Source organism: Natator depressus, chromosome 3, assembly GCF_965152275.1.
Source record: "Natator depressus isolate rNatDep1 chromosome 3, rNatDep2.hap1, whole genome shotgun sequence".
In the NCBI taxonomy this organism is placed as follows: Eukaryota; Metazoa; Chordata; order Testudines; family Cheloniidae; genus Natator; species Natator depressus.
Window position 1 is genome coordinate 72,402,752 of NC_134236.1, and position 288,358 is coordinate 72,691,109.

At 39.9% G+C, this 288,358-nt stretch overlaps 1 protein-coding gene across 2 annotated transcripts; it reads right to left on the reverse strand.

Annotated features, from left to right (window-relative positions):
* Nucleotides 1-18,856: 18,856 nt before the first annotated feature.
* Nucleotides 18,857-195,417, reverse strand: EPHA7 (EPH receptor A7). 2 transcript variants are annotated; one of them, XM_074948122.1, is made up of 17 exons: nt 195,125-195,417; nt 190,354-190,418; nt 185,204-185,873; nt 127,240-127,395; nt 126,014-126,349; nt 56,503-56,627; nt 53,271-53,439; nt 47,398-47,506; nt 46,610-46,665; nt 42,114-42,227; nt 38,986-39,171; nt 38,363-38,424; nt 37,175-37,384; nt 36,109-36,258; nt 30,998-31,191; nt 26,970-27,125; nt 18,857-23,003 (listed from the first exon to the last, which is right to left on the reverse strand). In XM_074948122.1, the coding sequence occupies exons 1-17, from the start codon at nt 195,219-195,221 to the stop codon at nt 22,889-22,891; spliced, it is 2,970 nt and encodes a 989-aa protein (XP_074804223.1). In that variant the 5' UTR covers nt 195,222-195,417; the 3' UTR covers nt 18,857-22,888. The 2 variants fall into 2 exon arrangements, with proteins under 2 accessions (XP_074804223.1, XP_074804222.1); XM_074948121.1 differs by having other exon boundaries at nt 42,114-42,239.
* Nucleotides 195,418-288,358: the final 92,941 nt, after the last annotated feature.

Below are 288,358 nucleotides of genomic sequence, written 5' to 3' on the forward strand. Positions count from 1 at the left end.
CCATGAATTTATCCAGTTCTCTTTTAAACCCTGTTATAGTCCTAGCCTTCACAACCTCCTCAGGCAAGGAGTTCCACAGGTTGACTGTGCACTGAGTGAAGAAGAACTTCCTTTTATTTGTTTTAAATCTGCTACCCATTAATTTCATTATGTGGCCCTTAGTTGTTATACTATGGGAACAAGTAAATAACTTTCTCCACACCACTCCTGATTTTATATACCTCTATCATATCCCCCCTTAGTCTCCTCTTTTCCAAGCTGAAAAGTCCTAGCCTCTTTAATCTTTCCTCATATGGGACCCGTTCCAAACCCCTAATAATTTTAGTTGCCCTTTTCTGAACCTTTTCTAATGCCAGTATATCTTTTTTGAGATGAGGGGATCACATCTGTATGCGGTATTCAAGATGTGGGAGTACCATGCATTTATATAAGGGCAATAAGATATTCTCTGTCTTACTCTCTATCCCATTTTTAATGATTCCTAACATCCCGTTTGCTTTTTTGACTCCCCCTGCACACTGCGTGGATGTCTTCAGAGAACTATCCACGATGACTCCAAGATCTTTCTCCTGATTTGTTGTAGCTAAATTAGCCTCCATCATATTGTATGTAGAGTTGGGGTTATTTTTTCCAATGTGCATTACTTTACATTTATCCACATTAAGTTTCATTTGCCATTTTGTTGCCCAATCACTTAGTTTTGTGAGATCTTTTTGAAGTTCTTCACAGTCTGCTTTGGTCTTAACTATCTTGAGCAGTTTAGTAACGTCTGCAGACTTTGCCACCTCACTGTTTACCCCTTTCTCCAGATCATTTATGAATAAGTTGAATAGAATTGGTCCTAGGACTGACCCTTGGGGAACACCACTAGTTACCCCCTCTCCATTTTGAAAATTTACCATTTATTCCTACCCTTTGTTCCCTGCCTTTTAACCAGTTCTCAATCCATGAAAAGATCTTCCCTCTTATCCCATGACAACTTAATTTACATACGAGCCTTTGGTGCAGGACCTTGTCAAAGGCTTTCTGGAAATCTAAGTACAATCTAAGTACAAAGATGGACTACAAGCCGTCAGGTACAGTATCCCCGATAATGTCATGGCAAACCTGGTGGCTGAACTTTGTGACTTTGTCCTCACCCATAACTATTTCATATTTGGGGACAATGTATACCTTCAAATTAGTGGCACTGGTATGGGTACCCGCATGGCCCCACAGTATGCCAACATTTTTATGGCTGACTGAGAAAAACGCTTCCTCAGCTCTCGTCCCCTAATGCCCCTACTCTACTTGCGCTACATTGATGACATCTTCATCATCTGGACCCATGGAAAAGAAGCCCTTGAGGAATTCCACCATGAATTCAACAATTTCCATCCCACCATCAACCTCAGCCTGGACCAGTCCACACAAGAGATCCATTTCCTGGACACTACGGTGCTAATAAGCGATGGTCACATAAACACCACCCAATACCGGAAATCTACTGACCGCTATACTTACCTACATGCCTCCAGCTTTCATCCAGACCACACCACATGATCCATTGTCTACAGCCAAGCTCTACGATACAATCACATTTGCTCCAACCCCTCAGACAGAGACAAACACCTACAAGATCTCTATCAAACGTTCTTACAACTACAATACCCACATGCTGAAGTGAAGAAACAGATTGACAAAGCCAGAAGAGTACCCAGAAGTTACCTACTACAGGACAGGCCCAACAAAGAAAATAACAGAACGCCACTAGCCGTCACCTTCAGCCCCCAACTAAAACCTCTCCAGCGCATCATCAAGGATCTACAACCTATCCTGAAGGACGACCCATCACTCTCACAGATCTTGGGAGACAGGCCAGTCCTTGCTTACAGACAGCCCCCCCAACCTGAAGCAAATACTCACCAGCAACCACACACCACACAACAAAAAACACTAACCTAGGAACCTATCCTTGCAACAAAGCCTGTTGCCAACTCTGTCCACATATCTATTCAGGGAACACCATCATAGGGCCTAATCACATCAGCCACACTATCAGAGGCTCGTTCACCTGCACATCTACCAATGTGATTTATGCTATCATGTGGCAGCAATGCCCCTCTGCCATGTACATTGGTCAAACTGGACAGTCGCTACGTAAAAGAATAAATGGACACAAATCAGACATCAAGAATTATAACATTCAAAAACCAGTCAGAGAACACTTCAATCTCTCTGGTCACTCGATTACAGACCTAAAAGTGGCAATTCTTCAACAAAAAAACTTCAAAAACAGACTCCAACGAGAGACTGCTGAATTGGAATTAATTTGCAAACTGGATACAATTAACTTAGGCTTGAATAAAGATTGGGAGTGGATGTGTCATTACACAAAGTAAAACTATTTCCCCATGTTTATTCCCCCCCACACACAGACACACACACTGTTCCTCACACGTTCTTGTCAACTGCTGGAAATGGCCCACCTTGATTATCACTACAAAAGGTTTTACCCTCCCCTCACTCCCACCCCCCGCTCTCCTGCTGGTAATAGCTCACCTTACCTGATCACTCTTGTTACAGTGTGTATGGTAACACCCATTGTTTCATGTTCTCTGTGTATATAAATCTCCCCACTGTATTTTCCACTGCATGCATCCGATGAAGTGAGCTGTAGCTCACAAAAGCTTATACTCAAATAAATTTGTTAGTCTCTAAGGTGCCACAAGTACTCCTTTTCTTTTTGCGGATACAGACTAACATGGCTGCTACTCTTAAATCTAGTCACTGTACCTTTTAATTTGTGTTTAACTAACCTCCTCATTTTTGCATAGTTCCCCTTTCTGAAATTAAATGCCACAGTGTTGGGCTGTTCAGGTGTTCTTCCCACCACAGGAATGTTAAATGTTATTATATTATGGTCACTATTTCCAAGCGGTCCTGTTATAGTTACCTCTTGGACCAGATCCTGCGCTCCACTCAGGACTAGATGGAGAGTTGCCTCTCTCCTTGTGGGTTCCTGTACCAGCTGCTCCATGAAGCAGTCATTTAAAGTGTCAAGAAATTTTGTCTCTGCATTTCATACTGAGGTGACATGTACCCAGTCAATATGGGGATAATTGAAATCCCCCACTATTATTGAGTTTTTTGTTTTGATAGCCTCTCTAATCTCCCTTAGCATTTCATCGTCACCATCACTGTCCTGGTCAGGTGGTCAATAATAGATCCTTACTGTTATATTCTTATTAGAGCATGTCTGCCTTCATGTGATGTAATTGAATGGAACTCTTTTTTCATTTGACTGTTTCTCTTCAGTTCCTACCTGTACTTTATCAACGTATCTTCTCTCCTATTTATTAGGATTTAAAGAATCCTCATTAATAAATCCTTCCCTATGGGATGTCTCTGTCCAAACCATGTGTTCCTCTGCATGTTTAGGCTTTCTTCCAGCCCTTAATTTAATTTTTTTTCTATGATCTTTTTAATTTTACATGCCAGCAATCTGGTTCTGTTTTGATTTAGGTGGAGCTCATCCTTCCTGTTTAGGCTCCTTCCCCCCTGCCCCCCCAAAGGTTTCCCACTTCTTAATAAACTGAAACCCCTCCTCCCTAAACTATTGTCTCATCCACTCATTGAAACCCTGCAGTTCTGCATGCCTTTCTGTCTATACATGTGGAACTGGAAGCACTTCAGAAAATGCTACCATGGAGGTCCTGGACTTTAATCTTACCTAACAACCTAAATTTGGCCTCCAGGACCTCTCTCCTACCTTTTCCTATGTCATTGATACCTACATGTGCCACGACCGCCAGCTCTTCCCCAGCTCCTCCCCAGTCTGTCTCGATGTCTTGAGGGGTCTGCAACCTTTGCACCCAGCAGGCAATTCACAATGCAGTTCTCCCACTTATCATAAACCCAACTATCTGTGTTTCTATTACTATTACCTGTCTCTTCCTAATAACAAGGATTCCCTTCTACAGAGAGGTATCCTCAGTGTCAGAAGAAACCATGACATCATCTGGAAGGAGGCTCCCAACTATGGGATCATTTTCCTCTGCTCCAGTTAGATGTTCTCCTTCCCTGAGACTTTCATCCTCCTCAATAGCATAGGCACTGTAAGACTGGGGGTGGGACTGCTCTGTATCCCAGAAAGTTTCATCTATGTATCTCTGTCTCCCTTAGCTCCTCCAGTTCATCACTGTGGTCTCAAGAGCCTGTACTTGGTCTCTGAGGGCCATGAACTCCTTGCACCGAATGCACACATTCACCACCTGCCCACAAGGCAGGTAATCGTGCATGCTGCATTGAGTGCAATAAACTGGATAGTCCCCTCTGCTGCTGGATGTCTGTCAGCATTATTTTTTACTCCTCTGCCTTTTTTGGTGTTTTTTCTTTTTTGGGGAGGAGGGGGAAAGAGCGGTTATTGGCCTACTTTTAGAGAATGTGTATTAGGTGTACCTAGTTCTCATGTTCCCCCTCTAAACTCCCCTGTTTGCTAGCTCCTCTAGTTACTTAGGGAGTGGCTTTTTAAAACCCTATTCTCCCTGAATAGCCCCCACCCCTTGGTTAACAGTTAATGGTTCTTAAAGGACTTAGGGGTCAAAGCCTCATTAAGAAGCTCTCAGCTTTGCCAGCAGGCTGCTAGACTCGTGCCCCCCTCCCCCCTCCGCCCCCCAAACAGACCACAGTGTATACCATAGACAAGCAGCAAGCACACAACAGACAACAAACTCACCACAGTCAAATCACCATTGAATCAAAATATTTCAATATAGCAACAAAATGTTTCAATAAGGTCATTTTGGTGTTTCCAAAATGAAATATTTCAGAATTACAGCAAATTTCACAGTATGTTTCAAAATTTCACCTTTTCAATCTGATTTTGAAGGAAAGGAAATTTTGAAATGTTAGAATCTTCCTCAGAGCAGATTCTGTTTTCCAGCGAGCTCTATTTGCTACTAATCCCAGTGACTTCACTCACACTGTTTGCATGATTAAGATAAGTAGAATGTCACCTACATGTTTGCTAGCAGAAGCAGCAGCAGAGCATGAATCCTTGTTAGTCAGAGTCCAGCTTTCTGCCCACCAGTTCATGTGGGAGCTGCCTGGAAACACTAATTCAGCAGTCTCCCCTTTCCCTCCCAATTCTTAACCAATGTGAAGGGAGTAACTAAGTGGAATGAGTTCCAGTAACAGCCTTAAAAACCCAGTTCGTTGCATCTTTTTCCCCTGTCATCAGCAGGAGATCACACCTTTGTTGTCCTAATGGAATCCTCAAAGTCTTCAAACTTCTACGTTGACTCTTGGCATATTTCACAATGACTGGTTGGTCAATTGTGTGGTCTCGCTTCTCCACCACCCATCAATGTTAACTACATTTTCCCCCCAGCTGCCAATCTGATCCTCCTTGTCCTCTGTGCTCCGCTCCATCCTTCTTTTCCTCATCTCCTCCCTCATCTTCCTTTGCCAACCATTTATTTCCCAACTTTCTGTTCCTCCCTTCACACCCTTCTTCTACTTGCCTTTTGATCTCAATCATCCCCTTTAATACATAACCTGTATGCTTGAAACACACCCCCAGACATTCACTGAGCCTCCAAAGAAAGCTTATGATCTTATGTTTGTAAATCTTGTTCTGTTGCCCCTTAGCTGCTTTCCTTGCCATCATCTTCTGGCATCATGTTATCTCTATTTAGACTGTTAACTCCTCGGGAAATGGATCTGTGTGCATGTTTTGCAATGCACCTGGCATGGTTTTGGGTGCTGTCAAACAAACAAATAATAATAGATATGAAACTGGCAGCCTGGCAGAATATTGATATCAGGAAGAAGTAGGGGCAAATTACATTATTTCTGCTATTCTGTGTACATATTGCCACTCACCAACTTTGATAAATAAACCAAAATTTCATTAAAAGTTCTCATTGATTCACTGGATAAATATTGATAGAAACCAAAGATCCCCAAATAATTGACCCTAACTGGTATATTGTAAGGATTTCCGTTGTGTATCTTGAGTTAGACTTTAATGACTAAAATGGCTGAAATCTCACATGACACTTTGAATATTTGAAGTGAAGGATATCTATGAGGTTAGGAATGTTTTTCAGACATGTATTTCATAAAAAAAATGGGGAAATGTCTGCCTATTTACTGTGTAGTAACTAGGCTAGATCACACTTTAAAACACACACACTATTGGCATTTAGCAGTGCATATTTATCAAAAGGGCAACATATCAATTTTCTTGAAGATGTGATCAGAAACTCCCAGTATCACTGAAGAGTGCTATCAAAAACCTTAGCCGACTGACTTGTCTCATCACTACATTATATCAGACAGTCTACGATCTTTTTAAACTGCTTACGTTGCCAAAAGAAACAAAAACCAAGAAAAGAAGCTGATTTTATTCTGCTTCTAGTGACAGGCCAGCCAAACATCTTTGAAACAATATAGCTCAAGAAGTGATGGATTCAGGCCAGGACTTAATAAAAAAAAAAACAAAACCCATACATATGGTTAGCAATCCCCTAACTAAATTATTTGCAAATTCCTGAGAGAAAAGCAATTTATTACAGACTTTGAGACGAGCCAATGTAACACTAATACTAAAGAAAAATAAACTGGCAAAGGAATGTCCTCCACTTCCCCCTTCATCAGCCCAACCAATATGCTTAGGATTGTTTCCAAAGTATTGGTTGTCATTCTGGCTCACAGATTAGAAGATTATTTAACGGTGTGAATCAAAGGGAAGATCTTCATTCAAAAAAAGAAAAGAACATTATTAATATTCTATAACATGCTATACATCTCAATCACCAGATTGGACAAAAGAAAGCAGATGTTTCATTAGAAGTTCAGAAGAGAATTAATAGCCAAACATGTTTGAGGTTCAGCAACAGCCGTAGGAAGTGATCTGATGAAGAGAGAACTTTTATGTACCCAGGTGCCATAATTTCAATTAATTGTACATTAGAAGGCTGTAGCTAAGATAAATCCCTCTTCTATTGTTTTGCACCGGCCCTTGAAATACTGGTAATATAGAAAATGAATTGGAGAAAAGTGTGGCAAAGAAATCACAAACACAACATTGCCCCTGACAGTGAGAACTTTCTCTTTAGTTTGAAGGCAAACGAGTTACTCCTTGAATTAGTAAAGATGACTGATGTATGCATTTATTCATATAAAATGAGGCACTCAGATAGCATAGTAGTGGCCACAGGTATCAGAACAAAATAGAAAAAGTCGTACTACTTTCTTTGAAACAAATGGAAACCACAGTTTGGAAAATATCAAAGGAAATGTAAAGATGTACAAAAGAGATGAACTAGGGGAACAGCTGTATAGGATATTATTTTTCTCATATATAACTCTATTCTTCAGCTGTTGTGGGGATATTTGCATTTGAATAAATTTGCCCTCCGTGAGAGTCCCGTTTCTCCTTCTGTTTGTTACTTCATTACCCTCCTGAATTTGTAACACCAAGGTCTATTTACTTGGAAATAGCTGATAACACATGCAGAGAATGATGACTTCACTGCAAGAGCAGAAATTTGTCTAAGAAAATAATTCTGATTATAAGCAAAATTGAGGGGTGGAGGGGCAGGAATTAAAACAAGTGAGAAAGTAGATGTATTTGGTCAGTCTGATACATGGAAACGTTTCTTTCAGTGAGAAAGACCCTCTTTAATGAACCCATACTTACACAATTAAAACTGTCTTTTGTCTGGGTGCAGACATATCACCATGGCAGAGCTGTTACATCACACATGATCCCGTTAAAGTTACACTAACAGAGGGAAGTTTGGAAACTACATTTCTTGAGTCCGTGCTGTACTAGCAGAGCAACCAAAGAGGAAATAAGCTGCAAGTCCAAGTGATGCTGAAGAATTCTTCTAATTTATACACTCTATACAAAAACAGTCTTTTGCCAGTTCTGAACATATCCCTGATGAACTGGACAAAGAAGATCAACTTCCTTTTTTCTTGGCAGGAAAATTTAATTAAGAAACTCCCTAAAAATTCAGAGTATCTTATATGCTTCTAAGGCACAGTTAAAAACTAAGTCACTTGCAAAACATGTTTAGGTTTAGCTTTTTGATTATGGTTGTATAAAAAGTGTATCAAGGGAAAAATTAACCAGTGTTGAGCTGTTCTGGAAGTGACTGCTGAAGCTAAGTCTCCTGACTCTATGCATTCTGGAACAGCTTGAGGGAATTCTGAATGTCCTTTGTAGTTGGATTTTCAGTGCTGAAGGCATTTTGAAAATCCTATCCTTAATGTCTAACAGGCATCAATATTCTATATGCATTTTGATTTTTTGTAATGATATGGTGGTGCTGTGTTCCCAAAATGGATTAAATAGATGTCATTTTTTCCAGCCTGGCTCAGTCCACCTCTCTGCATAGACACAAGTGTTGGATCCCAAGTGCTTATAACCCCTTGGGCTTGGGCAGTGTGTGGTCATTGTTCTTACCTCTGGATCTCTCAGGCACACTCTCGGTGTCTGACACTTTTCTTGGGCAGCTGGACCCTGAAGTCTGGCTGCCTTAACCTCATACAATCATAGAATTGTCAGGGACTCAAGAGGTCATCTAATCCAGTCCTGTGCACTCATGGCAGGACTAAGTATTATTTAGACCATCCCTGACAGGTGTTTGTCTAACCTGCTCTTAAAAATCTCCAATGACAGAGATTCCACAACCTCTCTGGGCAATTTATTTCAGTGCTTAACTACTCTGACAGTTAGAAAGTTTTTCCTAATGTCCAACCTAAACCTCCTTTGCTACAATTTAAGCCAATTGTATCTTGTCCTATCCTTGGCAGTTTATAAGAACAATTTTTCTCCCTCCTCCTTGTAACAACCTTTTATGTACTTGTAAACTGTTATCATGTCCCCTCTCAGTCTTCTCTTTTCCAGACTAAACAAACCCAATTTTTTTAATCTCTCCTCATAAGTCATGTTTTCTAGACCTTTAATCATTTTTGTTGTTTTGCTCTGGACTTTCTCCAATTTGTCCACATCCTTACCCAGAACTGGACACAATATTCCAGTTGAGGCCTAATCATAGCAGAGTAGAGCAAAAAAAATTCTTCTTGTGTCTTGCTTACAACACTCTTCTAATACATCCCAAAATGGTGTTTGCTTTTTTTGCAACAGTGTTACACTCTTGACTCATATTTAGCTTGTGATCCACTATGACCCCAGATCCCTTTCCACAGTACTCCTTCCTAGGCAGTCATTTCCCATTTTGCATGTGTGCAACTGATTATTCCTTTCTAGGTGGAGAACTTTGCATTTGTCCTTATTGAATGTCATTCAATTTACTTCAGACCATTTTTCCAGTTTGTCCAGATCATTTTGAATTTTAATCCTAACGTCCAAAGCACTTGCAACCTTTCCCAGCTTGGTATCATCTGCACACTTTATAAGTGTACTCTCTATGCCATTATCTAAATCATTGATGAAGACATTGAACAGAAACTGACCCAGAACTGATCCTTGCAGGACCTCACTTGATATGTCCTTTGAGCTTGCCTGTGAACCACTGATGATTACTCTCTGGGAATGGTTTTCCAACTAGTTATGCACCCACCTTATAGTAGCTCCATCTAGGTTGTATTTCCCTAGTTTGTTTATGAGAAGGTCATGTGAGACAGTATCAAAATCCTTACTAAAGTCAAGATATACTACGTCTACCACTTCCCCCCATCCACAGGGCTTGTTAGCCTCTCAAAGAAAGCTATCATGTTGGTCTGCATATTTGTTCTTGACAAATCCATGCTGACTGTTACTTATCACCTTATTATCTTCTAGGTGTTTGCAAATTGATTGCTTAATTATTTGCTCCATTATCTTTCTGGGTACTGAAGTTAAGCTGACTGGTCTATAAATTCCCTGGGTTGCCCTTATTTCCCTTTTTATAGATTGGCACAATATTTGCCCTTTTCCAGTCCTCTGGAATCTTTCTCATCTTCCATGACTTTTTGAAGATCCAGTAATCACCCTAAATACACCAAGAAATCTGTTATCTTCAGTCAGGCACTCAAATACCACAGAGTATGTTCCAAGGATATACACCTCAACACATTTTAAATCACCTTCACAAACAGGGACTTTCCATCAGAGAAGTAGATCACTTCATGGACAGGTCATCCATATATCAAGAGAGAATATTTCACTATAGAAATAAAACCACCTCTGACCACAGACCCCTAATTGCCACCTACCACCCCACACTGAAATCCATGCGGGGTATCACCCAGAGACCACAGCCTGAAAGTAACCTTTACTGACCCCCCCCCCCCCTTCTGGCCTTCAAACAACCCCAACCTCCCCAAGCTTATCAGAACCTCTCTGCAGATCAGGACACACCAACTAAAAATGGCACCAGACCCTGTCAGAACACATGCAAAACCTGCTGATATATCTCCATTGCTATGATGATCACCACACCCCACAACACACCTTTCAAGATACATGGGTTTTACACATGCCTGTCACAACATGTGGTTTACCTCATTCAGTGCACTAATTGCCCCAATAGCAACTATGTGGGTGAAACGACACAATAATTATGCTCTCAGATGAACTCACACAGAAATATGATACAAGACAAAAACACCATATCATCTTTGGTGAACAATATAAAGTCATCACTCTATATATGATCTCTCAGTCCTCATCCTCAAAGGAAACCTGCATAACATCTTCAAAAGACAAGATTTGGAGCTCAACTTCATAACTTTGCTAGACGCTAAAAATCATGGACTGAATAGAGACGCTGGATTCATGCCTTATTACAACAATATGTAACCCATGAACCAATGCCCCCACCAGTTTTTATTTTCCTTCTTTCCCTACTATGACTGGCGAAGTATTAGCAGGCCACTTCACCTTGAATGGTTCCTAGAAATGTGTTAACTACTTATGTTAAGCAATGTGTTCTACTTTGTATTTAGCTGTGATACTATGAGTACATTTCCAAAACCTGAAGAACTCTTGTAAGCTCAAAAGCATCTCTCTCTCACCAACAGAACTTGTTCCAATGAAATATATTACCTCATCCTCCTCAGCTCTCCTTTATCTGAAAAGGTTATCTTCCCCCAGTTAAGACAAATTTTATTTATTCTCCATTTATTAATACTACATACTCATAGACCTCAAGGCCAGAAGGGACCATCATGATCATCTTGTCTGACCTCCTGCATTTCTCAGGTCACACAACCTTACCCACTGACTCCTGTAATAGACCCATAACCTCTGGCTGAGTTACTGAAGTCCTCAAATTATTTAAAGACTTCAAGTTTCAGAGAATCTACCATTTAGCCAGCAAGTGGCCCGTGTCCCACTCTGCAAAGGAAGGTGAAAAACCCAAAGGGTCTCTGCCAATCTGACTGGGAAGAAAATTCCTTCCAAACCCCAAATATGGAGATCAGTTGAACCCTGAGCATTTCAGCAAGACCCAACAGCCAGACACTGGGAAAGAATTCTCTGTGCTAAGTCAGTGTCCTCCCCATTTACTGCCTCATTTCTGATCATAGTAGATTTTTGCTACTATTGGTTGCAAATGGACAACATAACATTGTAGGCAGTCTCATCATACCACCCCACACCCCGAAAATGTATCAAGCTCAGTCTTGCAGCCAATTAGCAATTTTTCCCTCACTGCTCCTCTGATTGTTAGAAATCTTCACCTAATTTTCCCTTTACTCCTCTGATTGTTAGAAATCTTCACCTAATTTTAAGCCTAAACTTGCTGATGGCCAATTTATATCTGTTTGTTCTTGTGTCAACATTGGCATTTACTCTCCCTCCCTGGTATTTATCCCTCAGCCTTCGTTTAGTTAGGCTAAACAAGTCAAACTCCTCTTTTGAGGTAGGTTTTCTATTCCTCTATTCCTTCTCTGCATCTATTCCAGTTTGACTTCATCTTTCTTAAACATGTGAGACCAGAATTGCACACAAGATGAGGGCTCACCATTACCTTGTATAATGGTAATATCACTTCCCTATATCTACTGGAAATACCTCACTTGGTGCATCCTAAGATTGCATTAGCCTTTTTCACGGCCAGGTACTGAGTGCAATGGCTTACAGGCAAATACACAAACCCTGAATTATTAAGTGGCTATGACCAAGCTAAATTACCATGTCATCTTATTTGTGCAACCTTGAAACTTATACCCTGTTTTTGTAGTTCCACAATATAGCCTGATCTAGGCAGCAAAGTCAGTGGGGCCTGGCATGGACACAAAGGTTTATGTAGTAGGACCGCAGAGCAGTACTGGGGCCAGAAATGCTGAACTTTGTGGGGCAGGGTGCAATCTTTCTTATGTATGTTCTTGTTATATGTGGGGCCAGAGGCTCTGTTGTTGTACTCTGGTTCTCACACCTAGAACCCCAGGATTCAGCGACTGGGCAGAAGTAACCTTCATGGAATGGCTCCACACTTAGAATGAGAGGGTTCCACTGACCTCAGCCCCTGCACATCTGCTCAGCATGGAGACCAGTGACATGGGCTGGATGTAGGGCTGAGGATTTTGACTCACAAAAGGACAATGAATATTATCTTAAATTATTAAAAAATAATTTAAAAATAAAACAAGTAATAAATCAGGGGGGGAAATAACCAAAAACAGGAGAAGAAAGAGGATTAATACTACCTAATATTAACTTTTTCTCAGGAAGAACATGCTGAGATGGTTTCATGCCAGTCAAGGAATGTTACACAGGTATACATAATGACACAGGACTTCTGCTTTCCTCATATCTGAAGTTAAACACTGTGAGTTTAGAACTTGAAAAATCAGCCTTAAGCATCAGACACACTTTCGAATGTGGAAGAGAAAATATAAAATATCCATCTGCCTAGGATTTTCCATTTAAATTATTTCACAATACCTTAAAAAAATTATCCAGGTTTACATGATCCTATTCCAAAATATTGATATTAAAAGCAGCATTGGATTCTCTGCTGACTTATTTTATAATGATTTGCTCCTACGTTTTGCATAGTTATTAGACGACTTTGATATCCATAGAGTATGGGCCTTTCTATAGATATCTTCATGATAAAAAAATAATTTTAGTGCAAACTGCTTTTTCTTCAGAAAATAATTCAGAAAGAGATAACAGAGGGAGAGAGGTAGTTTCCATACAGTTTTCATTAATCCATCTACATATTCTGAAATGCATAAGCAATAAGTTTGTGATACTAGTGCAGGCCTAGAGAAAAAGAAGGAGAGAGATTTTCCCCCTATTAAATTCAGCTACAAATGTGCTGATCTGCAATGTATAAAAACTAAAGAAAGTTAAATAATCACCCCCACAATGTCTTGCTTTCTTCATTTCAGCCCTAACTGTAGTGAGATTGTTTTGATTGTGTTAAATAGTAACATTTTCAGATGGGGTGGTGGATTTGGGTATTATTTCTAAAGATGTCATATTATCTCATCTTATCAGGGCTCTTGTTCCTCTAAGAGTTCATTTACATTCATTGTTGTTTTAACCACTCAGTATTCAACCTGTTCTTGTCATTGTCTTCTCATGTTTCCAATCTGCTAACTGTTTCTGTTCCTAGTTAGGGCCATGCTATCCTTCCCTCCCCTGACACACACAAACATAGTGTTTGCATGGAATGGATGATGGACAAATATAGGGGGTCCCAGGAGTAATAGTCCTCTTGTCCAGAGTCTATGGACATCCCACTGAAGGAAGCAGTCAGGTCTGGTGTTTTGCAGAGTGGCAGGGAATGGTACAAAACACCAAACTCTCAAAAATATTAACGCTATAGTGAGCAGCAGTATTAACTTCCACTGGGGAATTTCTATTTTCCATTATCCTGGTTCCTATTCCTAGCCCTAGACCACAGGTTCTGTTGGGTAATTAATGCCAGCACTGTCACTCTGGGTAAAAGGAGGACGAGACAGTGGTGCAAAGAGTTTGTTGCCCTCATTATGGAGCCCAACAAAAATTATTTCAAGACCTAGAGGGATCCCAGATTATTGATTCAGCAGGAGAATCATAGAATCATAGAATCCATGGAAGGGACCTCAAAGCAGGACTAATCCCCAACTAAATCATCCCAGCCAGGGCTTTGTCAAGCCTGACCTTAAAAATATCTAAGGAAGGAGATTCCACCACCTCCCTAGGTAACGCATTCCAGTGTTTTACCACCCTCATAGTGAAAAAGTTTTTTCTAATATCCAATCTAAACCTCCCCCACTGCAACTTGAGACCATTACTCCTTGTTCTGTCATCAGCTACCACTGAGAACAGTCTAGATCCATCCTCTTTGGAACCCCCTTTCAGGTAGTTGAAAGCAGCTATCAAATCCCCCCTCCTTCTTCTCTTCCGCAGACTAAACAATCCCAGTTCCCTCAGCCTCTCCTCATAAGTCATGTGTTCCAGTCCCCTAATCATTTTTGTTGCCCTCCACTGGACTCTTTCCAATTTTTCCTCATCCTTCTTGTAGTGTGGGGCCCTACTCAGTTGGATGGCCATGCTCTTTGTCTTTTCCCTTGGAGGGGAACTCAAATTTAAACTCATAGGGCTAACATTCACTCCTCAGTGTGCAGAGTGGTGCAATTTTCATCTCCCTGCACCACCTCTATATGAGGACAGACACTGCAGCTCTTTCACATGCAACCTCAATGGGAGAGCATCTTTAATTTGCAACCATGGCACCAGTCGAATGCCATTGATGAAATCTAGCTGACAAATGAACAGAATCTCTGTGTCTTGTGGGCAACATCTCTCTAAGATAGTTCTATGTGTGCCATCAGTCTAGCATCTGAGTACCGCACAATCTTTAATGTATTTATTTTTATACCACTTCTGTAAGGTAGGGAAGTGATGCAATCCCCATTTCACAGACTGGAAACTTAGGCACAGAGAAGTTAAGTGACTTGCCCAAAACCAGCCAGACAATCAGTAGTACAGCAAGGAACTGAACCCAGCTCTCTCAAGTTGTAAGCTAATGATCTAACCCCTGAAGCTGGGTCCCTGGTTGGCAGTAGTTACTTTCTTGTCGAACCAGGGGTTTGGTACCTTGAGCCAGTGAATCTTGTCTTCACATAGACTTACCTCAAAAGACGGCCTGTAGATAGTCCTGCAGTAAGCCAGTGGAAACCAGCATAATCCTAGGTTGAATAAACACTAGTTTCCTAAGTAACATATTTCCTTGCACAAAATGCTGCTCATTACAATAGTCATGTTTCTTTCTTCCCCTCTGTTTACAGATCTCCTCTCTCCAGGCAAAATCTTGATCCCATTGAAGACAATGGCAAAACTCCTGTTGAGTTCTATAGGAGCCATATTTTGTCCTATGACTTAGGTTGGGTCTCTGGGACCGGGACCCTGCCTTTTAATGTATTAGGTAAAGTCAAATGTATATTTATAACTCTGAATATATTTGATTCAGAGCATTAGTGATTTCTTTAATGTGCTCTTCTCCCCTCCCCCCCCCACTTTGAGTATTTAATTATTTTATTGTTGACTAACCTGTAGCTCACGAAAGCTTATGCTCAAATAAATTGGTTAGTCTCTAAGGTGCCACAAGTACTCCTTTTCGGATATCTCTCTGGCGCACAACTAGACTAAAGCATCTGAGAGCTCTGACATTCTACTTTAATATCAGTGGCACAGGCAGGCCTTTGGCTGTAACAGAGCTAACCACTGGATGTGTTTTCCCTTGTTAACCACATTATTGTAGATGACCCCTAAATTATTGCTTCTTATTCATTACAAACTCTTACCTTTCTACAATCAGGTGCTCAGTTCAATTTAACATGGGCAGTTTGGTCCATAGAGGACTATATTTGCCATTCTTGATTTAGCTTCTCAGGTTTTAGAAATTATGTTCCCTTGTCTTCATCCAATATGCATTTGGCTGACTGGATTAGTCTGGCATGGCTATATCTCGTCTTATTCTATGACTGTGATTGACTCTTCCTTGACTTGGGGTTCTTTCCTGGTCTAATCAAGAGTTCACTTTGCCCAATTTGCATACCATCAGTGCTGAAATCTGCCATCATTATACCAGTCAAAGAAAGCCATTCTAGATTCCTCTGAGAGGAAATATCATCATACTTCACATTTTACTTTCATGCCTTTAATGTAAAAATTTCCTTTCATGTGTTTTTCAAGTCTGCTTCAATGGGCTGTGTATTACCAGTTGCTTTCCCATCTGTCTCAATTTAGTTTCTTTGACAAATTCCAATCTGGCCTTCAGAAAAATCATAGTATTAAAAACACTCCACTCAAGGTTATTAGCCATATTTTATTAACTATGAGACTTTAAAAATAAATTTTGATGCTTCTCGGCCTCCCTGCAAGCTTTGGAAACTTGACATTATAGAACTCCACACCGTTAAGAGTCACACATTCTAAACATCTTCACATTTCCCCCTGTTGTTGCACTCACTTTCTGGTTCCAGTCAAGTGCAGGACAAGGGTTTTGCTTTTTAATTTTTAATGCTTTTCATGATCTTACTGCACATAACCTACAAGGTCTCTTAATCTCATAAATTTCAAATAGTACCCATCACTCTTAAACTGTACACCATTTATCCGTCCTAAATGCCCAAACGCAGTTTCATGGGTATCACACATTCACTGTTGTGGCCCTTAGGTTATGGAAGCCTGTACCTTAACACAGTGGCTCTCAATCTTTCCAGACTACTGTACCCCTTTCAGGAGTCTGATTTGTCTCGCATACCCCCAAGTTTCACCTCACTTAAAAACTACTTGCTTACAAAAATCAGACAAAAATACAAAAGTGTCACAGCACACTATTACTGAAAAATTGCTAACTTTCTCATTTTTACCATATAACTATAAAATAAATCAATTGGAATATAAATATTGTACGTACATTTCAGTGTATGGTATATAGAGCAGTATAAACAAGTCATTGTCTGTATGGAATTTTAGTTTGTACTGACTTCACTACTGCTTTTTATGGACCCTATTTTAAAACTGGGCAAATATGTACCCCCCTGGTTGAGAATTGCTGCCTTAACATGTGTAAGCCACCCAACTTAGCACATTTTAAATATATTCTTTAAAACAAAAGCAAAAACTATCTAGCTTGCTTACTGCTTCCATTCAGCTCTAGGATACAACGCATTTTTATTTCCGTCTTTTAATCTGGTATGTAATATCCTTCAGTAATTATACATGTTCTGCAAAGGACTATATAGAATGCGATACCAATAAGGACAGAAGAACCAAGTAATATTTTGGGTTTCATGACATTTATGGTCTCTTTTTTTGGTCATATTTTTTGTACGTTCACCAACCTCTTATTTTTTCCCCTTCAAACCGCTGTTTTTCAAGGGAAATTTAATTTAAGTCTGTATATTCCTAAGTAGATGGAAGGCTGCACTATGCAAGCAATAAATATTCTTGCTTGAAAGTAATTGTTGGCCAGACTTCTGATTCTTAGGGGAATAATGGGGAAAATATGCTGCTGCCCAGAATTTGAGTTTTACGGGAACTGAAATGATTCTAAAAGAGCTTGGCTTATTTAACTTACTAAAATGATGGCTGAGAAGGAATATGACTGCTCTCTATAAATACATCACAGGGGTAAACAGCAAGGAGGGACGCGAGCTATTTAAGATAAAGTACAATGTTGGCACAAGAACAGGTAAAATCTGGCCACAAATACATTTAGGTTGAAAATTAAAAGAAGGTTTCTAACCATCAGAGGAGTTAGATTTTGGAACAGTCTTCCAATAGCTGTGGGGGCAAAAAATCCAACTAGTTTTTGCCTGAAAAATTTATATACAAGATTTATGACCAGGGTGCCTGTGTTAGCAAGGGACTGGACTTGATGACCTAGGAGGTCCCTTCTGGTCCTATGCGCTACCTCAAAGCTCAGACATTTTGAGTTGTCTCCTAAATCCAGAATCTACCATCTTCAGGTGGCTACCAAATTTGATAAAAACAATTACTCTGTCACACTGTATCGATTTTGTTTAATTCATCTGAGTACACACAATAACTTTCCTGGGCCAATCCCCTGAAACTTGAGTTTGGTATTACTGCAGCCTCAGCTCAGGTGTCAGAGTTATTGTAGGCAAGCATTTGTATCACACATTTCTTATACCGGGATTTCTAACCTGGACCAGGGAACTGGTCTCTTCCCCGTCTTCCATATATGCTCTATTTAAATAAATAATTTTGAAATAGAAAAACAGACATTTGTGAAAAGAGTTATATCATTTTTAACTTCAGAAATGGTATGGTTGGCTTTTAAAAAAAGGTAGGTTTTAACCTCTAACTTTTTGAGTATTCTTTTTTATAAAAGTGAAGTGACAAAAGGACATACTCTTATTTTGGTTCAGTAACATCATACTCCATGCTTACTGCCCATTATCTGCTCCATTCTGTTTCTAAAAGGTAGAATGCCTGCTGAAACTCACCCTGGGCCAATGTACTTCTGCATCACTTCTAATTATGGGCTATGCATAAATGACACAAATCTACCCTAAATTAGTAATATAATTTGTTATACTGTTGTTATATTGCTATATATAAATCCTTTTGGAAGTTAAGGACAAATTCTGCTTTATTTCAACTCTTACCTGACAAATGTAAAGTAAAACTCATTCCCTACATTAAAGTAATGGTTTTTGTAACATTCCAAACACTGGGAAATTATTTTCTGTGAATTATTAGTGGAGAAAAGCAAAATGTAATTTAAAATAATTTCTTTAAACTAACTCAGTGGATGCCAAATGACTCCAGTTTAAACATATCAAAAACTAATTTTAAAATGGTGAATACAAACGGAGCTGAATTATTGAGATATTAAAAACAACATTCACGTTTTAGATACATAAAAACATTTTTTTCCTTCCTGGAGTTTTTTAACATGGCCATGTCAGGGTTTCAGTTAAACATGATTTTATCCAAACAATAACTATCATATATGATCACATAGCCTCTTGAGTGAAGTTATATGTAAATGAACATTCCAATTTATTTTAGATGTTATAGAACTGCAATTTACCAGTGGGCCAGTTGGGTCTTTCACTGGAACATCAACACAATTAGAGCAATAAAGAATTAATATCCTACTTAACAATTGCAGGTAGATGATCCATTGCACATTGTTGGAAGCGACAAGTGTGTTTTAAGAAAATCTGGAAGATATTGGTGATGGAAGAGCTTATTTAGTTATAAAACGAAAATTTGGTTCATTGGGAAAAAATAACTTTCTAGCAGTCAAGCACACACAAGGAAAAATTCTAATCTGATTTACACCCTGTACAACCCCAGTGACTTCAATTTAGTTGGATGGGGTACAAGGCTAGAATTTGACTCGAGTGATTTGTTTCATTTTTGAAATAATTGAAAACTTTTTTTTTAAATTTCCACTTTTTCTTCCAGTGCTCGCCAAATGCTTGAGTCTCAATAGAAGATTCCAACCTTTTTCTGCCATTGTTTTCCTTACCCTGTTCCATCTCTCTTCAAACACAGAGAATTGAAAGCAACATTATAATGTTGATGCTTTGCCAGCTAAAAATTGGATATGTATACATATACTCCTAATTGCAATAATGTTCTAGCCAGAAAGATAGACTAGGTATTTGAATATTGATTGTGCTTTGAAGGTCTGTCCTGCCTCTTTCAAAGGCATACGAATATGTAGCAACTTTAAGGCAGTCAAAAGAGATGATCAATGTTTTATCATCTATTCAAAGCATCTGACTTGGCTATGGCCGTAAAGGGGAAAGATAAGGTAGACATAATCAATATTATGAGCCTCATTTTAAAATTTCTTTGCCTAAAGTTAAGATTTCAAACCTGCATTGATAAGTCCATGCTGCCTAGCAACTCCTAAAGGTGCAGAGTGGCCCTCAACTCTTATTAAAAAGGAATAGCATTGCATCTTGCATGATCGAGCCCCTGAACCCAAAAGTTTTCAAAAGTGGGTGCTTGAAGTTCAACTCCTAAATCCATAGTTAGGTACTTAAGTAAGTGGCTTGATATAGAAAATAATTGATCACCCTACAGCTTCTAGACTATGAGGCCCCAATATAGCAAGGCATTTAATCACATGTTAAGTTAACCCTTATTCAGCAAAGCACTTAAATATCTGCTTAAGGTTAAGCATGTGCCCAAGTCCCATGAAGGGTCTACAAAGTGAACCACATGATATCTTGCTGAGTCAAGGACTGAATCCTGGAGGAGGCTCAACACTTTTGAAAGTCAGACCACTTAGAACTTCTTCTTTCATACGGCTTGGCTAGGTAGCAATGATTACAAATTTGTATCTAGATTTGATAGCCAGCACATTGCCGCAGCAGTGAGCTGGTGAATGTACTTCAGGCCCTTGGTGAAAGAACAAAGGGGACACTCAGATATGATGTGTTTCATCGTTTGTGCCTCTTGAACACAGTCGCATACAGGTGTTTGCCTCATTTTCCATTTAAAGAGGGTTTGTCCACAACTCCCATGAGATGTGTATATTTAGAACTGGGGCTTTCAAAATGGCCTAGTGGAGTTAGGCACCCAAATTCCATTGCAATATGCTGGGATGTGGGCAGCTGACTACATTAGGTCCCTTTGAAAAGTCCAGCCTAGGTTCCTTATTGTAGATTTAGTGTGAAGATTTTCAAAACTGGCTGCCTACAACACAACACAATTGCTAACTTAAGTGCCTGAAGGTTTAGGTGCATTAGACTGAAAATTTGGGCTTGCGGAGCATTTTGTCTTCTAATATTAACAATTTTCTAAAAAAAAATTAACAGTAAAAAAAGCCTGCTGACTTATGTGTATGCAAATAACTTCATTTCTTCTAAGTTGATAATCTAATGGTAAATAAGAATCTTCGCCATTCTTTCTTATAGCCAAACCAGGCCATAAAGTATGCTTCTCAACATGACTGCAAAGGGTTGTGAATTGTATGAACGATCATATATGGACACTGAAAAATAATCCTTGTGAACATTGTGTTATAGTTCCAAAAATATATTTACAGTCTATTACAAAGATTACAAATGGAAGTGTCTATGTAACGGGATTATGCTAATTAAAAGCTTTTTACAGATTTTCTTCAACGAAGGCAGAAGGAGAAGAAAATTGGTATAATCAAACTGATTTTTCTAATCAAACAAATAAATAAAATGGAAAATGTAACACTGTACAGCGATAAAAAAGGGGTGGGGTGGGGTGGAGGAAGGAATGATCCATTTGAGTTTTCTGTAGCTGTCTTTGGTCCTAAATGTGGGAAAACACATTATGTAGCACTGAAAATACATGTTCTTTTGTGATGCTCTGCAAGTAAAATAGAAAAATATAGTGCATTTTCAATGTATTCAGAGCTCACTACACAGAAATGTGTGTACAAAACAAGACAGTATAAATTAAATTTACAAGTTTTACAAAGGAACATTTACAGTTTTTTTGTGGATGCCCACATTATCAAACAAGACCAATTCATGACTGATCCCTGGGATCTTTCTCTATCAAAATCAACGGAAGCAGCCCAATTCTCTTTGGAAGTTCAGCATTTCACTGAAGGGGTAGTTCACAATTTTCATAATTTCTGAAAGCATCTCTCTGATGTGTATACATTCCTGCAATATCTGTAGCCACGCTTTCTTATTGCTTATGGTAGTTTAACATTTTAGTTAAATAAGGTACATATATAAATAAAAATGGTGTAAAAGTTTTTAATTGAGCAAGTACTTTTGCACTCAAGTTCCCAAATGAATGTGTGTGTGTGTGTGTATGGTGTTGGTGTTGAGAGCAATGAAAGCTAGTAAAAATGTGAAAATTCTGAACTGCCCCTTGCCTCATGCTCTACAGTTCTAATATAAAAGGTAAATTCTTATTCTCACAGCTGGACTGCACTCAACTGAAATGCATATAAAATATATGCCAGCCATTTCTCTCAGATTTGCTAATGCAGAGCATTGAAAAAAATGTGATGTGCTCAGATTAAAATAGGTAACACTGGAGAACTGCACCTGACTTCTGAGGCACTCCTATTATCATCCACTCCATAAAATACCTCAGTTGGTTTACAGTTATGGATCTACTCCTTAAAAAATCTCATCTTAAATCTAGTCCATTAAAATCATCTTGCAAACAATTTGTTAAAAGTGCCTAGGACTACTTAGGGGTCATTATTGCTTTTTTTTTTCTTTTTTCCTTTAAAAGATAATATATGTTTAACCTTAAAAAATTCTTTAAAAAATATCAGAGCTCTTAGCAACTTGCATTTTCTTGACTCCCTGCCAGTTAGCAAACCATGTCAATACAGTGTTGATTTAACAGAATAAAATGGCACAAAAAAGGATATCAATGTTTGGACAGATATATGTTGCTCAGTCATGCTTCTTACATTTCTAAAACTTCTAGTAACCTTTCAGAGGTACCCAGTGTAGTAATGTGTCATAGAATTAGCCCTAGAAAGGTCCAGAGATATAAACATCATACTAAAAGAAGGTCTTTATGAAGAATAAACACAAATGATTAAAAAAAGATTCTTAAATCAAGATTTAAGGAAAATATTTTGCTGAATTTAACAATAGTATCATGATTTTATCTGACAAATATATTCTTTTTTAAATTCTTTATGTACATTTTAAAAAGTCTATTAGATAAAAAGGAGGTTAGAGAGCTCAAGGTGTTTGTATGTGTTTCAGGTAGTACTTTGTTTATTGTCACTGCTGTTTTCCTTGCCATCAGTGGTGGATCCCAATTCCCTTTTAGTAACATCTGGTGGCACTTAGGAGTTCAAGTCTGTAGGTGCTTCTTGTAGATCTTCTCTTCACTGCAGGAAGGACCCAGGAGATCAAGTGTCTTCCAGCAGCACTTCATGTATACTGAAGGCCAGTGCTGTTCTCTCAGTCCGTTACCTCCCTCATAAGGGAGAAATGTCTATCACACTTGGATGCCAGTGCCATGTAAATGTAGCATTTGTGCTCTCATAGTCTGAATGCTGCTCATAATTTTCTTTTGATGACCAACCAACGTGATCCCTAAACTCATCACATCACTGGGAAAGAGAAATGTGTACAGTATTAATTATTTGATGTACAGTGCACTTATATGGGATAAAGGAGTCACTTAAAACTGAGTAGTACCCTGGGCACCCATGTTTGAATATACCAAAGCTATACTGGAGCCTCATAACAATATTGTGAATCGTGCCTAAAACCCTACTCGATCTTTTCATCAGAAATGTACACATTTCTCTAGTTTTGGGAGTGAGATAACATTATTTTGCATCACTTATGTGTAAGTGTACCTACGAAGAAAACTCAGTGTAGGAAAACACTCCTACTGGGATGCTTTCAGGATAAAGTCATTGTATAAAAGGAAGATTACTGTGACCACATTGTGCCCTTTAGAGACATGCATGTAGGAAACCTCTGCATAAGGACCTATTGCTGCCATATAGGTGGAAGGTAGGGTGGAGCTGTCTCTATAACACCATCCTCACTACGTTCTGACCTGCAAAGCCTCTCTGGGAAGAGGGTGGAATGGGCAGGGCCTGCGGCTCTGTTCATGAAAGCCAAGAAGACCTCTAAGAGACCACAGAGCCAATATAGAGGCACACTCGACCTCCACCAAACCTTTGTGCCTCATGCTAACCACCTGCTTCCTTTGCAAGGATGCAAATCCCTTTCTCCACAACACAGACAGCATGCAAAAAGGGTACCCACATGGCCCCTTAGTATGCCAACATTTTTATGGCTGACTTAGAACAATGCTTCCTCAGCTCTTGTCCCCTTACACACTTACTCTACTTGTGCTACATTGATGACATCTTCATCATCTGGACCTATGGGAAGGAGGCCCTTGACGAATTCCACCAAGATTTCAACGATTTCCACCCTACCATCAACCTCAGCCTGGACCAGTCCACACAAGAGGTCCACTTCCTAGACACTACAGTTCTAATAAGTCATGGTCACATAAACACCACCCGATACCGGAAACCTACTGACCGCTATACTTACCTACATGCCTCCAGCTTTCGTCCAGACCACATCACACGATCCATTATCTATAGCCAAGCTCTAAGATACAACCACATTTGCTCCGATCCCTCAGACAGAGACAAACACCTACAAGATCTCTATCAAGCATTCTTAAAACTGCAATACCCACCTGGTGACGTGAAGAAACAGACTGACAGAGCCAGAAGGGTACCAAGAAGTCACTTACTACAAGACAGGCCCAACAAAGAAAGTAACAGAACGCCACTAGCCATCACCTACAGCCCCCAACTAAAACCTCTCCAGCGCATCATCAGGGATCTACAACCTATCCTGAAGGACAATCCCTCACTCTCACAGACCTTGGGAGACAGGCCAGTCCTCGTTTATAGACAGCCCCCAAACCTGAAGCAAATACTCACCAGCAACTATATACCACACAACAAAAACATCAAACCCTGCTACAAACCCCGGTGCCAACTCTGTGCACGTATCTATTCAAGGGACACCATCATAGGACCTAACCACATCAGCCACACCATCAAGGGCTCATTCACCTGCACATCTACCAATGTGATATATGCCATCGTGCCAGCAATGCCCCTCTGCCATGTACATTGGCCAAACTGGACACTCTCTACGCAAAAGAACAAATGGACACAAATCTGACATCAGGAATCATAACAGTCAAAAACCAGCAGGAGAACACTTCAGTCTCTCTGGTCACTCAATAACAGACGCAATTCTTCAAGAAAAAACTTCAAAAACAGACTCCGATGTGAAGCTGCAGAACTGGAATTAATTTGAAAACTGGATATCATCAGATTAGGCCTGAATAGAGACTGGGAGTGGTTGCGTCATTACAAAACTTAAACTTAATTTCCCCAATACTAATTTCTACCTACTGTTACTCACACCTTCTTGTCAAATGTCTGTAACGAACAGCTCTCTTACCACTTCAAAAGTTATTTTTCCTCCCTTGGTATCCTGCTGTTAATTGATTTATCTTGTTAGACTGACCTCACACTTGGTAAAGCAACCCCCATCCTTTCATGTATTTATACCTGCTCCTGTATTTTCACTCCATGCATCCGATGAAGTGGGTTCTAACCCACAAAAGCTTATGCCCAAACAAATTTGTTAGTCTAAGGTGCCACAAGGACTCCTTGTTATTTTTTCAAAATCTTCCAGTCCTTGAGATATGCTCGTTAGCAGAGAGTGATCTGGGGGTGGTGGTGGTGAATTATAGAATATCAGGGTTGGAAGGGACCTTAGGAGGTCATCTAGTCCAACCCCCTGCTCAAAGCAGGACCAATCCCCAATCAAATCATCCCAGCCAAGGCTTTGTCAAGCCTGACCTTAAAAACTTCCAAGGAAGGAGATTCTACCACCTCCCTAGGTAACGCATTCCAGTGTTTCACCACCCTCCTAGTGAAAAAGTTTTTCCTAATATCCAACCTAAACCTCCCCCACTGCAACTTGAGACCATTACTCCTTGTCCTGTCCTCTTCTACCACTGAGAATAGTCTAGAACCATCCTCTCTGGAACCACCTCTCAGGTAGTTGAAAGCAGCTATCAAATCCCCCCTCCTTCTTCTCTTCCGCAGACTAAACAATCCCAGTTCCCTCAGCCTCTCCTCATAAGTCATGTGTTCCAGACCCCTAATCATTTTTGTTGCCCTTCGCTGGACTCTCTCCAATTTCTCCACATCCTTCTTGTAGTGTGGGGCCCAAAACTGGACACAGTACTCCAGATGAGGCCTCACCAATGTCGAATAGAGGGGAACGATCACGTCCCTCGATCTGCTGGCTATGCCCCTACTTATACATCCCAAAATGCCATTGGCCTTCTTGGCAACAAGGGCACATTGCTGACTCATATCCAGCTTCTCGTCCACTGTAACCCCTAGGTCCTTTTCCGCAGAACTGCTGCCTAGCCATTTGGTCCCTAGTCTGTAGCTGTGCATTGGGTTCTTCCGTCCTAAGTGCAGGACCCTGCACTTATCCTTATTGAACCTCATCAGGTTTCTTTTGGCCCAATCCTCCAATTTGTCTAGGTCCCTCTGTATCCTATCTCTGCCCTCCAGCGTATCTACCACTCCTCCCAGTTTAGTATCATCCGCAAATTTGCTAAGAGTGCAATCCACACCATCCTCCAGATCATTTTTGAAGATATTGAACAAAACCGGCCCCAGGACCGACCCCTGGGGCACTCCACTTGACACCGGCTGCCAACTAGACATGGAGCCATTGATCACTACCCGTTGAGCCCGACAATCTAGCCAACTTTCTACCCACCTTATAGTACATTCATCCAGCCCATACTTCTTTAACTTGCTGACAAGAATACTGTGGGAGACCGTGTCAAAAGCTTTGCTAAAGTCAAGAAACAATACATCCACTGCTTTCCCTTCATCCACAGAATCAGTAATCTCATCATAGAAGGCGATTAGATTAGTCAGGCATGACCTTCCCTTGGTGAATCCATGCTGATTTTCATATACATTAAAAAATGGGCTACAATCTCTCTGAGAGTCTGGTACATATGTACTACCCAGGTGGCCCAAAAATTCAAACACTGGCCATATCTGGGCAGCTGAGAATTCCCCCTTTTAGCGGGAGCTCTCAGCTGGCATGGCCAGCTTCTAAGCCTCCTGCCTCCTCAGCCCGAGCATAAGGACATGCCAGGGAGGAGAAGGGGGTTGTTCCTGTTCCACTGATGTCCTCTGCCAATTTTATGTTGGCAGACAGTCCTAAAATGACTGTTACTAACTGGAATAGGTTAGAGATGCTGCTGGGCTGCTCTAAACTACACTAATTGCGTAGGGCAGAGAATCAAGAAGCCAGGATCTGCTCCCTGGACTCACTCTCCTGTGCTGAGTAAACCTCAGTGAGGACAGAATCTGGCCTTATGAACTGAGTTTGTACTATTTGGGTCTAGTATTTTGCAGCTTTATATTATTTGGCTTTTACCTAGAAGGTTGCTAAATGTAGGTCAAACATGCCCAGTGCCAACTTACTCAATAGTCATCCTGGCTACTGATTCAAGAGAGTTGTAGCCTGCTGCTGTGAAGTTATCCTTATATCTTTCCATCTTAATAGCTTGTAACCATTCTCCTACAGAGCAGAATGTGGTGAAATCGGGAGTGTTCTGGTCCAGAAGAGGGCTAATTGGTCTAGGCAGAAGAAAACAGTAACATAAATTGTTTCCTAAAATAATAAACCATAACAGAGTATTTGGCAGAGTCAGAGAAGGTGGAGGATAGAAATAGGAATAGAAAATAATAGGGTCAAATATGCAATTTCACCTGTTCTGTTAATTGTTTGCTATGGCTAGCAATCACGTATGTAAGAGTATTTTGCAGCTTTTGGTAACATTCCCCTTAGCATATTGTAATGCATGACGAAAGTTCATTAAGAGTGAAGTCAACCTGATGGGCTACTGTTATCCACTGGAAATCAACATTCTTTTTTATTATCTGTAGGGCTGTCAAGTGATTAACAAAAATAATTGCAATTAATTGCACTGTTAAACAATAGAATACCATTTATTTAAATATTTGTGGATGTTTTCTACATTTTAAAATATATTGATTTCAATTACAACACAGCATACACAGATTACACTGCTCACTTTATATTTGTTTTTGATTACAAGTATTTGGACTGTAAAAAAGAAGAAAATAAATAGTATTTTTCAATTCACTTAATACAAGTACTGTAGTGCAATCTCTTTATCATGAAAGTTGAACTTCCAAAGGTAGAATTATGTACAAAAAAAACTGCATTCAAAAATAAAACAGTGTAAAACTTCAGAGCCTGTAAGTCCACGCAGTCCTACTTGTTCAGCCAATTGCTCAGACAAACAAGTGAGAATAGGTGTTCTCACGGCACTGTTGTAGTCAGCATTGTAAGATATTTATGTGCCAGATGTGCTAAAGATTCATATGTCCCTTCATGCTTCAACACCATTCTAGGGGACATGCGTCCATGCTGACGACAGTTTCTGCTCGATGACCATCCAAAGAAGCGCAGACTGACGCATGTTCATTTTCATTACCTGAGTCAGATGCCATCAGCAGAAAGTTGATTTTCTTTTTTGGTGGTTCAGGTTCAGTAGGTTCTGCATCAGAATGTTACTCTTTTAAGACTTCTGAAAGCATGCTCCACACCTCATCCCTCTCAGATTTTTGGAAGGCACTTCAGATTCTTAAACCTTGGGTTGAGTGCTGTAGCTATCTTTAGAAATCTCACATTAGTACCTTCTTTGCGTTTTGTCAAATCTGAAGTGAAAGTGTTCTTAAAATTTTTACTCCTGGAGGAATTCTGCGTCACTGCGTGTGCGCAGAATTCATGACCCCAGCAGATTTCTTTGCTTTCCCCCCAGAAAAATGACTTCTGACAGGGAAGCAAAAGGAAGCCGCAAGAGTGGTCACACACCCTTTTCCGGAAGCGCAGGCAGGTTGGTTCAGGCACCGGAGCAGCCAATAGAGACGTAAATCACCGCAGTCGCGTGTGTGAGAGAGAGACACACTTTGTCCCTCTCGCTCGTTATTGCAGCATGCTTAGCATGGAAGGGCAGGGCTTCAGAGTGTTTCTAAGGAGGTAGGCGTGGGACAAACACTGTCCTTTCAGGCAGAGCAGAACATAGCAGCCTGCCTGCTTAATGAATTGTTCCCATTCTCTTTGCGAATTCCCCCAGGAGTAAAATAGGTGTAAAAGTTTTAAAGCTCCTTTACTACATTGACAGAGTGGTATAAAGGACAGTATGGCCTTATAAATGCTTATGGTGCTTTAGTGATCAGAATTGGTCTAAATTTTTGGATTAAATTTTGAGTTTGGTTCCTCAGCCCTCACTTGGTCTTCAATTGGCTACGATGCAACACTGAGCATGTGTCTGCATATATCTGTTGACTAATAACTAAAAATAAAGATCAAACCTATGTACATTACTATTAGGCAAGGGGGTTTGGGAATTTTCTCTAATGCTCCCCACCTCAATTCTCTATCCATTTTATAGTAGTTTAAATAAATTACCAAAATAATTGAAACCAGAGTGATTATATTGCATTATTTTGACAAATAAAGAAAGCAAAATTTTATAATATCATGCACCAAATTTTTAAGTTTCTGCTGCAGAATTATTAGTTTTTTGGCGCAGAATTCCCCCATGAGTAGCTATAATATGAAATATATGGCAGAATGCGGGTAAAACAGAGCAGAACACATACAATTCTCCCCCACAGAGTTCAGTCACAAATTTAATTAATGCATTATTTTTTTAATGAGTGTCATCAGCATGGAAGCATTATATCCTGTAAATATAAACAAACTTGTTTGTCTTAGCGATTGGCTGAACAAGAAGTAGGACTGAGTGGACTTGTAGGCTCTGAAGTTTTACATTTGTTTTATTTTTGAGTGCAGTTATGTAACAAAAAAACCCTATTTTGTAAGTTGCACTTTCACGATAAAGAGAGTGCACTACAGTACTTGTATGAGGTGAATTGAAAAATACTATTTCTTTTGTTTATCATTTTTACAGTGCAAATATTTGTAATAAAAAATAATACGAAATATATGGCAGAAAATAATATACACTTTGATTTCAATTAACACTGAATACAATATATAGGAAAATGTAGAAAAATATCCAACATATTTAATAAATTTCAATTTGTATTCTATTAACAGTGCGATTAAAACTGCGATTTTTTTTTTTAAATCACGATTAATTTTTTTGAGTTAATCGTGTGAGTTAACCAATTAATCAACAATCCTAATTATTTGTATTATAGTAGCACCAAACAAGATCAGGGCCCCATTGCCCTGGACCCTGTATAAGAACATCATCAAAAAAAGAGTCCCCACCCCAAATTGCTTGTGATTCAAATAGATAAAACAGACAAAGGATGGAGGGAAACAGAAAGAGAGAAAGATGCAGTGACTTTCCTGAGGTCACACATGAGGTCATTCTCAGAGCTGGGATCTGAACATGGGACTCCTGACTCCTGACACAAGATAACTGTGACTGAGTAACTCATGGGAGCAGGCAAGTTATAAGAAGAAAACATTGAAGTCATACCAAAAAATTAAGTAAGATGAAATGGCTGAATGGAATTAAAAAGAGAGTCGTGAGGGTAAAAAGGAGGAGAGGTCACTCTGCAGCACAGTAAAAAATGGGTGGCTATTTAGACACTGTATTTAAGCTTGGCAGAATTTGATTCTTTTTTATATTTTTGACAGAAAACAATGTTTATTTTTAAGCAATTTTTATTGATTACATTTTCACAGTTCTGGGAAATTTTTTTTTTGGGGGGGGGTGGCTCAGACAATGGTAGGATCGGACAATAATTATTTAATGACAGCCGACATTGAGATTCAAAAAGTTAAAGCTTTTTAACCACTGAAACAAAAATTGTCAACATCACATGTCAAAATAAATATCTTTAAATCAAACCCTAATTAAGTTCTCAAGCAGCCTTCTTCTCACTTTGCATTTGTAAACGTTGATTATTATTGATGGAAATATTTTATCATCGGTTTGCGGGTAAGCACAGTGAAATTGAAGTTTCCCAATAAAAATCAAATTCTTCCGAGCTTAACTGTATTACTACTATTATTTTTATTGCAGCAGTGCATAGAGGCCAGGACCCCATCATGCAATCACAGAGACAATGATGGTCCCTGCCCTGAGGAATTTATAGTCTCAATAGACAAGACATACAAAGGGAGGGGTGTGGAAATGGGATAGAACATACAAGCAGAATGAACAGAGTTCATGGTTTGCCAACAGGAGGAACGTTAGTGGCAAGATTTTTTTTTCTTTTACTTGGTATTTTTGTTTTAGGTAAGTCATTTTTGGGTGGATTTTATTTTTACTGAATGGCATCTAGGGAAGAAATGGGGAGAGAAGGAACAAAAAGGGAAGGAAGAAAGGAGAGTAGCGGGATGAGCAGCTGGAGGGAGCTGTATCCAGCAGCTAATCAGAACACATTCAGAGTCAATATATGTTCAGAGAATTATAAACCCTCACTAGCAGATTTCTTACCTACTGCAGGTTCCAAGAGGGGTTTTCAAACTATTAGGGTTCCGAATCATTTTGTCCAAAATACCAACTATCTGCTCAAACTTTGGCCTTTCACCACGTTCCTTTTGCCAACAGTCCAGCATGAGCTGGTGAAGACCTGCTGGGCAATCCATGGGTGCTGGCAAACGATAGCCTTCTTCAATTGCTTTTATAACCTAATGGCCAGAACAAGAGGATTTCATCAAGGGAGAAATATTTAGAGAATGAATTTTAATAACTGAGAAAAAAATCAAGCAACTAAATTAAACAGTCAAAGCATTATGAAAGCAGAGTCTGTTGTTTTGACACTAGAATTCTTGTTTTCATACAATACCCTTGATTTTTATCTTCTATGATTATTAAACATATTACTCTATGGTGTGCAGAACATAGTTGTATAACCTAGTCAAATCAGCAGCAGGGAGCAACAATTAAATTCACCTAGGGTGCAACAGATAAATGGATAGATAGAGATATTCTAGAAAGCAATATTATTTGCCCAAAGGCCTTTAAGAGAGAGGATGCAGTTGAAGCACTGATTTGTAAATGGATATGAGTCTGTGCATTTACCCACAAAATCCCCAAAGCCCCCAGACTTTAAAAAAAATCAGGAAATATTTAGTGGACAGAAATTATTAGGAAGAAAAAATTGCATATTATGCCAATCCATGTTATTAGAGGCAAACAAGCAATCTGAATACAATGTAATATGGGAAAGTGAGGCCTGGCTGAGTGATATCTTAATGTAACAGTCTAAAGCAAGGTCAGACTTAATATGAGAAGGTGGCACATGCTGATATGAGGGAGGACATAATGTCTGAAGCAAGAATTACACCCACTGTTTGACTTCCTCAGTCAAGTCCATTTGGATTTAAGAGAAAGATAGAAATGATTAAGAAAAAAATCACAGGAAACTGCTATGCACCTTGCAGGCAGGATAAGAAAGCATGTCAGGAAGCAATGCAGATAAGAAAGGCTTGTAAAAAAGGACGAAAAAACTGTTTGTGGGAGATTTCAAGTGCAGTGACATTGACTGACATAATTGTATTAGAATTGCTAAGGAAGGGTGTCGATTCTTGATGGGGAGTACACAGGACTGTTTCCTCTCAGTTTGTAGAAAAACCAAGATCAGGTCTGGGCTTAGCCCTATGAAATAAATCTGCCATGATAAATAAAAGTTGGTGAATATCCAAGGTTTAGTCAATACAATAACTTCATCTATAAAATACTCCATAGGATGTGTGAGAAAGTGCAAGAGCACTGGATTGCAAACTAAAGGCAACTGCAAAGAATGCAGAATGAACTTCAGAAAGTTGGTTGGAATCAATGGTTGTATCAGAATCTTTTACAGAGGGAGAGTGAAGCCCCAGGAAACATGGTCTAGTGCAGTGGTTCTCAAAGCCAGTCCGCCGCTTGTTCAGGAAAAGCCCCTGGCGCGCCGGGCCAGTTTGTTTACCTGCTGCGTCCGCAGGTTTGGCCGATGGCGGCTCCCACTGGCCGCGGTTCTCCGCTCCAGACCAATGGGGGCTGCGGGAAGCAGCGCAGGCCAAGGGACGTGCTGGCCGCCTTTCCGCAGCCCCCATTGGCCTGTAGCGGCGAACCGTGGCCAGTGGGAGCCGCAATCGACCGAAACTGCGAGTGCGGCAGGTAAACAAACCGGTCCGGCGCGCAAGGGGCTTTCCCTGAACAAGCGGCGGACTGGCTTTCAGAACCAGTGGTCTAGTTGAAATGGCTCTCATCAGAGACGGGTTCAATACCCTGCTCTGCCACAGATTTCCTTTCTGACATTGGACAAGACACCTAGCCTCAGTGTGCCTGCGTACTCTATCTGTAAAATAAAGAGTAGCACTTCCCTACCACACAAGGGTGTTGTGAGAATAAATACATTAAAAACTGTGAAGTTCTCAGCCCCTTCAGTAATGGGGGCTATATAAATACCTAAGATGGACAGTGACCAAGAATACTCAGAGATAGTACAAGTGCCACTCAGATAACAGGAGGGTGAGGGGACAAATAATGGATACTGTATACACACAGGGAAAATATTTTAAAGAGTAAGAGATAAGATCCATTAGCAAGATTTATGGGGAAAACCCTCACATTTAAAAGAAACAATGATTCAAAATGAAAAAAACAAGTGCTATTCTGATATGCTAAAGAATGAATACAGGAATTACAGACAGAAGAAAAACACACATCAAAATCCTTTTTTGTATCTCTCATTATAAAAATATCAGTTTTAGGTCAGGCTTGTAGAGACAATCAGTGAATAATAAAAATGCATCCAGACAACACCACCACAGCCATTAAAAGGTTAAAGGGATTTAAAAATGACAAGATTCCTAGGAATGACAACATACATTCAAAAGCTTTAGAGGAAGTGGCAAATGAAATGAGAGGCACATTAGCAAGTATTTTTACATGCTCACTGTGTTCTGGAGAGATCCCAGAAGATAGATAGGAAGTGACTATGATAATGACATTATTTTTAGAAAGGCCTTAGGGATGCAGCAGGACCAGTTTCTTTGACATCTGGTGTGAGCAAACAAGTCTGAAGGATCAAATTGGGAAACAAAAAAGAACGGATTTGGCTATAGCCAGAATGGTGGGAGTAGGAAGAAGGTGATTTCCAAAAGATTAAAAATGTAGTCTATGCGTGTTCAAGATTCAAAGAACTAAATTGACGGTTAATAGCTAAAATTTTTGGTGGCTTTAAAATATTACTATTATGTAAAGGGAAAAACAGTTCTAAACTAGATAACAAGCAGTAAATAAAAATGAATGAAGGGATTTTTTCTATAAACTATAATCATATAGTTTATAGGAACAAATATAGCTAATCAAATACAGCAAGGATTCATGCTAATAGCACAGATTCGTATCATTTACATTTGCCTCAATTCTCTGTTCCTCCATTTCTGTGCTTGGCCCATTGTTTCTTTTAGACACCTTTGTGCTTCCCAAATTTCCAGGCTGCCTGAGGACCTGCCTAGTCCAGGCTTCAGATAAGGAGCTACCAGCTTTGAGGATAGAGCTGTGTTAATTGGGTACTGTGATGCTTTGTTTGTTGTAACAGGTCACTGCCAGGGACGCTCCTTTTTTAAAATGCCACAACAGAAAACAGTTGAGTAACTGAAGGAAAATCATCATTTGCATGGCTACATCCTGCCCTATGAGGAACACAAATATGGAGAAAAGGGAATGTAGTGAACTCCTCCTTCCACGTAAGTATGGGTACCAGTAGCCCTGTACAGGACACACACCAAAGCTCTAATGGGTACCAGAGAAGAGTTATGCACAGTAGTTGAGCAAGTTAGTGACTACTGTTCACTAGTTTTGGCAGTGAGGGTTAGGAACGCATAAGCACTGTGCCTGCAGAAAGGCAGTGAGCAGGGTTCTGTGCCACTCACCCTGAGCCATCCTGCTGTGCAATTGCAGGATTGCTCTTGGGTTGAATGCTCAGCTAGTACTTCTCAGCGCTGTATGGATATATCCACTGAGTACAGGAATGTGCTTAGACGGTCATGATTGCGTTGCTACGCACAAATCTATCCAAAGGCACCAAAACTGTTAGTATAGGATAAAACAGTATAGTAGAGAATAAAAAAAAAACAACCTTCAAACTCAGAAAACTCAATGAGGCATATTTTTAAAGGAACAACAGCATGGCCTGTAATTCTGCATCCACACTCAATTGTAGGCACAAATGATGCTTTTAAGTGAACAAACAGCTGACAGCATCTGCAAATCTGGTAAAGACACATTTTAAGTGTTGTCATTTCTGTCTGTGGTTCGTTGTAACTGTAATTCATTGTGGGTAATTAGAGGCAGTTTTTAAAATGTTGCCACACGGGTGAGTCTCCAGGGTTAGTTGGTGTGCGTGTGCGCAGTGTGTGCACATTTTAGGGCACACCTGCATATCACAATACACATCAGTGTTTGAAATTATTTTACTAGGAATTTATAAATCCTTAATGTACATGCTAATTGGGATATAACTTGTCATTTCATTTCTTTTGTCATTGTAAGGATTTGAGATTAGTGTTTTTATGAACAAGGATAATTTACATGATTCCCTCAACTGTTTACAATACAAGGAAATAAATTAAAAAAAAATCAAAAATTCAGCAAGAAGATACTGGATTTTTTTTTTCAGTTTTAAAGTTTTTCTTTACTCTTCCCTGAAAGATAGGTAAGCTTTGCCTTTGAGGCATCTTATATTCCTGTCAGACCCCTTTTATGTTTGACTCGAGTACAGAAGGAAGGTGTCAAAAGAAATGAAACTCTACTGGGCATCTAGGGAATGTAAATATTTCTTTTTCTTTGCCCCAAGGACTTGTTTGCCCATATTTTGACAGTCCATGAAATCTTTGACACTGAGACCTGTCAAATATTAACAACTTTGCACTCTGCCAAACTGACTCATCATTTACACTTTCATATGCTTTTTTTTTTAAACTCTGATGTCGAGCATTCAATAAAAAAAAAAAAAAAAAAGAACAACTCGGAATGAGAATCATTCTGGCATATGTTTATGTATACAATCGGTGTGAACAGATATCCTTGTAAGAAAGTCAAGATTAATATTATTCTGTGCTATTACTGATAACCTACTGCTTTAGGTCACATCTTATACAAACAAGAATATTGTTAAAATATAGTGAAATTGCTAGAGTATGTCATTAACTGTTAACTTGGACTTTGGACAACTTTTTCCACTGGACTAACCATAATTATGAGTTCAAGAAACTAAGAATTCTTGTTTGAATGAAAACATGTCATTCTTGCTAAGCTTAATGTAATAAAATAAGAAGTACTTCTCTGTCTTATCATTTCTGGAGCCCCAATCCTGTTTCAGTCTTGTGATATAAACCTAAAATCCATACTTGTGTCAAAGAAGATGACAGTTTTAATGTTGTTGGCTAGATAATCATATATTTATTTTTTCACTATATAAAAATCCTAGAATATTTTTACAAAAATTATTATGAGTTAAAACAAGTTGTGTGTGTAGAAAGAAAAAATTGATATGAACATTTATTTATATGTACTCATGTATGCAATCATACAAATATAGCAAATGTATAGCTTACATCTTGATTTGACATGTCCCAGTAAGGCCGCTCTCCATAAGACATTACTTCCCACATAACTATTCCATAACTCCATACGTCACTTGCTGATGTAAATTTACGATATTGGATGGCTTCTGGAGCTGTCCATCGTACTGGAATTTTCCCACCCTATTTTAAAAAAAAAGATTTGCTTATAAATAAAATGTCCATAGTGTTTTTCTTAGTGGCATTTTTACAATTATTTCCATTAACCCTAGCACCAAAATTATGCCATTCTCAAACGTTGATCGATGTTGGAATTTTCAGAGGAGTTTCAAATGAGTCTGACTCTCAGGGAATTAGGCATTCAACTCCCACTGAAATTTCTTAAGGCTCCTTCAAAATCTATGTCTGATCATGTCAGTGATCAACTTTAGCATCCTGTATGTTCTCTCTGGATTGCAGTTCCAGTGAGGCATCAGGGATCAGCTCCATGAGGCAGCTATTATCTACACCATAAGTGAGCAGGGTTGAAGGTAGGGAGGAATGGGAAGTGGAGCTAGCTAGACAAAAGAATAGAGGAGTAAGCTGTGTCCTATGAACAGCTATGGCAAAGTGATCCCAACTAGGAATAAGGGAAGATCCAGGGGGGGAATTGTTACACCTTATATGGGAGTAGCAGCAATGTTTCAGTCATGCCTTACATTAGTTAGCTTTCAGGTGAGATTAATTCTCACTTCTGAAAAAGTAGTACCCCTGGATTTCCATGTAAATACTTTTACTGAGCTCAAATAGGAGATAAACAGTTTTATAAACCAAACTTCCATATCCATTCATTCAGAAAATTATAAAGATATGAATGAGACACTAAAACCAGTAAAACCTTCCAAGAATTCTCCTCACTAGAGGATTATGTTATTAGACATTTACTGAAAGTTATTTAAAGCCAGGTTTCTGAAGACGACTTGTAACTCCCTTGGACTACTTAGCACCTCTCTGGCCATTAATGTATTTCCCTCAACCATATCTTCAAGAGGCTATTGCCTGGTTTGTAATAAGATCTCCTGACCCCTAAGAAATATTGTCAAATGGCTGTGTTTCTTACTGTAGTGGTGTAGACAGCTTCTGGATCATCTTCTATAACTCTGGACAGGCCAAAGTCTGACACTTTACAAACAAGGTTGCTGTTGACAAGAATATTGCGTGCTGCTAGGTCCCTGTGTACATATCCCATATCAGCCAAATATCTCATTCCGGCAGCAATTCCTCTCAACATTCCCACTAGCTGAATGACTGTAAATTGCCCATCATGTTTCTGAAGGGAAGACAGGAGCAGCACACTTGTTAATGCACTTGAGGGGGAAAAAGAAAATCAGCTTTGCAAACGTTCTTCACTCTAGTCACTTCTTACCCCAAAGGCAATGCATCTCGGGGCAAAGCAATCCATTTTAAACAAAACTGTATGTAGCCACAAAGCAGGACACATGGTTGAGAAAGGCCTGAATAGCTAAACTCTTAAAAGTAATGGAACCTGTTGAAAGTTATAAAAGCCTAATTAACCTGTGACATGATAGGTTCTTTTTTTTTTAAACTACTTCATATAGCATTGTTTGTAACTCACTTCCATGTTCTTCACCTTTTACAATGATCAATATATATAAAAAATAAACTGTATTACACTTTTGGGATCAAAGCCTCTGTTTATCCTAAATACTGATGATTTATTTACAGCACAGAATTTATCAAGGAAACATCATTATCTTTCTGCTTTCTCTACCATTTTGCAAGTCGTTCTACATTTTATGGCTTGTACATGTGGAATGCTAAAATGGTGAAGACATTGCTTGGCAGTTCTGAGCACTCACTCAGCAAATGCTAAATTGTCACAAAGTAGTTTTTCTTTTCCCTTCATTCTTCTCTGAAGTACTACTGTACTTCCTTTAGGGATTCCTGTGCAGGGACTTCGACCGTTCTAAAAAAAATAAATTATTCCTCTAAACAAATGCGTTAATATCATGACAGGGCTTCAGGTATCATGGTATTAACCTCAATCTACGATGGTAATCAAAACCATGATTTCTGTACCACATTGGATCACTTAAATGCCAAGAAATGTATCAGTTTGATCCTGCCTGGTCTTCTGATTTCTAATCTGATTTTGCTGGGACAATTTAAAGATCTATTGGTGTTTGCCATGTTCACATTTCAGACTGAGAAAATGTTTTATTATGCTAAATTGGTAACATACATAATATATTTTGAATTACTGTAGATATTTCCCTTAGGTACTCACCCTAAGAAATGCATCTAGGGCCCCATTCTCCATGTATTCTATTACAATCATGACTGGTTTCCCTAAAGGAAAAGAAGGGACATTTTGTTTGAAAAACCATAATCTGAACTGAGTGCCTTTTTCTGATAAAACACATGTTGCTCCTATAAAAGGGCTGAATAGTTGAGACCAACATTCTTGAAGCCTCCAGCACTGTTACTGAGCTCTAAGTCCCTAAATGTCTGCATGGAGCATGGTCATGATTCGCAAAATTAAACTGTACAAATCAAAATGTCAGCGTGTTCTCCTGACTCCTGCTGTGTGACGAGGACTCTGAGAAAATGACACTTCAGATAATATGAAAAGACATAAGAAACCTTATCTTCCGGCATGGTCTTTTAGGCTAATTGAAAGTAGAAAAATAGTGTATTTCAAAGTACTCCATCTTTTAATCATGTGTGCATCTTAATTTTTTCCTCAGGTTGTAGCATAAAGTGAGTATTGTTTTAGTTAGTTATGCCTCAGGAGAAAATCCATTAAGAGTATGCAGTTCATTTCTAATTTGAATCTCTGACCGTGGACATATTATAGCAATTACTGCCAGTTAGCTTATTATCTGACTGAAACATCCAGCCACTACTTACCTCTGGTAACTACCCCTTCTAAATGAACAACATTGGGATGGTCAAATTGTCCCATGATGCTTGCTTCACACAGGAAATCTCTCCTTTGTTTTTCTGTATAGCCAACTTTCAGGGTTTTGATGGCTACTGAAACATCTCGCTTGCCTGGAAGTTTCAGACGCCCACTGCACACTTCACCAAACTCTCCTAAAATAAAGCAGATTGACTACGAATGACATTTCATTTATATAATATCCTCTCTGGGGCCCTCATTCAACATGGCACTTAAGTACATGTCTAACTTTAATCCCATGAATAGTCACATTGATTTTAACTGAACTACTCAAGAGCTTAAAGTTAGGTACGTGCTTTGAGTTCTTTGAGGAATTGGGCCTAAACAGCAAACATTTTATGTCAGTCCCTCCCCCCGCCCTGATATTTATGTCTTTATAAAATATCAGTAATATTTTCTATAAATATGTAAAATAAAATAGTTTTGTAAAGGATGATGGATTTCCTTGCTTTTTTTAGCCCTGATTCTTAACTCACACCTATTTTCGAGTTACTTCTAATTTATACTGGTATGAGGTCAGAATCAGACTGTAAAGGACTGTCAAAAATAGAATAATCACACTGAAGTTTATGAAATGGAAGATATTAATTAATTAATCAATGAAATGGGTAAATTTTCGCTCCCATGCCCCAACATCAAAACCTTTCTAATGAAAGTTTCATAAAACCCAAAATGTTCTGTTTGATTACATGATGAAAGTGCATATTTGTTCCAAACAGCTCTACCAGTCAGCACAACAGGAACACACGCACACATAATAAAACAGCATGGGCTGGCAAAGTCCAAACGCCTTCACAAACACTGCTTGTCCAACCATAATGACTGCTAAAGTTGGTCATCTGGCATAGGCATTCAAGGCCATGCCCATAGATGGCCCCAGAAGATATGTCACAGAGTGTGTAATACTCACAGCCAAGCATCCACTGGCTCAGCATGTCACCAGGGAACTGGGTAGAAACAAAAGGCTATAGTGTAGAACAAAGACTCACCACAGTGGCACCAACTCCTGCATATAACAGGTGGCATCAGCAGGACGGCAATGACAAAGTTAGCAAGAAAAATCCCATAACCCTTGTGAAAATCAACAAACACATGCTCACAGAGCACTCATCCAAGACAGGCTCAGTATTCTATCCTACCATAATAATTGAGGCACACTCAGAATTCTATGCTGCTTTTCTGAATATCCCTAGCAGACGTTCTATAGTCGTTTTTGCTGTGTAGTATAGCAGTTCCTTTGTGTCTCTGTCAGCCTGCTGGAAGAGGTATACCTTCCCTTTCAATCTTGCTAGCTAATCGCATCCACTGATTTGGACCATAGCTAAACACAGCAAAAACGACACTTGCACCGCAACGCTGCTTCTAATTTACATGCTCCAGAAAGCCCATTTTACACACTGAAAACAAACTCCTCTTGCTTATGTGTGTGCAAATCCAGAGTAACTCCAGGGATGCCAACAGTTATTCTGGATTTAACCTGTTGTAAGTGACAGCAGAACTGGATTTCTGTGTTAAATTCCACCTCGTTTACATGCGCTGTTTTTCAAGATTTCGCTCAAAGTGACTTGACAAATAGCATTTCAGCCTAATCAAAGGAGGAGCACAAGAGCCTTTTACTCTAAACTGTTGATGTGGTAGTCTCTCATCTCAAACAATGGATTAGCACACCAGCAAAGACCACGTTTACTGATTGTACTGTACCAATCTTGAATTTTAAACAGGCAGCATAAAGAGTAATGCTGTATTGAAAGAGATACTGCTGCTCTAGTATCATGCTAAATGCCACTTACTTAGGGCTAGTCCACACTAGAAGCGCCACATCGGCGCAGCTGCACATAAATCCACAAGGGGCAGTAGCTCTGTTGGCAGGAGAAGCCCTCCTGCTGACATAGTGCTGTCCACACTCGTGCTTAGGTCGGTGTAACTTACGTCACTTGGGGGGCGGCAGGGGAGGGCAGCTTATTCACAGCCCTGAGCGACATAAGTTATACTGAAGAAAGTGGTAGTGTAGACCCAGTCTAAGAACCTGATTTGGATGCCTTTACTCATTTTGAGTAGCAGCTTTCTGCGTAAGAAGTTCTATTAGTTTCAGTGGGGCTACACCTGAAGTAAGGTAACATTCATCATGTGTAAGGGTACCTAAGGAACGTGATTCTGAAAGTGGAATATCAGCTAATTCTAAGTGCTGTCATTCCTTTTTATAGCCTAAAACTTAATAATTTGTAGATTTTTTTTTTAAATAGCAATGCTACACATAATATACAGTGCTTGACAAACCATAGTAGGGTGATTTATAAAGTATTCGAACAATACTTGATAAAAAGAACAGGAAGGCAATGGAATGTTTCTTCCAGGAATCCAAAGTATTTGATATTTTTCCTACCCATGGAAACTTAATTTCACTACATCGACTAGTGCAATAAAAATGTCACATATCTCATTAATGCAAACAAATGAAATTGCTTTTTTAGAGTATGAACACCACACTACTTAAGTAGGTGGTAGACAGTTCAAGAGGAAGAAAAACAATGTAATGCCAGTACAATTACAATCCAGCATGAGAGGTAAAACAAGAACTTTTTTGTACTAATAAAATATATTTATTTATTTTTTAAAAAAGTAGAATGGTTACAACAAAAAGTTTTAAAAGAGGATTCTGTTCTATTAAAAAGACCTCATTAGACCATACATTACAGGCTGTATCCTGCCTTCTTAATGCATAGACGTCAAGGGAACTACTTATGTGAGTAAAGCGAGCAGGATTTACACTAACATCCAACCTCTTTACTCCGACAATGAACAGGTAAAAAAATTACTTAAAAAAATGTTGTTTGCAATTGTTTTAAATGGCTCTGGAATTAGAAGCATACAAGCTTTTAATCCCACACAAGCCTCTTTATTTTTCTATAATTATTTTTTACATTTTATAAGCAAATGCAGCTTCATTGCTCTGTCCGCTCTGGTAAATGCAAAAAGTTCTATACTTGAGATATAATTATTTGCCTGTCATTATGATGTATGAGCTTTGATCCCAGCTAAATGGAACAGTTGAATACAGAAGCCACAGCAGCCTTACCTGCACCAATCACACGCTCAATTTTAATACAGGAGGCATCTAGCTCCTTGGCGAATTGATGGACAGCTCTATTTGGGTCCTCGTAGGTTTCAGGGTCAATGTAGGTTTTGGTGCCTGGAAATTTAACTGTAATGATGTAAGAAAGCATGACTGTGATGAAGCAAAGCACTTATTGTGCAGTCAGCCCAGGAATTTCATTATGCAGAATGCTCCTTGGAACAGTGAACCTGCTTCCATGCCACCGGAATCAGAGCAGCTTTAAGAGACAACTTTAGTCTGAGGCATCATCTGTAAGCTTCCTCACACAAGGGCATGATCCTTTGTCATTAGCAACTATATCTGTGGCTGGAAGTGTGAAGTCTTTCATAAAAGTAATGAATATTAAATAGTTTTCAATGGGTAAAATGTAATCAGGAATTAAAGTAAGAGGGAACTGGGAGGAAGGAAGGGACAGTTCCCCCCCCAAAAAGTAGAGGGGACCACCACCTCCTGTCCTGGCCAGGGTAAGCAGCACTCTCCCACAACTACCCCTTGTCGTTGGATTGGAGATGAGAGCTCCCGCTCCTTTTTCAATATACTTTAACAGAATTTAACAGTGTTTACAGGCTATGGTTACAGAAGCTAACCATCATTTCATAGGCCACATTAGAAGGCTGGCTACACTCCTGAGCTGGTGTGCAAGGGGACAGCAGGAACGTCCTTACTCTCTGTGGGCTACCCACATCAATGGACGAAACACAGGATGGGAGGGCAGATTCTATGGGACAAATACTTCCCTTCCCAAGCAAGGGAGGAAGTGGGTGGAACCTTGGCTCCTCCCCCCACCCCCTTATGCACCAACTATCTCAGCTGAGGAAGTAGGGGGCACCAGTTATATGGCTGATGCAGTTTGCTTCCTTCCTGGAGCAGAGGGGTAACCAAGGGACAATCAGTTTCTGCTTTGCTCCTGGGGCAACACAACTACACGCTGCCCTTTGTTCAGGACTTGTGGTAAAGCCAAACTAAGTTTGAGGGTCCATACTAAAAGTCTGTTAACTAAATTATTGTTATGGAAGAAGTTTGGATCCCAACTATTACAATCATGGGCTGCAATCAAATCAGCATATTTAAAAAGATATAATAATTGTTCTCTATATGAAAATAAGAAAGAATGTTCTTATTTTAACAATACTGAATTGCTGAATTATTGAGATGTAGGAATTGGATCAGAAGTCAATACAAAACAGATAACTTAAGGGTGCCATGCAACCTCTTAGTTATATGTGAATCTATTGCATATTTTGAAATGTAATTAATAATAGCTCAGTTAGTGGTATGCGTTAATATGTTTCAAATAAAATAATTGGAAAAAAAATCATAACGGAAAACAGGCAAAACCAGAGATAGGAAGTTTGAAGAGCCAAATGAATATACCAAATTCCTGTAGAAATAATTTAAGATTTCATCTAGAAGTTAATTTTTGCTATAATCTGTATTTTGACAGATTTATTTCTAATCTTAATTACATTTCAAGTTTCTGAGCAGATAAACATTTATTTGTCATTTAAATGAAACAAGAAGATCAGAGAAAGAAAGAAGAAAACAATAGGTTAACCTCCTATATTGTGCTTTCAGGCAGGCAGATGGAGAATAAGCCATCCTCTTGAGTCTGTGATAAGGGCCTGGATTGGAGGTAACCTTGTGAATCTCAAATGGGGCTCTGATGGTTCTTTATTCAAGCTGTCATAAAACATTTTGACAGGCCAAAGCTATCTTGGCATACCAACCTGAAATAGTGCTGCTGTGGATTCGAACGCATTGTTAAAAGAAATGGTAGGAGGAAACAAAATGTAAATTGGAATTGCTTGACAAAACTCCTCCATTGTGCTTATATCTTTAAATGTAGCACTTGGGGCCATGGAAAGTTGAGGAGGACTGAAATAAAAGATTGGACATTCCATTAAATGCAGTGGTCTAAAAACTAGTTAAATGGTTGCTTTCAAGTTACTGTGAAAATTGAATCTGTGTCTTAGAACATAAGAAAATTGTCTGGATACTAAAGGAACAAAAGGACAACAAATTGTAAATAGCTGGTGACCACAGTGTTGTGTTTCATCTTACTGGGGATTTAGTCATCAAATCAAATTAAATACCAAACTTTCCATCAAAAACATTAAAAAGTAGCTTGGTAAAAAAAGTATTTTTTAATATTTCATGCTACAGTATTAATAAAGGCAGTGTATGTTAACTGTTCTGACATATTTTCTAGTTATTGAATATTAGATAACTAGATTTCTAGAAAGAAAGAAAGAAAGAAAGAAAGAAAGAAAGAAAGAAAGAAAGAAAGAAAGAAAGAAAGAAAGAAAGAAAGAAAGAAAGAAAGAATTTCCTGACCAGCTGCTGAATATTAAGCACTGGCTTCCTCATCAACCTATTCACATTTTCACTGAAACTTAGAATCTGAAAATGATCATTCATAATTTAGACTGGGGAAAGGAATTCTTTAGCTGGTATATTCTTTTGCCTTTACAGGCAAATAAAAGAAAATGCAATTGATTTCTCTCCTCCCAGATAAAACAGAAGTGGATCTTTTGGAGATGTATAAAGCCTATATTGTAAACGAAAAGAGGCAATTTTCAAATCTGTAACCATCTAGAGTAGCTACAGTTAAATAGCATCAGATTTCTGATGCAGTTTTTTAAAATAAGCTAGAGTGCAGGCTATGTGATAATTAATCCTTCTCCCATTTCTATTTTCCAATTTTTATCTACAATATAATAGGTTGTCTGACTAAGGCGGTAATGATGTCACCATTTGATTTAATACACCCTGCACATAAATGAAGTGACTTAAGGCAGTGACACATCCAGAACTCAGGGAGTCCAGGCTGACCAAATATTGTGAGGCTAGAAAGGTCAGACAGAAATCTTGACACAACTTTGACCTCAGTCTTTAGCTAGCCTTACTAGAAAGTAAGGTTTGTGGCTAGTAACTGCCTCATCCACTATGTGATACCAGACCCTGATAAACTACTGACACAGTAACTTTAACACAAAGCAATACAAGATTAAAAAATGTATTTTTGTTGGCAGTCATTTGTAAGAATTAACCTATGGCTGCAGTGACAGTAAGTGATAAAGATAATTGGTGGCATGGTAAGAATCAACAGTGTATTCTATTGATATTTAATTATAAGGTATGAGAGGATACTGGCATAGTCAGAACATTATTTTGTATCACAACTTAAAATTAGAGCTGGATAGGAAATGGTTTTTGCGTCCTGTGAAAAAATTTGAGATTTAAAAAAAAAAAAAAAAAATCCTGTCCTAGATTGTAACAAAAGGACAATCTTAAAAAAAAGAAATTGTGAAATGAAAATAATATCATAAAACAATGCTGTTTGCATCAGTTGTAACATTTTCTTCCAATTCTGATCATTTTTAAAGTTTTTGAATTTATTTCTACTACAATTAGCTTATGTTTTTAAAATAAAAAGTCAATTCCAAAACTGGAATTTTTTGTTTAGAAAATGCTGAAACAAAACATTTGGACAATTTCAAAACTTCTTCAGATTTTTTGAGTTGAGACATTTGTTAGAACCATCTATGAAAAGTTTTGGTTTTGATAAACTGGCATTTTCCGATGGAAAAAAAAATTGTCAGAAGATTCCTGAAGGTGCTACTGAAAAGCAATTATGCTGTATTTCATGATTTTATGTTACCTGTTTGAACTGATACAGATGGTCAAACTATTTTTGCACAGTTCTAATAAGTCTTATAATAATCTGCCTAATGACAAGTATGAGAAATGGGCAAAGAAACAAAATGTACTGAATATCTATTACCCTTCTTGTTGTCTTGACAGCATTCCTTAATACTGGGTGAACAGGTATTAGGCCAATCTTTCACCACTGATTGCAGTGGGAGCAGTTTTTAGTGCTATTTTTGCAACTCAATGCAGAGAATGGGAATTACAGAGATGAGCCTTTTCTCACATCATTTTATTTTATTTTCTATTAATATTATGATCTACAAATGTTGGTGATGCAAAGTTCACAGTAGCAGAAAACAATTCTTGACCAGAACAGTTTCACTATTGGGGTGACACAGTGACCCTTACTTTCTTAATCAGAAGCTTGCCTGAGGGAAAGCTCACACAGCCACTTGGCCAAGGACCTATCAATTTACAGCATCTCCAGGGGGATCATTAGGATGGTGTGAAACAATTATTCAAAAAGAAAAATTCAGAATGGGAACAACAGTATGTCGCACAAATGTACAGAAATAAAATGCATGGCATGAACAATGTTGATAATCTGTCTCCTTTTTTGTGTAGGTCATATATTTTTATGGTTTTTAACTTCACACTTGCTGTTTACACAGCATTTCAGATTTATTATAGCCCTTTCTTTATAGGAATGTGGTTTTGGTATTGTCTATATTCCAATACTGCCAGTCCAAATGTCTTATAATTGGGTTGGGAATTCCTGAGAGGTGGGGGGGAAGCAAAACACTTACAATGAAAGTAAAGTTCTTCATCCCCTTCTTGATCAGCTTTGCTATACCCACAGTGCCTGAAAAAAATAAAATAAAAACAAGTCAGTTTTACAGGAAAATAATGATTTACTGCCTTATATTTAAAGTTCTACTAGATTGGAATTTTTGGAAGTTAGCAGCCTAACTCCACCAGGCATTTAAAAAATATCCCAGCTGTAATTCTTTCAATAACAGGTTTTAAAACAAAACACGAACAGTTCCAATCAAAAGGCTTTTGTATCTAATAATTGCTGGGAAGAGTCCTAAAGGCTTAAACAACAAAATTGCAGTCCTCATTAGAAACTTTCTGTGATGCTATGAGCAAAATAGCCTGAAGATTAAAGAGTCTGAAGGAGTGACAAGGCTGGCATTTTTGACATGATGCTGCTCTTAAATTTACTTCTCTGGCTCTTGTCCCCAAATGCAAGTGTTATTTGAATGGCTGAATAGGTAAAATGTCAAGCTTCTCCATGTGTGAACAATTCAACAGAAATAGCACACTTCAAGGAAAAAGATCAGAGAAGCTACAAATATTTAGAAGACACCTACTATAAGACACAAAGCATTTCTTAAGCTAACAGAGTCCTTCCAAATGTAAAATAAGTGGGCTAATTTGTCATCCTATAATGACATTTACATCTAAATTGTCCATATTAGATTATACATTGCTTTTGTTTCCATTTACAGATTCTAAGATACAGGCTGGTATAATTCCAAGGAATCTACAACAGTGGGGCCAGAAATGCCAACAGCTACACAATGTACAGTACCTTCGTCCAATGATGAATCCGAACACCATGAAGACCAGAATGATGGTGCCTGCCACAGCAACCACAGCTATGATAATGACAGGATTCTGCTCACTGGAAACGGCTGTGGCTACAAACAGAGCAAAGAGCTAAAGATTAACTCAAAATATACTGTAGAAAGGAACTGCAAAGGTTAAATAAACCCTCATAAATCACAGACAGATAGTTTACCTCTTCTGTAACCTGAAACTTTGTACAGACATTAAATGTTACGATAATGTTGGTCTAAAAGAAAGGCATCTATCCTAAGTTCATCAGAAATGTTGGGTGAGTTAATGAGTATCCAAGGGGAACAGGACTTTAGAAGTGAGGTGTTTTAGTTGAAAGCATACAATAACTATTTTCTAGGACTGGATCCAACCTAAAGGAGCCCTATGTGCATCAATTTCTGAATCATCACGTTTTTCTCCCATCTTGATCATTTTCATCACTATAATTATTGTTACTATTATTTATCATTTGTTTCCAGATGCACCCACCGTACTAGGTGCTTTCCAAATGCAAGAGAAAACACAATTCTTGCTTCGAAGGACTTACATTCCAAGAAATCTGCACATTATTCCATTATTTTTTTACGCAGTGACTCTACTATTGTTAATATATATGTCACATTAATGTAAACTGAGGATATAAGCACTCTACTTGAGGAACCTCTCTTTGAAATGTATGTAGCTTGCTCGCCATATATTGAGAGGGCCACATGCTCAGAAAGGGTAAATCAACAGAGCTCTACTGAAGTCAATGGAGTTGTGCTGATTTACACCACTGATGATCTGGCCCATGAACTTTAGACTCAAGTAACAGATGTCAGGCAACATTGTTGAAAAATAATTCTGGAAGTGAGTCATTTGGAGGCAGTGGAGGGATAAGAGCAAGAAAGTGTGGCACTGGCTTATTAAATACATCTGAGGTGGTATTTTTATATGATTAAGACTTTGTATTGTTAACTAAAAAAGAATGGCTGGAGTCAGGGCCTTGTGAGTTCCACAGATCTGGGGCCACTGAAATAACCTCAAAATCAGGTTCCTGTTCCAGAATTCCCATGGAAACAAAACTCACATATTCTTTGCTCTGTTTGGCAGCAGGCGAGCCGAACAGCATGATTCCTCTGCTTCTTACAGTGGTCAGTACTAGTTGCTTCAAAAGAAGGTGCAAGAAACCACTCAGTAGGCAGTTATGGAATAAACTGCCAATAAGGGAACTTTCTTCCTAACCCTCTTAAGTTTGGAGAATGTTTATTCCCCAAACAATGAGGATACAAACCCCTTCCGAACTATATTTTTCAAACTTCCTATCTCATCTAACTGTGGAAGATCTCATTATTTGTATACATGTCCACTCTTTAATGAAATACTCACATGAAATATCTGTTGCACAGTGCATAACTTTTAAAGAGAGGAAATGACTCCTCATGTTGGGAGCACTGCTCTGGAACTGAGGAAACCTGGGTTCATAGAATATCAGGGTTGGAAGGGACCTCAGGAGGTCATCTAGTCCAACCCCCTGCTCAAAGCAGGACCAATCCCCAACTAAATCATCCCAGCCAGGGCTTTGTCAAGCCTGACCTTAAAAATATCTAAGGAAGGAGATTCTACCACCTCCCTAGGTAACGCATTCCAGTGTTTCACCACCCTCCTAGTGAAAAAGTTTTTCCTAATATCCAACCTAAACCTCCCCCACTGCAACTTGAGACCATTACTCTTTGTTCTGTCATCAGCTACCACTGAGAACAGTCTAGATCCATCCTCTTTGGAACCCCCTTTCAGGTAGTTGAAAGCAGCTATCAAATCCCCCCTCCTTCTTCTCTTCTGCAGACTAAACAATCCCAGTTCCCTCAGCCTCTCCTCATAAGTCATGTGTTCCAGTCCCCTAATCATTTTTGTTGCCCTCCGCTGGACGCTTTCCAATTTTTCCACATCCTTCTTGTAGTGTGGGGCCCAAAACTGGACACAGTACTCCAGATGAGGCCTCACCAATGTCGAATAGAGGGGAACGATCATGTCCCTCGATCTGCTGGCAATGCCCCTACTTATACTGCCCAAAATGCCATTGGCCTTCTTGGCAACAAGGGCACACTGTTGACTCATATCCAGCTTCTCGTCCACTGTAACCCCTAGGTCCTTTTCTGCAGAACTGCTGCCGAGCCATTCGGTCCCTAGTCTGTCGCGGTGCATGGGATTCTTCCGTCCTAAGGGCAGGACTCTGCACTTGTCCTTGTTGAACCTCATCAGATTTCTTTTGGCCCAATCCTCTAATTTGTCTAGGGCCCTCTGTATCCTATCCCTACCCTCCAGCGTATCTACCTCTTCTCCCAGTTTAGTGTTCTATTCCTGGCTCTACCCCTGCCCTGTTGGGAGACCTTGAGCAAGTCATTTCAACTTTCTGGGTTTCCCTTTCCCCACCTGTAAAATGGGGATAATGACACTAACCTGCTTTGTAAAGCACTTTCAGATCTACTGAGAAAAAGCGCTAAATAAGGATGAGATGTTATTAAAGGTAGTCATGGGTAACTATGATTTGGGTAAGCTTTGACAAGCCAAAGGGTTGAAAAGTTATGGAGATGCCTGATGGACTACCCCTGTAGTGGATAACAGGAATATATGGAGATGGACTTAAACTTCTAACTGCCAATTATGGAGTAGTTATTTGCATTAACCACTCCTTGATGGCCACAGTAATGGCAGATGATAGAGTTTCCTATCAAAGCCCATAATTTTGAAATGCTTATTCTAGACCAAATATATTCCACTTTGCATGCTTGTGAAATAGGTAACTCATTCCAAACTACATTTGGATCACTGGAATATTAAATAATTGATTCTGATCCCAGTTCATCCCCCCCTTTCTCCCCACACACAGTGGAATCGTGTTTAAGAAGGGTTAAAACAGGCTCCCCGCAAAATCTTTCTTTGATACTGAAGTCTTCAAGTGTGTATATCCCCCTCTAAGAGCAGACATCCCTGTCTAATGCTCTATCTGTGGTGAAAGATCCCTCAAACAGTGTGTGGTCTGATAAAAGCAGGAAGGTTGTAGCTCTACTTCACAGATGTCTGCATACTTTCACAAATATTTTGTTTCTTTTTTTCCTATCAAAATTTTGATAAAAATACCAATATATCCAGTTTTTCAACCAGCTCACTACATACTTCTGTTTGAATTCAAGAGTACAATTCAGGAGCACAATATAGTCCATATACTTATTGGAATAAATAGTGCACATGAACCTCTTCAGATCCGCTGGCTGTAATTGATTTAAACCATCTTCAAATAAATCCAATAAATCAAAAGACAAAATGATAATTTGAGGGACATCGTGTAGATTTATAATGCTCCCCTGAGGACTTGTATCTCTACAAACCAATGAATAATGATTCATACACTTTGATCTGTGACATGCAGAATACACATATCTTGCTTTACAGATAATCTTAAACTTTTTTTATACAAATATGTACAGCATAAAAATTTGTGTGTGTTTACTATATAAAGAGTCTCCTTCTCCCAGCACTGAAATGCTGCCATCCAGAAGGGAAGATAATATCTGTTTTAGTGAGTACAGCACCACTGCTCACACAACAGTTTGGGATAATAAGTGAAAACACTTTTGAAACTTGATAGAAAATTTAGGCGGGCAAAATATATTTATCTGAATGTGGATGCTGAACACCAGGGTTATCATCATCACTATTTCAAAAATGTCATTCACGGGATCTGATCTCTTCAGCCAGATCTAAGAACCAGCTCCAGAAATCATGTGGAAGACAGCACCTCCAGCATTAGAGTGGCTAGGGTGACCAGATAGGAAGTGTAAAAAATCAGGGACACTTTTTTTTCGAGAAGAGGGTATAGTTGCCTATACAGGAAAAAGCCCCTAATATTGGGAAGTCCAGTCACCCTGACAGTGGTCCACCACCACTACTACAGAACACTGGTGTGCTTCTCGCTTTGATGGGAGTCACATACAAAATTATCTACTCAGCTCCCTGAAGCATTGTGAATTTTCTTGGAGGTCTCCCTTCTAAATGCTGCCAAAGCCTCAATTAGATTAAATTATGAAATAGAGTCAGAGTTTAAAGCCAGAAGGGACCACAAGAATATGTCTGCCCTTCTGTACATCACAGGCCACCAACTTCACCCAGCACCCGCACACTAAACCCAACAACAGAAGCGAAACCGAAGTGCTACAACCCACAGGAGACTAGACTTTTCTGTCCATAGGCAGAGAACAGGAGGGACCGAGGGGCACGATGCCCAAGGCCCCAGCACTGGCAGGGAAATGATAAAGTAAGATATACTCAGATAATACTTGAAAGTGACCCATACCCACATGCTGCAGAGGAAGGCAACCCCTACTCACCAAGGTCACTGTTAATCTAACCTGGGGAAAATTCCTTCCAGAACCCACATATGGCAAACGGTCAGACCCTGATCATGTGAACAAGAACCTGCCAGCTAAGCACCTGATAGAAAGAATGCTCAATGCCACTTCAGAACCCTGGCCCACCCCACCCAATGTCCCATGTTCACACATGGCTATCCCTGATGCTTCAGAGAAAGGACATAAATAAACCCTAAATGTATTGGGGGAGAAAAAATCCGTCTCAAAGTGAAATTTTTTTTAAATTGAGGAATTGAGGTCTACAACATGGACTATAAACATGGAGAACCTCTTCTTGATTGGTCAACCAAAATGAAACAGATTACAGACACTAAATTAGAGACATTGATAATTAGAACTTAAATACCAAGGTGATGGGTGCCTAAAACAGAGAGAATCATAAATAAGGACTAAACATTGAATTTATTTGCCAAAAATATATTCAAAGCAAAGTCTATCAACAGACTGGCTAAAATGGAAAGAATATGATGTGTTATAATTTGCACTGAACTTCATTTTCACAGTCTTCCATTTTTTCAAACAAATAAAGGTCAGCGGCAAGACCTAACTATAAACTTCTCATGGTTGTAATACCTAAATACAATTAAAGTCAGGCACTGAATGTGTATCTTGGTACAGAAATTCTGCAAAGCATAAAGAAATACCACACTTAACATACTAAATCCATGGCTTTTTCACCTTGCAAGCAATGGCAGGCTACATATTCTGGCTCCATGAGGCTGACCTGTTTGGCAGAAAGGTCCACCTGAAGCAGATGACCCAAAACAGGGAAACCTTTGCTTTAGAGGCAGCAGAGTTGTGGAGCTGTCAGGTAGGTAGTTTGTGTAAGGGATCTCACTGTTTCTAGAGCTCAGTGACTAACATTCTCAGGCTCCTCACTCTTCTGCTTCCTCTCCCATCTGGTCCCACAAAAAGTGCAAGAATTGCTGTAGTCCTGCAGTCCTCATTATATGTAGCTATGTGGTGGTGAGGGGTTAGGAGGAAAAGAAGGCTATGTACTTCTTAGAAAAAATTAAATGATCTGGCAAAGTGTGAGTAGAGACACACTCCCTATTATTGGAAAGTCCTGTGGGGTCCTCCCTCTTTCCACCGATCTCCTTTTATGTGGGGAGAGCAAAGGGTAGTATTTGGGCCAAACATCCCTTCTCTCTATAGAATGGGGCCATCAGACAGAGGTAACCCAATAACTTACAATTCTTCCCTGGCTATCTATAGCACTATAATTACTAGTATTATGGTAAAACACAATAGGCAGCTCATCACCCATACCAAAATACAATGGTAGTAATTCATATCTTCCCAAAATATAAGATTTCATCCACAAAAAAATGCTACGTTAGCACAAACTCCATCCTTTCTAGTTCAGATAACACTATAGTATATCATTTTTTCCTACTAAAAATGTTAATTGCCTTCAAACGTGAATACATTTTACCTGTGGCTTCCTCTAATGTGGCAACATCTAGTCTGGGACTATAATTTCCATAACCAGCAGCAGTAAAAGCACGAATCTGGAAAACGTACACTGTTCCTGGTTTCAAATTATTAATGGAAGCTGAAGTGGACTTGGTTTTTACTGTTGAATAAGTCCTCTCTCTTTGATCCTAGAAACAATAAGACAAAGGATGAAGTTATATTTCCAGGTCAGATTTCATTATTGTTGCACACAAGCAACTGACAACTGGTCCTGGCAGTTTATTTCAACTTGCTGTGGTTTTTTCCCCCCTTATAAAGAATGTAGCACACTCTGTGGAGCATTACAACACTGTCATTTCATTCAGGGGTTCTTAAAATGACATAAAATTTAAATGGGAAGCACATGCTGTTAGTCATAAAAATCCAGAGATAAAATGATTGCCTTTGTGCCTCATTTCCTCAGATTCTGAGGAACAGTTTGATCATCAGTAAACTCCAAAGAAGTTCTCTGTTGGTTGAGGAACAACATTAAAATGGTATCTTCACAACTCAGCTCCTACATTTAATGAAAACAATTTCTCGTATTGTTCCACAGTAAATAGTTTTTATCCTGAACCCCTTATTCAGACAACTCTGACTGTCCTCAAAAGAGATAGGAAGCGCTCTATTTTCACCAGAGCAGTGCTACTTGCTTTCTTTTCTACAGCTTTCTACATCTATTTTAGTGCCAATAGCGATCTACCAGATACTGGACCAAACATGGAGGTCCTTGACTATTAACGCAGATTTCACTCAGGCAAATTGACATTGATTCCATTCCATAACGTAAAACAGATTAAAAACGGAATAAGGAGTTCAGGATTTGGCCCAGAAAAAAATAAAAATAGCAATATCTATACATAATTATTCATTTTTTAAATGCTACACAAGCTGTATCAGAAACTATAAAATAATTCAGATAGCAACCCATACAAGGCATTTGCTGGGCCAAATTCTCTTTCCGTGTAGATGTGGGCAACTCCGTTGATTTCAATGGCATTTTGCCCAACTATACCAGTGGAGAATTCTGTCCACTGTATTTCAGTATAACAACAAAGCCCTTGTGTTGAAATATAGCTTTTCATATGATGTGTCAGATTTCTTGTACAAGATGTGATAATGCCTTCTCCCATGGTTTGTCCACCCTGTCTTTTGAGTGAACATGTCAGATAGTGTAGAAATATTTTTTCATATCTTCCCCAAGAGGAAATCAATCTATAAGCATGGTTAGGGATGGTGAAATGTGTGTGTATGTGGGGGGAAGGAGAGGAAAGGGGATGCGGAAGGAGAAAGAAGCAGAAATACCAGGAAATGGTGAATAGTACTGTAAACATCAGTAGAACTTCAGAAGTTCAGAGTTTGGGTTCAAATACATAAACTAAGCTTATTTGAACTTTGAAAACCTCTTGAATTTGGGGGAAAAAGTGGGCTAGAAATCTCACAAGAACAGGCTTACTTGTGAGATTTCTGGCACTTCCAGTTCCAGCCCTAGCCAGAAATCAGACACGAAGAAACACTTATCAGAACATGTCAGAACCTTTGAAACTTTTGTTTGGTTCTAAAACAAGGTGAAAGTTCAGGAAATTATATAACTGTGTGACTCTTCCTGTAAGCAAGAGTCAGACACACATTTCAAATTAAAATACATTTGCTTGTACATGCATGTGAGCAGTCCCACTGAATTCAAAAGACTACTCCCAGCTGCAAAGTTTAGTTTCTGAGTGAATATTTGCAAGATCAGATCCTTAGTCTTGAATTCTCATTAATTAATTTAATTTTAATTTATGACTGGCAGATATTTCCCTTATAGCAATGATTTAATACATTTATTGCCAATCTCCTGTTTGCACAACTCACTAAAACAACACAAATATATTGAATAAATTATAAAAATCATATTCTCATGAGTCCTATTCACAAAAAGCTAAATGTTTTGTGATTTCATCGAGCATTTTCAGTGTTTTACGAAGACCAATGATGATTTTTACAGGCAAGAAACTATTTAGGATATGTAAAAAATAACACTGTTTAGTCACTGGTAAACATTTGAAGACTTGGAATTTATCCAAGATAGAATTTCACTGTTGTGGGTCTGTGAAAAAATGATTTAACTTGTAGAAACAGTAAAATTTCTATTGCAAGCTATAAAAATTGAGGTATGCAGCTCTCTGACAAGTGTTGTAATAAGAGTAATTAAACCAAGTAACTCAGAGTTATGATCATTAAACTGTCTACCTTTTTACTCTCCTTTCTAACCCATGTAAAAATAATCAGATAAGTATATTTGTGTTATTCAGCACAGAAAACTAGATGAGACATTTGATATTGGATACAATCTGGTCTCAATTTAATTGTATGTTACCTAGAAACTTGACATACTCAGCTCTGAAATAAATATAATGATTAGCTTAGATATGGAGTTAAAATACATCCTCAACAGTGATCACAAAAGAGCTCCTTCCTTTATTATATCTTAATTCAGCCTTTTTTTAGAAGCTTTTCAGCATTAATTAATATCTTGCATGTATAGAGCATTTTTTTAACAGAGATTATGGATAAAATCCTGGCCTCAGTGATGTCAATGGCAAAGCAACCCTCATCTTCACTGGGCCCAGGAGTTCACGCTACATATACAAGGATAACTTCACCCATCATGGAAATGCAACCACTTTCTACCAACACATTATTGAGAGCTTTTAGGGGAGCAAGTGAAAAATAATTCATCCAGCTGACATTTCAGGGAAAATGGATGAAGATTTGAGACATCAGGTCTAACATGCCCAACTCTGCAAAAGTGCCATAGGTTATTTTATTACCAAAAATGATCTGGAGCTTTGTTTTATGTCTGATCTCAACAGCACATTTCCAACAGCCTAGAAGTATTAAAAAAAAAGGGAGAAGAGACAGAAAAGTCACAAGTCTCTTGCAAAAACATTCACAGTCCTGCTTACTGTAATCATATAAAAACAAGCAAGATAAGCATGCTATCGAGTGGATGTTTTCATTTGTGTAATATACAAATACAATATACAGAACCTATCATAATAATAAATTAATGGGATAGGAAGACAGTTATTAAAAATCAACTACAACCTGAAATGACACCAACAGATAATAGCTGGTATAATTACCATGGCATTAAAATTTGCCCATGGAAGAGTGGGATGACATGATGCAAACAGCAAATTGTTGTGCATTTCACATGCACTTACTTTCTCGTAATACTTGATTTCATATTCAGTGATGACTCCATTAGGATGTTCTGGTTCCTGCCAGGAAAGCTCCACGCTCCTCTGCAGCACTCGCTCTTTCATTACTTCGCTAACTTGCGAGGGAGCTGTTTGGACGAGATGTGTCAATAAACCATGAGCAAATTTGCTGGATGTCTCAAATCAAATGTCACTACCGATCAGTCCCATGCTGTGCCACTTTCATTAAGGTAAAGAAAAGCACCTTTTCATAGCTCACAATTCAAAAGTTAATGAATATTCAAGCAGAACCTTATTACTGTTCATAAACCATAATAGAAATCTAAATTAAAGTGCAAACAGCAACAAGATAGCATTGTTCAAGCTAGTGCAAAACTGGAATTGATAGGATCAGAATGACAATTAAGCAAATGAATTCTAATTAAGCCAGGGAAGTAGGTTTTCAGATTAATCTCCTGTGGTAAATTAAGAGTCCAAATATTTATTACATGTGTTTTGACAACACTTATAAAAAAAAGAAAAGAAAAATTAAGAGAAAGAAACAAAAAGACTATCATATTCAGGCTGATTTCAAAAGGCTGCTTCCAGATCCAGTTCAAACAATTACCAACAATGTTCTTTCATGACTGAATTTGCTTGGTAGTGAAAACTACATAGTAAACATCACAAACCTGTTTCAATTATAATCCTTTGTTTTCACTCATTCAAAACATTCTGAAACATTCTTCCTTTTGGGGTGAAATTTTCAAGGCTTGATCTCAGTGCTTTATGAACGTTTGACAAATTAATTAATACAGTATGTTCTTGTGGAGTGAAGAGGTAAAACAAAACAAAAATGAACCAAAACCCGCCAAACAAGCAAACCAAAAAACCCCCAAGCCCCTATACTCTATGTTTTTTCTACTGCATCATTCTTTCGATAAACATACTACAAAAACCAGGTGAATTTTGGAACTTGAAGCATGGTGTGCAAATAGTGTGACACCACAGTCTCATTTGAAAATATATTAGTCAGGTAATAAAGTGATAATTAAGTTATAAGTGATTGAAAAGGTTTTTGCCCAAGTCATTTTGATTTCTCTTACAACAGATCCAAGTTCTGGGTAAAAATAATGTATGGGTAATCCTGTCTAATGATACTGAAAGGTGGCAGATTTTCTTATTTATTATTAAATGGATCTAGTGACAGAAGTGAGCTGTAGCTCACGAAAGCTTATGCTCAAATAAATCTGTTAGTCTCTAAGGTGCCACAAGTACTCCTTTCCTTCATCTCACTAATGGGTACTTCCAAACGTGTGGAGACAAAAAATTACAATGTGGAACAGAAAACTACCCAAATATGACCACTTTGCAAATGTCAGTTGTATGACATTTTAGCCCTGTTTGATGTTACCTCTTGTCCTTACAACATTCCCATGGTATACCAAGCACAATCAGAGTTGGATCCTACTACCGTTCAAGTCAATGGAAAGGCTCCCATTAACTCTAATGGTGCAGGATCAAGTTCATGTAGAGTAAGTTTATTAAGAGGGTCTAATCCTCCTCCCACTGAAATCAACGGTGAGATTCCCACTGTTGTTCATGAGAGTTGGAGCAGATCCAGAAAATCTATTCAGAGTAATGGATCCATACATTATAGAAGAAATCAAAATTAGAAATAAAATTGATTTTACCTTTGTCAGACACAGGATCCACTGCTCTGGTCAGATGTCATAATTCATGAGAAGTGACCAACTATATATGGAAAGTAATAAAATAGCAAACACCCACAAAAATAATCACTACCAACAAAGGTAACAGGTGGCTCTGGGGCACAGAAAAAGAATCACTTAGTAACGCTTTCAGAAGATGGAAATAGTCTGACATTTAAAAGATGCAGCAAAGACTATTCAAGTAGTTCTGAAACTAAAAAAAATATTGTTTCCCAGAAGAATCCCTGCCCCTGCTTTTTTATGCATAAAATTACATAATATGTAAATTTCATTCCTTCTTTAAATATCACAAATTTTCAACTTGAAATCAAGGCACTTAGAAAAGACTGAAGGATCTGACATCTAGTATTTGCATCCAAAGAAACTAGCAACTCAGTTTTGCCATTGTTAGAAAAAGCATATATTGACAACCAGGCTTAAAATGTTACCCATCCAAGATGTCGCATATGCCTGTCAGAATAAGCCTCAAATGGGAGTTTAAAATAACTTTGTGAAAGAAGATAAGAATGAGGAAGATGTAGTTAGTATGCTAACAGGCAGGAGGAATTCCTAATTCCTAAAAAAAGGAATTCTACTTCCATTCATTTGAGCTGGACAGGAATACCCATGAATTATGTCACTCCTTTGGAAGAGTGTCAACAAAGGAGAAAATCCTTTCTGAGCATGCTCCTTGGCATCTTAGTTTTTTTTTTAAGAAGATCCCAATGAAACCCACACCTTTTATGATATCATAAAGTTTCTCTTCTATTATAGGAGAAGGGGCTGCTGCACAGGGGAAATGGTAAAATTCTCACAGAAATGCACAAAACTCAAGCCTTAAAAAATGACTGCTTAATATCAGCAACAGGAGAAAATCATCAGTGAAAAAAAATATTGTGGATCCCATGATTTTTAGGAGTTTTCCACAAGTTCTCCTGAATTCTCTAAGATTCTGAAAGTCATAACCTGTTAGTCAGGGAAAAAAAAGTTAGTTTAGTTTTCAGGCATGCAGATAGTGCATCATTTCACACTATGATGGCTGTATCTCTAGCCAACTAATGGGCCTGATCCTACTGATGTCATTGGATTCAGACTCTATCCATAAGGAACCCAGGGAAGATCTGGGGCCTTTTGCTGCAGCAAATGGGCGAACTCTGCTTTCCTTCACCCAAAGCCTAATTTGAACCGCTTCCATTCCAATATTAAGCATGGGCATTTTTCTTCTCTTAATTTAAAGAATACGCAAGTTAAACTCTAACATTTATGTTAATTCAAAATTAAATGTTGTATAAATATAACGAAAAAGTCAAAATATCCGCAGCATGGCCAAGTTAATGTTGCTCTAGGAAACTCAATTCCTGCATTTCCTAATCTCTTTTTATTTTTATTGTGCATTAGTATACCTTTTAAAATGTAACCTATTTATGTTTCATTAAAGGGCTCAGAGAACCCAGGGAAACAAAGGATTCAAAGCATGCCTGATAATTTTCATTATAACCTATTATGTCATTAGTCAATATAATCAAAGTTGAAGTCCCTTAACATAGGCTGCTGAACTGATAAAATCTTATAACTGTATCACACAAACTTCATGGTTTAGTAGAAGCATTCCAAATCTTTCTCTCTCTCTCTCGATAACTGCATGCTTGGAGTATTTTCACTCTAATTAGTGGCATATACTCCTTTGGTAGCTAAGTCTCTGGAATGCAGCAAACCAATTTACTCTGTCTAATTTTCTTTGTGATGATTAACTAGTTGTCTTCTTTGTCTAAATGAGTAGCAACAGCATACTGGCTGAATTTCAGAGGGATCCTTGTGTTCCATGTATCATATTCTATTTCATCCAGTAAAATGTTTTCAGGCTGTTAATTTAACATTTTAGATGTCCAAAATTGTTAATGTTCATACTTATTCTAATACAATTATACAGTACTGAGGTCATCTGAAATTGTTCCCAATGTTCACTCCCTTTGGTTTTATCTGATTTAATTTTTTCATTCCATTGGTCATCCTATTTATTTTTCTTTTAACCAAGGAAGCAATATGAACTACCCCCTTTGGGATTAGTTAACCTTGCTTATCTGGGGATATTGGGAAAGTAGTGTGTGCCATGCACGGCTCCCACTTAACCTCTGGATAAAGCGTACAACAAAAAAGGGATTATTTCATCTTTTCCTTTAGAGAAAACAAATTAAGAGGAGGAAAATTAGATTATTTTGCAAACCTTCCAAGTTATATTGTAGGTGTGCAAAAGTAGTTTGAGTTGGGAACCTTATTTCCTGTTAACTGGCAGCCCTATTTTCTCCTAAGACAGATCTGATTTAAAAGCAAAATAAAATATGTTTTTTTCCTAGTTAAAGGGAAGACTGTGTTGTGTACTAAGGCTAAAAAAAGCCACAATCAGTAATTCCCTTGGTGCAAAGTGGTTCCCAGATTGGTGTAGGCGGCCCGAAGACACATTGTAGCTCTGCCTGAAGCCCCTGACATAGAGCAGGGGGAGGTGGGAGGGATGTTGGTAAGGGACTGACTAATCAGAGTGTTCTACCCTGGCTATTCTGGGCTGGCAGAGCAGTTCACTGGTGCCTCTAGGAAACCACTATGAGTTAGAGCAACAACGTGGGCTGCTCCAACTTTGTCTGGGTGCTGGTCCCAAAATTCAACAGGCACAGAGGTGACTATAAGCCACCTTTACCTGGCCTCTTGGGCTGCATTTTCTGAGCTCCTTGTGAGAGGTGCAGCTCAGAATCAGGGCCTCTGTATTTTTTTTTCCCATTACAATTTTTCTCTCTTGTTCTCTATGGTCATTTTCCCCATAGTCTCTCTCTTTTAATACTATCTGTTTTGTATTCAAGTTTTCATTGATTCCCCCCCACCACCTCTTTCTGGCTTCTTTCTGATCCTTAAACCCATACCCAGACACCTCCTCACAGTCTCTCCTGCAGGATGTGAACATTCATTAACAAACCAATAGAATTTTTTAATCCACATTTCTGTGAGTTGAAAATTTGTCAAAGCATGTTAATCCATCCCTGACAGCACTCCCAGTCAGTTAGGAACCTGATGGTAGGATGGTGTGCTGTGCACTCTTCAACTCCCCGTGCACCATTGCTCCCAAGAGTCACCATTTCTCAGAATCCAACTAATTATTTCGATGATGTGCTCCATCGGGGAACCCATGCTCTTCAGAACACGGTCTGCTACCAACTTTCTTTCTGACATTCCTCACCTCCCGTTTCCTTCCTTTGTGCTGACACAACAACCAGTACATCAAACTCTCACAGCCTACCAGGGCTGACAGGTGGATGTCCCTACACATGCTGCAGAAGAAAGCACTGCTAGCATGACAGGCACTCAGCACACCCCTTCACCATTTTTTAAGTGCTTTAAATACACCATTCAGAACAAGAAAAAATTGATTTTTCACTGGTTTTCAACATCTTAGCCATAGAGAAATATAACTTTGCTGGGCTTTGCTGATAAAGCCTTCCAGTTATATGGATTTCAAGCTGGTCATCATTTTCAGATCAGGTTGTAGAAAAAATTAAAACTGAAGTGTCAAAAGGAGCAGGATATTCCAGGGAAATACTCTGCTATGGAGAGAACATTGCATTCGGTAGGGCAACGTGTTACAATCATCTCCCTAAACCAACCACGTGACACATTATTAATAATATATATGAATACTTCTAGATCGACAACTGCAACAACAGTGTTAGAAACTAATCCTTTACACCCAACTTTTTTTAACACTTTTTTTTAAAACATGCTACTTGCCCAGGCCTTTACCCTACATCCTGAGCTAAATAAATGTACTTAGTCTCTACAGTTCTCAGTCCTAGAATTTTCCTCAATACAATGTGATAACATTTCCAAAGCACAGTGACTGATGTGAAATGAAATGCTTTCCTCTTTATATTAACCTGAAACCAGAATAATAAAAAAAAAAACAACCAAAACAATGTCAGCTGAAAAACTGAAAGTATGGGAAGTTGGAGCTTGCTGTGTATCAGCAAGTAAGGTATTGCATGAGCACTTTTAGCACAAAATCAACTGAAATGCAGCTTTCATAAAAATACTTTGCAAAAGACAGCTACTCAGCCATTTCTCCAAGATTTGTTAGACTTCAAGTCCCGTACATCAATGCACTGCAATTACACCCAGCAACATCAGTCACGGAAACTTTTCATTTGATGTGCTTTGTGAGAAATCTGTCTTGAAATAACATTTCCAGGCAACAAATATACATGTAGAAGTGGAGTTTGCATTAAACAAAATTGCTCAAATCCTTAAGGAAAGAGGGGTTCAATTCTGCAGCTATGGATTATGTGAAGAAGTCCTGTTGAATTGATGACAATAAATACTGCAAAACTGGGGGATCCCTATTACAAAACGATAGTGGAACTATGGATGCAACTGGGCTTTCCTTATCAGTGTTGCCACAATAAGTAAGTGAACAGAGTTGACTGTTTGTAATATATCCCTTTATTTTATGACAAAAATAAGACACTTAGGACAATCAGGGCTTGATGCTAGACTCATTGAGGTCAGTCACAAAACTCCTATTTGCTTTAATGGTACAGCATCCTAACAGAATTTCTTGTGTGGCTTTTGGCCTTGTCCTTTTTTGCATCCCCAATGTATGCTGCAATTATTCAGAAATGGTAGATTTTTCATAATGCAGTATTCAGATCTGCTTTTATATCACTGCAAAGATTTATTTTAGGCTACAATAAAATTACATGAAATATTAACAACACTTTTCTATAAGGGCATGTTGTACCAACTGATGAAGCATTCAGTATTCAGGTATCAGTCCTAAAAATGCAAATCATAAATGGAAGTACCAATCATACCATTACCGATAATATATTTATTTAAATAATGTCTCTTTCAAATATATATTACCTATCTGTTTTCTGTGCAGATTATTGTAGACTGGAATTGCTCTGAATTTATACCCGTTTTATCTGAGCTCGGTATGTGGCCCATTCTATACAGTGCATGCAAAGGTCTACGTAGAAAGAAACTGAAATAGGAAAATATTAGGATAGGACTAGATTAGTGGCTCTCAGCCTTTTCAGACTACTGGACCCCTTTCAGGAATCTGATTTGTCTTGCATACCCCCAAGTTTCACCTCACTGAAAAGTTACTTGCTTACGACATCAGACATAAAAATACAAAAGTGCCACAGCACACTGCTACTGAAAAATTGCTTTCTTTCACATTTTTACCATATAATTATAAAATAAATCAATTGGAATATAAATATTGTACTTACATTTCATTATATAGAGAAGTACAAACAAGTCATTGTCTGTATGAAATTTTGGTTTGTATTGACTTCACTGGTGCTTTTAATGTAGCCTGTTGTAAAACTAGGCATGTATCTAGATGAGTTGATGTACCCCCTGGAAGACCTCTGTGTGCGCCCAGTTGAGAACCACTGGACTAGATTATTGTTAGCCCTTTTGTGGCTGTTCAAGGAGGGAATAAAAATCTCCCCATTTCTCCATTATTAGTCCTGTGTAAGGACTGTAGCAAATTACTGTCCCCCCCAATGCAACTAGGTAATTTTGGAAGATGGTGCAGCTCCACACCATATCTTATGCTAGACTGTAGCTAAATGCCACAATTTAACCCAGGGAAGATATGCCGGCACTGACTTCGCAGTCTCTCTGGGTTTACACAGTCATAGCTAAAATCAAATCTTGCCCCATGTCTGCGTGCATTGTATAATTTTATTGGTGTAAGTATTTCCCTTATTTGTTTATTAAATTTCCCACAAACATGCAAAGCATTTTCAGGAACAAAGCAAACCTAGCCCATGCTCCAGTATGGCACTGATGCTCAGCTTCGGACAGTGATCTGGTCTACCTCTCTTCCTAAGGATGTTTGGCTGTTTTGAAACATTTGTGTATATTCGTCTTCGTGTTTGTGCTAATGTGCCAAAATCACACAGTAATACATACAAAAGTGGCAGCAGAAACCATGGCAGCTCTTAAACTGAATATTTTTAAATAGTCAAAAATTTACAGCACTCTCACTTTTGTTACAGCGTATATCTCTGGCCCTCGGTTAAGTCTCCACATGACAAAGCAGCCTGTGATAAAAGGTTATTGAGTACCACTGTATTATGCCATTAGTACCTATTGCTCTGAATCAATGACAGAGAAATTCCCCACTGTGTTTACAAGCTGCAGCATACAGAAACATATCCAAATAAATCAGTTATTTTACACTAACAACATCCTACAGAGAAGCCACTTTAACTTCTCCTCAGACACACTTTGCTTTCTGGCTCATAAATATAACACTGTGTGCTTACAATGCTCTGTAAGCTGTGGGCAGAGAGGCAACCAGCTCATTGAACCACTTGGGGATTTTTAAGTAGTAGATGCTAAAAGGCAACAAACTCAAGTAATAGCTGACTGCACTACTCCATTACAGCTTTTTCTCATTGTTTTTGTGGTTGAAAAGCTCCTAAATTACCTGCTGATCTATGGGGAGCAACAGTAAGAATGGCTGTTTGAATATATCTGCAAATCAATTAAGGAAAAGCTAGGAGTCAGAAATAGATTAAAAGGAATCTACATTCCGATTGAATGGCTTTAATTCCCCTTCCACCTCACATATTAGCTAAATATGATCATATTCACACCGTTCTTACTAAAATTATGCAGTTTAAAATTTGCAAGAAATGCCCTTATTTAGTATTGGATGTGCAATAATTTAGTAAATTCCCATCCGTTTGTTATTGCTGATGTATTCAGAATAATTAAAGAGGTTCAATGCTAATTCCTATTATCAAACTCTGTAAGTCAGCCCTGGGATCAGTTATGTGTGCTGTCTACAGTGACAAAATTGTGGGATAGAAACCAATAAGGACAAAAGAACAAACAAAACAAAAACTCCAACTTGCAAAAAGACATAAAACAAACAAACAAACAAAAACAGTTTATGAAGATAAGAACTGAATGTTTGTCAAGTATTTCTGGCCAGAATCTGCTCCAAGACCTGTTGTATGAACTTCCCTGTTTCTTTTGCCTAACATCTGGTACAAATACTACTGGCATCTGTGTGTCCCGTTTTTTTCAAAACTGCTGACATGGGTATCAATCAGCACCAAACTGATGCTGACTTGTGTAACAAGTGACAATATCAATTCCCAAGACATCCACAACTTTTGCTTCCCGAATGAGTTTTGACGTGTCGGGAACAAAGTGGATTCTTACAAATGCGTTAGAATAATAAACTAGCCTTACAACTAACACAAAGAGGCTTTTGTTCTTTAGCAGTGTTTGTTTTCTTCCACAGAAGAAATATTTTTCTATTAATTAGGTTTTTTATTTTTGTTCTGTCTTTTTTTGAGATTCAGCTATTATACTGACTCTTCAAAAGCAAAACATCTGCCTCTGGATTAAAACCCTGACCCAAAGGTCCTGCAATTTATAAAAGTCTCCCAAACACAGAGACGTTGTTTTCCCAGTGGGCTACTCATCTACTTTATGTTTTCTTTCTCTTGCTATTCATCTCTAGTGACAAGTGTCAATTATGGACAAAAGATTGATGGGATGAAAAAATAAAGCACAATTTACAAATCACTTCCTGTGGAAGTGGATAGGTGTAATGACAGAGACTGTTTGCTGTAATTGAATTCCTTGCTGCTCTCTACTCAGTCACCAGAAGATGTCAACTTCAAGGATGTTAGTCCTGGAAAAATATCTTAATATATGTTGACTTTTACTGTATAGTTGGTAATACCATTCAAGCTTAACTTGTCCACAAACAAGAATAATATTTCTGTAGGGAAATATGATGCCTGACGAATAAAACAATGGTTTCAGAGGCCTGCACACTGGTATGATTATGTTTATTAGAGTAGGATGTCCAAGCGATACTTGAATACATTCCAATTTCAGAAAAAACATTTTGTTTCAGACACAGCCAACAAAACCCTGGAGATGAGTGCCATTAAAAAAAAAATCACTGATCAAATATTAACTGCAAAATGTATAAATATTCCATAAAGATGTCAATGGAAAACAATAATTAGTACCGTGCCACATTCAAGGACATAATTGTATGCCTGGAGAAAAAAAAAGTTTTCTTTGCTAGCACTCCTAAAATGTGTACAATTTCTGTTTCATCTTTCCAAATTCATTTGAAATGCATTATAATAGCACTGCTAACAGTGAGTACATTTATGCAAGCAAAGCAGGTGCCAGTCCCAGAGATTGCAGTGAGAGTTCCTGGAACAGAGGGCTTGCAAGTACACACTATGGACCTGATTCTCTTCTCCTTTATAAATCAGAAGTAACTCTGCTGAACTTAATGAAGCTACACAGCTATAAAACTGGTGTAAATGAAGCCAGACTGTGAACTCCTTACCAACAAAGATGCAAAGTTAATCACAACAGTAGTCCCATTAATGCAAGTGAGATTACCGTTCTGAGTAATTGCTCTCTAGTGTGAATAAGGTGATCAGCATCTGGCCTTATGTCTATGAATGTACAAACATCCTGACCATTGATAGAAATTCCATTTGATACAATGTTACTTTGATGTATCCTTAAAACAAAATGTTAAATGAAAGTCATTTCAAGCATGAGAATCTTTTTTTCCGTAAACTATTCCATAAATTAGATCTGGCAAACTGAAACAGAGAAAATGCATTCAATCTTAAAAAGGAATCTCTATTTATAAACAGAATAATAGATATTTCAAAGAGAGAATATATGTATTCCTTTAATAAAGTCATGCCCAAAAGATATGCAAATACTTGAAGTTTATTATACTGTCTCGGTTTCCTACAAATCATGTTCAACCAATTATACTGATAAAAATAACACATTTCCCGGGTTTATGTAACTTTACAAAGGGCTAGTTTATACATTTTATACATATATACAGTGGTGTAATGCACACTACGGTGGGGAAGGAGGGGACTTATAAAATATACTAATGTGTTGTGCATTAATTGATCTGTGTAGACATTGCTAGTGAGCACAAAGACTACATCTATACTACGAGATAGGGGTGTGATCCCAGTCTGCATACACATACTCTCACCAGTCCTCATTGCCTGAGGACCAACAGCAGTGTAGGCAAGGTTGTACTGGCAAGGGCAGCATAGCTTAGCTGTGCTGAGTATGTACCCACTGGTTTCAGGTAGGTTTGCACTTGCCACAGCTTGGCTACAGTACTATTTATTCTTAAGCTGGTTGTATGAGAGTTAGTGCGAGTATGTGCACATAAGCTGGGAATCACAACCCTACCTCACCCCTAGTTTCAAACAGCCCTACATTGAAGTGCTCTAGGGAACCTTCAGTGCACACGAGAAGGGTCTACATGGGTCAGTTAGTGCATTTTAGAAATCATACTACAGTAATGTGCATTGCTGCGCTGTGTAGACAAGCCCTAAGAATTTATCTAGCATACTTTTAAAAGATACTCTTACTATCAGTGTATCCGACCTTCCTCTTGCATAGACAATACACTACTACTATCTTCAAAAATTCTTAGGTCTCATTGACTTTCAATGGCTCCTGAGTCACTTAGGTGCTTTTGAAAACGTTACCCTATATCATTTCAGTGTACACAGAAGTCTGTTCCCTTTCCCATTTCTGCTTATAACAGAAGTTTACACATGCACTTGCATGACGTAAAAGCATGTACGATTGGGCAGAAATCAGTCATTCCATGAAAGACTTAACTAAATGATTTTAGGGTACTAGAAAATTTAAAATTGTTACACACCTCTTATTGGTTACATTTTCCTATGCACTACTGTAGTCTATCATGGATCTGAGAGGAAGATAAGCTTACTGCCCAAAGGGTAAGTATTTTCTGCAGTTACTCCCCATCAAAGTTGCTGTTGATATACATTACAAAATGTCAGTTGTGCAAATTATAAATCATTTTTCTTTTTTGATTAGTTCCACTCTTAGCAGAGACAGATTCTGATCTCACCTCGATTATAGACTAGTTCAGTTGCATTGATTTCAATTGAGTTACTCTTCATTTACACCACTGTAAACAAGATCAGATTCAGGCCCCAGAAGTGAAATGACGCTTTATTGCATGAGTTGCATTTTTTAAAATGAATGAAATATGAAGCATTTCCATGCCATTAAAAATTTAATTATTGCCACTGATCATGAACCTAGATGCATCACTAATTAGCTAGTCTCTCATTTTTCACAACCAGATTAAAATGTCCTTGTGAATTCTGTCAAGGTATGATTATGTTATTATTCTGTAAGTAGTTTTGTCTACAACCTTCACCTATTATCTAGGATTCCCTGCCCTCCTTCAGTACAGAAGATGTTTTTCTGTGTAGACTGTATAGGGACAACAGCTTTCCAGTTACCAACTTTTCACAGAGAGGCCCCAAGTTTACAAAACAGTAATATGTCTAAAGATACAAAAAAATATGTCACAAAAAGTTTGTGTTTACCAGTCATATCAACCAAATAATATTTAATGCTTCCATAATTCTCATCCACAGATTTCAATACGCTTTATGTGGGTGGGCATAACAAACATTATTGTCCACATTTAACAGAACTAGAAGCCAGAAAGGTTAAGTGTCTTTTTCAAGGTCACACTGTAACTCACAGAAGAGTCAGAAACAGAACCCATGTTGTCTGACTGCTAATCCTATGCTCTGTCTATGTGACCACACTTCAATGGAATTCCTTTTTTTCACACCTATGTAAGTGAGATCAGGCCCTATAGCATAACAAATGCACACACGTGGGTAGACTTAAAGTTGCATGGTCAACTATAACTTTTATTTCCTGAATTTGAAATTAAAGTATCAAACTTAATGTTTTCACTGCTGCTCTTTGTATAAAATGGAAAAATGAATTATGATTCCCAATGCAACACAGACTGGCAATAAATATAGTAAGTATAGTTTTTACATATGTAAAAACCCTGCTTAGAATGTTGCTATGCCAAAACACTTCTCTGGCTACTCAGTGATTAAAATGTTCATTGACTCATTACCTCAGGGTGCAGTTTTCTACTGAGGCCATCTCTAGCTTTTGCATGAGTCCTACTGGATTCAGAATTAGAGAAACAGTTATTCAACCACTCATTGAAAGCTTCACTGCATTCAAGGATCGGAAATAATAAAAGAAGCAAAAGAATTCACCTTCTGTTCCAATTAACCATCAGTGGCTCAATTAATCATAAAATATAACTGGTGAGGATAAGGACAAATCTTATTTTAAATCACTTCGAGGGTTTTTTTTTTTTTACCCTGTATCCATCCTTTCCTAGGCGAATTAAGGGTTTTGTGAAAAGGTGCCTCTGGAGTCCGATAATATTGGAGCATGAAGTACTTTGTTCAAAAATAAAACAGGTACCTCCTGGGTAACAACAAAGAGAGCTTCTTACAAATAGGATGTGGGTACACTACCTGAGGTTGAAATATCTGCAGAACTTCCTTTCAGCTTTGGGAAGTTGAGGCACAGCCCAATGTGGCCACAGAATATCTGGGAACCCAGTGGGGAATGGGAGGGAGGCAGCAAACTAAAGTGCTGGTACCTCCTTGTGGCAGATGTCCAGGGCAGGTAATTGTTATGGAAGGGATACGATTATTGGAGAAAATGGATTGGAAAAGAATTTAAAAGAAAACATTCCTTAAGGGAGCTTACAAAGTGTGGTTCTGGGCTCCCACCTCTGGTACAGCACGGAGCCATCCCCTGTCCTTTTCTAGCCCTCTTAACCTCCTATGAGGGAAGGGCGGCTGGTGCCAAGCCATGGGATGGCTGGGACCAGGTTGGGGATTGTGTGGAAATGATTAAGGACATGATAACCATCTGCACTGTCCAATTTATTGCAAGATACGCCCAGCTATTTTAAGTGAATTATGTTGTGGCCCAATTAAACCACATCTATTGCCTCCTGCCTGTCTTCCGGCATAGATGGACAATGTCACTTTATTCATTCTGCCTTCACTCAAGCCTCTACCTTGATTTTTTCTCTCTGAGGTCTGTGGAAACAATTCTCATCCCTTATACACTAAAACACCCAAAGCCCTGAAAACCCTTTCCATAGGATTTTTAAAAATATATGTGCCATAGTATTGTGATAACTGCAGCTTTGTGAGATGTAATGCAAAAAAGCCAAATAATCAGCATAACTAGAGCACATTATCAATTAATATACGTTAGACTGCAGAAACTCTCCTTACCCATATAGTGCTGATATTTATCAGAGGAACCTTGCCTATGACTCAAGTGTTAACAAGTCAAATCGTGCACAAACATGATCAATAAAGGACTTCTTTAAAGCTCTAATATTATATAATGGAAATTTCTTTTGAAGAGCTGGCTGTATATGTCCATGGAGGGTTAGCAAACTGTCCCTGCAGGCACTGGTAACATTCAGCAGCATGTAATACAGTATTTCACTCAAAGCAGATCTGACTCATTCTATTGGCACAAACATCACATGTTTAGCATTAACAATTTTTACAATCTATTTTATAAATACTATGTTTTGTTTTCCTTTCCAGAGCTGTCTTCTCCTTCCCTTTGTTGTGAACATTTTGCTTGTCATCTAGTCTGTGACAGTTTGATGGTTATTACCGTAAGACACTGCAGGTGTTTTTTAGTGCTTTTCAGGGACCAATCTAATTACCTAAAGCATTTAACACATTAACAGAGAGTTAATTTCCAAGGTTAACCACAAAGGAATAAAGTCCCCAGGGTGAAAACGTCAATAAAAACAAATGGCATACTAGTGTATTTAAAATTCTTTTTAAATTGCAGTAATATAATTTTTAAAAACATGAAATAAAGAATAATTTAATCAATAGAACTTTAAAACTATGGTATTGTAACAAAGAAATAAATGGAACAAACTGAGAGTCTATTTATTACTGAAATGACAGGTGGATCAACTGTGTTACCATTTCCTTGCAGTCCAGATTGCCCGGCTGTCACTAATTATCCATGCAGTGGCATAATTTCAGGAATGCTGTTTATGACTAGAGCGGCACCCTTTGCTCCACTCATTCTTGTTAAAAGAGTAAATCTCTTTTTCTCTTTTCCCTCTCTGATTAATTTCAAATAAGAACCAACTTCATAGCTTCAAGATTAAAATGTCACTAAGGGCCTGACGCTGGACACTGAGAGTTAGTCCACTGACTTCCACTGGTGTTGTATGAGGATGTTCATCTTTCCCCCTCCCCAGAAAAATGAGAACAAGATGGAAGAAGATATTGACATAGCTCCTACTCTCTCTCTCTCCTCCCTTTCCTGTGACTCTCTAATAGGATGCTTCTGGATTCCTTGCAACTCTATAAGTCCATCCTTGATCCCTCCCCTGTTTACTTTTCCTTTACTGAATTGCATGTATTATTTTTAGCCACCTCTGTGTGGTTCTTGACCCAGTGACCACCTGAGTATGTGAAATTTAAGTTGTCTGCATGTTGCACTCTGAGATTTAACAGCAGAGAGCATGGAATTTCAATTAGGTGACAGAAGGGCCCAGCTGAGAGGTTGAATCCCAGCGATGCCATTATATGAAGTGAGAAGAAAGATCCTGTTGAGGAATTGTCAAGGGGGGGGGGTAGCAGGGTGGACACCCGCTCGGGCCCAGAAAGGCAGAGGGGCTGATTGGGGAAACAGCCTCAACTGGGGGCCACGCCGCAATCAGGGCCCAGCAGGCTCTATAAAAGCTGTGAGCCAGAAGCCCAGAGAAAGTCTCTCTCTCCCTTGAGAGAGAGAAGGGCCTGGCTGCAGGGGCTTAACCAAGGATCTGGAGGGAAGCAGGGCTGGGGATAGGCCAAGGGAGCTGGGGAGCTCTGGCCTAGGAAAGCCCCAGGCTGCGGGCCTGGTAAGGCCTATTAGATATGGGGGTTGCAGGGGCAGCCATGGGTAGGCAGAGGCAGCAGGTCCAAACCTTGCCTGTGATGAGTGGCTCATACTGCAGTCTGCCCCAGAGCGCGGGGTCTAGCTGGTGACTGGCAGGAGCCTACGACTGAGGCGAGGTAGGGATAGTGGGTGGGGGGGTTCCCCTGGGAGGGGGAGACCCAGAACTGTGGGGTACTGCCAGGGAGCAGCACCCAGGTCCTGGGAGGGACACGGGAGCCAGCAGCAAGGCGAGACACAGGCCTGAAGAGGGCGCTCCGGAGGCTGGAACGCTAATTCCCTGAGACGACCAGCAGGAGGCACCACCGGTGCGTCTGCACCCGGTTACAGTGGTGAAAGAGAGTCATGAGTCCCTGCTCATCCTGCTTTATCAAGGTAACTCTAGAGAGAAAAGGAGGCCTTTGCCCTAAGCCACACTGACTGCAAGAAGGGGAAGAGGAGGCCCAAGTTACAGTATCAAACAGAGAAGTGGAAAAGTATAGTCCTGGTTCTCCTCCAGTCCCACTGCAGAAGAGAAAGGCAATGAGCCTATCCCCTGGAAGTGAGAGAAGAGTGCAGAAGTCAAGTCAAATGAGAACAGGCAGCCAGCGCTGCTGGGCAAGTCATTGCAGAGAGGGTTTCCAAAAGGGACTAATTCACAGGGCCTCCATCCAGACTGAACTGTATCATTGTTTTTCACCTGCTCTCACTTGAACTCATCATTTCCATTTAAAATCTCACTGCACTCCTCAAAGCCTGGGAACCATCTTTTCAGTAACTGCAATATCATTCTGAGCCTAGCCACTCAGAGGTGGTCTAGGGCAGTGTTTCTCAATCTTTTTGATACCAGGGACCGGCTTGCTGCCTTCCCAAACTGTGTCAGGAAGATCTCAGGGACCGGTGCCTGTCCACAGACCAGTCATTGAGAGACACGGGAGATATATGCCAGCATTCCAGAAGGAAAATGAAGATAGTGTGTATTGGTGAAAAGGAGGCAGGCTCTGAGGCAGGAGTCTCTGCCAAGGGCTGAAAAACAAATTCTGGTCTTTTAATCATTGGAATCAGCCAACCCAGCCTTAAACTATCGATTGAAAAGGCTGAATTTTGCATATGGTATGAAATGATAATCCTAAAAAACCTGAATTCTGTATCCCTTCTTGTTTTCCCGTCTGTCCCATCTCTCAGTTTGTTCTATGCTGAATCTCTCTTTTCTTCACGTTTTTTTTTCAGTCTCAAAGGCTTTTGTTTTTTCTGGCAAAAGTAATCACAGCTACTAATGACTTTGTGCTTTGGTGACAAAGAAAATGGTGTAAAACTAATAATCTTTTTAGTCCTTATATCCTTGTTGAAATAATGACAAAATAGTTTATTTGTAAGGGTTGCCTGACATCTCTATTGCCAAGGCTTTGATTTCAGCAATTAACAAGAGAAGATCTGTGGTTCCGACATCCTGGGAAACATCACTAGCTTTCTGAGGTGGAAGATTGTGTGTCTGTTTCACAGTAGGGAAATTTCTTAGGAGAATCCATGATAGGATCTGCCCCCATCCCACTCAGGTAGTGCCAATTGGGTGAACCTGCAGAATATGCTCTACCTGGAGAAGTGGTGCTTAAAAAGGTGAAGCTGGCCACAGAGTGGGGGAGATAGTCCTTAAGAAAGGGCACTCTGGCAAGTGGACCTGAAGAAAACAAACTGTCAGGACTATAATCTGTCATTGACTTCTACAACCTTGTCCCTACAAGTCCATTCAAAATGCAGATGCATCTTTGTGGCTCTTCATCCTGACAGTGACATCCTTCTCTTTGTGTCCCTTCATTGGCTCCCCCTTTTTCAACATATCAAACACAATACTCATCTTTGCCTTGGTGATTAAAGACTCTACTTTACCTTCCTTGACAGTGTCTAAAGAATCTTGTTACTACAAGAAGAAGATAAAGTTAGCCTAGGACCCACTTCGTTATGAACAGAACAATGGTTAATATTAACCATTCAGTTTTTACCCTCAGTCGTCACACAAGGTTATTCTTGTTATTTCCTGTTAAAGACACAATCCTGCTCCCACTGAAGTCACTGGCAGTTTTTCCAAGTGTAGGAAAACAGTGATGAGATATCTCTGATATCTGTGTGGTAACTGTGTAAATAGCATCTGTTGATGGCAACCATTATAATTCCCTGTATTAGTCAAAAAAGAAGGCACTGTCTTTTGATTCCATATGAATTGGATCCCTAGGGAGTAAGGGAAGGTGATCTGGGATGTGGTCTCTGCTACATATCTGCTTATATTAGGATGGCTGGGTTGACTGTGGCCCTTCTTGTACTCTTGCCTTTCCCATTATGCAGACTTAAAGAAAACCTCAGTTGGTGTAAATAGCTCTAGTAAGTATTATACATTAATTTACATATATGTATTCATAATGTGTGTGAAAGACTGATCTATTTTAAGTACAGGAGCCAAATTCTGCTCTGTTATACTAGTGCAACTTTACTGACAGAGTAACTGAGACCAGAATGCTGCTCCACCCCAGACAGATACTGTGATTAAGAGTTTTTTTCTTCATTATAATTTCAATTAGACTACAAAAAAATATCGTTCTAGGTGTCCTTCATCTCTTTGAATTTAATCCAGTTTCTCATCATTAACAATATATGCGATAAATACATATGCTGAAATGTTAAAGTGGTCTTTGAAAGGAGCAGAGCTACATCAATGGATCTGTATTCTTCTATAACCACTAAGAAAAAAGTCAATTGCTAAATAAATTTTTAAAAAGTTACCCAAAAGCTATAAGGACATTATTCTATTTTAGAAGAAAACCATATATTGATAATTAAAGCAAGACAAAAGATAAAACAAGAGTATTATCATAATAAACTTGCATAACACTGAAACTGGCAAATGGGTTAACAAGTGTCAAATCTTTATAAATACTATTTAAATATTTCCTGTTTTAGCCAAAAATAGAGATACAAGCAATGATACCACTGCATTTCTTGTAATAAACTTGTTTGTGGAAAAATTATGAATCATTGTTATGAATATTTATCCGGCAATTATTACTGCTCACTGTATCCAGAAATCTCAAAATAGGTCACCAATCAGAACAGTTAACAGCAGTAACCTTTCTAGAAAAGACAAGTATATTTCTGTGGTCTTGTCTATGATGATGTTATCCTCCAGGCTGGTAAATGCATCAGTTTAAATCCTCCAGAGAAATGACATTTTCGCTTTCCTAGTTCTATGTGGATATGTTAAATCAAACATTTCTGACCCACAATGCTTCACATCACAGATATGTGATATGTGACAAAGTTCCTCCTCTGCCTTGGTGGGTCCTGTGCTTTTTGGCGGATTTGCTCACCTCAGAGGTTCACGGCAGCCCTCAGTTTGGACGCTTCTGGTAGAGGCTCAAACCTGCTGTTCACTCATTTAACCTAATCACTGGCCAGCATGGGGGAAATGGAGAACAATCTCCACAGTCTCTGTTGTCCCACTTAGTGGGTCGGGGACAGGCCAGATCCCTTTCCAAATTAGATGTTCCCTTCTGGTGTTGCTCAAAGACCAGGTCAACTCCTCCTGTGTCCGATCAGGAATTGGAGGGATGGTGGGAACCCTGGCCCACCCTTTACACCAGGTTCCAGCTCAGGGCCCTGTGAATAGCAGCTGTCTACATCTCCTGTATCAGCTGCATGACAGCTACAGCTACAACTCCCTGGGCTACTTCCCCATGGCCTCTCCCACAACACCTTCTTTATCCTCACCTTAGGATCTTCCTCCTGAAGCCTGATCAAGCTTGTACTCCTCAGTCCTCCAGCAGCACGCCTTCTCACTCCCTGCTCCTTACACGCCCTCCACTAACTGATGGGAGGTCCTTTTTTAAACGAGGTGTCCTGATTAGTCTGCCTGCCATAATTGATTCTAGTATGTTCTTAATTGGCTCCAGGTGTCTTAATTAGTTTGCCTGTCTTAACTGGTTCTAGCAGGTTACTGATTGCTCTAGTGCAGCCCCTGCTCTGGTCACTCAGGGAACAGAAAACTATTCATCCAGTGGCCAGCATATTTACTTTCTACCAGACTCCTGTACCCCACTGGTCTGGGTCTGTCACAGATATAGGTGATCAAGGCTGGTTCAACTAACTCAGTGACTACCTGGAAAGCCATTTGATTTGGACTCCCTGCAGTAAGGCCTAAAATTTGTTGTGACACCTTCTCAATCTCACCGACTCCAATTTCTCTGCTGTATATGCTGAAGGGAATCAGTACCATGGAAAAGGATAAAGGAGGCAATATGTACTTAACTATGGGATGGAGATTTCCTTTTAAAATGTTGGAAGGAAAAATGGGGAACTTATGATGTGTCCCAGACAGTGCCATAACAGAGGGACATATCCTAATTACTCAGGGAACTCAAGAAATAAGAAGCATAAAGCTCATCTTCCCCATGCAGCATGAGCAGTAAATAAGACACTCGCACTTCAACATGTCCGTGGTGAGGGATGGCACTGTTACTTAGTCTTACTATCTTTGGGTCAGATATCTTTTTATTATTATTATGTTGCTTATATGTCTACACAATGCCTGGCATAATGAGGTCTGGAACCCGACAGAAGTCTCAACAACACAAGCAACATATATCCAATAACTAATAATGAAGGATGCCTAATCATGAACTTGGATTCTCCCTCTACGCAAGACTGGCAGCATGGTCTGATTTGGCCTTGCAGACGTGTGATATTTTCATTGGCACTTCAAATGCAAGGTGAAGAAGTTACTTTGCAAACCACATTTCCATGGATTTAAAGAGGCACATTCAAAGCAGAGTAAGTAACAGACTTAAATAAATCTATTTATTTTTACCAGTTTTGGACTACTCTTCTTCCCACTTAGTCAATTTATCAAGGATATCTGTGCTGAAACAAGACAGTCTACATCTCTTCCCATCTTTTTTTAGCAGGACTTGAGCCTGCAGTGCAATCTCTATCCTGATTTGTGATATTACATTAATTTTCATAGCAAGAGACCACCATGAAAACTTGATTCTGACTATCTTGAAGGATCAGTAAGTAGGAGATGGGTTGTGGGAGGAAAAGTACTTATTCAAACAAAAATACCTGAAATAAATGTAAATAGAGTGGAGAAAAGGACAATTATTAGTCAGTTGAAATGGGTTCCAATACAAGTGTGCTTTTCTAAATTTTACACCCCTATGAAAGATTCTTTAAACTGTTATGCCTTTGGGATAAATCTGCCATATGTTTGCTTTTGGTATAAATAGGCAAAACAGCTGTGTAACAGACTCTACTAGTATACTTTCCTATCTTACTCTACCATCAGCAAAAACAGGTGTCCAACAACATAGGTGGTAACCTAGAGCCAAATATTGGTCTGATTATTATTAATAATGGTTATTTGTTTCTAGTAGATCCTACGTGCTATGCATTGTACAAACAAAAAAGAAGGTAAGGTCCCACCACATGTGTACTATTTATTACTATTTACAACTCTATGTATGCCAGAGTCCATGAATGTCAACATAAGCGGTGAATAAAGTAGGGCTCCACAAAAGGTATTCCACATGAATTACATGGAGTTTACAAAGGTTCATGACTCTGCCAAATCAAAGAAAAATGTCACCAAAATAATCATGGATATGTCACCTTAGTCATGGTTATTTTCCAGACCAATTTCAACTTTCTATCACCAAGTAATTGTGGTGCCAGAGCTATTCAAATAATATTGCAAGATTATTATTTTAACGCGGAAGAGTATATTTTTCCTCACCCACTCTTTTTATACCTCCAAATAGCTGAAACATTTTCCCTTAAACAGTCAGCTCCCTTCTTTCTTAAAGGAACAAACAAATAAAAACTTACCTTTGGTCAGAGACCTGGTCTGGAAATTACAGCCGTAAAAGTTTATTGAGGAAAATTATTAATTTTAATTATTACATACATATAAACAATAACACTGTAAATAAACAATGTATGTTTCCTTTTCATTTTAGTGTAAACAGACTGTAGTGACAGAAATCCCTAGCAATATGCACTCAAAGAAATGCTTCAAGATCTTTGAAACCAAACCGTTTGACTGGAGAATGCAGTTGCACCCAGGACTATGTCGCGGCCCACCTTTGGGCTAAATCCCACAATTTGCCCTGAAACCAAACACGTTTCAGACAGGTGTGGCTTTATACAGTCGTTTCAGTTGTTGTTTATGATCAGCTTAGTTATGAGTCTACATTTTGGGGTCTGATCCTGCAGCACTTACTCAAAGCTTGTCCCATTGACTTCATCTGAGTCATGGCTGGATTAGGCCTCTATTTTTTATTATATTCCTTTTATTACTTTATTTTATTCCTTCTGTACTAAATAACTAGATTTCTTATTGGCTATTAATCAAATGACAAAAGTGTCTAAAAATTATGGGTTTCTTAGTTGACGAGCTTTATTTGTTAATATGAAAGGTCACTGAAAGGAAGGGGTTAAAGTAAAACAGGAGCCATCCACACACTGCAAGGCAAAATAACCAATCTTAAAAACACAGAGCATTTCTTGTAAAAATGAATGATTCTCTTCATGATAGTATGGGGAGATTTCAATTTTAGGCACAGCCCTGAGCAGGGGGGTACTGTGTAAATGCAGGCCTCAAGAAGTAGACCTATGAGGCACTGTTACTCAGACAAATCCCTCTGAGTCACAACTTCTCTCCTGCTTTCTCCTAGCTCAGAGGTGGAGGTTGTAAGATTTACTTCTGGCCCACACAAACAATAAATTACTAACCACACTGGTGTGATCTTAGGCACACTATATTCATACCCTACACCCTGCTGCAATAATATTTGTGCAAAATATGCCTTGTGGGGTATATGAACAATAACACCACACTGGTTATTAATATCCTTGTAAAATGTATGTGTTAACATTATATGTGAAGTTTTGAATTCCGTCTCTATGATGTTTATGTTTAAGAACAGCCTAGCCTAGGTAAAGGTGATGAACAGGTCTGTCCTAGTCAAAGGAATAGTAGTTTACCCCAATTTACATATTAGCCATAAATAAAGCCATCAAGCTAACCTGGCAAGTGTTATTCTGATCCTCAACTGGAGAAACAGAGAATTACCATGGCTCCTGCACCCCAGAGAGACACAGGAGACTGAGTCCCCAGGAGGCCTTCCTGACCTGTAAGACAAAGAATATAAGGAACACAGAGAATCTCCAGCTTGCTCCTTTACCTTGTGAGACAAAGGAACCAAGTGACTTGGTCTCTGTGATGTGTCAAGGCCAGGCTGGTTAGCAAATGCTGGGAAAGACTGTGGATGAGAGAAACCCTCTTGAACGAACTGTATCTTGCTAGATTAAGGCTTAGTCTTTTAGATGCATTTTCGCTTTGATTTGCTTGTAACCATTTCTATCTTTGTCCCCTTTACTTGGTGTAATTAATTCATGTTCTTTTGTTAATGAACTTGTTTTGCTTTCATTATAAATCATCATCACTGTGTAAGTTCAGTAAAGTGTGAGCTTCAGAAAGCTGACAGCATGGCGAGTTATACTGTCTTTGTAAAGGCAGCGAACCTAATATTTTCTTTGTGAGGGTCCAGTGAGAGGGACAGGTCCTTGCAGTAGGATGATTTTGGGATGAATTTGGGGCAGGAAGTGTACTAAAGTCAGCTGCAAGGAGTAACCAGATTGGGCAAAGCCAAGGTGAGGCTTATGAGGCACTGGGGTCAGAGATCTGGCCTGAAGGTGCACAGCCCCAAGACACCCAAGGTTACAAGGCAGATGGTGACCAAACCCCTTACTGGCCTGCGTGAACCCCAAACATCACAGTTGTTCCCACCTGCAACTACCCTGCTTTGGCCCAGCAGCATGGGGCAGTGAGTGGAGTGGGGTGGAGTAAAGAGTAGAGGCTCCTCCCATTCCCTGCCCTACTGCACCCACCTGTCCCAGGAAGGGCATAAGTAAGCGTGTGGCCTAAATGCCCAAGACACAAATAGCCTGTATAGGAGGCCTAAAATGCATGGTTCTTCCCTCTTACTCTCTGGCCTGGGCATGTCATGTAAGTCACAATATACCCTTAAAAATACAGCGGGCTATAACTCAGCAAAAGCATTCTCCTGTTTTCACTTCATTCACACACATGAATTGTTTTACATTTTCATTATTTCTCCTAGCCCTCCATAATACAAACAGTACTGTAAGGGAGGGGAGTCTGATGCAATGTACATTTTCAGCATGGAATAATAACTAAAAAATACTGAAACACATTATGTCCATCTTCTGTTTATTCTGTGCTCCTCCCATGGGATCACACTAACCAACTTGAGCAAATAGTGCACAATTATGATTTAGGCTGACTCCTGTAAAAATATATCCACAGTGTTGACTAGTTTTATGGTGCCTGTCTTCAATGAGATCATAATTTCTATCCTGTTGATTTATATACTTTGAGATGAAGGGAATGAAAGAGGATTTGAAAAGAGGGAGAGGACACTATTCTCAGGAAAATACTGAAACCCTCTCCTTAGCTCTTGAATTTCAATATTACTTTCTTATGAATATGGACTTTTTGGTAGGCTCTCATACCATGGAATATAAAAGGACAGAGTGAGACAGAAGCCTTCTAATTGCATTGTTTTAAAAGACAGATGAGAAAACAAGATCGGTGGCACAGTAAAAACTGAAGGGGTCCTAGTAAGACAATGTATTCTTTCTGTCTTGTGAACTGGTTACTGTTTGGAAACCTTTGAGCCTTAATCACTATTGAGTGATGTGCTACTTGATAACTCAAAGCTCCATCTCAGGCTCTAACCAAACCGAACCTTTATTGCTTCTGAAAACTACAACATATTTCTCAATGGCTCGCTGAACTGAGCTCACATAGTTCCTTCATCACCTGCTCTGGCAAGTGCAAGAGGTTTCAATAAACCCAACGAAAGACCTGTCAAAGGATTGCCCTTTATTAGCAGCGTGCTTTCGAAAGAAAAATGTGGCTTCCAATCCCCCTCCAAACTAAATCAAAACTAATCTGCCTTTAAAAAATAAAAAAGCTGCAGCAAAACTCACAGCTGGTGGAATGCTGGGCTATGGATTAATCGAGCCTAATCTGCAATTAATTCAGGATGTGATCCACTCCGACCTCATCAATGAAATCAGTTTGAATACTACTTTATAAATCAGTCATTCTTTAACAGGATGAACGTTTGGCAAGATCCTTTCCCTCCCTTCCTCCTGGAAGAGATTACATTTAGAAAAAACTATAATTTCTGAAATTCCTCAATATGCTAAAATGCCGGCTGCTCAGAAAAGCAGCTTTAGCTCTGCATTTCAACAAATGAAGTGAGAGTAGGAGAACATACAGAGAGGATGACATTTACACTCACTGTCTCTCCCAGAAAACACTATTTTATGCACAAACGTTCTCTTATTTTTATTGAAATGCTAATTCTGAAACAAAAATAATTAAAAAATCATAAAAGTAATACTAAAGTATTACTACTTAAAGCAATGATACTTTCTATCTGCAGCACACTTGGCCAAATTCATCTCTGGTAGAACTCTGAGATGCACTAGGAATGACTTTGGACCTGGTGTCTACACAAACAATTTACCTGTACAAAATAACTAGTCAAGAGCAAGTGCTATTATTATTTTGGTTCACTTCTGTAAAATATTCAGATGACAATTCAACAGTTAGTTTTCCAACACTAATCTTATCTCATTCTCCTTGCTAATTCTGAAAGAGTTCCATCTGTTTTTCAGGACATGGGTGTGAAGGAGAAAATGCATTTTCAGAAAGTGGCTAGGATTAAATACACATAATGACCCTGATTCAGCCAGGTAAGCATGTGCTTAACTTAGCTTAGGTGCTTTGCTAAAGGGCTAAAATAAATGTTTTACATTTAATTACCTATTTCAAATTCTTCCCATCAAAATCCCAAACTCTTGATAATTAAAAGAATTGCCACAAAAATTATGTGGCAGGCAGAAGACAAATGGTCAGGTGTATATTCAGACAAACTGCACTGACTTTTTTATCTTTGTTTTATCCATATGCAGTTATGATGAGCCAAATTATACTCAGTCAAATCCTTAGTGGAGTTAATCTGGATCTATATGTGTATCTCCAGTATATTGGGCACCCAAAATTAATGGATATTTTTTATCTTAATCTCTATCTAAAGATGCAGATACGCACCTAATGGAGTTTTCAAACGTCCTTAAGCACCTAATTTCTATGAGTTTTTGAAAATCCCTATCTACATCTTTAGGTGCCTAAATACTTTTAAAAATCTGGCTCTCTGCACTATAATGTCCCATCTGTAAAATGTGGATAATAAAACCATTTCACGTAACAGGGATGTTGAGAAAATAAATTAATTTACATCTGTAAAAAAAACAAAGACACCACCAGGATTGAACTGGTGAGGCTCCATGAACACTTCAAATGTCCAGTTATCAAACAAACAAAGAAAGAAAAAGAAAACCCAGAACCTTACTCATAGCAAAATGTTTGACATAATGCAAACATTCTGAAAAGAAATCATGAGGTTCCATCCCTTAAATCACTGTATTTGTACAGGAATGAGAGACAAATGAGGTTCAAAGCAAACTTGTTTGATTATGACTGCAGCCCTCTGGTATTTCTGAATGACATTCAGGATATTATTACATGTCAAATTAGTTTGCAATGATACTTAATGGTAAAAAAATACATATTAACTAAATGTGCTTTAAAAGCAGAAAAGCAGCAGGATGCACAGAAAAAGTCTGTTAAATACCTTACACTGATGCTGAAATCAAATATTTATTTAAGACTTCCCTTCAATTTTTAATTGTTTTTATTAATTATAGTTTGGTTTGGTACACAGAAAATAGATTTTAACATATCTATTCCTTTCATATATCAATTTTCTGTTCTGAGTCACATTTGATGCCCAGCATTCATACCTCTGGTGGCTTTATTACTTCTGTCACAAATGTATATAAAATATGTATTTTCATGTTTTTGAATAGTTTTTGTTTTGATGTTTGATATATCTGTTTTTTTACAAGAACTAAAATAGCATTAATCTAATTGGAAGCAGGGATCACTTTGCGAAATTCTATGGCCTGTGCACAAGTCAAATGAAATCATCATATTGTTTCCTTCTATGAACGTTACTGTTATCAGTGAACAGGTTAAATTTAGGAACCTACTATGGCCTTTGATGTTAAGAAACTTCTTATACATTTAGGATATGAGATGATCAGAGAAACAGTGACTCCTCTTTGGTCAATTTGAATGCTTTAAAACAAAAACATAGAAAGTGCTTTAAACAGGACCCTAAATATTATATTCTTCTTCTAGCGGGGAAGATGCTACAGAATTGGGTTCCAGAATTTAAGATTTCATTTTCAAAACAATTGTTATTTAGTCCTGGTGGCAAAGGAAAATGTTCAAATATGAAAAACATGCAAATCAATGCAGTGGTGTCTTCTTGCATCTGCAGAAACTCTGAAACTGTAGTTCTAAGATGTGTGAACTTCTTCTATTCATTTCAGTGTACTATTAATTCTGAAACTTTATAACATTTCTTCAAAGTCCACATTATTAATTATTCACAACTAAATATTAAGAAGAAACATCCAACCAATGTGCTTGTAAGGACAGTAGAACTTTCGCCATTGACTTCAATAGGTGCCCATTCAAAGCCCATTATTACATATATTCCACTCTGAAATTACTGTACTTTTGCATGAAACTAATTATTTCCTGAATCTTCCTTGTTATGAGGAATAGTTCTTCTTCTGGCATTTTGACCTTCTGTGGGAGCTAAAGAAACACTCTGCCTTTTGTATTCTACTCCATCATGGTATTGCCAACTTCAAATCTGACCTCCAAAAAAATGCATGAGTCAGGCCACAAAAAATCATGAGATTTAAAAAAATAAAATAAATTTAGGATTGTTTTTCTTCTGATTGCTTAGCCAGCAGGGTGCACCTGCTTTAGGTTTTCAAGCGTTTCTCCATGGCCATGAGGGCTAGAAAATAATGGTTACCTACCTCTTATAACTGTTGTTCTTCAAGATGTGTTGCTCATGTCCATGCCATGATAGCTATGTGTACGCCTATGTAACATGGAATCGACATGAGCAAGAAGAAGAATTACTATTTCTTTTTAAATGAAAAATTAGATTCTCATACAATCTCTTGATTCCAGCAGCTGGGGCTTTAAGGGAAAAAAACCACTAAATATTGTAAGACTCACAGTCATATTGCAAAAGTTGTCAACACTACCATTTTTGAAAGCAAACCCGGTTGTTTTATCTGGCCACTTTATCCAGAGTTTTTCACACTAATCTAGGCCTTGGACGGATTTTTTGCATTTTAACAGCTAGAAATGGGAGGACCTGGTTCCACAATCCATGGATGGAAAGGGAATTTACTGCTAAAAAGTTTTTAAAGTAAATCATGCTATGCTTAACACATTTACTCAAGGTGTCCATCCTCTGCCCTCAGCCTTGTCCTTACCTGCTTGAACAACTATTAGCCTTTCACTTTGAAGAGTCATATATATTGTGTATTACAGCTCAGTGTGCTAACACTACACCACCACAAAAGAAAGTTGTAATTGAAGGCTCAGACTATTATGAAATCACCCCAATATATCACTGTGCGGGGAGGGCGAAATCAGCATTCACTAGCCCAAAGGATATTTCATCACTTGCCAGCAATAAGGTGATTAGGCATCAATATATGGCACAGGGGAACACATTTAAAATCTCTTAAAGGGCTTATTCATTTCATGCAATGTAAAAAACACACACTCCACTTTGTCACTTGTCAGTAGCAACTTTCTTGCTTTCTTCATGATATTTAAAAGGAGAGAAACAAGACTTTTAAAATGGGAGTGGTTTCATTTGGAGAACATAGAGAAGTCAAAGACTAGACCAAAAACTAAAATAAATGCAAACTGCTCAGAAGAAGGGCCAAACTTATTAAAATAACTTAGATTCTGACAGTCTCCCAAACCACACAGCAAAGCATATTATAAACCAGCCACTGGTTTACCTTTATAAGCCAGTGAAAACTGTTAAGGCAGCAGTGTACATTAATCCCAGCCTCCACTTGCCCATCTTTTATGTTCAATAAGGGTAGGATCAGTCTCTAATAGCTTTGAAAAAAAATGGAGGATATAGAAACAACAAGAGTGGTGCCAAGGCTTGATCAATAAGAGAAAAACTGGTGGTTTTTACTGGAGGTACATCTAAAAATTAACTTAGGGTTTTTAGTTTGTAGATCTGTTTCTCTTTTTCCACTCGTACATACATTGGGCCGATCCAGGTATGCTGGATTACTCCCTGGCATTTTGACAATACTCCATAATGGTGGCTGATCATACATACATAAAAGGAAAATAAATCAAGTCAAAAATTTTAGTTAAATTCATAGCATCCTTTGAAATGATGAATTTTATGTAAAGCCCTTCTTTTTTTCTTAGAACATATTTATATTAATTTATTTTAGGGCTGTTGATTAATCGCAGTTAACTGACACGACTAACTAAAAAAAATTAATCGTGATTAAAAAAATTAATTTGCTATTAATTGCAGTTTTAATCACACTGTTAAACAACAGAATACCAATTGAAATGTATTAAATATTTTTGATTTTCTATATTTTCAAATATATTGATTTAAATTACAACACAGAATATAAAGTGTATAGTGTTCACTTTATATTATTATTTTACTAAAAATATTTGCACCATAAAAATGATAAACAAAAGAAATAGTATTTTTCAATTCACCTCATACAAGTCCCATAATGCAATCTCTTTATTGTGAAAGTGCAGCTTAAAAATGTAGATTTTTTTTGTTACATAACTGCACTCAAAAACAAAACTTTAGAACCTACAAGTCCACTCACTTCTTATTCAGCCAATTGCTAAGAGAAACAAGTTTGTTTACATTTACAGGAGATAATGCTGCCCTCTTCTTATTTACAACATTACCTGAAAGTGAAAACAGGCATTCACATGGCACTTTTGTAACTGGCATTGCAAGGTATTTGCATGCCATATATGCTAAACATTTGTATGCCCCTTCATGCTTCGGTCACCATTCCAGAGGACATGCTTCCATGCTGATGACGCTCATTAAAAAAATAACGTGTTAATTTAATTTTGACTGAACTCCTTGGGGGAGAATAGTATGTCTCCTCCTCTGTTTTACCTGCGTTCTGCCATATATTTCATGTTACAGGAGTGTCGGATGATGACTCAGCACGTTGTTCGTGCAGATTTCACTGCAGATATGACAAAATGCAAAGACGGTACCAATGTGAGATTTCTAAAGATAGCTACAGGACTCAACCCAAGGTTTAAGAATCTGAAGTGCCTTCCAAAATCTGAGAGGGATGAGGTGTGGAGCATGCTTTCAGAAGTCTTAAGAGATCAACACTCTGATGCGGAAATTACAGAACCCGAACCACCAAAAAAGAAAACCAACCTTCTGCTGGTGGCATCTGACTCAGATAATGAAAGTAACATGCATCGGTCTGTACTGGTTTGGATCGTTATCAAGCAGAATCTGTCATCAGCATGGATGCATGTCCTCTGAAATGGTGGTTGAAGCATGAAGGGACACATGAATCTTTAGCGCATCTAGCATGTAAATATCTTGCGATGCCAGCTACAACAGTGCCATGTGAACGTCTGTTCTCACTTTCAGGTGACATTGTAAACAAGCAGAGGGCAGCATTGTCTCCTGCAAATGTAAGCAAACTTGTTTGTCTGAGTGACTGGCTGAACAAGTAGGACTGAATGGACTTGTAGGGGCTAAAGTCTGAGATTGTTTTATTTTTGAATGCAGTTATTTTTTGTACCTAATTCTACATTTGTAAGTTCAACTTCCATGATAAAGAGATTGTATTACGGTACCTGAATGAGGTAAGTTGAAAAATACTATTTCTTTTGTTTTTTAGAGCACAAATATTTATAATCAAAAATAAATATAAAGTGAGCACTGTACACTTTGTGTTCTGTGTTGTAACTGAAATCAATATATTTTAAAATGTAGAAAACATCCAAAAATATTTAAATAAATGTTATTCTATTATTGTCTAACAGTGCGATTAATCACGATTAATTTTTTTAATCGCGATTAATTTTTTTAATCGCTTGACAGCCCTAATTTATTTATGTATTGCCAATTAAGTTTTAATCTTCAATTCCTAATAATAACAAATGGATTATGAAGGGCCTTTTATTGTCTCTTTGTTTATAAGGGTCAAACTTTCCACTATGCCAGTCCATTTTTCTTACCTACAATCATGGATTACAAACTATTAAGTGAAATACAGGCTTTGTCCTAATTGGAATAATTCTTCTTATCCTTACTACACACTACACTTTAGCATACTCTTTTTCTTCTGCTCTCTTATAGTAACAGCCAAATCCTACTGACCGTCGCCATGCAAAACTCCCATGAAGAAAGCCAGGCTAGCAAGATCTGGCCCTAAATCTCAACATTTTGTTATATATTTTGACTTCAGTATTCATCACCAGCTGTTAGTGTAAAGCAGCATCTGGATTTAACCCAAGTTCCGTCTGCTGAGTTCAACTTGATGTACGCTGCAAGCTGCCATCAAAATAAAATAAGAGATGCATCCTGAGAGTGGGAAATAAATATTTTTTTCACACCTGCACGCGTTTTTTTGCTCAACACTGGCTTATTAAATGCTTATTTTCATTGGAAAAGAGAAATGAGGGTGTTTTTAACATACCACAGTTTTTAGTGGAAGCGCTTATTGAGCAGACCCATTTGTGCATTTTTTCCTCCTTGAAAAGAGCCTTCTGGAAGGTGAACATTATGTTACTATGATATACAATGTGGCTGGAGACCAGTTATATTGGTTTGCTTTAAAATAACATGACCATTAGGACACACAGTATTTTAGTGCAAGTTTGTTACACAGGGGAGAAACATAACTCTCTTTACTTTATTATGAAACTTACATTGTGGAACATCTAAAGGTGCCATATCTGCAATATATTCTTTCTTCTATTTTCTCAACAAAAAAAATATAATCTGGATACAATTAAGAGTATATTATCAAAACTGAAAAATAAAAATGTGGGATATTCCTTTTCATTTATCCATAATATACTAAATTACATAAGTATTAGTCTAAAATATAATTTGGCCAAGTTCATATTTAAAGCTTGCATATTTGTGCTAATGTTTAGTTGCTCTGGAGCCAGCATGGCCCAACACAATTAGTGAAGCTCAGAGACAACATTAAAAAGCTAAAAGGCAAGATAAGAATAAGCTTACTGGAACTCATGTTACAAAAGAATCTGGATTTCCATTCAGCATAGTCTCATTTTTAAAGGGTTCCACATGTTCCTGAATACAAGTAACTGTGTTCATGTTCTATGGAAAGAGTAGAAGTTTGAATATATTAAACGTAGCCATTGCCTTATAAAATATCATGGCTATTTACATCATAAAGTATTATCTCACCATCATTTGACTTACATAATTATAACTTAACTGTATGGAATTGCCCAGTACTGTTGGAGGAGTGTGTCTGATGCATAGTCCTTAAAAGGGACACTGTCAGTTTGAATTATTTGAATCTAATTTTTAAAAATTTCTAGTACAGAAATAGAATTACTTAACCTTTTCAGTTTTTAAATGTTCATAAGGGCTTTCCTACTGCCCTGTAGATATTTTTTATAAAGGACTTTTCAACAACAGAGAATCAAAGGCCCCAAATCCTTCACATGCTTAACTTTTTAAGAAATGGGAAATGGGGCTGTCAAGGTGGCTTTAAGCCACCACTGCACCCTCCCATTCCTAGACTATTCCAGGGGCTAGAGAGGGCCCAAGTGTAACTTTGACAGCTCTGGGGGTCTAAGTTATAGCAGCCTCCCAGGTCTGGCCTATGAACTGCAGTGCTGTCTGGAATCTCCCCAGAGCTGTGTGCTGCAACCTGCCCTTCTCCCCCAGCATGCCCCCCACACTCGGGCTTCCAAGCAGTCCTCAGAGGGCAGAACAGTGCCTGCACTGGGGCTTTTAGGACTCCTTTTTTATTCTGCTCTGGCCCTTTCCCAGTATAAAGGGCCCAGAGGATCTCACCATGCTTTTTATGTTAACTTATCTCAATGACAATAATGAAAGGCCAAGTCTTGGCAGCCCCAGCTCTGCTACCTTTGTACCAAATATATAAAATAATCAGCTCCTGGTTTTCAGATTTTTTGTTGTTTTGTTATTGAGGGCACCATCACATTTTAATGTCACATCCATGACACAGAAAGTTTACTCATCACCAAAGAGGGAACAAGCATCGGTGTGCAGTGAGTAGGAGTAATTTAGTGCTATGGTTCAGGTTGAGAGAGCAGAACTGTCTCAACTCAGTCATCTATAATGTTGCCACTTCAGATGGCCAGAGAGACACTTGTCTCTGCTACTTGTGCTACTGGCAACAAGTAAAGTAGTATATTCTGGAACTTCTCGTGTAAAAAAAAAAAAAAAGGAAATTAGCACTGCAGTCTACAGGATGGAAGGATAAGAGGAACAGATCTCAATTGCAATACATAACTCCTTAGACATAGAAATTATAAGGAATTGTCCTGTACAAAATAGCACTATGTAATACAATCCTGTACCATTTTAACATTCTGGAATATTGTATCTAATAGAGACCAGGAAAACTAATGCACCTGTCAGAACTTTCTTATGTTTGCAGAGGACCCAAAGGAAAAGAAACAGCACAGAAAGAATAATTGTGTCTGGAAGAAAGAAAGTATGATTGATCTGGTCATTCTGAGTACAGTATTATTCCTGTAATACTGCCAAAGTCAGTGGTCCAAATTTGGATTAATAGATGGGCGTAACTTTGGCTTGACCAGTTCTAGCCATATTTGCACCTGGTTTGGATTTAGCCCGGGGTACATAAACTTAATTTTTCTGTCACTTGTATGTCTTAAATTTGACTTAGGAGCTTTCAGTTGTATACACAATTTGTAAGTAAGTTTTCAATTCATGTATCTGTCCTCTTTATTTAGATTATAAACTCTTTGGGACAATGGAGCACCAATTGTGGTTGAGGCCTTTAAGCACTATTGTCTTACTACTAATAATGATACTAATTTATTTGCAATTGTTCAGTTCCTATTCCTCTCTGGTCATGCATCCCTTCTTAAGCTCCATCTAAATACTCTGCTGTATAATAAGATATCATACATATTCTGTATTCTGCATGCAGAACATACATGATCATTAAACATTTGCAGATGCATGTTATTCGTTACTTAAGCCTTCAATTTCAGTGTACCTAAGGTTACGATCTGAATGTCCCCAGCTACTTATTAAAATATAGTTAGAGTATCTAAATATTTTATTTGATATATTTTTCTATTTTATTTTTAAATTTAAAACTTCTCCAGATTGAAACTATTCCTCTGAGGCTGGAGCGCTGAAAATTAAAGAATTTTACTCCTAACTGATCAAATAAAGTATCATCTCAGCTTCCAATCACTGCTGCATTTTAGCTTCTTTTAGCTTGATGTCAGTTTTGGATACAGCTAAATGCCAGCTACCCTGATAAACATGTACACTACCAGCTGTAGCTCCATCTGCTACGCTAAACATTTTCACACCAAATCTGCTGGGGGAAAAAAAAAATACACTGGTTTTGGAGTTAGTTTGTAACAACGAAATATTAAAATCTTCACTCCAGGTGGCTCTTCAGTTTTCTGTTCTTCCGATGAATATATTTAGCAAAAGCAACAAGCTATTTATGTAGCAATAACAGCCAGCCTTAAACTATCAAAATTCAAGGAACTATATGGGGAGAAGCTTGGTGCAAGTATGAGCGGATGTGCAAATCTAGAACTCTAGAGCTGATGAAATCTTTTTCAGGCTGTCTCTTCTTAGGCCTCAAGCCTATATATACACATTTGCTTAACTTTATTATCATGAAAAATCCCACTGACTTTAATAGGGCAAATCTCAGTAGTCATATTAACCATGTGCATAAGTGTTTGAAGGATTAGGGTCTAAATCACTAGTCCTAGTATTCATTCTTTTGGCATTTTTACTTTATATTTTACTGTGCAAAGAAATTCACCGATAAAAATGTCCATTTTTCCTTTTTCCCTTGACAAACTAATTTCTTGTTTTCAAGTTCCTGAAAGCTCAGAACCATGAACTTGGCTTCAGTTTGTTTGAATACTGAAAGTTATGTGATCAAGCAAAGCCCCACCACAATAATGAGGGCTCCCTTAGAGCCATAGTTGTGCATATTTTGGAGTGACAAAGTCGGTTAACCATGTGTTAGCAGGAGCTAACACCTAACTTGTACCAGCTAGTACCCATGACTTTCTATTCAGCTGTGCACGCACTAACCCACCATTAAGGTATGTAACAGCCCAAATGACCACATCACACCTGAAGCCGGGGGCTATTGTCCGGGCTTCTGGAGGAAGGGTAGCAGTTATGGGTAGTGTGTGTGTCGGGGGGGGGGGGGGGGAGGAAAGGAGGTCAGAAGCTGCTGCAAAAAGGTGGGTGGGGGTCAGTGTGGTGCTGCTGACTCATCCCCTGGGAATGTAAGTGCAGAAGGCTTTAAAAGGGGCACGCCTGGGCATTAGAAACCCCTTCTCCATGCAGCAGGCAAAGCAGCATCCACCCTCCCTCCCCCTGAGATGGCAAATATCATGTTTGGCAAGGACCTGCTGTGGGCATTGAGCTGGGTTGCTGGGAAGGAATTTTCCCCTCTCCACCAGATTGGCCTAGGTGGAGTGGGTTCTCTTTATTTATTTATTTATTTATTTATGTTTGTTTGTTTGTTTACCTTCCCCACAGTGGGTTTCAGGGAGGACCTATTCTGTTGAGGAGGAAAGAGGGTTAGGCTATGTGTCACAACTCATTATGTAAGTGTGGCGAGGATGTCCAGTGCAGATTCTCCATAGAGAAGGCATCCGGTGATTGGATAAATGGCCTGGTAAAGGACTTAAAAAGCAGGTGTTGTTTCAAGGAACGGAATGGGGTGGGGGCTGCTATGATTGGTACAGCAGAGAGCCAACCCCCCTTTCTTATAGCTCACCTTAACCCTCTTACGAGGTGGGCGAGATGGATGGTAAGGTCCCAGCCATGGGTTGGCTGAAGCACCTGGATGGAAAATGAAAGGGGGGACTGGTGGCAGCCTCTGGGCCATTACTGAATGACGATGGTGTTGCCTGCACTGTATACTTTTATCCGCTGGGTAGTCCCAGACATCTAATAATAAATTAGTGGCCTGATTATCAAGTGGCTCCTGTCCTTCTTTCAGTATTGTCGGACAACTCCTCCATAGGTTGGAGTGTACTAACTGAATGTGAGACAGGTAGCAACACTGCAATGGACCAGGCAGAAAGGAAAGCAGAGTATAGTCACAATAAGATGATGAAATATTTCTCTTGGTAAACACACCAGTGCTCGGGAACCAGTACATTAAATCCTTAAATTTACTTTGCCTGAAAACTGACATGATCTCTGATTTTAATGGAGAGTAAACTGAGAACAATGGTTGACTGAGTGATCCACATTGAAATTCATTTGTAACTGAGAAAAAAAAAAAACCAGGGCCAGGAATGTATGGGGTGATTTTCTAATACAAACAGTAGTATAAAGTAGTGATTCTCAATCAGAGGTCTGGGGCCCCCTAGGGGGCCTCGAGGAGGTTCCGGAGGGGTCTCCAACAGGGCCAGCATTAGACTCACTGGGGACCAGGGCACAAAGCCAAAGCCCCACTGCTTGGAGCTGAAGCCCAGGTCCCTGAGCCCCACCACCCGGGGCTGAAGCCTGAGCCATGTAGCTTCATGGGGGCCCCTGTGGCATGGGGCCCCAGACAACTGCCCTGCTTCTTACCCTCTAACGCTGACTCTGGCTTTTATACGCAGAAAACCAGTTATTGTGGCACAGGTGGGCTGTGGAGTTTTTATAGCCTGTTGGCGGGGGAGGGGAGCTCAGAAAGAAAAAGGGTGAGAGCCTCTGACAAAGTAGTATAACGGCAGGGCAGAGATGCAGGTGTATTCCGGATCAAAACACAATTACATCCTGATGGAACCCTAGAAAAATAAAGGGTTGGCTGCTTCTGTGACTTACACTACTGCAAATTAAGAGTCATTCTACTGAAAGAGTAATTCTACACTTGAAAATCAGTGCAAGAGAGATCAGGCCCACAGATACAAGAAGTACTGATGGCATGAAAATAACTGTTAAAAATGCTATTAAGTTGCATTAAGTATTTTGGAAATTTTGATTTTCCCCTCACCAAACAAACATTTCTCTTATAAAATTGGGGGGGGGGGGGTTGCATGGGCTCCGATGTAGTCGTTTTTCCCAATATTTCCATATTGCCAAAAGATATAAGGAAATTATCTACAAATAGGCTTTATGCAATAATGGATAAGATGCTTGGATACGCAATTAAAAGGGTGGCTGCTTATTCAGATGTACCTGAACCTCTTTAGTGTGTCTCTTAGGAGATAGATTTTTTTTAAATGTTTCCTTCACTTCTTGGTTCCTACCAAGTATAAAATCCAGACAGAAAAGTCTTTCAGAATGCAGAGATTAAAAAAAAAAAACCAAAAAACAAAAACAAAACAAAACACCTCAGGGCTTGTCACATGCAGCAATGTGCACCACAAGGGGGTAAACTGCAGCGTGTTCTAAAATGCTGCACTCTCCCTGCCCCATGAAAACCTTGGTGACATGCTCTACACAAGGTACCAGGATGACATCAAAGTGTACTAGGTACTTTATAGAATGTGTCAGCAGGGTCTGCACAGGGCAATTAAAGTGCTCTACAATTTACACACCTCTGGTGAGTGCCAGATACAGAAGTCCTCGGAGCTTTTTAGATCACCAAAACGGGAGCAGAGTTCTGCTCGAAGGTTTGTGTATATTTTATCCTATCTGACTCAGCCAACTCTAATTTGTATGCCCAGACTAGAACAAATTTAATAACGTGATAGACAGAAAATGGACCTTGGGCTAGAATATTATCCTACGAGATCAACTTGATTAATTCTAGCATCTTCTAAAAAAGTTGTTAATGTCAGACACACTAGGATTAAATTCTTATTGCTGTAATGTTTACTAGTTTAAAGATGTTAATTTCAGATTTTGAGTTTTAATCCAAGTAGAGAAGATCCAATAGACTCCCGCAGCAAAAGTGCACAAATTGAATCATGTATCTTCAGTAACAGATAAACCGAAGAAAAATATCAGGAATAGTATCTATAGGCAGAATTGACTGTACAGAGATTGGTTTTCAAACTCTTCCCTGAGAACCCAATATCTCTGCAACAGCAATATGACTAATACTAGGTAAAAATTATTGAATGTCACAATGTTTATTATTTTGGTATTTAATTTCAATGTAAATATTGTGTTATTTATGTTCATGAATACTGGCACAACTAAAGATAGTTTAGCAACTTCTTTAGAAAAGAAGCTTATGAGCCATCTAATCCAACCAGGTTTTATAATATAGGTTTATAGACTTGATCTTCATCCGTTATAATTCAGCATAGTTTCAATGAAGACCTTTGAGAGCTGCGCCAGTTCACACTAGCTGAGGATCTTAACCCCTACAGGATTCTCACCCAGGAAGATCCAAATTCAATTCTATTCTGTATAGGTTCTTAGACCACACTCATCACCAGAATGTCTGAGTGCCTGTCCACAGTTTTAGGCAGTTTAGGCCCAGGTCACAGAGCACGCTGAAATTAGGGCCAAGACCTTGAACTTAATTCAATAGTGTATGGAAAGCCAGCATAGAAACAGAAGGACAGGTCTGATGTGCTTGTGGTTGTTTATGTTGCTGAGGAGACATGCTGCAGTGTTCTGTACTAGCTGGAATTTCCTAAGCACTACAGTCTTTATGTGAAGGTACACTGCATTGCGTAGTCCATCTGAGAAGAGACAAAGCTGTGAATAACTGAGGCCAGGTCAACATCTGCCAGGGTGGGATACAGTCTCCAGCTGGAGAAGACAGAAAGCATTATTCATGGGCTGAATCAACCAACTGTGGATGTGAACTTTCAATCAAAAGAGACTGCACCATGACTGCAAATTCTTTTCTCTGTCCACCAACATCACCTTTAACTTGCTTGGCTTCAGCTTCAGCCAGCTGTACCTCATCCGTGAGTTGATCACGTCTAAGCATTGTGCAGGCTTGGTGGAGTAGGGTGGTCATGTGTGGTGAGGAATACGTAGAGCTGGATGTCATCTGCATGTTTCTGCCACTTGAGTCCATGACATCCGACCAGTTCATCTACCCGGTGAATGTAGATGTTGAAAAGGACCAGAGAGAAAATTGTGGGATTCAACAAGTGAGGGGTCTGGTAGTGGAGGTGCAGTTTCTCAATATTACTTGCTGGATGCATCCTTCCAAATAGGACTCAAACCATTTTAGCATATTTCCCTGAACCCCGCCACCTCTCTCAGGTGAGACAGCAGAATCTCATGGTTGACAGTACTGAATGCTGCAGAGAGGTCCCGGAAGATGACAATGGATGTCTTTGTCTTTCCTCTATCCACTGACAGGAGGAGATCATCCATCAGTACCAATAAAGAAGTTTCAGTTCCACGTCCTGGCCTAGATACAGATTGTGCAAAGACTAGAATATTAACTTCAATTTCTTGAGCTTGTAGTTGGCTTCTGGAAAGCTTCTCTATGAACTTGCAAGGATCTTCACAATTACTTTGTGTGTGTATGGGGAAAGATTGAGAGACAGAGAAAGATCACTTCAGTCAGATCTCAGGTGAAATGTGCAAACAGCTAAAGAGCACCTAGAAGATGGAAATACTTCACAAGCGTTTGGGACAGGAATTAATAGCTTATCCAATTGAATTTACAGGTATGCTAGACATAACTATTCAAACTAGAATTTGTTTATGACACTGGGCTTAACACCTGTAACCCTGAAAAGAATGCCAAGGCTACATTTGACAGGACTTTGGTTTTGTCTCTCATCTGAAAGGCAGCAACTCCAATGGCACAATTCCTTTTCTCATGATGGGCTATGGGTTCAGTCAGTATGATACACAGATAAAGTAGTATCTGCTGAATCACCAACTTCTTTCAATACTCCGATTCTCACTGCAAGTATTCTATTCAGTATGAGATATGGGGAGATAATAACTAGGGTGCTGTATCTACAGACCATGCAACATTCAAACTTTTCCATAATTTAGTCAGAAAAGCATCTCTCTTGACTATACCAAAAGCAGTATTTTGCAGCCTACCATAGATATTGATCTGAACACTGAAATATGTATTGGATAGATGCTGGTTAGTTAAGTAAGATCTCGTCTACACTGAGAAGTTAATTTGGATTAAGGTAGGATATGAATTTAAAGCAGAATAGCTAGTTTTTATTAACTCCCTATACAATTGCTTTTATTCCAGAATAAGAGTGTCTTATTCCAAATTAGTTTAATCCGCTTCTGAAGTAGATTAAGCTAATGTGGAAGCAGAGGGTCCACACAAGGAGTTGATCAGGAATAGCTATTCCAGAACAAAACCCCATATAGATTAGCCTTTATTCTAAATAAGGGTAGAAAACAGAAGAATGAAAATTAAACTGGCATGTTACAAAAATTCATAAAAACACAACAAATAAAACAATTTAAAAAGGTTTAAAAGCTGTACAATGTTATAGCCACCTCTTGGCAGATAAGCTAAGATTTTGCTGATCTTGACAACATTACAAGGCAGTTAAAGGATATATTATTCTTGAAAACTGCAACAAGATGTTACTAATCACCAAAGATTTCATAATCATGGGGGAAAAAAACCAAGAGAAATCCATTCTCCTTTTCTGTTTAAGTTGCCGAATGATAATATACAATAATAATAAAGATAATAAAGTGTAAGGGATATGGACTGAAGCCCAAGTTCTCAAATGTGGCCTCTAAGTTTGGATGCCTCAATTTCTGTGCCTCAAAGCCTGATTTTCAGAGATGCTGATCACCTACAACTTCAGTTCTAATCACTGATGAAAATCAGGCCCTAGGTATCAATAGCGGGGCACTCAAAAATGGATGCACCCAAATTTACAGGCCAAATTTTAAACCCTTAGCCTAGATACTTTATTCTGTATCATATGATACAATTCTGCTAGGCAGGATCTTCAAGATCCACAGCTTTTTGGATCTTCCCCCGGGAGTTCAGTGCCATAGAACAACAATGATCTGCTGCTCTAGTAACTTTCTTACAATGGGATTAAAAACTTCCTCATTTTAACACCTGACTATCCCAGTATACTTTAAGACCCCACCCAGTGCTGAGCCATTAGCAGCACAGCATCTGAATAAAGCAGCTTTTCAGTTATCAGATATGGAAACATTAGCAGCACCAGTATACACACGCTCCCTTTAAAAGGCATTAGACCTGGACACCACTATTGGTATTTATACCAAGAAGTTCTAACACCAAGTAGTTCCTGTGCACTACACAGTTAGGCCAACCCTTAAAACACATTAATAAGACACACTCAACATTCAGGCTCGTAAAGTTCTCTTATATGATTTATATGATTAAAGGGAAGGACTCATAAATGGCTTAATGCAACCCTTAAAGAAAGTTCAAAAATAAAGTCATCTAACTCTTCCCTAGATGTGAAGTAATGTTTTCTGGATATTTCTTTTTACTGAGTCTAATATAATCCAAGCACTTTTCTTCCCACATACTGTAAAAAAAATCTGCTCAGGAAAAAGGATGAAGTCAGAATAGAGCCTGATGTATATTTGGTATCAATAATGCAGAATTTACAAATCTTTAAAGGTTAACGAATGTAACATTCATTAATAAAAAACAAACTGGTAAAAAATCTTTGTTCTGGTTCTGAATTTGTATTGGAATTTGTAAATACTATACAAACCACAAATATTTTAGGCTATTATAGGTTTTGACATCCATATTAAAACAGCAACATAAACTGTCAACATTGTTTATACATAAGTTTTCAACGTTCTTAATGTGCACAATATCGTTCTTGTCTCTATTTCATAATACCCTGTTCACATGGAGCTCTAGGAAACCTACACAGTCTCAGCTAGAGAGTTCTCTTCTCTATGTTCATCCTTTTAAAATAGATGGTCTCTAACAGCACATGCCCCATCTTTCTAAGTTACTGGAAAATAGCACCATCGTATTATAGGGAGTATATATCTGTGAAATTGGAGAATGGTAACAAGAGAGCTTTTCACAAATTTGCAGTGGTTAAAAGTTGTTGCCACCTGCTGGATATCCAGTGAGCTTTGAAATATGAGAGGAATATGGAATGAGGACAATGCAATGAGGGGACAAATGGTCTAGTAGTTAAAGCACTAGCTTGGGACCTGGGTTCAAGTTTCTGCTCTGCCCCAGACTTCCTGTGTGACTTCGGACAAGTCACCTAGTCACTATGCCTCAGTTCTCCATCTGTTAAATGAGGATAATAGCACTTCCCTACCTCACGAGGGTTTTATGAGAAGAAATACACTAGAAATTGTGAGGAGCTCAGATACTGCTGTAATAGGAGCCATAGAAGCATGATAGACAGACGGTCAGCTGGGCTGGTGTACACAAAAGGACTATTACAACTAGTACCCTGACTTGTCTCAGCAGACAGGCCCAGCATAGAGTGTGCTTCAGGGATTAAGTATTTTAGGTTTCCACCAAACTGTGATGGAATCACACGGGTGAAACAGCAAAGAGAAGCTTGTGTTGGTGCCCCTATTGTCTTAATTCTGCATATAAACACACGGTTTAATTCTTCAGGGCTGTCAATCTTGTACTTGTCAGAAGAAATATTTTTACCTTTATAAATACCCCAAAACATAAGCGTTAGTAGGTCTCATGTATCAAACTGAGGTGCAGTATTATTGACATTAATGATAAAACCATTATTATGTCCGTAGTCTCAAAATATCCTTCAATACTTTTTAAAAAGACTAGCCCCAAACAACAAACAACAACATCTAATGTCACAAAATTGTGGAACATTTCATCAAATTCATATAAGAGTCAGCCTCTTCTATGTTCTTTTTATCACTGCTAATCTTGACAAATATTAAACTATATTAAATTTACACCAACACTTTATTTATTTTTGAGCTCTACTGGAATATATATGTTCACAACAGACAGTAAACAGATGTTTTGTGTGCTGAGAACGTTCGAGCGGCTGTGGTTTAAGGCACAATCTGTTACCACAGACCAGTTACTTCCAAAATGTGCTGCAAGAGATTCGTCTGTCTATGCCTCACATTTCTAATCACCTACATAAAAACTAAATATTTCATCCACTGTAACACTTACCGTTAAATTACTTTGGCTTAGTAAAATGGACTTGTAATTACTAATGCATTTGCTATAAATGGTTAACACTGTAATATGGCAAGAGTTTAAATAAATTAAAAATTGTATGTTTAAGCACTTCTACTGTGCAATTACTTTTGCTGATCCTCAATGTACTAATCTATAATTTTGCATAGAAAACTTACGACTAGATTTTCAAACTCTAGCCTGCATTTCAGTGCAATTTGTGGGTCCAAGCAACTGTAGGCAGTTTTATGTCCACAATTTAGTGAGTACAATCAAATAATTAATAATCTAACTGGCAGAGTATGCACCTGCAAAATCATGAGCACAAAAATGAAGACCTGCTAAGGCTGACCTGAAAATGTGTCCCTTAATGGGTTCCCTTGAAAAACTAAGATAAACATTCTCTGGAATTTTTAGTATCTTCAATTGCTTGTATATGCACTAACAAATCATATTGATAACACTATCAAATAGAACAGACTAAGGAACCTTTTGTGTAGTTGAATATATTTTGGTGGAAGGTTTTTTTTTTAATTAAAAAAACCCTATCACCTGATCACAACCTACCAGTTTCAAGGTTGAAAGAGTAACGCAAATTAACATAGCTCCCCAATGATTGAGGCAGAATTTACATATTTTTACCTTCACTAACAACACTGCTTTGGTATCACATACATTGTTCTGCACTGTCATGATACATGACTTGTATTTAGAAATCTGACAGTTTAAGAATGGATCATACCATTACATTAAGTTGAATATATTTCTGTGCTGCAGAGGAGAAGATAAAGAGGTCTCTCTTAAAAAATAATGTTTTTGCTCCATCTTCTCACTTGGCTTGTAAAACTGGTATAAAACTGTTGTACTTACCACACTGATAAAATTCTGTTTCCTTTGTTTCAAATACCAGGAGGAAAATTTCACTTTTTATTTAATATATACTTTAACTGCTTTCATATGCTATACTGAATACAATAGTTGGGTATAGCTCTACTGTATAAGCTTTAAGGCCTGCCCACAAGTGGGGTCAGACAAGTACTGGAATTCTTTCAAATTTGATTTGTAATCAGACTGATGTATTGGTCAGCCTTTGGAAGCTATTAATAAAGTTGAGGAACTTTAAAAATAATCTGTAGCGTGGGAGAAACACTATGCAGAAGACCACCATCAGAAAGGCCTGGGAGAACTAGCAGTTTGGTGAAGGGGGGAAAAAAGCAAAGACTAGAACTGGTCACAACCACTCCTGGGTCCCAAGGTGGTGTGATAGTAAAAGGTTCGTTGTGAGCAAAAGGCTACACAGCAGATGCTCGTATTAAAGGGTTTAACATATTTTGGAATAAACATTTGGGAGAATAAGGCACAGTGTAACCCATTGTACATTGTGCACATTTGATAGCAAATTAGCCAAAATGCTTGCAATTAATTCTTGCCCATTTTCCTTTGCAGTGGCAAAGAAATAATGGGGACTTTGGGAACAGGTTTTTTATTATTCCCTCCCCTCCCATCCAACCCAGTGCTACATATTTTCCTTTCCTTTCAATCTCAGAGAAGCAGAGTCTACAATTTTGAGAAAGTTTGGAGTGAAAAATCTGATCAATGAGAAGCTAGCTTATGGTCAGGTCATTAACTTGACGTTCATTATGCCTTAATTAGTGTCTTTTTAGTCTTCATACTGAGAAAGCCAGATTTTTCTTCATCCACTCAGTGCTTATGGTAGGGTCTCTGAATAAAGAGGTTTGAAAAGCTATACTCTTATTGAAACTGCAAAGCAATTTAGCATTTGCTCCCTCACACTCTCTTTCACTCTCATCCCTCCCCTCCTCATTTTTGGATTTACTGTCTAAAATCAAGGGACAAGATGTATGCAATAAAGAATTAGGTTTTTTTTCTTTATACTGCACACCTTTTTAATATAGTGTTCCATGATTTCTTAAGCAAAACTCAATGATTTTGTAAACATAATGGTCAGCTATATATTTACAGCCTGATTTTGCCACATCTGTTTTATGAAGCTGTAATTCACTTTAATGAGACTTACAGCAAAAATGAAAGTTATAAAATTGAGCTCAAAATCTGCAATCATTTTAGCTGCTATTTTACAACCTGCCTCATCTTATAACAGCAGTAGATGTAACGTTGCCTCACCTCATACCAGCTCAGATACAGGCTATCGATCATATATACTCATATGCTTGAAAAACCTCTTGAGCTTTTTAATTACTTGGCAAATCAGCAGGAAGGTGACAGACGTGATATCTGAGTTTTAGGGACATCTATGGTATATAACATCCTAAGGCCTTTTCATACAAAAGATAAACAGCAGTGATTCTACATCAAGCCAAATTATTTGCCTACTGGAGGGGGGGGGAGAGGAAGCAAGGGAGTGAAACGTGCAAGATCACTTTAATGTGACTGATGATGTTATTTTAGTACATTAGGTGAACCATTAACCACAACAAAAGAGGGCCCTAAATAAAGTGCCTACAAGGAGTAGTGGAGTACATCAATGCCTCGATTTTAAATCCACAATTCCAAGACTCACTTTTCTCCCATGGGAGACTGACCTAGAACAGTACAGAAAGAATCACAAGGACCAGGTTGCCAAAAAAAAGGTGTCAAAATGATTAATGATTAAAAACAAAGTTCCAGAAACCGTACACTATTTTAAAAAAGTCACAATCACAAGATTTTTTGGTAAGTGAACATATTTAAAAAAACAAAAACAAAGCACCACCTTAGGGCTAAATCGCGTTATCTGTGCAGAGCATGAAAGAATGGACTGCGTGCAGAGGAGTTATTTCAGGGTCGGACGGGGAGAGGCATGTGTAGGGGGAAGTAGGCTAGTCCTCTTTCCAGGCTTCAGTCAGTAGCTAAGCTACTCTGTGCATTCTACCACAGTCCTCAGGCTTCAGTAGACACTGATAATCACTAAGACTTCCCCACATAATTGTGGCGATATTCACCCAACCCTGCTCTACAACTCTGCACACTAGAACTCAGGGTACCTCTATGGAGCTCTACTCTGCAGCAGGTAGGGGCTGCATTCAGGACCTTCTGGGGCTTTAGGGAGAGAGCAAGGGCGGCGGGGGGGGGGAGAAGGGAGGTGGTCTATGCAAGGCAGGATTTGCCTGTTATTGAATAGGGGAGGCCAAAAGCTGCAACTTAGGGAAAAAAACACAAATGCTCAATTTTAGTTTACGTTTTATAAACAACAAATTTGCAGAATTTCAGTCTCTCAAAGTACTTATATGGCCCCCCACACCTGAGTATTGAGCTCCACACAATCAATACTGGAGTTTTCTTTACAACTCCCCTTTGATGTAGGAAGGTTCTATTACCCCCATTCTTCACATGGAGAATGGCAGTGCAGAGAGATTAAATGACTTACCCAAAGTAACACAGAAAGTCTGTGGGACTGACTAATTTTTCACAGATCTCATTGAGTCTCAGTCCAATGCTTTAATCAGAAAACCATTTAGCTTCAGAGGCCGCAATAAAGGGACCAGATTGCCTCCAAAGAGGTGCAGAGACAGTAGATAGCGAGAAAATCCTCATGCTACGCACAGGTTCAAAATCCTTCACAGCCCAACCTGTCAGTGGGCCCTTCCCAGACTTTATTCTAAGTCTGCCTACTTCATACACGGTGCTTTTGAAAACAGGTAATATGTTGGAGATACAGAAAAATGAGAGTGCATGTACAAAAATTTGTTCACTCAAGATTAAATGTAACATTAAAATGATCAGTTTGTCACTAACCATAGTTGCTAAGAGAGATGGTAATTAAAGGGGGGGAAATTAAGAGCACTGAGAAAGCTATAACTATTTTTAGTTTTTCCTTGTTATGTTCAGTTAAGTGAACTGGTTTGGTTTTAGTGATTCACTAAGCAATGACTACAAGCTGTAGGAAATGTGTTTAAATGTTAGCTAACTGGACAGTAGTACATTTTAATTCTGTGTATCAACCATGTAATTCTCTCTATCAGTGAGAATTAGAGACACTAGGGTGTGATGTGGGTTAAACAATCGAAAGACCAGTTTTATCCCTTCACCCCCCAAAATTGGATCCAGTTAAATTTTTTCAGACTTTAGATACTGAAGTTACATTTTCTGTATGTAAACAATGTATTTTCAATAAGATTTCTGTGTACGGGGAACTCTTGATAAAATGAAAAAAGATTTTTTCAAATAAAATAAGACTATTCTGATTGAAGAGACAATCTGATTTCTATTAAAAAAAGTCTTGAAACCAAAATTTAGAATATTTATTCTAAAAGTTTAATGGGGCGCGGGGGGGGGGGGGGGGGAAGCATTACAAGTTCCATTGCATCTCTGTTAAACTCCCTATATGTTTTTAGGGGATTATGCTAAAGTTATTAAAACCGCCTGCTACAACTAATTTAAAAACTGCCACTAAGAACTGGTCTTTGACTTCAGAAATGTTGATACTTCCCAAATGCAGTTCTAAAACACAGTCCAAAACCTTGAGCCTTCTGGCCTTAAACTCTATGACTATGACCCCCTGGAAACCTTGAACTCTGGGGAAGATTGGAACTGGATATGAGCTAAGGAGCTTGGGTCACTCTAGTTAAAATATGAGCAACTAGAATTGGATTCCTTTTAATTAAAACTCAGATCAAATAATTTTCTTTTTCAAGATGGAAAAATAAACAGTTTTAGAAGCACTAAGAAGTTTTTCATAAGACGGATATAGAATTTCCCCCATTAAAGTAGACACCTAACTACAAGGTTTTAATTGTGCTCTTTTATTTATTCATTTTTACCCTGAAAGACTGTATTTTCTCCACAGCTTCCCACATTCTGTATGTCTCTCGCACCTGAGTCCTTAGCTACTATTTCTAGGTAGCAATTAATAAGATATAAGAATAACCATCCCGACAAAAAATGTACATTAATCTGCTGGTTCAGGGCACAATGTTTCTTAAAACTCTATTTTTCACCCCACAGAGCAGTGAAACTCAAAATTACACACAACTGCAATTCCTAATCTCATAGTGGTAGGAGGAATACTAATATGACTTCTGAATGCACCAATTACAAAGTAGACCTTTGGCTATGCTATGAACTCAGTAAATTATTCAAGGACCAAAATATATTTTTTTATACCTAGTTTCACTGCCTGCTGACTACTACTTCAAAGAGTGCATGGCTCTTGGGATTCTGCTATTTTAATCATTTGTGCTTCAGTCAGTATCTGCTACAGAGTTTAACTTCTGTAAACTCTAAAAGGCTTGATAGCATCAACCACAGCAATGAGCTACAGCAGTCCACAGAAAAGGAAAAATCTTACTGGATAAATTGTAAAGAAAATTTGGAGCACCCAAAATAGTGTTTCATGGCCTGTTTGGTTTAACAACAGGCCCAATGCCCATTCAAGCACACATAATTTAGAAGGTCTGCCTGCCTGCAATAAAGGCCGAAATTGGATACTTGGCGAGATTAATTACCTAGATAGGGCATGATAATGCAAGTCAAATGGGAATGTAATTAAAGTGCACCTTCCATGAAAATTATTCATTGCTAATGGATCAGGTGACAGAAAAATCAAAAGGCATTTTTAAAAAAGAGCTACAGGTTAACTTGAGGCAGCCTTTCCTCTTTAGAAGCTACAGTAACTGCAGACATTGAATTCAATTCACGCTGTCTTGCTCTCATCATAGTACTGTAAGACAAAAGAATAGATTGTAATGTAACCTCAAAGAAAGAGAAACCAATAGAAAAGTTATCAGGATTGTACCTGCAAACAAAAGGTCAACTAGAGTGGAACCAGTTGGCTGGCAGCTTTCAGATTAGTATATCTCTCTACTTTTGTGCCATAATAGGAGACTGCAACCATAAAAGAAGGCAAGTGATGAATTAATACGTTGACTAGTCCCTTGGGTACAATCTTTACAGATGAAAGACATGCTGTCGTAATCAAACAGGGTTATAAATTAGGTAAATCAAGTGGCACAAGTAGTATCTCACGTTATTGCTATTTAATAAAGTCTTCTGAAATTTGTCGTTAACTCTTTAACATCAATACATGTATTTACAGTCCAGAAACAACAACAGTAAAAGAAATAATGTTTTACAATAACAGGGCAGATGATATTTCCCAATGGGATATTAATTCTAAAGAAGATCACTGCCTTTTACTTTTTACAGCCATAAAAATCCACTGTGGACTCCTGGCATGCCAAAAGCTCCTCTTGAGACATACTGAGGAAGGAGGATACATTGAAGTAAATGGATTTTTGAATGCAGAAGGAATACAAGATTTGGCCCTCATTTGGCCAGATTCTGCAAATCCATATATATTCATAAAGTCCTTGACTCAAACAGGACTACTGACATGAATAAAGGTTTCCAAGATCTGTTTCTTTGTATAGACATTTAGAAAGAAAAACAGCAGGCTGATTTTAGATTTAGTATCTGATGGTCAAAGAGTACTGGAACATGTAGCCCAGTTGTTAACAGCAATTCCTCAGACTTATAAAAATGTATTTTCCTATTGATTGGTGTTGCACATTTACTTTATTTTACATTGTCTGTAAGATTAATATAATCCCACCATTAAATGCTGTCACCACAATGAGATTACTCACATGAGTAAAGTGAATAGGACTGTGGCCCATTATACGTAACTTTTATAATAAAATAAATAATAGCAACCACCACCACCACCATCATTTTACGGGGCTTGATCCAAAGCCCATGGAAAGCAATGGAAAGATTCCCATTGCCTTTAATGGGTTTTATAGCAAGACAATGTTCCTGAAACAGCAAGCTATTACATTACTTTTACAAAAAGTATATTCAAGATTTTCACAGACTTCCAGAAAGCATTATTGTATATTTAACAAATAGGTATTCTCTGTTCTAAAGGAGAACTCTGGGCCTTTTTAAAAAACAAAAAATTCACACGTTATCCTTTATTTCCCCTTCTCATATAAAATTGAGAGATTAAAAAAAAGAATGCAACTTTTGGCAATAGATGAATATTTTGTTCATGTTACATGGTGCAACAGAAAGTTCAAATTCACCTGAAATTTAGTTTACTCGATCCCAAATTCAGCTTTTTAACTATAACACACTATCTGAGCTTGTCAAAAAGTTTTGAAATTGCAGGAGAGAAAGCAATACAAATAAGTCCAATCATTTGGGTGCTTTTTTTTAAAAAAAACTTTGAAATCATTTTTGGTTCAATAAAGCAATGTACCAAAATATATCTGTTATGGGGTTACTGATTAGGTATGCAATATCGTATGTAGTTCTATTTTCTTAATGGTTATTGATTACATTAAAAACACAAACACTTGACCCATTCTAATGAGAGATTGTTTTTTACCTCTGCCGACATGTTTTCACTTATAACTAGATCCCAACCAAGCTCTGAAGCAAAAACGTTTCTGTATATCAGATTACCAAGCGCCCATTTAGAGAACTGTCTGATATTTAGCCACCAGGACACTGCAATTAAGATTCATTCGTCCATTTCATCCCTGGCTCTGAGAAAATAATGAAACATCAGTGAAACAAGACAGCAGTTCACAGAAGGTGATTTAGCACCTTTCCAGTTGGAACACCTGTATCTGCTTTGTATTTTCCTATCTGTGTTGCAGATTAACTAACCATCAGTTTCCTACTCTGTTTAAATGACACTATTTCTGACATTAGAACTATCAAGAGTGAGAAACTGAACCAAGGAGAAGGGCCTGATACCATTCCCATTGAAGGCAACGGGCATTTTGCCAATGTCTTCAGTGGAAGCAGGATTAGGCCTAAAAGAGTCATGCAACAAACATACTAATATGAAATGATTCTGTTAACCATTAAATGGAAAAACTCAATTGTCAAGCTGTGTTGCAGTGGCTCAAGAGCATGAGTACCAACCTCAGGCTAGACTGTTAAGAACCAGGGCATACACCTCAAATTGGCTGTGAGTTCTATACTCAATTTCACCAACCAATTATCAAGTATAAACTCCACAGGCATTATACCAGCCTTAACACAGAGTCACAGACAGTCACCTTGGGAATTCTGTCTTGCCACCCAGGTAAGCCTACCTTTGTGATACATGGCCCCTTACCTGAATAGTGTTGTTACTCCCAATCCCAAAGGACCAGTCACTTATCCCAGGTCAATTGCACCTTATATCTCACACCAAAGACAAAGCTTGTATCCAAACCTATAATAAACCTATCTAAAGATTTATAACATAGGAAAAGGAAATAAGAGTTATTTACATGGTTAAAGCATGCACACATATATGCCCACAAGTTCCAATCTTAAATTTCAAAAAGTAACAGAAGATTCTGTAATAAGCAAGCTCTATATGTCTTTTAGGGCTAACCAAGGCTAAGCACCATGGACCTTTTGCTTATGTCTAGTCATCCTTGCCTGCTCCCCTCCCCCAAGTCCCAGCTGCATGAAGATACAGTTCCCCCTTGTTAGGAGTTATTTCCTTCTCCCATTCTGCTTTGAGCTGCAAACTCAGCCGATGAGAGGGATTCACTTCATGTGGGGAGAGCAGGACAGAGTAAAACAAAGTATTTTTTCCTCTTTAATGTTGCACTATAGCCTGTCTGGTGTCAATGGGCCTTTCTTTTCAAGCAGGACATAACACCTTCTGAAGACCAGCATTTCACTCCAATGAATGTGTCTCTCCTGTCTGGTGATCTACACAGTAACAGAGATTTACAATGTATACTCTGGGGAAATTCTGCACCATTGCACATGTAAAGAATTTATGTCTCCCACCGATTTCTTTGCTTCACCACAGAAAAATGACTTTCTGATGGGGAAGCAAAGGAAAGCAACAAGACCAGGTATTTGACAAATAAAATTTGCAGAATTTTGCAGAATTTTAAAATACCGTGCACAGAATTTTTTGGCACAAAATGCCCTCAGGAGTAAATGCTCAAATATTACCTTACAATATGAGATACAGATGTTACAACTCAGGCTAATGCATGAAGCAACTCACAAGCATTCAATGAAGTCTAAACATTAAACGCATTCTTATAACTCTAATACTTACCTTTACAATCCTAACACACGGGTGAGCCAGACTGGCTCCAGTTATGTATATGTCATTGGAGACATGGCGCCTTATCATGAGCTAGCACCTGGTCTGCCAATGTCACACTAATATTTAACAGGACTTTATTTGTTTCTGGAGGAAAGATAAGAAGGCATCCCAGTCTTGCCTGTGTTACTCTTCATGGGACATCAGATGCAAGAGTTGCTGAAAGTATTCAGTTTTCAGTTAAGATATGGTATGTGGAATATCAAGAGTTAAAAGAATGCACACAAAACAGATGTTTCATATTGAAAAATAAATGCTATTGTTCTAAGATGTCCCTCTGTCAAAGCTGTTTGCTTTCTTTGAGGGAGCTTCTCCCCATCACGGACACAACAAGCGGTGGGGGGGGGGGGGTGAGGAATAACGGATCCGCAAAAAGAAGTTAGAAAAAATATTCCTAGGCTTAAAATAATTTGAAAAATCATAATTTTCACTATAAATGATTATCTAGTTAAGACAAAACAGCCAGATAGGACTTGGCCATTAATAGTTGAAAATCAATTTCCTTTGCTGTCTCCTGACTTATTGCTGAGTGACTTGACATATTCCTAACTTGAAAATTTGCAAAGTACCTTAGGACAGCTCAACAGAAAGGCAACCTTATAATACAGAATTTTACTAAGGGACTAAGCCTATAGAATAATCAGGGATACAAAATTATCACCTTCTATATAGGTCTTTAAAAGACTTCAAAATGTCCTAGAATTTCAACTTCACTTGGGGTTTGTCCACACTGCCCCTCAGTTCATACTACAGTGATGTCAACAACATTGTGCACCAAAGTGCTGCACTATAACCTCCATGTAGATGCTGCATGTGCAAACTAAAGGTTCCTAGAATGCATTAACACAGTCCTCTTCAAACCAGACTACATTAATGCAAACTAGGAACACTGCATTACAGTGTAGCATTTTGGTGCACCCTTCTATTCACATGCCTGTAGTCCTAACTGCAGAGCAGTGTAGATACAGCCTTAAAGATTATACAAAACAATTGCATATTAAAATTAAGATTAATTGTTTGCATCAAGATGGTAAATGTATGCTACGATCTGTAGTTGTGATGGTTGCCTCTGTATATTAAAGAAAGCTGGACTCTGAGCACCCCTGTTAATCGCTATTGTTAGAATTTTATTTTGTTGTTAATTCACATAGTGAAATTTGCTCTCTCTTTTAGGCGCTGATCCTGCTGCTGCTTGTGTTTAAAACTGAGGCCCCAGGGTCCAATCCTGCAAGATCTGAGTCTCATAATCCTTTTCCATTCAAGTAATCCCACTGACTTCATTAAGGATTAGTCTGCCTCATGTGAGTAAGGGTTTGCAAGATCAAGCTCTTAATTGTCATGGCAGCTTCACAAGAGGCAGAAATCTTTTTAGTGGCACCTAACATGGCTACAGTCTTTCTTAGCTGAAAGGCAGAATACAGACTTTCTCCAACTAAGGATACAAAATTCCAACTGTACACAAATGAGGTGCTTCTTTTTAAAAAACTAGAAGCAGCCCACTCACAACTTTAAAATATCTAATGCTTATGGTCAGTATTTTTGCTCATACATGTCTATGCTGATATTATTAGACCAATCAGCCGCCTTCAATACCATTTATCACAAAGTGGTGTTGTCTCATCTGCAGACCTCAGAGGGAGATGATTGGGCTGCTTCCAGAGGCTTCATTCTTTTCTCTTGGAGAGATCTCAGTGGGCAGTTGTGGACAAAAACTCCTCTTCCTGAAGAGCAATCAAATGCCGCAGGGTGTCATTCTGTCACCCCTCATTCAAAGCATATATGGGGTCACTAGGAGTCTTTGCAAGGAGTCATGGGGTGCAGTCTTATCAATATGCTGAGGACACCCAACTGTATGTCTCTATCTCATACAATTTGGGCAATGTGGTTCAGGGCCTCAGTCAATATCTAGTTGAGGCTGGGGACTCGATCAGAGGCAGCTGGTTGAAGCTCAGATCACACAAGATCAAAGTGATAATGGTGGGTTGGGGAAGCAAACAATTGCTGGCAGAGGTACTATCAGACCCTTTAATTTAGGGAATGTGTCAGACATTGGTCACCACAGTTCCCAGCCAAGGGATGATTCTAGACCTCCTGCTGCTGTTAGATAAGCACATTACAGCAGGAGCCAGATCAGCTTTGTACCATCTGTTCCTTGCCTGGAGGTTGCCATATTTTATTTTTAGATGGGGAACTTTCCAGCATTATCCATTCTTTTCTCCCTCAAGATTAGACTATTACAATGTACTCTAGAGACCAAAGTTAGAGCAGAATGTAGCAGCACTCCTACCGAGCAGGGCCTCTCTCTGGGAATACTTGACACTAGTGCTCTGGATCCCTGCCTACTGGTGCCATCAGGTGTTGGTTTTGACTTATAAAGCCCTAAATTGGCTGAGACCTGGCTTCCTGAGAGACCACCTGAAAGGTGCTCAGAATGGATTGCCCCCATTTAAAACAAAGAAGGCCACCAAACAAAATTCTTGGTGAGGGCCCCAGGCCTTCAGAACTTGCTCCCCATCTTGGTTCAAGGTAGCCTGAACTTGACAACTTCTGGGCAAGCAGGAAGAAAGCTGAGCCTATGTTCCTGAAGAAGGGAGAAGGGGGAAGGGGAGAGGGAGGGTTCTGTTGCTCTGATTGAACGGCTAGCTACAATTATCTGTATATATTTAATACTACTGGCTGTCTTTATGAATATGTATTGCAGATGGATAATCATTAGTGTTGGTCTCATTAATCATTAGGGCACCTAGAGTTTTATCTACTGCATCTTTTTATTGTTGCTTATATCTAAAGAAAAAAATGAATAAAACAAATATTTTATACTCTTATTCACATTTTAACCATTCATATATCATATCTATTTATATAAAACTAAATATTTAAATACTCAAGTTAATTATCCTTATTTTAAAGACATCCCTACATATGCATATACTGAATAAAATGTCCCTTTGTTCAGTTAGTAGTAAATATCTTAAAAACCATGTACTATTATGATTAAATAAATAGCCTTTTAGGGCATTTTAAAACACTGATTATGTGTCATTAACTTTCTTGTCTACTTATCTCTTTTTTTAGTACTTTCTCAAAAATTAATGAAACCTTAGCAAAGGCTCAAAAGATATTAAATATATAACCTACAATTAATTAATTAATATGTTATGGTTGTGACGGGAATAGAGATAAAGGTCCACAAACCAACTTGGAATGCCACACATAGAAGGGCAGAATGTAGCCCTAAAACGCTTTACTTGATTTATCCCACGGGCCTCTATGGATATGTCTACACTACAATTAAAACACCTGCAGCTCACCCATGTCGGCTGACACAGGTTTGCGGGGCTTGGGCTGCAGATCTGTAAAACTGCAGTCTACATATTTGGGCTTCAGCTAAAGCCTGAGCTCCAGGACCCCACAAGGAGGGAAAAGTGAGACAGCTCAGACTCCAGCCCAAGCCCAAAAATCTACATCCCAGTTTTACAGTCCAAGCCCTGTGAATGTTTAATTGCACTGTACACATACCCTGTACAATACAAAAGAGTACAATATTCCCTCTTTCTTGCTAATCAGATCGCAACTAAAGAAACTTAGTTACACCAGTGACTGTCCGGAGCAATTCGACTGAAGGCTTCTGGAAAAAGAAGTAATTTCAGTACATTGGCTCTGAAATGCTATCACTCAGTTCTTTATTTCATATACATAATTCTGTCCAAGTCTACAAATATTTACACACCAGTGGGTATATGGAACTTGCTGGGTCAACAGTGTGCAACAAAAGACCTCATATATGTGTAAGGGTTTGGAGGATATGGCGCTAAGAAAGAGAAATGGAAAACAGAAAATTATAGTTATAGGGCTATATCCTGGGAGGTCTGCCACGGACTTCAACAGAACTGAAAAATTTGTCCTACAGAGACCAGGAAATATAGTCTGAGCCCAGGAGAAAACGAGAGCAGAAAATACTTTAAAATGTTGGTTGTGTGTGTGTTTCAGAGAGAGAGAGAGAGAGAGAGAGAGATGGGATGAAGAAGGGGGGCATCCCCAAACTGTGGTTCTATAAGGATTTTTCATCAATTTTTTAATTAATAAACTATTTGGATTTGCATGTAATTAGCTCATAACCATGCCTTTAAAAATCTGTTAATACTGAAGTGACTTGAGATAAGTGGCCAGCGTAGTTTGTGGTATGCTTTGACAAGAATACTTAACAGTTTAAGGACAAACAGGCAGTGCATTGTAGAGAGAGCTTTAAGTTACAAATTTCATTTAAGCCGGCTTTGTTTTGTGGGTTGATATCTCAGTTTTAACAGCTTACCATAAAGGGACATAAAATGTAGTTTATTGTACATTACAACTTAGTGCATTTGAATCAGTCACACAATAGCAGGATTTCTATGCTGTTATCATCAGCATGATTTAGTTGACTTGTGTTCACATGCGGGTGCAGTTATGTAACGCTTAGCTCAGACAAATGTCTCTGCTCTTGCTCTTCTCTAGTCTGCTGTAGTTAATGACCAAATATTGTTAAAAATTGGGACACTAATTATCTGCTGTCGACATGCTATGGATAATTAAGAATTGCTCACACTGAAGCCATGCTAATTGTTTTTCACAGGTCTCCTTCTTCTGTCCTTGTGTCCTCAAAAAGGCAAGCAGCTACAGGTTTGTACAAACATCTCTTGTCACGTACGTTGTCACAGAACATACATCATTCTTTCTGGCTCATCCCCAATTAATTTTGCTGGCTTGCCGCAATTATCTCTCCCTTTGTGACTGACCTCCTGGTAAATGGAGTGCAGGATGGCTGAATAATTTTTTCCTGTGGATTTTACTACTCCGCTGAACCTTGTTGGCCGCCCACAATAGAATACAATGAACTTAAGTCATGAAGTATTTGAAATTGAAACAATGTAGAAACTGTATTTTAGCAATTGTAATTGACAGCTCTAAAAAGTCAAGTCTTGATTATGTTCTCTCATTTACCCTATTACTTGGATCAGTTATTTAAAGCTGCTAATGATCCTCCTGGATCAATGTCTTTTGCTTGTAGCTATAATTTACTGCATTGGTGGATTAGTACAGATGTTTTCATAGATGGCTCTGCATCATTCCACCAGATTGCTTGTCTGCATCAAATTTGCTTCCATTCATCACTAATGAAGCAAAGAAGATAATCAGCATCTAGTATCTTAAAATTAAATACTGAATACAGGATAACAGTTTTATTGTTCTCAATTTGCAGCTTCCCACCGTGGCTTTCTCAGATTGCTCACAGATTTTGCCCTAGAACTAGATCCAATTATATATTTTGACTTTACCAGTGAGAATTTATAATAGAAATGCATATTTATACAAAAATAGTTCAACCAATAAAAGAACCACCAATATCACTGCACTATCCAATAAAGAATGTGTATTGAGTCTGATAGCTTGGAGAAAAGCACTGGGAGAAAACTGTCCATGCTAGGTCTTGAACACCTGCTTTTTGGATCCAAAAGCAGCAGATTTATTTAATCTTAATATATCTTTTTTTTCCTATAATACTCATCACTCAGCGCTCATGAAAGCAGAGGATGAAGAAATGATGATATAGCCCCTCTGCCTTCCAGAAAACATTGACTCTCTCGCTCAACATGGACTCATGCATTTTCACTTCTGGATCCCTTGCCAAAACATTTTTTTCTATGAAGTTGCACCTCTGCTGCCACTTAAGCCAAGAAGAGTTTAACTTTAAGCAGCGACAGCGCTATTATTATTACTATTATGAATCATTTATAATATGGTATGGCTAATCAGGACTAAACCTTATTGAGCTAAGTGTTAGATAAACACACTTGGATCTGCTTTTTAAGAACTAGATGATGGGACGGAACATCCTCACGAGAGTTGTCTGAACATCACCTTAACAAAGCACTCTACCCAAAGCACTCTCAAACCATTGCCTCATTGCACATTTGGCCTACAAACCATGCCCGCTGTGACAAATTCATCACAGCGGGCACCCATTAAATAGGCATCAATGTGAGGAATCTATCCCTCCTAGAACTTGTAGACTTAGTGTTCTCCCAGAACTCGACAAGGTGTTCTGCATAAGCTGAGCAGAAAAGGTCTCAGAAGGTATCCCAGCACACAGATACTCTCTCATTTAAGCTTAATGTAAAAACTCCTTATCCCTCTGTGAACCATCTTCTTTTCTTTACTTACAGACTTCCATAGAGACCATTACAGTACACTGCCTCTATCATCACATTGTTTATTATGTAGATATGTTACATTTAAAGAAATTTTAATTCACTACATAGAAGCTCAATTATGCTTTCAGATACGAGAGCGCTTATGCATTTGCAATAGTATATTTCAGCAGTAGTGTTCTTTTGCTTATATAAGAGTGACTGTGAGCTTTTACTATTAAAAAAAAACTACAACCCCCCCCCACCACCACCACCATACCAAGGATGTGATATAAACCTACAAAACTCAGGAAATTCTGGGTCAAAAAACATTTCACATCATCTTTAACCACAATTATAATCAAACACTGCTCTTAAAACTCTGTTTTTACTAGGCAAAAAACATGAGTGAAACATTTTAATTCTAAATTTTCCAGTACTTCAGTCAGCTCTTTGAAATCATGTTAACATAGTATCTTGAGTTTAGTATAATTCGAACACAGTAAACCAAAATATTTATATATTATATTATATTGATAATACTTTAAGTTCCCATTGTTTTTTCCACTAGTAAATTTCAAAATACCTTGCAAATCCTGAGACGTAAATCCTTAAAACGAAGGATAGGCTAAGTATTATTATTTCTATTTTACAGATGAGGATACTGAGGCAAAAGAACTAAATGTATATACTCAGGCCACACAGAAAGTCTGCTGCGGAACCCAGAATACAACCCAAATCTCTAGTTTCCCAGCCCTCTATTTTCTCCACTATACTATTTTTCCTCAATAATTAGGTATAAATATATCCACTACAAAGCTTTAACTAATATGACACAGGTCCTATAGAACTTCAACATTTCAGAATAAGTACTTCTATACAGCTCATGATCATTGATATATAATTTATTTACATAATGATGCAGGTACACACATGTGTAAAACATTCCAAGCAAGTAAGAGTCATCGCTTGAGCCCCTGACTTATTCTATGGCCTTAGGCACCTACTTGGACTGCTCCATCCCCGCGTCCCCAGTGGCTCATTATATCCTAAGTGAGACAGGCAGAAAAGGAGGTGGGGTCATGACTTTACTATCCCAGAAACATTAGCCTATGGAACTGCTACCTTCTTACAAAGGAAACAGTAAGCTGCACTTCATAAAAATAAGCTGCACTGGCATGTGGTCACTGATTCTGTATTTAATGAGCCTGCCTTGGTTTTGCACATTTCACTGTGGTGAGATAGACTTCTACAGAACTCAGAGTTAATGTGAGATGCTGGTGAATTTACCAACCACCTGATTGAAAGGGATAATCTGATTTGCTCCAGCAACAGTTAGGAGACCACATACACGCACACAAATCCATCAGATCCATAAGTCTCTGAGGCTGAGAGAAAAAAAAAAGAATGACTGTGGCGCTGAAGTAGACATGGAATAGTGTCTCTGTATTGAAATGGAGGAACTCATGTAAGGCCCAACAACATCAGTAGCTGAGTATCTGTAATTTAATAAGTATCTGCAACAATCAATAATGCACAGACTCCAAACAGCAGCACTAATATCAACTCAGGCATGTTCTCTCTTATATAACCAAATAGTCTATATGTCAACAAAGCTAGACACATTTTGGTCCTGCCCAAGGAACACAAAAAATGGCCAGATACTTAAATAAGCTCATTTCCACAGCTAGCCACTTTGTGCATTAAAAGAAGGCTGAAAATAACATAGCTACTTCCTAAATCAGTAGGTAAATCATGGATTAACTAGATGGAACCACCCAAAATTATGCTAAAATTGGGTCTACAGCATCATCCAAGCAGAACTTAGTGGTACATGCCAGCTGCCTCCAATACTCACCTGTTAATTTTTCAAACAAGCACCTTCATGCTTTCTCCTAGGCTCACATTTGGGAAGAATATGCACAAAACTAATCCATTATCCTCCTTCAAAACCCTCCTGAAAACACTCCTTTTTCCACAAGACCTACAAAAAATTTGACAACAGGCTTCTGGCTTGGAGAGACCACTGTCTATCAGGCTGACCGATAATGTCTCATTGTTTCCTTGTACTTCCCCATCTCCAGCTATTTGTCTCATCTTATACTTAGATTGTCAGCTCTTTGGGGCAGGGACTATCTTTTTGTTCTGTGTTTGTACAGCACCTGGCACAATGGAGTCCTTGTGTATGCTTAATATAAACAGTAAATAATTATTGATATGTGTGTGACACTCCATGGCAGAGTGATGATTAATGCTCTCTTTGTCCACAACAGAGCTGGTGTTATTCAGCCAAGAAGTTTGATTTCATGTTCCACTTTTGTTCCCACTTTGGAACTTTCTCAAAGGGAGCTAAGGGGATTCACTGAAGATGTGCCAAGTCTTACCTCCCTTACGGAGAGTCATCGGCCTTGTCTACACTACAGGGGGAGATGGATCTAAGTTACACAACTTCAGCTATGTGAATAACGTAGCTGAAGTCAACTTATTTAGATCTACTTACTGCGGGATCCACACTACATTACGTCGACGGAAGATGCTCTTCCATCACTACCCTTGCGCTTCTCGTTCATGTGGAATACAGGAGTCAACGGGAGCCCAATCTGTGATCAATTTAGTGGGTCTTCACTAGACCTGCTAAATCAACTGCCAATGCATCAATCGCCATTCCTCGATACCCCGCTAAGTGTAGATAAGCGCATCGTAACATATCTTCAGATATCCTACTTACACTCCCTTCGCAAGCCAATTCACCCATCTCATAATCTCTCCATACAGAATCATCTTCTACCCACACTAACGGAAGATAACATGTAGTAAAAAGACAAAGCAAAAAATGCTTGAGGCATGGGAAATCTGACTGCCCAACAGTCAAATTCACGTAAGTCAAGGTTGAGGACAAAGCCATTTTTCAGCATGAAATCACTGCTCAGTATTAGCACTGCATAGTCCATCAGCAAGCCAATGTTCTTTGACACATGCTGCTTCTGTGTGTCCTATACACCATTTTATGACATTAGTTAAGAAATTTGGGGAGGGAGGAGGAATGAAGGCACAAAGTAAGTGAAAAGTAGCTTCAGTGCACAAGACTGAACATTTAACAGTCACACTGCCAGGTCTGATTATCTCTATTTCACATTGCTTTTTGATTGTGTAACTGGCAACATAGAATTCAGCTGCACATTTATAAGCCAATCTCCTACTTCCCATAAATTGGTTAAAGTAGCCCATTATTATTATTAATGTTAATATAAATTTCATATATGCTATGCCACAGATACTTACTGTATTACTTTAAATGACTGTGACACCCTACTCTAGAAAACTGTCAGGTGTACAGCTGGTCAAAATATGGGAAACATTTTTGAACAAAAAAAATGCAAAAAAAAAGCCAATATTTCATCAAAATATCTAATTTTGACAAAAAATACTGAAGTTTAGAAAACTTTAAACAGCTGTAGTCAGCAATAAGTAGTAAGATTTGATATAAAGTGAGTTTTCTATTCTATTCTATTCCTTATCTCTTACCCAACATTATAGTATCAGTGCCTTCTAGCCAGTGCATTAAGGCTCAGATCTGTCTCTCACTGAAGCGAATTGCAGAACTTCCTTCAGTGGTGCAGGATCAGACCCTAAGTGACATGACTAACATCTGCCCCTGTGTTTCTTTTCTACCTCTTAGTTGGGAATATCTACCTAAAACAAATTTAAATCCCATGCTCTGTGGCAAGTTTTCAAGAACATAATCTTTGCCCTTTCAGGCTTTTTTGATTTCTAACCTATCAAAACAGCCTGGAAATCACATATTTTGACCACTGTAGTTTACTGCGACTAAAATCTCAGTGGATTGATTACTATGCTTCAGATGGTTTAAAACTCTTAGTATAATATTTAGGGTTGATTCTATAATAATGCCCTAGCTAGCATTTTTAAGTATCTCTTTAATCTTGTGGATCTTTCACTAAAATGCTACACTGACTGACATAATCAGTCAATGAACAAACTCCTTCCCCAGATCTGGTGGTCTTTGTTTCAGACAGAGGAATTTTTTTATTGTCTTTATCCATAAGCTTCATTCAGGCATAAAACTAGCTACAACCTCCTGTAAAATACATGTAATATTAATCTGACAAAGTGATTTAGATCAATTGTATTTATTTCAGTGGAAATAACCTGATCTATTTCTTACAATTTTAAAAATGTACAGAAAAGGCATAATAGCAATTGGAGAAAAAATGACTAAAATGAGCCAATATATTTTTTTACAGTGTTACTTGTACACAAGTGAAGACACAGACTGTACAAAGTTCCTAAAGAACTATCCTGTCCACCCTTTGGCTTAGAGGGGTGTATGCAAGGTTGAAGAAAATGCAAAATAAACAAAAGACATTAGGATACACCTTGGACATTATTTTAATAAACAGAAGTAGCAGTGGTTTTCTAACTCTTATTACAAAAAACAAACACAATGGTAGCCCAAAGTATAATCATCAGTACGTGTACCCTTCTGATCCCTACAGCTTCAACAGAACTGTTTTATTAATGTTACCCTGCACACAATCTGGGGCTTTATTAAAAAAAGTCATATTTTTAGTGATAATGGGCCCAATCCTGAAAACACTTATGTACATCTTAACTTTAAACATGTGAAGCATTTGGGAACACAGCTGCACACTAAGATATGTATGAATTCCATTCCAAAGCTTAATAGCTTGGAAACGAGGAATGGGAAGAGGTGGAGAAAGGACATGCTGGGTTTTGTCAATTTTTTCCTTAAAATAGTTAGTAGATCGGGTTGCTGTTAAAAACAAATAAAAAAACCCACAAAATTTGTGGGTTTTTAAAAAAAAATTGAAACAAGTCAAAAAACTTTGATTATTGAAAAATTTCCACCAGGTCTGTAGCTGGACATTTTTTTGAAAAAAATATTTAGCTGTTCTTTAGATGAAATTTTGTTGACAAAACAGTTTGCCCAAAAGCTTAACATTTGGAAAAATTTGAGCACCTCTAGTAGTTAGCAAAATCTGGGCTTACAGTGCTACGGAGGATACAGACTTGAGGAAGATGTTGAAAGACATTAGATGTGGTGGGGTTTGAAAGTTCTGAACACAATGAGAGAGGAGAAACAGTGTTAAAATAGGGAAAAAAATAAATGTATAGGGGAGAAAGTCTGAATACTTCCTGGATTTCCTCCAGAGGTGTTCAGAGGCACATAAGCAGAGCTGAGGAAGAGGATGTGAAGTGCGGGCTAGGGCAGGAGTTTGTGGTAAGAGAGAGGGACAAAGGAATCAACAGTGGGAGAAAGAACAGAGTTGACCAAGCAATCCACAGTGCAGAGGGAGGGAAAGAGTGGATAAAAGGCAGCAGAGAATTTAGGGATGTTCATGGATTAAAGCATGGAAGGCTAAGGGGTTGGGGATTACTGCACAATACTGAGAGATCAGAGAGTGGTCAGAGAAAAGGAACTGGGAACAGATGTAGAAAAGGAACAGCGTTGCATGAAGAAAAAGTCCAGAGAGTGGCCATTTTAATTGTGGGAGAACTAATCCAGGCTGAAAAGATACATGAAGAAGTAAGCTCCAACAAGTTGGAAGTTGAGGTGTCAGACAGGATATCCGGGTGAGAGCTGAAGTCACAGAAGGTGTGGATGGGAAATTGAGGGACGAATGTAAATGTTAAGGACTGAATATATGAAGCCATTTGCAGTACATAACCAAGCGAACATTGTTAGGGAGGAAGGCAGAAAGGGAGTCACAGGGAAGGAGGCAACAGACAGGAGTGGGAGAGCAAGAGACCAATAGCTCTTCTAGTGCACCTTTTCTTGCTTACTGCCTCTTCTGTGAAACAGCTCATTTTGAAGAAGGAGAGTCATATTTCAGTGAGAATGAGGAGAAGGAGGACAAAAACAGGATGTGGATAGTGGTGAGATAGTTATACCTGGAGCAGACATTCCAAAGTGAGCAGAAGAAAGGTTGAAGGGGATGAGACAGGATGGATGGTGGAAAGGGAGGGGAAAAGGTATGGGCAACAATTCTGGGAAGTGTCAGGAGAAGCAAGGAGAGAAAAGGATGGGAAGCAGCAATAGGCAGTGAAGGACAATGCAGAGGCTCAGATACCCATAATGAGAGAGACTACAGAAGTACCTAAGAACGCTAGAAACAGTTCATGTCACACAACCTTACAAGAGGGATATTTTAGAACCAGTTTAATTGTTTTATCCGTTTGTTCATTTCTTGTTATCTTATGTCAAATAGCCAACTCTCATGGTTGTATTGTGAGTCATGATATTTTTTGTTTTTCTTAAAGCCCCAGCTCTTAGAATCATATAATTACATCAGAAACTCAGCTTTCATTTAAAATGGGGGGGGGGGAGTTCTAGCCCTAATGATTGCAGAGAAAAGCTTGAAAACATCAATCCTGAAAGCACAAACATTGAAAGGCAAATAAAAAGAGCCTGAGTTTGTTATTTTAAAAAATTTCATGAGTTTTAAGTTAATCTTTTTTAGGGGAGGGGGGCTTAACTCGTGGATTTTTAAATGCTTTGGGCTGGCCACATGGAAACCGCTTGGAACAAAACTACTGGGTGACTTTCACTTGCTGAGACAGAGCAAGCACTTGGCAGGTAATTCCTGACATGGGCAAGGAGCCTGTGCAAGGAGGGGGAAGGCCACTAAAATTCCAACATCTTATTTATTGCTTCTGCTTGTCACTTAAAATGTAGAGTGATCCATCAGTGTTTATTGGGTAAGAAAGAATGCAGAATAAGGCAATTTTAAAACACACTGGTAATGATACACATTGGTAAAAAATGTGATGACTGCTTAAATATATAATTCCCTTAAATGACAACTCCAATTAAATGGGATAGAATTATCAGTGATGTAAATATTGGGGTCTAAGTGCCAAAGTAGCCTAAGTTGCACACCTGATAAATATCAAGTTTGCACAAAAGGAGTCTAACTCCTTGTAGTCTTGTGGATGCTAGGTGGGGAGAGTAGGAAATCGGGGGGTGGGGGAGGGGGATCTGACTGATCGGAGTTGTGATCAGTCAGAAAGAAGATATTCCAGGTGTGCAAAAAAGGTGAATTTCTCACTAACGCAAGACCAACTGTGGTCCAGGAAGTCATAAAGGGACTAAGAGGATGGTGTAAAACAAAGAAGCTCACCAACCCTACTGAAACTTACATCTGAACAAATGCATTCCCAAGTGCACTCACAAAGCCCTCAGTGGCACCATGCTGTTGAATGCAAGTCTCCCCCTGGATCCAAACAGCGTTTCAACAGTGAAAAGAGGGCTGTATGGGTTTCAGTGGGATTGTCTGCAGGAATCAGGCAACTAAATTTTGGTCCAATATTCTGTATCAGTATCAATTCTAGTTAACTGGCATACATTAACACATAAAAAAATTAATTATTGATGTATTTTGCAAAAGAAATTGAGGGCTATATGCAAATTACCAATACATAGTTACCAAATTACCAATAGGTCATATATTTGACCTATTATAAACGCTTTTGATTTTGTAACATTTTCAATCTTATATACAACTATACTGTATATTACTGTAATTACTCATAGGCCATTCATTTAGGACCTACAGTGGTTCTCCATAAGGGTTCTTTTGTGGGATGACCCAAAAAGCTACAATAGTTGCTTCTTCTCTCAACTCCTCTGGTCTCCCTGTGTTCCGTGCTGAATCAAGTTGAAATGTGCCTGCGTGCAGACAGATGACATGAGATCCAGGCACCATTTAAGCCCCATTTTGAGGATTTAATGGAGTCTTAAATGGTGCATAAGCCTTGTGTGGCCCTTATGAAAAACATAGATGAATTTCACCCTCCATGAACAACTTTCTTACAGGCCCCACAAGGTGGGTAGTGCACCACTCCTTTGCCTCCCTCGCCAATGCACTCATCCACTGTGTCTGGGGCTTATACAGGAGTATAATCTACAAGATCCTACAAGACTGGTGGCTGCTGGGGTCTGCATAGATCAACTTGCAGGATCAGAGTTTATTTTGCACATTTCATACCAGTAAACCTCAATTTAGATTCATGTTCTTTGGAAATTGCTAGCTCATACCTGCGGGCTCACATAATTGTTGCATTTCCACTTCTGACTATGTTCTTTTTTTGTTTTTGTAAAGTAGGCTGCATGGCTGTGGATACAGCCTATAACGACGTCACATAGCATCTGCTGTTATCCACCACACAGCTTTTAAACACAAGATCCAACAACTGTGCGTCACACATACACATTGCGAGCACTGTGACGCTGCCATTTATCCACTTACATACCTCCTCCACTAATATTTATTTCACAAAAACAAATAATTTGATCTTAAACATCTAGCCAACTTGGCATCCCCCTCCCTGACATGATCTCTTTGTCCGATTAGGATCCTGTTATACGTGGGAGAATAAAAGCCGATTAATGAGCAGAAAGTATTCTGTAACCCCATTCTTGTATAAATAATGTCACATTATCATTACACAATTATCTGAATTTTGGGAAGATAGCCCCAGGGATCCAGTCACAAAAAAGGCAAATCTTACTGCAAGTTTCCATGCATGTGGTATGCCCAGTTATTACATATAGCCACCTAACGTGACAACACAATAGAAAGTTCAAAGGGTTTAGTCATACACACATTTACACAAACAAAAACCAATACAGGCATACAAAAAGAATAATTTTTGCAAGTAGTATAGAAGAGTCACAGTCACAAATGAGAGCTGCATGAATTCTAGTTTACTTGGCTATAAATAAATCTAACATTTGTCTTCTCTCCATGGTAAAAATAAAACAGGAGCACAGATGCATTACACTCTCCTTTGTGTAACCAGTCTCTCCATTTTCAGTTATAATAATCAATCTGTTCCATATAAAATATTCCCCCCTCACTGAACCAAAGAAATCAGCATTATGCAGCAAAACATTTTGCTATAAAATAACGTAAATGAGAATATTCCTTTTTTGTGTGAATATAATTGTCCTTGAAAAATGTACGAAGGAAGCTAGTCTTTTCTTTAAAAGGTTTTCTGTAGTTGAAACAAAAAACATACTTTACATTTATTTATCACTTTTAATCAGAAGATCTCAAAGTGATTTTTAAAAGATGGGCATGTATTGTTTCCATTTTACAGATAGGGCAACTGCAGTGCAGAGGCTGAACACGAAATTTTCAAAACCAGACCCATGATGTGTCACTATTTGATTGCCCAACCAGAGATATCTAGCTCCTGATTTTCAGAAGTGATTAGCATCCAAAACTTCATTGAAATCAGGCTCTTTGTGCCATAATTTGAGCTTTCAAAATTAGCGGGCACTTGAAAATGTCGGCCTAAGTGACTTGCTCAAGATCACACAACAAGCCACAGAGAGCAAGCATGCTAAAAACAGAATCCAGGACTCTCGACTCCTGAGCTCTTAAAAAATTTACCTAGAGACATGGTGGATTTTCTGCTACTTACATGCTTTAAAATTAAGACCGGATGTCTTTCTGGATGAGCTACAGAATTTATCATAGAAGTTATGGGCTCGATGCAGGAATCACTTGGAGTAATTCTATAGCCTGTGTTACATAGGATATCAGACTAGATCATCATAATGATCCCCTCTGGCCTTAAAATCTATAAATCCATGACTATGAAAATACTACAAAATGTACTAGGAACAATCCTATGTTGGCAGACAGATAGAACAGATGACCTAATAGGTCTTTTCCATCTCAGCTATGAATTCAGCCACTGGACCACACTTCCTCTTATATATTTGGTGTGCGACTGGATCACCAAGATACATATAATGGAAGTCCATTTGGCCAGCTAAATACCAGAGGATTCTAATTCTCTTCACCATAGGATAGCTCAGAATAGATGTATATCCAGTCCTGAACACCGTCCATCTGTTTGCTTGAAATGAGACAGCCATTTAATTAAATTGGTGGCAACTTAAAAAAAACATAAGCAAGTGATTTAAAGGCAGCAAAGTCAGGTAACTTTTGGACAGTAATTAGTCTACATTCGTAATCCCAACTGAAAGGCCAAAGGCTGAAGAATCATGGAAACAGAGACTTCCTATAGGCAAGAATTTAGGTATATTGGCAGATCAGTGTGGAGATACCTGAACCTGACAAAGCCTAAATTTGAGGACTGTGATCCACAGAACCTAGAAATGTCACAATCTCAGCATTAGAAAAAAGGATAGCCCCTTTTTATTGAAAAGATAGTAATCATTTTACATTTTCAAGGCTGTTTTTCTTACTTATCGCCACAGACCACCCCCTCTCTCCCCCCCCACACACAGCCTTTGAATTCAATTCACTATGGAGACCAAAGTGGGTAGACTATGATTAAATGCACTGGTATAGTGAATGCTTCCACAGAAAAGAATAAATATCTGCATTAAAAAAATCCAGATTATGATGATCAATAAAAAGTGCTAAAAAGACATATAAATTACGAGAAATACTTTAAAACATTACTTAACAATATTTCTTAAACCAGTCTATACACATTCATTTCCTATTTGCCACTTAGAATTCCTTCAGAAACCCAGCAAATGTAATTACTGCATGGGTTAAGACTTCTGCTTAAACCTCAGGTGGTTAGTTTCCTAGCAGGGTTACTACACTCTCCCAAGATCATGCCACAAAGCAAAATACAGTAGAGTCATAAGACCATTTTTTTATCAACAAGCAATTTACCATTTCACTATCCTGATATGAGATTTCCAAGTTTTTTTCACTCCACATGCAGAAAACTGAAACGTTTTCCCACTATGGGCGATATGTTAGTTTGATTTTATTTTCCCTGACATTTCACCTGTCAGATTATGATAAATATAAGAAACAAAGAATAATTGTCACATTCTCGCTGAATTTAATCATCAAATATCTGGACACATTAAATAAATTGGAAGTGTAATCCTGAGGGAAGAAGACATGAATGCTGAAAACAGTGTCAGATACCCAAGTCATCTTCCAGGCACCCAACATCCAGGTTTAAAATACTCAGAAAGGGAGCCTGTACAGAAGAAACTTCACACTGTATTTTTTCTTCAGCTCCTTGTAGCACCAATGCCGTAGTAAGTAGGAGACAGAATTTTTGTACAGACCCAAGAGAACCTATATAAAAGGATGAAGATAAATACATTCTGTGAAACTCTATTTGCCAAAAACAATTATCATGCCAAGAAAAGGTAGCAGGTTATCATGATATAGTATAAACATATGCTAATTAGGTGGCAAAACAAAAAGATTCATGAGACAGAATCCATCAAACATAAACCTGAAAAACTGCATCCGCACTTTGCAGGTTCACAGTCTGTCTTGCTCTCACAGTGAGTCATAAAAACTTACCTGCTTGACCAGTGGTAATACTGACAGCTGCAAAGAGCCTCTGGGAACGGCTCAAGTCAGATACGCCATTTACCGCTTCCACTTCAAAAGTGTAATTAGCATGAGCCAGGAGGTCCAGGACAGTAACGTAGTTTTCTACTAATCCAGTTTGCTGGGGCATATATCCAATGTTACTCCCACAGGGAACACATTCACCCTGCTCCCAGCTGCACCTCTTGCACAAAATTCGGTAGGTCACATCATTTCTTCCCCCATTGTCGGCAGGAGGGCTCCATTCCAAACTCACAGTAGTCTGGTTGATATTGAAGATGAGGTTCTGTGGTGCAGATGGAGGTCCTTTGTAAAACACACAAAAAGGACAATGTAAATACATGAAATCAGTGAGGAACATTTACCTAGTGTTTTAATTACTGAAGCTCAAACTAGATGAAGCATTTTTCTTCACATAAACATTTCATTATATTTACTACAAGCTACATAAAAGCCTCCTTGACCTCACTTGGCAAGAAGCTTTATTTATTTCCCATTAAGGAATCAGGATAACAATTGTCTGTTGTATTTACTGTAACTGACTTTAGCAGTTTTTCTTCTGTGCAATTAAAAGGATCAGTTAACACACCTCAGACTTTTACTCTTACAACATTTTTAGTATGGGGATTTTTTTTCCCTTTTAAACAAACAGCACAGAATGCATTTAGACAGTCCTTAATCAGATCTGATATGATTTACAACAGTATTTGGGTACAGCTTTGGATTTTGGAGACTTTCATTACTTGAACCACCAACCTGTGTAGGTTAGTCTATTTGCAGATGGAATGTTAAGCTAGATCCCATTACATTTCAATCAAAGTCCAAATCCACACAGGTTACTTTTCATTTTGCATTCAATTCATTTTTGTGTAGTATCATATTAGGCATACAGCCTGTGACAATTTTAAGACTATAGGAAAACCATGCTTGCATTCTTTCTGTTATGTCTATTTATGTATTTACCCTGTAACTTCTCTTTCCCAAGGTTACATCGGGCAAACCTGAAATTATATTTATGTTGATTCTATATTCAGTGTACATTTTCCCATTGCAGTTCAATTTAATTTATCAGTTTCATTTATTACTTTGCAAACATACTGAAGACCAATAGTAAGGACTAGTGAGAACAAACTACAAATGGCTGTACCCAGCTGGTTAAGCAACGTCCTTCACGATTAAATTCATGACTGACTCACTTGTGCACGCAACATATGGTGGATCAGAAGGCGCTCTATAATAGCTATCATCACAATCACATCGGGAAGATCCTTCCTTGTCAGAGAAACTGTGAGTAGGACAGCGAGAGCACTGTAGATCTTGGGAAGATGATTTGTAGAATCCTCGGCCACATGCTAAGGGAGAAGAAGAAAAACTAAGATATACATTTGCATGTGCATCTGGCCTGCTTTCTTTTCCATTTCAGTTATATGTAGAGTGTATACTTCCACAGCAAATTACTTCAGCAAAAGCAAGGCATTGTGCTCAACTCCATCATGATAAATATATATTATTCTTCATTGTGTGCTATTAACTTGATTTTATGGCATACGCTGCAATGCAAACATACACTACAATTGGACCAGCAGCTGGCGGCAAAGTATTTTGACTGTGAAGACGAAAGAAATATGACAGCTAGGACCCAATTCTCCACTCAGACACACAGAAATCAATGAGAACTGGACCAGAACCTCAGCTGGTATAATCAGCACAGCTCCAGCTAAGCATCTGGCCTCAGAAGTGCATATCTAAAGGCATGATGATCCCCTGGGTAAGTTAACTCAGCAAAAGTCAAAATACATTGAAAGTCTTAATAGAATAGAATGAAAATCACAGCTGCAACCAGTACCAGTACTTGTGTTATAGGTACACTGTGGTCCATTTGGTGGTATTTAGCTATACCCCTCAAGGAGAGGCACAATCTCTCCCAGGGTTTCCTAGTACACAGAGAAAATGTGCATTCTACCCCATTCTTTTGGATTAAGCAGTCTGCTTTCACCAGGGTGCCCAAAAAGCACCTTACGCCAGTAAGAAACGGATCCTGGTCCTTCTGGCTTTCCCTTCCCACACCTTCCACTCTATCTGGGCAAGCAGCTCAGGGAGCACTCGAAAGGAGCATTCCCCCTCATGTGCAGTCTGTGACTGTCCTGGACAATTGTTCCAGGGATACAAAGAGTGGGGAATGGCTCATTGGATCCCCACTCCCACCTGTGTGCACCCACTAAAGGGCTATGGACAAACTAGCCCATTGTGAAGTTACGTTTGTTTGCTTGCTTGCTTATTGTACTAGCTATTAAACTATGATTTTTAAACACATTTTCAATCACCACCATTTATTTGCTATTAAACAAACCACACTGTGTTTTCTGGCTTACAGAGCAAAATGTTTATAAACCTACCTGAATGTGATTAATGGATATATTTTTAATCTTTACTTCAGTTAACTACTGGGGGGAATCAACCTGCACAAGTTATTAAACAGATTATTTTCTAAGTAATCCTTCTTGCTCCCAAACCTGATGGAATGTTCCAAATGGAGGATGGCTGCATCATACTAAACAAAGGGAAATGCCACCAATGGTAAACAGATTATGACCCCATTCCACCTTAAGTGAAGAAGGTTACAGGGGCACACTTGCTAATATAGCAACCATGGTCAACAGAAAACATGCAAGAGTACAGAATTCCCCTGGACGCTTCTAATGAAACTCAGGCTCTTTCAATTGCACAGCTTCATTCAAGTTCTGTTCTCCAATAAATCAGGCAACCACAGCACAGACAATTTAACCTCTAAGGCCCTGCTTATGTGTGTGAAAAATCTATTGTGGGTGAAGCTGAATATCAGGTGTTAAAATCTTCACAGGGAAAAGCTAGTTAAATAGTCCTTATAAATCCACAGAGAAAGCATTTGCTCTGGTAACATTCACATTGATTGGGGAGGTTGTCTCACAGCAGATATTGAGTTACTGATACTTAAAATATTTACATGTAGTTTTGGAGATCAGATACCACAGTGATGGGCACAGTCTAAAAACACTGGGCCTCATTCAAAACCCATTAGAATCAATGAAAAAAAGAGTCAGATGAACTTCAGTGGGCTTTATATCGGGTGCATTGTAGTGTAGTAGCCATACTATTCCACTTAATATATATGAGCACTATGCAACCCTGCTATAAATTATACAGGTCAAATTTTCCTCATTCGGACTGATAAAATCCACTCTTGATTTAGTTCATTACAGAGGAAACAAATGAAAAATTCTCTGAAGAGTTACTTCTGATTTTTTTTAATTTTCTAAAGAAAAAGCAAGTCCAAAAGACAATAATCATAATGACATTTTGGAGTTTGTCCTGTTTAAATGTAGGGGTTCTAAGCCAAATGATCGGCTTGCCTTCAATAAAATTGCATTAATTTACCTCAGAAGAGAATTTAGCCCTATGTTTTGAAAATATATGTTCTCTTTCATTGATTGTATCACTGCAGGGTAACACATGATTATGCCAAATATAGCACCACTAAAAAACAAACATCTAACGAGAACGCCTTAGTATGCATTCATCAGAGCATTCTGGAACAAACATGACTTCTTGAGTTTTCAGATGATGCTAGGAGTTCAAATTTAATGCGGAATTAGTCTTTTTCATCCTCTTTCAAGATTATTCTAAGATTTCCAGGTCAAGGGTGAAGAGCACTGACGCTAAACTGTTTTGTAAACATGAACTATAAATAAATATTAATGCATTAAACGTGCGTCTATTATTCCAGCACACTCAATTAAGATCCAGCCACCTGACCAAATAATAAGTTTCCTGTCTTGTCTTAGCTAGTCAAGTTCCTCAGAAGATGAGGAAAGCACTGGACAAACACACTGCATCTCCCAGCATGCCGCCCTCTGCAGAGCAAAGAGCAACTTGAAAGGCACAGATGCCTACTGTGAATCCAGTCTGTCCCTCTCGGCAGGGAACATTTCAAAGCAAAGATGCCAAAAGAAAATAGAGATTTCAGACAGAAACAACAAAACAAACAGAAAACCCCTTTACATTTTTTTTCCTGATGGCTTGATCTAGACATTTATATGCTCAGTCACTTGTTATTTAAAGTAAGTGTGCATTTCTTATTATAGTTCAAAGGATTTGAATGTCTGCTACTAGTCTAAGTGAAATCTCTATTCTTCTGCAGTGCATACCAGAGGCAGCAGGATCAGACACTCATTGTATCATACTAATATCTCCATCATCTTTAGTTCTAATAAGAGGCCCATGTGATGGCATTTAATTACTTAATTATTCCTTCGACTTAAGCACCCCATAAATATAGAGCAACATTATTCCTGCAATGCATTCCTTAACAGCCTTAAAAAGGTGCTTTCAACTGATTCTACCACAAAGTCTTAATAGCAAATTGTCACCAATATCACACACAAAAAGGTTTTAAGAAATTTAAAAAGGGATACATTCAAGGTATCATACGTTATATTAAAAAGGGCAATGCTCCTCTTTTTCTGGTGGAATTAAAGAAACAAATTAGCTTATTGTTATTTTTTCCTTTCTAAATTTTATTTTATTTTTAAGTCGGAGATAGTTTCTGTTCTTTTAAGCTAAGACAGGAAATTTTCTATTGATTGTTTTTCCCCTTGGCCCAATCTCTCAGAATTGTCAACATTTACTTTTTTTAATTATAAATAATTAAAAATATATTTTTTGATCTAATGGAGAAAAAATGACTAATATCTCTAGATGGTATTTTAAAGGTCTGTGGAGCTGGAAATCTTACCTTTTTCAGCACCAAAAGTTGGTCCACTAAGAGATATTGCCTCACCCAACTTGTCTCTCATTAATTGTAAATAACCATTTGCCAAAGAAATGCTAATGCTATCCGTAAACCTGTATATATAGTATTATCCTTTTGTAACAGCTACACTGTAGCTAAGGTTGAGGTGGTGATTTCAGTTTAACCTCCAGTTTGCTTTTGATCCTATATCTCTCAATATTTTGATACTTTGCCTCGGTAGCAAGTAGCTTTGTTTTAAAATTTCAGATTTCGCATGTGTGGTGGTCCTAAATGGGAAAAAGACAATTTGCCATGTTTGAAAAAATAACATGAGTCACATTTCAATGATGGTGGTGGTGAATGATAAGCAAAACAACAAAATTATTGTTCATGCCACATGAGCACTTAGAGGCCCCACATAAGCTCAGGGCCCCATTGTGCTAGGCACTGTACAAATATGTAGGAAAAGACAGCCTGTCTCCTGAAGAGAAATAATAGAAAAAAGCCTGAAAGGGGGAAACAAAGGCACACAGAATGAATGCAGATTGCCCAAGGTCAAACAGTTCATCAGAGCTGAGAACAGAACTGATGTCTCCAGAGGCCCTGTCCAATGTACCATACTGCAGTAACTCCGGGTATTTCCTAGTACACATATGGTTGCACAGGTTGAATTCTCTAGTCCAGCACTCTTGAGACCTGACCAATGCTGAACCAGAGAATTTACCAAACCACGGGAGGTCAATGCAGAGTCCAGCAGGACTCCATTGGCGCGGGAAGCAGGGATGCGGGGGGCTGTTGCAGCACCCCCAGGCTTTGAACCCGGCCACCGGCCCCAGGTCCCAGTCGCCGGCACCTCTGCTGTCACCTGGGGTCCTAGCCACTGACCGCAGGGCTCCGCAGATGCCCCCATCCCGGGGCTCCGCAGATGCCCCCACCTGTTGTCTGAGTCTCATCCCTCTCTGAGCACCTCACTGCCCCGGGCTGAGACCACTGCTGGGGGCAGCTGCAGAGCCCAGGGCTGGGGCCGGGAGTGAAGCCCAGCGGCCCGGACCCTGGGCAGCAGCAGAGCCCCTGCGGCCGGCAGCTAGGACCCCGGGCGATAGCAGAGGGGCGGTGGCTGGGACCTGGGGCCAGCAGCTGGGACCCTGGGCTGCAGCAGAGCGGCCAGCGGTTGGGACCCCGGGCGAGGGGCCAGCATTGGAGCCCCCGGTCGGGGGGCCGGCGTCCGGGACCCCAGGCAGCAGCAGGGACCACAGGCAGGGTGCCACGCTGGGCCCCCTACTTCCTGTGCCTATGGATCAATTGTTATTTTTATCTCACCGCTGAGGTGAATAAACTGAACTATGCTTGCAATGCTGCCTAGCCAAGGCTTACCGGCTCGCGTCAGAACAAAGCATTAGTGTTGTTACCCAATTTTACTGTATTGGCACAAGGAAATAAGTAGATAAAGCATAAAGAATAAAATAATATGAAAAATAAATAGATAATAATACAGGCAAATCTATCATTTGCTCATCTAAAATGATCTCTGAATTCCACTTCCAAAGTGAAGTGACAATAACTGCTAACTAAAGTTACATCTGGGGTCTCAGCTGTAGGTATATCCGGGTTAGATGAGGGGAGGCAACAGGACTTCCGACTGTAGAGTGCTGCTCCCCGCTCCTCTTCACCACCTTTAACCAATCTTCCAGCTGGGCTTGTCTCATGTATTTTGGTTTTTCTTTAAAGAGGTTTTCTTGTATCATGTAGAGAGACATGATCTCTTGCTCAGAAATGAAACGTCTTTGCTCCAGTCCTTCTATTAAATTTGTTGCCAACTGTATGCATTTTTCGATAGAAATTTTTTCTGCGATGTACTCATCATCATCTTCATCACCATCAATGGCTTCCTCGTTATCTTTGTTTTTCCCCTGCTGTACCATTTGCACAATTTCTTCATCCGTCATTTGATTAGCAATTGGTGCATCTTTGTCAACTTCCATCCAGTCTAATAAATTTTCCTCTCCCAAATCCTTGGCCAGCTCAAGCACTACAGGATGGGACATACCGCTGGCATACTCCATTAACTCTATAACAATTTGTTGGTTTTCAGACACTTCAAATCCAGTGAACTCGGACTCGTCATTGACGGCAGGACTGTCCTCGAACATTAGGGCTGGTCACAATTTGTGCCATCCATTCTTCAGAGTAGATGAGTTACTCTTTCCCAGGTTCTAGCTAGTGTCCAAATCATATCCTTGAGGTTAAATCCTTTCCTAAATATTGTCAAACTGTTCCCATCATTAAGAAATACTAGCAAGTGGTGCATAAACTTGGACCTGTCCATACACTTCAGGGATCATAAGATAGCCTGATCACAAGGCTGAATCTGTGAGGTACAGTTTGGGGGTAAATACAATCCCACCACATTATCTTTGACAAGCAGCTCTGCTTTAGCGTGGACAGAGCAATTGTCGAGAATCAGCACAATTTTGCACCTCAGATCCAGACCTACCGTGGTGCAATGGGCTCTTGCCTCTGGTATGAACTATTTCTCAAACCAGTCGAGACATAGATTAGCCATTTTCCATCCCTTTTTTGTTGCCATGGTATATCACCGGGAATATTTTCACCCCTTTGAATGTCCTTGGATTCACACTTTTCCCAATAACCATGAGCTTGCATTTTCGCATGCCTGAAGCGTCGCTACAACCAAGGACAATAACCCTGTCCTTCGACTCCTTCATACCAGATGATGGCTCCTTTGCATCACGAGCCAACGTTTGTTGTAGGCATACAATCCCAAGAGAGAGCAGTTTCATCGGCATTGTATACCTGCTCTGGGGATAACTTCTCATTTGCAACTAACTGTGCAAATTTATCAACGTACTTAGCGGCAGCTTCCGTAGCTGCACTTCTTTTTTCACTGCACATGCGATGTAGACTAATGCCATGTCTGTTTTTAAATTTCTGAAGCCATCCTTGCAAATTAGTCACACTCAAGCTGCAGGTTAAGTTCTCTGTGGAATATCTTTGCTTGTGCCATCACCATCTCGCCTGAAATTCGAACACCTTTGTTCCTACAAAGCTTGAACCAATGTATAAGCGCGCTATCTAAATCACTGCTTTTCCCCTCCTTCAATGTCTTACAAACACTCATACTTTTTTTACTGTCACTTTTGGCAAAAACTTAAGGATATGCTTCTTTTGATTCTTCAAATAGATGACCTTACATGGTTAAACTCACACAAGGCATGTACTGATGTGCCCTTTTCCAATTTCTGCAACACTTCCACCTTTTGCTGTATTGATATTGACACATGCTTACCATTAGCAGCATTACCAACACTGCCACTGCTTGCTGGTGTCTTAGAAGACATATTTAGGGGTAAACTGGAGGTAAATACAGCACAGTACACTGAGAGCCAGGACTGGCAGGACTTTGCCTGACCACAGGAAACTTGGGCCCACCCCTGATAAGCGGACATCTGGCTAACTAAAAATCATGCTTAGGCACCGACCCCTCATCTTGCGGGGGGGTCGACCCCCTCCCTTCGCTCCAGGCCCAGTCCCCACTCCACCCCTTCCCCCGAGCCTCCGCCCTGCCTCTTCCCACCCCTGCTCCACCCCCGCCCTGCCTCCTCCCCCAAGCACGCCCTGTCCCTGCTTCTCCCCCTCACTCCCAGAGCTTGAACGCCACGAATCAGCTGATTCATGGCACTCTGGAAGCGTTGGAGGGAGGAGTTGGTAAGCACAGGGCCGCCGGTGCATGAGAGGCACGGGGAGGCTGCGGGAGCGTGGTGCCAGTGGATCACCACACCCACTAATTTTTCCCCGTAGGTGCTCCAGCCCTGGAGCACTCACAAAGTCGGCGCCTATGCTGGACCACGGATGTGCCAGACCATGGAGTGCCGGATTAGAGAGGTTCAACCCATAGCCATTAGTAATTCTCACTGAATTTATAACTGGGAAGATTGGGACAGTCAAAGGGTGAGGTAAAGACTTGGAGACTTTCCTAAGCAAGCTCACCCTCTAAAGAACACTGCGGGAGAGCACTGCTCAGCAACACTGTTCACCTAAGATAAAACCCCTAGTGCACATTTCAGCCTGTAGCCATTAAATCAAATGGTAACACAAATGCAAATAGTGATGTTAAAGATGCATAACAGTGCATCTTGGGATGAATAATATATAAAAGCCACAGTACATTTTAACTGAAGGGGCAGCACTGTGATGTTTGAAGCCATTGCACTCCTCGTCTGAGCTCGTTTAACTTTAAAAGCAAAGCGAAGTACGGTCCAGTGGGGGTTCTGTTATGAGGTCATCCAGGGCACTGCCCATTCAGAAAGGTGTGAAAAACAAGAAAACAGTGAAACAAATTGACCTTCACTCAATTCTGTGTGTTATGCACAGCCGTTAATTGAACAGAATAGCTCTTCCCCAGATGAAGGGTCTGTTTTGTTCAGGCAGCTGCTCCAGAGCCCAGTCTGTAATAGCTAGTAAGTGCACATTACAAGAAGGGGGCTCCAACCCAACAGCAGCAAGATCACTTTGCTGAACAGCACAGAGGCTACAGCAAGCCTCCAAATGGTACTTTCAAAAGTACCCTAAAAATGATGAATACATGAAGATTATTGTGCTTATTATTGAAATAGTTATATTACCAAATCAGGGCTTCATTGTGTAACACGCAACAAATACAGAGAGGAATTCAGAGTCCAGCCAAGTCACAGCTCCTCATTTAAAATCTGTCTCACCCTCACCAGTATTTGGGCCTAGCATCCTAGGCTTATGTCTAGGATAGCCTTGCCTGCTCTTAAGAGCAAATCCTCCCACATCCTCCATAAGTGAAAAAAATCATCCTGCAAAGGACCTGGTGTCGTTCTGCTATGCAGGGAAGAATCCACCCAGGAGACAGCCAATCCTTGTCCTGCATAGCTGAGGTCTGTAATTGAATAGGGTTCTGATTATATATATTTAAACTGCTCCTATTCTGATAACCTTACATGTGCTGTAACATTCGGTAGTCCATCCATATGTGGAGTCCTCATATAATGAAAGACCCTGATGTACACATGCTAAAGCCAGTGAAGGTTGCTTAAGTAACTGTTTCTGGCCTGGCATTAGTAACTTTATTTCTTTCTTGCATACCTGGCGTACACAACCTGAAAGCTTATGTTTTGCGTTCGTATGGTAGGGTGCATGGAATGGAAAGGCAACCTTGACAAAATATGGTGTTCTCTCTCACATATACATAATGCGTGACAGTATGGCCAGGCATGTTTCAAAGACGATGTCTTTGGGGACCTTTCAGAGCTTGCTGTATGGAAATATTAATGCTGGAAACCCCTCCAATAATTTGAAGGGTGTTAACCCAAGGCATTGTGAATTCCACTCCCACATCTGGTGTTCAATTCTGCATTGGCAGTGATAACCTGGGATGCTGGTTATGGTTGTATATGTACAAAAATGTCAGCTCCTCTGCAGTGAGCTCTGCACAAGCTTCAGCCACCCGAGGGCCAATGGTGATCAAATAATTTCTTCTCTTTTTATTTCTTTGTATATATGAGGAAGAGTTTTCCAAGAAATTCCACGAGAGGGAAAGGAGCAGATGTGGAAAGCAGTATATGGCATTTTGGAGTCCCACTTGTGGGAGACAAAGAAAGGTGTTAACATAAGTAATATAAATTTTTTGACGCACCTTTAAAAACTTTTCAGCGTAAAAGCTGTGGAAAGCGAGACGTGGTTTTTTGTGCTAGAACAGCTTGGTTTGGATTTAAATTTGGAGAATATGGGAAAGAAAGATAGATTAGTAATAAATCTTGTTCAGATAATAGGAGGAAAGATGGCAAATAGGACTGACGTTAATAATACATTCATTCAGGAGAATTATTGTTATGAAGAAATGTGGAGAGATTAGGGAGAGCAGTTAGATTAGAGAATCAAAGGGCATACAACCACGCTTTCTACCATTTTTGGCATGGTGGACGCTTGAATGAACATGATTTTTTGATCATAACTTCTCAGTCTGCATGAAAAATAACAAAAACTTAATATGTTGCATGTGATGATTGGAACTTTAATTACTGTTTGTCACCAATATATAATATTGGAATAATCAGTGTAAGGAAATGAATAAATATACACTGTGTTATCAGAATAATAGAGCTCATTCATTAATGCTTGATATGTCATGTTTAATTGACCCTGCCATCATATGCATATCATACCGGCACAAATACCATAATTTTATACATAGTGAAGATTAAAGTAATGTTAAAAAAACAGTAGCCTAAAGTTAATAATCCAATAGTGTCAAAAAAGCGGACCTTGGTGAAGATGAGGGTTAAACTGCTAATAATTTACTTATGAATGTGTGGAGAAATCCTGGCCCCACTGAAGTCAATGGCAAGACTCCTATGACTTAAATGGGGCCAGGTTTTTCACCCTTACTCCTCTCCTCCTGTAAATTTTGAATAAAAATTGATTTGATCAACAGGGATTCCCATTTACCTTTTAGTTTTGCTCTGTTGTGTGATGATTATTATCTGTTCTGTGATAATTCTAGGCAATGGCTAGAATTTTTGTTTTGTTTTGATGTGGACATACTGAACATATACATCCGTTCTTCAGATAATGCAGACCAAATCACAAGACCACTTTCTAAGCTGGTAGACATTAAGGGTAATTCAGCTAAACCCTTCTTGTAGAAATTATTTATATGCTAGGAGTTTGTGCAGATGTTTCCTGGCTGAAGTTATGCAGCTGCAAGGAGCTTATTAATTATAAAACATAAAATGGATTGTTCTGTAATTGTAACTCTCTGGGGTTCTGATACATTTTAAAATTAACATACATATCTACTCAGGACTGGGATTGATATTGCTAGATTATTTATTACAGATGGACACTTCAGCTAACGCAGAAAAAGGCTGGCGTTTCTACATTGGAGCTGTCGAATATTTGTATCATATTAATATCTATGGTTCTATCATTCAGAACTGAAAGCACAGCTTACAGAAAGACTACTCCCACTGCTAGTGTTGCTGACCTCATCTAGGATGGACAGGTCCAGAATCTTTATTTTAATCCTATTGACAGTGCCTCAGTGGGAGTAATTACAACAGTCAGCCTCAAATGCAGACCTCCTGTCACTGATCTATAATGATTTTTCACAATGAAAATGAACAGCAGACTGGGAGGATGAAAACAACATGGTGTAATGATTATATTAAGATTTGTGAGACCCCTTCTGCATTATCCTGCTGCAAACACATGACAATTTGGCACAGGACATATAAGATTTGTAATCACCTGGGCAGTCAATATGGTTATAAACAGAAGTTTTTAAAAGAAAAAGTTTCACACTTTTACAACACAGACTTGACTAACAGATAATAACATTAAGCACTGGTAGTTTTAGAGTCAGTCTATTTGCAACGTTTAGGTAAGTGAAAGCAGATCAGCCTATAATAACTCTCAAATGCACAGTTCAGTGCAAAGGGGGACTGGGAAGACATCCAGCAGCAAAGGGAGACTTTATAATCCCAGATCCCCTTTTCCAATAATTCATGTGCGTGTTCCAGTCATGACTAAGTTAGACAGTGTAAATTACTTTTATAGCCAGAGACGGCATCTGTTATGCCTTCTATGGCACCTAATATATAGTGTTTTATAAGGATCCAAGACTGTAGTATTTCATTTATCTAACTACTATACAGTGATAAATGTCTAGCTGAAAAAAGATGTTTATTTTATCTTGCAAATTTTTTTAACTGCAATAGTGTCTAAAGATTATGTATGTTTCAATCAAAGAATTATGTTGTATGATTTAGCCAGAGTAAACACAAGCCTTTTAATGGTGCATCAGCAATAGTGTGAATGACATATCTAAACAGGACTGTCCTGTGACTGCATACCATCACTAGCAGAATGTTTGCTGTTGCCTGTCAAGAATCTCTCTGACTTCATATTCACCTCCCAAACCTAATAAAGCCTTGTTGTCCAAAGCCTTCCTGTCTTCCCTGAGATGTTCGCATATTGCTGTTTGCACAAATAAACTTTGTTCAGTTTTTGAACATTTAAATAATACTATAAAGCTTTTTTTTAAGATTAAATGAAAATTCCTCCTTCCTACAAATCCTCTTAAATATCAGAAGTTCCTTCTAATACATTTAAGTTTCAAACAGTGTAGCAAGATGCCAGATCATTTATTTAGCTTCTCTAGGTGCAAAGAAATCCAATAGTTATAGAGCAATACTCTCAAATGTTTTGCTGGCTTATACTTAAACAATTACGGAATATAAAGCTTTTTTTCTTGAGTGAGCAAGTCAGAGAATACACAGTTTCACTGCAGTGCAACAACAGAACTACTCAGAGCCTAAATACCTATGAATGAACAGGCTATAATAAAGAATGCATTTAAATGGCAATTACAGTGACACTAGTGCAGTCTTGAACAAAATTAAGTGCTTGGACATATTTTACTGTTGCATAGTACCTAATGCTTACCCCCTACATTTTCAAAGTATGTAAAGATTTAGATATGTGACCTCACATTAACCTTCATGTGAATGGCACCGCTAAATCACCACGAACAGCTTTGAAAATTTAACGTGTGAAACTCACAAAAAAAGGAAAATGAAGGAAGGCTGAAACTCTGTTAATGATGACCTGCGAAGTGTGGATGGAAAAAGAGGAAAATAGATTAGTTCTTTCCATTTTTGTTTTTTTATGAAAATATAAGGATCAAACCTTCAAGATGCTCACTCTAATGTTTGAAGTTCATCACACACACTAAGTGCTTTGCTTGATCGGGGCCACAGAACTCAAGCACCTTGCAGAATCATACCCATAAAAAAATGCCTAAAAGTTCAGGGATTTTCCAATTCCTCACAGAAATGTATTTTTCCCTGCTGGAGTCCACTGAAGATTCTATGTTAAACTGGAGAATTAATGGTATTATGACATTATGACAAGTATGGAAGAAAAATATGATTAATTGAGATGGAAAATGTGGGGTTTTTTTTTACTTAGTTAAGTAAAAACCCTGGTATAAAAATGACTCTTGTTGATTATTTAACATGCCTATTCTTTCAAAAGGTTGAGCTGGTAAAAATGTTCTGAATTTAGATTCTTTTCAAAACTATTTTTGGACTCAATTAGAAATTCTAATCACAAAAAGTATATTTTTTGAATGTTAACATTTCAACAAGAAAATTTGGTCAAAATTTCTTAAAAAGAGGACACATTTTTCATCATCAAGACTTTTGTAAATAATTTTACTTGTTCTTGGCCAGCTCTAATAACAGCTGAGAAAACTCCCACTATATGTTTCTGAGTCATGAATGAAGTACACCAACAAAAATAGGGAAAACAAGACTTGACATTTCTGATATTCCAGGGGGGAGGGTGGGAGAGAGAGAGAGTGGGGGAAGGTAAAAAAACCAAACAAACAAAAAAATAATCTTTCCAGATAGCCTGTGTACACAACACTCACTTTGGGTTTGTGTGGACTAGGATAAACAGTTTTTTTAATAGAAAATGTTAGCTAGCACATTGTAACCAACAGCTTCTAAAACTCTAATACAGATGAGCCACATTTTACCTTAGTATGTGCTGCTAAATACAACTTGTTGTATGCTAGAATTTTAGAATCGATTAGTTAAACATGCTCGCTAACATGTTCTAATAACAACCCTTTATCCTGTGGGTGAAATTCATCACACCTGGGATACGAGCTCTAGGCAGGTAGTGTGTGGAGGGGTTGGGAAAGTGAAATGCATCCCCCAACCCAACATCGGGGTAGAGAAATACATCCCCAGCCCCGCCAAAGAAGGAAGTGGATTCCCCCTACCAGAACCTGAGCCATTCATTTGGAGACTGTGTACCTCCACACTTGCTCAGAGGGCTTATCCATGGAGAAGTCTGAATGACTAGAGGGAATGATGTACTAAGACTCTCCCCTCCTAACTTTGTCTTGGCCCTCCCATTTCAGCTACTGGACCATCCTTCTCCTTGCTGAAGGCTCTTCAAAGGGATTCAGAGCAGCATGTATGGTTCCTCCATGAGAGAAGGGCAACAGCCACCATCAGAGGACCTCAGGGGAACAATCAGCCCCTAGATTATTATGCTCTCACAGTGAAGTTTTATGACTGTATAACACAAACACTGACAGATCATTTAGCCATGCTGGTTTTAGTCACTAAACATTGTTATAATGAAATAAAACTAGCTATACAAACTCAAACTTTCAATACAAATACAGCAACATTTTCTAAATAGACTCATGAAATGTTTATGCTGAAAAAAGGTCACAGACTTGTTTTAGTGTATTATTCTGAGATTGCAGAAGAAATAGCTCCAAAAGCAAACAAAAAGGCAACAAAATTACCAGTGAGGAAATCAATAAAATAGATTATTTTCATCAACTATTCCTTTGATCGTAGCTTGGATAAACAAAGTTGCTTGAAGCATCCCAATGAGAATGATCCACAAGCCAGCTACATTTTGTGCTCTCCTTTTTTCAAACTCCACTGCAATTAAACTCCAACTCCACCAAAATCAGTGTGGGTCTTCGCAGGCACAAGTGTCTGTCCACGCACAGGGGTCTGTCCATGAGCAAAGCACAATCAGGGCCTTAGATATCAAGCAGCTTAGGCAAAGAACTGTCTTCTTTTATGTCCTACATAGCACCAAGATTACTGCCAAAGCTCAATAAATAGTATATAGTAAGTAATAATACAATTCAATTTTCTGAAAAAATGAAAAAAACAGTCAAAGCTGACAATTGTTGTATTTGTCTGAAGGCTTTATAATGAACTACAAAAGATCCATAGATTTCAAGGCCCGAAAGGACCACTATGATCCTCTTGTCTGACCTGCATAAGATATGACACAGAATTTCACCCAGGATGGCTTTAAAATATTTCTATTTAAGGAAGAAAGTTCAGCTAGAAATACATAGCAAGAGCTGAAACTATAGGTTACCAGGTGGTAAATTCTGGTCAGCAGTTGTTGCCCTGTATAATTTGGGGTCTGCCAGCACTAGAGGTCTATGTGTTCAGATGCCCTGTGCCTCCTTCCTACCTGTCCACTGCAGCTCTCCTCTGATTAGTACATCTCTGTCAGAGCCAGATTGACACTGGGCTTCCCCAAAGGGCAGCAACCCCTTGAACAACTTGCAAAGGGAGGCTCCACTACTCAGACGAGCGCTTTCAAGAATTAATGCACCCTCAGGTATAAACTTCTGAGCACATTTCCCCATAGTTGAGGGGGAAGGACATTATGAACACTCCCATTCCTCCCCAAATTTGGCCCCATTCTTTTCAGTCCTGGATTCCCATCCCCACAAAGAGTTCTCTGCAGGATCTGAGCATTGTGTCTCAGAGCTGTTGACCTCCTTATTCCACATGCAAAGGACAACATGCATTATAGGTGCTGGAACTAGAAGTGCCACACCCCCTGGCTTGAAGTGGTTTCCATTATATATAGAGTTTACAGCTTGATTTAATGGTTCTCAGCACCTCCACTATACAAATTGTTCCAGCATCCCTGACATACATGTACAGATCTCCAGAGGACAATCTCAAAATTCTGCTTCACTGCATGAAATCTGTCACAGATTGAATTACAGGGATTTTCTTGAGAAAACTAAGGTAGCATGTTTCAGGATAAACTATTTTGTTTAATTTAAAAAAAAAAAAGCAGTAAGCGTAGATTTTAAAAAAATGCTTTTACACAATCTATTTGAATTAAATTTTTAATTTAATTGTAATAATGCTTAATGATGAACCAGCAAGAAATAGATCCGGAGGGCTTGTTCATAATGTAAAACAGCAGCAGACATCTCTATAGGCTTTCCGATTGAAATGTAATTAAAATAATTTAATATCATATTTTTGTTTCCTTTCGATAGTGTGTGACCTACTGTTAAAGTTCTAGACCTTTATCCAGCAGAACATATCTGGGGGATTCCAGGCTGTCCCCCATAACTATACAGCAGGCCAGCCTAGCCAAGAGAAAGGTCAGTCTCTTGTGACGAGGAAAAGCAAAACAGATCATTCTCTGCCTCTCGGGGCTGGGGAATGGAGGACCTGATTTAGGCCCCAATCCTGCAAATATTTATTGATGTGCTTAACTTTAAGCAGTAGGTAATCTTACTGACTTCAGTGGGAACAGTCACATGGCTATAGTTAAGGAAGCGCATAAGCATTTGTAGGACTGCTGTTTTATGGTGGAAAACGTATGTAAACGAGCTCCCTGTACTCCACAACTAGGTCTGGTTGGGCAGGGGGACTAGAAGGCTTGGGAAAGGAAATAAAAACATTTAAACTTTTTCAAAATATGGACCCACTCCAAATCCCATTGAAGCCAATGGAACTTTTGCCACTGAATTCAGGAGGAGCTTCATCGGGCCCTACGTTTCTAATATTATAATCAAAAAATTAAGTTAGATTAGGATTTATTAATAATCTAAAGAAATAGGCAACAGTTTATGAAGAGATAAAAACAAATCTAACACCCCCATTTTAAAGAAATTCAGGAAGAAAGACATCATGGCAATGTACTAGTACGAAATGGAGTTAGAATAAAATGTGAACAGATTTCTTTTTCTGGGTTTGCTTCAGTAAGGCTGTGGCAATAGAAAGGGTGATAACCCTATGATAGATTTATTTGCTGAAAGTTTTCATGAGGGAAACGTCCCAGAATCTCGTAACTCTTCAGATCCAAATAGTAAAGCAAGAGGCACAATACTGTGAAATGAAGCTGTCTCTACTAATTGCACACCCTGATCACAACTGTATCTTATAGCTGATAATGTATCAAATCTGCCTGGCTGATCCTGAGGATATGGAAATGTCACTTCACACTAAGCAGCTCAGAGAAAATAGGGAGGTGTAGTAAGGCAGTTCAAAGACAGCACCCATCTGAAATGATAAAAAGCATGCAGAGGAAAAGCAGACGACAGATTGTGAAAACAGAACAATTACAGATGGAGGCCAGGTGGGTGGGTCAAACAAGGTTTTTTTTAAAAATGGTTTATTTTCATACTTAAACAGCTCCCTGTGTGTAAATGTTCAACAAAGAACTGATAAGAAAATGTATTTGTAAATGCGTTTGAACAAACAAAATGTCTTCTAGTCAAGAGGGGCTTAGTTGTATATAATTAAGGGATAATGTAATGTGCATGGTTGAAGAGTATGAAGCAACACATGGCTTCTGCAAGTGATTAAACACCAATACAAAGTGGAGGAGTTGGATGCCTGAAAACACATTTTAGTGCCAGCATGGCATCCTCTGAAGCAACAGACTTTATTCCTGTTATACAAGACAAAAGAATATTCACTGAACCCACACAAAAGAATATTTTTCTTGGATTGGAAAGTGCTACACTGCTACTTAATCAAGCTTTTTAACTACGTCACTCTCCGGGAAAGACTACAGGAAGTAATCTTTCCAAGGGCAACCCTAAAAAAAGAAAAAAGAGGGTGGAAAAGTAAAGTAAGAAAAAATTGCAAACCAATTTAGGGATTTCAGGGGAATTCATTTTTGAGGGTAACTTAATATTCTTCTTCTCTGAAATTAACTGCAAGCTTTCTTCTGACATCATTAGCCATTTACTATGACTGTAGCTTTGACTGTACTCTTCTGAAAGATTAAAAAACGCTTCATTGCACACTCATTCACTACACTGTATTTAAGGGTCGAATCCCTCAAATACTGCAGAACATGGATAACCCTATGCACATGAGCAGTTCAACTGAGTTACGACAATTCACTGGTTGTGTATCTACACGTCTGGAGCCTCAGATGGGACTACTCACATGAGTAAAGTACGTTGGGCCCTAAAGACCTGATCTAAGCCCACAGAAGTCAATGGGAGTCTGACTTTAGTGGGCTTTGGATTGAGACCTGTGATAGTGTATCCAAAGGGCTATTTATTCGAATGCCATGTATAGATTTTACTTGATAATTGCCACTATAAACACACAATCTACATTGTATGGTGTGCTGTGGAAAGCTTTCCTTTAAAAAGATCCAATGTATTTATCATATTTTAGTATCAGTCTTAAAATTCTGAAAGCTCTGATTTTTGTATATGTTGTGCCTTCCGCTTCAAGCTGGCATCAGAAAAGTATGGAAAAAGCATTCTAAAGACGCTGCAATGAGGTAAAGAAATGAGAGTTCTGAATTTGGGGAAGGGCCCTTTATGTTGTCATGCTACATCTATTAGTTTTGATTGCCAAGCCAAGTTTATCTAACACATGTGACCATGACTCAGAGCCCTGTTTATGAATAATCTTCCCCCCACATAAGTTCCTTTTAGGAGTAATCATTCAGCTAGCTACTCCATGTCACTGGTTTCAGACAAGAACTCTTACCAGCTTTGATTTCTTAGGTCACAATAAGACTTTGTTTGGTTCACAGTCTGCTTGCTAGCTGCTGAGCAGGGAAAAAAACTGAGAGGAACTGGATGGAATTGTCACAAAGAAGCAAAGAAAGCTGATTCACAAAGTAAAAAATTGTTGTTGTTTTTTAAAGGCAGGTACACAAAGCTCTCCAACTTGCCTAACTGATAGATGGGGCTAACTTCTGCCCTCATATCACAAAGATGCAATTCCCTAAAGAGTTACTCTTGTGTTATGGAAGTTCCCTAGCAGCTCCATAATTAAGGCTGAACTTAGTTTTATCTCTTAAATCTTTCAGTCCGGGGGGACAATCCATAGGAATCATTCTCAAATGTGGGCTGCCTCAAGGAAGAGGCTAGAACACATCCTAAGGAAGCAGCGATGGGCATGGCTGGAAGTGCGTGAACAGGATGCAACGTGCAGACTTCGGCAGAAGGCATTCCGCGCTGCCTCTCTGGACTCCACCATACATCTGTCTCCAGTCCTACTACACAGTCCAGTGTCCTGGCCCCAGTGGGAAGTCTGACTCTCTAGGTTCATCCTCCCTCTCCCCCAGTGGCCTTCATGCCTATTAGTTCCCCTGCCAACATCTATGTTCACTCCCTTCCACCTGACACTCCCTGATGTCTATTACATCTGGCAACAGGAATACAGTCCAATAGACCTGTTCATTTCTGTTTGAATGGGTTTGCCCGCTGGAGAACTACAGGATGCTCAAAGGGAGAGGGTCTCTCCATAACAGATCCGCAACCTCCACTCCTGAGAAACTTGCATCTCAAAATGCTTCTCTTTTTCCTTACCCCTTTATTAACAAGCCTAGGAGATGGAGTGGAATGCCCGCTGGCCACTCCTAGGAAAGCTGGGGGAGAGGGATTGTTGATGGTGAAGCATGGATGGGATGAATAAACACATGCAAGGGAGCTCAGGACCACAGATGCTAACAACAAACTCCATGGTCTGCACTTCAAAGCTGCCTAGAGGTTCTAGACTAGATTCTCAGCTTCTCATGTCAGTTCTAATATACACAGCCAACCACAATACACCCATCCAGTTCCTCAAATCACATTCAAATGCACAACCTCACCCTCAATATTACACTTTTTCATGCACAAATAACACCTTTTTTAAAGTCTACCTGAGCCGCTAGATGAAGAATGGAGATTAAGGACAAATGGACATAGTGGACCAATCTCCTAACAGTGTAAAGCTATCCTGTGAAGATCATATCTTCCCCTGACAAATACCAGAGGGGTCTGTTGTTTTTTTCTCCACACACAGGCTTTGGTAACACTTGTATTGCTCTGTCATGCCAGTCAAATCTCAGTGACTAAAATGAGGCCAACAATCTGTCTACTGTGGAGAACAGATCTTAATCCGTTGAGGTTGGTATGTTTGAGTGTGCATGTGGAGAATTAGTCGCATACGTTGTGGCTGGCTATCTGTTGGAACTGAAAGTGAGTTAGTTATGGAGCTGAATCTTCTGAGAGGATTTTTTTCTCGTTGGGGGGGGTATTAAATTTTTATGGTAAGGCACTAAAACAGAGTTTGGTGTGAATCTGAACATTGGCTTAGCTGGTAATTTTTGATTTTCAGTGACTGTATTGAGTGAACATGCACTTGAGCAACCTTAAAGCTAAATTAAGGATTTTCTGTGTGCGGTTATATTAAGGAAGAATTGAACCTATAGGGAATAACTTATGTGCCACAGCTTAAAATGTGTAGGCTTTTTTGCTTTGCTTTTTCCTTTAATGAGCTTTTGCAATAATTGAAAGTATACATTCTTTGAGAAAGTAAAATGCAGGAACTGAGTAATAAATCACATAGAAGGGGGAAATTAGAGCATATCAAATCCTACTATAGAAAACAGCCAATAGAAAATAACACCATACAGACAACCAAGTATTAAAAGAACTGAGCATCTTTTAGCTAGTGATTATCACAAAGAGTGTAATACAGTGATTTTTGGCATAAAAACAAATTAAACCCTAGAAAGATATTGTCGGAAAGAGAACATCACAAGGTATTGATATTCAGGGAGCAAGGATTTATCAGGGATTTCAACACCTGAATCCTGTTCTTCACTTACAAGAAGTGAGTTCTGTTATTAAACTGTAAAATGAAAAAAGTCTTTGCATTAGTGTTATGTAATGACTTACTATTTTAATTAAATAAAGTTAGTGGAAAGTGATACCAAGGACTGGAAAGACACAGAAGAGAATCTGATGATAAAACTGATAATTTTCTATATGGAGTATAAGTAATTTTAGAGAAAGCAAGAAAAACTGAAATTTTATTTCAGATTTTCTTTGTTTCCAGACCTCACTCATTATTTGATATTTGTTGTGTGATGTTGAGAAAACGATATTAGTTTTACTTATAATAGACATGTTCTGCAAAATAAAAATTGTTGTTTTTTTTTATGTTTGTTCATTTGTGGAATCCACATAATCAATATTAGATCTCCTGAAATTCCCAGAACCAACACTGCTGTGCCATACAATAACTTTCTTAAAAAAGTTTTAGCCACTGGTTTATATTCAAGGTAACAAGCGAAAATAAATGCTGTTCCTATTACGACTTGAACATATGAATAACTTAAAGTACACAAGTTCCATTGACATCAGTGGGACTATTTACATTCCCTTGCATGTGTTCCTAAAGTTAAGGCCGTGCGTGTTTGTAGGATCGGGGCCTTAGCCTTGGCTGACTAGTATTTTCTTTAGAAGTGCTATCATTAGACCCCTTTCTTTTATTTACTATACAATGGTAAAACACATCAGCAATGACAGAGTCTCAAAATGCATTACTATTTTACTTGGTGCTATGCCGCTCTATTCTGGTCTTATTTTTAAACTGGTAAGTGACAGGAACAGGTAAGTAACTGAGATGAAGCCAAGAGCAGTTAAACATTAAAAGCTATTACTGGCCTTGCAAAAGTTCAGGTTTCCAAGGCTTTGTCATTATTCTACTATTACACTTTTAGAAAAGTAAAGCACTCTAATTGGTTTTCCCCATTTTATTTTCCTTTAAGTTTTGAGACATATCAGGCATACGACATCTGTGAAATCTCAGATGCAACAGCAACATATTGGACTCTGCAATCATGCCCACGCGGCACAATAAGCAGGAAACATGGACTAAGGTTCTGAGAATCCCTAATTAACAGCTCACCATCACATTCTGCATGGAAGAGTCTACCAGCTCCTCTGTCCAACCATTAACTCCATTGTTCAAATCACAAAGCATTTTTGTGTTTATTTTTGCTGCCCTTATCCAATAAGGTACCCAAATGGACCAAGCTGAACACTGTTTGACCTGCAGCATTTTTTTTTATATATATAATAGTGAATAACTTTGCCAAGCAACACTTGGCTAGTTGTAACATGGATTAAGATTAAAAAGGAACACAAACTCACCTAAAATCCTCAAGCACACAGAAGAAGGTCTCATCCTGCAAACTCTTACATGCTTGACAACAATGAGACTTTCCACATGAATAACTCTGCGTAAGTGTATTTTCAGGATCAGGCCCAAATACGTACACATATGAGAGAGTTGTTTTCCAGCCAGTTTTAATTCTTAAACAGACTTTAGTCTTGCTCCTGCTCCACAAACTGCCTCCTACCTTTCCACAAGTGCCCAAAGCTCCAAAGGTATGCCTGCTAAAGCCTCCAGCTCTCCCTCCTCGCACTAGTACCCCAGCACACACCACACAATGAGTGTGCATCATCAACAGAAAAATCTGTCACAGAAGTATGAAAATGGGAGGCAGCATAAAATAAATGGAATTTGATGTGAAAATAAGTAACACAAGGGATCCTGTACTCATTGAATCTGTTTTTATATTCAATTCATTGACACAACCATCTTAGAGTTTGACTGAAGCTGCTACAAAATGTCTACAGTCTAGTCTACCATACCAGGGGTATAGTCTAGATTTTTGACCTTCTCCAAGATGAAGTTTCTACAACATCTGTTGGCAGCTTATCCCAATGTCTAATTGATCTTATAATCCCACCCCCCCAAAAAAACAACTAATGTGAATTGTTCCTGCTGGAGTTTAAGTACACAGCATCTTTATTTATACCCACTGGCAGGTGAAAATAAATTATCCCTCTTCTCTTTGTAACACTCCATAACAAGTCAGCAGATTGTAAGACCCTGCAAAAGAATGCAGGGTCCTTGTGTTCTGTCACTCTAGGCTCAGGTACTACAACCCCCATTAAGATTCAGGGGAATTACTGCTGACCCTTGCTGCCAGGTGAGTCCACTTAACTCCCACCACAACTTAAAGGGGGTAGGATATCTCTGTAGGCAGGGAGAAGTAGAGTAGAAGGGCAGGTGGAGGGAAAGCCCAGAGTCAGTCAAGCTCAGGAAGGAAGATGAGGCTGAGGTTTATGTTGCCTTTTAGCTTTTGATTTACGGATAAAGCCAAACTTCAGAAATGGGTCTGTGTGCTCTGCTAAGTACTGGGAAGGAACCTAGCCCATGTACCCACACACCCCTTCCCCTACACACAGATGTTTTTATACTACTGGTACTACTGGTTTTAAACTACCCCTGTTAAATCCAGGAGATAAGAGTACCCTTCTCTTCTACTGAAGATCACACAGCCCATACAGTCTTTTCTGAGCAGACCCATTTACTGTTTGCATCTGTTAAGCTTTCCGAGAGCAGTCTTAATTTCATAAGTTTTAAATTACTCTAAATTATGATACACAGACACTCCAAATATTGTGGTGCAGTGAGGGGTAAGCAACATTATAAATAAAGATAGTATACCTCCTTGATTAACCTAAACATTTCCATTTTCTCCTTAACCACAATTTAACAGCCAGGATTGCAAAGTACATTACAGTTATTGCAGTTATTTTCTTTACTTCTCAGTCTTTGAAGATGTCTAACAAGTCTCTCCAATGAGCTACTGCTGTTGTGTTGAGTGGGTTCTCTCTTGAATACCCTATTTTTTATAAGATGATGACCACAATAATTTGATTTGTCCCCTCCTTGCTTCCCTTTCTATAAGTGGAGCTTCTAGCAAAATCTTTTAAGACTACTTTTGTCTGCCTACTCTTCCTCAGACTGTCCAGCTGGCATTTAGATTCACAGAACTTCTGTTTCAGTTTGCACTGCAAATTCCTTCATGCTGAAGCATGCCTATTATTCCTCCACTGCTCATCATTACCTTCATTCTGGTCTCTATACTGCAAGGTGATGAGTAGCCTCAACTTCTATGGAAGGCAATATAGCTAATCCGAAGCTACATATAGAAGCTGTATCACACCTATCTTAAAAAAAATAGGTTTGGGCTTTCTTACTCTGCCTTGCACCAACTGGCCTTGATGTGAAGAACAGACGTTTAAATGTCACGCAAACAAACAAAAAAGCACAGCAAGTTGTGATACTGATTTTTTCTTTTAAAGATACATATACATCTACTTCTTTAAGCATGCAGGAGCATATTCTCCACCCAGTTTCACTCCCTTTGTGATTCTCAGATAAAGAAGAGAAATCAAAAAGCAAAACGAACAAGCAAAAACAAACACCCAGCCTGGAAGCAGCAGATAATCTGTCCCATGAACAGATGGAAATGTGACTCACTTTTTCGGTTTGACTAATTTTTAATCATTACTAAGGTACCATCTTACCTGGACAAATTGCATATACAAGCAACATTTGTTTCTGTGCAGCACACTGGGCTATGCAGGGCAGCTTTCCAACCTTAAACCTTCTTTTCTTTATTCACTTTCAAGACGCCATTGCTACCTAAATATTACAGGTGTTTGGTAAGTTTTACACGATCTGCTTTTGCACAATAAACTGACTTACTTAGAGACCTGTCCATTTATGCTGATGGCACTAATGCTGACACACCAGATGCTGTGAAAGCTGCTGCCTCATCTGTCACTGTTGTTAATACCACTGTGAGGCAGTAAGATCCAGTGGCCAGGGGACTAGACTGGGAGCTAACAGCTCTGGGTTCTATTCCTAGCTGTGCCACTGAGTTTGCCACTTGCCATCTCATTTTCCTCTTTGTCCTGTCAGTTTACACTGTCAGCTCTTCAGGGCGGAGACTGTCTCTTATTGGTGTATATACAATAGTGAGGAGAGTGAGCCAAGACATTTCTGTAATAACTAAAAACAAAATTTTCTTCAATAAATATACACAGCTCCAGAAAGCACTTTTATTGCTTGAAGGAAAATGTCAGTGGAACAGAGAAACCGTCTTAAGCAGTTGATCCACTGAAAAACTGAGCTACAAAAATAATTCCTATATTTCTTTAAAAGAATAATAATACTTGGATCTTACACAGTGCTTTTCATCAGCAGATCTAAATACTATACCTATATATTTAAAAATAAATATGAAAATGAATCGGAAGCAGCCATATTGTCAGCCTGATGCCATGCATGTAACAAGACAAGAAAATTAGAGCTGTAGTAAAGAGGGAGCTATGGCCACATCTTTTTAGGTAACTGGGGGTGTGCACACGCATGAGCATGTCCACACGAAGGAGGGGCTGATTTTGACTGGTCTGCTTTAATGAAATACTTACATTTCCTACCTACAAAGAGCGTGAAAAATTCCTGCTGGTCCCTGTGGCTTTAAGTATAGTTTTCTGTATCTCTGGCAGCAGCTCTGGTATTCGTGTCTCAACTCATTTCATCAAAAGGCATTGCCTTTTAGAAGTGCCATTAAAATGGCAGCTTCCAGGGACTACACAGATTCCTTGTTCATATACAAGAGGTGAAATAGTTCCAGAAATTTTAAAATACTTATTTGCATTCTGAGGAAACTGAGGCAGAGGGGGTGAAGTGACTTTCCCAAGGTTCTCCAGCAGGCCAATTGCAGAATAGGGAATAGAGTCCAGTCTGCGAGTCCCAGTCAGTGCTCGATCCACTAGGCACTCAACACCTCACAGGGATCAGGCTGTAGTGGAATTTTTTCTTCTGTAATCAAGTACAGCTATAGTAAAAGTCATTGTAGCTTTCCTTTAAAAATTCATAATGGTACCAACAATGGTGACAGAGGTAGCAGGTTTCATAGCATCAGTTGGCACCAAAATCAGTGCCATCAGCATAAACAGATCATGTTTGATACACTTCTCCCACGTGAGTCAATAAGACTCAGCTACTCTGTCCACTGATTGCTGATGGAGGATTCCTTTGAGTTGATGAGTAATGTCTGAAGTTATCTAGCCATATTTTAAATCAAAGCTCATGAATTATTTTCTTCAAATTGCTGTCTGATAAACATACACTGCACTTATTTGGGAACTTTTTGCTAAGGAATACAGTGTACTCAAAATTCTTTACCTATATGGCAATGTAGAAAACTCAACTTAAATATGATTTTGTTCATACAGGCTAAAAAATGATGAATAAAATGTGAATTCTGAATTAGGATCTTCCCACAACCCCCTTTCTAATTTCCAGTATTCAGAGTCACAATGTCAACCAAAGTCAGGAGAAATGGGATTCCAGAAAGCTCTACAGCCATTATTTGGATGCTCTGTTCCAACTACTTATTAGACTCAAATAAATCTTGATGTCTATGTGACTCATTCCAATGAAATTAAATGAGAACAAATAGACAAAATGTATATCTAGAGCTTTTATCTCTAGCTCAGTGAAAGAGTCACTGAAACATTCTGAGGTACAGTAACCAGAAATGAGTTCTGTAACCTTTAGGAATATAATTTTTGTTACTGTTTGCAATTTGCATACTTCATTAATCTTTATAACAGATAAAACCAACCAATGATTGAATTTTTCAGTATTTCCACAGAACAGCCCCACTCTGACACTTTTCAGAGTAACAGCCGTGTTAGTCTGTATTTGCAAAAAGAAAAGGAGTACTTGTGGCACCTTAGAGACTAACCAATTTATGCTCAAATAAATTGGTTAGTCTCTAAGGTGCCACAAATACTCCTTTTCTTTTTACTCTTACACTTACGATTGCCAGCCCTCCAGGATTGTCCTGGAGTCGCCAGGAATTAAAGACTAATTTCTTAAATTAAAAATTATGTCATAATGAAACCTCCAGAAATATGTCCAACCAAAACTGGCAACTCTTCTTACACTTTACCTAAAAGCTTTCCGCCCCCTAAAATACAACATGCAGTTTAATTCTAAATTGTTCAAGGCAGAATTAAAAGCAGCATGGGTAAGCAAGCAAGGAAGACTGATCTTACACAGCTAGCAAGAGTGTTAAAACATGTGGCTCCCCTTTTATAACTGCATGCATTGTAAAAGCACAGAAGCTCTATGTTCACACCAAATCAATCCTCCATTTACCCCAGACATTTTAATCTGTTTCCTTAAAAGGACAGGTGCTGATAAAGATTTGAAACAGAGCCTGAATTAAGAAAATGACAGGAAGAAAGGATCCCTGCTGCTGGTAAATGGCACTCTCACTGGGGTTGCATTTCTTGAATATTCCCCTTCAAGGAGAAGAGCATATCAGTTTTTACACTTCAGCCAGGGAAAGCGATAGACTGAAATTAGAGCTGCTAAAACCAAACAGGTACTGTGAAATCTAAGGAAACACTGCACAGAGACCTTAGAAGGGGGAAAGGGGATAAAATTCTCTTTATCCTTAGAAAATCGGCACATTATTCCTACTGAGCTAACAGGCTTAAGCGTAATGCAGATTACAAGGAAGCTGAAGACAAATGTTTCATTCAGAAGTCCACCTTTTACAACCAATAACTTTCTGCACAGAAGCATAGTAAAATCACATCTCTTATAAAGTTCACTTCTCCTGTTACTATAGAAAACACTTTAAAAAAAAAAACAGTTCATGAATGTATTGGCAAGTGCTCTATGCATTGTTCATAGTTACAAAATTCAACATGGCAAAGTAACCTATATCCTAACTCTATTAAACATCTTTCAAAAAGTTGACAATTTTCTTTTTCACGTCTCATCATAATCCACTGAGGAGCTGCTGACTCATCAAAAACCTTGAAAAAAACTGTATGTGTCATGGACTTCCCTTTTTTTTATTGTCTGGTTTTACAAAACACATTTACCTAAATCTTACGTTGTTCAGAAGTTCAGCTCTTGCTGATATTTCTTATCTGAAGTCACAAGTCTTCTGTGACATCAATTAGTTGTCATAGAAATGATTATGCAGTAACAAACAGAATATTCAAAGTCAAATCCTGGCCCCATTGCACTCAATATGGGCCAGGATTCTACCCATTGACTTTAGCTGAGAAACAATCAGCTGGAACTGAGCAACAAAGATCCAGTTTTCATACAAGTATTTGGACCAATCCTTTACCAACTGAATCCAATAGTTTTGCCATTTATTTCTATGGGAGCACAAGGCGACCCATCACCTGTAAATAGAATAGTGATAGAAATAAATACACACGCACACATACATGGCAGCACACATGAAGAAATATTTCTGTGTACTATGGAATGTTTTTCAGACTTTCCATAAGGAACCAGTATATCTTTAAAGTGACCTGAACATCTTTTTTGTACAATCCCGCTAACTTTAGCAATGTGCTAATTCTCCAAAGAGGCAAATTAAGTGAGGGCATTCAGTATAAATGTGAAGGTTACTTTTTTTGTTCTTGAATCCCAAATTATCCTGCTTTGCTCTGAACATCTCCTCCTATTTGAATAATGTTGGGCACTTTGCTGGTGAGGTTGTATCAACCTTGAACCAAGGAACTGGATCAAGGAATGCGTGGTGGAGGGAGAAGGGAGAGGCAAGCACTGTTTTTTGTTGTTGTTTTTTAAAGCATTTCACATCATTTTGTAGATTTGCAGGGAAATGTTTTATCATTCTTTCAGATTCAAAATATTAAGAGTTAAAGTTACAATACCTACATGATATGCTACCTAATTAGAGAGGCACGGTGGGAGAGGTAATATCTTTCAATGGACCAACTTCTGTTGTTGAGAGAGACAAGCTTTCATGCCACACAGAGCTCTTTTTCAGGTCTGGGAAAGATACTAAGTGTGTCAAAGCTAAATACAAGATCAAACAGATAGAATATGTGGTGTTTATGCTAAATTAAGGGACCACTCAAGGTGAAGTGGCCCTTAAACACCCCTATATTCATAGGACAAAAAGGGGTGGTGAGTTACAGATTGTTATAATAAGCCATAAATCCAGGGTCTTAATAAAGACCAAGATTTTTAGTATTTAGCAAAGTTATGAATTTAAACTCCCAGGCTCAACTTTTGAGAGTGTTGTGCAGGTTTCCTGTGAGAATGAGGATTGATAGGTCAGATATAGAGTGATCACTTTGTGAAAAGTGTTTGCCCACAGGTGATGCGTGTGTTTTTGTCTTTTACTGTTTTCCTGTGTGAGTTCATTCGACAGCATAGTGATTGTCTGGTTTCACCCACATAGTTACTATTGGGGCATTTAGTGCACTGGATGAGGTACACCATATGTTGTGATAGGCATGTGAAGGACCCATGGATCTTGAAAGGTGTGTTGTGTGGGGTGTTGATCATTGTAGCAGTGGAGATATGTCTGCAGGTTTTGCATCTGTTGCTCTGGCAAGGCCTGGTGCCGCTTTGAGTTGGTGTGTCCTGGTCTGCGGGGAGCTTGCATCTGATGGTGAGCTTGGAGAGACTGGGGGTTGTTTGAAGGTCAGAAGAGGGGATTCAGGAAAGATTACTTTCTAGATTAGGACCTTATCAAGTATGGGTTGTAGTTTGATATTACCCCGAATAGGTTCCAGTGTGGGGTGGTAGTTGACAGCTAAGGGTGTGTGATCAGAGGGGGTTTTATTTCTGAATTGTAGCAGGTTCTCTCAGGGTATTTGGGTGGCCCATTCTATGATGCAGTCTACTTCTCTGGGGAAGTGTCCTTGTTTGTTTGGTGAAGGTGGTTTTGAGTGTGTTAAGGTGTATATCACGGACTTTCTCTTTCGAGCACATTCTGTGTTATCTGAGTCCCTGGCTCAGATAACAGATTTCTTGGTGTGCTTGGGGTGGTTACTGGATCTGTGAAGGTAGGTGTGGTGATCCGGGGGTTTCTTGTAGGTAGTTATTTGTGGGGCTCCATTGCTGAAGCTGATCTTGATCTCCTGGAAGCTGATGCTAAGTGTGGGAACGTTCCAGAGAGTTTAAAGGACGGGTGGTGGTGGTTGAATTTGTGGTGGAAATCTATGAGGGACTTTAAGTTGTCTGTCCAGAGGATAAAAATATCATTCATGTATCTCACATATATCATTGGTTTTGTGGTGCATTTTGTCCAGAACAACATTACGTACTATCTGATTAGCACTTACCTTAGAATTTTAGCAACAGAAAGAAAAATAGCCGAAACGTAAAATAAAAAGCTGACATCTAAACATTTTTTAATCTGTACTTGCCCTGATAGTTAATATAGCTCATTTATCACAGAAAAGTAGTGTATGTGCTGACCTAAGAATGCAACTTATTGCATATGCACAATAGAAAGATACTAATAGCTCTGAGTGCTATTAATACATGATGGTAAGAATAAATATATGTATGTGGTTTTAATGAGTTTAATAGGGATGCTTCTGGGCTGACAGGCACTACTCTTGCTGACAGGCACTATCCACAAATATAATCCATTATTTGTTATTAATAAATAAATCAACTTTCTTCCCCTTCCACCTCTGAAGTATACAACAGGCAATTAGAAAGAAAAGGGGGGAAAATGAGTCCACACAAAACAAGAACTACCTTCTTTCTCCATCCAAAAAATATAATACCACAAAACATTAGTTACTTTCCCCCTCCGGGGCATAAATATTCCTCTTGGAAGCTCAAAAGGTAGGCAGAGTTAGTCCAACCTAAACCTCACAAAAACTACTGGTCCCTGCCTAGTGATGTGGAAGTCATCCAGAAAATCCTGCCATGGGATGTGTAACTTCACCTGTTTGTGCTCCTGTGCTCTAGGAGTCAGGCTGCTAGGGTTCTTTTTTTCTGGGCAGAAGGACTTCTGTGCACCTTCTCCCACAGCATGGTACAGCATCTCACATCACAGGGATGTAATCGCTGTCCCATGACAGACTTCTCCTACACTCTGTGTATGGGGTACAATAATCCTGGAAACACATTTTTGGACCAGCTGTCACAGAGTAGTCCCCACATAGCAAATGCACATCTGTCACATGAACACACGAACTTGAGAACTTTGGGACAATCTGTTTATGTCAACAGCCTCATTCTGATTCCACTTATACCCATAAAAATTAGGAGTAACCTGCTGAAGTTAGTGTTGTAAAAGTGATATGAGATGAGAATCAAACCCCGAGTGTTCATTTTCTACTGCCACCAAGGGGAAAAACAACTGACAGGTACTAACATACAGAGAGAGAGAGGAGAACGCTCTACAAGGGAATGAAAAGGAGATATGTTCACTAATGCCCACATCAAGCATTAAACAAAAACAAAAAACATCAGCCAGGCCCCCCAAAATCATAAAACTGGCTTAAAAGTCATGAGATTTTTAAATAATACGTATAAGGTTCTTTTTCTTTTCCCTCAGGTTTATAAGCCTCTGAGGTACATTCAGGTCACATTTTCCAGCTTTGCTCCTTAACCAAAAATGAAAGCTGAGATTCATGGCTCCAGGAACAGGGTCTTTAATGGGGACGGGGGGAACACACACAATATCACAAAACGTGTGATAAAATTGTTCAGTTTGGAAACACTGCTCATTGCACAGTGAATAAAATTCAGCCCTGGAATACATGGCTATGGCATCACACTATCAAAGTGGTAAGTGGAGAATTGGAAGTTATATTACCTGACATACCTGCCCACCTCCCCACAGGTCACCCACTGCTCCATGGAGATTCAGGGAGTGATGTGATGTTACCAGGATAAGTTATGCCAAATATTAGAATGAAGCAGGAATTGAAAATCCAAGCAGGGCTGGATGTTGTGAGACACAAGAACAATAAAAAAGAAGTTTTAAACATATAGGGCTAGATCTGCACAGTGTAAGTGCAATGTTGTACATGTAAAAGAGTATGTGCAGGATAGGGAGAGCAGTGGAAACCAACCCTGAAATAATTAGATTGCTTCTGCATAGCCACCAACTTACTCCAGTTTTGCAGCAGTAGTAAGGCCAAATGGAGAAATACATAACTGAGCATTTGATCTGCAAACTGAGGATCAATTTTCAACCCACGTTTCCTAGATATGCTTGTTTTTCACCAGCTCTTCCCCCATTCCTTTCTTATCCTGCACTTTTGAGTACAAAGGAGTAGGTGTCCATCGGCCTAAAACCTATTCTGCTCAGTGCAGAGGGAATATTCCTAATTCTGAACCCAACCTGAGACCACACATAGCCTCCGTTTACATGAGGAAAGGAATGCAATTATCATGTGCTCCCTGATGTTTACCATAGAAGGATTTGCATGATCATGCCATTATGTGTTCAATGTCCCATTTAGCTTGTCCATTGGGGGTATTCAGCACAAACTGCTTAAAGCGTGTTTCTACTCTAAAAAGGGACTCTAAAAATGGCATTATGTGGATTCATGTTTATGGTCCTTCAATTATTTCTATATCAAATTTGCTCAGTTTGCAAGTAAAGAGGTATTTTTGCTAGCAGCCAACCATGCAAACTCAGTCCGGACTTCTGGACTGTGAAAGCCAAACTGGCTTCTTTTCATCTCAGGCACAATGAAGTTTCTGCAAGCTAAATTACACCCTCAATTATACCTGTGCAACCCCATTGTATTCAGAGAGACCTCTGCAACCCATTTGTCTTCTATTGCAACTCAGTAAACAATGTTGTTGGTGATGATCAGATATAATAGCATCCTCAGCTCACTCTGTCTGAAGCGTGTTGGTTCTGTAGGGCTAAGCGCGTTAAAAAAACAGCAAGAGAGTGAGCAGGTCTATGAATACACAAATGGAACACATCTATTCAGTAAGAAGGTCCGATTTTTACACAGGAATTTCAGAGAAGAACTACTTATTTAACAGTGTTGCCAACTCACATGATTTTATGGGGATTCTCGCGATATTTGGTGATATTTCTTATGGTATGCCTATACGGGGGGGGGGGGGGGAGGTAGAGTATAGACACTGCATTCCCAGCTAGCACGGGTACAAATAACGGTGTAGACAGTGAGGCACAGCTCGGGGAAGTAGAGTAGAGTGCCCCACATGCCTGAACCCCCAGGGTATATATCCTACACAGCTCTCTCTGCACCCACGCAGTGCAAGCCCCATCTTTACTATTTTTAGCAGTGAAAGACTCTGGCAGCAGGAAAAAGTTCTGGCAACAGGCAGGATGTGGGGAAAGCCTCCAGCTTCATCCACTTCTGCCTGTCCATTCCCACCCATTTGAGCAGGAAGGCCAGTAGCAGCACCCTGGTGCCTACTACACCCTCCAGTGCAGGGTATGGTGATGCGCACAGCCCACACGGTACAGTAAAGTGGCTCCTCATGCTTCCTTACTTCACTGTCTGGGTGCGCAGAAAGGCTCATAATTGAGCCCTTCGTTGTTAAGTTTAGTTCTCCAGGTTAAGGCCTTTGTATCAAACAGAAAAGGTGTCTCTAAAACAAAACAAAAAAAAAGGGAATCGCTGATACCTTAAGGTACAAAGTGTACTTTGGAAATAGTATTGGGGGCGGGGAGAACAGTCAAACAGGAACTGGGCCTGCCTCTGTTCCCACTGATGTCAATGACAAGACTCCCACTGACTTCAGGAGAAGCAGGATCAGGTCCCAAACTTATTTTCTTGTGTTCATTTTACCAACTTGTCACTAATCAAAACCAAAAGGTACTTCTAAGAATGTCTCAAATAAACCTATTGCCTAAATTGTATCTCTTTCTGTGGCTAACCCCAGGCGCAGATCTTCAGCACAATGGACATTACCACGGTTGAACTATAGGTATGTTACAGTATGAAAACAAAGAAATGCCCTTTAACCATTGGAGGCATTATGCTGCAGTTGCCCTACTGGTGGAAACAAGTGGACTGTTTCATTAATGTGAGGATTAAAGAAGAATATCTAAGATTTAACCAAGATCCTTTCTGCGTGTCTCAAATTTTGTTTGTTGTAAAATTATATGCTTTGGTTAAATTAGTGATGGGCTATCTGGTCGACTCAGCCTTCAAGGCGATTCTTTATAATCTGTTGGTTTTTTTATTGAATAGGGTAGGCTACTCACCATAAAATATTCAGTCTCCTCTTTCAAACTGTTTTTTTTTTCTTTTTTCCTGCACTATTAAGTTTTTCAAATAATTTTTGATGTTTATTCTTTATAAATGTAATCATCTGCAGATGTGCTGAAGACTGCATGGTACACATTCAAAATCTTGTCTAGAACTCAAGAGAACAAAGCAATTTTTCATGCCTAATTCCTTTCTTCTCATCCCCACTGATGTAACTGTCAAAGAAAATCACAGCTATGCTGACAATGCAATTCAGAATGAACACCGATCCATACAGATCTTTTCTACAGAGACCCAGAGGTAGGAGGTGAAAGTTACCCATTATTCTGAATAACAGAAGCAGACCGAAGCCTGTCACTGAAGTCCTTACCCCCTACAAGTTAAATTAATCATAGTAAAATCATCCTAGCTCCCAATGAGAATGTTATATCCCCAGTCCGTGCATGCTCTTTTGCGTGGCTTCCTCCACAGGAACAGCTGGACAGAGTGACAATGTTAAACCAGCTATTGGTACTATCAGGCTTATTTCTCCCTTCAAACAGCAACAAAGAGAAAAAGCCACCTCCTCAGACACCCACAGTTCACTATTGGCCTAATGAATCTTCCCCTGACATTTAGTACAAAGAACCTACCTTCCGTCTTTTTACAGGGAAAAACAAACAAACAGAAAGGTACATTAAACCAAACATTTTCAATTTACATTATTTTTGGATCACTTGCTCAGTTCTTTGCCTATAGAAAGCTAAGATTTTGTAAACTTTCAATAAAAACAGGACTCATATTCAATACCAAAAGGAGAAATGAATCAACTTTCCCATAGTTTAATTCAGAGAAACAAGTTTTTTCTCCCTCAAAGCAAAACACAGAATTGAGCCAGAAATATTAAACAAAACACTATATTCCACTATCTGTTTATTTTATAAGAAATGGCAAAACCAAAAAAGTTTTGATATGTTTTTGGCATTCCACACCCTCCCCAGGATAAACCAGACAAAGGGACAGAATTTCAGAACCGTGCCAGAAGTCAGTGGATTTAGGAAATCAAGACCTGGCTCAGAATCTAGCTATTATTGGATATTGTCTGCACAATAAATAGATCCTTTTAAAGGTCTCGTAGGTAGTAATTTGCCTGTTTAGTAATTTTATGGCTTGATCCAAAGCCCAATGAAATTAATGAAAAGACTCCCATTGTCTTCAATGGGCTTTGGATGAGGTCCCCTACTGCACAGTTCAGTGGCTGACCATATTTCAACAATTCTCTTGCTTCCCCAGGTAACTCGAGAATAATAATAATACTGTCCATCCCAAAACCACTGTGAAAATGTCTTATTTTAATTAATCTGTCTGTATAAATTTGTCTTGTTGACCACTTCAGTATGATCAGTCCAAAATTGAAAGTGGACCTTTTAATTACTTGCTCTGTGAGATAGACTGCATGGTCCTCTCAGTCCGTAGGTGACCATCCAAAAGCTAATGCAACACAGTGCTGTATTTTAAACAAAACTGGTCGGCGATTTCATAAATGCAGGAACATGGTCAGACTGACTCTCTTTTGAAATCCCATCTGAAGATCTGAGTTTATATCAAGCAAAACCCATAAGTAAAACATCTAGCTGATCAGATGCTGCCTAAGTAAATCTGTCATTACAGGAAACATGTTCACAGCTATAATATATACAAATAAACAAAACTGATGAGGTGAACAGAATCAATACACAGCTTCCAAAAAAATGTTAGGACTGTTTACTTTGAGATCAAATATGAGTGATGCCAATTAGATGCAGATCTGTTCTGGTGATTGTCATGACAGCCAGCATGTCAGATAATCACCTACCAGCAATCCCTGTGATTACAGTACTCACGTCAACCATTAACCCAATCTTTGCCAAAAATGTCACAGCTTTGGATTAAAAAGAACGAGGAGTACTCGTGGCACCTTAGAGACTAATTTATAAATTAATATATAATTATAAATAAATTGGTTACTCTCTAAGGTGCCACGAGTACTCCTCGTTCTTTTTGCTGATACAGACTAACACGGCTACCACTCTGAAACCTGACAGCTTTGGATTGTTCCCTTACAAATACTGGTATGGGTTCTAGCCAACATTGATAATCATCATTCCACAGAATTTTCAAAAAGACTGATACCTATAGTATACTTACAGATAATTCTAAAAAGAAAAAAGAAAAGGAGTACTTGTGGCACCTTAGAGACTAACCAGTTTATTTGAGCATGAGCTTTCGTGAGCTACAGCTCACTTCATCGGATGCATAGCATATCGTGGAAACTGCAGAAGACATTATATACACACAGAGACCATGAAACAAAACTTCCTCCCACCCCACTCTCCTGCTGGTAACAGCTTATCTAAAGTGATCATCAAGTAGGGCCATTTCCAGCACAAATCCAGGTTTTCTCACCCTTCCCCCCCCACACACACACACACATACAAACTCACTCTCCTGCTGGTAATAGCCCATCCCTCTTTGAAACCTCTCTTTATAATGCGCATGATAATCAAGGTGGGTCATTTCCAGCACTAATCCAGGTTTTCTCACCCCCCCCACACACACCCCCCTCCAAAAACCACACACACAAACTCACTCTCCTGCTGGCAATAGCTCATCTTACAATGTGCACAGCAATAATCCAAGTTTAACCAGAACGTCTTGGGGCGGGGTTTGTAGGAAAAAAACAAGGGGAGATAGGCTACCTTGGGAGAAAGGCCAGTCCTTGCCTACAGACAGCCCCCCAACCTGAAGCGAATACTCACCAACAACCACATACCACACAACAGAACCACTAACCCAGGAACCTATCCTTGCAACAAAGCCCGTTGCCAACTGTGCCCACATATCTATTCAGGGGACACCATCACAGGGCCTAACAACATCAGCCACACTATCAGAGGCTCGTTCACCTGCACATCCACCAATGTGATATATGCCATCATGTGCCAGCAATGCCCCTCTGCCATGTACATTGGTCAAACTGGACAGTCTCTACGTAAAAGAATAAATGGACACAAATCAGATGTTAAGAATTATAACATTCATAAACCAGTCGGAGAACACTTCAATCTCTCTGGTCACGCAATCACAGACATGAGGGTCGCTATCTTAAAGCAAAAAAACTTCAAATCCAGACTCCAGCGAGAAACTGCTGAATTGGAATTCATTTGCAAATTGGATACTATTAATTTGGGCTTGAATAGAGACTGGGAGTGGCTAAGTCATTATGCAAGGTAGCCTATCTCCCCTTGTTTTTTTCCTACAAACCCCCCCCAAGACGTTCTGGTTAAACTTGGATTATTGCTGTGTGAGAAAACCTGGATTAGTGCTGGAAATGACCCACCTTGATTATCATGCGCATTATAAAGAGAGGTTTCAAAGAGGGATGGGCTATTACCAGCAGGAGAGTGAGTTTGTATGTGTGTGTGGGGGGGGGAGGAAGGGTGAGAAAACCTGGATTTGTGCTGGAAATGGCCCTACTTGATGATCATTTTAGATAAGCTGTTACCAGCAGGAGAGTGGGGTGGGAGGAAGTTTTGTTTCATGGTCTCTGTGTGTATATAATGTCTTCTGCAGTTTCCACGATATGCTATGCATCCGATGAAGTGAGCTGTAGCTCACGAAAGCTCATGCTCAAATAAACTGGTTAGTCTCTAAGGTGCCACAAGTACTCCTTTTCTTTTTTCTTTTTACGAATACAGACTAACACGGCTGTTACTCTGAAACAGATAATTCTGTTATCTATTGCTGTTTCTGTTCATGGTGGGGATGGCAGGGGGAAAGCAGCTGTGCAAAGTTTGCTGGATACACTTGGACATACTTGATTAATTATAACTGTTCATCCTGAAGCCATACTTTGTTACCACAAACTGTGATCTCCTAATCTCTTATAAGGTAAGCATGCCTGACATGAGACAGCAGATAGCTGGCATACCTCCAGGGAAGACTAGAGGGGGCGATAAGCATTTCTGTTAGATAAGGTAGTTTTCACCTCCAGTGCTAGGTGCTATTTGGAAAAGCACTTAAGCACAAGTGCTTCCTTGAATCAGGGCCATACACTGCTGTGCAGCATTGCTGTGCTTTAAAAATAGATGCAGTGTTTCATTTTTGAACTATGGTAGCTGTTTTCCAATTGATTTTATACAGAGATGGTGCACATGCATTCAGTTAGTAAGTCTGTGAGGTGTCTGGGGATCCATTTGGATGAAAACTACTAAATAAATACTGCTATCTGCATAATAATCAACACTCAAGAGTACATATTCAAGAAGACAGTTTATACACACTCCTTCCTGTGGCTCTTCATTAGCTAATATTTTACTGAAATATAAATCCTTCTCTGAAAGCTTATGATGATATTTTTCTCTTAAATACATTTTCTGGCAAAGCAGGATTGTGAGAATTGCTGGACTTTCTGTAATTAAAATACTGTTAGATCAACAAGATTTGGTCATGACAAACAGCAGAGACAAAGGAAGATCTTAGCGATTAATTTTAACAAGGTCTCTCAAAAAGACTTTCATAGTCTTGTTTTAAAATACTGTACTTTCTCTGAATACATCTATCAATCAAATAAACTCGAGTCTGAACTTTTAACTCACTGGGTTCTGAAAAAGGCATTCTCTTGGCTCACATGTTCTCTTGAAAACTATTTTAATTTCCTATTCAGTTATCAACATACATACAGTTTTGCTCACTGGCCTCTACATTTCTTATGCAAGTAAGCCGAGGTACCTCTCACAGACTCAGAGTAAGATATAATGAGAAACAAACTGAAAATATAACAAAGTTGATTTAAGGCCAAAAAGACATTTGTGATTATGATGGAAATCAGTTAAAATGTGAGGTGGCTAAACAATGTGTATTTGTTTTCTTGCTCAGCCAAAAAACAAAAAAAACCAAAAAAACAAAACTTGCCAACATTTGCTTTTTGAAGTGTCAGATAACATTATTTCCAGGATGTCATCAGAGGGCCTTCATTGGCTATGCATAAGGTCAGTGAATATTAACTTCATTTACACTTGGCTGAGAATTGGCTGTTGTCAACAATAGAGGTGTTTAGATCCTCTGCTGAGCAGGGTTAGAAGCTGACAAAAAGCTGCCACAGCGGAAGATGGATGATCATACCAGCTGACCCTATTCCTCCCTAAGTGTCACAGTCTCAGCCTCCTTTCTCTCTCCATAACAAAAGACCCTCTCTGAGCTTCCCAGTGGCCTTCAGCTTTATTGGTGCTAACAGGTCCAGACATTTTCGTCGATTGGATTCTATACCTTTTAAACACGAGAGCTTGCCCTCTTTGGCTAGCCAAACCTTGGCACAGATGTCTTTTTCTGTAATTGCTTCTCCACTGTCTGTTGGGAAGGATGCAATCGGACAGGCGAACATCATGTCAACACAGAAAATGTTTCGCCATTTATCTCAGTTTCCCAATGGCATTTTAAGGAAAGAGATATGTGGTTTGCCTGGAGAGTTTAACCCTTTCATATCTCATAAAGTGCTGATAAGCCAAAAAACAACCATTGTAATTTTGCGACCATCAGGGAACAATATGTTTGTCTTGATACCAGACAAATTAATTTCACTGACAGAAAATACCAAAAAAATAAAGGACTTGCTATTAATTCTCATAACTGTATGTATAGAAATCTGTCCACACAGTAGAATTCTATTTTTATACTGTTTGCAATCAAACTGAAAGGCTACAAACGTGTAAGTAAAAACAGGTTTAACTCCTCCACACAAACACTTAATTACCTTGTGGAACTTGTTGACACAAATAGCATTGAGGCCAAGAGCTTAGTAGGAGTCACAAAAAGGGTTAAGCATTTAGATGAACACAGCTATGTTAGATAGGATAAAAAAAATTATTAGAGATCTAAACCCTCCGGCATTCCGATACCATAGTTATGGCCATGGTACAAGAACATGAAAAGAACAGAGTTAAAGAGAATGCTTCAGGGAGGAGGAAAGATTTACAGGTTTCTTGCACCTTCTTCTGAATCATCCACAGGCAGCCACTGCCAGAGAAAAGATAATGAACTGGATGCCCCACTAGTCTGCCCCAACACAGCAATACTTATGTTCCTACACCGGCTGTGGAAACAGCCTCTCACAAACACTTACATATATTGCCCCAGATTTTGGGCTGTGCTACATCTGTTTTGTACTTCACTGGTGGTTCAAAGTGATCCTACAAACAGTGTAGCCACACATAGAAAGATTGGTCCTCCAGTGCTGTACAGCCAATGTAACAACCCCTATGCCATTTCCATCATGGCCAATGTAGGTCCCTAGCCAGGCGCAAAGAGGCCTGGCCACAAACATCTTGCTAGATCCTATCTGTCATGTAATCACGTTGATGTGATTTGCAATTGGCACAAATGAGAACAGCCCACTTTCTATTTAACCTTGGTCACATAATGCAAGTCAAATATGATCACTTTGCCAGTGTTAAGATGCATGAAAATGCTAATAAGAAAATGTAGTGCCTATATAGCACTCCACAGCTTCAAGTCTCTTATATTGTACACCTGCACAAGGGAGTAAGACGACAGAACGTGCCCCCTCTACCAATATCTACGTGCCAATATCACAGGTTGCAGCACAGGGCCTCTATCAGGCCACTGTCCCTACTTGTGCACAAGTGTGGGTGGGCAGCAGTGAGAAGTAGGCAGAGCTTCCTCTGTCCTCTCCTGCACCAGCCAGCACAGCTGAACCAGCATGGAGGGGAAATAACATCGTGCCAGACATAAGTCTATGGCAAAATTCTTCCTATTCCAAGGCGGAAGTAACCAGGGACCAAACTGCAGTCACAATATGATCAACGGTCTACTCCCGGGGAAGCACAATACCACAATGCCCTTTACCTTGGGTTTGCGGCAACACCACAATCAATCTTTTATAGTACTTAGCTACTGCACTAGATAAGCAAAATCACAAGTTCATTTCTGCATTACTTGGGAGACTGAAAGCTTCAGTGAAGTACTGAGTGGTGCCATATCAACATGTAAACTCCTCCAGCTCTGCATTTTTAGTGTTCTCTTTGTCCGTCCCCCCCTCCACACACATCCCCTGGAGAGAACCAATCATCTTTAGGTATGCATATAAAATGCACATTATAAAACATCCAAAAAAAAAAGTGTCAAGCTGAATGATTAAGCACCAGATTCCCCCCTCAGACACTCAGCTCAGAGCTAGAAGCAGCATGAATACAATCCGCCCGTATTTACCAGATTAAACTTAACTTAATCAAACTTTCCTTAATTATGACAATGTTGTTCGAAAACTAAGGTTTACCTTATCAATCATGTGAACCTCAGATACTCTGGGATGCTTTAGAAAGAAAAGAAAGCCCAAGCAAAGAGTCTTTTTGTGTCTGTGGAGCCTAGCTACCGTGGTTTTTATGTGTTCAAATGACCTAAGCAGCCTGTTTGTGCATATTCTCAGAGCATGTCCATCAATCAATGTCAATACTCACCCAGACGCCATTTTGACTGGCAACTGGCAGTCAGCTATCTACTGAATGTTAATGAATGATGAATACCCTTGTCATTGCTTAAATATACATACATCTCGTTAAAATGGTGGACTTTAAACGTGTGGCTTGATCAGGGAAAATTTAGATTGTGTTTTCACCTACCTGCTGTATTAGGAGAGAGAAAAAAAGAAAAGTCTGTGTTAAAAGATTCATTTAATTTGAACTATTGTGAACATGAATGTTTTTATTTTCTAACAAGGCAACCTTGTTTCAGCTTCTGTTATACAAGCTTAAATCTCAGACTTCTGAATATGCATTTTTAAACCATTCTAACACACAATACTGTGTCTCTGCAACTCTGTACTTATGACAGGAAATCTTTAAACTAAAGATCAAAAGGAATTATATCACTCCCCCCCATTCCAAAAAAAAAACATGTTAGAAAGACATTCTTCCACTTTTCTTCATTTCTTGTCACAATTCACTAGCAATCTCACTGACAAGACTTTTTTTTTTTTTTTTACATTAGACCAGTCACAAAGATAAACAGATTCACTTTAATTGACACATTGAAACAACTGACAGACCATGATCCCTGGAAGGCCGAAGAGTATCCCTCTGTATTCAGCCAATGACACCCTTATATAACTAATGAGAGGCAAAAGTGAGTGGAATTAAAAGGCATATTCATGGTTCATCGATAGAGTATTGTGTTCATAGCCAAGACAATATTTTCTATCTTCCTTAAGATTTTAAATATATATGATACTTTTTGGTCTCCCAAGAAGCTGCAGGTTGGATCTGGCTGAAAATTCTACAGGTGAGTTAATTAGTAGCTCACAGTACAGATTGTTGGAATTTTCTGCCAGTTAAAATAGTAATGCCACTTTCTAAGTCTTGCAAAATAAAAAAATAATAATAATAATAATAATAAATAATAATAATAATAATTCCCCCTAGTTCTAAGAGCAACCTGGCATCATTTTTATTTTCCATTTGTATGTTACAAATATATTGTTGATATACAGCAAACATGAAAATAAGTATGTTAAGACTCAGAATATTTTCTAGTGACAGTACGCTCAGTATGAAAAAAAATCAGTGTTTAATTCTACTGCACAGGGGTCAGATGCATAATAACACACAATCAATATAACTTGTCAAAACAAAACAAATAAAAATTATGAAAACTGTCCAATCCCATTCTTTGGCAAAATCCAGCAACAAATCCAATGAAGTGAGCTGTAGCTCACGAAAGCTTATGCTCAAATAAATTTGTTAGTCTCTAAGGTGCCACAAGTCCTTCTTTTCTTTTTGTGAATACAGACTAACATGGCTGCTACTATGAAACCTGTTGAAATTTTGAAACTTGAAAGACTATGACCATCTCTAACATCCAACTTTAGTTAAATGGTTGATGGATCATGTTCTAAAATATCTCATCAGCAATTAAGAAAGAAACATTAAAACAAGTCAGAGAGCATGTGAGAGCTTTACAAAGAAGAAAGGGGAGCTTTTAAGAAATAAATGAGAAAATCCAGTCAGGAATAAGTATTGTTAATATTACATAGCTGTACAAATAGGACGGTATATGGCCAAATTGAAAACATCAGCTTTAGGTGCACTTAGGGCCAGATTTTTAAATGAATTTAAGCAACTAAAGATAAAAACAGACACCTAGTGGGATTTTCAAAAGTGGCTAGGTGCCTAACTCCCATTGACTTCTGTATCTTTAGGCATCTAAATACCTCTAAATATCTGGCCAAGGCCTTTGCTAGCTTTGACTTCCATGGCAAAGGTCATACATTAGAGAGACAATTACTGGAACTCTATGCCAGTTCTGGTGCCTCAGTTAACATACTGGAAAGGATTCAGAAAAAAGCTACCAGAATGATTCAAGGTCTGGAAAACCTGCCTTACAGTGAAAGCTCAATTATGGCCCTCCTGATTATCACTACAAAAGGGTTTTTTTTCCTCTCCTGCTGGTAATAGCTCACCTTAACTGATCACTTTCGTTATAGTGCGTATGGTAACACCCATTGTTGCATGTTCTCTGTGTATATAAAATCTTCCTACTGTATTTTCCACTGCATGCATCCAATTAAGTGGGCTGTAGCCCACGAAAGCTTATGCTCAAATAAACTTGTTAGTCTCTAAGGTGCACAAGTACTCCTGTTCTTTTTGCGGATACAGACTAACACGGCTGCTACTCTGAAACCTGTCAATTATATAGTTTATCAAAGAGAAAGTTAAGAGGTGACTTGATCACAATCTATAAATACCTACATTTGGATAACAGTTCTAATAGTACAGAGCTCTTTACTTTAGCAGAGAGAGGGAAAACAAGGTCGAATGGCGGGAAGCCAAAGCCAGACAAACTCAAACTAGAAATAAAGTGCAAACTTAACAGTAAAGGTAATTAACCACTGGGACAATTTACCTAAGGACATGGGATATTACATTACTTGAAGTCTTTAAAACATGGGATGTCTTTCCAAGATATATACCAGGGATCGGCAACCTTTGTCATGCAACCCGTCAGGGAAATCTTCTGGTGGGCCGGGATGGTTTGTTTACCTGCAGCGTCCACAGGTTCGGCCAATCGCAGCTCCCACTAGCCGTGGTTCGCCGTTCCAGGCCAATGGGGGCTGTGGGAAGCAGTGTGGGCCAAGGGATGTACTGGCTGCCACTTCCCGCAGCCCCCATTGGCCTGGAACAGCAAACCGCGGTCAGTGGAAGCTGCAATCGGCTGAACCTGCATATGCTGCCGGTAAACAAACTATCCCGGCCCGCCAGCGGATTTCCCTGACAGGCCGCATGACAAAGGTTGCCAATCCCTGATATATACTTTAACTCAACCCAAACATATAGGCTTGATGCAGGACATTGGACTTGACATTGTCCTGTGTTATGCAGAAGGTCAGACTAGAACTTAATAGTCCAGGGATTGGCAATCTTTAGCATGCGGCCTGCCAGGGTAAGTCCCCGGGCGGGCCGGGCCGGTTTGTTTACCTGCTGCATCCGCAGGTTTGGCCGATTGCAGCTCCCACCACATGCCTCGGGCCGCACCGCTTCCCGCAGCACCCATTGGCCTGGAGCAGCGACCACACCGCAGTAAGTCGACATAGGTTACGTCGACTTCACTTACATCGTTTATGTAACTGAAGCAGCGTAATTTATATTGACTTAGCACCATAGTGAAGACAAGCCATAATATGCTAAATAAATACAATAATTTAATCTAGGCCATTTTTGATATTTTACAGATAAATAATGGATGGTTTCTGCGATGTAATTTATTTTCATGACTGAATCAGAAAAGAGTATATAACAAATGGTGCAGCCATAAATGACAGAGATTAGTCTGTGTGTTGTGTGCACATAATATGTGATAACTTCAGTGGAGTTACTCTTGACTCATCAAATATTTACTTCCCAGGTATATGTCTACTCCTACCCGTATTACCCAAATTCTGGAAAACCTATCTATTCAGGACAGCATTTAAACACATGCTAAACTTCCACTGACGTCAAAGGGACTTAATACGGATAAGATTTCAGCATGATACTGCTCCCACAGAAATCAATAGGAGATTTCCCATTGACTTTGATGGACCAGGATTGGACCCATCATTACATTTCTTTAAATACAGAGTTTGTAGGATTGGGCATTATACACCCAAAACTCCAATGTCCTCAAAAAGAAAAAAAAAATCAACATTATGGCCCACTGTAGCTGCACCATATATGGCAAAAAAAAATTCCATTGGAAATATTTTGGGATTACTTTTTAAAATTTCTCTCTAAAATTGTGCAAGTAAAAATTACACAGTGTTAATTGAGTGCACAATTTCAAAAATCAACTTTTGAAAATCTGACCGTAACATTTACTCCCCACTTGTCACACCATCTGTGGTACTCTTATGCACCAGGAGATATGCACAGTAATATTCTGAGTAAAAACAACACATTTTGAAGTAAATATGAAGCACCAGAAACTATAACAATTGGTAGTAATGTTAATTAACAGTTACCCGTTCATTCAAGATGGCTGATGCTATTATTGCAGTAGATCTGCTATTATCTAAAAAGATCACGTGAAGCTATAATCTAAAACAGAATCAGCAGCAGAGGATTACTACAGCTGCAGTACATGTAAGACAAAAAACCACAATATTAAGCTCCAGTCCTGCAAACATTTATGCATGTGCCTAACTTTACCCTCATAAATTGTTCCAATGAAGTCAATGGGGCTACCCACACAAATACATAGGGGCTGTAAAAAAAACTGAGTCAGAGTCTGATTTGACTTACATCAGTTTTACACTTCTTTGCCTTTAATAGGGCTGTTCCTGATTTAGTCCACTAGATGTGAGATTAGATTTAGGCACAAAGACAGAAGCTTTTACTGTATGAGGAAAATTATTATTCAAAGGATATAATAAATTACCTCCATGAGGGAATCATAATGTCATCAAGAAGCCATGAGTGTATTTTCCCAACTGTTGGTCATTTGTTCAATGCGTTGGGCAACATTTTTGTACTACAGAGGTTCAAGCAGAGTCATAAGCAGTTGCTGGTGGAAAGGTTTAAAAAAATGCTCTTCTGCCCTGCCAAAAGAGCCCCCTTAAGCTCTGGGCAGATTTTGCCATGTTTGGCACATGTCTGAAGAGGGTCCTTAGAGGAAAAGTTCTGAGAACACTTTTCTGTTATAAACTACAACAGAAAGAAAGAGACAGAGAGAAAGAGGGTCACACACACACTATAAGAAAATCATTTTACTGCCTTAAGGGACTAAATGCTTTCAATGACAGTCATGGACAATTAAAGGAGTTTGAAATGTGAGGGAATGAAAGCTCCTGAATGAGATTTAAACTTTAATAATTAGTGAGCTGTTAAATTATCAATGAAATTCTAAGTGTATGCTAAACTTAGAACAACACAGCTCTCAAAACAGCTCTATGCAATAAGGTATAAATTTGTAACAGTGAGAGTAATTAACCATTGGAAAAATTTACCAAGGGTCATAGTGGATTCTCCATCACTGACCGTTTTTAAATCAAGATAGGATGCTTTTTTTCTAAAAGATATTCTGTAGCAATTATTTTGGGGAAGTTCTATGGCGTGAGTTATACAGGTGGTCAGACTAGGTGGTCACACAGTAGTCCCTTCTGGCCATAGAATCTATGAATCATGTTGTTTCCGCCTGCACTGCACCAGCTCAAGGCCAAAGGAGAAGTTGGGTAGTTCACTCATTGTCTGGTAAGGAAACTCTTGCAAACAGCAGGTCACTTCAGGGAATTAAATGACAGGTAACACTGAATTAAATAGGAGCTGACCATTGTTTCTCTGGCTTCATGAAAAAGTTAATCACAACACCACATTTTAGTGAAGACTTACAATAGCAAAGATGAAGTTTCTCCAATTACATGAGTGATCTCTCACATTTATTATGAGCCCTTGAACTGACACTAGATTTTTTTTTTTAAATCCAGGTTTTGTTCTTAGTTCTCTTCTGATCTCAACAAAATTTTAGTTCTGATTAATAAGGTATATTTTAAAAGTGTGAGTTCTAATATGCACAGAAGAATAAAATGTAAAACAAAATTATTCAATTTATAAAAGCTACTGAAATATTTCAGTAAAGGAATCAACTTAGAAAATTCCAGTTTGCCTTTTGCAGACACGGTAGTTTAAAATAGTTTAATTCACAGTATTTCAGGTTAAGTGAATATACATTCACACTCTCTGAACATCTTAGTGTTTTAAATCAACCAGACTACCACTGCGGTACAGGGCTTGCAGAATGGAGGGAAAACATTTAAATCATATATTATTAATGCCTGACGTGAGGGAGCAATAACTTATTTTTTACTCTAAAAATCTTCAGTGGTAATAAAACAATAGCAACTGCAGGCCCAGATAAAGATCAAAGAAAGAACAACGTCCATGATTTCTCAAGTAATAAGAGCCAGGTATTCTTAGAATGCCTGAGCTAATCAATACTAATGAACTGACAGCTGGGACAAAGTGAAAACATGATTTCATGTCATACACTGTTGAAGCTCTGAAATACAACAAAACTCTTAAAACACTAGCCCAATCACGCAAAAACTTTGCACATGGAACTTCTGTTGCCTTCAACTCCTGTGCCACACATAGCAGGTATGGACTCACTTTTTAACAAATACCACTTCCTGCATCTTTTCTTTTTTTGTTTCCATAAATCCCTATTATTCCCCCACTACCCCATCCTTATTTCAAAAATGATTTACCCAAACACATTTACACATTTATCTGCACTTGGATTCCAAAGTGACAGAGGTCTTATAAATACACACACATGCTCCCCCATCCTTCCTGAGAAAACACAAAAACAACTACTCTCTGCTCTCCACTCTTCTGCAGCCTCTTTATTGCTTCCTTCCTCCTGGCTTGCAGCTCCTTCTAGCCCCATTACCACCACACACACACCCTGTCTCCCTCACCCTAGCTCACTCATTGATCACTCTAAACAAATGTAAAAACTGAAAACAGAAATAATTTTATCCACTGAATCAGAATTCTACATTTTATGATTCACACCAGGTGAGCATCAAGTTTGTAATTGCTCACTCTTAAGCTAAAATTCTTTAGCCTGGGAAATCCTCAGATTTAACTCCCATTTTTCTGGGCATCTGTGATGTGGTATTCACTCCACACTAGCCTGGAAAGGGTTAATAAGACTGACAAGGGCCAACTAAGCAGATAGGCCACACTTGAGGAGAATCAGGTGGCCTAAGTAATCCCTGATTTATGAAGCAGCTCAGCTGAGAAGGAACAGACAGGGCTAGTAAAAAGCCAGGAAGTTGTCACCAAAAAGGGCTGCAATGAGGGAGCCTGTGGCTACTTTCTGGATTAGAGAGGGAAGGAGGAAAGCCTCGGGGAAACAGTGCAGGAAAAGGCTCAGAAAAACATCACAAGTATGTATCCCCAATGTGCAGATCTCACAGCTGGACAACAATGGGAGTACTTTGGAAATCCTCATAGTTTAAAAACATAGAATCATAGAATATCAGGGTTGGAAGGGACCTCAGGAGGTCATCTAGTCCAACCCCCTGCTCAAAGCAGGACCAATCCCCAATTAAATCATCCCAGCCAGGGCTTTGTCAAGCCTAACCTTAAAAACTTCCAAGGAAGGAGATTCTACCACCTCCCTAGGTAACGCATTCCAGTGTTTCACCACCCTCCTAGTGAAAAAGTTTTTCCTAATATCCAACCTAAACCTCCCCCACTGCAACTTGAGATCATTACTCCTTGTCCTGTCATCTTCTACCACTGAGAATAGTCTAGAACCATCCTCTTTGGAACCACCTCTCAGGTAGTTGAAAGCAGCTATCAAATCCCCCCTCATTTTTCTCTTCCACAGACTAAACAATCCCAGTTCCCTCAGCCTCTCCTCATAAGTCATGTGTTCCAGACCCCTAATCATTTTTGTTGCCCTTCGCTGGACTCTCTCCAATTTATCCACATCCTTCTTGTAGTGTGGGGCCCAAAACTGAACACAGTACTCCAGATGAGGCCTCACCAATGTCGAATAGAGGGGAACGATCACGTCCCTCGATCTGCTCGCTATGCCCCTACTTATACATCCCAAAATGCCATTGGCCTTCTTGGCAACAAGGGCACACTGTTGACTCATATCCAGCTTCTCGTCCACAGTCACCCCTAGGTCCTTTTCCGCAGAACTGCTGCCTAGCCATTCGGTCCCTAGTCTGTAGCGGTGCATTGGATTCTTCCATCCTAAGTGCAGGACCCTGCACTTATCCTTGTTGAACCTCAGATTTCTTTTGGCCCAATCCTCCAATTTGTCTAGGTCCCTCTGTATCCTATCCCTACCTGCCACCGTATCTACCACTCCTCCTAGTTTAGTATCATCCGCAAATTTGCTGAGAGTGCAATCCACACCATCCTCCAGATCATTTATGAAGATATTGAACAAAACCGGCCCCAGGACCGACCCTTGGGGCTCTCCACTTGATACCGGCTGCCGTCTAGACATGGAGCCATTGATCACTACCCGTTGAGCCCGACAATCTAGCCAACTTTCTACCCACCTTGTAGTGCATTCATCCAGCCCATACGTCTTTAACTTGCTGACAAGAATACTGTGGGAGACCGTGTCAAAAGCTTTGCTTAAGGTCAAGAAACAATACATCCACCGCTTTCCCTTCATCCACAGAACCAGTTATCTCATCATAGAAGGCGATTAGATTAGTCAGGCATGACCTTCCCTTGGTTAATCCATGCTGACTGTTCCTGATCACTTTCCTCTCGTGTAAATGCTTCAGGATTGATTCCTTAAGGACCTGCTCCATGATTTTTCCGGGGACTGAGGTGAGGCTGACTGGCCTGTAGTTCCCAGGATCCTCCTTCTTCCCTTTTTTAAAGATGGGCACTACATTAGCCTTTTTCCAGACGTCCAGGACTTCCCCCCGATCGCCATGAGTTTTCAAAGATAATGGCCAATGGCTCTGCATTCACAGCCACCAACTCCTTTAGCACTCTCGGATGCAACACATCCGGCCCCACGGACTTGTGTACGTCCAGCTTTTCTAAATAGTCCCTAACCACCTCTTTCTCCACAGAGGGCTGGCCACCTACTCCCCATGCTGTGTTGCCCAGCGCAGCAGTCTGGGAGCTGACTTTGTTCATGAAAACAGAGGCAAAAAAAGCATTGAGCACATTAGCTTTTTCCACATCCTCTGTCACTAGGTTGCCTCCCTCATTCAGTAAGGGGCCCACACTTTCCTTGGCTTTCTTCTTGTTGCCAACATACCTGAAGAAACCCTTCTTGTTACTCTTAACATCTCTTGCTAGCTGCAGCTCCAGGTGCGATTTGGCCCTCCTGATTTCATTCCTACATGCCCGAGCAACATTTTTATACTCTTCCCTGGTCATCTGTCCAATCTTCCACTTCTTGTAAGCTTCTTTTTTATGTTTAAGATCCGCAAGGATGTCACTGTTAAGCCAAGCTGGTCGCCTGCCATATTTACTATTCTTTGGACACATCGGGATGGTTTGTTCCTGTAACCTCAATAGGGATTCTTTGAAATACAGCCAGCTCTCCTGGACTCCTTTCCCCCTCATGTTATTCCCCCAGGGGATCCTACCCATCAGTTCCCTGAGGGAGTCAAAGTCTGCTTTCCTGAAGTCCAGGGTCCGTATTCTGCTGCTTACCTTTCTTCCCTGTGTCAGGATCCTGAACTCGACCAACTCATGGTCACTGCCTCCCAGATTCCCATCCATTTTTGCTTCCCCTACTAATTCTTCCCGGTTTGTGAGCAGCAGGTCAAGAAAAGCTCTCCCCCTAGTTGGCTCCTCCAGCACTTGCACCAGGAAATTGTCCCCTACATTTTCCAAAAACTTCCTGGATTGTCTGTGCACCACTGTAGTGCTCTCCCAGCAGATATCAGGATGATTAAAGTGGCCCATGAGAACCAGGGCGTGTGATCTACTAGCTTCTGCGAGTTGCCGGAAGAAAGCCTCATCCACCTCATCCCCCTGGTCCGGTGGTCCACAGCAGACTCCCACCACTACATCACTCTTGTTGCTCACACTTCTAAACTTAATCCAGAGACACTCCGGTTTTTTCTGCAGTTTCATACCGGAGCTCTGAGCAGTCATACTGCTCCCTTACATACAGTGCTACTCCCCCACCTTTTCTGCCCTGCCTGTTCTTCCTGAACAGTTTATAACCATCCATGACAGTACTCCAGTCATGTGAGTTATCCCACCAAGTCTCTGTTATTCCAATCACGTCATAATTCCTTGCCTTCACCAGGACCTCCAGTTCTCCCTGCTTGTTTCCAAGGCTTTGTGCATTTGTATATAGGCACTTGAGATAACCTGCTGATCGCCCCTCATTCTCAGTATGAGGTAGGAGCCCTCCCCTCACAGACGTTCCTGCCTGTGCTTCCTCCCGGTATCCTGCTTGCCCACTTACCTCAGGGCTTTGGTCTCCTTCCCCCGGTGAACCTAGTTTAAAGCCCTCCTCTCTAGGTTAGCCAGCCTGCTCGCAAAGATGCTCTTCCCTCTCTTCGTTAGATGGAGCACGTCTCTGCCCAGCACTCCTCCTTCATGGAACACCATCCCATGGTCAAAGAATCCAAAGCCTTCTCTCCGACACCACCTGCGTAGCCATTCGTTTACTTCCACGATTCGACGGTCCCTACCCCGGCCTTTTCCTTCCACGGGGAGGATGGACGAGAACACCACTTGCGCCTCAAACTCCTTTATCCTTCTTCCCAGAGCCACATAGTCCGCAGTGATCCACTCAAGGTCATTCTTGGCAGTATCATTGGTGCCCACATGGAGAAGCAGGAAGGGGTAGCAATCCAAGGGCTTGATGAGTCTCGGCAGTCTCTCCGACACATCGCAAATCTTAGCCCCTGGCAAGCAGCAGACTTCTCTGTTTTCCCGGTCAGGGCGGCAGATAGATGACTCAGTCCCCCTGAGGAGAGAGTCCCCGACCACAACCACCCGCCTCCTTCTCTTGGGAGTGGATATACCCAGCATTTGATCAACAACTAAACATAAATCTGGATTTATACCTGATTTTGACTATTCAGGGAAGGCTTCTCTGGCACAGGTTTCTTGACAAAGGAGCCCCCGTTCTTTGCAAACAGGTCTCATCTCAGACATGACAAACTCATTACATCAAATACATTGCTCACAGGATAATTGTCCACAAAGGGTAACATGTAAGGTCTCTGTTGAAAGCTTGTTCAAAATCATGGCATAATGTATGTAGGGGTAATACTGAAGGAATAATGTAACTATATTGTCGTTTATGGCCCTAAGGTCTCAAAGTTAAAGGGAGTCACCATGGAGTGATTTTTTTGGTGATGGCCTATTCAAGCAGGAGGGAGTTGCCTCCCTCCCTGGTTAGCCAGTAACATAATGCAAGGTTCAATTGTCTGCCACTGCCCCATCACAGAACAGTCAATGGAAAACCATCAGAATCCTCCCGCCAACAATCAAAACCACTTGGAAACAAAAAGGAAACATTATAACAGACAGGGGATCGCCCTGCCTATGAATAAAGACAAAAGACTTTCAGTATAACACAGTGAGGAGAAGCACTCTGAATCCATTCACTGATCAGACATTTTGTTGTGCAGAGGTATTTTTTGTGAAAGGCTGGACCCTGGTTCCTGTGAAGCCAGTGAGCTCTGCAACAGACTGAACTTGGCGGGGGGGGGGGGGGGGGAGGGGGGGGAAGGGGAGCCTACTATTTTCCCCTGTTCCTACTAGAAAGGAAAGAACTATTCATAGGTGTAGGTCCTAGTTTGCGTTTTATGATTTTGCTTTGTACTGTAACCATTTGTTCCCCGTCACTCTCTCGTTTCTAATGGAATCTCTATTCTTTCTTAAATAAGCTTATTTTTGTTTCATTGCAAGTGCTGTGTGTTATGCAGGAGCGGTAGTTTAAGGTAAAATTGGTAAAATGGGCTACATTGATTCTGAGGGTCTGGGATTTTGTGAGTAGCCAGTTTCAGGGGCAGATATCATAAGGAAATGCTTCAAGGGAACCTCCTATCTATGCCTTGCAGCTTAACAGGCCTGGGATAGCCTGTAGGTAAGTAGTTGAGTGACTGAAAGGATGGTGGTGTTGGGGACCTATCACCCGCTGACCACAAGCAAGACTCCCTCTCCCTCCTTTAACTTAGGAAAGCATGGAATTCTGAGGGGGGGAGGGTTGAAGAAGAGGGGGAAGAATAGAATAAACTTCTTCCCCCTTCCCTCCTCTACTCAAAGCACCCAAAAGGCTAGAGGAGCAGGACAGTACTGAAGACCCATTCCACCTTCAGTTAGACCAGAAGGATGTAGCAGAGTAGTAAAAAACCCTTATCTCCATAACAGCTAGGATGCTGTGGAAGAGACAGATGGGAGAGAAACACTCTCCTATCTAGCCACTCCATGAAAGGCAGCCAGAACTCTCTGGAAAAGAAAAACAAACCAGTATCCTTTTACCTTCTAGCAACTGAAAGGGGATGGAGCTTCAAATTTAGAGTCACTTTTTAGCCAAAGACTAATATAAAAACATGGTGTCCCTAAGCAGCATCTTCAGGAAAGCCCATGGAAATTCCAGCTCCCCTCTGAACAGCTGGGGATGGCCGGAGGTCAGAGCCCTGTACTTACCTTTCTCATCCTCCAGCAAGTAGGTATCAGCCACATTTTTTAAACCCTACATAAATTCTTCACAAACTGATATACACAGAAGCATCCACCACTGAAACAGAGTCACAGCAACTGTTTAATAGTGCACAGAAACATTACAGAACACTTTAGAAAAGGGAAAAGAACGTGGGGTAGAGTCTGCCGCATCCAGCTTTTGCTGGGTGCAGACAGGAGAGAGGCCATCAGAGAGCCATATACAAATTGCCTGTGCTCTGCCTTAGCTGCAACTTGCTTGAAGTCACACCATAGACAGGTGAGGCCAGCTAGTGCATTGTGTTCCAAGCACACCTCCTCCCCACACTGAAACGTCCCACCTAATACAATACAGCTCTGTGCCTGGGAGTACTGGGAGGGAGACGGATCCAACCTTACTTGCTCTACTCCAGCAAAGGACTTTAAGGTTTTGACTCCGTATAAGCCTTTGCAGCAGTGCAAAGGAAGAGGAACAGGGAAAACTGAAACAGTATGGAATTTAGGTAGACGGGAGATAATTACCCCAAACTGCAGGTTAGCCACAACTCTTCAGAAAGACACCCTGGGCCAAATTCTACATTGATTTACAGTTCATACAATCTACTCTTATTAGAAGTGCTATGAGATTTTTAATGGCCAATCTTTAAGTCTCAGAAGCAGGCTCCTCCAGCACTACAGTCCCTCCTAACAGTAAGCTACGACATTAGCTCAGTGTTAACACAGACTGATCAGAAAAATTATTCTGAAGTGGAATATGCCTGAAAATGTAACTAAAAATGACATATCACAAATGTGTCATATAGAACGTATCTCGTAGGCTGGACCTCTCTGTCAAGTCACATTTACTAGCTCCAAAAGTTTATGTCCCAAAAGAAATCAGTACTTCCTGTAGCAGTTCGTGGCAGGTTGCAAGTTGCTGCATACAGTATACAGTGCAGCCCAAAAATCAAGCATGTACCCTTCACTTCAGTGACATGCATTCCATAACAAGTTGTAGCCCTCTCCCATTTTTTGGATAAGCAAATTGTATTCTGTTGTGTTCTTCTAATGCACAAAGTATTACAAAGCAGATAGGAGTAAACTGTACCTGTTTGGCTTACTCCAGAAATCTGCATTTTCTGACGTGGTGCCAAATTAATTTTCACCTATATTTTTTCAGTTCATTCATGTTGAAAGGTGCTTCCTACCTTCTGAAATATCATACTGCTGCTCAGGAGCAAATGGGCATAGTTTCTCTTTAAATAATGTGAAACATATGGCAAGTGGATTATAGTAGAACTTTACAAAGAATTTCCCTCCTTTCCCCCAAACCACAGTTATTCAAATATTATCCCAAATGCGGTCCTTGCGTAGGCAAAATAGGTGAAATTCCCACTGCACAGGTCATAGGCTATGTGAGAATTGCAGGAATGGGTCCTATGTAGTGCTCCCGAGTGCTAACATTTCCATTCGTTTTTACAGTAGCAGAAACGGTATGTCTGTGGATGTTTTAGGGGTTCACCATTTCCTAAGCACTGTCAGGATCAAGCGCTAGAATGTAAGCTCTCTAAGGCTAAGACTATGGCCTGGTCTACACTGGGGGGGGGGGTCGATCTCAAATACGCAACTTCAGCTACGAGAATAGCGTAGCTGAAGTCGACGTACCTTAGATCGAATTAGAATCACTTACTTCGCGTCCTCACAGCACTGGATCGACCGCCGCCGCTCCCCCGTCGACTCCGCTTCAGCCTGTCACCCTGGTGGAGTTCCGGAGTCGACAGCAGAGCGATTGGGGATTGACTTATCACGTCCAGTGATCCCCAATCAATCGATCACTACCCACCGATCCAGCAGATAGTGTAGACGTGGCCTATGTTATTACCGCTACCGCCCTCCTCCTCCCCACCCCCACACACACTTCATTCACCTAGCTGTTGTGGCTTGCCTTAAACTAGGACTGTAAATTCTTTGGGGGCAGAGACAGTTTCTATTATACGTCTGTGCAGTACCTAGCACAATGTAGCCCTAACTTGGTTTATGCATCAAGATTCTAATGGAATGCAAATTTATTATGTGAATAATTCAATGTACATCCAAAATAAGGACATTTACATATAGATACACATTAAAAGATTTGGTACTGGAGATAGAACACAAGGGGAAAACTAGTGCCCAAGTTTAATATTTAATCTTTGATAAGCACTATCAGTTACTACTATTTGCAGAGTATTTGTTTACATGACACAAATATCCTCTGCCAACGTATTGGGAGTGAAATTTGTCTAAATTAAAATTAAAAGATAAAACATTGTTTCTTAAGGTCCTGCAAATACTTACTCATTGGCGATGTCATGAGAGACAAAAAAGATGACTTTTTCAACCAGTGTAGCTCAAATAAGTTAGCGTAACACAATCAAAAAGCCCTGTTAGGATGCTGGCTAACACATCTGAAGATGTATTAGATGACTATGTTATAGCCTATGCTCTCACCAACCATCTCCCTTGGCTACAACCCAGCCAACTAATACATCTTCAAACATGTTAGCCTGCATCTTAGCAGGGTTTCAATGGTGTTAACTTAAATTTACTCCATTGAGCTACCATGATTGAAGAAAAAAAAAAGGTATCTTTTTCAACCATCAAGACAGGGTCTTATGTCCAGTGCTTACTAGCATGAAGTCAATGCAGAATGCCTGGTTTTTGCAGCTTTGAGCCCTTAAGAAGGACCACAAAAGGTTTGGATTAAGGAAGCATGCACCGACCTGCTTCTGCTTGATCTGTTTCAAAGTTTGACAGTAACAGATAGCCACTTGCATTAGTGTCAACATTCTGATAACTTTCTTTCAATACCTGTCACAAAAACAGTGACAGTATCAGTATGTCAGCTGTATTATCAGTCACTATATAGTTGATCATACTTAATAACATCTTCAAGTGCAGAGAATCCTAACAAGCATCACAGAATGCAACTACTACAGAGCCACAGAGTCACCCAGATCATTTGGACTTCAAGCTGGTAACAGCATTCATTCGGTGAGTGGCTGCCTCCCACCCTCTCTCTCTCCTCAATATATTAACTTGCCTCAATATGGAGCCAGAGTTTGTTTTCAAACTCTTTACAAGATCACTGAAAGAAAAGTGGAGAAATCCTATCAATGTGCCTCTGGACTGCTTCCAGAGTTGCGTATTCTCTTAGCAATTGCTCTGGAAGCAGGCCAAAAATGGGCAATGTTCTTGCAAATGAACTCAAGTACAAGTTATCATTTAATTCCTTTGTCAACATGGCTGTGGTTAGAAATTAAGAAGCCTATTTAATAAACAATTTACCTGAATTCCAATTACCAAACACTGATTCCCTTCCCCCTCCCCCTTTACCCCTGCTTTCCCTTTGGCTGGGCACTTTCTCTCCTTTACTGAAAGTCAAAGAAAATTAGTATTATAATTATAGACCTATCCATGGTTCACATCATCAACTGTGAGTTAACTAAGATGCTTAAAAAAAAAAAAAAAGTCAGTGTCTCCAGAGAAAACCTGTGAAGGTTTCAGAATGTGCTCTGACGGGGGCCAAATGATTTTAATACTTTTAACAGAGCCTAGACACACCGTATTGAACTGATTTTTGTGGGCAGTTTTCACATTATAACTCTTAATGAGATCACCCTCCACACGGTAGAAACTCAGCCCTTCCCCCACAATGCTGAAAGAGAGCTGGAAAGATCCCAGACCAACTCCACACACTCCAACTATGTACCAAATCTTCCATTGTAAACCCCTGCTGAAGGCAATCATGTGAATTTCCTGAAGACTAAGGATTCAGGATCAGACACTGCTTGCTTTCTTCCTTTCAGTATGAGCCAAATTCTGCAGTCCTTTTCCAATCCTTACACAGACAAAACTCTCATTAAACTCATTGACTGCAGGGTTTAGTCTTAGACCAACCCCAAAATAAGTCAGATATATGTCACTCCCTTGATTTTTCAATGCCTGTAATGGTTTTACTTTTTGGTGTTTTCTCACTTTCACATTTATTTTTATATCATTTTTTCTGCAGCACTACAAACAGACAAGTATGTTTCTATCATACACTACAAGAAAAATCTGATGGCATATCAGTTTCTGTGTTAAATATATTTGAAACCATTACTCACTATACAAAGTACCTAGTATCCTAGAACCTTCACTGTAAACAAAACAGCCCGATTGTATCACACTTATGCTCAGAATTGCCTTTGTATCCAAGTAGCCCCATTTACTTGCAGAGTAAGTATATGAATACAGGTGACAGCATCAAGACCTAAAGAGATTGTTTTCAAAAAGCAAACTACGTTGAGATTTTTATTCACTAGCCAGAGTGAAAATGTTAATCCTGTGTGTTACTCTGAAGTGTAACTGCTTTCCAATAATCTAACACTACCAGATGAACTACATGCTGAAAATACAAAATAGAAAGCTCTCCATAGTCTTGGATTTGCTGATAATTTAACTAGTCCCAATGTAATCCATAAATAACCCAAAAGTTTTATTTTTAAGATTCTAGCTGAATTAATTTTATGTAAAAATATTGACTGAAATTCTGCCACTCGATATTTTGATATATTCTGTTTGAAAGAAACAGATTTAAAATAAATAAATCTACTGCATTTGCACAGGAGTGAGAATGAAATGCAGATTCAAAACTTTGTAGCTCAGGTTTCATTTGGAGTATGTGCTATACATTAATAAACATGCTTTAGCACAAATTCCATATATCCTGAGTTTTATTTTCCTTATAATTTTCTGTCACAAAACATATGGAACAACAGCAAGTAGTTTATATAATGCTCATACACAAGAACGTTAATAAGGTCTTCTTAGCAAGATACAATCTGTTCAGTAGCATTACGAAGAACTACACTGGATGTCATCCTGAGCTTATTTCTGTGTGAATTGTAATTTCTGCAACTGTATTTACATTAAACTGTGCTCTGAATTGCCTATTTTATATTTGAAAATGCAATATGCAAATGTTGACTTCCATTCCTGAAAGAGCTGATTGATTTAAGTTCGCCAGTGTGAAGTGTATAGATTCAAATGCTCAAAGTATTAGTATGGGCCTAATAACATATTTTGATGCAAAGACAACAGAAATGTGACTGTAGAACCCACCTGCTATTGTAGGATATTATTAAAAGTGTAGGTTTACTCACGTTCACAAGTGTCTCCTTTTTGCTGGTACCCAGCTTTGCAGATACACTTTCCAATAGGCACTAACCATTCTCCTTCTGCACTACAGTGCATCCTAGGAGAGTTATCAGCCTCCTCTTCTGCGCTGCTGACACAAGTTCCTCGTACCTCAACTAGAGAGGAAAATTCTGAGCCAGTCACTGTATCTGGAAAAATAGCTAAGTTCTCAATAATAGACCAGCATTTCTTGTAGTAGACTTTGACAGAAACCAAAGCAATGCAGGCACCTACATCTTGAAATGCAAGATAAAATCCTTTCTTGGACAAAGGTCCAATCTCTCTCACCTCTGTGTTAAGTTTCATTTTTCTCTCCCCAAGGTCACCTTGGGTAAAACTTTCATCTGCTGCAATGGTGTCTATTTTTACATACTGATTTTCTCGGATATTCCTGCCATTGTCGTAGTCTGTTTCATAATAATATAAGTTAAAAGTTTCTTTACATGTCCCCAGTACTCCAGGAAGACTGTTACAATCCCTCAGAGTGAATTTCAGTTCTACAAAAATCCTTTGTGCATTGCCTTTTGCAATCCAGTTAGTCCGAAGCCAGTTATTTTGGTTAGGTTCCATGACCTGGCATACCTGGTATGTTCGTATAGGAGTGTAATTTTCATCCAGTCCACTAATTTCTTCCCACTAAAACAACAACAAACAGTTATTAATACAAGACAGCATTTTACTGCTGTACTAAATCCGTACATGTATAAAAATACTCTGACACAGATCTGGTCTTCCTTCTTTGTAAACAGTGAAGCCTCATAAAAAATAGTGGAGTACTATTAAAATGCTAATGTTTTGTGTAAGAAAAGTACAAATTTTAATGGCGTTCTAGCTTGTGTTCCATGTATTTTAGCAAGTAAATAACCTTCAAAATACATTATTCATATTACAACAGTTTACAGTTACATTAATTACAAGTTTTAGAAAGTAATGTACAATATACTCAAATACTGCTTATAGTTGGGGTTCAGTCCTACATTCTCTTACATCAATCAGAATTTTAGGTAAGCAAGGAAAGAAAAAGGTGGTCAATGATTTGCTGCTAGAAACAAATCTATAATCAACAAAGAAGTCTCAGAAACTGAGAGCCCTTAAACTTGCAGACCTTGCACACCTAAACCTCAGTGACACTTTCAGGTGTCATCGGCGATGAAGTGAGCTGTAGCTCACGAAAGCTTATGCTCAAATAAATTGGTTAGTCTCTAAGGTGCCACTAGTACTCCTTTTCTTTTTACTCTGCATTTGAAATTATTATTTTTACACTTTAATTTATTACTATTATTGTGATCATCATCACATTTTGCAGGGAAAACAAACTGAAAATGGAGAAAAAAGAAATCATGAAGTTTTGTCACTTTAAGCATTTAGGGCCATTTTCAGCTCCCATTTACAAACTACAAACCTGATCCTGCAAACCCCTACTCATATGAATAGGTTCACTGACCAATGGTAAAACAATCTTATCTCACTACAATGGGATTTCATTTGAAGTCAATGGGGTTACATACTTGAGTAAAGGCTAATCATCTGAATAAGGATCTGCAAGTTCAGGGCCTGCTTTCCTTCTTTTTCCATTTCTCAGTCACTATGGTATCTAGGCGCTAAAATGGTAAATGCACAATAATTCCATTGTCTTTACAAAGTTGGAAACAAATCCCAGACCTACTGAAGTCAACATCAAAACTCCCACTGAAATCAGTTGGGCTAAGGTTAGACCCTTATTCCAGATTTACCCAGGTATAACTAAAAGCAGAATCTGGCCCTTACACCTTTTATAAATGTATTGCAGTGCTCAATTAATAGCAGAAATTACAACTTAAATAAAATGGGAATCTTTTAAAGAGTTCAATTAGTTAAATGGTGTCTAATAACACAGCCAACTAGAGCTCAATCCCTCCAAGTGCTCAGACCATTTCAACAAAGCACTTAACAATATGCTTAACATCAGTGAAACTACTCATGTGCTTAACATTAAGCATGTGCTTTATTGGATTGGCTAGAGCACACAGCACCTGCCAGGACTGAACACCTAAAGAATGTGCTGTTACTGGTAGGCAGGCAGGGAAGGCAAACACGAACAGACATTGGTTTCTCAGACCAAAAGTCATGCAGCATGCAATATTTCACGAGCCTACTTGACAGCAAATGAGATCATTTAATGTTGCTCCACTACTCCAAGAAAAGTAAATGTTGATGAACTGATGCTGGAAGTTATTACCACAAAATATATTATGGCTGTAAGTGTTGAAATGTACAGAAGTTGTAAATATCAAAATGCATTTCAAAGTATTTCAGTTACTATAGATATGGTATATATGGTACCACACATCTGGTATTAGCTTATAGTAAAATATTATGAAATGTTTCTATAGTTAACAAATTATTACATTTTAAAACCTAATACTCTTTAGAAAGGAAGAAAGCTTATCTTCCTTATACATTTAGTAGATTTTAACCACCAAGATTTTTTTCTCCTGTATGGACTAGTATTGATAAGGTTAGCAAAAAAACAACAACAACAACAAAAGAGAAACACGGCCATAGAGCAGGGCTTTTGGCATTACTGCAGTACAAAGAACAGTTCACAAAAAGGGCTCAGCGCCTAAGTTCACTCTGAGAGTTTCATTCTGCTGCCCTCATTCTCAGTTTCATTTTGAGTATTTTATGTTTTATCTCATGTAAGCAGTTTTCCCACCATGATCGAGATCCTGCTCTCAGATTTCCAAAGTTACAATAGTGTAACACCTTTGAAGTCAAATGAGTTACCCAAGCGTATCCAAAGAGCAGAATACAGACAACTGATCATCTGCATTCCTTTCTTCCCTCCCCAAAATCCTCCAGAATAACCATAAAAATACAAAACTCTGCATTGGGTAGGGTAACACAAACCAGAAGAAGAGCCAGAGATTCCATGCGTGTTAAAATCCTACCACACCAATATAATTAATCCTGGAGGTGCTCAGATTACTCCTTTGGATGGAAAAAAAACAATCCAGTAGAGATCATCTCTTATGCTAACACCCATCGTCTCACCTTACCCATCTTTCTAAAACCACGGGGAAGATCATAAGGATAGTTTATATGCATTTCTTTTTTGGTTTATCTGAAAAATTTCAATAGTAATAGCTGTACTACTCAAACATTCCTCTGAAAGAGTTCAAACTTCTTCCCCTTGATAGGCACACATTATACATACTTCGGAATATAATTGTATTTGTCGACGATATTTGAAAACTACTGCTTAAAAAATCATCTTGGAATGATCTGAACACTATATTTGACTTTTCAGACACTTAACTTTTTTTATTTCTCTTTATCCCATTGTTTTTATATATATGTGAAATACATGATGTTCTCTCCCACTAATACATATCGTATACCTACACCATATTACATGTTAATTCCTTTAGTTATTTAAAACATGTTTCATGCCACTCAGAGCCAGAGAGTACATTTGCCACTGAAATTTAACTAGCATACGATGATGTATTGGTTTCTCTCATCTATTTGTGCATGTTTTCATGATATTTGTACTACATAGGGGAGAATTAAATGCAGCTGAATTTAACCAAAAATTGTACTATATTTTTAATTTTTTAATAACTCCGTTAATAAATTGTAATTTTTTGTTAGTTTATAGGAAACTACTTTTTAGCCATTCTCTCTGACGATCGTTTAGCTGTTATTTTAGATTCTCAATGTTCCTTTGAATCCATATTTCTAACCTTACAAAGTCATCTTTTTACCATTTGTACAATATTAGTCAACTATGTTTCTACCTTTCATCCTCAAATACATTGGCAAAGCTCATACTTTTATTACCTCCAGGCTAGACTACTGCAATTCTCTTCTAACTAATCTTTCAGACACCTCTATTAAAGGGCTTCAATCAATGCAAAATGCTAATGCCGAAGTTATTATCAATCTTAAGCATTCGGCTCACATTATGTAGTTTCTCACGTCTTCAGACTCCTTTCCAGTTTGTGCTTGTATTGATTTTACGATCTCGCTTTTAAACTAAGACACTTTCAGATTTTCATTCTTCTTATTTAAAGGATTTGTTTCACTTTTATATCCTCACTTACACGTCACGCTCTTCTGGCTCCAGATTTCGTAAGGCGCTGAAGATTAAGGGCCTGATCCCGCAAGCCCTTATTCATGCGAGTAGCCCCAACAAAGTCAATGAGATGGCTTCCAGGAGTAAGAACCACTCACATGACTTCAGGTTTGTAGGATTGAGTTCTAAGGTAAATACAACTGGCCATACTCTCCTCTCTTGAAATGTTCTTCCTCAAGAGATGAGGGATATGTTTTTTCACAATTTCTAATTAAGACCTGAAGACACAGCTATTTATAACTTTTTAATAGACAATAAACATGACAATTAGCATAGGATGTCCTAAGTTTATCATTTGTGTAATGATGGATTTGCATGTTGATAAGTTTTCATAGAACATCCTGGAATGCATGTGTTCTAAAAGGCATTGCAGTATATAAATGAGAACTAGGCCCAAGCCACAAAATTTGGACTTAGAGCCAGATTTCAAACTCCTTAAAATTTGGGGATGTTCAGGTCTGGGTTTTGGTTTAGACCTATCTCTAATTCAGACATTTATATTTTAGAGCACTTCATACTACGCTATTCAATTACAACAAATATATTATATATAAAGTTCTTATCACTGTTTATGTGGAAAATATCAAATAACATGCTCTGAGGCAGTTTCCATATACAAATTTATTTGTTGCCTACAATGCTTCTAAAAAGAAAAAGAGAAAAGAAAAATATATTTAAAATACAGTGTCACAAGTACACAAAGCCTTCTAGTACACCACAAAGGATTACACTACAAAGCATAAAGCTAATAAAGGGGTTTAGGTGAGTTACTGAAGAGACTCTTCCTTGTAATTAGCTTACTTTTGTACACTGTAACCTGAGGTATGCTTCTTTTCACAACAGAAACTTAAGAGCTGTAAACACTCACTATGATTACTGAGGGAAATTTGGGGAATATCAGCTTGTTTAAAGCATGTTTAAAAATTTCTCTCGATGAGACACCCAGCAATGTTTGGACGATGGGTTTTTTTGTTTTGTTTGTTTGTTTTGAGTACTTACCCCATTAGGAGGAAAGGAAATCCACTCCAACTCTGTCTGTTGTGCTTTAGAGTCCAGCAATATTACTGCAAGAGAAAAAGTATCCGCTATGTATTAAAGAAAGAACTTAATAATTTTAAAAACTAAATCAAAAAGTTTGTGATGAAATTCAACAAGAATGTATATAAAGTCTTCTTTTTATCAGTCAAAATTATTTAATAAAGGAATAAATATATTATGTATATTCACCATTATATGCATGTTTGCAATTAGAAAAGTTTTTATATTATTTAAGGTATGATATTCACATTTTTATTAAGCAGAAATATTTAAATCTTATTTTTTTACTGCATCTTTGTCTATGCCTGTCTACATCTTATTATCTAAGTGTCATAAAGATTCTAAGGTTTAATCGTAAATATCTGTTCCTCTTGCTCCTTCTTACAAAGGATATTTCCCATGTACTTTTCATTAAAATTAGGATTTTTTTAAAAATGAAATTCAGCAATATTTCAACATTGTCCAGACTGATTTGGACACTGTTGGACACTACATCCTTCTTGGATCCCCACTCTGAAGTCAAGGGTATTGCACAAGGAAAGATGGTTCCTTAATATTTATGAGACTTAATTTAAATAAGTCAATATATGACAAATAAGCTTCCACAAAATAAGGATTTGTACTTATGAAGCATCATGCATTTTCAAAATACTGAACGCGCATATTAGTTAGAATTAATTCTTGTGCAACATTTTATTAAGTAAATATTTTCATATGTGTATGCACATCCAATGAGACTTCTAAAAAGTTCTGATACACAGAGCTGTTAATTAGATGTGACTTTCTGGTAAAAGTGTTTAATGCAGACTTCTCAATCTTAGTCCAATAAACAAATTGTTAAATATAAATATAAAATGTCCACTTTATTACATATTAAGGGAAATCATATTGATATTTTGTTAACTATCAGTTTGATATTATATTTAATGATAGTCTTAAATCTCAGAATATATTATTGCATATGTTTTCACAAAATTTCTAAAAAGCACTTACATTAGTTAACCTTGAAATTTCTAAGCAACTCTATGAAATAAGTTGTTAGATTGCATTTTAAAAAATAATCTTGTAAACTGGAAAGAAAGAAATCCTAACGTTATATCTGTATATATGTTATATCTGTCTATATATGCTACATTTTTGAAACAAAAACAGTCATATTTACTGCTTAACAAATAATTGTTCCATTTTTAACAAAAGAGAAACACATTTCAATTTCAAATAACCACAATATACATTTTAATTATAAAAAATTATTACATCTCTACCAATACCAATGTAAAAGGTTGTATATGAATAAGTAGTTACATATATTTTGATCTTCTGCTTTAATTCTTAAACTTGAATTCAGTATAATTAACTTTTTGTTAGGTTGAGCTATACCTTTGGTTTAGACTCCATGTCAAATATAATTTCAAATAATAGTTTTTTAAAACATTATTAGAAGGATCACACTTTTTTTCACAAAGGTTCATGCTGACACAGGAATAGCTAAAACATGTTAAAGACAAAACTGTAACTTCCATTTCTGTAAGCCAACATACACTTAAGCTAACCAATTAAATTTGCTCTTCTCTCTTTACATAGATTATCTTCTTAATTAATTAATTAATCTCACTATCTTAGGGGCTTTAACTAGTAAAACTACCTAAAGAAGAGTTGATGGTGTGTGTGTTGGCTTGCTAATCACGGACAATGCTGATAAGCTAAAAATTTAGGTATGGCGCAAGTTTAACCCATTCATCACCATGCCCATGCAGTAGTGGATGGACACACCATGTTGTAATCTGGCAGTAATTCTTCATAAAAAAAGCAGTATGAAAAGCCAGTGCCACACAGATGACCTTTACATGATCATATGTTGTACTCCTCACTGCACTAGAACTTACTGGGAAATATCTTTCCTAGTCAGACGTTTGTACAATGCCTTGAATAGGTAAAATGTTATATGAAATGCTAATTTCCTAGTGCGGGCTTAGTTTTTAAAAGTTATGTGGGTGACAGCCTTTTTTACTACACAGTTACAGTCTAGATCCAGCATGTCCCGTTTCTGAGATAAAGACACTTTCCCCAAGAGGTGGGAAACATTCTCCATTTACTTCCCAAGGCAGCCCTGAAGTTCTTGTATGCAGCGCTCAAAGTGAGCAGGAGCTGAGCTTCGGGACTTCTTCTTGTTGCAGAAACTGACTAGCAACGCTACCCAGTTTTGAAGAAAGGCAAGTCTGCCTGGTTCACTGCGTTACAAGGGACACAAGACAAAGCTGGGAGAGAGAGAGAGAGTGAAAAGTGGCTGGGGAAGTCAATGGGAGGCTTTAATCCGCCCTTTTCGGCCTGAAACATTCACTTCCCCGGTGCCCCTTGCGCTGAGCTCCCGTGCGCTCCCCGAGCTGGGGACTCCCCCCGCGGGCTCTGCACCCAGCCAGAGGGGCGCGCTGTTTGCGGAGAGCCAAGGGCAGCCTCTCGCCTCCTCCATACCCCTGACCCACGCGTGTTCTTCGGGGAGCTCTCCCCCTAAACCGCCGCCGGGGCCCTCACTTCGGCGCTGGGGTTCAAATGCCGCCACTCCGCGCTGGCAGGGCATCTCTGTGCCCAGCTGACAGGCGCAATCGTGTCCGTCCGTCCCGTCCCCCGTCCCCCCGCGCTTCAAGTCAATGGCAAAGGCTCCCGTCGGCGTCAACAGGGCCAGGATCTTCCCCCATGTGCTTTAGGGCTGAAGCAGCCTTTCCCAGCCCAGCAGCCGCAGCCTCCGGGAGGCAGGAGGGAGCTGAGTCAAAGGTGGTGTTTAACCTGTGTGCAACCTCCGAGCCCCGCCGCTGCGACTCCGCGACGGGCTGGAAGGCAGCGAACTCAGCGCCCAGTGTAAACCAGCGCGCACCGTGACCCCGGGCGGGACCCAGGCTCCATTCACCCCACACTCAGGATCCCTTTATTCCAAACTTTTCAGACCCGGCCTGGCTGGGTCACCTCTGCCCCTGCAAACTCCCGTCGCCCTAGTGATACCCCCATCACATTCTCTCCCTCTTGAGGCGCCTATTCATCCAGATCCTGCTGGGAAAACTTTGGGGACTTCTCGGCTCTCTCCTCCCTTACCCCCAGCCCCTTTGCCTGGCTACTTTCCGACGGAGAAGGAGCTGTCTGCAGAGGGCTGGATTCTCTCACCACCAGAGACGGTGAGGGCCAGCGGCAACGAAAGTTACTTTTGCGCAGGAGATTTCCGAGCCTGCAGCAGGTTAACAGCCACAGGGATCCGAAATCCCTGTCTGCCTGCTGCTCCCCCCCCCCCCACCCCCCTGCCAGCTCAGCCTATAGCCCACGAACTGCTGGGCGCTAGAAGCGGAAACACAAACTCGAGGTGTACGTGGGACTCTGGCCCGTCGAGCAGCATGTCACAGCTCCAAGCGCTCTCCCCACGCAGCCTGCACAAAGCAGCTGCCAAGCCCAGCTCCCCGCTCCCGTCTGCGCTTCGCTTCCGCTCACCTCCCCCATGCAGCCTCTCTCGCCCTTCCAGGAGTTCGTTCATTATTCCAGTTTGCAAATCTCTTCAAATAAACTTTGGAAATGCCGTCCAGGAAGGGCCTTTGGGTTGTTTTGTTTTTTTTTCTCTCTCTTCTATTAGGGACAAAGAACATCTTAATTGAGAGAGAGCTTAGTTGTAAAGCTCCAGCTACAGGCTCAGAAAGGTACTTTACCTTTATGCCAATGGTTCAGAGACGAATATTGACCTGTCTGGGAGAGGGGAAAACCCCCAAGCCCTCTCTTCCCAAAGATGGAAACTGATACCACACTATCATAGCGAAAAGGTCTCATTTTTAGATCCCCCCACCCCATACGAAAAGAAATGCCCGGACTGACTTTCTGAACTGGTTTGTATGTTAGTCTCCGATAGAAATTGTCCGTGGTCTCTTTTAGTAGGAAATATTATGCGTTTGTTTTATGTAAAATAGATTGATGCTGGAGTGATGGGATTTATGAAGCTCTGTTTGTGATACGAAGATGGAACAAAAATCTCTATCTATATACATCTAGTCAGAGATGCCTACAGATTACTATATAATATACACAAATATAATACATGTATATAGCATCCTATAGATCCATCCCTCGGAGACATTTAATCGTCCCCCAACATGATCTATGCCACATCTTTCCCCGTAGCGTCTCAATTCCAGCGGTTTCTGAGACCTGCAGGCCCGCATCAGTAGGAAACGGAGAAGCGGACTTTATTAGCTAGTTTATGATTGCCTGGGGGACTAACAGAAATCCCCCCCAACCCCTTTGGGGGTGAGCCCAGAGTAGTGAAACTCCGGTGCAGTCCTGGCTGTAGCACTCGGGTTGCGTGCCCCTGACAAACTACAGTAGCTTCCACCCGGGGCGGGGGGGAAGAGATTCTTACTCTCACCTTACTAGGAGTAATACTATTAGTACTATTAACAATTCAATAGACAGCATCCCCTGCAGTGACCGCCTCCCCAATATATCAGCTCTTCAAGTGCACTGCTGTGCAAACCCAGTTCCTTAAAGGAAATGCAGTTTGTCCTGACCTCCCTCTTTCTCACACACACACGCACTCACACACACACTGCTCGTGGTGGATGCCTCTCCCCCACCTCAGTAAGACGCTGTTTAACGAGGGGAGAGGGCAGCATGCAGTTTGCAGTAGACCCTACACTGAAACATTGCAATGTGTGCGCACGGAAATAAATAAGCCCAAACTTTGTTTTCTGCATCACCTTACCTTCTTTTGCAGCCTGTGCCTCCCCCGTGTGTGCAAAGCGAAACAGCCAGATGAAGCATAAAATAATCCAAGAAGGGAGCCTAGTTTGAAAAACCATGGTGGAGGAACAGGATATTTTGAAATTTACTGTACGATCGCTGCTGCTATTGCCGCCGCTTGTTGGGGATTAAAGGGTTTGTTCTGCTATGTGTTTTATTTTGCCTTTGCATGGAGTTCTCTCTCCCCCAGCTGCTTGCTCCTCTTGCCTATGCGTTTCCTGCACACCGTATTTGCTGCCTGCGAGTCTCTGACTGCAGCCTGGCTGCGAGCTCCACACTCCAATAATATCAATTAGGGGGGGAAGGGGCGGGGCCGGAGCCGGGAGAGCGGGCCGTCCCTCAAAGTGACTGGCAGCCGCAGCCGGCCTAAGAGGAGCTGCAAGCTAGACCGGGGAGGCTGAGCGGGGGGAACGACTCGCCCCGGCAGTGGAGGCGGGGCCGGCGGCGCTGTCCAATGAGCCGGGGAAGGTGTCAGGTTGCCGCTGGCACAGGGTTCCCCGCAGGTTGAGTGTGTAGCCGGGGCCGGGCTGTGAGTGTGGAGAGGGCATGGCAGGACTGGGAGCCGCGCTCCAGGCAGGCTCGTTACTGCTGGGGACTGCAATAAAGCAAAAACAACAGTAGTGGTTATAAAAGACGTGACGCTCTCTCAGGATAGCGTAAAGGAGTCTGGCTGCGCAAGCCCCAGCCTTTAAGGAGACGGGGATTTTCTGATCGTTGCTCTAAGTCAAGTGATTCAGGGCACTGACTCTTTAGACCCTCCCTCGCCTGCTAACTTCCTTAATTATCTTTCCTGCAGCATCCCCGAGGCCGCCACCAAATTAGTTCCCCAGAGTGGGCACCGCTCGGAGTGGGTGATGAACGCAGTGTGTTTTACTGATCACCGTGAAATAGCTCGTTTGCAAGAGTTTTAAACAAGCCCCGACCAAGGAAGCGGGGGGGTGGGGGGGGGAGAGAAAAGAACACCCCCCACCCAATAACGTGATCATTTAAAAACCCCTTCGATCGCGGCATCCGTGCCACAATGAGCATCGCCCAAGAAGAAGGGAAGGTTTGTTGAGAAAAAGCTGGACAAGTCGAAACCACTCATCAGAACATTCCGCCTTGATGGTTTCTCTTATTTCTCTGACCTCTGCGGGAATCTTTTACAATATTTTCCGATCTGTGTGGTGCTATCCATAACACAGAGCAAGTAAACACTTTGCTACTGAATCTCAGAACGTTTGTACGTTTTGTGTTTCATTTCTTAAAACAAGTCTCTGTAAAAAAAAAAAATCAAAATTCTTCGAGACATAACACTAACATTTCATTTCCCTGCTTTCACAAAACTGTGAAGAGACCAGTTAAAGACAACATAAATGTGGTTGATATTAGACGCTTTTTCCCAATCGGATGTAATCCAAAACGAAGGGTAATCCGATAACAATGAGATAATAAGAAAAAGAAAGAAACTTGCCAAATCTCCCTTTGTCAAAGTTCACCCCCACTGACTTGAAGAGTGCTTTTCCAGCAGAAGATCCACCCTCCTCGCCCTTATATATCTATTACCTATATCTTGCTTTTTAAAGGGTGAATCAAAGTTTCTGTTCCTGAAATGAAGCTTTAAAAATTTTTAGAAAGGAAGGGTGGATTTGGAGATGGAGTGAGGGGAAAATAGAAGTGCTACTGATGACTGTAATGGGGATGTTACCACGGATGGCCTTTGTCTGAATGGAATACACAACCTAATTTTGTCAACAACTGCCATATGCACAGTTGTGCTGTGAAGGAATGTGAAGTTTCTACTCTTCAGATGAGATTACAGCAGGACACCATAACATAATAGTTAAATGATCTTCTCCTTTCCTTTCTCCTTCTCTTAAATTCTTGGGTTGGTATTTTTGATTTTATAATGTATATGTCCCACAGATTTATTTTATATTACGTTAAATGTTTTTATATAATTAAATAAAAATAGTTTGGCTGTGTCCTTTTAAAGGATATAAACTGAATAACTGATTATATCTTAGAAGCAGATAATTATAAAGAAACACAGGGAATGTAATTACAATTCATTGCCAAGATTATATGAGAATCTGAAACAATCCGTATGTAAACGGAGACACTGATACCGCAAAACGGTATGTTATAAATAAAAATTTAAAATGTGGGAGGTTGTTTATAGAATCCTTGAGTAGATAAAACAAAATTAGAATTTAAAAAATCATCTATGCAGCATCATCTGATAAGCAACCTCCGAAGTGGAATAGATCTTCCAGGCTTTCAACACTTTCCAGCGGCCTCATCATTACTTCTGAGAATGATACTGAGGTAGCATGTGAAGTTTACTGTATTCCTTTCATCTACTGAATAACTAATATTCACTGATGAGAGTAGGAATATTTTTCCATTAAATTCAAGAAATTCTTGAACATAGCATTTTTAGCTATTGTAGATACAGTTATTTATATGGTGACATTCTTTCTGGTGCTATTATTCTCTTGCTGTCTCTCTCACACACATAAATAGAGAGAAAGAGAAAAACAATGAGTTTGCTGGTACGTTTCTTTGAAAGGCTATTTTATTTTAAACCCATATGTACAGGTATTTTGTAATTTCCCTGCAGGTTTTCACAGGTAAATTTGGTTTTCATATAGCATCAAAATGTCAAACACTGTAACTGTAATAAAGCCAGATAGGAAAAAGTCCTTAATCCAGCTAGTCTTTCAGTTTCCTAGCATAACTGTGATCAGTGGTAACATTTCAATTCAGGATCGCTAAGTCATAAAGATGATTTTCACTATATAGCATTTGTAAAAAAGAAAAGAACAATATATGAATTTCAGTTTGGACAAAGGGTGCTGGAACATTTTTTTTGCGGGGGGGGGGGGGGGGGAGTGTGCTGAGAGCCATTGAAACAAACTGTAAACCCTGGAAACCACTTCAAGCCAGGGGGTGCGGCAGCCCTCCCAGGCTCTGTAGTTCTAGTACCTATGGTTGGGACTAGGGTTGGCTAAGAATAGGAAAGGTAAAAGCTTTTTTAGAGGAAACCTAGGGAAGAGGGTGATAAAGAGATATATACATGTCCTGGGTATAATAAAAAAATAAGTGTTTTTGTTGTCTCACCTGCTGTATACAAACGTTCTTATAATTTTCTATACTATATTTTATGCATATGTTATGTTAATTATCTGAACACATAAAACCCTTCAAAATTTGGCAACAAAAAGAATGTGTGTGTGTGTGTGTGTATGTGTATACTTTCTCTGTCACAAACACAAATGAAATTGCTGTATTTCTAAAAATACTTATTTTTTTCCTCAGTAGCACCATTTTCAAACTGACCTGCCTGCCTGACCATCAGCCATTGGGCTAAATCTGGCAGTTTTACAGAATCCTTTACACATTTTAAGTACCTACTGCATCCTAAAGACAGTAATGGATTTATTCACAGTTAAGATGAAGCAACTTTAAAATACAATAGTAAAACATCTTAAAGCTCCCCTGTTGTTCTTCCTCTCTTTTATGGTCATATGGATAGGAAAGAAAATAATGTTGCTGATGAATTCAGGTTCTACCACAAGGAATCTTTATGAGATGTACACAGAAGCTGAAATCCTTTTCAATTAATATTTTTCCTTCTCCCCTGCCTCTTGGTAATGTTTCTTAATACTTCCTTTTATTCTGTAAGATGGTACAGAGTTACTTTGTCTCATCGCGCTGAGTGGTTGCTATTTACCTTGTGTAAACAAGAACAGATTATAAAAGAAGAAATATTACTTACAAATAAACTGAAATACCTGAGAGGAATGGACTATAAGCATCAATTTTCATATACAAATCCCTGAGAAAAAAGCAACTGGAAATTCCATTCAATTCAGTATGTTACAATTAAAACACCATCAAATTAAATGGTTAACTGCAACAATGAAATCGAAAGGCTAGGTTTTTTTAAGCTAATCCTTTTTGTTGATTGAAAATTTACGCTTACTAGGCCAAATTCTGCTCTCAATTAAAGTAGTGTGAATCTAGATGCCAATTTTTAAAAAGGGCTCCAGAGGTGATTCTGGCAATTACAAACCAGTAAGCCTGACTTCAGTACAGGGCAAACTGGTTGAAACTATAATAAAGAACAAAACTGTCAGACTCATAGATGAACATAATTTGTTGGGGAAGAGTCAACATGGTTTTTGTAAACGGAAATCATGCCTCACCAATCCATTAGCATTCTTTGAGGTGGTCAAAAAGCATGTGAACAAGGGTGATCCAGGGAGTATAGTATACTTAGATTTTCAGAAAGCCTTTGACAAGATTCCACACCAAAGGCTCTTAAGCAAAGTCAGCTGTCATGGGATAAGAGGGAAGGTCCTCTCATGGATCAGTAACTGGTTAAAAGATAAGAAACAAAGGATAGGAATAAATGGGCAGTTTTCAGATTGGAGAGTGGTAAATAGTGGTGTCCCCCAGGGGTCTGTACTTGGAGCAGTCCAATTCAACATATTCATAAATGATCTGAAAAAAGGGGTAAACAGCAAGGTGGCAAAATTTGGGGATGACACAAAACTACTCGAGATAGTTAAGTCCCAAGCAGACTGCAAAGAGTTACAAAAAGATCTTACAAAACTGGGTGACAGGGCAACAAAATGGCAAATGAAATTCAATGTTGATAAATACAAGGTAATGCACATTGGAAAACATAATCCCAACTATACTTTTAAAATGATGGGGTCTAAATTAGCTCTTACCACTCAAGAAAGAGATCTTGGAATCATTGTGGATAGTTCTCTGAAAACATCCACTCAATGTGCAGCGGCAGTCAAAAAAGTGAACAGAATGTTGGGAATCATTAAGAAAGGGATAAATAATAAGACAGAAAATATCATATTGCATCTATATAAACCCATGGTACACCCACACCTTGAATACTGCATGCAGATCTGGTCACCCCATCTCAAAAGAGATATATTGGAATTGGAAAAGGTTCAGAAAAGGGCAACAAAAATGATTAGGCATATGGAACGTCTTCCATATCAGGAGCAATTATTAGAATGGGACTTTTCAGCTTGGAAAAGAGATGACTAAGGCGGAATGTGATAGAAGTCTATAAAATCATGACTGGTGTCGAGAAAGTAAAAAAGGAAGTGTTATTTACTCCTTCTCATACCACAAGAACTAGCGGTCACCAAATGAAATTAATAGGCAACAGGTTTAAAACAAACAAAAGGAAGTATTTTTCACACAAACACACAGTCAACTTGTGGAATTCCTTGCCAGAGGATGTTGTGAAGGCCAAGACTATAGTTCAAAAAAGAACTAGATAGATTCATGAAGGATAGGTCTATTAATGGCTATTAGCCAGGATAGGAATGGATGATGTCCCTAGCCTGTTTGCCAGAAGCTGGGAATGGGCGACAGGGGATGGATCACTTGATGGTTACCTGTTCTGTTCATTCCCTCTGGGGCACCTGGCATCGGCCACTGTCACAATACAGGTTACTGGGCTAGATGGACCTTTGGTCTGATCCAGTATAGCCATTCTTATGTAGCCTCGTTTTGTTGACGCTGACTGAGTTACACAGACTGACCCCATTGCACCAATAGCAGAATTTGGTCCACTGTTCAATAAATCAGCCCCTTTACTAATGTGAAAATTCACATTTGGCCACATAATTTATTACGAATTAGTAAAGCAGCCATGTAGAAAAAATGGCCAAATTACGAGGTTGTACAGTTTACAGTGGAGAAAGAACTGTATTTGCAAATAGTTTCAAAATTCAGTTCACAAAAGGTCCCCTCTCAGCCGATTTTGAACATGCTTTGTTTGCTATTGTTTACAGGGCTAAATCAAGTTCAAAATTGTGGTTACAAAGATGTTCAAAAACATCCTCAGGCATGGTTTGTGAAAACGATTCTGAATACAGGTCCATCTACACAAGCTACTGCCCACAAAACCAGTTGCAAGGGCAGTCACATTTGATGTGTTTTAAAACAATAAGTGATAGTAGAAATCAGTCTCTATTAATAGAAATGATAGAAAAGAATTTGGTTATTTGTCATTTTAGTCCAAATCCAAATAATCTTTTTTCTGTGCAGAAAACTATTTACATACTGTGTTTATTATATACTGGAAGAATTTTTGTACCCTGTGACAGGGCGCACTCACCTCACACAGGACAGGAAGGGGTTAACACCATATTGTGGGCTGAGGAAGCCATGCACCCTTCTCCTTACTGGACATGCTCCAGGTGTACCAGTATAAAAGAGAGCAGCCCAGCTCAGTCAGGGAGAGATGCTGATGGGTGACCTCCAACCTGTGCCAGAGGGGAGTGGAGATGTGGACCACAGCCTTGGACCCCAGCAGCTCACAGAGCCCCAGGGAGTGACTGGTGCTGGGGAACTAAGAGATCCCAAAGCCTCCTGGACTACAATGCCCAAGACTGTGATAGGAAGAGACCCAGGGGCGGTGTCAGAGTGGTATCTCCCACTGAGGTAAGTAGGGTGACCAGATGTCCTGATTTTATAGGGACTGTCCTGATATTCAGAGCTTTTCCTTATATAGGCAACTATTACTCCCTACCCCAGTCCCAATTTTTCAGATGTGCTATCTGGTCACCATAGAGGTAAGCTTGGTGTGTTTTGGTGGGACTCCCTGCTGAGCTGGTAGCTGGTCTTTCCACTGCTACTAGCGCCCTAGGTTGGGGCCTGGTGGAGTTGGGTGGGTCTGGCCCCCCCCTGCCTGACAGTAGGGGTGTGTTTCATGGACTCTGGCTGTTAGGCTGTACTACCCTGAACGAGCAGGGTGTTTGCATAGACTGGCCATTGGGGCCACACTGCCCTGACAGTAGGAGTGTGTTTTGTGGACTCCAGCTCTTGGGCTGCACTACCCTGAATGAGCAGGGTGTTTGCATAGACTCTGGCCTTATGTTAATTTGTATAGCTAAGTATCGATGATGGACCTCCTTCAAAGTCATCCTAATTATCTCTTCTTCCCTGAGGAAATCCCAACTTGTCAAAAGACATGAAAAAGATATAAAAGATCCTTGGGTCCTGATTCTGTCATCTCAGATCTGCTTAGACTTCATCAGGGGAAGCTTGAGTTGCAAGACTGAGGTCCCAGTTATACTGGTACGCCCTGAATATGAGATTTAAACATTGGACCCTTTGCAATTACAAAGCTCACTGTCTCTGCTGTGAATCTGAACCTCAATGAATTGAACTCATGTCTGTATGTTTATTGATCTTTTAACCATGCTCTCTTTTGTGTATTTGGGTAAGATCTGAAACATTCTTTAACCTGGGAGGTAATATGTCCGATCCTTTCGGATTGGTAGAACCTTTGCAGTATTTTGCAGTAATTAATGTTGTGCATGCAGAATTTCCTTTCCTCCACAGAAATGGGCTGCAGTGCTGCTGGCCGCCACTAGGGCCACTGGACCTAGCAGACCCCAGCTTGCACATAGTAGACACTGCTCAGGGGGGAGAGAGCTAGAGCAGGGATCAGCAACCTTTGGCACGCGGCCCACCAGGATAAGCCCCCTGGCAGGCCAGGCTGGTTTGTTTACCTGCTGCATCTGCAGGTTTGGCCGATCGCAGCTCCCACTGGCCATGGTTCGCTGCTCCAGGCCAATGGGGGCTGCAGGAAGCAGCGCCGGCCAAGGGATGTGCTGGCCACCGCTTCCCACAGCCCCCATTGGCCTGGAGTGGTGAACTGCGGCCAGTGGGAGCTGCCATCGGCCGAACCTGCGGACGCGGCAGATAAACAAACCGGCCCGGCCCGCCCGGGGGCTTACCCTAGCAAGCCACATGCCACAGGTTGCTGATCTCTGTATTAGTCAATCTGAATAAGAGTGACAGAATCAGGCCCTAACAGAACGCTCCAAATCTTTTTTTAATGCCCACTCAAATGAAAGTCATTCTATGCCACTAATCATTTTCATTGCTCCTTTCTAGATCTTTTTTTATTTCAGATATATCTTTTCTGAGGAAGGGATGGCAGGAATTTAACACAGTACTCAATGTGAGGTCACACCATGAATTTCTGTATTATATTTTCAGTATGACTTTTTTAAATACAACCTAATTTCTTTGTTGTTTTGTTTATCAGTGATGGCACAATGAGCAGTTGTCCCTGAGCTGTAGTGTTTACAGTGATGTCTAGACCTTTCTCCTAAGTGGTTGCAAAAAATGTAAAGCCCATCAATGTGTTTGAGTAGTTCACATTTTTCTTTCCAAATGCATAACTTTGCAGTTGTCTACAGTGAATTTATCTGTCGTCGTGTTGCCCTGGTTGCCTAGCTTTGTTAGGGCTTTTCAAGTTCCTCAGTCTTTTCTAAAATTGACTACCGTAAATGCATCCGATGAAGTGAGCTGTAGCTCACGAAAGCTTATGCTCAAATAAATTGGTTAGTCTCTAAGGTGCCACTAGTACTCCTTTTCTTTTTACCGAAAATCTTGTGTCACTGGCAATTTTTTTCACTTTGTTGTTCACTCTTTTTGAGATCATTACTAAATATATTAAACAATGTCCGTCATAGTATATTACTTTGGCACACCCCATAATTTACCTGCTTCTGTGATGAAATTTAACATTTATTAATACTCTTTATTTCCTATCTCTTACCTAATTTGCAAACTGTCAGAACTTTAGCTGTCACTCTGCAATAACTCAGTTTCTGGAATAGTCTCCTGTGAGGGACTTTCCTGTTTCATTTTGAGTTTCATTTTGTTTTTTCTTTTTAAATATGATCATAAACAGTCAGATTAAATGAAACCAAAAATATGAATTCATATCATCTGAATTGGCAGATTTAAATCTATAGAACCAGGACATTTGGAATTAAGATACTCTGTAGTAAACTGCAGTATTTTGTCCATATATTATATTCTATTAGGGTCCAAACCATTGAGCAAAATTAACCAGTCTGTTGCAATAATTATCCTACCAATAGGGGATATATTTAAAACCTAATTGAGGCTCCACGATTTTTCATACCTTTTAATTTTGTTTTAATGTAGTTTTACAGCTCAATGGATCTGTCAGGAACACGTCACTAGACATTAGTTTTCTGAACACTTGGTGTAAAAGTCTAGACTAGACTGTCCCCTATACAGTTTTAACATGTGTTTCCTCCTAATCACCCCATTAGGAAGGGGGGAATTTGCTTCCCATGAAACAAGAACAAGGTTCACATTGAATGTTTTCACCTAGAAGGTGAGATATGTGGTGGCACAGCACAGAACTTGCAGCCCAGGGAATGGGGGGGCTAAGACAGCTTTCAGCCACTTCTGGGCTCACCTATCCTGCAGTGTTCTGGGGGCTAGAAAGGCCCTGGAAGCTTGTCTAAATTAAGGCAGCCTTCAGGGGATGCTCTGAGGACAGCAGCACTGGCAGCAACCTTCATGCGGAAGCTCTGCCCCTGACATACCCTTCCCATCCCCACCATGCCCTTGTATCCTGCCAAGTTTGACAAAACTTGTGATAAGAAGGCTGTTTTCCATAGTGCCTGCACCAGGGATTCAGGGCCATTTATGTGGCTCCAGCCCTTGTATCCTGCCATATAATGTGCATTGCATATAGGAAGTTGAAGCATGAGTATGCTAGATTTGGGGAGTTTAATCAGGCTCAGCAAATTAACATATTTGGTCACATTCCTTCCTGTTGAAATCAGTACATATCCTTTAAGTCTGTAGTGCCTCTACTGCACCTGTGCATTACTGCTATCAGAGACTGAAAGGGAAGGATGCTTCATCAGAAATTGGAGGAGAACCCAATTTCTTATCCTTACAGAAAAAATGCTGAAGCATATCTGTTTAGGGCCTGATCTTTCAGTATGTGTATAACATGCAAAGTACATGCACAATTCCCACAGAACATTCATAGTAGTTTTACATAAAGGAAGAAGGATTGAGGCTTTTTATTCAACTGCAGATCCTGAGCTGGACTAACTGCCATCCATACGTATGTCTGTCGGCTGAGCATTTGGGAAATCTATATTGCAGTTGTGAAAAATTGCAAATTAAAAATATCTTTAGTTATATATGGTGTACATGTTCATATTAGGAACGTAAACACAGTGAAGTGACATACATGAGCATATACAAATAAAGAGCCAGATCCTTAGCGGCTGTAAATAGGCTTGGTCCATGAATCTCATGATTATGCTAGATTTTGAGTATTTAGGCCCATTAGGGTAACAGTGATTTCACCCCATTCTAACCGAGTGAAATCTCATCCATATTTTTAAGTTATACTGTGTCTGCAGCCATTGTGAGTAAGTGCTGTCAGAGCCCCCAAAGGCAAGAACCCAATACCTGTATCTCCTTCTGATAAAAATATTGCTCGGGCATGTAGGAAAGATATAAGGAGGGCCAAATCGCACCTGGAGCTGCAGCTAGCAAGAGATGTCAAGAGTAACAAGAAGGGTTTCTTCAGGTATGTTGGCAACAAGAAGAAAGCCAAGGAAAGTGTGGGCCCCTTACTGAATGAGGGAGGCAACCTAGTGACAGAGGATGTGGAAAAAGCTAATGTACTCAATGCTTTTTTTGCCTCTGTTTTCACTAACAAGGTCAGCTCCCAGACTGCTGCGCTGGGCATCACAGAATGGGGAAGAGATGGCCAGCCCTCTGTGGAGATAGAGGTGGTTAGGGACTATTTAGAAAAGCTGGACGTGCACAAGTCCATGGGGCCGGACGAGTTACATCCGAGAGTGCTGAAGGAATTGGCGGCTGTGATTGCAGAGCCCTTGGCCATTATCTTTGAAAACTCGTGGCGAACGGGGGAAGTCCCGGATGACTGGAAAAAGGCTAATGTAGTGCCCATCTTTAAAAAAGGGAAGAAGGAGGATCCTGGGAACTACAGGCCAGTCAGCCTCACCTCAGTCCCTGGAAAAATCATGGAGCAGGTCCTCAAAGAATCAATCCTGAAGCACTTACATGAGAGGAAAGTGATCAGGAACAGTCAGCATGGATTCACCAAGGGAAGGTCATGCCTGACTAATCTAATCGCCTTTTATGATGAGATTACTGGTTCTGTGGATGAAGGGAAAGCAGTGGATGTATTGTTTCTTGACTTTAGCAAAGCTTTTGACACGGTCTCCCACAGTATTCTTGTCAGCAAGTTAAGGAAGTATGGGCTAGATGAATGCACTATAAGGTGGGTAGAAAGCTGGCTAGATTGTCGGGCTCAACGGGTAGTGATCAATGGCTCCATGTCTAGTTGGCAGCCGGTGTCAAGTGGAGTGCCCCAGGGGTCGGTCCTGGGGCCGGTTTTGTTCAATATCTTCATAAATGATCTGGAGGATGGTGTGGATTGCACTCTCAGCAAATTTGCAGATGATACTAAACTGGGAGGAGTGGTAGATACGCTGGAGGGGAGGGATAGGATACAGAAGGACCTAGACAAATTGGAGGATTGGGCCAAAAGAAATCTGATGAGGTTCAATAAGGATAAGTGCAGGGTCCTGCACTTAGGATGGAAGAATCCAATGCACCGCTACAGACTAGGGACCGAATGGCTAGGCAGCAGTTCTGCGGAAAAGGACCTAGGGGTGACAGTGGACGAGAAGCTGGATATGAGTCAACAGTGTGCCCTTGTTGCCAAGAAGGCCAATGGCATTTTGGGATGTATAAGTAGGGGCATAGCGAGCAGATCGAGGGATGTGATCGTTCCCCTCTATTCGACACTGGTGAGGCCTCATCTGGAGTACTGTGTCCAGTTTTGGGCCCCACACTACAAGAAGGATGTGGATAAATTGGAGAGAGTCCAGCGAAGGGCAACAAAAATGATTAGGGGTCTAGAGCACATGACTTATGAAGAGAGGCTGAGGGAGCTGGGATTGTTTAGTCTGCAGAAGAGAAGAATGAGGGGGGATTTGATAGCTGCTTTCAACTACCTGAAAGGGGGTTCCAAAGAGGATGGCTCTAGACTGTTCTCAATGGTAGCAGATGACAGAACGAGGAGTAATGGTCTCAAGTTGCAATGGGGGAGGTTTAGATTGGATATTAGGAAAAACTTTTTCACTAAGAGGGTGGTGAAACACTGGAATGCGTTACCTAGGGAGGTGGTAGAATCTCCTTCCTTAGAGGTTTTTAAGGTCAGGCTTGACAAAGCCCTGGCTGGGATGATTTAACTGGGAATTGGTCCTGCTTTGAGCAGGGGGTTGGACTAGATGACCTTCTGGGGTCCCTTCCAACCCTGATATTCTATGATTCTATGATTCTATGAAGTCCTCCAAATAAGTGTTGCATCTGCCACCGCACCTTTGGGATCTGATCTTTTAATATTGACTTGTTGTAAGTCTAACAGAAGTCAACAGAAGATTTGCTTGCATCCATGCTGTAGGCCTGGGAGCTGGTCATAGAACTGCAGAGCCTGAGTTAAGGTAACGGGGCCAGATCCTCAGCTGGTGTAACTCAACATAGCTCCACTGGAGTCAATGGAATTGAGCCCTGGTCTTCTGAGTTCCAGCCTAGTATCCTATACAGTAGGGTTTCTCAGCTGTTATTTTTATCTGGTGATTTGCTGGTCCTGTATACTTACCCAAACCTGATAAAAGTAAGTAGAAATTAGTTGATTTTGAGCATTACTTTTCATATGCAACTTTAAATACAATAGGTGTCTGTCCATATCTGAATGCCTCTGGAGTTCATAAAAAGGCTATAATAAGAATTAAAAAAAAACAAGATTTGCTTAGGGTTTAACAGTTATGTCTCTATGAAATGCAGATATGTATGATAACCCACTTACCTGACAGAGGCAGGTAACGTTAATCAGACTACTTCTAGAGTTGCTTCTTTCTACCTGCAATTGGGTATCCTTTTCAAATGGAATCAAATGTAGTTTAGAAAGACAGGGCTAATTCAGCGGCGCTTTGCTGAGCTGCATTAAGCTGTTCGTCTAAATGGAAAGAATTTAATTAGTTCACATCAAAGTTACACCACCTTCAGTGGTAGGTAAAATTGATGTGTAGCAATATGAGCTGGATCAACGTGAACCTACATAAAGTGTAGAAATAGAGCTTTAGATGGGCTGCTTAATGCAGCTCAGAAAGGCAAATCCCAAACCATTATAACACATGAAGAGAAGTAAATGAAGGAAAACTGAATGATTAAATGCTTTCATCTGGAAATTTTTGTTGCAATATCCAGAAACTCTACAAATTCTCCTAATTCATCATACTCTTTGTTTATTACTAATAAATTAATGTGCTGATGGAAAGAATTCATTACCCTTTCTACACACTTCACTAGTTTCAGGTCATTTATTAATCTGTGTTATTTGGTAAGACTAAAAACAGCTGTAATTACATTGTTAAATATTGATTAATAAGCAACCCACACCACTAATATATAAAACAAGCAAAATACAAATTAATTTTTAAAAATTTAGTGTAAAAAATCAGTTCCCTTGGGAATAAAGAAATCTGGAACTTCATCAATATTCATATTTTGTGTAAAATCCCATTGTACAGCTGCATCTCCAAACACCTTTTGGAAACAGATTAACCACCAAATTTGATTACACTAGAGTAAACTAACTGCACTCCCAAAGTGGTAGTAATACACTAAGAGTAGCATTTAGAATGGAAACCTTTTTAAATAGTCTTCAGCTAAACAATCAATTTTTTGCATTCTTATTTTAATCATGCAATTAAGCATGCATCCATTTTGAGTCTAGTTATATTTTACAGATTAGCAATACTGTAGCTGTTGGAAACACACTGTTAAAAACACTCTGAAGTTTCCAGCCACGGTTTTTGTAGATTTTCAGGAAAATCAGTTTGATTGAAGTGGAACATAGCAAATTATAACATGTCAAACTTGGATTATCATTAGGGATAAACAATCAGAATGCCTCTGACACTTGACAAAATTGGGCAACTTATTTTTATGATACAGTACTATGAGAATTTAAAGTAGGATGGAAGGAGATGTTTTAGAAAAGATGTTTTAAGCCTGTCCCCAATTAATAATAGGTGACATACGGCTTCTTATTACAGCAACACTATAGCTACGGGTATGTCCGTATTTTCATTTCAAACCTATATTTTAGATGTTTATAAATGGGCCATAAAAATTAAGGCTGAGTTGAAATTTGGTATTCAGAGTCAGGCTGGAAACTTTTTTCCAAAATTTTTTTAAAAAATCCTTTTTGCCCTTTTTTGAACTAGAACACTGCAAAAAGATCAGAATTGAGAAGTTTAAGATGAGTTTTTATGCTTGTATAACCCTGAAAGAATTTTGAGATTAAAAAGAACAAAATTCAAGGGATTAGTTAAAGTATAATCTAATAACATTTGCAACAGGAAGAAACTAGGTATAAGAATAGTTTAATAATCAGGGGTCAGATTCAGGCTCTTTTCTTTGCTCCCCCAAATAGCTGCATTTTTTTTTGCACCATTAATTTTCACTTGTATCATTGCTGCTCACAGTCCTATAATGCAGTCCCACTAGCCCCCATGGATTATTTCTGACTGTTTCACCTCTGATCAAGGGTCTGAAACCTGCCACCCAAACCCCCCGATCTTAAGCCCCACCCTAGAATATGTCCCTACATCTAGGACCACACAGGACCTTGGAACAGAATCTCTACCATCTCTGCAGGCGTGAAGATAGGAGGTGAATTGGTCCAGTTTTCTATGGTTCAGTGAGCTGATACTTTGCATTTGTGGCTGCCATCTTGTGCTCAAGAATCTAAGCTTTCCTATTTAAAAAATAATCATGTCTACAGATGCACCCAACAAACATAAAGACTCAGATTCTGATAATTTGTCACTGGCCCAGGCCCAGCTGATGTATTCTCAGGCTTTTGACGTCTCCCATGAGGATGAGCATAGAAGGAACCTCTAAATGAATATGAGAGAGACTAGAACCTATGGTCCAAATCCAAGATCAGAACCCTATAATTCAGAAGATCATCTGACATGACACAAAACTCTCTGCCACTGACCAGAACAGGCTGCCCTAGGAAGCTATACAACTGGGTGGTCGGAAGCAGGGTAACATAATAGCATGGATCTTGGAACGAATGAAGAAATTACCCAGATTGTATTGCTTCAAATGGGGGGTGGCATGATTCTTGAAGCCTTCCACAATGCTTCTGACCACTTTGGGGAGAAAAAGACTTAAGTGGATGTTCGCAGGCAGTTTTACTTGCTCTGATGGAACTGAGATGTACAGGAAGGATGGAAGGACTGTCAGGCCTTTACCAAGAGGAGGAAACCAGCATCAGAGGACAGGAGACCAGCTTAGATTTCAAGTTGGTAGTTTTAAGCCACTTGAGTGTAGAACAAAGACAGAGTAGGATATCCAGCTTCCTTATCATTATGGATCACGTTATCAAATTCCTGACATTATTGCCGGGTAAACTGCAGAAACCTCTTCTGCTCTACTTTGTCCAGTCCCATGGCTACTGCACAAAAGTGATCCCAGTACAAGGCACACCCTTTGAATCACAGATGTTCGAGGAGTTGTGCTCTTTGGCAGACACAAGCTAAAGACCATGGCCTATATACAAAGCAAGGGGCTTTGTGAATGAGCCAAGCAAACACTAATAATGGGGCAGAGGTCCCTAACAGAAAATGGCCTTTCTGCCTGCCTCGTCTGACTTATGAGCATAACCATATAACTTATGCATGCACCATATTTCTTGATGTTCAGCAGGCATGGATGGCTCATAAACATGATCCTGGATCTTAAAACTGGCACTGAAGAGGCTGGAAATGAACAGGCGACAAGAAGAAAGTGAAAGTTCTCCGGGAGCTTATAGAATGAAGATGTTACAAATGTAACCTTCTAAAGGAGTGAAAAGTAAAGAGAAGATGGAGGCTCAACAAACTCTGCAATCTAAAATAAAATAGAGTGCTCAGAAAACGATTTACTGGTTATTGAAGAGAATATGGTTGTACAATCTGAACATCACAAGACTGAAAGCTTGTTTTTTTGATTAACAACTTTTGTTGCCTGAAAGTTTAAAATGGGATGTTTTAGATGACTTTATTATTGATGGCATTACTATTGTTATGCTGAAAGTTATGAATTTTCTAGGCTTTCCTTAAAAGATACTGGATGTGAATGGCAAAATACATGATCTCTCATTCCCACTTCTGTTTAGGAGACTTTGTATTAGAGCGCTACAAACTATAACTCAGTCTGATGACATGATAAACTTGGATTATAGGTGCAGAATATGGTGTGGAGAATAAAGATTTAAAACTTTCTATTGTTCTGAAATAAGACTTTGAAACTATCATACTCTCCCTGCTCTCTCCTGCAAATGGAGGGCAAACTATATCATTGAATTGAAATTTCTTCTTACTTGTTGTTTAATTCCTTGCAATATTTTCTTTATACAGCATATATCGTCCTGGGGGCACTAGAAAATTTGCATAAAGGATACTGGAACCAAACTGAAAATATAAAAATAATCTGGGGTAGAGAAAAAGCAGTGTACTTGCAGGTAATGTGAGAATACAAATTGCTAAATTATTGATATCAGAAGAAGGGGTCCAGCAAACATAGAGAAAATTATTTAATACAACTTTCATTAACCAATGTCATCTTCTCTTAAAGCCATTTCAGCACTGTGATTGTTTTAACTGAAATAAAATTTGTGGAAAGAGGCTCCAGTTGTTAGTTATAACTTTCAAAATTGGAGTGGTTACTTGGTTTCAATGACCAATAAATCCATTTTGTGTTTTTGCAGAAAGCTAAAAGCAGAGCTGATCAAATAGTAATCTCCTCAAAATCAGTTCCATTAATATTTTCATGGAAATATTTTCTAATCCCAGTTCACTATGATTTTGGGATTATATTATTGTGTTGACAGCCAGTTGCTGTTTCTGGAAATGCTTGTCAATCCTAAAAATTACACACACAATTATTCATAATAAGCGTTTTTATTCCCTGTACTTCATTCTCTTGTTGTTTCAATCAAACAGTCAGGCGTGGAATCAATAACATGTGGTTTAGATGACTAACCACTTAGCATCAATATTGACTAGCTGAGGTGAGCAGTTCATGAGCAACCCATAGCCCGAAAATTATTTATTCACACTATTTAGTGAGTAGTAACAAATACAAAAACAGTCAATGATCCACTAACCAAATGGAGGTCTAGATTTGTATGGAATATTGTTAACCAATAGTTTGAGCAGCTTTAGCAAAGAGTAATTGCTGTACTGTGCTCCGACTAAACAGTGCAGCTGGAGTAACTCCTCTGCTTCAGTATCGAAGGATATGCAAAGTAGGATAACTCTTCACTGTGGAGTTAACTCTAATTAGCTGCACTTGAATTATTCCTCTTGAGTTAGTCTAGCTTGAGCGAGAGCAGTCACACTGTAAAATAATACATGCACTGTGCCATCCACACAGATACTTCACTCACTTCATGTGAGGTGCTAGGACTTCTGGGGGCACATCTTAGTGCTACACTAAGCTGAGCCACTCTATTGATTCTTTCACAGGGTATTGTGGGAGAACTTGTCTGTCCTTTCTGGGCAACTGGGTGGTATTATGGGAAGGTATTGGAGAACTAGAGGCACACGAGTGGGGCTAGCCTGCATCCACTTTACAGTACGCTCCTGTTAGCAACTGAGTTGTGCTCACTGGAGTTTTAGCCTATATTCATTCTTGGGGCAGCTGGCTTGAGTTAAAAGCACCACTGAACTTGAGTGAAAGGTTTTAGTATGTTGACAGGGCTTGAGTTAGGGACATGTAATTGGGTGGACTAAGCCCAGAGGCCCCCTGCCGGAAGCCTCAGAATCCTGGCACATCTGTTCTAGGAAAGGAGCAGTAGAGAGGTCCTCCAAGTGGGCTAGAGTGGCTGCAGAGAACAGCCAATCAGGGCCCAGCAGGCCCATATAAAAGAAAGTGCTGGTCCCACATCAGTTCAGTTTGTTAGCAGAAACTTCAAGGAGTAAGAGGTGCAGCTGGCTGGAGGTGGTGGGCCGTAAGGGCCAAAGCAGGTAGTTACTGGGAGGGTGAGGAAGGAGCTTCTGGCTTGTTGGATCATATTAAAGAAGTTCTGTATTAAAATCATAAATGAGTTTGATTCCCCATAGTTTAAATTCCAGGGTATTACTAATGAAGAGGTCTCTTGGTTTTTGGTACTGTTTCTCTCCGTCTATGCGTGAAACTTGCAAGTTGCTAATTGTGTTAGTACATTCTAAGACAGAGTCTGTTCTCAAAGCAATTCTTTGTAACAACAACTACTCACACAGAGAGAGACTCAAAGCAATACTCTGTAACAACAGAAACAGCACCCAGAGACTCCCCGCCCTTTTGTTGTATTCATCTCGCTTTAACAACTGTTATTAAAATAGAGATAGAGGATGTATGTGGATGGATGCTTGGTGTGGATAATAACTGAATGATCAGGGAGGTGCCAGCCTAAGAATCCAGTGTCCATCGGCTGAAGAAGGCGTCAAGTGGAAATAACCAGAGGACCCCCGGAGGGCAGACTGGAATCCACCCAACAGCCTCAAGAATGGGAGAACCAAAGAACAAGATAACATCTAGCAGCACGGAGCTGTCAGGAATGTGCTATCTGCTGATTGATTCAGCAACAGCATGATGAAGCAATTCCCATAGACTGGCATAGGAAGAAATTCCTATAAAAATGGACTCTAGGAAGTGAGAACTTTGGGGTCTGATTCTGCAAACCAACTTCCAGGAGCATCAGATGAGCATCTGACAAGGCCCTGCTCCCTCCTCATGTCCAGGCCACCTGGCCAACTCTAAGGCTGGTAACTATGATAACAACCTTGCAGAACCTGTGTGTGTGTGTGTATGAATGAATGTATGAATAAATATGAGATTGAATGGAATGTTATAGCTATAACTAACTGCTTACTATGATTCTTTCTGTATTCACAATAAATGTGGCATTTTGCCTTTTCCCCTTTAATAAGATCCTGCTGGTTTTTATTTTATTGGTATAACAGGCTGCCCCCTGGGACTCAACTAAGATGGACTATGGAAAGTGGCCCAGAGCAACAATTAGTAAAGTGATGCAGCATGAGGCCGCTATACTTAAAGGGTCCTTGTGTTGGGACCCAGAGCAGTGGGTGGGACCGGGTTCCCCCCACAATCCACTGGTGGGAAGTGGCTATGCCCTAATGAAGGGAATTATAACTGTGGTATCCCAGGGAAGGGGGCTTCACTGGACTGACTCAGTGGGGAGTTGTGGTCAGTGAACTGAGTCCAAGATGGGTGGCTCAGCAGGAAGGCTGGCCTCACTGAGGACTCAAGTAGAGGCAAAAAGTCCCCAGGAAAGAAACCCTGGGGCTGTTGCTCAATTCCAGAGTAGTAGCCTTGCAACCTAGCCAGGCCAAGCAAGGGTATCATGATGGGCCCTGTTGAACTGGTTAAAGTCTGAGCCCAGGGATGGCTGCAGAGGAGGACACACCAACTGAGGATACTGCAATAGGCTGTGTTGAACAGTTTTAGAAGACTGAGCCCAAGGGGTCTGTGGGATATTGGGGGACACCTTGGATTGTGTAGCCCTGAAGGGGTTTGTTTTGCACATTGACTGTGTCTTGGCTGGTGGGCTCAGTCACCGAAGACCTGCCTGACAAGCATAGCAACCCTATCATATGATCCCACTCATACGTTTGTCCAACTTTCTCTTGAAACTAATTATGATGTTTGCTCCCAAAAATCCTGTTGGGAGGCTGTTCCAGAACCTCAGATCTCTAAGTAGATTTAAGTCATGTTGGCTTCAATGGGATTATCCCTGTGCTTAATATTAGGCACATGCTTAAGTACCTTGCTGAATTAGGGCTTCAGGGATTGGATGAGTTGCTGAAAAATACAGCCATGTTCACTATGGGTGTGGGTCGGGGTGAAAGTAAGCTGCTACAGGCTGGTATGGTGTTCTGGTAAAAAGTGGCCACTAGTACTGGCCCGTATTCAGCTGACATTAAAGTGCTGCCACAGTAGCGCTTTAAGCAGGGTCCTTAAAGCACTCATCATGGCCTCTTCTCCCCACCACTCTGGCAGGGCAAAAGGAGCAGCTGCCCCAGGGTTGCAATTTAAAAGGGCCCAGGGCTCCAGCCACTGCTACTGTGGCAGTGGCCAGAGGGCCAGAGCTCTGGGCCGTTTAAATCCCCACTGGAGTCCTGGGTGGCATGGGCCAGGCAGCGCAGATGGGCTGGCTGGAGGAAGCTGACCCCAGCCCCGCCCCTTCTGCCCGAGGCCCCACCCCTTCCAGGGGCCAGAGCCAGCCCCTGTACTGGTAAGTGTTAAATGTTACTTTTGCCCCTGGTGTGGGCCTGTATGCAGGTGGGGACAGTGGTGGAGGAATGGGCTCTTTGGGGGTCTGTACTGCACTGAGTACATGATCATTTTAAATAGTGTGTAAACTGCTATATCATCAAGAAAATAACATACAGAGATGAGAAAACTGGCAATATAATTATGTCTCCGTGGGCTATTACATAACATATTATGAATTGAATCTGTTGTAGTAAGTTACAAATGTGATTTATTATGAGTTAACATCAGAACCTAGGTAAAACATTAAGGACTGGATCCACAAAGGGATTTAGGTGCTTAACTGCCACTTTAGGTGCCTACATCCAATATAAGAACAGGAGTACTTGTCTCTAAGGTGCCACAAGTACTCCTGTTCTTTTTGCGGATACAGACTAACATGGCTGCTACTCTGAAACCTGTCATTATACATCCAATATGTACATCCCCAAAATCCCTGTGCAGTCTCCCCCTAAACCTATAGGCACCTAGATTCCCCCCCTGTGGGCTTGAACAAAGCTCCCACAGTTCTCATGCCCAGCCTCTTACTCATGCCTAAACCCTGGTGGGTCCCTCAAACTAGACTTTCCCCCAGCTATCTCACCTGCTGGGCCTGATTCAATAGGTGTTCTCAGAGCACACCTAGCCTGCACAAAATACAGCCATGGTGGTAGTATCACCCCACTCTTACATCCAATAGCCCACTGGTTAGAATGCTCACCTGTAAGGTGGGAGACCTGAGTTCAAATCCCTGGGTTCTTCGGTATAATGGGGAGGCAGAGAGCCCTGCGCCACCACCTCCTTTGTTTTCCATGAGAAAAAGTTCTTAGGCACCTAACTATGGGAGAGAATTCATGTCCGTGAATCCAGAGCAGAGAGAGATGTTTCCCTCCCACAATTAGTTGACTAACTATATTTGAGGGATGGGACTTAGGCCCCTGTCATAAATATAAAGGGAAGGGTAAACACCTTTAAATCCCTTCTGGCCAGAGGAAAAACCCTTTCACCTGTAGAGGATTAAGAAGCTAAGATAACCTCGCTGGCACCTGACCAAAATGACCAATGAGAGACAAAATACTTTCAAAGCTGGAGGGCGGGGAGGAGGAAAGGGTCCTCTTTGTCTGTGGGATGCTTTTGCTGGGACCAGAGCAGGAATGCAGGTCAGAACTCCTGTAAAGAGTTAGTAAGCAATCTAGTTAGATATGCGTTAGATTCTGTTTTGTTTAAATGGCTGATAAAATAAGTTGTGCTGAATGGAATGTATATTCCTGTTTTTGTGTCTTTTTGTAACTTAAGGTTTTGCCTAGAGGGATTCTCTATGTTTTGAATCTGATTACTCTGTAAGGTATTTACCATCCTGATTTTACAGAGGTGATTCTTTTTACTTTTTCTTTAGTTCAAATTCTCTTTTAAGAACCTGATTGCTTTTTCATTGTTCTTAAGATCCAAGGGTTTGGGTCTGTGTTCACCTATGCAAATTGGTGAGGATTTTTATCAAGCCTTCCCCAGGAAAGGGGGTGTAGTGCTTGGGGGGATATTTTTTTGGGGGGAGACGTTTCCAAGTGGGCACTTCCCATGTTATTTTTGTTAGACACTTTGGTGGTGGCAGCATAAAGGTTCAAGGACAAAAGGTAAAACAGTTTGTACCTTGGGGAAGTTTTAACCTGAGCTGGTAAGAAAAAGCTTAGGGGGTCTTTCATGCAGGTCCCCACATCTGTACCCTAGAGTTCAGAGTGGGGAAGGAACCTTGACAACCCCACTCTCTCCTTGGCATATCCTGTTGGCTAGTTTAGGCAGAGCTCCTTGCTCATCATGCTGGATTTTCTGATCCCATTCTTAGGTGGCTAGCTCTCCCCATGCATTGTATAGGGAGCCCGGGTGCCTAACTCAAGGCTGTGGATTCCACTGGGTGGCAGGGTGCCTAAAACTAGGTGCTGCAATGTTGAGTCTAAATTCCATTTATGGATCTATTCCTAAGATTTTATATATGTTTGAATAGTCTGAACTTGCCTCACCTCATTAATATGTGTCAGTGCCTAGATATACTTTGAGTCATAACTCTGTACTTTAAATGCTGGGTGTCATAAATACATTATAATTTTTTTTAACAATCTTAGAGGTTTAGCATAGTGCTTAATAAAAGATCAATACAGCAATATGATTAACCACCCTTCCTTATGTTTGAGAAAAGACAGTCCCAGAGCTACATGGCAGTGAATAGCAAAATGACTAATTGGCAGGCACAATGATGATGATACTCAGTATTTATTTTTATGATGTTTTATTAGGGCTTTCATTGTTGGTAGAATGCTGTTAACTCTTTTTTTGTTTTGGGACTCTTACCTTTACACAGGCTTGTGGGAGTTGCCTTTCATATTTTTTAGCAGTAGATTTACTTGCCCAGTACATATAGCTGATGAAAGAGAAACTGGTGATCCATAAAAGACCAGGCTGTGGGGATCCTCATTAATCTTCCAATAGTTTTTGCTGTCAACCCTCTTTAAAGTTCCTTGCCTTGTAAAGTTCCTTTACAATGCAAGGAGCACTCTTGTCTTCCACTAAGCTATGACTTCCAGCCAAATCCCAACAAAAGCTTGCACTCCCCTTGAAATAGTTTTAGCTTCAGCTGTGTCATTGGCCAGGGTTCTTAACTATGAAAGGGAAAGTGCTGTTTGATTAACTGGATATTACAAAGAAAAAAAAAGCCAGAGGAAAATACAACTTTCCAAGTTTTCTTGTTGTTTGCTGACAGCAATGTGATTATCTCTTTGGTTGCTACGGTAAGTGGGATATAATGAAATATGTTGTGTAAGTTTGCCTTTAATAAGGAAGACTGTTTCCCATGAAACTGTGAAAGCTAATATAATTGGCAGTGGCAGATTAAGATCGGATCCTTCAGACTTTCAGCCATGGGCCTGGAGTTAAGGCATTCCAGATTTGGGAACGCTGAGTGTGACAGATTTAAGTTACCAATTTGTCTGGGGTATCAGGTGATTAGGCTGATGCCACAGGATCGTTAAGGGAGGAGATGACGTAACACACCAAGTGTCTAAGTTTTAAAGCTTTATTGATAAAATAATAAAAAAAAACAGCAGAGAGTGCTGGGAATGCTCCCATGTCACTCAGGGGAAGAAAGAAAGTGTTAATGCCCCAAGCCCTAACCCACTTTCATACTTACACATGCACTACCCGAGACTGGCCAGGCCTGGGCGTAACGTCAGAAGAAGAGGTGGGGAAGGGTGGACGGGAGTGGTGTCTTGGGCCCAGGTAGTCTGAGGATCTGCTGTTGATCTCCAAGTTGCTCCAGCTCTCAGGAGGGTTTTAAGTCCTGGGCTCTTTGGGGTGGGTATTCTACTCAGGGACCTCTGCTTCTGGTGCTTTTTGTGCCAGTCCAAGCCAGCTTGCTGTGGCCTCCTCAATTTCACAATTGGCTCCAGAGACTTTGTTTTCCCTTCTATTGGCCTTCACTGTCGCCGTCTCATTTGCTCTCACTGTTCTTGCTGCTATCTCTGCAGCTCTGCTCAACTTATTTTCTCCTCTTCTTATGGCTGGGCAGCTGCTGATTCCTTCTCGAGCCCATGACCTTGGGCCGGGGCCAGCATCTTATCTTCACCCGGAGCTAGCTGAAGTGTTGAGTTAACCCGTTCTTTGCTCCTCTTCTTTCCCCCCCCCATCCTCTCATATTCTGCAAAGGAAACTTTCACTCTTTACTTACACACCTTTGACCCTCCCCAAAATGCTTTGTGATGCTTGCACCAGTGTTAGCCACATACAATGCTGATATGTCTTCCCCGGAGACTCCCTGTGGGAGGGGGCCATTGGGGTGTGACATTCCCCCCCTTGACCCTGAATCAACATTTTGTTGTGAGGGGTCACCACTTAGGTTTTTATCCTCCCTCTGACACAGTGGGTAGGGTTACTGTTGGCCTTTTATATAAATAATATAACATACATAAAATTGTTCGGGCAGCAATAATTGCAGACACTAGCTAATAATGACGTTTTGGCTTTATTAGTAACATAGCATAGCATATATTTTGTTGGCATAGATGTCCCACTTGAATGGCTGTTGCAAAGGCAGCTTTTTTCAGATTAAACGTGTGCTGCAACACTGTAAAGGAGGAGGCATTCGTCTGGAATACGGTTAGTTGTTTTTGGATGTGCATTAAGGACAGGAAAACATTGGGTATAATTTATGAAAAATTAAACGCAACATAGTTAGAGATATTAACCATACTTTGCATAACTGCGGGCCAATGCACCAAAAAATTTTGCGCCTGAGAGTGTAACAGCAAATCAAGGGACACCCTGGGGTAGGTGGTCCTTCAAACACACACACAGAGGTATTGGTAAACACCTGGGCCTTAGTGGGGGCATATTCCAATGCCTCCCCTTCCCAGCAGATGTGTTGATTTATTTTATAAAAGCGGCCTGGTATTGCTTTTTTTAAATATATTATTTGAGGGGGATTTATAGGCCACAGCTGTTAAGTGTTGCCCTCTGCAATCTGCATCTGATAGAAGATGTAGTCAGCACATACTGCTTAGCCATGTCATTGGTGGGAGCCATTTTTTACATGTTGCAATGGATCACACAATTTTAGATAATACGTGGTGCCACATTTCCAGGATGCTAAGCTACAATCACCCCTCTGCCCATGGATAATTTACTTTTTTTTTATTATGGTTAATTTTGAACAGTGGTAAAATTAACAAAGGAGGACAAAAACGTTGGACACCTGAGGATATCCATAGATATGTGCCAGCATACATACACTGTATTATACTAACAAATTCTGCAGGCCTGAAGCAGCAAGAGCAGTTCCACCACTCCTGTATTAATGATTACTCTGCAGTAGCTCATGCTGAGGAGCTGTTTCTCCTTATACTGAACATGCTGACCATTGCTCACCTCTCTCTGCCCGATAGCACTGTCCAGAAGATTCCAAAAGAAGACCTAACAGTGTCTTGGAGCCACCAGGAGTACTTCTGCTCATGTGAGAAGCTGCAGGAAAGCACCAACATCCCTCTCCTCCACAATCAACTGGGATGGAGGAAAATGAGATTTTAAGAACCCCTCATGTGGAATGAGAGAGAAATAGCCACTAAGACCACCCCACATGGGCAGAGGAGGAAGCATTTTTTGAAGAGTGGAGAATGGATGGAGTCCTCCCAGGGCTGAAAGGCTGGGTGAAGGAAAGTTAGTATCCTACCTGTTGTCGCAGGAGTGGAAACTTTGCCAGACAGAACACCTTTTTGGTTATCTTTCTGCTTTCTACTTAACCGTTTGGCACTTATTACCAAGGAGATGTGCATTATAGAAATACCAAAGTGAATTAGATAAGTAGCAGCCTGGACAATGGGAGGATGGGGTTGAAGTAATTTTCCATTCCCTCTGCTTTCAAATATCGAGGAGAGAATATCCCCCCCCAACCCCTATCCACCTCCATAACCAGGAAAATGGTAGTCCTAGGAAGGTGACAGTTGAGTGATAATGTGGGAGTAATTCCCACTCAGTGTGTTGCACGTATTGCATTAAGGAGATGACAACTAAAGCAAATACACCACACTGCCAAACTATCATGAGACAGCACCCATGTTCAGGACTTCAAAAGGGAGTGGAGTCAATGATTAGAGGAAACATTCTGGGATGGTGGAGGAGCTGAGAGGGAAAAGGCCGTCAGGTGCGATCCTTGAAATGTTTGTGGGTCTGGCCAAATTTAGCTTTAATTCACCCCCAATAACTGGTAATAGTAAATAGGATTAACTATAAAAACGCTGTAGTAATATTCCAGACATTTTAAAAATAAGATTGTGTAATAAAACAAATCAGTCAAACATTCAAACTCACAGTTGGTTAACACAGTACATTTTTAAAATAAAGAATACAGTGCTTGGAGATACTTAAGAGGTTTATGCAATTTAATTTTCCTGAAGAATACTTTGACAAAATTCCTTTGTATAAAACTTTGATGTCTATTTTAGTTATTTGCACAAAACTTGATTTATGAAAGTTAGGGAGGATTTCAGGATTTCACGCAAGAAGGAATAAAAGCCCAATGTATCAATAATGTTGTGGGCTATGCAGGCCCTCAAAGGCCACAGACGATGGCTCTGTGGCAGCTGGCCTATTCACAGTATAGATCAACCTAAGACAGATGGCTAGTCCCCCAAGAAAATCAAACCTGCAACAGTGAGTCTCAGAACTACCTGAGGGTAAAAAGAATGAATGGAAATGAGCTCATCTCTCCCTGCACTTAAAAATCCCTACTTCTTAGAAACACCTGCCCTCTAACCTGGGGTGCCCAGCTCAAGAGAGCTATTTCAGCTCTCTCCTGTGTGGCTATGTTTTTGTGAGTCTGAGGGGAAGGGGAATGGAAGCTCCTTGTCTTAAAGAGAGAAAAAAACCTAATCTGGGAAAGAGGTTTATGGAAATTTATAAAGAACCTACCACAACAGGACCCCAATTTTTAACTGGAAGGCCCTCCAACAGTAAATAGCAATAACAGAATAAACAAGACCAGAGATTAATATTAATTATTTATATTACTGTAGTGCCCAGGAGCCCTAGGACCATGACCCAAATGTTGTAAGGGCAGCACAAATAAAAATAATAGATTACCCCTGCCCCACAGAGCTTGCAATCTTGTGTAAGACAAGAGACAACAGATGGAGACAGACGGACAGTACTAGGGAATAATGAGACAATATTAGTCAGCATGATAGATAGTTGTATCAGCACACCAGAAGCCTAACCATTGTCAAATATTTTGTAGGCATCATGGCAAAGAAGAGTTTAAAAGAAAGATGTGAAGGAGGATAATGTGTTAGATTGGCAGATATTTATGGATATCTCAAGCATGGGGGAAGCTTGGAAGAAAGCATGAAGGTGCTTGTTTGAAAAATTAGCAAGTGAGCGAGGGAGGCTGCCATCATGGGCCGATTGGAGGCCGGAATTGACATATTTATAGTAAATGAGAGATAATCTGTAGGGTGAGAATAGGCCATGAAGGGCCTTGAAAGTGAAGACAAACAACTTATATTTGATTCACTAGAGAAGTGGGAGCCATTGGAGGGATACAAAGAGAGGGGTGTGATGGGCTGGAAGGATGATCTTTGCAGCAGCATTCAGAATAAGTATGAGTAGGGCAATACTGCATTTGTTGAGGCCTGAGAAAAGGGTGTTACAGTAATTGAGAAGGTAGATGAGATCCTGGTGGAGAATGTCAGCTGTTTAGATGGATAGGAAAGGCCATGTCTTAGAGATATTATACAGAAAGAATCAGCAAGATTTAGACATAGCGCAGGATGTGAAGACCTAGAGAAATATCTGATTTGAAGATAATACCCAGGTTATGCACCTGAGTGACAGGCAGGGTGGTGGTACATTGATCGAGAAAGGAGGTAGTGGGGAGGACTTGGGCAGGGGGGTGGGGTGGGGGAGATTAAGTCTTCTTTTTTAGCCATATTGAGCATGAGATGATGACATTCTAGACAACTGCTAAACATCCTCAATGAGATGTCAAAGAGACAGGCTAAGATTTAAGTTTGGAGAGGAGGCGAAAGGTCTGGAGCAGAGAGAGGTAGACCTGTGAGTCATTGTCAAAGAGACAGTAGTTGAATTTGTGTTTGTGAATGAGATAACCCAGAGATAAGGTGTAGAGGGATAAGAGAAGGGAACAAAGGCCAGAGCTCTGTGGAACTCCCCAGAAAGTTGGAAGGTGGATGAGGAGCACCCTCTGAACATGCTGAAGGATTAAAGAGGTAGGAGAACCAGGAGAAGAGACTCTCAGAAGCCAAGAGAGGACAAGATTTCAAGAAAAAAAGCATGGTTAGCCATGTTGAAGGCACCTAACAGATCAAGGAGGATGGGGTACTGGTTCTGAGTCTTGGGTAGCAAGAGGTCATTAAAGACTTTGGCAAGAGCAGTTTCAGTGGAGTTCAAGGCATGGAAGTCAGATTGGAGAGGTTCTAGTATAGAACTGGAGGAAAGGAATTCCAGACGGCAATTGCAAACGGTACGTTCAGTAAGCATCGAAATGGAAGAGAGATGGGGCTGTAGCTGAAGAGGCAAATGGGGTCATGGATGGGTTTTTTTTAAGATCGGAGAGATTAAAATATGATTGTATTGTGAGGGGAACTGGTTAATCCACCTCTCCAAGAAGCAGTAGCTAGAACGGAAGAATTCAGTCAACCTCACACTGTCTAAACCAGGAGTTAGGTTGGCTTAACTATCTCTCTGGAGTATGGATTTTTCAGACCCCTGAGAGACATAGCTGTGCTGATGTAAAGTTTTTGTGTAGACCAGTCATTAATCATCAGTCCTCAGCTGTGCCCAATATTTTTTGATGATTGGGGGAGACATTTGTGGCTGCTTGTCAGTGTGGCTGATTTGTCCCCTACTATATTTTAGAGCCGTCCTCACGCTGCTCTAAAATATACCTCACTGGTGTTGTAGTAATTGGGCCTACAGATTCACCTTTGAGCTAAACTGTAAAAAGTGAATGAAGATTCATAACATATCACAATAACCTATAACAAATGTTGATGGGAAAAGTTGCAAAAAAGAGAGAGAAAGATTGAATTAGTACAAACAAAAGAGCCTGCTGATACAGTTCAAAGATTGTGTTGAGATAATCCCTGGTAAACAAGAACAGGATGAGACCAGAAATCAGTGAATCAAAATTTGGAAACTAGGCCTAACTAGCAGACAAAAGAATAAAGGGATGAGCTATTCTACCCAGCAGTCCTTTTGAGGTCCTTTAAAGAAAGATACTTTAGGAGAAAAATTGGCTATTGGAGTGAGCTTCATTCTCGTGACTGCCATCCCACTACCTCCTGGGACCACAGGCTTTCAAGATCCTAGTCCTGAGAGGTCCTGACCATGCAGAAGACAGGTACCAGATGACATCACCACCACTACTGCCTCTGGCTAAATGCCAATCACCCCCAGGAATGTGAGAATGTCTTCCCCACCTAAAACATAGCCTTTTCATTCCTTACCTTATTTCTTCTCTTCCCTGTCTCTCTCCTTCTTTCCTTCTATCTGATGAGAGTGTGTCTTAGATGGCCAAGGCTGTATATTTTGCAACACTACTGTGTGCCTGTGACCAGAAATACAATGCAGGACAGTGATGATGTCCCTATTCTCTGTTTGACAGAAGCTGGGAGGATGACAGGGGGATGGATAACTTGATGACTACCTGTTCTATTCATTCCCTCTGGGGCACTGAGCATTGGCCACTGTTGGAAGACAGGATACTGGGCTAGATGGACCTTTGGTGTGGCCAATCTTATGTTTGCCTTATATTCTTAATGCTGTAAGCAGCCTGATGCTGGTACAAGTTTGCCAGGTCTTGGAGTGGCTGCTAAGACCATGTGCTGTGCCTGTGTTTTTCTAGCAGCGAGGTTGCAAGTGAGAGTCAACAACAGACATAGAAGCTGCATTTTCTGTCTTTATTATTCTTTTCACCCCTCTTTTGTGTGTGTTCATCTTCTTTTGTCTTTTAGGAAATGGGATTGGACTTTAACAGCAGCAACAAAGACAGCTCCAGCCCATCTCAACCAACTTCTTTTCCCCCCAGAAAAAAACAGTTATTACTATCTTTAATACCATCCGAGAGACTGCCAAACAAGGGGGTTATTCCTTTTAAAAACTCTCCCCTGCTAAAGGGAACAATGTTAAAATGTAAGGCTTATTTAATAATTTACATTTCAAATACTTCAACTGTTTTTTCCTTCTCGTCTGTATTTTTAATAAAAGGTTAAAGATGTTAAACGGAGTTTTTGCCATGATACTAAGCAGGCTGAAGTCTCTGTATACCAAACCCCAAACCTTGTTGGAAACTGTTTAATGTTGGACAGTGACTGAGTTATGTTAACATCTTGATGCTTTGGGCTCTGTCAAGGTTCCTCCCCCACTCTGAACTCTAGGGTACAGATGTGGGGACCTGCATGAAAAACCTCCTCAGCTTATCTTTACCAGCTTAGGTCAAAACTTCCCCAAGGTACAAAATATTCCACCCTTTTGTCCTTAGATTGGCCGCTACCACCACCAAACAAATACTGGTTACTGGGGAAGAGCTGTTTGGACACGTCTTTCCCCCCAAAATACTTCCCAAAACCTTGCACCACACTTCCTGGACAAGGTTTGGTAAAAAAGCCTCACCAATTTGCCTAGGTGACTACAGACCCAGACCCTTGGATCTTAAGAACGATGAACAATCCTCCCAACACTTGCACCCCCCCTTTCCAGGGAAATGTTGGATAAAAAGCCTCACCAATTTGCATAGGTGACCACAGACCCAAACCCTTGGATCTGAGAACAATGAAAAAAGCATTCAGTTTTCTTACAAAAAGACTTTTAATAGAAATAGAAGTAAATAGAAATAAAAAAAAAAATTCCCCCTGTAAAATCAGGATGGTAAATACCTTACAGGGTAATTAGATTCAAAACATAGAGAACCCCTCTAGGCAAAAACCTTAAGTTACAAAAAAGATACACAGACAGAAATAGTTATTCTATTCAGCACAATTCTTTTCTCAGCCATTTAAAGAAATCATAATCTAACACGTACCTAGCTAGATTACTTACTAAAAGTTCTAAGGCTTCATTCCTGGTCTATCCCCGGCAAAGACAAAATATAGACAGAGCCACATACCCTTTGTTTCTCTCCCTCCTCCCAGCTTTTGAAAGTATCTTGTCTCCTCATTGGTCATTTTGGTCAGGTGCCAGCGAGGTTACCTTTAGCATCTTAACCCTTTACAGGTGAGAGGAGATTTCCTCTGGCCAGGAGGGATTTTAAAGGGGTTTACCCTTCCCTTTATATTTATGACAGGCTCATATATTCCATCTAAATTAATACAACACTGGCTATGCTTTCATAGAGCCATCCATTGTTGTATACTTGTCAGATCTTTTCTTCACAGCCAACCTTACTTCTCTGTACAACCCCTGTATCAAGGCTGCAGAGGGGGTGGTGTAGGAGCTAACTGTGGCTGCTTTACTTGACTGAGGACTCATAGCATGGGAACTGCTTTACAGCCCCTTTGTACCACTCGGTCCTGAGCTCTGTCTGAGCCCTTAATTCTGAATGCCTCTGCTCTGAGTTTAAATTGGGCCTTTGGTGTAAATTTTTAGCACGGGTGCAATGAATTTGATCTGCAACAACATTGTTTAACAATTTTTTAACAAGCCATTTGTTTGGTGCATTTGTGCACAGCACCAGATGTTGAAAATGTACTTGTAACTTTACACTTAATTCTCTGTCATTCCTTTCTTTTATCTCAGAATTTTAAAGTCAGTGTAGGGAAGCCCTGTTGAAATGCATTGGGTTTTAAGGCTTCTTCACATGCACCATTTTGTCTAATATAAAGAAGATTTTTTTTCCTAAACTTCATCTCAGGAGTGGTTATTGCACATACCATGACTGTGTATGCACAGTAAAATGGAATGGTTATGGTGGATTTGCATCACCTAATGCAGAGTGAAACTCCTTTATGTAAGGCAGTTATTGAGCAAGCTCACTAGACACTTTTCCAACATCACCATCTTTTATGTTTTATAAATACAAAGAGCAATCTCTGCTATTATTCCTTTGCATCAGAATGGTGATTGCCTCTCCAAACATGGACTTGCTGTGTTGTAATAACAGTATACCCACAGTATTTAATGCACAGTAAACACAGCAGTAGAAAACTGAGTGTGCAGTAGCCGCTTTTAAACCTCAACATCTTGTCCAATTTAAATTACCTAAACCGATTATTCTGCATTACAAGCTAATTGCCTGCAAAATTTCATTATAAAAATCACAGCTGTTTTGGGGTGTGGTGGCTTTTTCATTTGCTTGGAAGAGGAAAGAAAGAATCTGAAACATACATATTTGGGTTTCCTTTAACTTGAGTCTGCAGAATCAATTTTATTAGAAAATACTGAAAGTGAAAAACAGGGGTGGCCTCTATCTGAAGGCCTTACATGCCAGATTTCAGTACAGGTCCTTAATAACACTGAGGAGTAGATATGCAGTGTTATTGTGGCCATGTTGGTCCCAGGATATTAGGCCTGGTCTACACTGGGGGCGGGATCGATCTAAGATACGCAACTTCAGCTACGAGAATAGCGTAGCTGAAGTTGACGTATCTTAGATCGACTTAGAATCACTTACTTCGCGTCCTCGCAGCGCGGGATCGACGGCCACTGCTCCCCCGTCGACTCCGCTTCCGCCTCTTGCAGTGGTGGAGTTCCGGAGTCGATGGCAGAGTGATCAGGGATCGATTTATCGGGTCTACACTAGATGGGATAAATCGATCCCCAATAGATCGATCACTACCTGCCAATCTGGCGGGTAGTGTAGACGTGGCCTAAGAGAGACATGGGTGATGTAATATATCTTATAAATACAAAGAGCAATCTCTACTCTTTAAAAGTTGGTCCAAGAAAATATTACCTCACTCACTGAAGAATAGATGCTATTAGAATGATTATTGAAGAATATACATGGGGTTTAAGACCATAAAATCAGAGAGAGAGCTTGGGACAGGATTTATACTGGAAATTAATTAAAGACAACCATTGGTTTTACACACAAAGATCCATAGACTGGCCCTGATATGCAGTGGAACACCTACTGACATCAATTGGAGTTATTCACATAAACAGAACAGCATATGGTTTAATGTTTGTGAGAGACTGAAAATAAATTCTGGACTATTTCTACTGTTTTGAAGATTTACACATAGGGCCATAAACTGTCCTTGAGTTACATGAACAACGCCTATTAACTGCCAACCACAGTCAGTATTTAACTCACACGTGACTTTATTTATATGCTTTCTGATGTTCTCCTCTATCCTGCCTCAAAAGAACTTCCTAGTCCTTTATTTAGCATGCATATCATGGACAAGCATAAAATGGTGACTAGCATTTTTAAACGAATTGCTACAGATTAATGTCTCATCTATTTCAGTATCCTGTCTCCAGCAGTCAGCATGCTTCAAAGGAAGGTGAAGAATGTCCATCATGCACCGAATCATGCAATGCTATCCCTTGGGCAGAAGGTGGTCTTTTGCCTGACAACATTTGGTGATCATCTTGGCTAAAATTTTCAAAAGTGCCTAAGTGATTCACACTCCTAAGTCCCATTTTCAAAAGAGATTTAGGCCCACATTTTAAAGGTATTTAGGAGTTGCTGCACTCAATGTTGTAATGCCTAACTGATTTAGGAGCCTACATCTCCTTTTCAAAAGGATTCAGGCACTTAGGAGCCAAACTCCCATTGACAGATCCTAAGAACCTGAATGCCTTTTGAAAATAAGATTTAGGCTCCTAAATCAGTTAGGCATTGTAACACTGAGCACACCACTAACTACCTTATAAAAAATTGAAGCCCAAGACATTTAGGAAAGTTGATAGGAATTAGGCCTAAACCATGTTTGAAAATGAGACGTAACCTCTGAAGTCATGTAGGTACTTTTGAAAATTTTACCCTTAATATTTTAGGATTGAGAACCTTTATAATTTTATTCCTGATAGTGTAACTGAAAATTATGGCCTTAGTTGTGTCCCATAGGCAAAACTAGTTGCACCACCCCACAGGAAGGCATATGCTCCTATAGTTCTTTAAGTGATTTAGCATATTGATTCATACATTCTGCCACAGAAGGGGAAATGGGACCGTGGCCTACCCTTTGAGCCCTTATGCCCTTCACCTCCTCCCTAGTCAGTTAGGACTAGATTCACAAAAAGACTTGGGCACCTAACTGCCACCTTACACACCTAAATTCCAAAATTAGGCCCCACTGACATTCACAAAACTCCTGCTCAGCTGCTGCCAAACCCTATAGGTACCTAAACTTGCTCGGTGCCTAACTTTTTTGCAGTAAAATTTCCCTAGGCATCTATGTTTCTGCCTGTCTACAAGCGGCGGGCACCCCACATGAAGCCTCGGAGCAATGTCCAAATTGGGAAAAGATAGGCATTCCTCTGTCTTACTCACTTGTGGGGCCTGATCCAGTAAGCATGCTCAGAACTTGCCTACCAGATCCACAGCGTCAACAGGAGAGACTGAGGGAGCCCCACATCAGAATATCCAATAGTCTACTGATTACTGCACTCAGCTGAGAGGTGACAGATCCCTGTTCAACTCTCTTTCCTCCCTCCTTCCTGCTTCCCAGGTGGAGGAGTCAGGGACTTGAACAGTGTGTTTTCCACATTCCAGTTAAGTACCCTAACCACTGGACTCAAAGTCACAAGCCTCTCCTGGCCTCTTACAAAAACCAAAACAAAAAACAAACGGAAAAAAAAGTGTAGGAACCCAACTCCAAGAGAGGGTTAGCAGCTGAGAATCCCAAATGCAGTGAGGTGCTTCCCAAAAGCCTCGATTTAGGTGCTGACCTCCCTGAGAGGAGCAAGACTTAGAACATACCCCTCTTCTTGGCATCTCCCATTGGCTACCTTAGGCAGGGAGCTGCCTAGCCATGCTGGCTATTGTGAATCCATTCTGAGGCACCTTTCTCTCCCCTTTCATCGTAAAAGGAGTCTAGGTGCTTAATTCAGGCTTTGTGAATCCCAGTGATTTTGTAGGCACCTAAAAGTTAGGCATGGTGATGCTCAGTGTTGGCAGGTCTACATTTCTTTGTGACTGTAGCCCCTACAGCATGAGGGGCCAGGATGATGTTGAACTTCATACTTAGTCTTATAATTCTCTAACCTATTTTTAAAATTTTATAATATGTATTTTATTTTATTCAGTGTTGTAAATTCATATAGTACTTTACAAATATAGAGTAAGTTAAACATCCCTGCCCTCAAGCATCTACACAGTAAGGACCAGATTCTGTCACCCCCAGGATGAGAAGTGCCTTACTCAGAAAGTAATACCATTGAAATCAATAGGACTACTTAAGAAGTAACATTCTACTCACCTTGAATAAAGGTGGCAGAATCTGTCCCTAAGTTAATCAAGACCAACAGTGATAAGACATGAGACAACAGTTGTGGAAGGGAAAGTGCGATGAGATTGGGAAGAAAAGATTCCTGGAGGAAATGGGTTTGGAGAAGGAAAGAGGATGTCTGGTGGGCAGGAAGTGGGAGTTACTTTTATTCTGTTTATAGAAGGTGCAGTCACCTTACTATATATGTGAGTCATCCATCAGTGGGACTGTGAGTTGGTGCAAAGATATGCCATGTCTCTGGCAAACAGGGAGTTGATAGGAACGGAGGTGCTGCAAAGAAGTGTTATAAAAGCAGTGTCTCTAGTTATAAGACAAGAGGAGACTGCTTGGAAGAAGGATGTTCTCTAAGCCCAGGGCTGTGTGTTTGAGCAGGAAACCCTGAGATGGAAAATATAACAGGTTTGTCTATTTTTTTGCGACCAAGGAAATTGGGATCTGACTAGCTGACTCTGTGGTTTTTGTACTGATTCGGTTTACCAGCTTATGTGGAAGGCTAGCAGGATTTGGCCCGCAAGTTGTAGTCACCAAATTATGCTTTGGAAGAAAAAATTTAGTGTCCTTGCAGGCTCTGCTTCTGCAGTTGATGAAATAATAGAGAGCTTAAACTCCATCTGAATTGCTTTATTAGCACAACGAAGCCTCCCTCTGAGAATTTCCATCACTGTCACCTCCACAATGTATACTTCATTTTTTCCATAAAGTAAATAAAAAGTCATGTAAAGTTACAGTAGAGTTCTGTCAATGCCAGTTGAGGATATCACAGAATTTATTATATGTCCATTTTATAATTCTGCAATACAGTATGACTTGAACAACCTCCAGTATTGATTTAGATGAGGTGACCCCCAAAGTTTGTGATTCAAGTGTTGTGAAAACTTGCTGCTAATTATTAGAGTAGCTACTGTCAACAATTTTGGCATATAAATTTGAATCTTAGAGGGTCTATGTCCTATCCACATACAGTACATTTATACAGACACTTCTCTTACTAATCTCTTCATTTGCAAAATGGTAGCTGTGATGTAGACATGTGACTTAGCCATCAACTATATATTTGAGTACCTGAATTCCCTTACACCTCTTTAGAAATGTAAAAATTTACCTTCCAAGTAAATATATATTTTTCCACTAGTATTGGACTTTCCTTGTCAGTAAGAGAAAATACTACATGCAGTTTCCACAGGCTACTATACACAGAAGACTGAGTGTTTGAAAATCATATTCCTTCAATCCTTTGTATTATTTTAAGTACCTTATTGGGGCCAGATCTTCCAAACATTTATATGAATACTTTAAATGGGACTACTACTTCTAATTAAAGTTACTCATATACTCATGAGTTTGCAGGACTGGACCTTTATGTGATATAGCCAAACCTTTCCTTATGTGGTGTATGTGTCACACATGAAAGGATTACTTCGTAAAAGCCAGCAACTCTCAGTAGTTGCTAGGCAAAGGATCTTGAGATACAATCAACACAAATGATCAATAAGAATTTGTTCTCTTTCACAGCTTTGTGGTGGGAGAGGTTTTACTGGAACCCTTGTGAACTGGAATTAATTTTTTCCCTCTCTAGTTTGCTCATGCAGTTTCAGTTAGGCATCTGAATTTACCTAAATATAATTAGTATTTTTCTAATTATCCTTCAGACTCAAAACTTTTACTTCCAACACACAACTTCTGTATTTTGGTGGCTGGAAAAATATGCAGTTTTCATAAATGATATTAGAACTTTTCTCCTGAAAGTGTTAGCATGCTCCTACAATGTAAATGTTAACAGAATGACTTTACATTGTTAATCATATACAGTGTTTAAAATGCATTTTTCTTGTATTCTAAGTTTATCAAGCGTTGGCAAGTCACTTAGCAAGGTTATCAAATGGTGATGTCCAGGCAGTCAATTCCACCTGTCGGTCTATGGCACTGAATAGTGCCATTGGCTTGTGGAAATGTCAATGCTTCTGTCCTCTACTCCCAAACAGGCAGAGCTGGGAACTGAGATAAAAATAAATCAAGGGGGAAAAATAGATTTTCTCTCATATAGCTCACCAAATGCTATGTGCAGTAAATATTATAATATTAAAATTGGTAAAATGAGATTTTTTCAATCATAAAAATTCTGAGACAAAGATCAAATAATTTTCAGAGAGTATGTTTTATTCACTTAAAAAATCCCAGACTTTTCTATGACTTGTATTAAGGACGTAAACATCAAACAAAACATTAAATATGCAAAGATACAGCTTGACCCTACGATGCTGAGCCCTCAGAGTTCCCATTGAGTAGTCCTTTGCTATTATAGTTTATTGGGATACATCTAATAACTGTGTGGTAAACATTGTTAACAACATTAAATGCACACTTCGCTTCCCTTTTGTCCTTAAACTAGTTACTTTTATTTTATTAAGAGAAATGTCCAGTCAGCCCTCCATCTCTCCATTACACTGAGTTCTAAATGTATGTGGGAATTATATATGGATGTCCCTTTAGCATTAATTAAAAATATAGTTACATGTGTGGGAATATCCCCATATTGCCAATTAGAGAATCATCCACTGTAGCAAAGTTTAAGGCAGTGGAGGTTATTCCATGTATAGGACAGCATGGAAGAAATCACTAAGGTGTCTGTAGGTGAGGCAAACAAATAGCAATGGAGGTTGTCATTGTTGAACTGTATGAATTCTGCTGGGGCAGGATGGAGTATGGCTGGATCACTGTTTTACACTGGCTAGTCTCAGCTGCCAGGTGGCCCTTGGAACCTGGTATCAGAAGGCATTGTTTTGAGCAGTTCCATGTCAAGGGATAGCTCAGTGGTTTGAGCATTGGCCTGCTAAACCCAGGGTTGTGAGTTCAATCCTTGAGGGGCCCATTTAGGGATCTGGGGCAAAAAAAAATTGGGGATTATGCCTGCTTTGAGCAGGGGGTTGTACTAGATGATCTCCTGAGGTCCCTTCCAACTCTGATAGTCTATGAGTCTATTCTACACTATGCCAGGACTAGTGTAGAGTCACTCTGAGAATTAGGAATCCATAACTGGCTCCTTTCTGACCCCCAGCCCACCCCTACTCTGCTGCACCCAGTAAAGACTGGATGCAGCAACAAATCTGGACCAATAACTTCTCTACAGAAATTGGTGTTCTCAGGTGGTAAGAACTGGCCAGTTCAGCAATGTAAAAGACAGAGAATCTGGCCTATTATCATCTTCAATATGTATGAATATTTATTAGACTTTTATGTTATTCAGCCAAGATGCAAAAACGGAGTTCAGGTCCATCAGTCTGCATTATAATGGACTATGTAATCATTTGATTTGGAAAAAGACCTCTAGTAACTTACATAATCCTTTTTTCTATATGGTAGCTGGACTGATTCTACTACTCACAAACCACCCCTACTAAATGCATGTTTAGTTCAGCCTTCCATAGCTGAAAGATATTCCATTGGCAACTGTTTCCATTGCCACTTCTCATAGGTAGCTCCTCCCCTGAAGTGTTGGCATAAGCTTCCTCCCTTTTATCTCCCAGCTGTTTGCTTTCTCCCTTCTCCTTGTGTAAGTTTGGTCCTGGGTATCAGGTGCCTCCACTCAAAGTGGTTCCTCTCTGTGCCAGACACACAGAGGTGCTGTCTCTTGAGAAAAAAATGATACTACAAGCTGGCAAGGAGTATAAAGCCCAGCTTACAGGAGACAATAAGGTAAATAACACAAACCCCAGCAAAGGAATGACACATCAAAAATAACTAAAACAAACTGGGAGGAACTTTATTGGGAACAGAATCTGGGGAAGGAAGGGATTCAGAATAAATAATCATTAATAAACATTTATAAATAAAATAACACTCTGCCTCATAACACTCAGAAACTTCTCCAAAGCCCAGCTCTTTCCCAGACATGTTGCCAAGGCAGAAGGTAAGCTGAGGTTCCATGTCCTGAGATGAAGTGTTGTAGCACTGTGGCATTGGCTGGTTTAAAGAAAAGTCACCTTATTTGTTCTTCACCCATATGTGGGGCAGGGGCCTCTCCTATCTCCAACCAAGTTCACTGGTTCCCTGGTCTGGAATTCTCCTGGCTGGCTCTTGGAGGCAGTGCCGGGTCAGATCTCTCTTTCTGAATGCTGGTCATTACAGTGCTGGAGCGGCCTCATGCAGCTAAAATAACAGAGCAGTACAAAAATTCCTTTTAGAGGAAGGGGTCAATCAGCAGGGAATCTCTGAGAAGCACAGTCTCTCCAAATTCAAAACTCTCTTTTTTTGTCTAAAGACAGGCTGTCTCAACACTGGCTTGTTTTTCGACTAGTGGACTGCATGTCCAGATCGCTGTGCAGATCAGCTGGAGTTTCTAGTTCTTTCTCTCTCCACTCCTGATTCCAAGCATGCTGGGTATATCAAAGGGCTCTGGTAGTCATCTTAGTTGTAGTCTTTTTAGTAGGGCTCCTTAGAAGTTCAGACCCCATTAGCTGGCAAACTCCAAGAGGTGGTGTGTGGTTAAACACAGTTAAAGTTTTCCACAAAACTTAGGTTAAACTTCTCTCTTAATCCAACAACTTCTTGTTCAATAATGGTTAACATGAGGATTGTGAGCCATGTCCTGTTAACAGCACCTATTTATTGTTACTTGTATTGTGTCTCAACTTTTCTCTACGCTGAACATGCCCAACTTCTTAAATCTTTTCACTTAGGTCTTCCTTTCCAAGCTTGATAAAACCAGTGCTTCCCCCTAATATCTCAGTTTTTTCTATGTGCTTTTCTGAGTTGTATCCAGAACTGAAAACAGTACTGCAACCAGAGGTACCATGTAATATAGCATAATTGCCCTGCTCGTTTTACGATATTCCTTTTATTACAACCCACGATAGCATTTACCATTTTTGAAAGTGTCATATTGTTGACCCATTTAATTTATCACCCTAAAATGTTTAGATCTTCTGCTGTAGTGCTAAATTAGGGAGTTCTCTCATTTTGTATTTGGGCATTTGATTATTTCTTCTTATCTGAAGTACTTATTGAATCGAGTATTATTTATTTCAGTCACTTACTCCAATTTATCATTTTTGTTAATGTTAATATATTAAGGTCCTGCCCAGAGTTCATGGTCAGGGTTGACATCCCATTGTGCTAGGTACTGTACAGACACAAAGGTAAACTCAGTCCTTGTCCAAAAAATAATTTGTAATTTAAGAACATCAACATATAGTTTAATCCTGCCCTTGCCCCACAAGCCCAACTTTTTAATTCCTTTCAGCATTGGATTTATCCACAAATGCAATCAGCATATTTCCCACTCCAGCCTCCAAGTCATTTATGAAAATATTGAATAATACTGGAGCCAGAATAGGTCCCAACTTACTATCTCCTGCCAACTTGACAATGAGTCATTAATTACTAGAATAGGAGAATAGTAAGTACTGATTAATTTACTGGATGAGTTTCACCTTCTTATGTTTACATATTGTTAGTGAGCAGATCACATTTTAAAAAATGTATTGTTCAATTATTCACTTAATAACTTCAATGAATATGTCCTGTAGCTTGTTTGCAAGCAGCTCCTTGCAAGTATTGAGTATTCAGAATTTGATATCTGAGCAGTGAGATTGGTCACATTTCCACAGGGGTGGGGGCGTAGATGGATAGACTGGCAGCTAATTTTGAGCAGCCAGATACCAGGGCAATAAGAGTCCAGTGAGGAGCTCTGTGTCTCAAGGAGGCTTGGAAAACCTGTTTCAGCAATGAGCCACAGTAACGTGCACTGCTTATCAGGGTTGTGCCTTCCCATACCATCCCCTTGGTTGCATCAGTTTCCCTGTACCTCCCCTGCCCTCCCTGACCCTCACGTGCTTGGGATAAATAAAGAGTATTTCATTCTCAAACATTGACTTCATTGCACAAACAAAGAAACTGAAAGACCAGGAAAATAATTTAATCTTGGGCAAATGGTGTGATAAAATTGGGAGAGGAGAAACCAAGTCAGTTTGTCTGTGAAAGCACAGAAATGCAAGCCAGAACATAATCATTATCCCTAACTATTCAATGAACCGGTATCCTGTTCCAGCTATGGTGAGCATGGCTCAGTGGCATGCTCAACAGGCCTTGTGTTGCAACTTGTGGGCAATCTGTGTTGGGAGCACAGGTGGGCAGGTGAAAATGCTCCCTCCCCCTAACCTCTGGCATGTTAGGGAAACTGTAGTTGAGGAACCTGGACATCACCATGTGTGGGGGATCACATTGTCTATTGTTTGTGGTATGCGTACTTGTAATGAAAACTTCCATCGTCTCCTGTAGGTGACCCTATTTGATATCAGTCTCTGGACGGTAACAAGGGCAGCAAGGCAGCAGATGCTGTAAGTGTCCGGGTGCAGACTAGTCCTTATGCTGCTATGCTGCGTACTGCAATGATGCCAGCAGAATTAATACTGGAGTTGCGTGGGAAAGTTTCCTACCAAGGTAGAAGAAATAACGCAGCCCTTCCCAGAAACCTTCTTCAAAGGATTGCAGAGTACCTTCATAAAAGTTTCCTAGAGATCTCCACGGAGGACTCCCGGGCTATCCCAATGCACATAAACAGTCTTTTCTAGGGGGCACCCTCTGCATAGCTGGAGCGGCCATTGGGAAGCAGATATCCACTGCACCTCACTTTTTCTTCATATTAAACATAAAACATAAGGGCATGTAACCCCTACAGTTTAATTGGAGTTGCATGCTTACCAGAGGTTCCTTTCTGGCATCATGCTCAGCCACAATACTGTCCTGCCACCAGCTGGACTGCTCCTGGGTTAAAAATAGCTCCTGGCTCTCAGGGAGAAAGGATGCCCTACTTGCCTGTCTCCCATTTTCCTCCTATTCCTCTACCTCATCCAAAATGTCCTCCTCATTGTTGCCTGAGGTAGCTCGGGACTCAGACTCCGGAGAGGTGTCCATGCTATATTTGGGGGTAGTGGTGGGATAGCTGCCAAGAACTGCATGCAGCTCATTGTAGAAGCGGCATGTCTGTGGTACAGAACCAGAATGAGTGTTCACCTCCCTTGTCTTCTGGTACGCCTGCCAAAGTTCTCTGATTTTCACGTGTCCCTGCTGCGTGTCCCTGTTGTACCCCTTCTCCCCTATGCCCCACTCGATCTTTGTGTAGATGTCTACGTTTCTATGGCTATATCAGAACTGTGCCTGCACAGACTCTTTTCTCCACAGATCACTAAGATCCACCACCTCCTGTGTATTCCAGGCTGGAGCACGTTTGGGGCATTGAGTCATCATGACCAGCTGGGCTGGCGAGCTCTCCATGCTGATTGAACAGGAAATGGTAATTCAAGAGTGCCTGGGGCTTTAACAGGGGAGGGGCTATTTCCTATGTACCTGGCTGCTCTGCAACAGAGTTTAAAACAATCACCAGAGCGGTAATAGTGGAGCATTGTGGGACACCTTCTGGAGGCCAATTCAGTCGATTTACACAACACTGCATTAAACTGCCCCTCTGTTGACCCATCAACATCGAATTAAGTGCTATGCCTCTCGCAGAGATGGAGTAATTAAGTCAAACGTAACAGGTGAATTGGGTTAGCAGAAGGGACCTGGTAGTGTAGACACATACATTATTAGGTTGACATAAGGCAGATTCCGTCGACCTAAGTTTGTAGTGTAGACCAGGCCTCAATGTTTTGCTACTTCAGATCTATAGGCCTCCGACAACTCATACCAAGGGCACAATGATGACAAGAGGACATCCTGAATTATACTGATAACTTAATAGTTACAAGGTTGTCAGTGTGTGAATATATCTCCTTTCCCCTTCCAGAATATAATAGAGGGAAAGTGACTGGGTTTACCAGAAGGAAATTATGAACACTGAAAAGAAAACCATACATCTGGAATAGATAACTAACTTCTGCATGTGTGTATTTATGGTTTATTTTTTTATATATTTGAGCAAGATCCAGTTCATACACTACAATAATTTTCAAACTAAGCTACCTTAAATTTCTCACTTTAATATAATCTGACATACAAATCTTGTTATATAGTTCTTTTAATGTTATTCAGGATGTTCTACGTTATTAGATCTTGACCAAGAAATACTTATGTAAAATGGCTCTGTGCCAGTAAAATGCCATTTCTTTAATAAAAATGCACAATGAACAGTTTAAAAGGTATCTGTGTTTAATGGTGGATAAAACACTGTCTGTTCCTTTCTATAGCCAAGTTGCTGTCTAGCTTGAAGTGTTAAATAACACAGAGTGAGTTTAGTGGTCTCAGCTAGGATTGAAATTAAAGACCCAAGAGAACTTCCATGTGGAAGGAGTTTTATAACAGAAGGTAGGTAGCTTAGCACATGAATGGAACACTGAGAACAGTGGGCCTACTACTGAATATATAAAATGACCATGACACCATAATTTTGGGTGAGATGGTGAACACACTTAACTCTCATTTAAATACCAATGGGAGTTGAAAGTGCCAAGAACTTCTTAGACACCCCCTTCCCCCCAGGATTGGGCCCATAGGAAGGACATTTCTGAATCCCCAATGACTACCTCACTGTCCTCATCCAAATTAACACAAACAAAATTCTAAATCCTGCAAACCATCTGGCTCAACTATTATATAAGTCATCTTTGAAGTCAATATGGGACTCCTCAGGTAAGTAACAATTACTCACTGGCATAAGGCTTTGCAGGATAAAGTTCTCAAGTTCCATATTTTTCAGCCTAGCAGCATGTACCATTCAAAAAGTGATCTTCCACAATGGCCAGAAGAGACAAAGGCAGAGAGAGAATATCTGCCCTTATAGCCTGATCCAGATAGTCAATAACAGTCTTTCCAGTGACTTCAGTAGGCTTTGGATCAGATCCTTCCAAAACAATTCTCTAAAATAAGCGTGGATTGAATCCCACAAGAATCCTAAATATTGTCTTAATGTTAGATTGTGTGGTATTTTTGAAGGTGTGAGATCTGAAGAAATATTGGAAGATGATGCTTACATAATTTGTATACATTTTCTGTAAATATATAGGATTATGAATCCTTTAAACATAACTAATATTTCCAGTTTGTCATGGTGTTAATAAAGTGCCACTTTGCCATTTCATCTTATATTATAATTATCTGGACAATTCATTTTTAACCTGTTTAAGTGGGTGAGCAAAGTGAGGTCCGACACTCAACTTAATTACACTTCTCTGTATGTCTATCTGAATTTGAGGATGCTTGTATGTCTGGCAATTGTTTAACTGCTGTGGGATGGTTGTTGACTCAGCAGGGGATTGTAGAGGTAGAAGAGAAGGCTGCATTTCCTACTGTGCTGCCTCCCCGAAGCATATTGGATGGTGGGGTGGAGGGAAGAGAAGACAGAGGACATCAACTGTCTGCCTATCCCTTCCAATTCCAGGAAAAGAAAGGTAGTTTTGAGGTCCTGGCATGGGAGGGAAAAGGGAAGAGGGTGGGGATGGGGGATGTGGCATCTATGGCACAGGGGAAAGAATGGGGAACCCTGGCACGGGGATGGAGGGGGAGATGTGTGGATACACAGAGCCCTTGGCATAAGAGATAGGAGGAATGGGGGACCTGGTATGGGGAGGGAAAGGGAGTATTGGGGGACACACGCCTCAGCTTTAAGTAGGTTTGCTATTAATGCCAGCAATTAACACAAACTTAACTACTTACATATTTATATATAGTGTTTTCTCCACAAAGGACTTTTCCACATCATCATCCCAATCAATTTTACTCCCATTCAAATTTCTTTGGCCCTTTCCCCTCCTTGTTCAATTTCTCTTCAGCCATCTGAGAGGGGATGCTATCAAAGGGCACCTGAAGGGTTTCTGTTGTTTCTGTGGAGTCTGTTAGCTAGGAATGACATTGCCCATTCTCTTCTAATGGAGAATTCATTCCTGTCACAACTCTTCCAGCCTCAGCTTCAACAAACACATTTTCAGTTTCTGAGGGCAGCCAAGCTAAGATTCTGAACCCCTGGACATTAAACCTGAAAAGCCATTTGCAGTTAAAAAGTTGGATAACACACAGCACTTGGCCTCCATGAGTGTGTGATCCATTATTGTTATATTTTATCTTTTTAAACACTTATTTATATATCTGTTATAATATGGGGCTCTTCCTCAATGCAAAATTTTCCCCATAGCACTTGACAGGAGACTTAGTCAGTGACTTAGCTGTAAGTATATTGTTTTATACTTCCAAGATATTTTAAAAACAAATCTGGGGCCTGATCCTGCAAACCTGATGCCTTGTGTACTAGGAAGTAACTGTTAGATTTGATGGGAATCAACAGAGGCGTACACATGTGTGTTTTGGGGGTAGTACATTGTGTAGTGTGATACCCATTTTATGTTGCATGCATGTATATTTTAAATATAACATACAGACTTTTTTCAGGCTTTTAGTTGAGCTATGTAGACAGGTCTGTCCCGGCCTGACACCAGCATCGGTAAAATTAGGTACCAAGTAGAATCATACAATAGAATTATTGAGTCATAGAACCATAGGGTTAGAAGGGACCACAAGGGTCATCTAGTCTAACCCCCAGCCAAGATGTAGGATTTGTTGTGTCTAAACCATCTAAGACAGATGGCTATCCAGCCTCTTTTTGAAAACCTCCAAAGAAGGAACTTCCACGACTTCCCTAGTCAATTTGTTTGTACAGTTAGGAAGTTTTTCCTGAGATTTAATCTAAATCTGCTATGCTATAGCTTGAAATTATTGCCTCTTGTCCTTCCCTCTGTGGCAAGAAAGAAAATTTTTCTCCATCTTTTTTTATGGCAGCCTTTCAAGGATTTGAAGACTGCTACTATATCCTCCTCTTATTCTCCTCTTTTCCAAACTAAACATAACCAGTTCCATCAGCCTTTGCTCATATGGCTTGCATTCCATCCCTTTCTTCATCTTTGTCACTTGCCTCTGGATCCTTTCCAGTTTCTCTACATCCATAACTGGACACAATAGCCCAGCTGAGGCCTAAACAGCACTGAGTAGAGTGGTACTATTACCTCCCCTGATTTGCATACTGTGCCTTTGTTAATGGAACCCAAAACTGCATTTGCTTTTTTTTTTTTTTTTTTGCAACAGCATTGTATTGTTGACTCATGTTGAGGTTGTGATTCAATACAACTCCCAGATCCTTCTCAACAGTGCTGCTGCCAAGCTAGTTATCCCCCATTCTCTATTTGTGCATTTGGTTCCCCCTCCCCACCATGTGTAATACCTTACATTTGTCTTTTTTTTAATTTAATTTTTGTTGTCTATAGCCCAGTTCTCCAGTTTATCAAAATCCCTTTGCATATTAGCTCTATCTTCCAGTGTGTTTGTGTGATGGGTCAGCTGCCCATCACTGGTAGAACAGGGGTTAAAAACAGCCATAGGGAGGCTGCGCAGGAGGCAGCCAATTAGAAAGGGGCTGAGAGGAGTAGCCAATCATGGCCTGGCAGGCTCATGTAAAAAGGCCTGCAGGGCAGAGCAGAGTTGAGTGATTCCCTGGAGCTTGAGATGGGAGGAGGACTCGCTGCCTTACAGGCAGAGGGCAGCAAGCACCCAGGACCAAGCAGTGCTACAGGCAGAGACCCAGAGAGCTAAAGGCAGCTCCTGGCAGGCTGCAGGGATCTGCAGACTGAGGCCCTGATGCAAGGGCTAAGAGGGTGCTGGAGCCACTGAAGGAAGTGGCTAGACAGTGGACTGCAGTTTGCCACTGGAGGGAGTGGCTGGACAATAGACTGCTGGTCCCCTTGGAAGGGAGGGGGACATGGAGTGTGGCACAGCTGGAGGGCAGTGTTGCTGAAGAGGACACCATGGTCTGCGGAGTGATGTGGGTCCAGGAACAAAGGTGACAGCAGGTGAGACACCACCAGAAGAGGAGTCAGTGCTAATTCCCTGGACAGCCAGCAGGAGATGCCGCAGTGGTGAGGCACGCCCCGTCACAGTTTGCAAACCCCCTAGCTTTGTGCCATCTGCAAATTTGATCAGTATGGTCTCTATTCCTACATCCAGGTCATTAATAAAGATGTTAAAAAACACCGGACCCAAAACAGATCTCTGTGGAGCCCCAGTTGAGACTTCCTTCCAATCTGACATAATTCCATTACTCTTTATTTGAGGTTGTTTACCCAATAATGTATCCACATAATGGCAGTTCTACCAAGCCAACATTTCTCCAGCTTACTTAAGAGAATGTTATGTGGGACTGTGTCAAAAGCCTTGCTAAAGTCCAGGTATATTATGTCCATCACATTCCCACTCTCCACCAAACCAGTTACCTTGTCAAATAAAGACATCAAGATGGATTGGCATAATTGATTCTTAATCAATCCATGCTGACTGCTAGTGATCACCCCTTCATCCTCCAAATATTTGCAAATTGAGTGTTTAATACATGCTTTAATAGCTTCCCAGGTATCAAGATCAGGCTGATAGGTTTATAGTTCCCCGGCTACTCCTTTCCCCCGTTTTTAAAGATGGGCACTACATTAACCCTTCTCCAGTCTTCTGGGACATCTCCTTTCATCCATGAATTTGCAAATATTATTGCCAGTTGTTCTTAGATTTTTTCAGCTAATTCCTTCAGCAAGCTGGGGTGAATAGCATCAAGCCCTGCTGAACTGAATTCATTTAAATTGGTCAGAAGATCTCTGACATGTTCTTTACTTATCCTGATCTGCATCCCTTCCCTTTTATTGTCTCTGGTAACTTCACTAGTCACCTGGTCACATGTTATTTTTTGTGTGAAGACTGAAGCAAAATAGGCATTGAGCAACTCTGTCTTCTTATCATCTTCTGTTACCAGCTCACCTTCTCCACTGAGCAGCAGACCCATACCATCCCTGATCTTTCTTTTTTGTCTGACATAATACCTACAGAGGTAGTAAGTGGTGTATTATGCTACTGGAAAAGGTGAGATTCCTAATTTCCCACTGGGATCCTAAACTTGCTTCTAAGCCTTAGATTGGCCTGTAATACCAGATTTCAGAGTCACTACAAGGAGTGACTCCACCTGCATTGGAACATCCGCTATCCACCATAACCATAACCAACACTACCACATTATAAGCATGCATGAATAGGGTGTGTGACAGTCATGTTATTGTGTACTCTCCAGGTTACTCCCATAGTATATTTATATTTCACATATCAGATCTAAAGAACAGACTTCTCAAATTGCTTGACAACAGTGAATGACTGCCAAGGCAACTCACAGCTTGTAATTCACATATAAGTGCTTATGTGATGACAGCTAATCTTTACATGTCCTCTCTCGATGAGTGTTGTTGACATGACATCATCAAGATTTGTGGTGGACTGTGTGCAGTGATTGACAAGGCACCTGTGCACTTGGTGAATGTATCTCCACAATGGTTGCAACCATGCTGTCAAAAATGCATTCCTGCTGTGACATATTAGCATCCAGTCTCAGAACTGTGATATGTGTGACAACTATAGGATAGTAACTGAGTTGTTTCCTCCCTAAGCAGTACAGCTAAGAGATGTTTCTCCTATGAACCACTCAGCCATGTACCCATGGCACATAATGTGATGTCTTGTGCAATGTTGGTGGTTTCTTATATAGTGCATAGATATGACTGTGTGAAAAGTGACTCATCTATTCAGTTTAGACATGGAGACTTTTGATAGAGCACTGAGATGCATTGCTTACTATACATGTGTATACTGAGCAATGATTCTCCAGGCCACTCTGAACTGTGAATGCTGTAAACATAGATGTGGCTTCTGTAATGGGCCTTTCCATTGCATTTTAGGTCAGCCTGTGTCATAGCAGATTTTTTTGTGTTCAAAATATGGCAGAGGATCTAGGGTCTGTCAATTTGTTCTATGGTAAGAGAAATGAATAAAATAAACTTTTAAAAGGGTTATACCCAAGCTGCCTCTGTGATCATCGGTGGTGGAGACTGTATATATTCATCTGGAGGCATGAGCTAGCTCCTCTAGAATGGAACAATGGCAGACTAAAAGTTGATCACTATATTTAAATAAATGAAACTCACGGGGTTTATGATAGCCTTGAAGATAGGATGGCTGGGGGAAACTTCAAGAGGTGATTGTGAGGCAATAGTCACATGACTTTCTTCCCAGGTAAGACTTCTGATTCAAAGACTCGTTTGTATAAACGTTAGCAAAAATCTCACTCTGGTGTGTGAATGGACTCTTAACATGTGAGAGATGGATGAACATACAGGAGAGGCATATCAGTACATGCAAGATGATCCAGGGATGGGGACTCGAAAAGGGAATTCTGGGGACAACAATTGATACTGACAAGTGGATGAGATGGTAGCGAAAGGTGGATGAGAAGAGTGGTCAGATATATAAGCTATTCACTTTCCTTTACTCTGTAAATAAATTGAAAATGCCTTATATAGTTTACTTTGGGGATTCCCTCTGAGACCTCTTTCCACTCAGCTTCCCAAGAACTCAGTTTGACTCCAGCCTTCATCACTCAGGTATCTTTGTTTAGCATACAGCAGTGCTATGCTGAGTCGATCAGATTCAAACGCAGAGGGGAGGTTGCAGGGTACATCACAGCCCCAAGTTACACAGAAACCTTCTCCCTTTTATATACATTACATCTCATTACATTTACTATACATTGCATCACACATTTTTGGCTTGGCTTGGTTACTTTGCAGGAAACAACCCCAGTGCAACACGCGCTGTCCATGCACTGATCATAACTAGATAACTTCCTTTGTTATCTAGTTAATAGTAAATAGTTCCATGCATGTTCTCCCTCTTATCTTAGTTGGCTCAGACATTCTATCTTAGCCTACTGACCTATTTACTTATCTTATTTAACATAAAGATTCTGTTTTCAACCTGATGATTTGTTAACTTCCCTAATTCTATATTCCCTCCATATCTCCCTCCATATGTTAATTACTCATGTTGGACCAGGCCTAAGTTACACTTACCTTATTGGGAAAATGTTAGTTTTATTTCCATTATTTCTCTGATTGTAATATCTTCTTTTTGTTAAGATTACTGCTGCATGGGTAATCTATTGGAAACATCTCAAAAGACCCCTGTATCTCCGCAGGAGAGATACTGAAGGGTAAAGAGTTTCTGTAACCCATCTTGGTCTTGGTCCAAGGGCATAGACAAATGTGTCATCTACCAGAGAATTGCATTGTCACCAAGCTGTGGCAGCTGAACACAAGGTGAAAAGCTAAAAGACGAACAAGAAAATGAGTTGGTGGTTGGATGTTGGTCACAATTGTTTGTAATTATGATTATTAACATTTTGGGCATGTTCTAGTACAGCAGAGGGTGTACTAGATACCTTGTAGGTATCTAGATCAATTAACTGTGTTTTTAAAATGTGTTTGGGTTGTGAATGGATGACAGTGTCTGATATCTGAGTCCTTTTTTCTAAAATATAAAACAGTCCTTATAAAAGTCATTATATAAATGTTATATTGACTTATGGTCTCAGGGTGTAATCCTGAAATCATTTAGCACTCTAAATATCAGCTGATTTTTTATATCTTAAAAATGTTTTATTGTGCCTATTAGTAGCCATTTTAACATGTAGATGATTTAAACTAGTTGTTGCTAAGCTGAAATAGTAGTACTTTGCTCTTTACCTGTGAAACTTTGGTTTTGAGCTCAGTATCTCCAAGTGCTTTACAAACATTCACTGAGCCTCATAAAACCTATCCAAGGTAGATAAGGTTCTTTTACAGATGGGGAAACCTCAGTGACACTCAGTTAAGTGACTTTCCCAGATTCTAAGAGCCATGAATGGAACTCAGGAGTTCGTACTTCCATTCCCCTGTACTAACCACTAAACCACACAGGTAAACTTGAAGGAAGCCTGAGGCACTCTCATATCATTATATGAAGACATCTTTTCCCTTTCCCAATCCTCATCTCCTTTTTAAGATAGTATTGATGTTCCCATGTATCTGGACTGAATTGGATCTCCATGTAAAATACGTCAGAACTTTTAAGCGATGAAACGGCAAGTGTTGCTGCTAACATTGGAAAGGGCTTCCTCTTTCTCCCTCTCACCTCTGTTGCTGGCCCTACTTGCCCACAGGCCAATTTGGGACTTGAATAAAGAGTCCTGCCACCATTGTGTGTATTGTTGAGTTGCTCAGTGTTAGAGACCTGTTCTGCAAAATATTTTTAAAGCTGCTTTCTTATTAGTTTTATCATCTAACATGGATAACATTGAAAATATAATTAGTTCTGTTTATAGCCTACATACAGTTCTTGCTAAAACAAATCTTTCCAAGGGCATTATTAGCCAGCAGTTCAATCTAAAATTACAACCTGAAGCATATGTTAGTGAAACCATAGCTCAGATAAGGCACATTAGCAACAATTAGATCCTCCTATCTGTAGTCTCATGGTATTATACACTAACAAATTGTTGCACAGTTAGTACACAGTGGAGGAATGCATCATTTTGCAGGTATTTTAAAAATATGTAGTGTAAACATTATGGGAAACTCTAGCATTTACTAGATGGAAATAGTGAACTAGCACTTTAGTGGATGTACATGCAGGCCCATCACCTTTGTGCTATTGTTCAATTAGTTTGCAAAAGAAAAGTAGGGTTAAGCTGGAACAGTTCTCTGACGGAAGACTCCTGTAGAGGTCATCTAGGCACTACAAGAATTCATGTTGGTGACTTGGTACATGGTACTCATCATTCTACTTTAACAGAAAACCTAAGCCCTTCCATCATGCTAGAGGTGCCATCTTGGAGAAGAGACGTAAAGCCAGAGTCTTGACTACTCGTGATTGTTAATGATCAGAGGGCATATTTTGAATAGTAGGAGTGCTAAAGCTTTTATGATGGCCAAATTCAAGATCCAGTCTTCATTAGGACTGGACAAAATGTAAATGAAAAAAATGGGGTGGGGATGGAGGGGAATGGTGAAAATGTTTGCCACTCTATTTTTATCATTTTTCATCCAGCTCTAATAATCATATTCTCTCTGTTCTCATTTCTGAATTATATATATTATCTTTCTTGTCTTAAAGTGCTAGATAGTGTTGTGTTGATAAACAGATACAGTATTCCCATCTCATAGGTGACCACCATCATGCTAGTTCTAGGCTAAGTGGTCCCTTGTATTCTTATTTCACAGAGTTTGGGGGAGCTTTAATTAAATAATATTTTGTAAAGCTGTTTGAGATTATTGGATAAAAGGTACAAAGTAGAGATGGTCCAGAATTAAATCATTCATTCTGAATCACCTCAAACTTGGGGAAGTTCAGCTCCATAAATTGGATTGTGTCAAGCTTGGATGTGAGGGAGAAGACTCCTAAATGGTGTAAATCTGTGTTGTTCTGTTGAATTTAATGGTGTGACACTGATTTAAAGCAGATGAGGATTTGGCCTACAGACAGGGAGGAGTCAAAGATAACTCCAAGACCAGGCTTGAGTTATTGAGTTGGCAGAAGGTGGAATGGCTGGAAATTCCAAGCAGACAGAACCTTTGTTTCTAAGGTTTCATATAAAATGATTCCAGTACAATAAACTGCACAAAACTAAGTAGCAATATATCAGGATGGTCCTCAAAAATACATTAAAAAAAGTGTAGATATCTTCCTCAATAAATTGTAATGGTTCTGAAGGACTTGCAAAATCAACTGCTTTTGGGATGTCCCAAGAATTATATAAATGGGTACAATCAAGGACAGAATGAAGACAGAATTTTCTAGCTTCAGAATTAACTAGCAGAATTATCCACCAGAACGTCTAACACTTATTGGTAAATTTGAGAGTATCATGTGGTATTTTAGTCCCAAATCTCCCTTTAAAGTCTGTGGGAGCCATGTAGCTAAAACAATATTCAGTGGTTGGAAGAGGTAACCTTTAATGTTACTTCAATTTGTGAGTATGTAAATTTCATAATACCTTAGATTCCAAGTTAAATACAGGTTGGTATTCATTTGTACAGGATAAAATTACCTATGTCTTATGGCTGTGTAAGTTATGAAGCTATAAAGATTCCTAGAATGTGCATTATTTCCCCCCCAGTATTAAGAAATGGAGGTTTTCTTATTAAAGTTCAATCTAAAATTACAACCTGAGTCAAAAGATGAAAATAGAATTAGACACTTGGTAATAACATTTTAAAAGAAAGACCCAAGCTAAACAAGGCTATACTTATGATTCTGATGGAAATATGAACCTTGCCCCCACAAATGGGGTTTACCCTCACAATCCAAGAAGAAGCCATCAGGTTTTATTTGCTCTTCTATAAATATTGACTCAACTATTAAAATCAAGTTGGCTGTACTTGTGTCTAATCAAAAAGCTCTATAATATATTTAAGCACTTTGAATTACTCTTTATAATTAGAAGTAGAGTTTAGAAAATCTTTTATATTACATGGAAGTTTTTCTTGATTGTAACTTGTGCTGTGTTGCTATCTCTGCAAGAATAGACCAACATGGTGTAATGAGTATTGGCTTTACAAATTTTCACAGCAACAGTGCTGTTGATCTGAATAAAAACAAAGCAAACCTAATTAGTATTTTGAATTCAGAATATATTCCTACGCCACCCCAATTGTAACAGTTTTAAAGTTCATCAAATGTTGGGCCTAAAAACCTACTTGATGGTGTTCTCCTCTTTGTAAATAGAAAAAAGATTGAGTGTCTTTTTTGTTGCATGTTTTCTGCTAGCTGCTGTTTTAACATACAACATTTCAGATATCCCTCTCTTCATTGCTGTCTAGATTCCCCTCTTCCTATTTCAGCAGAATGGCTTATAAATAAACATGTTCACATCTTAGACTGGGAGTGACAGTTTATTCCTACCATCTTGATGGATTGTACTGGATATCTACAGCCCTTCACTAACTAAACATCCGTGCATAGACTATAAAATTAATCATAATATGGCAAGATATCTTAAAATGCAGAACCATTTCCACTCATGGTCTCTCTCTCTCTCTCTTTCTTTCTGAACTATAAACCTTCTCTAATAACAACATAAGAATGGTCACACTGAGTCAGAACAATGGTCCATCTATCCCAGAATCCTGACTTCTGACAGTGGCTGGTGCCAGATGCTTCGGAGGGAATAATCAGAATAGGGAAATTTATCAAGTCAACCATCCCGTCATCAAGGTTGAGCTTCTGTCAGTCAGAGGTTTAGGGACACCCAATGCATGGTGTTGCATCCCTGACCATCTTGGCTAATAGCTGATGATGTCCTATCCTCTATGAACTTACCTAATTCTTTTTTGGGTTCAGTTATACTCTTGGCCTTTGCCATATTCCAGGGCACCAAGTTCCACAGGCTGACTGTGTTGTGTGAAGAAGTATCGGTACTTAATGTTGTTAGTTTTAAACCTGCTGCCTGTTTCATTGGAAGACCCCATGTGTTATGTGAAGAAGTAAATAACACTTTGCTATTCACTTTCTCCACACCATTCATGATTTTATAGACTTCTCATATCCCACCTAATCATCTCTTTTCTAATCTGAATAGTCACAGGCTTTTTAATCTCTCCTCATATGGAAGGTGTTCCACATACCTAGTCATTTTTGTTGCCTTTCCAGTACTTTTCCCAGTTCTAGTATATATTTTTGAAATGGGGTGACCAGAACTGCATGCAGTATTCAAGGGTTGGATGTTCCATGGATTTATATAGTGGCATTCTGATATTTTCTGTTTTATTATCTATCCCTTTCCTAATGATTCCCAACATTCTGTTAGCTTTTTTGGCTACCTCTGCACACCAAGCAGATGTTTTCAGAGAACTATTGACAATGACTCCAAAATCCTTCTTGAGAGATAACAGCTGATTTATACCTCATCATCGCATATATGGTTTGGATTTATTTTCCAATGTGCATTATTTTGCATTTATCAACATTGAATTTCATCTGCCATTTTGTTGCCCAGTTGCCCAGTTTTGAGATCCCTTTGCAACTCTTCAGTCAGCTTGGAACTTGACTACCTTGAATAATTTTGTATTAGATGCAAAATTTGCCACCTCATTGTTTACCCCCTTTTCCCGATCATTTAAATATGTTGAACAGCACTGGTCCCAGTAAAGATCCTTGGGGGACCCTGCTATTTACCTCTCTCCACTATGAAAACTGACCATTTATTCCTATTCTTTGTTTCCTGTCTTTTAACCAGCTACTGGTCCATCAGAGGACCTTCCTTCTTATCCCTTGACAGGTTACTTTGCTTAAGGGTCTTTGGTGAGGGATCTTGTCAAAGGCTTTCTGAAAGGACAAGTACAGTATATGTATTGAATCACCCTTGGCCACATGTTTATTGGCCCTTTCAAAGAATTCTAATATATTGGTGAAGCATGACTCTTCCCCAACATATTGTGTTCATCTGTGTGTCTAATAATACTCTTTGCTATAGTTTCAACCAATTCGTCTGGTACTGTTAGACTTACTGGCCTGTAATTGCCAGGATCGCCTCTGAAGCCTTTTTTTTAAAAAAAATTGCATTATGTTAGCTATTCTCCAGTCATCTGGTACAGAGTCTGATTTAAGTGATAGGTTACATACCAGTTAGTAGTTCTGCAACTTCATATTTGAGTTTCTTCAGAACTCTTGGGTAATACTATCTGGTCCTGGTGACTTATTACCGTTTAATTTATCAATCTGTTCCAAAACTTCCTCTGTTGATATCTCAATCTTGGACAGTTCCTCAGAAAAAGAATGGCTCAAGTGTGAGAATCACTCTCACATCATCTGCAATGAAGATGATGCAGCAAATTCATTTAACTCCTCTGCAGTGGTCTTGTCTTCCTTGAATGCTCCTTTAGCACCTCAGTCGTGTTGTGGCCCCACTGACTCTTGGGTAAGCTTCCTGCTTCGAATGTACTTAAAATAAAAAACAATGCTGATAGTTTGTGTTTCTCTTGCAAGTTGCTCTTCAAATTCTCTTTTGGCCTATCTAACTATACTTTTAAACTTGACTTGCCAGAGTTTATGCTTCTTTCTGTTTTCCTGCCAATTTTTAAAGGATGTATTTTTGTCTGTAACCACCTCTTTTATCCTGGTTAGCCATGGTGGCATTTTTTTGGCCTCTTACAGTTTTTCATTTTTTTTTCATTTTTTTTATTTGGGGTATACATAGCTTGAGCCTCTATTGTGTTTTTAAAAAGCTTCTGTGAAGCTTGCTCGCATTTCACCCTTCTGACTGTTCCTTTTATTTTTCACTTAACTGGTCTCCACATTTTTGTGTAGTTCCTCTGTTTGAAATTAAACACTACTTTGGTGGGGTTCTTTGGTATTTTCTCCTTGACAAAGATATAAAATGTAATTATATTATTTTTTCTATTACTGAGTGATTCAGCTATATTCATCTCTTGGACCAGATCCTGTGTTCCACTTAGGAATAAATTGAGAATTGCCTCTTCCTTTGTGTATACTAGGACAAGCGGCCCTTTAATGGTGTCTAGAAGCAGTCATTAGTGGTGTCTAGAAATTTTATCTCTGCATCCCATCCTGAGGTTACACATTCCAAGTCAATATGGGGACAGTTGAAATCCCCCATTATTACTGGTGTTTTCTGGTTTCATAGCCAGTCTAATCACTGAGCATTTCACAATCATTCTGGTCAGGTGGTTAGCTGTATATTCCTACTGCTATATTCTTACTATTCAAGCATGGAATTTCTATCTACAGAGATTCTATGGTAAAGTTTGATTCATTTAAGCTTTTTACTATATTTGACTATGCTTTCTTTCACACACTTCTCCACCAGTGTGACTTACTCTGTCATTCCTATATATTTTGTGCCCTGGTATTACCATGTCCCATTGATTAGCATCATCCCACCAAGTTGCTGTGATGCCTATTGTATCAATATCCTAATTTAATACCTGGCACTCAAGTTCACCCATCTTCGTGTTTTAAACTTCTAGCATTTGTATACAAGCACTAATAAAATTAATCAATATTTAGTTGTCTGTCTTCATGTGATACAATTGAATGGAACACTTTCATTTGACTGTTTTCTCTTCAGTTTCTACGTGCACTTTATCATAGTAAAGAAGAGAGGCTACAAGTTGATATAGAGTATCCCCTTTAGTAAATTCTCCCCTAAGGATGTGTTTGTTTGCAACTGTATGCTCCTCCATTTTCCCCCAGCCCTCAGTTTAAAAACACCTCTGTGACCTTTTATTTTTCATGTCAGAAATCTGGTTCTGGGTTTTTTTTGGGGTGGAGCCCATTCTTCCTATATTGGTTCTTCCTTTCCCCCAAAGGTTCCCTAGTTCCTAATAAACCGAAATCCCTCCTTCCAGCACCATTGTTTCATCCACACATTGAGACCCCAAAGTTCTGCCTGTCTAACTGGCCTTGCACATGGAACTTGAAACATTTCAGAGAATGCTACCAAGGAGGTCATGGACTTTAATCTCTTACCTAGCAGCCTAAATTTGCCCTCAGGATCTCTCTCTCTTATCCTTCCCAATGTCATTGGAACCTACATGTACCATGACCACCAGCTCCTCCCCAGCACTACACATAAGTATATCTAGATGTCTTGAAACATCCACAACCTTTGTACCCAGCAGGCAATTCACCACACTGTTCTTTTGGACATCACAAACCAACTATTTATATTTCTAATAATCAAATCCCCCATTACTATTACCTCCCCTCTTTGGGAGAGATATCCTCAGTGTGAGAAGATACCATAATATCATCTGAAGGGAGGGTCCAAACTATGGGATCATTTCCCTCCACTCCAGCTTGATGTTCTCCTTCCCTGAGCCTTTCATCCTCCTCAATGGCACAGAGGCTGTCAGGCTGGGGGTGGGACTGCTCTGTGTTCTGGAAGGTCTCATCTGTGTACCTCTTTCTCCCTTAGCTCCTCCAGTTCAGCACTCTGGTCTCAAGAACCCATACTTGGTCTCTGAGGGCCATGGACTGCTTGCACCAAATACACATATACGCCACCTGCCCACAAGGCAAATAATCATATATGTTGCCTTCAGTTTGCTTTTGACTGTTTGTGTCCCACTGGTAATGCATTGGACTATGAATACAATGTAGGTGTACCAGTTGATCTCTCCTGAATGTAATGTCATACCTACTAAAGTGTGAGTTATTTCTGTTGGTGGCGTTGTATCTTTAGCCTATTGCATATAAGGATCTGTGTTTTGGAATAAAAAGATAGAAGTTCTGTTCCCTCTGCCACATATTTATTCCTGGGGGAATTCTCCACCACTGTGCAATGAAGAATTTTGCAGAAATTAATGTGCATGCAGAATTTCCTTTCCCGCACAGAAATGTGCTGCAGTGCTGCTAGCCACCACTAGGGGCCACTGGACCTGGAAGAGACCCGCTTGCACACAGAAGACACTGACGGTGGGGGGCAGCTAGAGAATTCCCAGCAGCTGCAGTTCCCAGCATGCCCTGAGGGAAGGAGAGGGCGGCGTGCAGGAAACTCCATGCAAGCCTGGGACTGAGCATTAGGCTGTTTCTCCCTCTGGATCCCTGGACTCTGGGGGGAGGAGTGGTGGGTATCTGGGCAAGGGAAGGGCCCATGGCTGGGCTCTGGGAGGGAAGGGGGTTTGGGTGTATTGACTGGGTGTGTGTGGCTGGACTCTGCGGGGAGGGGTTGTGGGTGTCTGACCCCCCTCCCGCCGGCTGGGCTCTGGGTGAGGAAGGGGGCAGAGAAAGAGGAACTGGATTGTCATAGCAGTTTCTTTAACTCTCTACTCTTGGGGGGATTTTTTGTGTGTGTCTGTATTGTTACAGACATAGTAGCTGACAGGTATTTTGAAAGAAATAACCAAAATAATTGAAACTGGTGTGATTATGTACTGTTATTTTGAAAAATAAACATTCCAGAATTTTGTGGAATTTTAAAATATTGTGTGCAGAACTTTTAATTTTTTGGTGCAGAATGCCCCCAGGAATAACATACTTGCTGTTGACAGTGGTGCAAGTAGGGCGGTACAGTACTGTACACCGTACCATTATGATATTTATTGCTAGTACTCTGTACCGGAAAAAGACAGGAGCAGAACGTGCTGCCGCCAGGCAGCCCCACGCTGGCAGCTCCTCTGGAATTGCTGTACTGCCCCCAGCCCTTCCACTCAGCTGTGTCTCCTGTCTGGAGTCTGTATAGGCCTGCCAGAGGACAGGGCTGGGGGCACTACTGGTACAGCTGTGAAGGAGGAGCTGCCGGTGCAGGGCGCTGGCTCTTGGGAGTGGCAGATCCACGTTCTGCTCCTTTCACCGCGGCGGTTCCCAGGAGAGCCCTGCGGTTCAGTTGTTGAACCGCAGGGCTCTCCTGGGAACTGCAGCGGCGAAAGGAGCAGAACATGGGCTCGCTGCTCCCAGGAACCAGCTGTTGAACTGAATTGCAGGGCTCTCCAGGGATTGGGAACCGCAGTGGCGAAAGGAGCAGAATCTGGGGCGACTGGGCATGCTTTATGGTTATTGCAAAACTGGTGCCCTTTTTATTCTCCCTCTACATCTTATCCCTGGGTCATCTCATCTGCAAACACAAATTTAACTACCATCTCTTTGCTGATGACTCACAGATATGCCTCTCTATCCCAGACCTGTCTCCTGTCTTACTAAAATTTCAGCCTGTCTCTCTGAAGTCTGTTAGTGGATGTCTAGCCATTAGCTCAAGCTCAACATAGCTAAAACAGAGCTCTTAATCTCCTCCCACTCCCAATCCCTTCTGCCACCTCCTTTCTTGATCACTATGGATAACACCATTATCCTGCCTGTTGCTTGGGCAAGATGCTGTAACCTGGGCATCACCAAAGGCCCATAAGCTGAGCATCATCTTCAGATCTGACCTCTTTCTAGGCCTTCACATCCACGCTATGTCTAAATCTTGCTGATTATTCCTGTGCATCTCTAACATACAGTCTTTCATATCTATCCAAACAGCTAAAACTCTCGTCCAGGCTCTCATCATCTCTTATCTTGAATACTGCACCTTCCCTTTTTATGGCCTTTACAAAGCAATCTTTCCCTGTTCACATCCATTCTGAATGGGATGCATTTTCCTAGCGCATTGCTTTGATCATGTCACCCCTCTCTGCATCCCTCCACTGGCTCCCCCTTCTCTATCACATCAAACATAAATTACTTGTCTTCTCTTTCAAGGCCCTTCATGGCCTATCCTTAACCTATCTATTATCTTATTAACTAGCAAGATATTGCCTCCTGCCTCTGATCAGCCCATGATGCCAGCTTTCATCACCCATTTGTTAAATTTTCAAATAGGCACCTTCACACTTTCTCTACTGCTACCTCATGCCCTTCGGACGAGCTCCCCATAAGCATTCACAGACGTGTCTTATCTTCCTTCAAATGCCTCCATAAAACTCTCCTTTGCTATGATGCCTACAAAAATGTGAAGACAGTTATGCTGTCGGTGCATTGATACCACTACCTATCATGCTGAACAATAATGTCTCATGGCTTCCTTGTGCTCCTCCATCTTTCTGTGTCAGTCTATTGTTGCCTGTGTTATACTTTGACTGTAAGCTTTTTGGATGAGGGACCATCTTTTTGTTCTGTGTTTGGACAGCTCCTAGCACAATGGGGTCCTGGTTCATCATGACTGGGGCTTCTATGTGCTATGGTAATACAAATTAAGTTGTCCTGTGCTATCAGGGATGTCAGACTTCTTCAAGTATTTCAGTTGCTCCTAGTATCTGAGCTCTTTGTCTCAGACACACAAAGCCCTGTGTAGTTTGGGCACTGAAAGTCTGGTTGTTGTATCTATGTGGCTTAGTGTGACATTTGAGGTACATATACAGTAAAACAGATGGGACCAGGGACATTGCAGCATCTGTCACATAGGTAATGATGAAATGTAAATTTTTTGGTGCAAGTGGAATTTGGCAGCATAGCCTTGTGGCTGGAGTGCAGAGCCATGAGAACTGGGTGATAAAACCAGCTCTGATATTGATTTACGGTGTTACTGGGTTTTAGGGCCATGTAAAACAGCAGCTATGTGAGAAATGTCTCACAGATAAGAGTAATAGATTTTTCCCACATAACCTATCCTAGGCAGTGGGGTGGGTAGAATATGGCAAAACTTGGTAGCTGTGACTGGAGTAGATGAGTGAGGTAGGTGGCTCGTGGAGATGGAGTTTCTGGGCATATCTGAGTGGTTGTCAGGTGTGGGTGGTGCTGTGGTGTCCAAAGTGGAGCCAGGTGGCATTGATGGGTGGTAGAAGGATGGAGGAGGCTGGGTGGGGATGTCTGTGTGCTGTAACTGGCTTGAGGTGGAGCTGGCTGCAGGGAATATGGGGCCAGTATTGAGATGCTCTGTCCCTGCTGCTGCAGCCACCACCTCCTTCTGGCTGCTAATTCCTGGTGCTTCAGCAGAGGGATATGCAAGAGTGGAGCAGAAAAGCCACCTGGCTTCTTGCAGAATAGGTGCTGTATTGGCCCTGCTTACTGGGAAGAGCTGATCCTAGTTTGGATACATGAATCCCCAAATCCAGCTGGATTGAGGGAATGTGTGAAAGGGATGCCAAGTGCACGAGTGTGTCACAAGATGGCTGACAGCCCTGATTAAGTCAACAGAGAAGACAAGCTTCCCTGTCTGTAAAATGATATTTGCTGTACCTCCTGCAGGAGTATTTTGAGGTTTAATTAATTGTTTTTTTTTAAATATTTTGATGCTTTGATATGTCCACAATACTATTACTCTGTGATTGTAAGTTGTTATTAATAGCTGTAATATTAAATATAGACAACCAACAGCGGAAGAAAACCACAAGGGAGGAAAACCATTCAAAATGTTTGAAGCAGCCACAACAGTTGCCTGCCCAAACTATTTGAGATGGGCCTGGAACCAAAACTCCAGATCAGAGGTGCAACATATTTGTGGGCTGTTTGAAATCAGAACCAGGACCGAATCTTGGCAATGTGGGCCCATATCTACAAACTACTAAAGCAAGGTGAGGAAAGAGTTTCTCAGTTCAGCAAATGTGAATGAATTAACAATCAAAAAGGCAACTCTAAACCAAATGCAAAGTTTGGAGTCTGATTATGTATTCACTGATGAAATAGTCATTTTTCACAGGTAGAGGGTAAGCTACTTACTGTAGAAAGTCACATCAAATTGGGAACTGGATGATTAACAAAATGTTAATTGCCAAATGTGGTATGTAATTGAAAATGTGATAATTGCCTTATAATTTCAGACATTAACACATCATTCACTGCAACTGACATATGATGTCCTTCTTATGGAAAGTTATATGCCTGCAGCCAATTTATCATGCTGCATTGGCAAAGTGTACAGTGCAGTTTTCTATAGCTGATGGTCACCTTATGTTGTCACTTGTGAGCAGCTCCCTTCACTTAAGTGTGTTATTGTATTAAACACAATTATTTCATTGTCTTTCATCTCTCCATATTGCTGTTCCAAAAATGGCATTAAGCTGTATGCACAGAAAGATAAACAGGGGGCTCAGTCATTCCTACTGGCTGTTCGGTGCTCTGTAGTGACATATGAAAATAAGGTGCTTTACAATGAAAAGTGTGGGGAAGCTATATAGAAGGTGGGCTCTCCCAGTCCTTTCCCCTAAGCACAGACAGCTTAGGTTCAGGAATGATCAGGGCCATAATGTTTAATTAAAGGCTTAATAGATGTTTAATAAAAATGTTAAGTGAACTAAATACTTAGCATTTTACAACATTAATCCTCAAAACTCTGATGAGGGTAAGTATTATTCCCATTTCCCAGATGGAGAAATAGAGGTCTACCTTATGATTTTACATAAGACCAATTGGTGGTAGGATATAGCATTGTAGCTTGGGGATTGCTGGAAACCAGTCTCTTCCTCTGTACATTAAGCTATCCTATCTGCTTCCTTAGCATACATTCCGTACTTCCAAAGTATACTTCTGTCTTCCCAAAGATGGTCTCTTACAAGCAGAACCAAAATTACAGATTCAGTAAAACTGGTAATGTCTTGTACATAAAAGCCAGTTCCCAGTCTTTAACATTTGTTAAATCCTATTCCTTAAAAAATATTTTTCCTCTGCATTATTTAGTCACTAAAATACTATCTTTTCATACATACTTTATCAAATTAACCTCCTACATAGTCGATGCAGCTTATTCTTCAGACTCAAGTCTAGAAGGGCACAAGCGTGCAACTACAGCACATGAAATCACAGCTACGTGATATTTTTGCTGTTGTTTTTAAATAATGGATTAAGTTTCAACTGTCCTTGTTGTCCTTTACAATAACGTGCTTTGACAATTAATAGTTGCAGAAGAACCAGTGTAATATCCACACCTTTTAAAAATATTAACTTTTGAAAAGTATTCTTGGACCACATTTCTGTTATCTGTAAACTTGCCAGAACCTGAAATAATGAATAACAATAATTGTGCTGAAATATGTGCTGTAACTGAATAAAGATTAATTAGTAAGTAGACACTGGAAATATTCAGTGGGATAGCTCTTCCATTACACTTCCCTCTTCCATTACACTTACCCTTCCCTGGTGCTTACTAATTGCAGAAACAGGTAAACAACCCTTACTGGTACCAGTTAAAATAAAGCAATTAAAATAAAATAAAGGATGGTTTGAGTGGAAGAAGAAAGGAGGTGGATATAAACATTTTTAAAAGGAAAAATAGGGGCCATATCATACCCTCCTCTGAAAACAACCGTGTGAAGGTACAGAAAGGTTAAAATTCTTCCCTAACACAGTTTTTTTCTCTTAGTGTGAGGAGTTTGGATCACTGGAATCCATAGAAAACCATGCCACTGCACCAAGGACCCTGGAGCCTCCACAGTCTTTCTATATTGCTTGGTTTGATAGGTCTTTGCTCCCCTTATAGCAGCATGGCTCACTGAGGAATATGGAGTGAAGGAAACTCTGGATCTCTGTGACTTACCTGGATAACTAAGGCCTGGTCTACACTAAGGGGTTAGGTTGAATTTAGCTGCGTTAGGTTGATTTAAAAATGACTACGTCCACACAACCAACCCTGTTCCGTCAACCCAAAGGGCTCTTAAAATCAACTTCTGTACTCCTCCCCGACAAAGGGAGTAGCACTAAAATTGACCTTGCTGGGTTGAATTTGGGGTAATAAAGATGCAAATCAACAGTATTGGCCTCTGGAAACTATCCCAGAGTGCTCCATTATGACCACTCTGGACAGCACTTTGAACTTCGGTGCACTGGCCAGGTACACAGGAAAAGCGCATGGAACTTTTGAATTTCATTTCCTGTTTGGTCAGCGTGGTGAACTCAGCAGCACAGGTGACCATGCAGTCCCCCCAGAATCGTATGTTTCTATGCTCCCCCATCATCTCCATCCCTGAGGTTATCGCAGATTAGAAGGTGAAAAAAAAGCACTTGCGATGACATGTTTTCCGAGCTCATGCAGTCCTCCTGCACTGATAGGGCACAGCTTAATGCATGGAGGCATTCAGTGGCAGAGGCCAGGAAAGAATTCAGTGAGCGCGAAGAGCGGAGGCAGAATACGATGCTGAGGCTAATGGGGGAGCAAACGGACATGATGAAGTGTCTGTTGGAGCTGCAGGAAAGCCAACAAGAGCACAGACCCCCGCTGTATCATCCACTGTATAACCACCTACCCTCCTCCCCATGTTCCATAGCCTCCTCACCCAGACACCCAAGAACGTGTGGGGGGGAGGCTCTGGGCACCCAGCCACTCCACTCCAGAAAGCTGTCATTTAAACAGTTTGATTTTTAGTGTGGCTACAATAAGCAATGTGGCCTTGTCCTTCCCTCCTCCCCCACCCCACCTGGGCTACCTTGTCCATTATCTCATTTTTTTTTAATTAATAAAAAAAGAATGCATGGTTTCAAAACAATAATTACTTTATTTCAAAGCGGAGAGGGTAGTTGGCTTACAGGGAATTAAAATCAAGAAAAGAGGCAGGTTTGCATCAAGGAGAAACACACGGACTGTCACACCGAAGCCTGGCCAGTCATGAAACTGGTTTTCAAAGCCTCTCTCATGTGTAGCGCGCGTTGCTGTGCTCTTCTAATCGGCTCTTCTAATCGCCCTGGTGTCTGGCTGCTCAAAATCGGACGGCAGGCAATTTGCCTCAACCTCCGACCCCACCAAAAATGTCTCCCCGTTACTCTCACAGATATTATGGAGCATACAGCAAGCAGCAATAACAATGGGAATGTTGGTTGGGCTGAGGTCTGACCTAGTCAGCAAACAGCACCAGCAAGCTTTTAAACATCCAAAGGCACATTCTACCACCATTCTGCACTTGCTCAGCCTATAGTTGATTTTGGAATTGGCGAGCTCATTGGCGGAAGATCAAGGGCTTCTCCTGGTGGCCTGCAATCATCGTCTCCTACAGAGTCACATCCAAATGTCAGGCAATCTCTGGAATGCGCTGGGTGCAATGGTTTGGGGCGGGGTTTCAGCAGACCCTGACCCTGGTGGGTCTGATGGATTTTAGGCAGCATTTCAACCACTCCAACTTTAATAAGCTGGTCTCCTATCGACGAGCCGTACACCATGCCCTGGAGGTTGCTAGGAGCCAGGCAGGGAAGACATTCCCAGAACCCCTGTCAAGGGGCTAAAGACTAACTTCTGCAACAACAGCAAGGAGCGGGTGGAGGACGACCAGAGCAGAGAGCAAATGGTTTCTGGGAAGTCACAAACAACAACAGAAGCCTTGAAGACAGTTGTTTATCGTGCTGGAGAAAAAAAACAGCCACATTCCATCCGCTGTTTGAGGGGGGCCTTTGCCAGACTTGCAGGGATCGAGTCCTGGAGCTCTTCTACATGTACAACAAGGACGGTTACCATTCCTACTGCACTGTCTGCTGTGAAGTCAAGGAGCTGCTGCTGTGTAGCAATGCCAGCTGCTGCAGGTGCTTCTGTGTTGAATGCTTGGAGGTCCTGGTAGGGCAAGGTACCTCGGCCAAGGCAAAAGAGCAAGAGCCCTGGAGCTGTTACATGTGTCAACCGCAGAAGTGCTATGGGGTATTACAGCGCTGACCGGACTGGAATGTACGGTGGCAAGACTTCTTCACCAGCATCAAAAGACAGGAATATGATGCACCTAAAATCTAAAAAGGCCCGCACATTTTCCAGAGTCACTACCCTTGATAACAGAATGTCAGTGATTGCTTTGGCTACTTGGATCACAGCAGCCCCCACAGTAGACTTGCCCACAACAGCAGCGGCGACAGTGAGCTGAGCGAGCTCCATGCTTGCTGTGGTATGGTGTCTGCACGGATAACGCAGGAAAAAAGGCACAAAATGATTGTCTGCTGTTGCTTTCACAGAGGGAGGGGCGACTGACGACATGCACCCCAAACCACCTGCGACAATGTTTTTGCCCCATCAGGCATTGGAACTTAATTCACCCAGAATTCCAATGGGCAGCGGAGACTGTGGGAACTGTGGGATAGTTACCCGCAGTGCACCGCTCCGTAAGGCGATGCTAGCCACAGTACTGAGTACTCACTCCACCGTCTTAATGCACTTAGTGGGGACATATGCAATCGACTGTATAAAATCGATTTCTAAAAATCGACTTCTATAAAATCAACCTAATTTTGTAGTGTAGACATACCCTAAATGACTTACCCAAGACTTACGTGGACAACTTTCAACAACTGACATCTCAACTGATTTCTATAAAACAAGTAGAATGCACCATTATGAGTAAAGTCTTTGGGATTTATTTTTCTTTTACGTTTTCAAGGGAAACTTCATAGCGTTGGATTAGAAGGACTGATTGGACCATTTTAGAGAAGCACCAGTGTACTGATGCCATCTCTTGTGTTGTTTAGTTGTTGGTGACACTGGGGAAGCAGATCTCCAAAGGTGGATCCATTTTCCATCTACTCTAAACTTAACATAGGGCAATTAGAAATGGCTCTCAATTGCTATGAAACTTCCCTAGTATTTTCATCTCCATGGTGGGCTGAGACTTACTTTCTCATAGTGATGTCATCAGAGTCTCACTGAGGCTTATACAAGCTTTAGAATATATTGTAGTGCTGTTGGGCCAGACCCACCAGTCAGTGTAGGTGGAGAACAATACTAACTCAAACACAATCAATGGGTTTCTATGATAGGTATGCAAAGAAGGACCTCCTTTTGCCTCTTTTCCCACATTGGGCACCTATGTCTAGAATCCAGAATAGGCCTTAAAGGTCAAACTCCGCCCTTAGGTAAATGTAAGCAACTCCTGTTGAAGTCAATGGGAGGTGTGAATACATATTCTGAGACTATGCCAAAGCATTTTGTGTCATTGTGTTTCTTATTACTGTTTATGATAACATTTTATAGCTACCAAAATATAAATACAGGGAAAAGAGAAAGTTTTCTGAGTGATAACCAGATTAAGCCAATTATTTTTATATTCCACATCCCACACAATTTTAAAGTTGAGGCCTAATGAGATTAGCATTAATGAAGTGAAAAGTAACCTCTATGAGTTGCAATTAGTGGCATAGTCAAAAAAATCTTGTTGCTAAGAAAACTCAGGCAAAAATCAATCTGCTTATTCACCCAGTTCTGTTTGTTTCATCAAGAACTAACTGCCTTCCATATAAGCAATAAATAACACCTCTCCCCCCCTTTTTTAAAACTGAAATGGAGTTTGTTACAGGGTTGTAATAATACTTAGCTCTTATGCGATGCTCTTCATCTGTAGATTTCAAACTTATTTATAAAGGACAGTCTCATCATGCCCAGTTCATAGCCATACTGCCTTGCAACTTTTTTTCCTAAAGAATTGTTCTTAAATGAAAATAGTCTTATACTGTACCTGTGCATATTTAACTATAGAGGAATAAAATACATGCTATGTATTATCTGTAGGTCATGGGCTTGTTTTGCATGCCATTCAACCTGGCAAAGCCCAAACGTAGGACACTATTTGTGTGACATGGACTTAAAATGACAGATAAAATTATTCATGCATTAAACCTAAAATGCTGTGAGATTCATCCTTTCATGGAAATGATGTCCTCTGGTTTCATGATTCTTTATTTCTGAGGTAAATAATTTTCCATAGTAAAAAGACTCCAGATTTCTGTGGAATGTAATTAACTTTTGGACTACAATAATGAAATACCTTGAAATTAAGGGATATTTGAGATATCTGCTCATTTGTGCTTCTCTAAACCACAATTGGTGCAGAATGGTAAAAAAAAATTAAAATAACTGAGGGGAAATACAGAATTGCACAGTAGCTTAATTGTTTGTCTGTTTATCAAAGTTTCAATTGTGCCCACAATCCTTCTGTCCTTTCCCTCCTTCCATCCCAATATGAGATTTTCTTCTGAACTCAAAAGCTTTGAGGCTTACAAAGCCTGCCATACCCAGGCCTTACATGGAGTTTCCAGAGCAGAGGATTATGAGTGACATTTAATTTTCAGTCACTGTTTGGGTGAAGTTCATTGAAATTTCAAACTTCAAAATTTGAAAAATAAATGGAAAAACAAATCAAAATTTCCACCTCCTTTTTGTGTCCGTGATAGAGCTGGTCACACTGTTTCAAACTCCTAAATTTTGCAGCTAGAAAGGGAAGTGGAAGGATTTAAAATATTTTTTATTAGATCTAGTTTGGGGATGAAAAATAAACTGACAAATTTGTGTTGGATCGGTTAAATTCTCACCCCCCCCCCCCCGAATATCCCTTTAGTGTGTGAATGCTCACAAAAACAATAGCCTTATGAGGCAGGGAGTGTGGCTTACCCACAATAAGATTGCTTGCACAGGAAGATGTTAGTGAAAGTACAGGTATTGTAATCTGACTCTAAAAGCATGATTGAATACGAAATTACAATACTTAATCACAGATCAAGAGTTTATAAAATTACTCTGGCAGGACCAGACTATGAATCCCTTATTCACATTAGTGAGCAGTTAGTCACTTGCATGATCTCATTGATTTTAATGAGTTAGTACTCTCAATTACAAGTGAGAGGTTTTCAGTGTTCCCCAGTACAAATAGTGCATGTGATTGCTCTGTGATGGGGCAACTGCAACACACTGGCAGAGAAGGGGTTAATGGAACCCTGGAGAGACTGCATGGGGAGCAGCCAATCAGGGCCTAGCAGCTCCATATAAAAGGGAGATGCAGGGCAGAATAGGTCAGTTGTTGCTGGGAGACCAGGGACTAAGGACTATATCCCTGGGGGTCTGAGAGAACTGTGAGCACCTTGGACAGAGCAGTAGCTGGCTCCTGGGACTGAGCAGCTGAGCCCCTGAGGTTAGGGCGAAAAAGGTGCTGGGGCCATGGGAAAGTGACCTATGGAAATAGAGGAGCATTGATCAAAGTTACAAAGGAGTAGCAGGAGGCTACTACTTACAGGGTCCCTAGATTGGGGCCTGGAGTAGTGGGTGGGCTTGGGTCTTCCCACAACTTGCTATTGGGGAACTGGCAGGACTGTTGGACAGAGAGATTTCTCCCCTGCCCTGGAAAGGGGAAGCACAGATGATGACCCAGATGGAGGGCTGAGTTGAGAAGAGGTTGCTGTGGTTCTGGGAGCTGAGAGAGGAGCTATAGGCAGGAGTAGAGACAGAGTGCTGGTGCACAGACCATGGACATAGGGGTTGGCCTTGAACTAATCTCCAGCACGACCAGGAGGAGGTGCCACTCTGGCAATGAGGGCTGCATACCGTGACAACGTGGTGGAAAATGTGGGTGTTTGGTTGCCCCTGAGGTAAGGGGATGGTGTGGAGGACTGGGCAGCGGGTAAAGGATTGTATGGGACAGTTGACCCTGAGGAAAGGGACCTGAAAGAGACTACACAGAACAGTCACCCCTGATACACTGTGCCACATTCTTCCTTTGTATGACAGACCTATTTGAGAGGAGTGGGGAAGAGAAAAGACTAGGGAGTTGCCTTGGGCTGAGGCACTTTTTGCAGAGGGCAGCAAAACCCTCCCAGGTTGGGCCCCAGACTTGCCACCCCAAATGAAGGGGATAGACAAGCAGCCAGGGCAGATCCAGGCCCTTCTGGTGCAGGTTCTTGAAAATCAGCAGAGACTGTGGGAGGTGAACTGGTACCTGCAGGAGTACTTGCTAGAGATTGTGATGCAACAGTAGCACTTATTTAGGTGTCAGAGGGAGAAAAAAGGGAAAGGCCGTAATGGCAAGGACCAGAAACCTGGCCAAAATTATGTCTATGGCTAGAGGGGACACCTAAAAAGTCAGTGCTCCTATTTGAGTTGTAATGAGGAGGCTGGGTGGGGAACAGCCAATAGGAGAGAGGCTGTGAGGAGCAGTCTATCAGGGCCTAGCAGCTCCATATAAAAGGGATCTGCAAGGCTGAGTAGGTCAGTGGCTGCTGGGAGCCCAGGGGGTATGGACTGCATCCCTGGAGGGCTGAGATAACTGTAAGTACCATGGACAGAGCAGCTGAGGCCCTGAGATAAGAGTGAAGAAGGTGCTGGGACCATGGGGAAGTGGCCCAGGGAAATAGAGCACCATTGACTCAGGTTACAGAAGAGTAGCAGGAGACTGCTATTTACAGGGTCTCTTGGTTGGGATCCAGAGTAGTGGGCAGGCCTGAGTCCTCACCACTGGGGAAGTGGCAGGACTGTTGGACAGAGAGATTCCCTTCCCCTGTCCTGGAAGGGGGAAACACAGATGGTGACCCAGCCAGGGGGCTGAGTTGAGAAGAGGGAGCTTAGGCTCTGGGAGATGAGAGAAGAGCCATAGGTGGGAGCAGAGGTAGTGCCAGTGTGCAGACATGGATGTGGGTGTCGACCTCAAGCTAATCCCCAGTATGACCAGGAGGAGGTGCTAGTCTGGCGATGGGGGCTGCACACCAGGACATGCTCACAAAGAGGAAGTGACACTTTTGTATAGCTGTAAGAGGAACTAGAAACTGCAGTTTTTTAAGGTTGTCACTTTTGTAGTTAAAAAGATAACATACTGTGAGATTTTCACACAAGCCAATATACTGCTATGTATATATTCTTACCTCACATCAGTATATTTATTTTCATAAGGCCTTTAGTCACCAGGAAGATAGTTTGCTTTATGTACTTAAAGTAATAATGGCCAAATTCTAATCTCAGTTGGGCATCACTGTGAATTTCTAAATATGGGTATGTGGTTGTGTTGGGATTTTTCAAGAAATGTGGAGGTGTGCATTTGTAATTGGAAAATGACCCATAGTATATTGTTCTCTGGTTTCATAAAATTGTTTTTGCATTTACTATTGTCTGCTAGCATTATCTAAGCCTGAAAATGTTACAGCTTACATGGGATGACTTCCTCCACAACATTCTAGTCTAGAATTCTACCAACGCTGCCTTCCCTACCCCAAAATCTGTTTGGTTTCCACTTAATAACTATCAGGAGGACACTTCTGCTCGGTAAATTACCCTAAGGTTCTGTTTTAAACTAACAAACTTTGGGGAGAAACTTGTCTATTTCCTCTCTCCCTCCCCTGGCAATGATCCTAAAACCTTGTGAGTTTCAGCTCCAGCATCTGCATTGAAGGAGTCTTTCTGTGGACAAGGCGAAGAGATTTGTGGCCATGTGGAGGGGCCAGTCCTCAAACTCTGAGCCTCAGAGATGCTTGGGAAATCAAATTCTGATCCCATGGCATCTGTGCTAAGATTATTTCCCATCCTGCCCTTTCTTCTCAGCACTCAGCAGCACAATTCACTCAGGAGTTTTGCTGCCAGCAGTGGTTCCTGTGACTGATGTAACTGGCTATGCTGTGGCTAGGTCCCTCTTCAAGCTGATGAACCTTCAAACCCACTGAGCGCCAAACATGCTGTGCTCATGCAGAGAGGCTCCTATGGGCTTGTGACCTGCTAGGTGAGTGCTGTTCCCCTTTATGCTGTTTCCAAAGCCTTTGTATCTCTTTCTGGGCTCCTCTGCACCCCTCCATACAATGCGGGGGGGGGGGGGGCTTTTGGCTGTTTCTGCTCCAAATATCAAAATAACTTAAAGAAATACACAGTAAAATACACAATATTTCACTTCAATTTAATTGTAAAAGTGTGTCTTCAATAGATTGTGGCACATACTAATGGTACAATTAGACATACTTTCACAGTTAGAGATCCCTGAAGCTTTTATGAAACAGTACAGTATCTTCCTACTTTCAGATACAGAAAGGAACAAGTATTTAATGTTTAGCATAGCACTTTACCACTGGTTGGATACTTTAGATCAGCCCTGGGGGGTGTATAATATTTCTAATAGTTCACATAATTGTACAGTTACTGTGTTTGTATTACTTGGAAAATAATGCAATACCACTAATACAATATGAAGGCACTGTTTACATTCTCTCTTTCTCTCTCTCCTCTTCTCCTCTAAGCAGGGATTTTTCAGTTCATAAATCATTCACACCATGCAGTAATGATTCACCTAAATCAATTCTTAGTCTTCCATGATGAAATCAAAGAAAAAAGGCATATTCAATGTTTCTTGAGTCGTCTTCAATTCTGAATTTACCCAGTTCAATGTTCATTCAGCACAAAGCTGTTCCAACAATCTTTCCTCCTGTTTCTTGGCCTTTAAGACACTCAGTTTTCCCATAAGCTGTATTGCTATGCCCCTCCCTTCCCTCTTTTCAACTCCAAACTCACTTAATGTGCCGTTTACAATGGTTTCCTCAAGTTCCTTTCCACCAACTTTATTTTGGATACCTTCCAGTCTGCCTTCTGCCTTCTTTGCTCACCAATGACCACTCATTCACCTAAAGTACTTTCACCAAAGTCTCCAACCTCTTCCAGTCTATACTCCTTCCTTTCTCCTTAAGTTTTCTGCTGCTTTTTAAGTGATCACCTTTCTCCTTGAGGTTTTACTCTCCTCAGGCATTTTTGACTTTCTTGGTTTGCCTCTGCCTCTGATCATTCCTTTATTGTCTTTCTATAGATTACCCTCTTCTCTCTGACTTTCTATAGGTAGGTATGCCAGTGGGCTCTATCCTTGCCTTCCTCCTCTCTTACACTCTGAGTGATCTCCTGCTGACACTGTTTCAACTACTACCATCTTCATGCCAATGACTTATTGATCAACCTTTCAGCTCTTAATTTGTCTCCCTATGTCCATCCTGCATCTCATCCAATCTCTTACATCTCCCCTTGGATGTCTTGGCATCAGTTTAAATTTGACATGGCCAAAACAGAGTTTTTAATCTTTCCTCTTAAACACTCTCTGCAACTCTACTCAACCCTTTTCCTGACATAGTGAAAGGCTCCTGTAGGAGGTAGGTAGTGGGGAAAGGCTCTGGCAGCAGAGAACTGCTGGGTATGCAACGTCTGTATTCTACATACCATCATAAGTATAGACAGAACCTGAGAGCATAATACCATCACTGACATGTTCATATCACATTTCATGTTCGTAATCCTGGTCGACTATAATTTATTAATCCTATTTATTATGTTAATGCCTAAGGGCTAACCAAGAATAGTTTTGCTAGGCACTGTACAAACACTGAATAGCAGATGGCCCCTGGCCTGAAGAACTTGCAATCTAAACAGATGAGACACCCACCGTGTGGGGGAGGTGTTGTAATGCACCAGAGTGAACAATGCAATGGCAGCAAATGTCATGTTAGTGCCCCTATTACTATTTATTATTATTTATTATTATTATTATTAACATTTTAGTGGGTTTACTTAGGAAGGGGATCTGCTAAATGGAAAGAAAAGGGAAGGAAAGTGGGGCAGAGGAGGAGCGGTTAAGAGAAGCAGGTGTGGAGAGAGGTGAAGAGACTGAGGGAGGGGAAGGGCTGCAGCAAACAGCCAATCATCCCAGGACAGATTAAGTCAAGTCAAAATATACGGAGAGGAAAAAAAGTTTGACATTTATCCAAGACCAAATGAAAAGCAAAAAAGGGAATCCTAAAAGAAGGCTAATGGCTACAGCCACAATACAGGGTGAACCTCTGATATCTTTGCAGGTTCATCGATGAACCTTGAGTTCATCGGGCAAGTTATGGTCTCTATTGCTTCTGTGACCATTGTCACTGCATATTGTCCATCAAAGGAACTCTACCAGAAGATCAGCATAGTATAATGCTGGTTGCCAACCTAAGGGAAAAACAGTCACACTAATCAATAAGATACATCAAAGCTTGCTCTTTCCTCCTCTTTCAATGAAATAATATTTTAAGAGTTGTAGAAATTGAAAAAGATACTGGAGTATTTGCTCTTTTGGATTCCCCCCCCCCTTACTACTATAGCTGCATAAAGAGTACTAAACTGAAATAAACAGTAATTTTTACCTTTCACCAGATTCACCGCATGATCAAAAGAGCAAGCAACTACTGTTCCTCTCTGTGGTTTTTAGTTAGCTGCTTTTACCATGAATAAAAGGCCCCCTCTTTTTCCACCAGTGAAACTGCTCTTTTTACTTTGCAAGAACAAAACATTTGTGTCACACAGTACTGCAAGAAACTGAACATGAAAATGTAAATTCTGTTTGCTTCAATATGTAGTCACAAGCTAAAGGCCAGATTCCAACAGCCTTTCTCAAGATGGGGAGCATGTCATTCTGTAATGGGACTATTTGTTAATAGAGTAAAGGTTTTTTCATCTGACCCTAAGAGTATGACAAAATGTGAACCTGCCACCGTTAATCACAGATCAAGTGTTAATAGAATTACTCTGGAAGGACCAGTCTATAAATCAGTTACTCACATTAGCTAATTTATATTCACAATGACTTTAATGGGACTACTCATGTGAATAACCGCTCACTATTACAAGTGAGGGGTTCTCAAACTGGCCTCATATAAGGATTACTCAATGATCCTAATCCTGAAAGAAGGAACAAGATCCATTTCTAATCTTCACTCACATGAGCAGGAAAACAATAACAATTCACAACATAGGTGAAAATGTCTGTCCTATTGTGTGTTCTCCAATTGCTTTATTTCTAGACTGGAACGGAATGGGATCTCCCCTCCTATGTTATCTTTTTATTTGTATGATCATAGTGGCTCTCCTGTGTTGATGGATTTTAGTTTGTTTCTTACACTGAAAAACCTTTTTGGGGGGATTTGATGGTAGAGAGGAAAAAATGTCTCCTTATTCTTTTTCCTTTTTGGTCATGTTGTGGTCATACTCTCCCTGCTTTGGGGAGCAGGGGAGGGAATTCTGATTTAAGAAACAAATTTTATGATCGTAAAAATTAAGTTTTAGTTGTTAGCAGTTATGCTGCTGCTACTCCTACTCCTACTTTGAATTTGCAGATCTGAAAGGGTTGATACACTCATTTGTGAAGGGAACCTTCCTGCCTCCAAATGAATGGCAATATACTCGGGAATGAGATCATGCTCTTAGAATTTCCCCAGCAACTGAGAATTCAAAGGAGTCACAGATTAAATAGTGTACCACTTGTGATGAAACAGGTCTTAATTAAAGAAACAAAGTTAGGTGCATGCACATAGCAACATTCCCTTAGTTTCCTTATGGAAAAGACATACAATGGAGAAATGCCTAATTTATACCATGTGACTCCATCCATGGCAAAAATGCTCATCCATGCCACTAAGCATGATTTGGTACACCAGTGGTCTGCGTACCAGACTGCAGGGGTGGGTGGGAGTTAATATCTTAATCCATGTAAGGAACTGCCTTGGAAGAACATTGAAGTATGTACAAATACTCATCTTTGAAAAGGCCCATTTAAATCTGATACGTACAAGATAATGATGTATTCTGAACCCATCCTTGAAACAAATATGGTAATTTTGATCTAATTATCTGTTTGTTTAAATGTTTTATCAGTACCATGAATGGGAAGCTGCAACTCCTGAACCTTGCCACTTAAGAGCTAGTATATTACTTACTCTTTCAAGTTTTTCTCTCATGTTGACTATTGCATGCAGGAGCAGGCTCTCAAGACTATTTATATAATTTACACTATGCCCTCCACACCTAAAGATATTGAGCAAGAATTCTATTTATCTTTATTGTGCCATCCCATTGGGATACTGGATAATGTATGAGAAATTATGCCTTTAAAATATACAAGTGTAGCAATACAGTATATGCTGGATATGTCCCTTTTGGCCTGGCATTTGGACACATTCAAATATTCACTACCTAAACTGATAACTTTGCATAACTATCCAGGGACACTTAAAAGAAACAAAGTCCAGACTTTTGATTTATTTCAAATCTCATCCTCCTTAGTTGTCAGTTAATTTCTAATTTAACTGCAAGTGTTTTAGTTATAAAATGTAGTTGAGCATTTTCAAAGATTGATGGGCGCGACTTCCAGCTCATTCCTCTTAATTAATACTGTGAAAAGAATATAATTGTTTCTTTTAAACTATAAAGGATACTTATGATATCAGACTCATTGTGACCTAGTACAAGTCTTTTAAATTTGTGATAGATTGTACATACCCAGGAAGTATTTATTTAAACTCCAGAACTGATGCAATTTTTGATTTAGTGCACTGCTTTAAAATTATGCTTTAATTTGCAAAACCTATAAAAATGGGATTGCTTGAAAGAGTTGTAAATTGGCAATAAGTCAAACAGTAGCATGTTCCAACATATTGCATCAAGTTATGGCAGATCAGTTCAGGAGTAAAGAGCTGGAAAATTAATATCTTAGTAAAATATAATTAAACAAAAAACTTAACTGAAGAAACTCAGACTCTTATAAAAACTACATGTGCCACAATCTTTTCCTAAAAGAAAAGGAGTACTTGTGGCAAGTACTCCTTTTCTTTTGCGAATACAGACTAACACGGCTGCTACTCTGAAATCTCTTCCTATGGGACAACAAAACCTAGTCTAAGAGAAACATTAAAATGGGTCCAGTCTATTTTTAGAACTTCTAGCGTCACTATTTTTATTCAGTATGGGACTAACCCAAAAGCCAAGGAAGTCAATGGAGATCTTTGTTTGACTTCAATGGGCTTTTGAGTAGGCTCTGTGTATATATCCTAACACACTCAACTCATAGCTCCTTATTTATGTTTCTGCTCTTTCATACATAGATTTTAAGGTTAGAAAAGACCATTAGATTATATAATCTGACCTCCTGAATAGCACAGGCCCTTTAAATTTTATCTGGTTACCCCTGTATTGAGCCCAATAACTTGTGTTTGAGTAAAACATATATTCCAGGAAGGCATCAATCTTCATTTGAAGACATCAAGAGATGGAGAAACCATCGCTTCCCATGGTAACTTGTTCCAATAGTTATGTACCCTCACTCATAAAATGTGTCGTATTTATGATGCAAAGCATAGAAATTACTCTGATGCTATTAGAAAAGGTGACCTTCACATATTTAAAAGATTCCTCAAGTTAAGCAATGTGGGAGCAGGACTGGGCCCGAAACACTGAATAGCCAAAAGACCACGCTAAGCAGGAAACATATCACAGTTGCAGGGCTTTCCTATCTCTGGGCATTCTGGGTGCCTCAACTCCACTGATAAATATTGTTCCCTTACCTCTCCTAGGATGGAACCACATGATTCTCCCACTCTTAACCCCTTGGCTACATCATCCTGTGCTCAACTGTGTTTACCTAGCAGGTACGACTGGGCTCAGCATCTGCAGTTCTTGGGTCCCATTTAAAAACTGTGTCCAGTGGTGAATATAGTGACTCCTTAAACCAGGGTATTGGTTACATCTAGGAACAAAATGCAACATAAGAGAAAAAGGATTTTAAAATAATAGCCAGTCTATATGTCTGTCTCTTTTACCTAAAGTCTTGGCACGCTGTGATGGGAGCTTAGGAAGGGCTAATTTTTCTGTATTCCCAGCAGGGTCTGTCTGTCTTCCTGAGCAGCTCACAAACAGTTGCCCCACCTTTGATCTGTTCGTTGCTAGCACTGGCAAAGCAAGCTGCATTGTTTGGTTGGAGCCCAGAAGGTAGAATCTTCACACTGAATAGCTCAATTGTTGCTTCTTGACCAGTCTGACGGGTTTACAAGAAGACAGCTGAGCTTGAGTAATTGTTTTGCTTTCCAGTTTCCCAACATCCCTGTTGCCCTAACCTAGTATAATCATAGAGTAAACATCCCAACATTTAGTTCATTATAGCATACAGTAACTATCCTGATAACCAGGTCACATACAGTATAATTAATTACAGAGCAGCCCCACTTCTACCACCACATGATGGTACCAACTTTTAAAATCAAGACCTGAATTGCATGTGTATTTGTCAAAGTCACCCACAGATGAATAGATTCTAAGGATGTAATCCTGGCTCCACTGAAGTCAATGGGTGTTTTGCCACTGACTTCAATGGGACGCAAATCACCCTAAGACACCCATCCTGCAAACATGTACTCATGAGAGTAACTTTACTATTGGGAGTAGCCCTAATGAATGTAATGCAAAGCTAACCTTTTTTTAATCTTGGCAGAATTGGAGCCTAACTGAGTAGCTTGAAAAATTTGGCTCTATAGATCCTGTGAAGTCTAACCCTGCTCAGATAACAGGCTGTCCCGTTTCCTGACTGTGGTATCCCATCATGAACATGTGATAAAACAGTATTTTTTTTTAAGGGCCACTGAAAACTCCAAAAAATGTACAAAACAATGAATATTCCTCCAAATTTGTAAACATGAAAAGCCAAATGCTGCCTTCCTTAATACTCATGTCTCCATTTACCTTAGTGCGATTGCTTTTTGATAAATGTTGACTAAAAAATTGGGTTTGTTTTGAACACTGAGAAACAAAACAACTTTGAAAAGTCAAAATTCTGGGTGAAGCTTATGTTTTGATCTGCTTTACTGCTGGCATAGCCACTGATGCCAGTAAAAGATATTGCCTAATCCACCTTGTCTCTCTCATATCTGGGGACCAACTCTGCAGCTTCAACACTGCAAAAAATGGATGCCAGGAACAGATATCTGAAAGGAATATATGGAAACAGTCACCAGATTTTTCTGTTCTCTGTGGTGGGGTGTGTGTGTGGGTGTGTGTGTGTGTGTGGGGGAAGAATATGCCACCAGCAGATAAGTAATTTAGAGCTTTGGCTGCTGGAGACGGAAGGGTATCAGTAAAGACACAACTGGCTGGGTAACCAGTGAAAGAGCTTTGTGAATTCCCCCACTCCCTATGAAAATCTTGTTACAACTATATAGCTATCAGGCTTCCATTCAGAAGGTAAAGGATAGGGAAGAATAGACACTTGTCATTCAGAGCCCTTTAAATGTGTGTAAGATCCCAACATTTTTAATTTGGCAGTGAATAACTTCTCAAATATATATTCTTATAATTGGCCGTTTGTATTAGATCTACTCAAGATCTTTCAGATAAACCTCACTTGAAGTTACTAGGACAAGCTGTTTTAGAGAGGATGTGGCAAAAAATTTTTGTTTTGTGGAATCCCATACCTGAAAACCTTGTCTTGATACCTCAAATTGGAGAAAATTTCTGCTACCCACAGACTGCACATGCAAACTTAGAAGTGGATATTATATTTTATTTGGGAAAGGGCACAAAATTAGGGCAATAACTAACAGAAAGCAAGTTTTAGCCTTAACTGTGGAGTAGTTGAACATATCGGCTATGGAAAGAAAAACCCATGGCACAGAGTCAATTGGCTTGGTCTCACGGGGCTCAGGCTGCAGAGCTAATAAAAGCAGTGTAGGGTTCAGAAACCTGATAATGGGGAATGGTCTCAGAGCCTGAGCCCCAGCCCGAACCTGAATGTCTACACTGCTCTTTTTAGTCCAGGAGCCTGAGCCTCAAGTCAGTTGACCCAGGCTTTGAGACTCAATGCTATGAGTCTTTTGCAATGTAGACATATCCTTAGTGTCTAATATACTATTGGTCAGTACCGTACAAGGTCATTTTCACCCACGCAAAGAGTGCAAACTGGGTGTAAAAGCCTACCACATGAGAATGGTAGTGTCTTAGTCTCTTTGCACTCACTCTGAACTGGTGCAAATGACTGCACATGGCACAAAGCAACAGTGAATCAAACCTGTATTTCCCACTCATATGTAAAATAAAGACTATCATTGCAACATCGATCCTGATTCACCTGCACATTACTCCCATTTTATGCCATTTAGCTTAGTTCACTTGTCCTGTTTTTTATGTCAATGGAGTACCGGAATAATGTGGTGGTGAATCAGACCAACTGTTTCCCAAATTATATTAATAACTAGAGCTGGCTAGAAACTTTCTGGCAGAATATTTTTCCCCCTCATTGGACAATGCTAGTTTGTTGAAAAGCAAAACATTTCATAGAAATATGTTGATTTTGACAAAAATTTGTTTAGAAAAATCCAAAGCATAATTGAGCATTGCAAGAAGGAAAAAATGTTCAATTTCAGCCTTTTTGGAACAGAATATTTGATTTTTTCCATTCTGAAATTTTTCATTTTTTAAAAAAATGTACATCATCATATAAAGAAGTCAAAGTTGGGATGAAAGGTTTTAATGTTATTGAAGTGAAATGTTTCAGTCTACCAGAAACAGATCTATATTTTAATTTCACTTCACAGGAAATTTCAAAATATTTTGCTTTCATTCTGTTTTGGAACAGAAAAACTTTAATATTGCAGAATTTCCTCCCAAATAGAAAATCCATTTCCCACCCAGCTCTACATACTTTTTATTTTATTACTTTTGAATAGTAATGTTAAATATAGTAATGTAGAATGACATTTAAAAGTAACATTGTTTAGTTCATCACAAAGATTTCTATTTTATACTATAAAATAAGGCTAGCACAACAATGGTGGACATTATTATATATAATTACTTTTAACTCCCACCTGGTAATCTCATTATATTCCAGACATAATCATTAAGTGTTCAATACTGTACATAGTGTATGGATTGTGTGCATGTATCTGTACCTTAACTAGGTTATACTGTTGGTGAATGAAGTGAGAGATGTTTAACCTCTGGGTTAGGGTTAAAAAAAAAAAAGTGTCTCAAAGTGCTAGTGAATTATCGGAAGTTCCCTTGAACTGCCATTGTTTTGTTATTTCTGAGCCCCCATTGAAGTCTAGTGGTACAACAGTTAGAATGTTACTCAATCCCACAACAGCCAAATGGATCATCTTACTGTTTCCACAGCTGCAGGGTATTAAATGCTGACTGCACCCAATTCTGTGATCATTGTTCTGTGTCTAACTGCACACCCAGTCAAGTGTTAGATCTCCTGCTGGCAAAGGCTTCTCCTTCCTCTAGGCTGTTGGGCTCCGATAAGCACATGTCCTCTTATTCTCCAATTATCTGCCCATCAACCATGAGTGCTTCTTATTGACTATCACTAACCTCCTTTTGGCTTCTCTCTCTTACAGGCACATTCACACACACATGAAAGACAATTTCCTATTTGGGAGCCTAGTGATGCTTTAGTTTTTACTTTAAAGGTTGTTAACCCTGACATCTTCCAAACCTTATCTATAGAAAGAAGTGTCATGTTTAGACACAAACACAAAACTGCCAGTGGGCATTAACCAATAATGGGGCGGAGGTGGGGGTGGAAATAAAACAAATGAGGTGCTTCCAGTCTGATTTAGCACTTGCTTTAGAGTTATTCTCAGTTTGAAATACCTTTCATTTTTTCTTCTTGTGAACTCCCAGAAAGGCTGAAAATCATCCTGGTAATTACAGGAACAAATTCAGGTCTTTTGATACCCAATTAATTTATCACTCAGCAAAGTCTATTCATTCCAGCCATGTCAATATGAAAAGATGACAAGGAATTTTGGTTAGGCTGTATCAAAATTTGACAAATTTGTTCTTTTTCCAGCTGCATGTCAGGACTCACAACCACAAAGAGGGGTCACCAGTATTTGTGTGGGGTGAGGCTTGGGATGGCACTAGCCTGCTCTCAGTCCCTATTCCTGATCCCACTGGAGTGAATTAGTCTGTCAATTGTAACCAGCCTTTTTCTAATGCTAGGTGCATGTCCAATTCCATTGCAATGATTCCCAGAATTCCTCCTTTGACGTACCATAGGGACTAGCACAGGGGAGTCTGAGATGCATCTCAGACATGGCTGGTTGAAAGTGGCAACTCTTGTCAAGTTATAAGCTGAACACCTAACCCTATGGAAATCAGCAGCAAAACTCTGGGATTTCACTCATGTCAAAAAAAAGTTGAGAACGTCTGTCATATTCTGTTTGGCTTGCCTCTTAATTTATCACTTAAATGTCAACTCTGTATTTTGTGTTGTGCCAGATAACAGGCCAGCCTCTCTTCCAAAGACGGAAGGAATTATCAGGACTTATTTTTTTGTTTTCTAAATGTTTGATTTAATTTACTACTTATTGTTATCACGGGAGAACTGAGTCTTGAAGGAGATAGCCTTTGGGGGAAGAGAGGGGAATTGGGCAGGAGGAGAATTACATGTTTAGTGGCTGGCATGGAAAGTAGACAAATGGAGCTTTGAGGCTAGCATTTTCAGTGGTGTGGAGGGGGCTGATATAGTGTCAAGGTGTGGGGTGGGACAGTGGCATAGAACTTTAAAGGTAAAGGCAAAGAGCTTAAATTTGATGTAGGTGATGCAAAATAAAAGAAAAAAGCACTATTAATGTACAATAGAGACAGCAAATGAGATCAGCAACAAGGAGGAAAATAATTTTGTTCGGAAAGGTCTGATGACTTGCTTTGGATAATTATAGTAGTGTTGTGAAGTGATATGTATATATTAATGGCATTGCTGTAATGGGCAATAACATAACGGCTTAGATTCCATGACACATACTACTGCAGCCCATCCTGAGACCTTCTAAGACTACACAAGTTATTTCAACCCCTACTAAGCTGTCTTCATCACCCACTCTATATAAATTAAATGGAAACCAATCCTGCATGTGAACAGTCATAACTAACTAGAAAAATTCTGGCCTCACTGAGGTCAAAGGCAAAACTCCCATTTATTTCAATGGGGCCAGGATTTCACTCATGGTGACTATTTAACCTGAGTAAGGCCTGCAAGAGCAGACACCTGGTAGAGAGAGATTAGCCTTTTTCAGAAATGTGTCATATCTATGTTTTCTGTAGGGCTTGTAATATTCAATTGAATTGTTATTTGTGGGATGACACAGTTGTGGTATTTTTAACTTTGGATTTCTAAGATTTGGAGGCATAATTAGTTATGGGGGAAACTAAAAGACTTTCAGAGTCTAATTTTATAAGTTACATTATACAAGGCTCTTTTGATTTGAATAGTGGCTGAGCTACTATGATGATGAGAGCCATTTAAATACATATCAACATAGTTAAATGTTGTAAGCCTGATCCTGCAGTCCTGGTGAAGAAACACAGATCACATTGACTTCAGTTGCATGTTTGCCTACATAAAGAGTGCAGGACTTGTAGCTGGATTTGAAAAAGGTCTGGATAATCTTAGGTTCAATAATACACTTGAAGAATGCATATGTTTGTGAGACTCAGGTAACCATCCCACAAGTTCCAGGGCATAAACTGAGTACAACAGGACTCAGGAAGGAATTCCCTGACTCCATTGCTCAACTGGTGAGATTCATTGTCTCTTTTTCTGCCTCTCAACATCAGTTACCGGCCAGTGCTCGAGCCAGCATAACAGAGTGAATGGACCAATAATCTGCTCAGATGTGATGAATTTTATGATCCATCATCCTCAAATTCATCAGTATGTCCTGAATGACTGAGGACTTCATTAGTCACTTGACAATTCAGGGCCATCAGACTTTCCTAAGATGATGTTTAAAATATCATGTATAATCCTGAATACATAATAAGAATTGATGACCCCATATCCTGCAATGTTCCACATGAGCAGACCCCCTGCATCAATATGGAGCCCCAGTGAAGCGAATAGAGTGCTCTGTGGGTGCAAGATGAGTGCCAGTGTTTGCAGGGACTTGGAACCAGATTATCGAAGATATTTAGGCACCTAAAGATGCAGGCAGGCATTGTTATCGGGCGACTGGTCCCTTTAAGGGGAATCAGGGTCCAGCTTGCCCAGGACTGTCTTCTGAAGGCCCACCCAGGGTTAATTAACTGCCCAGGTGTCCATTTAATAATTAATTGTCAAAGAAGCCCCTGGATCTAATAAAAAGGTTACTTTAACTTTCAGAAAGGCACTCCCAAAAATACAAGAGGGTCTTGAGGAGAGGTTTCCCAAGGGAGCTAATCAGGAGAGCTTACTGGAGTAGAGAGCTTTGAAGGTGAATTCCTAGAGCAGAGAGCCTACAGGATGGTGCTCCTGGAGACCAGGAACTCTCCGGAGAGTCTGCCAAAGCATGCAGCCTAGGGAGTGCTCGCAGGGATAGTAGATTTTTAAAGGGGGAGCGCCAGAAGGCAGGCAGCCAGTAAGGCTTGATCTCAGAGAAAATGAATCTCCCAAACTGGCAGGAAGCCCAATTTGCCCAGGAAGCTACTCCCAGGGAAGATTTCAGAGTAGCAGCCGCGTTAGTCTGAATCCGCAAAAAGAACAGGACTACTTGTGGCACCTTAGAGACTAACAAATTTATTAGAGCATAAGCTTTTGTGAGCTACAGCCCACTTCATCGGATGCATAGAATGGAACATATAGTAAGAAGAAATATATATACATAAGGATAAATTGGAAGTTGCCATACAAACTGTGAGAGGCTAATTAGTTAAGATGAGCTATTATCAGCTGGAGAAAAACTTTTGTAGTGATAATCAAGATGGCCCATTTAGACAGTTGACAAGAAGGTGTGGGGATACTTAACTTAGGGAAATAGATTCAATATGTGTAATGACCCAGCCACTCCCAGTCTCTATTCAAACCCAAGTTATTGGTATCTAGTTTGCATATTAATTCAAGCTTAGCAATTTCTCGTTTGGAGTCTGTTTTTGAAGCTTTTCTGTTGCAAAGTTGCCACCCTTAAATCTTTTACTGAGTGGCCAGAGAGGTTGAAGTGTTCTCTTACTGGTTTTTGAATGTTATGATTCCTGATACCAGATTTGTGTCCATTTATTCTTTTACATAGAGACTGTTCGGTTTGGCCAATGTACATGGATAAGGGGCATTGCTGGCACATGATGCTATATATCACATTGGTAGATGTGAGGGTAGTCCCCGATGGCGTGGCTAATGTGATTAGGTCCTATGATAGTGTCACTTGAATAAATATGTGGACGGAGTTGGCATCGGGCTTTGTTGCAAGGATAGGTTCCTGGGTTAGTGTTTTTTGTTGTGTGGTTGCTGGAAAGTATTTGAAGAATGTGCTATTGGAGGGAAGGGGCTCACAGACCAAGGAGCAGTCCCAGAGGGGAAGTGGGAGTAGGTGCCTAAATACTTTGGAAGATATAGGCCTTAGTAACTTCAGCCAGTTCTTCCTGAAAGGGAAAATATTTTTATAATCTAATTTCCCAAGATATTAGAATATTTTCCCTTTCAGGAAGATCTGCCAATTCCCCTGCATATTTTGGTCACTCTCAGACTGCTATTCTGCATCTTTTTTTTTTTTTTTCAGCTAGAAGCTCTATTTTTAAACCTGTCAAAACTTCTGAGAAGGAGTGAAACTCCCATTGCTTTGCTGTTATATGCTGAACTCACTACAAGGTTTAAAACAGAGAATAAAAATCCTGAACATGACTTCCTTTTTAATGTCCATTTTATTATACATTCGGGCATCTCATGAAAACTAAATTATAACAAAGAGTAGTCTTCCACTAAAAAAAAAAATCCTCTTTAACCTTTAATCAACTGATAAACTGTTTCCCAACATATCACTGCTTCATCATTTCCTTGATGAGACATGGAAAGTGCAATGCTTCGAAAATTATGTCTCGGGTTAAGCAATGCTCTTTAGTTCTTATTTGTATGTATAAGAGTACTTTGAGTTCATTGGTGCTTTATCAGTGTGATGACTTTCAGTGGGCCACATTCCATTCCCAGTTACAGTGGTATCTGAAGAAACTGAAGAAAATCTATTAACATCACTGGTGAAAAGGCAATACTAAGCTTAAACAAATGCATAGGCATTAATAGAGATCGACTCTAATCGGTTCTATAGACATTTTATAAAATTAAGTATAAATTTTTAAAACCTATAGAATTTAGTTGTGATAACCCATAGGAAGTATATTTGGACTTGTATCCTTGATACTGAATTCTGTAAGACAGTTTATTAAAATATATTGATATTATAAAAAGTTCAAAACCCTAAAAGAAGGATATCATTCTCTAATTAAATTCTATAGAACTTTTCCATAAGGGTTAATCATGGAAGTAGTCCCTCTGTAGGTAGTTCATGACAATAACTAGTTATGTGAGTCAGGGCTATAGGATCAAATGCTTATTCAGGATTTATAGTAGTGTAACTAAGAACTTAGCCCATTAATATCTTGAAATTGGGAAAAGCCTGACACCATTTCATCTGAAAATTAGGTCAGTGTACTTTTCTACCATATAATTATGAGCAGAGATTAGGAATTATTCCATACCCTTTGCAGAAGCAACATTTGCATACTGCATTGTTCATAATCTTAACCCTACTACAAACCCTGTTCTAAATTCCCATGTATAGAGATTAGATTTAAAAAAAAACCTGACTGAATTTGTTGTGGGATTTTTCAAATTAGCATTCTCTAACAACTTTTGTTTCACCTGTCTTCTCACAGCTCTCCGGTGGGGGGAAAGAAAATGAGTGTGGCCTTTACCATGCTTATGAAGTCATTATCCTGTTAGGAATGACACTCAGAACAGAGATGATCAAATTCCAAAATATAGCTACAGGGAAGACTGGCTGGAAATGTACACCTCAGCCACTGTCATTTTTGCTAGAGTTAGAACTTGAATATAATTTGTCTTATAGAGCAGCAGGAGGAAATATTTTCTGGCACTGCAGCCTGGCCCTGCTGATTTGGGAACTGATCCTGAAAATTCTTATTCATGTAAATTGTTCATGTGAATTAGGACAATCTGAAAACAATGAACTACCTATAGAAGTAAGGAAAAGGTATGTGCACTACAGTTTGCAGAATTAGGACCCTGGGAAAGCAAGCGGAAACTAGGGACTCAGAATCAGATTCTGTGTAGAAGTTTGTCAAGGCTGATTCTCCACTCTGGTACTTTGAATGCAGAAGGTGCAGGCCCGCAAGGACTCTACACATTAATACTGGCCACTCCAAACTTGTATTAAACTTTCAAGGTTACAGTTTCTCTGACTTTGGATTGGTAGATGCTGCCACCACCCAAGTTCAAAACCCCTTTGAGAGCCCAAGAAGGCACACTTTGGAATTCCTTTCTGTGGGGTAACCTCAAGCCCTCTGGGGAAGAGCTGAGAAGAAAAACAAAGGAAATCAGCTGTTGCCACCAGCTAATTAAAGAATGTGCACAAACCTCTTAGGACACAAATCCAATTTTGTTTTTAAAAAAAAGGTAAATTTTATTTAAAAAAATGGTTTCAGAGTAGCAGCTGTGTTAATCTGTATCCACAAAAAGAACAGAAGTACTTGTGGCACCTTAGAGACTAACAAATTGATTTGAGCATAAGCTTTCATGGGCTACAGCCAATGAAGTGGGCTGTAGCCCATGAAAGCTTATGCTCAGATATATTTGTTAGTCTCTAAGGTGTCAAAAGGAAGAAAATACATCTGGGAATTTAGGCTACTGCTAGATTTCAAAAGATCAAATAGAAGGATTAATCATGAAGAATAGTTTCTTGAGGTCCATCTTAAATGTTACAAGCAAAACAAAAGCACCTGGGGTTAGCACAGAGGAGTCCACAAACCATAAACAAAAGGAGATAAACCTGATTGCGTCTTCCTAGACATTTCCTGATCTACTTACATATCTGGGGTTTCAAATGAGTAGTTTCTAGGTATGATACCGATTTTTTTCATACCTGCCCCAAGCTTCTTACAGCATAGTTGCAGCCCTGTCTGCCTCTCTCCGAGAACAACAACAAACAGATAACAGGAGAGTCTTGTTTCAATTTTAAAAAGTTCTAGCCTTCCCATTGGCTCTTTTGGCCAGGTGCCCACTCAATTCCTTTTACCTATGCATAGCAGTGACTTTTAACCCTTTACAGGTAAAGCAAGTAGAGAACAGCTACTAAGAGATTTTATAGCTAGCTGGCTGGGTTCAAAAAAGGGAGCTCCCCACCCCTTCATTTATCACATGCCTTCCCCCCCCCAATCACAAAGGGTGCTGGCCAGCCTGGTTGAGGTCAGGTTCACACCAGCTGGAATTTCTTCCTGTAGGTTTAGGACGACAGAGTTAATAAGATACATGCACCTCTAATTTTACTAATAATTACATGAACTAAACAGTATTTTTCACATTTTAAGGACTACAATAACTTAGAATACAGGGACATTTTTACCTAGTTGATTCTGGGAAACCTTCCTGGGAGAGTGCATCAGCCACTTTGTTAGAGGCTCCTGAAAAGTGTTGTATCTCAAAATCAGTCTTGAAGAGCTAAACTCCACCCAAAGAAGTTTTTTTTGTTAGTCTCTTTGACTGTGTGAAGCAAGTAGAAAACCACTACTAAGAGGGATTTTATAGCTACTGGCTGGCTGGGTTCAGAAAAGGGAGCTAACCGTCCCCCCTCCCCATTCATTTATCACAAAGTTCATTAAGCTTCCAGGGAAACTCAAGTCCTAAACTCCAAAACAATCTACTTTCATTTGCATGGGTTGATCCTAGGGCCTTACTCAAATCATGGACTTCACTTTACTCCCATTCTCTCACACAAGCAAAGGCTGAAATATTAGGCCCCTAACAGTAGGTCTTCACAGCTATGTAAACCCAGGGTTCAAGCTCAGGCCTAACCCCCATTCTATCTACACACAAATTACGCTAATCAAGGGTCACAGGACCCCATGGGGTTGAAGGTCTGAACCTAAGTCAAGTTGGGACCCAGGGTTCAAGTCCTATTGCTTTGCAGTATAAACGCAGCCCCACTGGACTCAGGCTCTGGGAGTCTGCCAAAAATACCCAACAATCCCATGGGCCACCTTTTTTGTCCTCTGGATAGTCAAGTTTGGGGGACAGTCAAGTTTTCCCACACTTCATCATGAACAAAGGACTAGAGTGGCCACATTTTGGTAGGGTGCTAGGAAGTCTGGGATATGCATGGTTGGACTTCGGCCTGCATAATACAGTATAGACCCTGGCTGGGGTTTCAAGTGAGTGTAGATGCTAAAGCCTTTTGTTAACAAACCCAGGGTCTGCTAACTCAAGTTCTACTAACCCTGGGCTTACACTGCAGTGTGGATATACCCTAAGACGTTAATGATCTGCAAAGAGAAAGTTCGCTCTTCATAATGCCATGCTAATTATACAACACATAAAATGTCCTCTTAGAATGGCTGAATGACTTTCTTTTTCTTTTTTCCCCCATTGAATTTCAGAGTCTGTGGATGTGCACATAAAGTTTACTTGTTTTAAATGTGAAGGGCTGGGAAACAACTACAAAATGAAACTAGTAGTTTAGAAAAGAACATTTCTGGTTATTACAGTAATGGATAGAGGGTTCAGTCAGAATCAGGCCCCTGTTGTCATGTGTGCTGTACAAGCATAAACTAAAAAGAAGTCCCTGCATCAGAAAACTTACATTCTGCATAGGGACAACAAGTGACAGGGAAGCTTAGAGAACAATGGAGTGGGTGGGGCGCGGAAGACAAAATTGCATATTTTGAAATCAGTTCTTATATACACTAAGGTCCGTTTACATCAGTCTAGCTATCTAGAAGGCTTTAATGTGGGTGTAAATGTAATCTGCTCCCACTTTTTGCTGTTAAAATGGTGCCTTAGTTTAACTGCGAATCTGGTCCAGGATCTTATGGCTTGTCTACATAGCACTGGCAAAGCGCATCAGAGGGGTGAGAGAGTAAAGTGCTCTAATGTGCTGTGCTCTAACTGCCTTGCGTAGACCCTGCTGGCACGCTCCAAAAGATACTTGGTTCAAATTAATGTAGTCGACTATGTCAACACGAACCAGGTACCTTTTAGAGCATGCCAGTAGAATCTAAACAAGGTGGTTAGAGCCCAGCACTTTACAAGTCACACCTCTCTGGTGCATTTCACCAGTGCCATATAGACTAGCCCTAAGCGTATCATCTAGAGGCTTCATGGTTTTTGTTTTAACACAAGATCAATGAACAAGAGCCATTAATTATGCAAACAGTCCCACTGAAATCAATGGGTTTGCTTATGTGATTAACGACTACTTGTGTTAGGTTTGGTCTGAGTGCTTATAGTAAAGTACTAATACACCTAGGTTCTGATGTATCTAAAATATTCAAGCATGTCACTTTTAAATGAAAATAAATTAAAAATAGGACTGGTACACAGTGTTTTGCATTTTCCTAGTATTGCATGACACAATTAATTGTACTATGTGCAATATTCTCCCTAATACAGGCTTTTTAATGAAAAGACTTGCTGTCATTTACTCTGCTGATGAAAAGCACCTACCCATACATGCAGTGGCTGTGCAAACAAAACATGTCTTACATTTAAATGTACATATAAACCTCAAATGTGAAACACTTGTTCTTTTTTTGGCACTTCAAAATGCATTGTGAATATCATTTATGGGATATCTGTATAGGAAAAACACAGCATTACTGCACAGTTAGTACCTACTGTATGCATGTTACTAGATTTGTGTGGTAAGGGACGAGCCTGAATTTCAAACAGAATTTTGCACCTATCTCTACTAGGAATGGCCAAGCTATTTACAGTCATTCAGGAGCATCCCTGGCAGATAATCCAGTCCTGTCACTCCAGAGTGGTGTGTTATATTTCAGATCACAAGAAGACACAGGAGGGGAAAAAAATACCATTCCTTCTCCAGTCAGCTACAAAGTTCCCCTTTTCTGTACAATCTGATATATTTACATTTTGTGGGTTAACATCTTTTAGACTTTTTTTAAAAAAAGTCTAGCAATGTGTCTTTGTGCTTGGGCTTGTACTGTTTCAGCTTGCTGCATGGATATAGGTAAAAGACAGTTAAAGAACACGTCTTAGTCATATTAGTACTGCCTAATATTATACCTGATTAGCTGAAGAAAACGTTACAATGCTGATGGCAATTCTGATAGATGTATGTTTTTAAGGATGTATCTCGTTCTTTTCTTTAAACTGCAACATGTATCAAGAAGAAGAATTCAATTCCCTGCGGTAGTGTTGAGTAAAGGAGTATATATGTTGTGTTATTGATCTCACCTCCAGTGAGCAGTGAATTTGTTTTAAGCCAAGTACTTGCCATCTTATTTATGTAATCTGCAGACATATACATAAACAAAGCAACTTTCCTGTCAAGTTTACCTAACCTAGGATGCAAAAACCTGTCACATCAGTTCATTAAGTTCAGATCCGTCTGGTGGTACTGAGATGTGAATTTGCAATCAGTGAATACAGAGGGAGGAACATGACATACTAGCGCTTTGAGTCAATGAACCACTTTTTTTATTTCCTTAAATGTAAAGACTGAATAACTTATTTCATTAAATATTGCAGAAGGCTTTGAATCTCTATTTGCATATTCTATCTGCACATACGTATTAACTTTTGATGTACCATTTTAGCCAATTTTTACAGAGCTACAGATACAGATTTTCATTTGAGCTGCAGCAAGTTGTTTCCTGAGATTTGAACTCTGGAGGAGAACTCTAGAGTTACTTTAAAAAATGTTAAATTATTGTTGGGATAGTGGATTTCTTGATTCAGAAAGGGAAGGAGAGGGGAAGAATATATCTTTGAGGTCATGACCTCCTCTGGTTAGCTTACTGAGCCAATAAAAAAAAAAAGGGAAAGTTCCCAGCAGCCTATAGTCAGGCAAAAGTAAAGGTGTGTGTGTGTGTGTGGGGGGGGTAACAGAAACATTTTTTATGTTTTGCTTTGATCTGGTTGCACTTTAATATGAAAAGTTACTTTTTTAAAATCGGACAAAATGGCACAGAACGTTGATGGAATTTTACAATTTTCCCTTTCATATTGAAAACCCTACGTTCTTCACTGGCTGTGATGGTGACATTTTATTCTTGGCCACATTCATACATCCTCATTACAATCTCTTAATCCAGGTCTAGTCTCAGGGAAAACTTCCACTTGTGTCAATGGGTGTTTTGATGAAGTAAGGACTGTGGCCTCAGTTTTCACATGTGAATATTCCCATATTGATAATTGTGCTCAGCTTCAGTGGAAAACCCTGAGCACAGAGCGCAGTGGAAAATGTCTGTGTGGTAAATAAAGGCAATGTGGGATAAGGATAGGGTGACCAGATGTCCTGATTTTATAGGGACAGTCCTGATATTGGGGACTTTTTCTTATATAGGCACCTATTACCCCCTACCCCTGGTCCCAATTTTTTACACTTGCTATCTGGTCACGCTAGACAAGAACATGAGGGAACTGAGGCTGTAGATCAAATCAAGTGTAGCACTGTATACCAAAGATAGAAGGACAGAAAGTGAAGCATAAATCGAGAATACCAAAAGAAAGTTCCTACAGAGATCTAATGCCACAGCTGCTACTCCTGCTGTTGAAGAGTAAGCGCTAGACATCTAACAGTGTAGCCCATAGGGCTAGACTGTTTGCTTATATATATTTTCTTATCAGTTTCATTGTTTTTTATTATAATAGATTTATAGATTTGCACTAGAGTATTTTGGCCATAATGCAAGGAACCTACAGGCCACATCCTCTATGTTAAGCCAGAACAAGTTAACATACATATGTTCAGGACCTTTAACCTAAATACGTGATGATGCGCTAAAGCATACAGTTAGCATATATATGTTTGTGACCTTTAGCATAGATAAGTGAGGATGAGTTAAAGCAAGTTAGACCTTTGACATAGATAGATAGATAGCTACCTAAGTTCATGCCCTCTTTAAACTCAACAAGTATACCACAAAGACCATAGAAATAACCAGTTAGGTCAGAAATAACAGATGTGAGAATGAGCTAATAATGCATATGAACATGCCAGCTTATAGAGTAAGCCCGCCCTGATATTTTGTGGGTGAGGAAATTAAGTTTGGACAGGGAAAGTGGGCACATAGTGCTCAGGCTCTATAAGAGGGGCAACCCGCCATGTTAGTGGTGGTTTAATTTTAGTCAGGCTTTAAATTAATTTCTATAGTCTTTCAGCTCTCTGGCTTCTCCTAAGGTCTTCACCTCCCACTCAAGAATTGAGGATCCTGGACCATC

Coding starts and splice junctions, on each gene's coding strand:
- EPHA7 (XM_074948121.1), bottom strand. CDS start 195,221: ATGGTTTTTCAAACTAGGCTCCCTTCTTGGATTATTTTATGCTTCATC. Junction 190,419..195,124: donor GGCACAGGCTGCAAAAGAAG/GTAAGGTGATGC, acceptor TTTCTCTTGCAG/TAATATTGCTGGACTCTAAA. Junction 53,440..56,502: donor AAATCAAGTATTACGAGAAA/GTAAGTGCATGT, acceptor TATTGTTTCTAG/GATCAAAGAGAGAGGACTTA.